The sequence below is a fragment of the Salmo salar genome, chromosome 15, assembly GCF_965601325.2.
Source record: "Salmo salar chromosome 15, fSalSal1, whole genome shotgun sequence".
Classification (NCBI taxonomy): domain Eukaryota; kingdom Metazoa; phylum Chordata; class Actinopteri; order Salmoniformes; family Salmonidae; genus Salmo; species Salmo salar.
In genome coordinates this window covers 13,702,720-13,955,000 of record NC_138305.1, presented here as the reverse complement: position 1 = coordinate 13,955,000, position 252,281 = coordinate 13,702,720, and the positions used below count along the sequence as shown (strand labels likewise).

Sequence of the window (252,281 nt, the reverse complement as noted above, 5' to 3'; positions counted from 1 at the left end):
GTAAGAATCTAGCATCTCGTCCCAGTGCTCCCTTATACAGTAAGAGCCTAGCATATCCTCACAGTGCTCCCTCAAACAGTAAGTGAATGTCCTCACAGTGCTCCCTCACAGTAAAAGCCTAGCATGTCCTTAGCATGTCCTCACAGTGCTCAGTCTACCAAGCAGTAAGGAGAGTAACATAGGGATTAGTTATACTGCTACTCAGTTCCACTCTCATCTCAGAGCAGGTTAGAGAGACACGTGTTTTATAGAGTGGTGTATTCAGAAAGTAGGGGGTGATGAGGGTGCTAAGGCACACCCTGAAAAATCACAATATGAATGTTTTGTTTCACAGTCAACCAATCATGTCGATGTGGAGCTATACGGAGCCCTCCACATTGTTACAACATGTGGGAGGCGCACAGCAATGCGGTACAGAGCTCAATTTGGCCTCTGCATGCCTCCGAAGGTTACGCAATTGCATCACACCCTCCATACGTAGTGTCGCCGACCACAGTTCGGATCATAATTTGTCTCTAACAGCGGAAGTACAACAGTGGTGTGCAGAACGGCATCTCGGAACGCACAACTCGTCGATCCTTGTCACGGATTGGCTATTGCAGCAGACGACCACACCGGGTTCCACTCCTATCAGCTAAAAAACAAGAAGAAGCGTGCTCCAGTGGGAACGCAACCACTTGGTCCAAACATGGCCCGGTCCAAAGACAGTTCCCGTTGCGTCATGCTGATGACAGAGTCAGGATTTGTCTTAGCAGCGGTACAGGCTGGTGGCGGTGGTGGTACTGGTGTGGAGAATGTTTTCCTGGTACACGTTAAGTCCCTTGATACCAGGTGAGCAACGATTGAACGCCACAGCGTATCTAAACATTGTTGCTGACCAAACCCAATAGAATCGTGTTTGGGATGAGATGGAATGGCCTGCTCAATCTGCAGTAACTGTGTGATACCATCACGTCAACATGGACCAACATCCCAGTGGAATGTCTCTGACACCTTGTAAAATCCACTCCCCTAAGAATTCAGGTTGTTCTGGAGGCAAAGGGGGGGGGGTGGGGGTCCGACCAGGTACTAGATGTGTGTACCTAATAAATTGTCCAGTGAGTGTATATTCAGTATTCTGTGTTGATATCATAATAAAGAAAGTAGCTGATCAGTTCCTTTACTTCTTGTTGTTCAGGGGTCATGATTATAACCTAGTTCTAACTCATCTGGAGTGGCATTGATATTCAGGTCCTATATATTGATATATTCTATTATCTCAGGGCCTTGCTGAATCTGATCTGCATATCCTCTCATCACACTGACTCCTCCAGCCTCTCATAACTCTCCCTGGATAGCTAAATTATTCTAAACCATGCTAACTGATTAGCATTTGATGCTGTGAGGCACTTCTCCTCTCCGCCTGTGGACTATCTCATTAACCTTCCCCATTCAGGCTGCAGACAGGCAGCAGGGTGTTGCCCACAGCCACTGATCCCACAACTAGATGTTGCCATCAGGGCTTGAGACGGGGCGGGGGAAACATACACACCCATAAGGAGACATGGAAGAGTAAAGCAGAAATATAGAGCTCATTTACTTCACGCATGATGGGCTCACCTGGTCTGACACAACAGAGACACATAAAGACAGGGTCGGCTCCAACCATGAGCAACATAAAGCGGTCGCTTAGGGCCTTCGGCCGCTAGGGGGCCACAGCCACTAGAACTCAGTCGTAAAATAGTAAAATACATAAGGTGGAATTTGGTTGTGCATCAGCAGTTTCTCTTGTTATGTCAGTCACTCAATTGGCCATGTCAGCAAACAATTTTTAAGTCTAGCCAGTTATCTAAACTTGTAGTAGTCATGGCTGAATTCCGACCAGGCATTCTGGGTACGTGCCCAGGGGAACTGACCTCCAGGGGGCCCCGTTGACTTGTTAGTCAATCAGATATTATTAACATGACGTGTAGAATTTTGAGAAAATGTTCTTTATACTGCTAAAATGTTTCTCCACCCCAAAAACTAGTTTGATTGCATGAAATTTGTTATGAAATTGCAAAAATGCAGCCACAGTATCAGCATGAAAACGTAATCCTGGCACATTTTTGCAAGAAGTTTGAATGTCACAGTAGCTTACGTTTTTCTCAATATATCAGTGGCGATATTAGCATGTAAATTGTGGTGGAGAAAAAATAAGAAAACAGTGTCAAGAAAAAGTATGTCAAGCCTTTGGAATTACCTGGATTTATGCATAAATTGGTCATACAATTTGATCTATTCTTCATTTAGGTCACAACAATAGACAAACAGAGTGTGCTTAAACTAGTAACACAAACAATTATATTTTACATTTTAGTCATTTAGCAGACGCTCTTATCCAGAGCGACTTACAGTAGTGAATGCATACATTTCATACAATTTCATATTTTTTATTTATTTTATTTGTATAATTTTTTCTGTGCTGGCCCCCCGTGGGAATCGAACCCACAACCCTGGCGTTGCAAACACCATGCTCTACCAACTGAGCTACAGGGAAGGCCATATATGTTTTCATGTCTTTATTGAACACACGTGTAAACATTCACAGTGCAGGGTGGGAAAAGTATGTGAACCCTTGGATTTAATAACTGGTTGACCCTCCTTTGGCAGCAATAACCTCAACCAAACGTTTTCTGTAGCTGCGGATCAGACCTGCACAATGGTCAGGAGGAATTTTGGACCATTCCTCTTTACAAAACTGTTTCAGTTCAGCAATATTCTTGTGATGTCTGGTGTGAACTGCTCTCTTGTGGTCCTGCCACAGCATCTCAATCGGGTCGAGGTCAGGACTCTGACTGGGCCATTCCAGAAGGCGTATTTTCTTCTGTTGAAGCCATTCTGTTGTTGATTTATTTCTGTCTTTTGGGTCGTTGTCCTGTTGCATCACCCAACTTCTGTTGAGCTTCAATTGGCGGACAGATAGCCTTATATTCTCCTGCAAAAAGTCTTGATAAACTTGGGAATTCATTTTTCCGTCGATGATAGCAAGCTGTCCAGGTCCTGAGGCAGCAAAGCAGCCCCAAACCATGATGCTCCCTCCACCATACTTTACAGTTGGGATGAGGTTTTGATGTTGGTGTGCTGTGCTGTGCCTTTTTTTCTCCACACATAGTGTTGTGTGTTCCTTCCAAACAACTCAACTGTAGTTTAATTTGTCCACATAATATTTTGGCAGTTGTGCTGTGGAACATCCAGGTGCACTTTTGCAAACTTCAGATGTGCAGCAAGGTTTTTTTGGACAGCAGTGGCTTCTTCCATGAACACCATTCTTGTTTAGTGTTTTTCGTATCGTAGACTCGTCAACAGAGATGTTAGCATGTTCCAGAGATTTCTGTAAGTCTTTATCTGACACTCTAGGATTCTTCTTAACCTCATTGAGCATTCTGTTCTGTGCTCTCGCAGTCATCTTTGCAGGACGGCCACTCCTAGGGAGAGTAGCAACAGTGCTGAACTTTCTCCATTTATAGACAATTTGTCTTACCTTGGACTGATGAACATCAAGGCTTTTAGAGATACTTTTGTAACCCTTTCCAGCTTCATGCAAGTCAACAATTCTTAATCTCAGGTCTTCTGAGATCTCTTTTGTTCGAGGCATGGTTCACATTAGGCAACGCTTCTTGTGAATGGCAAACAAACATTTTGTGAGTGTTTTTAATAGGGCAGGGCAGCTCTAACCAACATCTCTAATCTCATCTCATTGATTGGACTCCAGGTTAGCTGACTCCGTACTCCAATTATCTTTTGGAGAAGTCATTAGCCTAGGGGTTCACATACTTTTTCCAACCTACACTGTGAATGTTTAAATTATGTATTCAATATAAGAAAGAAAGAAAAATAAACTAATAACACACAAATTATTGCACACTGTTTGTCTATTGTTGTGACTTAGATGAAGATCAGATCAAATTTGATGACCAATTTAAGCAGAAATACAGGTAATTCTAAAGGATTCACATACTTTTTCTTGCCACTGTATGTTTTTTATGCATGCTAGCAAAGCCACTACACAACACAACACTAAACAATACATTCATTGCACTAAAACGGTGAAAACGGTGCCCACAAACTGTTAGGGCCTACATAAAGCTGTCCCAACAGCAGACCTTTCTTTTCACTTATTTTTCCACAACCGGCTGTGATTGGGAGTCCCATAGGGCGGCGCACAATTGGCCCAGCGTCGTCTGGGTTTGGTCGGGGAAAGGCATCATTGTAAATAAGAATTTGTTCTTAACTGACTTGCCTAGTGAAATTTATTTTTTATTTCACCTTTATTTAACCAGGTAAGTTCTCATTTGCAACTGCGACCTGGCCAAGATAAAGCGTAGCAATTCGACACATACAACAACACAGAGTTACACATGGAATAAACAAAACATACAGTCAATACAGTAGAACAAAAGAAAACAAAAAGTCTATATACAGTGAGTGCAAATGAGGTAAGTTAAGGCAATAAATAGGCCATGGTGGCGAAGTAATTGCAATATAGCTATTAAACACTGGAATGGTAGATGTGCAGAAGATGAATGTGCAAGTAGAAGATACTGGGGTGCAAAGGAGCAAGATAAATAAATAAATACAGTATGGGGATGAGGTAGGTAGGTAGATGGGCTGTTTACAGATGGGCTATGTACAGGTGCAGTGATCTGTGAGCTGCTCTGACAGCTGGTGCTTAAAGCTAAATAAAAGGTTAAATAAATAAATTCATGGAGTGAATCCTTACCACCACTACACTGCTAGTTCATTCATCCTCATTTACTGCCTTTAAAAAAACATAGCTGATATGGCTGACTTGCTTAAACAAATGTGGTTTCTACTAATAATTGTGACGCACAAACTATGGCATAAGGGAACGACGATAAGAGGCAATCCGTCATTTGGATTAAGACATTTTATTTCATTTTTTTTATTTCACCTTTATAAAACCAGGTAGGCCAGTTGAGAACAAGTTCTCATTTACAACTGCGACCTGGAAGTAAGCGAGCTAGGACGGACATAGTCAATATAACTATTTGTTCAGCACTTTTGAAATGTACCGCAACAGAATTCAGAACATGGACAGTTATTACAGTATTCTCCCTGTACACCAAGTCAGAACCGTAGGATAAATAAATGGGGCATATAAGCAGACAATGAAAGCTCTTACAATATTCTATGATGACATTTCTCTATAACAGGCTATAGGCTACATGTGCACCACCAAGTAAGAACAGTAGGCTAAGTAATGAGGGGGAAAAGGACCACATTATTAGGATGAGGCACATGGGCTACTACCAGTTTTCTACACAACATACAATTAGTATTACTTTCTTGGCTACAGTATACATATCTCCCTGGCATATTAGATCAATTATGCGGCAGCATACAATACATTTTTGGACTCACCTTGTTATGTTGTGCTCACCTGAACAGGAAGGTGGCGCGCGGTCCTTCTTCTGGGCTCTAGAAAGAAGTCCGAAATCCTGACTTGTAATTCCGAGTTGGATGACCGTTCAAAATTATTTCCGTATTTTCCCAATCTGAGCTAGTTTTATCCGAGTTCCCAGTTGTCTTGAACTCACTGAAGTCTGAGATTTCCCAGTTACCGAGTTTCCAGTTGTTTTGAATGTGACAGAAGTCATGCTGGATTGACAGCATGGCCAATGTATTCAAACTTTTTTGGTTCATGGTGTTACCACCTTTTTCGTGATATCCAATATTACGTCTTATCTCATTGCTGCAACTTCCCTACAGAATCGGCGAAGGTCAAACCGCACTGCTTCTTAACACACTGCTCGCTTAACCCGGAACCACACCGCGTGTTGGAGGAAACACCGTCAAACTCACGACCGGAGTCAGCTTGCAGGCGCCCGGCCCGCCACAAGGAGTCGCTAGGGTCCAATGAGACAATGATATCCCGGCCGGCCAAACCCTCCCATAACCCTGACGACGCTGGGTCAACTGTGCGCTGCCTCATGGGTCTGCCGGTTACAGCCGGCTGTGACACAGCCTGGGATTGAACACTCGGCTGCAGCGCCATCGTGCTCATTGTTGAATTTGTGATTTCCAACTTGTTGTGTAATGTTTATATCCAATGGCCCGATGAGCACCGATACGTTTTATCTATAATTTCTCTTCATATGACAAGGATTGAAAAGGATTTGCCAGTAGATTGTCGACATGATTCATGATGTTGCCTGCTTGTCTTGCTAGCTAAGATTTTGAAAGCATGATGTTGGTATGATCAGTCCAATAAACGCTATAGTAGATATAACTTTTACGTAATTTCATCTGTGGCCAATGACCTTGAGCCTTCTTGAATGGGCATTTCTAATGTAAGTCTATAACAGCACTCAAGGGGCTTGAATTTTAGAGCTCTTCCCATAGATTTTGTGGTGACGTAGTGTCCCTATGAGTCAACGAACACTGAGCCAGTCAAGGCGCAACTAGAGAACATTACCAACCCCAACGCTCCGTATTTTCCACTGGCTGCCCCACCACCACAGAAAGCACTGAGCTGGGCTGAAACACCTGCATTTTGGAGCTGCTTTACTCAAGAAAGCAATAAAGAGACCATGTTTGTATGGAGGCTTTATTAACTCAATGATTTATATTTTTTGCATTGTTTGCAAACTGATATGTGACACGTATTAATGCCAAAATAAGTCGCAAAACAAAAATAACAATTAAAAAAAAATATATATATATATATATATATATATATATTATATATATACAGTGTATTCGGAAAGTATTCAGACCCCTTGACTTTTTCCACATTTTGTTACGTTACAGCCTTATTCTAAAATGTATTAAATAATTTTTTCCCCTCATCAATCTACACACAATACTTTTTTTTATTTTTATGTTTGCACATTTGTGACTTGTTTCAGGAAACTATGCATATGTCGAGCATCACTACTTCACAGGAGGGCCATTTAAACGTAAACTTTTTTTTAAATCAAAATGCTTTTTTGGCAGAAATGCCTTCTGGAACATAAAATTGGTAAATTATGAGCCTAGTTGGTTTAGCCACAGAAAAAGTCAGTAGCCTTCCCGCTAGCCATGATTGGCTGAGATAATGAGTGGGCTGGACATGCCGAGAGATGCATTTCGATTGGTCTGCCATGTTACACGCTTCTGTCTATTGGAGCTGGTCTGTATGTATAGGTAATCCTGTCTAACGCTGCTTTTAAAAAATATATATTGCATAGTAGAACTGCATAAGTGTTGCTCTCCACTTTCTGGAGGACTGAGTTTTGAAATCAGTGGAATTAGAGTCTGATAGCTAAGGAGACAGATATTACACCGCCGGATTACATCTTCAAACTAAAGGCAACCATGGCATCCATGACAGAGAGGGAGAAGCGTTCATCTAGCTAGCTACATTTTCATAAATTACACGTCTATAATTTTGTCAGAAATAGTTTTCATTTCAAGTTAAAGTGTACTGTTAGCTAGCTAGCTAACGTTAGCTGGTTGGCTAAGTAGCTAACATTAGCTGGCTGGCTAAGTAGCTAGCGTTATGTGTATGATCTGTGTATTTATATTATTTGTATCTCAGAGCCATTTGCATTGCTAGTTATAGCTTAATGTTAGCTAGCTAACATTGAACCTGGTTGGTTAGCTACCTGCAGATTCCTGCAGGGTAGTAACATCATGAGTTGGGATTATGGTTAATTGTTTAGTTAGCTAGCTACATGTCTTCTCAAAAGACTCCACTATGCAAGTAACCATTTCAATAGAATGTTCATGATGTCACTATGACAACTGTCGATAGACGTAGCTTGTAAATTCGCTCCGGCTATCTACTCCGATTTCAGAGCACTTTCATCTGAGTGTACCAGAGCGCAGAATAACTGCTGAATTTACGAACGCTCAAAACCCGTTGAATATGGTCGGTGTCAGTAAATGTTGACAAAAAGCGTAAATTGTTGCCAACAGCACAGTTACAGTCACCAACACTCTGGATAACATAAATACAGCCTAACCAGCTCTGCTAGGGAGAGTAAAATGGTCAGAGTGAGGTGTTCTCTCATTTGTGTCTGGAAATAGCTAGCAAGCTAGCCAACGTTATCCAGTTAGCTTGGGTGCTTGACTGCTGTTAGGACAGAACGCTCAGATCAACCCTTAACCTGTTGGGGATAGGGGGCAGTATTTGCACGGCCGGATAAAAAACGTACCCGATTTAATCTGGTTACTACTCCTGCCCAGTAACTAGAATATGCATATAATTGTTTCATTTGGATAGAAAACACCCTAAAGTTTCTAAAACTGTTTGAATGGTGTCTGTGAGTATAACAGAACTCATTTGGCAGGCCAAAACCTGAGAAGATTCCAAACAGGAAGCGCTCTCTCTGACTATTTCTTGGCCTTCTTGATCATCTCTAACCAAAACAGGGGATCTCTGGCATAACGTGACATTTTCTAACGCTCCCATAGGCTCTCAGAAGACGCCAGAACGATGAATGGTGACTTTGCAGGCCATGGCTGAAAAACAGTAGCGCATTTGGATAGTGGTCGATCTGAGGACAATGAGACTGGAGGCGCGTGCACGAGCCGACACCATGTTTACTTTCTCTCTCTTTGAACGAAAACAACGACTCCCGGTCAGAATATTATCGCTTTTTTTACGAGAAAAATCGCCTAAAAATTTATTTTAACCTCTTACATCTAGACGTTCCGCTAGCGGAACACCTGCTCCAATATCCAATGATAGGCGTGGCGCGAATTACAAATTCCTCAAAAATACAAAAACTTCATTTTTTCAAACATATGACTATTTCACAGCATTTTAAAGACAAGACTCTCCTTTATCTAACCACACTGTCCGATTTCAAAAAGGCTTTACAGCGAAAGCAAAACATTAGATTATGTCAGCAGAGTACCAAGCCAGAAATAATCAGACACCCATTTTTCAAGCTAGCATATAATGTCACAAAAACCCAGAAGACAGCTAAATGCAGCACTAACCTTTGATGAGCTTCATCAGATGACACACCTAGGACATTATGTTATACAATACATGCATGTTTTGTTCAATCAAGTTCATATTTATATCAAAAACCAGCTTTTTACATTAGCATGTGACGTTCAGAACTAGCATACCCCCCGCAAACTTCCGGGAAATTTGCTAACAATTTACTAAATTACTCACGATAAACGTTCACAAAAAGCATAACAATTATTTTAAAATTATAGATACAGAACTCCTCTATGCACTCGATATGTCCGATTTTAAAATAGCTTTTTGGTGAAAGCACATTTTGCAATATTCTAAGTACATAGCCCAGGCATCACGGGCTAGCTATTTAGACACCCGGCAAGTTTAGCACTCACCAATATCAGATTTACTGTTATAAAAGTTTGATTACCTTTTGTTGTCTTCGTCAGAATGCACTCCCAGGACTGCTACTTCAATAACAAATGTTGGTTTGATCCAAAATAATCCATCGTTATGTCCGAATAGCGGCGTTTTGTTCGTGTGTCCCAGACACTATCCGAATGGTAAAGAAGGGTCGTGCGCATGGCGCAATTCGTGACAAAAAAAATCGAAATATTCCATTACCGTACTTCGAAGCATGTCAACCGCTGTTTAAAATCAATTTTTATGCAATTTTTCTCATAAAAAAGCGATAATATTCCGACCGGGAATCTCCTTTTCGGCAAACAGAGGAAAAATCACAAAGACGGGGGCCACTTGAGAAAGGCGATAATGTGTTTCAGCCTGGGGCTGGGATGACGACATTCAGGTTTTTCCCGGGCTCTGAGCGCCTATGGACGACGTAGGAAGTGTCACGTTAGAGCAGAGATCCTTTGTAAAAGATAGAGATGGCAAAGAAGTTCAAGAAATGGTCAGACAGGCCACTTCCTGTAAAGGAATCTCTCAGGTTTTGACCTGCCATTTGAGTTCTGTTATACTCACAGACACCATTCAAACAGTTTTAGAAACTTTGGAGTGTTTTCTATCCAAAGCCAATACTTATATGCATATTCTAGTTACTGGGCAGGAGTAGTAACCAGATTAAATCGGGTACGTTTTTTATCCAGCTGTGAAAATACTGCCCCCTAGCCATAACAGGTTAAAAAGCATTTGACATGCTTCGAAGTACGGTAATGGAATATTTTGAAATTTTTTGTCACGAAACGCGTCGGGCGCGTCACCCTTCTTTACCCTTCGGATAGTGTCTTGAACGCACGAACAAAACACCTCTATTTGGATATAACTATGGATTATTTGGAACCAAACCAACATTTGTTATTGAAGTAGAAGTCCTGGGAGTGCATTCTGACGAAGAACAGCAAAGGTAATCAAATTTTTCTGATAGTAATTCTGAGTTTGGTGAGTACCACACTTGGTGGGTGTCAAAATAGCTAGCCTGTGATGGCCGGGCTATCTACTCAGAATATTGCTTTCACCGAAAAGCTATTTTAAAATCAGACATAGCGAGTGCATAAAGGAGTTCTGTATCTATAATTCTTAAAATAATTGTTATGTTTTTTGTGAACGTTTATCGTGAGTAATTTAGTAAATTCACCGGAAGTGTTCGGTGGGAATGCTAGTCACATGCTAGTCACATGCTAATGTAAAAAGCTGGTTTTTGATATAAATATGAACTTGATTGAACAAAACATGCATGTATTGTATAACATAATGTCCTAGGAGTGTCATCTGATGAAGATCATCAAAGGTTAGTGCTGCATTTAGCTGTGGTTTTGGTTTTTGTGACATATATGCTTGCTTTGAAAATGGCTGTGTGATTATTTTTGGCAGGGTACTCTCCTGACATAATCTAATGTTTTGCTTTCGCTGTAAAACCTTTTTGAAATCGAACAATGTGGTTAGATTAACGAGAGTCTTGTCTTTAAAATGGTAGTCTATATGTCTATATCGTAGTCTCATGGTAGTCTATATGGTAGTCTATATGTCTATCGTAGTCTCATGGTAGTCTATGTGGTAGTTTATATGGTAGTCTATATGGTAGTCTCATGGTAGTCTATATGGTAGTCTATATTACATTTTAGTCATTTAGCAGACGCTCTTATCCAGAGCGACTTACAGTAGTGAATGCATACATTACATCCATTTCATACATTTTTTTCTCCGTACTGGTCCCCCGTGGGAATCGAACCCACAACCCTGGCGTTGCAAACACCATGCTCTTCCAACTGAGCCACACGGAGCCATATGGTGGTCTATATGGTAGTCTCATGGTAGTCTATATGGTAGTCTCATGGTACTCTATATGGTGGTCTATATGGGAGTCTACATGGTAGTCTATATGGCCCATTAAAACCAGCAGGTAAAGAAAATGATATGAAATGTAGCCAATTAAAAAGACCGGCTTTACAAGCTCTTCTATTAACCCAGGCCAATAACTTACACGTACCACTGTTCACACACACACACACACACACACACACACACACACACACACACACACACACACACACACACACACACACACACACACACACACACACACACACACACACACACACACACACACACACACACACACTACAAGTGTGTAACTCAACGGAACGGCAGCAGACCTTTTTGTGGTTCCTATAACTTTGGCACCATACCGCAATGATAGTTCATGCTAAGCTTATGTCACATGATTTATACAGTTGATGTGTAATTTCGAAATATCCAACAAATACAGAAAGTATATAAAATATGAAAAATGATGCAGCCATAGAGTGGGGTCTGCCTTGGGAAGGGCTTCTGCATTTAAAAACTACCTGCGAAATACTAGGTACCACCAGCAGGTGGAGACAGTCCCCTGGAAGCCAGTAGTACTCTTCACCACTATGAACCAGACAGACTGAAGACAAGACAATCCCAGGTCATTTGAATTAAGTTTATTGTTATATGGCAATACGTTCCAGGCACTTTAAACTTCAACCAGATCAAAGTACCTCTCTCTCCTTCTCAATGGTTTTACTACAATAGGACAATACACTTACCAGCTCCAACACATTACAGTACATACAAGGAAATACAATGATATTTGCATTAAAAACTATACCTTGATAAATATATATCTTCATGTAACGTTAAGAAGTAATAGGAAATATTCAAAATATTGTGATTTTTAAATACATACAAATTAAATAGATTTGTATAAAAGTAGAATTTATATCCAATCCAGAGAAGATTGAGTTACAATTATCCATTTGAGAAGGTGCGGTGTACACATACAGACCCATTAAAGGTGGTGGAGTACACATACAGACCCATTAAAGGTGGTGGAGTACACATACAGACCCATTAAAGGTGATGGTGTACACATACAGACCCATTAAAGGTGATGGTGTACACATACAGACCCATTAATGGTGGTGGAGTACACATACAGACCCATTAAAGGTGATGGTGTAAACATACAGACCCATTAAAGGTGGTGGAGTACATATACAGACCCATTAAAGGTGATGGTGTACACATACAGACCCATTAAAGGTGGTGGAGTACATATACAGAACCATTAAAGGTGATGGTGTACACATACAGACCCATTAAAGGTGGTAGAGTACACATACATACCCATTAAAGGTGCGGTGTACACATAAAGGCCCATTAAAGGTGGTGGTGTACACATACAGACCCATTAAAGGTGGTGGAGTACACATACAGACCCATTAAAGGTGGTGGTGTACACATACAGACCCATTAAAGGTGGTGGAGTACACATACAGACCCATTAAAGGTGGCGGTGTACACATACAGACCCATTAAAGGTGGCGGTGTACACATACAGACCCATTAAAGGTGGTGGTGTACACATACAGACCCATTAAAGGTGGTGGTGTACACATACAGACCCATTAAAGGTGGCAGGCAGGTAAAGAAAACAATATGACAATATAATATGTACAAACATTTAGTCTAAATGAAAGGCTCTATTGCGGGTGACATAGAATCTAATATAGCAACTGCCTCCTGTGGTGATAAACAATATAGGTGATGATAGTTATGAATAATAACAACATGTCCTTGTGCTCTTTAGCCTTCATCACAACTATGAGCTGTATGTTAATAATCTGTCCAGGAGCATGAATATCAACAGACTGTATCTAGTCTTACAGGGCAGTAGTGTTGGGACTACTGCTGGGACCTATAGACCTTTTCAACAGACTGTATCTAGTCTTACAGGGCAGTAGTGTTGGGACTACTGCTGGGACCTATAGACCTTTTCAACAGACTGTATCTAGTCTTACAGGGCAGTAGTGTTGGGACTACTGCTGGGACCTATAGACCTTTTCAACAGCTGTTTTAGGAGGAGCGCAAGTGAACCATGGAACCCCAAAGAACTTCCGGTGAGTTTGTAAAAAACTTCCGGGGCAGCTGTAAACAGCTAGCTAGTTAACTTAGTGTAGTTGTTTTCTCAAGGTCAGAATTAGCATTTTTTCGACCATAGTATTCATGGTTGGGATGGTCCTTACATCCTGGGAAAATGTAAGTTTAACGTTATAGCTAGATTGAGAACAAAATTCTCATAACAGGTAATTACTGCTGCTAGCTAACTTTGTTGTAAACAATGAGGCCGTCAAACATTGGACTCAGATTCTAGCTACATTTAGTTTAGTTATATTGTTGGCTGTTGTGAGAGAAATTAATCTAGTTGGCTAACAAGGTCAGCTGATCTTTCTCTACCCCTACATCACGCTAGCTCTGGCTGGCTAACAAGGTCAGCTGATCTTTCTCTACCCTTACATCACGCTAGCTCTGTGGTTAATTACTGTGCTAGCCTAATGCAACACCACCAGAGCAAACGGATAATAAACGAGATTGTATTTATGATTGTATTTAGTGGATCTGGTAGCAAGTCAATAAGTTGTTTGTTCAGTTTTTCGGTGGATGAAATGTGAACTTGTCATTTTGTGCTAGCTAGCCAACTACCTAGCTAGTTAGCAATTATGAGGCACCGCAGCACCGGATGTTTTCTGGGGAACCTCTTGGTTGCGCGTGCGACCAGAACGTGTTATTGTTTTGACAGTTGAAAAGGTCTATAGTCTGGATAAGTAAGTATCTGAGCCAGGAACATCTCTCTCTCGTGAGGAACCTGCCTGGACAGGACGCGTGTCTACTGCAGCCCATTTCTAGAATACAGTACATGTGTTTCTGGGTTCTTATGAAGTCCAGCTCCTCAAGTAGTATGGCCTCTCTTCTCCTTCGCTCCCTCCTCCTCCTCACTCTTTCCTCCTCATTCTCTCCCTCCTCCTCTCTCTACCACTCCTTTTTTCCCTCCTCCTCTTCCTCCTTCTCTTTCTCCTCTCCCTCCTTCTCTCTCCTCTCCCTCCTCTCTCTCCTCTCCCTCCTCCTCTCTCTCCTCTCCCTCCTCCTCTCTCTCCTCTCCCTCCTCCTCTCTATCTACTCAGAGCAGACAGAATGCTGGTGGTGTCTTCTTTCAGGTAGCTAGATAGCTACAGTAAATAACACACTTCTCTATACATTCAGTTTAAATTAGGGCACTTAGGGATGTTCATGTAGAAGACTGACCAATACCAACTCATCTTATTACAAGGCTGATCAATATGTTTCATCTTTCATCATGGTCTTTAAACCCAGGGAACCTTTCTGGTTGAACCCCATGGTCAATAAACCCAGGGAACCTTTCTGGTTGGACCACATGGTCAATAAACCCAGGGAACCTTTCTGGTTGAACCCCATGGTCAATAAACCCAGGGAACCTTTCTGGTTGGACCACATGGTCAATAAACCCAGGGAACCTTTCTGGTTGAACCCCATGGTCAATAAACCCAGGGAACCTTTCTGGTTGGACCACATGGTCAATAAACCCAGGGAACCTTTCTGGTTGAACCCCATGGTCAATAAACCCAGGGAACCTTTCTGGTTGGACCACATGGTCAATAAACCCAGGGAACCTTTCTGGTTGAACCCCATGGTCAATAAACCCAGGGAACCTTTCTGGTTGAACTGCATGGTCAATAATCCCACATGGTCCAATCAGGTTGTCAGGGGGTGGGGCCAAAGTCTGTCCCTGGGGTTGAAATCCTCAGCGGTTGGTTGGTTGGTGTCATGAGACTTGACCAATGGGCAGTGGCGCTAGTCAAACATGCCCCTCCTGGTGGGACTGGGGGACATCTTCCTGCTCAGACGAGGGGTTCCCTGGAGACACACACACACACCATGCGCACACACACAAACACAACACACACACATAGTTAACATTAGAACTACAGCAGGAGAATTGTTGCTCTGCTCAAAACAAAAATATGTTTGTCAAGAAGTGATTTCAGGGCAAGCAGCTCTGGTACAGGGAACAGAGGTAAGGGTTAAAGGTCAGGGAACAGAGGTAAGGGTTAAAGGTCAGGGAACAGAGGTAAGGGTTAGAGGCCAGGGAACAGAGGTAAGGGTTAAAGGTCAGGGAACAGAGGTAAGGGTTAAAGGTCAGGGAACAGAGGTAAGGGTTAGAGGTCAGGGAAGAGAGGTAAGGGTTAAAGGTCAGGGAACAGAGGTAAGGGTTAAAGGTCAGGGAACAGAGGTAAGGGTTAAAGGTCAGGGAACAGAGGTAAGGGTTAGAGGTCAGGGAAGAGAGGTAAGGGTTAAAGGTCAGGGAACAGAGGTAGAGAGTACTGACCGGTGACTGGGCCTTAGAGAAGTTTACGTGGGCGTACAACAACACTGCTATGTCCTTGTGACCGGCTTCCAGAGCGATAGACAGGGCATTGCTCTCATCCTAGAGAGAGAGAGAGGAAGAAGTAGAAAAAGGCAGAGAGGGACAGAGAGAGGAAATAGAGGAGAGAGAGATTAACAATATTACATAAAGTGGCTGCATAATTACATCACAAAAGTGAGGGAGAGAGAGAGCGAAAGAGAGAGAGAGAAAGAGAAATACCATGTCAGTTGTACAACTGAATGCCTTCAACTGAAAGGAAAAGATAGAGAGAGAAAGAGAGGAACAGATAAAGAAAGAGAAAGAGAGGAACAGAGAGAGAAGGAAAAGAGAGGAACAGATAGAGAGAGAGAGGAACAGCTAGAGAGAGAGAGGAACAGCTAGAGAGAGAGATGAACAGATAGAGAGAAAGAGAGGAACAGATAGAGAGAGAGAAAGAGAGGAACAGATAGAGAGAGAAACAGAGAGAGAGGAACAGATAGAGAGAGAGATGAGAGAGAAAGAGAAGGACAGACCAAGAAAGAGAGATAGGAACAGAAAAAGAGAGAAAGATTGTTCACGATGCCACTGAGAGAGGCGTCGCAGCCCGACTGGGTCATCAACACAGACAGACAGACAGACAGACAGACAGACAGACAGACAGACAGACAGACAGACAGACGCGCGCGCGCGCGCGCGCGCGCTCACGCTGTCGCTGAGAGTGGCGTCGCAGCCCGGCTGGGCCATCAACACAGACAGACAGACAGACAGACAGACAGACAGACAGACACTCACGCTGTCGCTGAGAGTGGCGTCGCAGCCCGGCTGGGCCATCAACACAGACAGACAGACAGACAGACAGACAGACAGACAGACAGACAGACAGACAGACAGACAGACAGACAGACAGACAGACACTCACGCTGTCGCTGAGAGTGGCGTCGCAGCCCGGCTGGGCCATCAACACAGACAGACAGACAGAGACACAGACAGACAGACAGACAGACAGACAGACAGACAGACAGACAGACAGACAGACAGACAGACAGACAGACAGACAGACAGACAGGTACTCACGCTGTCGCTGAGAGTCGCTTCGCAGGCCGGCTGGGCCATCAACACAGACAGAAAGACAGACAGACAGACAGACAGACAGACAGACAGACAGACAGACAGACAGACAGACAGGTACTCACGCTGTCGCTGAGAGTGGCGTCGCAGCCCGGCTGGGCCAGCAGTAGTTTGACTATCTCAGCGTGGCCATGTTCGCTGGCACACATCAGGGCTGTAGAACCCTCATCATCCTGGACATTGACCTCTGCCCCCTGGGCCAGCAGCGCCCGAACCATGTCCATCCTGCCATGACTGACCGCCAGCATCAGCCCTGTCTGGCCAGCCTGAGAGAGGGAGGGAGGGAGGGGGGAGGGAGGTGGGGGAGGGAGGGAGGGGGTTACATTTTGATGAAGAAAATGTAGTCTATTTCAGAAGAACAGAATAGCATACTCTGAGTTGTCCTTATGTTAGGTCCTGATGTGGCTGTGGGCTACACTAGTTCATTTAGCAGGTCCTGATATGGCTGTGGGCTACACTAGTTCATTTAGCAGGTCCTGATGTGGCTGTGCCATATGGCTGTGGGCGACACTAGTTCATTTAGCAGGTCCTGATGTGGCTGTGGACTACACTAGTTCATTTAGCAGGTCCTGATGTGGCTGTGGGCGACACTAGTTCATTTAGCAGGTCCTGATGTGGCTGTGGGGCTACACTAGTTCATTTACCAGGTCCTGATCTGGCTGTGGGGCTACACTAGTTCATTTAGCAGGTCCTGATGTGGCTGTGGGGCTACACTAGTTCATTTAGCAGGTCCTGATGTGGCTGTGGGGCTACACTAGATCATTTAGCAGGTCCTGATGTGGCTGTGGGGCTACACTAGTTCATTTAGCAGGACCTGATGTGGCTGTGGGCTACACTAGTTCATTTAGCAGGTCCTGATGTGGCTGTGGGCTACACTAGTTCATTTAGCAGGTCCTGATGTGGCTGTGCCATATGGCTGTGGGCTACACTAGTTCATTTAGCAGGTCCTGATGTGGCTGTGGGCTACAATAGTTCATTTAGCAGGTCCTGATGTGGCTGTGGGCTACACTAGTTCATTTAGCAGGCCCTGATGTGGCTGTGGGCGACACTAGTTCATTTAACAGGTCCTGATGTGGCTGTGGGACTACACTAGTTCATTTAGCAGGTCCTGATGTGGCTGTGGGCTACACTAGTTCATTTAGCAGGTCCTGATGTGGCTGTGGGCTACACTAGTTCATTTAGCAGGTCCTGATGTGGCTGTGTCATATGGCTGTGGGCTAAACTAGTTCATTTAGCAGGTCCTGATGTGGCTGTGGGCTACACTAGTTCATTTAGCAGGTCCTGATGTGGCTGTGCCATATGGCTGTGGGCGACACTAGTTCATTTAGCAGGTCCTGATGTGGCTGTGGACTACACTAGTTCATTTAGCAGGTCCTGATGTGGCTGTGGACTACACTAGTTCATTTAGCAGGTCCTGATGTGGCTGTGGGCTACACTAGTTCATTTAGCAGGTCCTGATGTGGCTGTGGGCTACACTAGTTCATTTAGCAGGTCCTGATGTGGCTGTGGGGCTACACTAGTTCATTTAGCAGGTCCTGATGTGGCTGTGGGCTACACTAGTTCATTTAGCAGGTCCTGATGTGGCTGTGGACTACACTAGTTCATTTAGCAGGTCCTGATGTGGCTGTGGACTACACTAGTTCATTTAGCAGGTCCTGATGTGGCTGTGGGCTACACTAGTTCATTTAGCAGGTCCTGATGTGGCTGTGGGCTACACTAGTTCATTTAGCAGGTCCTGATGTGGCTGTGGGCTACACTAGTTCATTTAGCAGGTCCTGATGTGGCTGTGGGGCTACACTAGTTCATTTAGCAGGTCCTGGTGTGGCTGTGGGCGACACTAGTTCATTTAGCAGGTCCTGATGTGGCTGTGGGGCGACACTAGTTCATTTAGCAGGTCCTGATGTGGCTGTGGGGCGACACTAGTTCATTTAGCAGGTCCTGATGTGGCTGTGGGCGACACTAGTTCATTTAGCAGGTCCTGATGTGGCTGTGGGACTACACTAGTTAATTTAGCAGGTCCTGATGTGGCTGTGGGCTACACTAGTTCACTTAGCAGGTCCTGATGTGGCTGTGGGCTACACTAGTTCACTTAGCAGGTCCTGATGTGGCTGTGCCATATGGCTGTGGGCTACACTAGTTCATTTAGCAGGTCCTGATGTGGCTGTGGGAGACACTAGTTCATTTAGCAGGTCCTGATGTGGCTGTGGGGCTACACTAGTTCATTTAGCAGGTCCTGATGTGGCTGTGCCATATGGCTGTGGGCTACACTAGTTCATTTAGCAGGTCCTGATGTGGCTGTGGGCGACACTAGTTCATTTAGCAGGTCCTGATGTGGCTGTGGGCGACACTAGTTCATTTAGCAGGTCCTGATGTGGCTGTGGGGCTACACTAGTTCATTTAGCAGGTCCTGATGTGGCTGTGGGGCTACACTAGTTCATTTAGCAGGTCCTGATGTGGCTGTGGGCTACACAAGTTCATTTAGCAGGTCCTGATGTGGCTGTGGGCTACACTAGTTCATTTAGCAGGTCCTGATGTGGCTGTGGGGCTACACTAGTTCATTTAGCAGGTCCTGATGTGGCTGTGGGGCTACAGTAGTTCATTTAGCAGGTCCTGATGTGGCTGTGGGCTACACTAGTTCATTTAGCAGGTCCTGCTGTGGCTGTGGGCTACACTAGTTCATTTAGCAGGTCCTGATGTGGCTGTGCCATATGGCTGTGGGCTACAATAGTTCATTTAGCAGGTCCTGATGTGGCTGTGGGCTACAATAGTTAATTTAGCAGGTTCTGATGTGGCTGTGGGCTACACTAGTTCATTTAGCAGGCCCTGATGTGGCTGTGGGCGACACTAGTTAATTTAGCAGGTCCTGATGTGGCTGTGGGGCGACACTAGTTCATTTAACAGGTCCTGATGTGGCTGTGGGACTACACTAGTTCATTTAACAGGTCCTGATGTGGCTGTGGGCTACACTAGTTCATTTAGCAGGTCCTGATGTGGCTGTGGGCTACACTAGTTCATTTAGCAGGTCCTGATGTGGCTGTGCCATATGGCTGTGGGCTACAATAGTTCATTTAGCAGGTCCTGATGTGGCTGTGGGCTACACTAGTTCATTTAGCAGGCCCTGATGTGGCTGTGGGCGACACTAGTTAATTTAGCAGGTCCTGATGTGGCTGTGGGGCGACACTAGTTCATTTAACAGGTCCTGATGTGGCTGTGGGACTACACTAGTTCATTTAACAGGTCCTGATGTGGCTGTGGGACTACACTAGTTCATTTTGCAGGTCCTGATGTGGCTGTGGGCTACACTAGTTCATTTAGCAGGTCCTGATGTGGCTGTGTCATATGGCTGTGGGCTACACTAGTTCATTTAGCAGGTCCTGATGTGGCTGTGCCATATGGCTGTGGGCGACACTAGTTCATTTAGCAGGTCCTGATGTGGCTGTGGACTACACTAGTTCATTTAGCAGGTCCTGATGTGGCTGTGGACTACACTAGTTCATTTAGCAGGTCCTGATGTGGCTGTGGGCTACACTAGTTCACTTAGCAGGTCCTGATGTGGCTGTGCCATATGGCTGTGGGCTACACTAGTTCATTTAGCAGGTCCTGATGTGGCTGTGGGGGACACTAGTTCATTTAGCAGGTCCTGATGTGGCTGTGGGGCTACACTAGTTCATTTAGCAGGTCCTGATGTGGCTGTGCCATATGGCTGTGGGCTACACTAGTTCATTTAGCAGGTCCTGATGTGGCTGTGGGCGACACTAGTTCATTTAGCAGGTCCTGATGTGGCTGTGGGCGACACTAGTTCATTTAGCAGGTCCTGATGTGGCTGTGGGGCTACACTAGTTCATTTAGCAGGTCCTGATGTGGCTGTGCCAAATGGCTGTGGGCTACACTAGTTCATTTAGCAGGTCCTGATGTGGCTGTGCCATATGTCTGTGGGGCTACACTAGTTCATTTAGCAGACTAGATTTGCTCAGTATTCCGTGGCATTATTTTATACTATTTTATAGTATGAAGAATACAATTAAACGAAGCTGAATAAAATAGAAAGGATATTTTCTCCAAATGATTTGAGGGAGTGCGCCCATGCAGCTATTCTGTGTTGAGCGGTTAACAAAGAAACAGGTCCTCCTATATGCTTAATTTACAGTTATTAATGTAACTTTAGTTGTTCTACAAACGTTGGGCTGATATGTTTAGATGTTTAATACATTGTAAGGCTGCATGATGAGACTCTAATGATGATTTGAAAAAAGTCCCTTGAAAGGCCTGAGCTCTGCTTTGTTTTTTTTGCGCAGGCTGTACACACTTCATCAGTCTCTCATTCACAATTTGACAAGCATTTGATAATGCCTCAAATTTCACGGTGGCTTCCCCTTTGTGGCAATAAGGCACCCTAAAAATATCCATGCCTTTGTTGTGCCCTTCTCCCTGAGTGCGTGCTTCGAAACACTCACTGAGTGAACATCACATGATTCTCACAGACTACAAGTGAAGACAGACACCCTTAGGGACGCAACTGCACGAGTCCTTATCCAATTCCAAGGTCCATATTGAAGATATTGGAAGAACTGTTCACATTTCCTTTTCGTCAGCCAACAAGATGAGTAGGCCTAACGAACAGCAAAAGCACTAGCCTATGTCAATATACTGTCCCACATAGTACAACAGTTGACTTATTCTATTCTGTGAGAGAAATAAATATTCCAAACATAGTCTGGGACAGTTATGGGATGCAATAGATCCCAAATTAATACAACCACTAGCATCAAAAAAACTTTTTTTACGCAATGTGGCTGACACAACAGATCAGAACGTTTAGCTTAAAATGTTGATAAACTATTAGGCTATTTCTTCACATTCAAATCAAATCAAATTTTATTAGTCACATGCACTGAAAACAACAGGTGTTGACCTTACAGTGAAATGCTTACTTACGAGCCCCTAACCAACAATGCATTTAAAAAAAATACGAATAAGAATAACAAATAAAAGTAACAAGTAATTAAAGAGCAGCAGTAAATAACAATAGCGTGACTATATACAGGGGGGTACCGGTACAGAGTCAATGTGGAGGCTATATACAGGGGGTACCGGTACAGAGTCAATGTGGAGGCTATATACAGGTGGTACCAGTACAGAGTCAATGTGGAGGCTATATACAGGGGGTACCGGTACAGAGTCAATGTGGAGGCTATACACAGGGGGTACCGGTACAGAGTCAATGTGCGGGGGCACCGGTTAGTTGAGGTAGTATGGACATGTAGGTAGAGTTATTAAAGTGACTATGCATAGATGACAACAGAGAGTAGCAGCAGCATAAAAGAGGGGTTGGGGGGGGTGCAAATAGTCCGGGTAGCCATTTGATTAGATGTTCAGGAGTCTCATGGCTTGGGGGTAGAAGCTGTTAAGGAGCCTCTTGGACCTAGACTTGGCACTCCGGTACCGCTTGCTGTGCAGTAGAAGAGAGAACAGTCTATGACTAGGGTGGCTGGAGCCTTTGACAATTTTTAGGGCCTTCCTCTGACACCGCCTCTTATAGAGGTCCTGGATGGCCCCAGTGATGTACTGGGCCGTACGCACTTGCGGTCTGAGGCAGAGCAGTTGCCATACCAGGCGAAATCTTTTCAGTCTCCTGAGGGGGAATAGGCTTAGTCGTGCTAAACACCTCCCTCTGCAACTGGATCCTGGACTTCCTGACGGGCCGCCCCCAGGTGGTGAGGGTAGGTGGCAACACATCTGCCATGCTGATCCTCAACACTGGAGCCCCTCAGGGGTGCGTGCTCAGTCCCCTTCTCTACTCCCTGTTCACCCACGACTGCGTGGCCAGGCACGACTCCAACACCATCATTAAGTTTGCAGATGACACAACAGTGGTAGGCCTGATCACCGACAACGACGAGACAGCCTATAGGGAGGAGGTCAGAGACCTGGCCGGGTGGTGCCAGAACAACAACCTATCCCTCAACGTAACCAAGACTAAGGAGATGATTGTGGACTACAGGAAAAGGAGGACCGAGCACGCCCCCATTCTCATCAACAGGGCTGAAGTGGAGCAGGTTGAGAGCTTCAAGTTCCTTGGTGTCCACAACACCAACAAACTAACATGGTCCAAACACACCAAGACAGTCGTGAAGAGAGCACGACAAAGCCTATTCCCCCTTAGGAGACTGAAAAGATTTGGCATGGGTCCTCAGACCCTCAAAAGGTTCTACAGCTGCAACATTGAGAGCATCCTGACTGGTTGCATCACTGCCTGGTATGGCAACTGCTTGGCCCCTGACCGACCGCAAGGCACTTCAGAGGGTAGTGCGTACGGCCCAGTACATCACTGGAGCTAAGCTGCCTGCCATCCAAGACCTCTACACCAGCTGGTGTCAGAGGAAGGCCCTAAAAATTGTCAAAGACCCCAGCCACCCCAGTCATAGACTGTTCTCTCTGCTACCGCACGGCAAGCGGTACCGGAGTGCCAAGTCTAGGACAAAAAGGCTTCTCAACAGTTTTTACCCCCAAGCCATAAGACCCCTGAATAGGTAATGAAAAGGTTACCCTGTACTATTTGCATTGTGTGCCCCCCAACCCCTTTTTTACGCTGCTGCTACTCTCTGTTTATCATAAATGCATGGTCACTATAACTATACATTCATGTACATACTACCTCAATCAGCCTGACTAACAGGTGTCTGTATGTAGCCTCGCTACTTTTATAGCCTCGCTACTGAATATAGCCTGTCTTTTTATTGTTGTTTTATTTCTTTACTTACCTATTGTTCACCTAATACCTTTTTTGCACTATTGGTTAGAGTCTGTAAGTAAGCATTTCACTGTAAGGTCTACACCTGTTGTATTCAGCATTTCACTGTAAGGTCTACACCTGTTGTATTCAGCATTTCACTGTAAGGTCTACAACTGTTGTATTCGGCGCACGTGACAAATAAACTTTGATTTGTTGTGCTTAATTTTAAGAAGTTTTTTGCCCGCTTTAGTTGTCATACAAACCTTATCAAAACATATTGGCCCATGGGCTAGGCTACATGAGGTGTGTGACTATGATTCGAAAAGTCGCCAAAAAAAAAGGCTTTCTTATGCACTTTTTTTCTTGCCTTATGCTGGGCATCATAAACAAGTGCTAATATATAATTCACAAGTGATAGGCTAATATTGTCACCCATCAGACTATTCCTGATTTAATCTTGTCTTTACATATACTAAATAATATACTAAATAATATATGTGTGAAATTAGTTTTGATGTAGAATGGACCGTTATCATGCACCTGCCTGGAAACAGGGGCAGCAGGGGAAAAATACATGTCATATATGCACTTAAATAGCGAATGGAGGAAGCTTTTCCCATAGTTCATTTTCATGCCAGCCAGGTAGGATATACTCCTGTTGTAAAGAGAAGCAATGTGTTTAATATTAGAAAAGCTGAGAAATAAATATAGTAGGCCTAGCCTATAGAAATCTGAACCTCCTCTTTTTAGTAGAGGCCATCACTCTGTTTTCTCACGTAATTGTATAGCCTGTAGAAATGTTGCGCAACATGAGCTCAGGGGCTCTCATGAAGTGTTTGATTTGATTTTCTATTACATTTGCATTGATGTCAGAGTGATTAGAGGGACAATAGAGTGCTGAGTACCAGGCAGTTAGCACGTTTGGCAGGCTACTAATGACCAGCAGCATCAGAGCTTGGAGAAGCATAGTTACCGTGGAATTTGACTGCCTTCATGACTCGTGACCGCCGGTGTGGCAGTAATACGGTCACCTCAACAGCCCTAGTCATACCTGACTTGAACCCCTAACATATGATCCCTTCCACATACCTGGCTGGCCCCTGACCCCATACCTGGCTGGCCCCTGACCCCATACCTGGCTGGCCCCTGACCCCATACCTGGCTGACCCCTGACCCCATACCTGGCTGGCCCCTGACCCCATACCTGGCTGGCCCCTGACCCCATACCTGGCTGGCCCCTGACCCCATACCTGGTTGGACCCTGGCCCCATACCTGGCTGGCCTTAGCGTTGACGTCTCCCTTGCTGAAGAGGTACTCTACGATGGCCATGTCTTTAGGAGCCTCGACAGCCGCCAGCACAGACAGCATGATGGGAGTATAGCCAGCCTTATTCTGCTGGTTCACGTTACACACATCTGGAATAAACAACAACAACGTTACTCTAGAAGTAAACAACAAAAACATACAGTCTGGATGTAAACAACAACATTAAACTTGAAGTAAACAACAACAGTCTGGATGTAAACAACAACATTAAATTTAAAGTAAACAACTTTCTTTTTTTTTAACACTAGACAGACAGGACAGAGACTGTATGATGATACAGACAGGAGGACAGAGACTGTATGTTAAACTAGACAGACAGGAGGACAGAGACTGTATGTTAAACTAGACAGACAGGAGGACAGAGACTGTATGATGATACACTAGGCAGACAGGACATGTCACATAAACTTGAAAACAAATGTTTCCCTCACTTGCGTTGAGCAGCGTCTTGACAATGTGGAAGTTGGAGTGTGACACGCTGTAGTGGAGCGCCGTGTTCCCGTTACCGTCCGCCATGTTGACAATGTGACGCAGCATGGCCGGCGAGATGTCACGGAACGCTGTTAAATAGTCCTCCACCATGCCAGGCACCACCATCTTCTGACTGGACACACAGAACCACTCGTTCTGAACTGTGTTCACACAGGCTCTCTAGAGGATGATGGCGACACAGAGACATGATCAGGCATTATGAACCACTACATTTACATTTTAGTCATTTAGCAGACGCTCTTATCCAGAGCGACTTACAGTAGTGAATGCATACATTTCATTTCATGCATTTTTTTTTTTTTTTTTTTTGTACTGGCCCCCCATGGGAATCGAACCCACAACCCTGGCGTTGCACACACCATGCTGGCATTGCAAACACCATGCTCTACCAACTGAGCCACAGGGAATGCTAGAACAGTGGCCATCTCTCACCAGTGCTACTGTGATGTGAATAGGATTGCTTTACAGTGAGTCAAATCTCCTAAATAAATGTTAGTGATGGTTAATTTCTCCATTGTTCCTGAGCTACGGCAAACATATAGAAAGGACACGGGTCAGAGCAGACGGCATCGTCCTGCCAGAAATCTGCCGGGCCGACAGCCCAGTAGAGAAAAGAAGCAGGCAGGGAGAAAACCTGAGTAAAATGGACTTGCAGCGGAATCGCTGTTAGTTCCTGACTCTACTGTGCTGAGAGAGACAAGAATTGTTTGGACGGACAGAGTGAGTGGACAATACAAGGAGAGAGAGAGCTAACCAAGGAGGGCCTACAGCAGCACCTGGATCTTCTGCACAGATTCTGTCAGACCTGAGGCCTGACCAGCTTGCTTAGGGGACTCTTCTACAGGTTTATCTCTCTGTATGTGATGGCAGAGCAGAATTAGACCGATACCCTCCAATTATCAAAATCCAGAAAAGAGACGTTAAATTCTACAACCATCGAAAAGGAAGTGATTCCCAAACCTTCCATAACAAAGCCATCACATACAGAGAGATAAACCTGTAGAAGAGTCCCCTAAGCAAGCTGGTCCTGTGTTCACAAACACAAACAGACCCCACAGAGCCCAAGCAACACAATTAGACCCAACCAAATCATGAGAAACCAAAAAGATAATTACTTGACACATTGGAAAGAATTAACAATAAAAAACAGAGCAAACTACAATGCTATTTGGCCCTAAACAGAGAGTACACAGCGACAGAATACCTGACCACTGTGACTGACCCAAACTTAAGCAAAGCTTTGACTATGTACAGACTCCGTGAGCATAGCCTTGCTATTGAGAAAGGCCACCGTAGGCAGACCTGGCTCTCAAGAGAAGACAGGCTATGTGCAACACTGCCCACAAAATGAGGTGGAAACTGAGCTGAACGTCCTAACCTCCTGCCAAATGTAGGACCATATTAGATACACATATTTCCCTCGGATTACACAGATCCACAAAGAATTTCAAAACAAACCCAATTTTGATAAACTCCCATATCTACTGGGTGAAATACCACAGTGTGCCAGAGAGAGAGAGATGAATAATGAGAGAGATGGAGAGAAAGGTAGAGATGTAGAATTGAGAGAGAGAGATGAATAATGAGATGGAGCAAGAGAGAGAAAGGTAGAGAGGTTGAATTGAGAGAGAGAGAGAGAGAGAGAGAGATGAATAATGAGAGAGATGGAGCGAGGGAGAGAGAGGAAGAGAGGTAGAATTGAGAGAGAGAGAGAGAGAGATGAATAATGAGAGAGATGGAGAGAAAGGTAGAGAGGTAGAATTGAGAGAGAGAGAGAGAGAGAGAGAGAGATGAATAATGAGGGAGATGGAGCGAGGGAGAGAGAGGAAGAGGTAGAATTGAGAGAGAGAGAGAGATGAATAATGAGAGAGATGGAGAGAAAGGTAGAGAGGTAGAATTGAGAGAGAGAGAGAGAGAGAGAGATGAATGATGAGAGAGATGGAGAGAAAGGTAGAGAGGTAGAATTGAGAGATGAATAATGAGAGAGATGGAGAGAAAGGTAGAGAGGTAGAATTGAGAGAGAGTGAGAGAGAGAGAGAGAGAGAGAGATGAATAATGAGAGAGATGGAGAGAAAGGTAGAGAGGTAGAATTGAGAGAGAGAGAGAGAGAGATGAATAATGAGAGAGATGGAGAGAAAGGTAGAGAGGTAGAATTGTTCACAAGCAGAGTTAACAACAACGGTTACTCACCACATCTTTACTGGCTAAGGCCTTGCCATCATTCAGGTGGTTCTTCAACACGTTACAGGCAGCCAACATCTTCTCACTCAACTCAAACCTGGAGAGACAGACAGACAGACAGGACTCTGAATTTAATTCAGACAAATGGACAATTTCTTGATTTTCCAAATCTAGGGGTGAAAGTAGATTTTGTTTCTTACTGGTATGGGACCTACTATATTATGGCCTAATCACCCTAATCATACAATTACATATAGAACCCCTATTAATGTAGTATGATCTCAGCGGGTCTAATCATAGAATTACATATACAACCCCTATTAATGTAGTATGATCTCAGTGGGTCTAATCATAGAATTACATATAGAAACCCTATTAATGTAGTATGATCTCAGCGGGTCTAATCACAGAATTACATATAGAACCCCTATTAATGTAGTATGATCTCAGCGGGTCTAATCATAGAATTACATATAGAACCCCTATTAATGTAGTATGATCTCAGTGGGTCTAATCATAGAATTACATATAGAACCCCAATTAATGTAGTATGATCTCAGTGGGTCTAATCATAGAATTACATATAGAACCCATATTAATGTAGTATGATCTCAGCGGGTCTAATCACAGAATTACATATAGAACCCCTATTAATATGATCTCAGTGGGTCTAATCATAGAATTACATATAGAACCCCTATTAACTTTTTAAGGTATAGGGGGCAGTATTTTCATTTTCGGATGAAAAGTGTACCCCAGAGTAAACTGCCTAATACTCGGGCCCAGAGTCAAATATTTGCATATTATTAGTAGATTTGGATAGAAAACACTCTGAAGTTTCTAAAACTGTTTGAATGATGTCTGTGAGTAAAACAGAACTCATATGGCAGGCAAAAAGCTGAGAAAAATCCAACCAGGAAGTGGGAAATCTGAGAATTGTATTTCTTCTGTGGGGTCACGTTGCACTTCCTAAGGCTTCCATTGGCTGTCAACAGCCTTTAGAAATGTGTTTCATCCTTCTCCTGTTACTGGGCAGAAAATAGGAGCTCAGTCAATGAGTGGACCGCCTGAGGACAAAGGATTGGTGATGCGCGAGCCCGCCAGCGCACCGTTCCTTCTTTTTCTTGAATGAATACACTATTGTCCGGTTGGAATATTATTGACGTTTTATCTTAAAAAGACCCTAAGGATTGATTGTAAACAATGTTTCTACGAACGGTAATGGAACTATTTGACTTTTCGTCTCTGGATTTATGCTCGCGCGTTATGCCTTTGGATAGTGATCTGAACGCACGAACAAAACGGAGGTATTTGGACATAAATATGGAGTATTTCGAACAAAAAGAACATTTCTTGTGGAAGTAGGAGTCCTGGGAGTGCATTCTGACGAAGATCAGCAAAGGTAAGAGAATATTTATAATACTAATTCTGAGTTTAGTCGACCCCAGAACTTGGCGGGTATCTGTATAGCTTGCTTTGATAGCGAGCTATGTACTCAGAATATTGAAAAATGTGCTTTCGCTGTAAAGCTGTTTTAAAATCTGACACAGCGGATGCGTTAAGGAGAAGTATATCTATAATTCTTTCAATAACTGTTGTAAATTTTATCAACGTTTATGATGAGTATTTTTGTAAATTGATGTGCACATTCACCGGACGTTTTGGTGGGAATACATTTTCTGAACATCACGCACCAATGTAAAATGGGGTTTTTGGATATAAATATGAACTTTATTGAGCAAAACATACATGTATTGTGTAACATGAAGTCCTATGAGTGCCATCTGATGAAGATCATCAAAGGGTAGTGAATATTTTAGCTGATTTTTTGGTTTTTGTGATGCATGTCCGTACTTGGAAAATGGCAGTGTGGTTTTTCTTGTGAAGTTTATGTCCTAACATAATCTAATTTTATGCTTTCGCTGTAAATCCTTTTTGAAATCGGACATTGTGGTTAGATTAACGAGAAGTTTATCTTTAAAATGGTGTAAAATAGTTGATTGTTTGAGAAAATGAAATTATGAGATTTTTGCTGTTTTTTATTTCGCGCCATGCTATTTCACTGGCTGTTGAATAGTGTGTCCCGCAGGTGGGACGGTCACGTCCCACCTAGCCCAGAGAAGTTAATGTAGTATGATCTCAGTGGGTCTAATCATAGAAATACGTTTAGGGACCGGTTGAAATGAATGCAACTGTTACCCGGAGGAAAATGGGGGACGGTTATGCTTTTTATTTATTTAGTCCAGGGGAGGGTCATGTAATTAGTAATTTATTAAATGTCAGTAGTTTGGAATTAACGTATTGAATTTGACTCTGTGTAACTTTGGTGTACAACCCCTCTCTCTTATTCTCCTCGCTGAGCCTGGCTGGGTGGGTACCTTTCCATTGGCTGTTCGATCAGTCCCTCTTTGTGCTATCCAGAACGTGGGCGTGTAGAGTATCTAGTGAATCAAATAGCGCTCGCAGTGATAATGTAGGGAGCTAGCGCGCAACAACAACAACAAAAACAGTGGTAGAAATGCCGCATTTTAAAACAACAACTTGGAACTCTGAAATCTCCCGACTTCAGACTTCAGTGCGTTCAAGAAAACTGGGAACTCTGGGAAAAAAAACTAGCTCTGACTGGGAAAATAGTTTTGAATGGTCATCCAACTTGCAATTCAAAGTCGGAATCCTTCTACACCTAAAGACTACTCGAGTTCCCAGTTTTTATTAAAAGCACCAAAAAAACTCTGTTTTATCACAACAACAAGCACGGCTTCGCACAATTAAGTAAGTACCACAGCTTGTGAAAAATGTTACCTTCACAATAATTGAAGGATTTCTTTGCAGTCTCTGTCTACTGAAAAGAGTCTAGAAAAGTTCAATGGAATTTTGGAGACGAAAGAAGATGTTTCCTCAATGCGGAAAAAAGCGAATGGATGAAATCGAGTGTTGGAGGAGTTGCTACCAAATGGGGAAGACAACATGTGGATGGCTGGACTATCGGTTTGCATACGAGTTGTTCTCCTCCTTTTTCTTTGAAATATGTGTATACTTTCATTTCCTATATGTGACCCGATTCAGGAAACTAGACATATGTCGCAAGTCACAACTTCACAGGAGAGCTGTTTGAACTTAAACTTTTTTTTTTAATCAAAATTAGTTTTTTGGGCAGAAATGCCTTCTGGAACATGTGAACTTTCATGTGCCTTAATAACAAACTTGTATGCCATCTGTAAACACAAATAACATTGTTAAATTACAAGCCTTGTTGGTTAAGCCACAGAAAAAGTTAGCAACCTTCCCACTAGTCATGATTGGCTGAAATAAAGAGTGGGCTGGAGATGCCAACAGAAGAGTTCGGATTGGTCTACCATATAGAAGCCTTCTGTCTATTTGAGCTGGTCAGTCTGTGTTGGTAATCCTGTCAAACGCTGATTTAAAAAAAAGGTATCGTGTAGTGTAGCTGCATAGCTAGGTGTTGCTCTCCAAACTCTGGAGGATCACGTTTTGAAATCAGTGGAATTAGAGTATGATAGCTAAAGAGATGGACAAAACACCTGTCTCTGGATTACATCTTCAAACCAAAGGCAACTGTGGCATGGCATTCCTGACAGGGAGACGCGACCATCATGCATGATGATGTATACAGGTAAGATAGTCTTGCGTTAGCTAGCTACATTTTCAGATATTACACATTTCTAATTTTGACAGAAAGTGATTTCATTTCAAGCTGAAGTGTACTGTTAGCTAGCTAGCTAACATTACCTGGCTGGCTCGTTAGCGAACGTTACATGAAGTGTGATTTTACACGCTGTTTACCTAGCTAGGTTAATTGTTTACCTAGCTACATGTCTTAAGCTAAAGTGTACTGTTAGCTAGCTAGCTAACGTTAGCTGTCTGGCTCCGTTGCTGACATTGTTATTCGTATTCCACAGCTGTTTGCTTCGCTAGTTAGAGCCTAATGTTACCTAGCTAACATTGAACCTGGATGGTTAGCTCCCAGCAGATTCATGCAGTCTAGCAACGACATGATTTGGCACTATGTTCATTGTTGTTTAGCTAGCTAACGTTAGCTGGCTGGCTCGTTAGCTAACGCTACGTGATGTGTGTGAGAGTTCAGTGACCAGCAGGAGGACGAAAACACGACAGCACCCTCCTCAGGGGACAGAGAGGGCCACCTCGCTTATAAACTTTGCAGTATTTAATTCTTTTGTGTATTATTTCTTACATTGTTAGCCCAGATAATCTTAAGTGTTATTACATACAGCCTGGAAGAACTATTGGATATCAGAGAGACGTCAACTTACCAACATTACGACCAGGAATACGACTTTCCCGAAGCAGATCCTTTGTCTGAACGACCCAGGGCATTTGAACTGATTCCAGAGGCTGACCCAAAACAAGGTCGCCGCAGAAGAGGAAGACGGAACGCGTGCCTCTGAATTCTGGTCAGACCACCCACCGCTTCTGAGTATACCCGCTAATTTCCAGTCTCTAGATAGCAAGGTAGACGGAATTAGGGCAAGGGTTGCTTTCCAGAGAGACATCAGGGATTGTAACATACTCTGTTTCACAGAAACATGGCTCTCTCGGGATACACTGTCAGAGTCGGTACAGCCACCGGGATGCTTTGTGCGTCACGCCGACAGAAATAAACATCTCTCCGTGATGAAGAAGGGCAGGAGTGTATGTTTCATGATTAACGACTCATGGTGTAATTGTAACAACACTATTCCTCTCAATCAAATGCCGACCATATCATCTCCCAAGAGAATTCTCGTTGGTTATTATCATAGCTTTGAGAATAATACAGTTCCACCGACCCGGCACACTACCAAGGACTGTGGGCTCTCCTTCTCCGTGGCCGATGAGAGTAAGACATTTAAACGTGTTAACCCTCTCAAGGATGCCAGCCCAGACGGCATCCCTAGCCACGTCCTCAGAGCATGCGCAGACCAGCTGGCTGGTGTGTTTACGGACATTCAATCTCTCCCTATCCCAGTCTGCTGTCCCCACATGCTTGAAGATGGCCACCATTGTTCCTGTACCCAAGAAGACAAAGTTAACTGAACTAAATGACTATCGCCCCGTAGCACTTTATTTAATTTTTTTAGCACTCACTTCTGTCATCATGAAGTGCTTTGAGGGACTAGTCAACAATCATATCACCTCTACCAAACTTGTCACCCTAGACCCACTTCAATTTGCGTACCGCCCCAATAGATCCACAGACAATGCAATCACCATCACACTGCCCTATCCCATCTGGACAAGAGGAATACCTACGTAAGAATGCTGTTCATTGACTACAGCTCAGCATTCAACACCATAGTACCCTCCAAGCTCATCACTAAGGTTGAGGCCCCAGACCTCTGCAATTGGGTCCTGGACTTCCTGACGGGCCGCACCCAGGTGGTGAAGGTAGGAAACAACATCTTCATTTCGCTGATCCTCAACACTGGGGCCATCATCAAGTTTGCAGACGACACAACAGTAGTGAGCTTGATTACCAACAACATCGAGACAGCCTATAGGGAGGAGGTGAGGGGACTCGGTGTGTGGTGTCACGAAAACAACCTCTCACTCAACATCAACAAAACAAAGGAGCTGATCGTGGACTTCAGGAAACAGCAGAGGGAGCACCCCCCCTATCCACATCGACGGGACAGCAGTGGAGAAAGTGGAAAGTTTTAAGTTCCTCGGTGTACACATCACGGACAAACTGAAATGGTCCACCCACATAGACAGTGTGATGAAGAAGGCGAAACAGTGCCTCTTCAACCTCAGGAGGCTGAAGAAATTTGGCTTATCACCTAAAACCCTCACAAACTTTTACAATTGAGAGCATCCTGTCGGGCTGTATCACCACCTGGTACGGCAACTGCTCCGCCCACAACTGCAGGTCTCACGAGGGTGGTGCGGTCTGCACAACGCATCACCGGGTGCAAACTACCTGCCCTCCAGGACACCTACAGCACCCAATTTCACAGGAAGGTCAAAAATATCATCAAGGACAACAACCACCCGAGCCACTGCCTGTTCACCCCGCTATCATCTAGAAGGAGAGGTCAGTACAGGTGCATCAAAGCTGGAACCGAGAGACTGAAAAACAGCTTCTATCTCAAGGCCATCAGACTGTTAAACAGCCATCACTAGCACGTCAGAGGCAGCTGACAACATACTGACTCAAATCATTGGTAACTTTAATAAATGGATCACTAGTCACTTTTATAATGCCACTTTAATAATGTTTACATATCTTGCATTACTCATCTCATATGTATATACTGTATTCTACACCATCTTGCCTATGCCGCTCTGTCATCGCTCATCCATATATTTATATGTATATATTCTTATTCCATTCCATTACTGTGTGTATTAAGTAGTGTCAGGTGTGCTCCCTCTCTGGCCTCTTGGTCACCAGGCTGCTCATTATGGCGCACACCTGTCACCATTGTTACATGCACCTGCGTTTTACAAACACACCTGGACTCCATCACCGCCTTAATTACCTTCCCTATATATGTCACTCCCTTTGGTTCCTTCCCCAGGGGTCATTGTTTCTGTTTCCTGTCTGTGCGTTGTTCGTGTTTCTTGTTTTGTTCATAAAATTATGCTCTCCCTGAACTTGCTCCCCGACTCCCAGCGCACGTTACAGGAAGTTGTTGTGGAATTGTTAGATTCCTGGTTAGATATTACTGCACTGTCGGGAACTAGAAGCACAAGCATTTTCTTTGTGTCTTCCTCTATATAGGTGTGGCAGGAGAGGAGCTGGGGGAGAATGGGGAGTAGAGACGGGGACCTGTGAGGACGTCAGATTTTCCTACCTCAGAGAAAGCTTATTTTACTGGGGCACCTCGTCTCTGTTAACAAAGGCAGGCTATAGGTAGAGAGCAGCGTTCCTCCTGTAACTATGGAGACGATAGTCTAAGACAGGAGTAGCCGTTTGTTGTTTTGCTTTCTCTTTTTGGCCACGGCCTTTTGGTCAAACGGCTCAGATTATGTTTATTTGTTTTGTTAGGCTGGTGTTTCAGCGTTGGACGTTACCCTGTACTGGGAGTTATTTTGTCGTGTGAAAGAAGACCCGTTTTTATAAACAATCACCAGAAAAGGAATCACAACCACTGGTCTGTTCATGTTGTCCCTCCCACCTGTGTTAGGGTGCTTCCTGTTGTCCCTCCCACCTGTGTTAGGGTGCTTCCTGTTGTCCCTCCCACCTGTGTCAGGGTGCTTCATGTTGTCCCTCTCACCTGTGTTAGGGTGCTTCATGTTGTCCCTCCCACCTGTGTTAGGGTGCTTCATGTTGTCCCTCCCACCTGTGTTAGGGTGCTTCCTGTTGTCCCTCCCACCTGTGTTAGGGTGCTTCATGTTGTCCCTCCCACCTGTGTTAGGGTGCTTCATGTTGTCCCTCTCACCTGTGTTAGGGTGCTTCATGTTGTCCCTCCCACCTGTGTTAGGGTGCTTCATGTTGTCCCTCCCACCTGTGTTAGGGTGCTTCATGTTGTCCCTCCCACCTGTGTCAGGGTGCTTCATGTTGTCCCTCTCACCTGTGTTAGGGTGCTTCATGTTGTCCCTCCCACCTGTGTTAGGGTGCTTCATGTTGTCCCTCCCACCTGTGTTAGGGTGCTTCATGTTGTCCCTCCCACCTGTGTTAGGGTGCTTCATGTTGTCCCTCCCACCTGTGTTAGGGTGCTTCATGTTGTCCCTCCCACCTGTGTCAGGGTGCTTCATGTTGTCCCTCCCACCTGTGTTAGGGTGCTTCATGTTGTCCCTCCCACCTGTGTCAGGGTGCTTCATGTTGTCCCTCTCACCTGTGTTAGGGTGCTTCATGTTGTCCCTCCCACCTGTGTTAGGGTGCTTCATGTTGTCCCTCCCACCTGTGTTAGGGTGCTTCATGTTGTCCCTCCCACCTGTGTTAGGGTGCTTCATGTTGTCCCTCCCACCTGTGTTAGGGTGCTTCATGTTGTCCCTCCCACCTGTGTCAGGGTGCTTCATGTTGTCCCTCTCACCTGTGTTAGGGTGCTTCATGTTGTCCCTCCCACCTGTGTTAGGGTGCTTCATGTTGTCCCTCCCACCTGTGTTAGGGTGCTTCATGTTGTCCCTCCCACCTGTGTCAGGGTGCTTCATGTTGTCCCTCTCACCTGTGTTAGGGTGCTTCATGTTGTCCCTCCCACCTGTGTTAGGGTGCTTCATGTTGTCCCTCCCACCTGTGTTAGGGTGCTTCATGTTGTCCCTCCCACCTGTGTTAGGGTGCTTCATGTTGTCCCTCCCACCTGTGTTAGGGTGCTTCATGTTGTCCCTCTCACCTGTGTTAGGGTGCTTCATGTTGTCCCTCCCACCTGTGTTAGGGTGCTTCATGTTGTCCCTCCCACCTGTGTTAGGGTGCTTCATGTTGTGGTGCTTCTGACAAGCTGATAGCTGATCCTAATAACTAATCCTCCCTGTTTATCTCCTGGAGTCCCAGGATAAGCTAGTCTGGGCCTACAACAGCTTCTAATAACTAATCATTCCTGTTTGGTGGGTATACCACCTGTTTTCAAATCAATTTGGTGGGTATACCACCTGTTTTCAAACCAATTTGGTGGGTATACCACCTGTTTTCAAACCAATTTGGTGGGTATACCACCTGTTTTCAAATCAATTTGGTGGGTATACCACCTGTTTTCAAATCAATTTGGTGGGTATACCACCTGTTTTCAAATCAATTTGGTGGGTATAACACCTGTTTTCAAATCAATTTGCAAATGTTCATGGAGCTGACATGCGATAATGTTACATAATGGTGTAATTTAGTTTTCTTGGCATTTCATTTGAATGATTATGATAGGCTATTGTTTTACTGGTACGGTGTAACCCAACTATTCATTTTGCCGGGAAGCCGTACCGGCTTACTTTCTCCCCTGAATTCAATCAACCCACCTCTCTCTCATCTCTTGCTTCTCTCCTCCTCCCTCCTCTTCACTCCTCCCCACTTCCACTGCTCCCGCATTCTGGAAATCCTCTGTGTTCCTCTCTTCAACTTCCTCTCCTCCTCCGAACACCTTCCCCTCCTCCTCGTCCTCCTCCTCTTCCTCCTCTGTTTCAGAGGAGCTGCTGTCCTCTGATTCATCACTCGACGTTGTCTCATACCTGCATCAGAACGCCAACAGGGGAAGACAAAGTCAACACCATCTCACAGAACTACTGCATGTCAGTCAGGTTTCAGAACGAAACTAGAAAACACAACAAGCCAGCAGCATAATACTACATCAAACTTGTTCCTGCATTTGGGCTGCCTGTAGATACTGTTGATTGACTGATTGATACTGTTGATTGACTGATTGATACTGTTGATTGACTGATTGATTTGAAAAAACATACAGTATATACTCTGTAGATTTGTTGAAATGTGACTAATAATAACAATTATAATACTACTACCACTAATAATAACAATTATAATACTACTACCACTAATAACAATAATTATAATACTACTACCACTAATAACAATAATTATTATAATAATAATGTGGCCGGGATTAATAATAATAATTATAAACCGGGATTGCAAAAGTCGCCAACTTATTTCCATTGTGGTCCATGATTATTGTTTTTTTAAATAGCTACAGAGACTCACTACAGAGATACACATTCAAAATGGCTCCACTGATACAGACTCACTACAGAGATACACATTCAAAATGGCTCTACTGATACAGACTCACTACAGAGATACACATTCAAAATGGTTCTACTATTTGCTGTTTGCATTGAACATTTCTAATCACAGTCTCTAGACCAGTGGTATTCAAACTTTTTCAGCAGGGACCCCAATTTTTTTCCTACAGAATTTCTGTCAACCCCGACGTTGAATAGCACTGGTCTAGCGCCTGTGGTAATAACTACATCCTGCAGACCACTGACTGACCCTCCATTGACTCCTACAAACTGTAGGTTCTTCTTGGTTCCCAAAGAACCCTGGCGGCCATCTTTCTTCTTCATGATGGACTTCAGAGAGCTCTTACCACCTGGGAGGGAGGTGAGGGAGGGGAATGAGGGAGAGAGCGAGGAAATGAGGGAGGGAGCGAGGGAATGAGGGAGGGAGGGAATGAGGGAGGGAGGGAGGAAATGAGGGAGGGAGGGAGGAAATGAGGGAGGGAGGGAATGAGGGAGGGAGCGAGGAAATGAGGGAGGGAGCGAGGGAATGAGGGAGGGAGCGAGGGAATGAGGGAGGGAGCGAGGAAATGAGGGAGGGAGCGAGGGAATGAGGGAGGGAGGGAATGAGGGAGGGAGGGAGGGAGAGAATGAGGGAGGGAGGGAGAGAGGGAATGAGGGAGGGAGAGAGGGAGAGAATGGGGGAGGGAGGGAGAGAGGGAGGGAGGAAATGAGGGAGGGAGCGAGGGAATGAGGGAGGGAGGGAATGAGGGAGGGAGGGAATGAGGGCGGGAGGGAGGGAATGAGGGCGGGAGGGAGGAAATGAGGGAGGGAGCGAGGGAATGAGGGAGGGAATGAGAGAGGGAATGAGAGAGGGAATGAGGGAGGGAGGGAGGGATGAAAGGGAGGAGACAACACTTATTAATGAACATATGAATCTGGAGGACATGAATGTACGGTATGCCACCTATATTGTTCATGATCCCTGATACATCGAACAAAAGGACCCATGTCAAATCAAATCAAATGTTATTAGTCACATGCGCCGAATACAACAGGTGTAGACTTTCCCGTGAAATGCTTACTCATGAGCCCTTAACCAACAATACGGTTCAAGAAATAGAGTTAAGAAAATATTTACTAAATAAACTAAAGTAAAAAAAATCCAATCAAATAAAAAAGTAACACAAGAACATTACATAACAATAACGAGGCTATATATGATACCGAGTTAATGTGCGGGGGTACAGGTTAGTCCAGGTCATTTGTAAAGGGACTATGCATAGATCATATGGTGCAGCTGTAGAACTTTCTCAGGATCTGAGGATCCATGCCAAATTTTTTCAGTCTCCTGAGGGGGAATAGGTTTTGTCATGCCCTCTTCACGACTGTCTTGGTGTGCTTGGACCATGATAGTTCGTTGGTGATGTGGACACCAAGGAACTTGAAGCTCTCAACCCGCTCCACTACAGCCCCGTCGATGTGAATGGGGGTGTGTTCGGCCCTCCTTTTCCTGTAGTCCATGATCATCTCCTTTGTCTTGCTCCGATTGAGGGAGAGGTTGTTGTCCTGACAACACACTGCCAGTTCTCTGACCTCTTCCCTGTTGGCTGTCTCATCGTTGTCGGTGATCAGGCCTACCACTGTTGTGTCGTCAGCAAACATAATGATGGTGTTGGAGTCGTGCCTGGCCATGCAGTCGTGGGTGAACAGAGAGTACAGGAAGGGACTGAGCACGCACCCCTGAGGGGCCCCTGTGTTGAGGATCAGCATGGCGGAAGTGTTGTTACCTACCCTTACCACCTGGGGGCGGCCCGTCAGGAAGTCCAGGATCCAGTTGCAGAGGAAGGTGTTTAGTCCCAGGATCCTTAGCTTATTGATGAGCTTTGAGGGCACTATGGTGCTGAACGCTGAACTGTCGTCAATGAAAAGCATTCTCACATAGGTGTTCCTTCTCTCCAGGTGGGAAAAGGGCAGTGTGGAGTGCAATAGAGATTCCATCATCTGTGGATCTGTTGGGGCGGTATGCAAATTGGAGTGGGTCTAGGGTTTCTGGGATAATGGTATTTATGTGAGCCATGACCAGCCTTTCAAAGCACTTCATGGCTACAGACGTGAGTGCTATGTGTCGGTAATCATTTAGGAAATTTACCTTGGCTTTCTTGGGCACATGGTTGAAACTCCCACTAGCCCATGTATGCGCTGACCAACTGGCAAGTGTCTTCACTAACATTTTCAACCTCTCCCTGTCCGACTCTGTAATACCAACATGTTTTAAGCAGACCACCATAGTGCCTGTACCCAAGAACACAAAGGTAACATGGCTAAATGACTACAGACCCGTAGCACTCACGTCTGTAGCCATGAAGTGATTTGAAAAGCTGGTCATGGCTCACATAAACACCATTATCCCAGACACCCTGTACCCGATCCATTTCACATACAGCCCCGACTAGGGCTGTGTCAGTCATGGCATTTTATCAGCCGGTTATTGTCTACACCTGTTGTTTACGAAGCATGTGACCAAAATAAAGTTTGATTTCATTTCATCCATCAATCCAAAGATTTTAGATTTGTGGAAAGTAATGAAGCCCCTGTGTCTGTGTAGCAGGGTAACTAGTCCTATAGCTCCAGCTAGCCCCTGTGTGGCAGGGTAACTAGTCCTACGGCTCCAGCTAGCTCCTGTGTCTGTGTGGCAGGGTAACTAGTCCTACAGCTCCAGCTAGCCCCTGTGTGGCAGGGTAAATAGTCCTACAACTCCAGCTAGCCCCTGTGTCTGTGTAGCAGGGTAACTAGTCCTACAGCTCCAGCTAGCTCCTGTGTGGCAGGGTAACTAGTCCTACAGCTCCAGCTAGTGTCTGTGTCTGTGTAGCAGATTAACTAGTCCTACAGCTCCAGCTAGCCCCTGTGTGGCAGGGTAACTAGTCCTACAGCTCCAGCTAGCCCCTGTGTCTGTGTGGCAGGGTAACTAGTCCTACAGCTCCAGCTAGCCCCTGTGTCTGTGTGGCAGGGCAACTAGTCCTACAGCTCCAGCTAGCCCCTGTGTCTGTGTGGCAGGGTAACTAGTCCTACAGCTCCAGCTAGCCCCTGTGTGGCAGGGTAACTAGTCCTACAGCTTCAGCTAGCCCCTGTGTGGCAGGGTAACTAGTCCTACAGCTCCAGCTAGCCCCTGTGTGGCAGGGTAACTAGTCCTACAGCTCCAGCTAGCCCCTGTGTGGCAGGGTAACTAGCTCTACAGCTCCAGCTAGCCCCTGTGTGGCAGGGTAACTAGTCCTACAGCTCCAGCTAGCCCCTGTGTGGCAGGGTAACTAGTCCTACAGCTCCAGCTAGCCCCTGTGTCTGTGTGACAGGGTAACTAGTCCTACAGCTCCAGCTAGCCCCTGTGTGGCATGGTAACTAGTCCTACAGCTCCAGCTAGCCCCTGTGTCTGTGTGGCAGGGTAACTAGTCCTACAGCTCCAGCTAGCCCCTGTGTGGCAGGGTAACTAGTCCTACAGCTCCAGCTAGCCCCTGTGTCAACAGCTCCAGCAGCTCCAGCTCCTACAGCTCCAGCTAGCTCCAGCTAGCCCCTGTGTCTGTGTGGCAGGGTAACTAGTCCTACAACTCCAGCTAGCCCCTGTGTGGCAGGGTAACTAGTCCTACGGCTCCAGCTAGCCCCTGTGTGGCAGGGTAACTAGTCCTACAGCTCCAGCTAGCCCCTGTGTGGCAGGGTAACTAGTCCAACAGCTCCAGCTAGCCCCTGTGTCTGTGTGGCAGGGTAACTAGTCCTACAGCTCCAGCTAGCCCCTGTGTCTGTGTGGCAGGGTAACTAGTCCTACAGCTCCAGCTAGCCCCTGTGTGGCAGGGTAACTAGTCCTACAGCTCCAGCTAGCCCCTGTGTCTGTGTGGCAGGGTAACTAGTCCTACAGCTCCAGCTAGCCCCTGTGTGGCAGGGGAACTAGTCCTACAGCTCCAGCTAGCCCCTGTGTGGCAGGGTAACTTGTCCTACAGCTCCAGCTAGCCCCTGTGTCTGTGTGGCAGGGTAACTAGTCCTACAGCTCCAGCTAGCCCATGTGTGGCAGGGTAACTAGTCCTACAGCTCCAACTAGCCCCTGTGTCTGTGTGGCAGGGTAACTAGTCCTACAGCTCCAGCTAGCCCCTGTGTCTGTGTGGCAGGGTAACTAGTCCTACAGCTCCAGCTAGCCCATGTGTGGCAGGGTAACTAGTCCTACAGCTCCAGCTAGCCCCTGTGTGGCAGGGTAACTAGTCCTACAGCTCCAGCTAGCCCCTGTGTGGCAGGGTAACTAGTCCTACAGCTCCAGTTAACCCCTGTGTCTGTGTGGCAGGGTAACTAGTCCTACAGCTCCAGCTATCCCCTGTGTGGCAGGGTAACTAGTCCTACAACTCCAGCTAGGCCCTGTGTGGCAGGGTAACTAGTCCTACAGCTCCAGATAGCCCCTGTGTCTGTGTGGCAGGGTAACTAGTCCTACAGCTCCAGTTAACCCCTGTGTCTGTGTGGCAGGGTAACTAGTCCTACAGCTCCAGCTAACCCCTGTGTCTGTGTGGCAGGGTAACTAGTCCTACAGCTCCAGCTAGCCCCTGTGTCTGTGTGGCAGGGTAACTAGTCCTACAGCTCCAGCTAGCCCCTGTGTCTGTGTGGCAGGGTAACTAGTCCTACAGCTCCAGCTAGCCCCTGTGTCTGTGTGGCAGGGTAACTAGTCCTACAGCTCCAGCTAGCCCCTGTGTCTGTGTGGCAGGGTAAGTAGTCCTACACCTCCAGCTAGCCCCTGTGTGGCAGGGTAACTAGTCCTACAGCTCCAACTAGCCCCTGTGTCTGTGTGGCAGGGTAACTAGTCCTACAGCTCCAGCTAGCCCCTGTGTCTGTGTGGCAGGGTAACTAGTCCTACAGCTCCAGCTAGCCCATGTGTGGCAGGGTAACTAGTCCTACAGCTCCAGCTAGCCCCTGTGTGGCAGGGTAACTAGTCCTACAGCTCCAGTTAACCCCTGTGTCTGTGTGGCAGGGTAACTAGTCCTACAGCTCCAGCTATCCCTGTGTGGCAGGGTAACTAGTCCTACAACTCCAGCTAGGCCCTGTGTGGCAGGGTAACTAGTCCTACAGCTCCAGATAGCCCCTGTGTCTGTGTGGCAGGGTAACTAGTCCTACAGCTCCAGTTAACCCCTGTGTCTGTGTGGCAGGGTAACTAGTCCTACAGCTCCAGCTAACCCCTGTGTCTGTGTGGCAGGGTAACTAGTCCTACAGCTCCAGCTAGCCCCTGTGTCTGTGTGGCAGGGTAAGTAGTCCTACAGCTCCAGCTAGCCCCTGTGTGGCAGGGTAACTAGTCCTACAGCTCCAACTAGCCCCTGTGTCTGTGTGGCAGGGTAACTAGTCCTACAGCTCCAGCTAGCCCCTGTGTCTGTGTGGCAGGGTAACTAGTCCTACAGCTCCAGCTAGCCCATGTGTGGCAGGGTAACTAGTCCTACAGCTCCAGCTAGCCCGTGTGGCAGGGTAACTAGTCCTACAGCTCCAGATAGCCCCTGTGTCTGTGTGGCAGGGTAACTAGTCCTACAGCTCCAGTTAACCCCTGTGTCTGTGTGGCAGGGTAACTAGTCCTACAGCTCCAGCTAACCCCTGTGTCTGTGTGGCAGGGTAACTAGTCCTACAGCTCCAGCTAGCCCCTGTGTCTGTGTGGCAGGGTAACTAGTCCTACAGCTCCAGCTAGCCCCTGTGTCTGTGTGGCAGGGTAAGTAGTCCTACAGCTCCAGCTAGCCCCTGTGTGGCAGGGTAACTAGTCCTACAGCTCCAGCTAACCCCAGTGTCTGTCTGGCAGGGTAACTAGTCCTACAGCTCCAGCTAGCCCCTGTGTGGCAGGGAAACTAGTCCTACAGCTCCAGCTAGCCCATGTGTCTGTGTGGCAGGGTAACTAGTCCTACAGCTCCAGCTAGCCCCTGTGTGGCAGGGTAACTAGTCCTACAGCTCCAGCTAGCCCCTGTGTGGCAGGGTAACTAGTCCTACAGCTCCAGCTAGCCCCTGTGTGGCAGGGTAACTAGTCCTACAGCTCCAGCTAGCCCGTGTCTGTGTGGCAGGGTAACTAGTCCTACAGCTCCAGCTAGCCCCTGTGTCTGTGTGGCAGGGTAACTAGTCCTACAGCTCCAGCTAGCCCCTGTGTCTGTGTGGCAGGGTAACTAGTCCTACAGCTCCAGCTAGCCCCTGTGTCTGTGTGGCAGGGTAACCAGTCCTACAGCTCCAGCTAGCCCCTGTGTGGCAGGGTAACTAGTCCTACAGCTCCAGCTAGTACCTGTGTCTGTGTGGCAGGGTAACTAGTCCTACAGCTCCAGCTAGCCCATGTGTGGCAGGGTAACTAGTCCTACAGCTCCAGCTAGCCCCTGTGTGGCAGGGTAACTAGTCCTACAGCTCCAGCTAGCCCATGTGTGGCAGGGTAACTAGTCCTACAGCTCCAGCTAGCCCCTGTGTGGCAGGGTAACTAGTCCTACAGCTCCAGCTATCTCAAACATTATAAATGGGCTGTTGGTGTTTTCCAACAGTAGTAGGACACAGTGTAGTTCTGTGCCTGAGAATTGTTGCCAGATTGAGAGGCCAGTCCAGCCGTAGGAGTAATGTATTGTGTGTGTAAGAGTGTGTTGCCAGATTAGTAGTAGTTCTGTGTTGCCAGATTGGTAGTAGTTCCATACCGTTCAAGGCGCTGGACATCTGCTGGTTCATACGGTGCTTCAGCGTGGCCGGGCTGGGCGGGGACCTGGGGTCATGTGACACTATCTCCGTCTGGCTGACCTCTGAACTCTGGATGACTTCACTGGACACCTGCAGCTGACCTCGATCTGGACCAATCACAGAAGAGTGGAGGAGTCAGATACAGAAGTGGACACAGGAAGAGGACAGATATAGACAGAAGGGGACACAGGAAGAGGACAGATATAGACAGAAGGGGACACAGGAAGAGGACAGATATAGACAGAAGGGGACACAGGCAGAGGACAGATATAGACAGAAGAAGGGGACACAGGAAGAGGACAGATATAGACAGAAGGGGACACAGGAAGAGGACAGATATAGACAGAAGGGGTCACAGGAAGAGGACAGATATAGACAGAAGGGGACACAGGACGAGGACAGATATAGACAGAAGGGGACACAGGACGAGGACAGATATAGACAGAAGAAGGGGACACAGGAAGAGGACAGAAGGGGCCACAGGAAGAGGACAGATATAGACAGAAGGGGACACAGGAAGAGGACAGATATAGACAGAAGAAGGGGACACAGGACGAGGACAGATATAGACAGAAGGGGACACAGGCCGAGGACAGATATAGACAGAAGGGGACACAGGACGAGGACAGATATAGACAGAAGGGGACACAGGACGAGGACAGATATAGACAGAAGAAGGGGACACAGGACGAGGACAGATATAGACAGAAGAAGGGGACACAGGACGAGGACAGATATAGACAGGAGGGGACACAGGACGTGGACAGATATAGACAGAAGAAGGGGACACAGAAAGAGGACAGATATAGACAGAAGAAGGGGACACAGGAAGAGGACAGATATAGACAGAAGGGGACACAGGAAGAGGACAGATATAGACAGAAGGGGACACAGGACGAGGACAGATATAGACAGAAGGGGACACAGGAAGAGGACAGATATAGACAGAAGGGGACACAGGACGAGGACAGATATAGACAGAAGGGGACACAGGACGAGGACAGATATAGACAGAAGGGGACACAGGACGAGGACAGATATAGACAGAAGGGGACACAGGAAGAGGACAGATATAGACAGAAGGGGACACAGGACGAGGACAGATATAGACAGAAGGGGACACAGGAAGAGGACAGATATAGACAGAAGGGGACACAGGACGAGGACAGATATAGACAGAAGGGGACACAGGACAAGGACAGATATAGACAGAAGGGGACACAGGAAGAGGACAGAAGGGGCCACAGGAAGAGGACATATATAGACAGAAGGGGACACAGGAAGAGGACAGATATAGACAGAAGAAGGGGACACAGGAAGAGGACAGATATAGACAGAAGGGGACACAGGACGAGGACAGATATAGACAGAAGGGGACACAGGACGAGGACAGATATAGACAGAAGAAGGGGACACAGGACGAGGACAGATATAGACAGAAGAAGGGGACACAGGACGAGGACAGATATAGACAGGAGGGGACACAGGACGAGGACAGATATAGACAGAAGAAGGGGACACAGAAAGAGGACAGATATAGACAGAAGAAGGGGACACAGGAAGAGGACAGATATAGACAGAAGGGGACACAGGAAGAGGACAGATATAGACAGAAGGGGACACAGGACGAGGACAGATATAGACAGAAGGGGACACAGGAAGAGGACAGATATAGACAGAAGGGGACACAGGACGAGGACAGATATAGACAGAAGGGGACACAGGACGAGGACAGATATAGACAGAAGGGGACACAGGACGAGGACAGATATAGACAGAAGGGGACACAGGAAGAGGACAGATATAGACAGAAGGGGACACAGGACGAGGACAGATATAGACAGAAGGGGACACAGGAAGAGGACAGATATAGACAGAAGGGGACACAGGACGAGGACAGATATAGACAGAAGGGGACACAGGACAAGGACAGATATAGACAGAAGGGGACACAGGAAGAGGACAGAAGGGGCCACAGGAAGAGGACATATATAGACAGAAGGGGACACAGGAAGAGGACAGATATAGACAGAAGAAGGGGACACAGGAAGAGGACAGATATAGACAGAAGGGGACACAAGACGAGGACAGATATAGACAGAAGAAGGGGACACAGGAAGAGGACAGAAGGGGACACAGGAAGAGGACAGATATAGACAGAAGGGGACACAGGAAGAGGACAGATATAGACAGAAGGGGACACAGGAAGAGGACAGATATAGACAGAAGGGGACACAGGCAGAGGACAGATATAGACAGAAGAAGGGGACACAGGAAGAGGACAGATATAGACAGAAGGGGACACAGGAAGAGGACAGATATAGACAGAAGGGGTCACAGGAAGAGGACAGATATAGACAGAAGGGGACACAGGACGAGGACAGATATAGACAGAAGGGGACACAGGACGAGGACAGATATAGACAGAAGAAGGGGACACAGGAAGAGGACAGAAGGGGCCACAGGAAGAGGACAGATATAGACAGAAGGGGACACAGGAGGAGGACAGATATAGACAGAAGAAGGGGACACAGGACGAGGACAGATATAGACAGAAGGGGACACAGGCCGAGGACAGATATAGACAGAAGGGGACACAGGACGAGGACAGATATAGACAGAAGGGTACACAGGACGAGGACAGATATAGACAGAAGAAGGGGACACAGGACGAGGACAGATATAGACAGAAGAAGGGGACACAGGACGAGGACAGATATAGACAGGAGGGGACACAGGACGAGGACAGATATAGACAGAAGGGGACACAGGAAGAGGACAGATATAGACAGAAGGGGACACAGGACGAGGACAGATATAGACAGAAGGGGACACAGGAAGAGGACAGATATAGACAGAAGGGGACACAGGAAGAGGACAGATATAGACAGAAGGGGACACAGGACGAGGACAGATATAGACAGAAGGGGACACAGGAAGAGGACAGATATAGACAGAAGGGGACACAGGACGAGGACAGATATAGACAGAAGGGGACACAGGACGAGGACAGATATAGACAGAAGGGGACACAGGACGAGGACAGATATAGACAGAAGGGGACACAGGACGAGGACAGATATAGACAGAAGGGGACACAGGAAGAGGACAGATATAGACAGAAGGGGACACAGGACGAGGACAGATATAGACAGAAGGGGACACAGGAAGAGGACAGATATAGACAGAAGGAGACACAGGACGAGGACAGATATAGACAGAAAGGGACACAGGACAAGGACAGATATAGACAGAAGGGGACACAGGAAGAGGACAGAAGGGGCCACAGGAAGAGGACATATATAGACAGAAGGGGACACAGGAAGAGGACAGATATAGACAGAAGAAGGGGACACAGGAAGAGGACAGATATAGACAGAAGGGGACACAAGACGAGGACAGATATAGACAGAAGAAGGGGACACAGGAAGAGGACAGAAGGGGTCACAGGAAGAGGACATATATAGACAGAAGAAGGGGACACAGGAAGAGGACAGAAGGGGACACAGGAAGAGGACATATATAGACAGAAGGGGACACAGGAAGAGGACAGATATAGACAGAAGGGGACACAGGAAGAGGACAGATATAGACAGAAGAAGGGGACACAGGAGGAGGACAGAAGGGGACACAGGAAGAGGACATATATAGACAGAAGAAGGGGACACAGGAAGAGGACAGAAGGGGACACAGGAAGAGGACATATATAGACAGAAGGGGACACAGGACGAGGACAGATATAGACAGAAGGGGACACAGGAAGAGGACAGATATAGACAGAAGGGGACACAGGACGAGGACAGATATAGACAGAAGGGGACACAGGAAGAGGACAGATATAGACAGAAGGGGACACAGGAAGAGGACAGATATAGACAGAAGGGGACACAGGAAGAGGACAGATATAGACAGAAGGGGACACAGGAAGAGGACAGATATAGACAGAAGGGGACACAGGAAGAGGACAGATATAGACAGAAGGGGACACAGGACGAGGACAGATATAGACAGAAGGGGACACAGGACGAGGACAGATATAGACAGAAGAAGGGGACACAGGAAGAGGACAGAAGGGGACACAGGACGAGGACAGATATAGACAAAAGGGGACACAAGACGAGGACAGATATAGACAGAAGAAGGGGACACAGGACGAGGACAGATATAGACAGAAGGGGACACAAGACGAGGACAGATATAGACAGAAGAAGGGGACACAGGAAGAGGACAGATATAGACAGAAGGGGACACAGGACGAGGACAGATATAGACAGAAGGGGACACAGGACGAGGACAGATATAGACAGATGGGGACACAGGACGAGGACAGATATAGACAGAAGGGGACACAGGAAGAGGACAGATATAGACAGAAGGGGACAGGACGAGGACAGATATAGACAGAAGGGGACACAGGAAGAGGACAGATATAGACAGAAGGGGACACAGGACGAGGACAGATATAGACAGAAGGGGACACAGGACGAGGACAGATATAGACAGAAGGGGACACAGGACGAGGACAGATATAGACAGAAGGGGACACAGGACGAGGACAGATATAGACAGAAGGGGACACAAGACGAGGACAGATATAGACAGAAGGGGACACAGGAAGAGGACATTTATAGACAGATGGGGACACAGGACGAGGACATATATAGACAGAAGGGGACACAGGACGAGGACAGAAGGGGACACAGGAAGAGGACACATATAGACAGAAGGGGACACAGGACGAGGACAGATATAGACAGAAGGGGACACACGAAAACTAGAATAGCTGAGGACGACGCTCAAATACTAAAGCAAGAGTCTGTTTTTAAAAGTGTTCAGAGGAGGCAGTTAAAGAGTACAACAGGACACAGGACGAGTCTTCAAGGAGTAGAACACCTGACTAGTTCCTCTGATCTGCTTCCAGAGACCGTCTGTCTGGTTCCATGAAGCTACTGAACTGGAAGCAGTGAGAGACTTGGCTTCAGCGTCATCTGATCAACTACCACTGGAATGTCCTGCTTCTAGAATTCACCAACACTATTTTAATACTCAGCTGAGTCCATATAAGCAGCGAGGTGAACAAGCATTAGGGAGAAGTGGGCTGATTATGTGCAACAGCAGACATGTATGTACACTTCTACCACACACCCAAGTGGTACCAAGTAGCTGCTAGAAATGAGTGCCCAGCACATGGTTACCAGGCTACCGTTCCAGCGTTACATAACAGAGAAGGGTTATGAATCAGTTGTAGCTTTTAGACGGAAACAACAAGTGTCCGTTGAGTCCTATGCTGGTTCTGCCTGTTCATCTAGGGCTCTGAAACCCTAAAGGATACTTAACACCTCGGCTGTTCACTTTATGTTGTTCATATATCACAGATATGTCACTGATCCAATAGTGTCAAAATACCCCAGAATACAACATTTACATTTACATTTACATCATTTAGCAGGCGCTCTTATCCAGAGCGACTTACACAAGGTGGCAGTAGCTTGTTTGGCTTGTACTAAAGTATGTGGACACCCCCTTCAAATTAGTGGATTCTATTTCAGCCACACCTGTTGCTGACAGGCGTATAAAATAGAGCACACAGCCATGCAATCTCCATAGACAAACATTGGCAGTAGAATGGCCTTACTGAAGAGCTCAGTGACTTTCAACGTGGTACCATCATAGGATGCCACCTTTCCAACAAGTCAGTTTGTCAAATTTCTGCCCTGTTAGAGCTGCCCCGGTCAACTGTAAGGGCTGTTATTGTGAAGTGGAAACGTCTAGGAGCAACAACAGCCCAGCCACGAAGTGGTACGCCACACAAGCTCACCGAACAGTGCTGCCGAGTGCTGAAGCTTGTTCCAAACTGCCTCTGGAAGCAACGTCAGCACAATAACTGTTTGTCGGGAGCTTCATGAAATGGGTTTCCATGGCCGAGCAGCTGCACACAAGCCGAACATCACCATGCTCAATGCCAAGCGTCGGCTGGAGTGGTGTAAAGCTCGCTGCCATTGGACTCTGGAGCAGTGGAAACACGTTCTCTGGAGTGATGAATCACGCTTCAACATCTGGCAGTCCGACGGACAAATCTGGGTTTGGCGGATGCCAGGAGAACGCTACCTGCCCCAATGAATAATGCCAACTGTAAAGTTTGGTGGAGGAGGAATAGGCCCCTTAGTTCCAGTGAAGGGAAATCTTAGAATGACATTCTAAACAATTCTGTGCTTCCAACTTTGTGGCAACAGTTTGGGAAAATCTCTTTCCTGTTTCATTATGACAAATCAAGGTCAGTGTGGTAGAACTTGAGAGGCCTGTACAGAACCCTGACCTCAACCCCACCTTTAGATGAATTGGAATGCAGACTGCGAGCCAGGCCTAACCGCCCAACATTACTGCCCAACCTCACTAATGCTCTTGTGGCTGAATGGAAGCAAGTCCCTGCAGCAATGTTCCAACATCTAGTGGAAAGCCTTCCCAGATGAGTGGAGGTTATTATAGCAGCAAAGGGGGGACCAACTCCACACAGATCTTCAGTTTCTTGGCAATTTCTCGCATGGAAAAGCCTTCATTTCTCAGAACAAGAACAGACTGACGAGTTTCAGAAGAAAGTTCTTTGTTAATGGCCATTTTGGGCCTGTAATCGAACCCTAAACGATATCATAACCGCAATCGATAAAAGACAGTACTGTGCAGCCGTCTTCATCGACCTGGCCAAGGCTTTCGACTCTGTCAATCACCGTATTCTTATCGGCAGACTCAATAGCCTTGGTTTCTCAAATGACTGCCTCACCTGGTTCACCAACTACTTTTCCGATAGAGTTCAGTGTGTCAAATCGGAGGGCCTGTTGTCCAGACCTCTGGCAGTCTCTATGGGGGTGCCACAGGGTTCAATTCTCGGGCCGACTCTCTTCTCTGTATACATCAATGATGTCACTCTTGCTGCTGGTGATTCTCTGATCCACCTCTACGCAGACGACACCATTCTGTATACATCTGGCCCTTCTTTGGACACTGTGCTAACAAACATACCCTTGTAAAACTGACTATCCTACCGATCCTTGACTTCGGTGATGTCATTTACAAAATAGCTTCCAACACTCTACTCAGCAAACTGGATGCAGTCTATCACAGTGCCATCCGTTTTATCACCAAAGCCCCATATACTACCCACCACTGCGACCAGCATGCTCTCGTTGGCTGGCCCTCACTACATATTCGTCGCAAAACCCACTGGCTCCAGGTCATCTATAAGTATTTTCTAGGTAAAGCCCCGCCTTATCTCAGCTCACTGGTCACGATAACAACACCCACCCGTAGCACGCGCTCCAGCAGGTATATCTCACTAGTCACCCCAAAGCCAACACCTCCTTTGGCCACCTTTCCTTCCAGTTCTCTGCTGCCAATGACTGGAACGAATTGCAAAAAGCTCTTATATCTCCCTCACTAACTTCAATCATCAGCTGTCTGAGCAGCTTACCGATCAATGTACCTGTACACAGCCCATCTGTAAATAGCCCACCCGACTACCTCATCCCCATATTATTACTTATCCTCTTGCTCATTTGCACCCCAGTATCTCTACTTGCACATCATAATCTGCACATCTATCACTCCAGTTTTAATGATACATTTTAATTATTTTCGCCTCTAGGGCCTATTTATTGCCTACCTCCCTACTCTTCTACATTTTCACACAATGTATACTGCTCAAAAAAATAAAGGGAACACTTAAACAACACATCCTAGATCTGAATGAAAGAAATAATCTTATTAAATACTTTTTTCTTTACATAGTTGAATGTGCTGACAACAAAATCACACAAAAATAATCAATGGAAATCCAATTTATCAACCCATGGAGGTCTGGATTTGGAGTCACACTCAAACTTAAAGTGGAAAACCACACTACAGGCGGATCCAACTTTGATGTAATGTCCTTAAAACAAGTCAAAATGAGGCTCAGTAGTGTGTGTGGCCTCCACGTGCCTGTATGACCTCCCTACAACGCCTGGGCATGCTCCTGATGAGGTGGTGGATGGTCTCCTGAGGGATCTCCTCCCAGACCTGGACTAAAGCATCCGCCAACTCCTGGACAGTCTGTGGTGCAACGTGGCGTTGGTGGATGGAGCGAGACATGATGTCCCAGATGTGCTCAATTGGATTCAGGTCTGGGGAACGGGCGGGCCAGTCCATAGCATCAATGCCTTCCTCTTGCAGGAACTGCTGACACACTCCAGCCACATGAGGTCTAGCATTGTATTGCATTAGGAGGAACCCAGGGCCAACCGCACCAGCATATGGTCTCACAAGGGGTCTGAGGATCTCATCTCGGTACCTAATGGCAGTCAGGCTACCTCTGGCGAGCACATGGAGGGCTGTGCGGCCCCCCAAAGAAATGCCACCCCACTCCATGACTGACCCACCGCCAAACCGGTCATGCTGGAGGATGATGCAGGCAGCAGAACGTTCTCCACGACGTCTCCAGACTCTGTCATGTCTGTCACGTGCTCAGTGTGAACCTGCTTTCATCTGTGAAGAGCACAGGGCGCCAGTGGCGAATTTGCCAATCTTGGGTGTTCTCTGGCAAATGCCAAAGGTCCTGCACGGTGTTTGGCTGTAAGCACAACCCCCACCTGTGGACGTCGGGCCCTCATACCACCCTCATGGAGTCTGTTTCTGACCGTTTGAGCAGACACATGCACATTTGTGGCCTGCTGGAGGTCATTTTGCAGGGCTCTGGCAGTGCTTCTCCTGCTCCTCCTTGCACAAAGGTGGAGGTAGCGGTCCTGCTGCTGGGTTGTTGCCCTTCTACGGCCTCCTCCACATCTCCTGATGTACTGGCCTGTCTCCTGGTAGCGCCTCCATGCTCTGGACACTACGCTGATAGACACAGCAAACCTTCTTGCCACAGCTCGCATTGATGTGCCATTCTGGATGAGCTGCACTACCTGAGCCACTTGTGTGGGTTGTAGACTCCGTCTCATGCTACCACTAGAGTGAAAGCACCGCCAGCATTCAAAAGTGACCAAAACATCAGCCAGGAAGCATAGGAACTGAGAAGTGGTCTGTGGTCCCCACCTGCAGAACCACTCCTTTATTGGGGGTGTCTTGCTAATTGCCTATAATTTCCACCTGTTGTCTATTCCATTTGCACAACAGCATGTGAAATTTATTGTCAATCAGTGTTGCTTCCTAAGTGGACAGTTTGATTTCACAGAAGTGTGATTGACTTGGAGTTACATTGTGTTGTTTAAGTGTTCCCTTTATTTTTTTGAGCAGTGTACATAGATTTTTCTATTTTTCTTTTGTGTTATTGACTGTACGTTTGTATATTGACTGTACGTTTATGTGTAACTCTGTGTTGTTTGTGTCGAACTGCTGTGCCTTATCTTGGCCAGGTCGCAGTTGCAAATGAGAACTTGTTCTCAACTGGCCTACCTGGTTAAATAAATGTAAAATAAATACAAATGTAGATAGATTCCATTAAAAATCTGCCGTTTCCAGCCACATAGTCATTTACAACATTAATGTCTACACTGTATTTCTGATCAATTTCATGTTATTTTAAATGGACAAAAATGTGCTTTTCTTTCAAAAACAAGGATATTTCTACGTGACCCCAAACTTTTGAACGGTAGTGTAGGTCTCTTTTCAAATGCACCCTGTATAATACAACATAAATATACAAAAACACAGTCATGGTAAGCACAAATAAAACATCCCAAATCACCCAGAAAGGGGCCTCCCGAGTGGCGCAGTGGTCTAAGGCACTGAGTCCAGGCTCTGTCACAGCCGGTCATGACCGGGAGACCCATGGGGCTGTGCACAATTGGCCCAGCATCGTCCGGGTTAGGGGAGGATTTGGCCGGCAGGGATATCCTTGTCCCATCGTGCACTAGCGACTACTGTGGCGGGCCGGGCGCAGTGCACGCTGACACGGTCGCCAGGTGTACAGTGTTTCCTCCGACACATTGGTGCGGCTGGCTTCAGGGTTAAGTGGGCATTGTGTCAAGAAGCAGTGTGGCTTGGTTGGGTTCTGTTTCAGAGGACGCACGGCTCTCGACCTTCACCTCTCCTGAGTCCGTACGGGAGTTGCAGCGATGGGACAAGACTGTAACTACCAATTGGATACCACAAAATTGGGGAGAAAAAGGGATAAAAAAAAATACAAAAATACAAAATAACAAATACTAAAATAAAAAAATAAACACCCAGAAAAACAGTTACATTCCTCCACAAATAATTCCCCAATCAATACTCTAAACTGCCCGAACGGCATCAGAACATCAAGATGAAATAGATTTTGAATTTTGTTCCAGCAATACGGTGCATTAAAACTAAAAGCAGATTTACCTAGCCCGGAGGAGACCCTAGGAACCTCAAGAGTTAACCAATCCTGTGAACAGGTTAGGTAATAATAATAATTCCCCAATCAATACTCTAAACTGCCCGGCAACTCAGGTGTCTATACATCAACAGCATAGTTAGATAAGACAGAAGTTAATGAAGTAGAGTCTTGTGAACATAAAGGAAGTAATGTAGAGATCTATGGGTCTTTAGAGAAGTCCAGCCAACCTATAGATACAGGATGCAGTGATGAGTATCAAACATGTAACAAAATGCACTTATGGTAGATGGCATCCAAAGGTTTAACACTTTTTTGGTTACTACATGATTCCATATGTGTTATTTCATAGTTTTGTTGTCTTCACTATTATTCTACAACGCAGAAAATGGTAAAAAATTAAGAAAAACCCTGGAATGAGTAGATATGTCCAAACTTTGACTGGTAATGTATATAAAAACAAATTGCCCCTGTCGGCTGAGCACCTGCCCTCGCCGTAACGTTAACAGAACTGTGGGAAAGCAGCGCTCAGCAGGCGGGGCGAAGGACACTGTCTACCAGTGTCCTAGCTAGCTAGCTGCTAGTGGGAGGAATTGATATTTACATATCATAATATTATTCTTGGTCGATATTATATAGATTTTTTATTTATTTAAAGGTAACATTAGCTAACGCTAGTCGGATGTACCTGTGCCAAAAACTCAGTATTTTTCATCCTATCGCTTGTTCTCCATCTTCTTTTTAAATAGTGAGGTTTTCTTTTATTTCCCTGACTGATCAAAACTTGTTTTCTTATGCTCTCTCATGTCTATCTGCAACAGACACACTGCCTTCAGAAAGTATTCTTACCCCTTGACTTATTCCACATTTTATTGCGTGACAGCCCGAATTCAAAATGGATTGAATATATTTTCTTCCTCATCTATCTACACACAATACCCCATATTGACAAAATGAAAAATGTGTCAAAATGTATTAAAAATGAAATACAGAAATATCTCATTTACATAAGTATTCAGACCCTTTACTATGAGACTCTAAATTGAGCTCAGGTGCATCCTGTTTCCATTGATCATCCTTGGGATGTTCTTACAACTTGATAGGAGTCCACCTGTGGCCAATTCAAATGTTTGGGCATGATTTAAAAAGAAACACACCTGTCTTTATAAAGTCCCACGGTTGACAGCGCATGTCAGAGCAGAAACTATACCATGAAGTGTCTGTCGATCTCCGAGACAGGATTGTGATGACACATATATCTGGAGAAGGGTATAAAACAATTCCTAGAGTGTTGAAAGTTTCCAAGAGCACAGTGGTGTTCATTGGGAAATGTAAAAAAATACCCAGACTCTGCCTAAAACTGTCTGTCCTTGGTTAGGGAGGTGACCAAGAAGCCAATGACCACTCTGACAGAACGACATCTTGGCTGAGATGGGAGAACCTGGCAGAAGGACAACAATCTCTACAGCACTTCACCAACCTGGACTTTATGGGAGAGTGGTCAGACAAGACAGACGCCACTCCTGAGAAAAAGGCCTCTGACAGCACGCCTGGAGCTTGCAAAACGGCGCGTGAAATTCTGTGGGCTGATGAAACAAGAATGTAACTCTTTGGCCTGAATGCAAAGTGCTATGTCTAGAGAAAACCAGGCACAGCTCATCACTATCCATACCGTGAAGCATGGTGGTGGCAGCATCATGCTATGTGGATGCTTTTCAGCGCCAGGGACTGTGAGACTGGTAAGGATAGAGGGGACAATGAAAGGAGCCAAATACAGGCAAATCCTTGATGAGCACCTGCTTCAGAGTGCAAACGACAAGACTGGGGCGACGATTAACATTCCAACAGGACAATGACTCCAAGTATACAGCCAAAGTAACGCTGGAATGGCTTCAGAACAAGAATGTGAAAATCCTTGAGTGGCCCAGCTAAAGCCCAGACATTGAATCCCATTGGAAATCTATGGAAAAGATTTGAAGATTGCTGTTCACTGTCGCTCCCCGTCTAATTTAACAGAGCTTGAGAAAATCTGCAAGGAAGAATGGGAGACATTCCACAAATTCAGATGTTCAAAGTTGATATAGAAATACGCAAGACAACTCACAGCTGTAATCGCCACCAAAGGTGTTCCTATAAAGTACTGACTCAGGGGTGTGAATACTTATGTAAATGAGACGTTTCAAATTTTTCGAAAAACATGTTTTCACTTTGTCATTACGGGGATTTTGAAATCAGGTTATTAAAAACTAAATGTGGAATACGTCAAGGGGTATGAATACTTTCTGAAGGCACTGTATAGTGAGCAATATGCTTGGAACATCAAATCGCAATAAAATCGCAGTATTGAAAATCTCAATACATATTGTAACGACACTCATGATAATATCATATTGTGAAGTCCCTGGCAATTCCCCGCCCTACTAGCTGGAGTATTAGCTAGCTAGTACACAGTGTCAATCGCCCCTGCCTGCCGAGCACCTGCCCTCACCGTAACGTTAAGAGAATTACAATCCTCTTCTTCTTCAAATCAAAGCAAATGTTATTGGTCACAATACACATGGTTAGCAGATGTTAATGTGAGTGTAGCGAAATACTTGTGCTTCTAGTTATGACAGCGCAGTAATATCTAACCAAGTAATCTAACAATTCCCCAACAACTACCTTCTGTTTATAGTGGTTGGCATCCAACACTATGGTGCATTACCATAGTTACCTGCCGTACTGGAGTGCTCCGTCTCCCACCGGAGTCAACACGGAGTCAACACTATGGTGCATTTCAGCGAGCAGGCCTTTCTAATCGACCTGGCCCGGGTATCCTGGAAGGATATTGACCTCATCCCGTCAGTAGAGGATGCCTGGTTGTTCTTTAAAAGTAATTTCCTCTCCATATTAAATAAGCATGCCCCTTTCAAGAAATGTAGAACCAGGAACAGATATAGCCCTTGGTTCTCTCCAGACCTGACTGCCCTTGACCAGCACAAAAACACCCTGTGGCGTTCTGCATTAGCATCGATTAGCTCCTTGTGATATGCAGCTTTTCAGGGAAGTTAGAAACCAATATACACAGGCAGACGAGCTTTAAGCTTACAGCCGATATAAGACACTTATATGTACCTAAATGTTTAATATCCATCATTTTTATGATTATTTATTTGAATTGTGCGCCCTCCAGTTTCACCGGAAATTGTCCCACTAGCGGGACGCCAATAAGACACGTTCATTCTACACTATGTAGTTCACTTCTCAACACTACTTAAGACACGTTCATTCTACACTATGTAGTTCACTCCTCCTCAACACTACTTAAGACACGTTCATTCTACACTATGTAGTTCACTCCTCCTCAACACTACTTAAGACACGTTCATTCTACACTACATGTAGTTCCCTACTCCTCAACACTACTTAAGACACGTTCATTCTACACTATGTAGTTCACTCCTCCTCAACACTACTTAAGACACGTTCATTCTACACTATGTAGTTCACTACTCCTCAACACTACTTAAGACATGTTCATTCTACACTATGTAGTTCACTCCTCCTCAACACTACTTAAGACACGTTCATTCTACACTATGTACTTCACTCCTCCTCAACACTACTTAAGACACGTTCATTCTACACTACATGTAGTTCACTACTCCTCAACACTACTTAAGACACGTTCAATCTACACTATGTAGTTCCCTCCTCTTCAACACTACTTAAGACACGTTCATTCTACACTACATGTAGTTCACTACTCCTAAACACTACTTAAGACACGTTCATTCTACACTATGTAGTTCACTCCTCAACACTACTTAAGACACGTTCATTCTACACTATGTAGTTCCCTACTCCTCAACACTACTTAAAACCTCTTCAGTGTCTCGTCCCGTCAGCGGGATCAAAATCCAGGGAAAACTCCTAGCGACATTAGCATAACGAAATTTAATATATCTTTTTTTTTCAAATATAGGACTGTCTCATATCGTTTTATAGATACACCTCTCCTGAATCGACCCACGTCGTCCGATTTCAAAAAGGTTTTACAGGAAAAGCAAATCATTAGATTATGTTAGAGGAGTCCATCGTAAAAGCAGCAACATAGCCATTTTCCGACCAACCACATGCATCACAAATAACCAAAAAACAGCTAAATGCAGCACTAACCTTTTACAAACTTCATCAGATGACACACCTAGGACATCATGTTACACAATGCATGCATTCTTTTGTTCAATAAAGTTCATATTTATATATGAAAACAGCATTTTACATCGGCGTCTGACGTTGACTAACTATTTTCCCGTCAAATGCAATCCGGGGAAACAGAGCTACAATTTACTGAATTACTATCCGAAAACATGTTTAAAATGTAATATTGTCATTCTAAGATTTATAGATGAATATCTCTTGAAAGCACCTGTCATACCAGATTTAAAAATAACTTTACTGGGTAATCACACTTAGCGATAAAAGGGGATGCGATACTCAGAAAATGAGCTAGTAAATACAGCTCGGCGCCATCTTGGAACAATCGCATATCACATCTAATGTTGTATAATATTGTCAATAATCCCTTACCTTTAGTTGTCTTCATCAGAAAGCACTTGCAGGAATCCCAGGTCCACAACAGATGTATTTTCGGTTGAAAAAGTCCATCCTTTATGTTCCATTAGCTTGCTGTTGTTACCGCGTCCGAACGGTGTATCCAACTACTCTGCCGTGCGCGCCACAGCCGTTTCGAAATAAAACATTTTTTTCCCATTTAGGTTCGTTCAAACATGTCAAACGTTGTATAACATAAATCTTCAGGGCCTGTTTCAACAAGAGAGCCAATAAGATTCGAGGGGGATGATTTCATTGTGTTTCAAAACGTTTCCAAAGGTGGGGGTAGACAGGGCCGCCGGCGTCATAATGGTGATGGCCCTCCCCCTGTGACCAATTTCCAACGCGTCTCATTCACTGAGTTTCGACAGTAGAAGGCTCAAAACACTTTGTAAAGACTGGCGACATCTTGTGGAAGCAATAGGAAGTGCTCAACGAACGATATCTCACGGTGTGAATAATAGGCAACGACGTGAAGTTGAGTCCACAATTCAGAATTCCACTTCCTGGTTCAATCGGTCTCGGGGTTTTGACTGCCATATGAGTTCTGTTATACTCACAGACACCATTCAAACAGTTTTAGAAACTTTAGGGTGTTTTCTATCCACAGGTATTAATTATATGCAAATCCTAGCTTCTGAGTCTGATTAGTAGGCCGTTGAAAATGGGCACGTATTTTTCCAAAATGCGCTGTGGCGCCCCCTATCGTAGGGTAAAGTCAAGAGGTTAAGACACGTTCATTCTACACTATGTAGTTCCCTCCTCTTCAACACTACTTAAGACACGTTCATTCTACACTATGTAGTTCACTACTCATCAACACTACTTAAGACACGTTCATTCTACACTACATGTAGTTCACTACTCCTCAACACTACTTAAGACACGTTCATTCTACACTATGTAGTTCCCTACTCCTCAACACTACTTAAGACACGTTCATTCTACACTATGTAGTTCACTACTCCTCAACACTACTTAAGACACGTTCATTCTACACTATGTAGTTCACTACTCCTCAACACTACTTAAGACACGTTCATTCTACACTATGTAGTTCACTCCTCCTCAACACTACTTAAGACACGTTCATTCTACACTATGTAGTTCACTACTCATCAACACTACTTAAGACACGTTCATTCTACACTATGTAGTTCACTCCTCCTCAACACTACTTAAGACACATTCATTCTACACTACATGTAGTTCACTACTCCTCAACACTACTTAAGACACGTTCATTCTACACTATGTAGTTCACTCCTCAACACTACTTAAGACACGTTCATTCTACACTATGTAGTTCACTACTCCTCAACACTACTAAAGACACGTTCATTCTACACTATGTAGTTCACTCCTCCTCAACACTACTTAAGACACGTTCATTCTACACTATGTAGTTAACTACTCATCAACACTACTTAAGACACGTTCATTCTACACTATGTAGTTCACTACTCCTCAACACTACTTAAGACACGTTCATTCTACACTATGTAGTTCACTCCTCCTCAACACTACTTAAGTAGTGTTGAGGCGTAGGGAACTACATAGTGTAGAATGAACGTGTCTTAAGTAGTGTTGAGGAGTAGTGAACTACATGTAGTGTAGAATGAACGTGTCTTAAGTAGTGTTGAGGAGTGAACTACATAGTGTAGAATGAACGTGTCTTAAGTAGTGTTGAGGAGTAGTGAACTACATAGTGTAGAATGAACATGTCTTAAGTAGTGTTGAGGAGTAGTGAACTACATAGTGTAGAATGAACGTGTCTTAAGTAGTGTTGAGGAGGAGTGAACTACATAGTGTAGAATGAACGTGTCTTAAGTAGTGTTGACGAGGGAACTACATGTAGTGTAGAATGAACGTGTCTTAAGTAGTGTTGAGGAGGAGTGAGTGTAGAATGAACGTGTCTTAAGTAGTGTTGAGGAGTGAACTACATGTAGTGTAGAATGAACGTGTCTTAAGTAGTGTTGAGGAGTAGGGAACTACATAGTGTAGAATGAACGTGTCTTAAGTAGTGTTGAGGAGTAGTGAACTACATGTAGTGTAGAATGAACGTGTCTTAAGTAGTGTTGAGGAGGAGTGAACTACATAGTGTAGAATGAATGTGTCTTAAGTAGTGTTGAGGAGGAGTGAACTACATAGTGTAGAATGAACGTGACTTAAGTAGTGTTGAGGAGTGAACTACATAGTGTAGAATGAACGTGTCTTAAGTAGTGTTGAGGAGTGAACTACATAGTGTAGAATGAACGTGTCTTAAGTAGTGTTGAGGAGTAAGGAACTACATGGTGTAGAATGAACGTGTCTTAAGTAGTGTTGAGGAGTAGTGAACTACATGTAGTGGAGAATGAACGTGTCTTAAGTAGTGTTGAGGAGGAGTGAACTACATAGTGTAGAATGAACGTGTCTTAAGTAGTGTTGAGGAGTGAACTACATAGTGTAGAATGAACGTGTCTTAAGTAGTGTTGAGGAGTAGGGAACTACATAGTGTAGAATGAACGTGTCTTAAGTAGTGTTGAGGAGTAGGGAACTACATAGTGTAGAATGAATGTGTCTTAAGTAGTGTTGAGGAGTAGTGAACTATATAGTGTAGAATGAATGTGTCTTAAGTGGTGTTGAGGAGGAGGGAACTACATAGTGTAGAATAAACGTGTCTTAAGTAGTGTTAGATATTCAAATACCTTAGAAATGCTATTACTTCAATTTCTCAAACATATGACTATTTTACACCATTTTAAAGACAAGACTCTCGTTAATCTAACCACACTGTCCGATTTCAAAAAGGCTTTACAACGAAAGCAAAACATTAGATTATGTCAGCAGAGTACCCAGCCAGAAATAATCAGCCACCCATTTTTCATGCTAGGATATAATGTCACATAAACCCAAACCACAGCTAAATGCAGCACTAACCTTTGATGATCTTCATCAGATGACAATCCTAGGACATTATGTTATACAATACATGTATGTTTTGTTCAATCAAGTTCATATTTATATCAAAAACCAGCTTTTTACATTAGCATGTGACTAGCATGTAACTAACATTCCCACCGAACACTTCCGGTGAATTTACTAAATTACTTACGATAAACGTTCACAAAAAACATAACAATTATTTTAAGAATTATATATACAGAACTCCTTTATGCACTCGCTATGTCCGATTTTAAAATAGCTTTTCGGTGAAAGCACATTTTGCAATATTCTGAGTAGATAGCCCGGCCATCACAGGCTAGCTATTTTGACACCCACCAAGTGTGGTACTCACCAAACTCCGATTTACTATTAGAAAAGTTTGATTACCTTTGCTGTTCTTCGTCAGAATGCACTCCCAGGACTTCTACTTCAATAACAAATGTTGGTTTGGTTCCAAATAATCCATAGTTATATCCAAATAGCGGCGTTTTGTTCGTGTGTTCAAGACACTATCCGAAGGGTAAAGAAGGGTGACGCGCCCGATGCGTTTCGTGACAAAAAAAATCAAAATATTCCATTACCGTACTTCGAAGCATGTCAAACGCTGTTTAAAATCAATTTTTATGCTATTTTTCTCGTAAAAAAAGTGATAATATTCCGACCGGGAAAGCGTGTTTACGTTCAAAGAGAGAGAAAATAAAAACATCTCGTGCCCTCGTGCACAAGCCCCAGTCTGATGGTCCTCTGACCGGCCACTATCCAAACGCGCTAATGTTTTTCAGCCAGGGGCTGCCTCGATATCATTCAGCTTTTTCCCAGGTTCTGAGACCCTATGGGAGCCGTAGGAAGTGTCACGTTACAGCAAAGATCCTCAGTCTTCAATAAACAGAGCCAAGAAGAACAAGAACTTGTCAGACAGGCCACTTCCTGTAAGGAATCTTCTCAGGTTTTTGCCTGCCATATGAGTTCTGTTATACTCACAGACACCATTCAAACAGTTTTAGAAACTTTAGGGTGTTTTCTATCCAAAGCCAATACTTATATGCCTATTCTAGTTACTGGGCAGGAGTAGTAACCAGATTAAATCGGGTACGTTTTTTATCCGGCCGTGCAAATACTGCCCCCTATCCCCAACAGGTTAAAGTATGAGCACTCTACATGCTTCGCCTTGGTCCCCTTGTGACATTCAGGGCCTGAGCTACAGGCAGATAGATTTGGGTATGTCATTTTAGACAAAAATTCCTAAAGAGGTTTTAACAACCCTTAATAAACTTTTGGAAAAAATGGTGTTTGACCAGATACAATGCTATTTTACAGTAAACAAATTGACAACAGACTTTCAGCACGCTTATAGGGAAGGACATTCAACAAGCACAGCACTTTCACCAATGACTGATGATTGGCTGAGAGAAATTGATGATAAGATTGTGGGGACTGTTTTGTTAGACTTCAGTGCGGCTGTTGACATTATTGATCATAGTCTGTTGCTGGAAAAACGTATGTGTTATGGCTTTAAACCCCCTGCTATAATGTGGATAAAGAGTTACCTGTCTAACAGAACACAGAGGATGTTCTTTAATGGAAGCCTCTCCAACATAATCCAGGTAGAATCAGGAATTCTCCAGGGCAGCTGTCTAGGCCCCTTACTTTTTTCAATCTTTACTAACGACATGCCACTGGCTGTGAGTAAAGCCACAGTGTCCATGGATACGGATGACTCAACACTGTACAGGTCAGTTACTACAGCAACTGAAATGACTGCAACAATTTACAAAGAGCTGCAGTTAGTTTCAGAACGGGTGGCAAGGAATAAGTTAGTACTAAATATTTAGAAAACTAAAAGCATTGTATTTGGAACAAATCATTCACTAAAGCCTAAACTAAATCTTGTAATAAATTGTGTGGAAATTGAGCAAGTTGAGGTGACTAAACTGCTTGGAGTAACCCTGGATTGTAAACTGTCACGGTCAAAACATATTGATACAACAGTAGCTAAGATGGGGAGAACTCTGTTCATAATAAAGCACTGCTCTGCCTTCATAACAACACTATCAACAAGGCAGGTCCTACAGGCCCTAGTTTCTACCTTCTTAACAACACTATCAACAAGGCAGGTCCTACAGGCCCTAGTTTCTACCTTCTTAACAACACTATCAACAAGGCAGGTCCTACAGGCCCTAGTTTCTACCTTCTTAACAACACTATAAACAAGGCAGGTCCTACAGGCCCTTGTTTTTTCACCCCTGGACTACTGTTCAGTCGTGTGGTCAGGTGCCACAAAGAGGGACTTAGGAAAGTTGCAATTGGCTCAGAACAGGGCAGCACGGCTGGTCCTAGGATGTACACAGAGAGCTAACATTAATAACATGCATGTCAATCTCTCCTGGCTCAAAGTGGAATTTACTTGATAACTACTTGTATTTGTGAGAGGTATTGACATGTTGAATGCATTCAGCTGTCTGTCTAAACTACTGGCACGCAGCTCAGACACCCATGCATACCCCACAAGACATGCCACCAGAGGTCTATTCACAGTCCCCAAGTCCAGAACAGACTATGGGAGGCACACTGTACTAAATAGAGCCATGACTACATGGAACTCTATTCCACATCAGGTAACTGATGCAGCAGTAAAATTAGATTTAAAAAACAGATAAAAATACACCTTATGGAACAGCAGGGACTGTGAAGCAACACAAACATAGGCACAGACACATGCATACACACACACAATAACATACGCACTATACACACATGTACACATGGATTTTGTGTTATAAATATGTGGTAGTAGAGTAGAGGCCTGAGGGCACACACTTAATATGTTGTGAAATCTGTTATCAATGTATTGTAATGTCTTTAAAATGTATAACTGCATTACATTTTGCTGTACTGCCTTGACAGCAGCTAATGGGGATCCATCAAAACTACAAATACAAAGTGTCACCAGGTGTTTAGTGTTATGAGGGACAGTAATGTTTTTGGTGATACTGTCTTGGGTTGTGGGTTCGATTCCCACGGGGGATCAGTATGAAAATGTATGCATTCACTACTGTAAGTTGCTCTGGATAAGAGTCTGTTCATTGTTGAGGCTGCACTATCCTGTAAGAATTCTTAACCTAAACATAAACCTACTAAAACATGATAATAAATAGCATTTATAAAGTACAGCAGTAATGTTGCAACGTGACTGTGTTATTAGTCTTTCAGCTCTGTAAACAGACATGTTAGGGCTAGGTCAATACTAACCAGACTGAGAAGAGAGCGGGCTAACAGTAGATAAATGGTCTGGCCTGGTGTAAGGACTCAACCTATTAGACATTCTGTGTGGCATACCTGTAGCGGTGCTGCTGCCATCTCGCTGAGTTCTCAGATCCTCAGCACTGCCATACTTGATGACAGAGTTGATAGAAGTCAGAGTGTTGACCAGCTGGCTGTTGATAGAACCAAAGTGGGTGAACTGAGAAGAGCTGGGCTGTCCGAAAGCATCCGCGAGCTCACTGTAGTTCTCAGTCAACAACATCTGTTGTTCCTGAAGTAGGTTCTGAAGCCTCTCTATGTAGTGGTCTAGTCCTGCCCCACCCTCCACCTGCTGGGGCTGTATGGCCTGGGCCTGGGGTGGTACAACAGTCGTCACGGCAACGGTCTCCTCGGTAACAGCGGTTCCGTCCAGGTGGGAGGGGCCACAGGCAATGTTCCGGGTCTTCAGGCCGACCAGGAAGTTGGTGTGGATGCCGACCAGACCGACGCCAACCTCTTTGGTCTGGGCCGACCATGCCTCCTCCGGACTGCCGTCTCTCTGCGCTGTGTTTCCCACGGCAATAGACCTAAGGACGACCACAATAGAAACATTTTATTACACTTTTACGTGTTCAAAAAACATGATTTAAATGTATTGTATTATATCCACATGTGGTTAAATTGTGTTTTTAAATTGTTAAATGAATCTAATTGAAAAAGTACCTGGTTTTGGGCACGGTCTGTGGGTCTTTGACCAGCCCCTCGCCCACAGCGACAGTCCTTGTGTGATTGGTTAGCGTGCTGGTGTGTTTCTCAGCAGTGTGGAGCAGGGCGGTGTTGGTACAGCCGTCAGCTAGCACCACTGTCTCTGTGTTGGTGTGTTGGCTAGCGGTCTCCAGAAGGGTGCTGGTGTGTTGGGAGGCTGTGTCTGGGGTTACCATGACAGCAAAGTCCGTGGTGGCGCCCAGGACAGGGTTAGTCCCCATGGTGACTAGCTGTCTGACGGTGACGTCTCTAGAACACTCCCGGACGACCACCAACCTGCTCTCCCTCTCCCTGGCCTCTGTCTCCTGGGCCTTACACAGCTCTAGACCGTTTACTTCCTCATCAGTGTTCACCCCCTGGTCACACACCTCCAACTGCCTCCCCACACACTGGTCCTGCACCTCTACCCTCTCCTGCACCAGCCACCTCTCCATGGGCAGGTCAGGTCCCGAAGCAGTGTGTCTCAGGCTGGGTTGACAGGACACCCCTACCCCTACAGTGTGGAGGGTCTCCCCTGTGGAGGCATGGCTGGTCTCTAGATGGTTCCCCACTCCCTGGCTGTGCGTCTGGACTCTCCAGGTCTCTGAGCCAGTGCTCTGGGTGTCTGGCCGCGCCTGGCAGGCTATGCTGTAGGTGTCTGGCCGCACCTGGAAGCCTTTATCAGCCCTCTTCCTATTGGCTCCCCCAGCGGCCTGCAGCTCTAGCTTCAGCTTGGACATCTCCATCAGGTGGGTGGTCTCTCTCAGGTCCACCTCTAGCCGGTAGATCTTCTCCTTCAGGGCCTCGATGGTCTGCTGCTGCAAGTCTAACTCCGCCTCCACCTCGCTGGCCACGCCCAACATGGCTTCCGTCACACCCGTCCCAGCACTGCGCGTCTCACGCTGCTCCGTCGCCATTCCGACGTCACGGTAGAAGCGTCGTTGTTGTACCGTCGTCATCACCGGCGACTTCCTCTGTGCGACCACCGTGGCGCCGTTCATGTTCTCATCTGGGCCGACCGCCGTGGAGGTGAGCTGGTTGCTGTTATTGTGGGTGAGAGGGAAGGAGGTCTGGGTCTGCCTGGCCTGGTGAGACCCTTGCTCCTGGCTGTTCGCCCCCAGGGCTTGGACCTCTGCAGCCAGCCTCCTGAACTCCTCCATCCCCATGGTACTCTGACTATGGCCCTGACCCTCCTGACCCTCTGGCTCCATAATGTGCAGCTCCTGGGTCTGCAGGGTATTCTGGGGGTCCAACTGGTCAGCACTGCCTACGCTATAGGACCTCTTCCTGAACCCCCCTCCCACTACGCTCCCCACCCCTAGCCTCTGGTTCTTCTGAGAGGTCATCTGTCTCTTCTCCTCCTGCAGCACGGCTATCTTCACCTGTAGGACAGGTATGGTCTTCACCTTCTCCTCTAGCTCCTTCAGCCTCCGCAGGGCCACCACCATCTGTTCCCGGATGTGCTGCAGGTGGAGCGGAGACACGTTGGTGGCCGGCGTGGTCATGCCTGATGACATGGGGCTGTGGTGGATAGAGGAACCCATGGAAGTGTAGTAGGGGTTGTACTCTCCACTACCTACACCCCCGTTTGGCAGCAGGGGCTGTGGGGTGCTAGGGGAGAACAGGGAGGTGCTGGACCCCCCCATCCCTCCGAAGGAGGCCAGGCGTTGGCGAGGAGCAGGGCCGGGGGGTTCGGAGGGGGAGCGGGGCTGCATGAGGTGCCGCTCCTGTTCTAACCTCCTCCTCGTCTCCATCAGGGTCTTCTCAACCTGGGGGTTGAGGAGGGGAGGTTCCCACAGAGAGGGGGGCGGGAGCCGGGGCCGTTGAGGGGGTTCGGGGGGGACGCTCAGGTAGCCCTCGGGGGGTAGGGGAAAAAGGGGATGGGAGGGCTCACGGGACGGGAGAGGGGCATGGGCGTGGTAAATCAGGGTGGAGGGAGGGTGAGGCTGAGGGGAGGGGTAGAAGAGGGGACTCTGCTGTGCCTCTTCACTGAAGGAGGGTAGGGAGCCTGTGGAGGTCCATTCAGCCTGGCCCTGCCCACTGTACCCGCTGCCCCCACCAGAGCAACCTCCCCTGGGCACGGGCTCCGCCGCCGGCCGGACAGGCCTGGCTTTCCGCTGGATATTCAGCCTCTTGATGGTGTTGCCACGCTGTATGTCGTCCACATACTTCAGGAAGTCCAGGTCTAGCTGGTAGCCATACGGGGGCGTGGCCTCAGTACTGCTGCTGACAGACCTCTCTCCTCTCTCTACGGGAAGAAGAGAAGAACAAAAGGCATTGGAAGTAGGAGCCATACCAGGAAACACATTTTGTGTTGACATTACAGGTATGGAACAATAGCTCAAAATGGATCAGAGAATGAAATGCTTTCAAAATGTCATGACAACTTTAGACCCCGGTGTTGCTTCTCCAGCCAGCTGCTGGGAGAACAGCGGTCTAGTGTGACTTGACGTGAGAACGTAGCCTGTGCGCTCTCACGTAAAAGGCGTGGCCACGTACTTCTCGCAGGACCCCAGACAGACTTGGCCACAACAAGCATAGACATTAGCTACAATAAAAAGTTTCACCAAGGACAATGCTGTCAACAGCAAACAGACAGCAATTATCTGCTAAAACTAGTTTGGTATTTCAAAAGGGAGTTGGATGAAGGCTGTGGAAAGAAGAGGGTGATCGGATGGAGTGGCTTGCTACCTCGGGAACATTAGTGCACTTAAACCTGGTAAGACAAACCTCAAAACGAATGTTAGCTTCAATTACCATCAGACTGTTGACCAGCTTCTATTACCATCAGACTGTTGACCAGCTTCTATCACCAGACCATCAGACTGTTGACCAGCTTCTATTACCATCAGACTGTTGACCAGCTTCTATTACCATCAGACTGTTGACCAGCTTCTATTACCATCAGACTGTTGAACAGCTTCTATTACCATCAGACTGTTGACCAGCTTCTATTACCATCAGACTGTTGACCAGCTTCTATTACCATCAGACTGTTGACCAGCTTCAATTACCATCAGACTGTTGACCAGCTTCTAATACCATCAGACTGTTGACCAGCTTCAATTACCATCAGACTGTTGACCAGCTTCTATTACCATCAGACTGTTGAACAGCTTCTATTACCATCAGACTGTTGTACAGCTTCTATCACCATCAGACTGTTTACCAGCTTCTATTACCATCAGACTGTTGACCAGCTTCTATTACCATCATACTGTTGACCAGCTTCTATGACCATCAGACTGTTGACCAGCTTCTATTACCATCAGACTGTTGACCAGCTTCTATCACCAGACCATCAGACTGTTGACCAGCTTCTATTACCATCAGACTGTTGACCAGCTTCTATTACCATCAGACTGTTGACCAGCTTCTATTACCATCAGACTGTTGAACAGCTTCTATTACCATCAGACTGTTGACCAGTTTCTATTACCATCAGACTGTTGACCAGCTTCTATTATCATCAGACTGTTCACCAGCTTCTATTACCATCAGACTGTTGACCAGCTTCTATCACCAGACCATCAGACTGTTGACCAGCTTCTATTACCAGACCATCAGACTGTTGACCAGCTTCTATTACCATCAGACTGTTGACCAGCTTCTATCACCAGACCATCAGACTGTTGACCAGCTTCTATTACCAGACCATCAGACTGTTGACCAGCTTCTATTACCATCAGACTGTTGACCAGCTTCTATTACCATCAGACTGTTGAACAGCTTCTATTACCATCAGACTGTTGACCAGCTTCTATCACTATCAGACTGTTGACCAGCTTCTATTACCATCAGACTGTTGAACAGCTTATATTACCATCAGACTGTTGACCAGCTTCTATTACCAGACCATCAGACTGTTGACCAGCTTCTATTACCATCAGACTGTTGACCAGCTTCTATCACCATCAGACTGTTGACCAGCTTCTATCACCATCAGACTGTTGACCAGCTTCTATCACCAGACCATCAGACTGTTGACCAGCTTCTATTACCATCAGACTGTTGAACAGCTTCTATTACCATCAGACTGTTGAACAGCTTCTATTACCATCAGACTGTTGACCAGCTTCTATCACCAGACCATCAGACTGTTGACCAGCTTCTATTACCAGACCATCAGACTGTTGACCAGCTTCTATTACCATCAGACTGTTGACCAGCTTCTATTAACATCAGACTGTTGACCAGCTTCTATTACCATCAGACTGTTGAACAGCTTCTATTACCATCAGACTGTTGAACAGCTTCTATTACCATCAGACTGTTGAACAGCTTCTATTACCATCAGACTGTTGACCAGCTTCTATTACCAGACCATCAGCAGTGGCTTCTTCCGTGGTGTCCTCCCATGAACACCCTTCTTGTTTAGTGTTTTACGTATCATAGACTCGTCAACAGAGATGTTAGCATGTTCCAGAGATTTCTGTAAGTCTTTAGCTGACACTCTAGGATTCTTCTTAACCTCATTGAGTCATCTTTGCAGGATGGCCACTCCTAGGGAGAGTAGCAACAGTGCTGAACTTTCTCCATTTATAGACAAATCTGTTTTACCGTAGACTGATGAACATCAAGGCTTTTAGAGATACTTTTGTAACCCTTTCCAGCTTCATGCAAGTCAACAATTCTTAATCTTAGGTCTTCTGAGATCTCTTTTGTTCGAGGCATGGTTCACATCAGGCAATGCTTCTTGTGAATAGCAAACAAAAATGTTATGAGTGTTTTTTTATAGGGCAAGGCGCTCTAACCAACATCTCTAATCTCATCTCATTGATTGGACTCCAGGTTAGCTGACTCCGTACTCCAATTAGCTTTTGGAGAAGTCATTAGCCTAGGGGTTCACATACTTTTTCCAACCTACACTGATTTTTTTTGTTTGTAATTATGTATTAATATGTATTATTAGTTTAAGTATACTGTGTTTGTCTATTGTTATGACAGATCAAATTGTATGACCAATTTATGCAGAAATCTAGGTAACTCCAATGGGTTCACATATTTTTTCTTGCCACTGCATAACTACTGTATCATTTATATAGCTGTACTCTCCACATAGCTGTATTCTCCACATAGCTGTACTCTCCACTGTACTCTCCACATAGCTGTATTCTCCACATAGCTGTACTCTCCACATAGCTGTACTCTCCACATAGCTGTATTCTCCACATAGCTGTACTCTCCACTGTACTCTCCACATAGCTGTACTCTCCACATAGCTGTACTCTCCACATAGCTGTACTCTCCACATAGCTGTATTCTCCACATAGCTGTATTCTCCACATAGCTGTACTCTCCACATAGCTGTACTCTCCACATAGCTGTACTCTCCACATAGCTGTACTCTCCACTGTACTCTCCACATAGCTGTACTCTCCACATAGCTGTACTCTCCACATAGCTGTACTCTCCACATAGCTGTATTCTCCACATAGCTGTACTCTCCACATAGCTGTACTCTCCACATAGCTGTACTCTCCACATAGCTGTATTCTCCACATAGCTGTACTCTCCACATAGCTGTACTCTCCACATAGCTGTACTCTCCACATAGCTGTACTCTCCACATAGCTGTATTCTCCACATAGCTGTATTCTCCACATAGCTGTACTCTCCACATAGCTGTATTCTCCACATAGCTGTATTCTCCACATAGCTGTACTCTCCACTGTACTCTCCATATAGCTGTACTCTCCACATAGCTCATCCTAATATACCTACTACAGTACATACAAGTGAATACACACCACATCTACTTGGATTGTTAATTGTTAATTTCCTTCGTGTCAGGTAATGGTGCACGTTTAGGTGTATAATCCACAACAGACAGTCACTGCTACAGGTTCAAACACCACTAAACTGTTTCACATATGTCTGCCAGCGAGGTATGAGAGAGAGAGAGAGAGAGAGAGAGAGAGAGAGAGAGAGACAGAGAGAGAGACAGAGAGAGAGAGACAGAGAGAGACAGAGAGACAGAGAGAGAGAGAGAGAGAGACAGAGACAGAGAGAGAGACAGAGACAGAGAGAGAGACAGAGAGAGAGAGAGAGAGAGAGAGAGAGAGAGAGAAAAAAATAGAAAGAGGGAGCTAATTATTTTACTGAGGAGAAGTTGAGTCAGGCTGAAACTATGTGGCTGTAGAGAAACTATGTTATAACAGACACACACTCACCATTTCTGGGCCTTTTCTAAGACAATCAACAAGCTGCGGTAAACAGTGGTAAAGCATGCCATCGTTGACGTTTGTTCATCCGTACGCTGTTTTAAAGTTGTTTTAGTACATTGTGTTCTGGCGACGGAATGAACAAAAATAGAGCACACACTAATCAGATCCAGCAGTTTACAGAACACCAACGGGGAGATAGGCTGAGAGAGAAGGGCGGGAGAGAGGGATGAGAGGAGGGGGAGAGAGGGGGAGAGATGGGAGTAGAAGGAGGAGGGGGAGAGAGGGATGAGAGGAGGGGGAGAGAGGGGGGATAGGCTGAGAGAGAAGGGCGGGAGAGAGGGATGAGAGGAGGGGGAGAGAGAAGAGCGGGAGAGAGGGGGAGAGAGAGGGGAGAGAGGGGGGAGAAGAGGGAGGAGAGTAAGGGGAGAGAGGGAGGAGGGGAAGGGGAAAGAGGGAGTAGAGGGAGTAGAGGAAGGGGAGAGAGGGAGTAGAGGGAAGGGAGAAAGGGAGGAGAGGAAGGGGAGAGAGGGAGTAGTGGAAGGGGAGAGAGGGAGGAGAGGAAGGGGAGAGAGGGAGGAGAGGAAGGGGAGAGAGGGAGGAGACGAAGGGGAGAGAGGAAGGAGGGGGAGAGAGGAGAGGACAAAGAAGAGGTGGGAGTGAGAGGGTGAGGGTTAGGGTTAGAGAGGGGGGCAATTCCACGATTTCAAAACAAAAACCAATGATTGCAACGTTAAACAAACCATACTCTATGCACAAGAATTACTTCTAACAATTTGTGACAAAAACACATTTATTTGAAGAACAGTGCAGATGCAAAGTTTGGTAACAGAGTGTCGACATAAACAGAACCAACCGTGTCGACATAAACAGAACCAACCATCATTCTGTTGGTAACAGAATGTCGACATAAACGGAACCAACCGTCATTCTGTTGGTAACGGAATGTCGACATTAACAGAACCAATCGTCATTCTGTTGGTAACAGAATGTCGACAAACAGAACCAACCGTCATTCTGTTGGTAACAGAATGTCGACATAAACAGAACCAACCGTCATTCTGTTGGTAACAGAATGTCGACATAAACAGAACCAACCGTCATTCTGTTGGTAACAGAATGTCGACATAAACAGAACCAACCGTCATTCTGTTGGTAATAGAGTGTCGACATAAACAGAACCAACCATCATTCTGTTGGTAACAGAATGTCGACATAAACAGAACCAACCGTGTCGACATAAACAGAACCAACCATCATTCTGTTGGTAACAGAGTGTCGACATAAACAGAACCAACCGTCATTCTGTTGGTAACAGAGTGTCGACATAAACAGAACCAACCGTGTCGACATAAACAGAACCAACCATCATTCTGTTGGTAACAGTGTCGACATAAACAGAACCAACCGTCATTCTGTTGGTAACAGAGTGTCGACATAAACAGAACCAACCATCATTCTGTTGGTAACAGAGTGTCGACATAAACAGAACCAACAGACATTCTGTTGGTAACGAATGTCGACATAAACAGAACCAACAGTGTCGACATAAACAGAAACAACCATCATTCTGTTGGTAACAGAGTGTCGACATAAACAGAACCAACCGTCATTCTGTTGGTAACAGAATGTCGACATAAACAGAACCAACCGTCATTCTGTTGGTAACAGAATGTCGACATTAACAGAATCAACCGTCAATCTGTTGGTGACAGAGTGTCGACATAAACAGAACCAACCGTCATTCTGTTGGTAACAGAGTGTCGACATAAACAGAACCAACCGTGTCGACATAAACAGAACCAACCATCATTCTGTTGGTAACAGAGTGTCGACATAAACAGAACCAACCGTCATTCTGTTGGTAACAGAATGTCGACATTAACAGAACCAACCGTCATTCTGTTCAGAACAGAATGTCAACATTAACAGAACCAACCGTCATTCTGTTGGTAACAGAATGTCGACAAACAGAACCAACCGTCATTCTGTTGGTAACAGAATGTCGACATAAACAGAACCAACCGTCATTCTGTTGGTAACAGAATGTCGACATAAACAGAACCAACCGTCATTCTGTTGGTAACAGAGTGTCGACATAAACAGAACCAACCATCATTCTGTTGGTAACAGAATGTCGACATAAACAGAACCAACCGTGTCGACATAAACAGAACCAACCATCATTCTGTTGGTAACAGAGTGTCGACATAAACAGAACCAACCGTCATTTTGTTGGTAACAGAGTGTCGACATAAACAGAACCAACCGTGTCAACATAAACAGAACCAACCATCATTCTGTTGGTAACAGAGTGTCGACATAAACAGAACCAACCGTGTCATCATAAACAGAACCAACCATCATTCTGTTGGTAACAGAGTGTCGACATAAACAGAACCAACCGTCATTCTGTTGGTAACAGAGTGTCGACATAAACAGAACCAACCATCATTCTGTTGGTAACAGAGTGTCGACATAAACAGAACCAACCGTCATTCTGTTGGTAACAGAATGTCGACATAAACAGAACCAACCGTGTCGACATAAACAGAACCAACCATCATTCTGTTGGTAACAGAGTGTCGACATAAACAGAACCAACCGTCATTCTGTTGGTAACAGAATGTCGACATAAACAGAACCAACCGTCATTCTGTTGGTAACAGAATGTCGACATTAACAGAATCAACCGTCAATCTGTTGGTAACAGAGTGTCGACATAAACAGAACCAACCGTCATTCTGTTGGTAACAGAGTGTCGACATAAACAGAACCAACAGTCATTCTGTTGGTAACAGAATGTCGACATTAACAGAACCAACCGTCATTCTGTTGGTAACAGAATGTCGACATTAACAGAACCAACCGTCATTCTGTTGGTAACAGATTGTCGACAAACAGAACCAACCATCATTCTGTTGGTAACAGAATGTCGACATAAACAGAACCAACCGTCATTCTGTTGGTAACAGAATGTCGACATAAACAGAACCAACCGTCATTCTGTTGGTAACAGAATGTCGACATAAACAGAATCAACCGTCAATCTCTTGGTAACAGAATGGCGACATAAACAGAACCAACCGTCATTCTGTTGGTAACAGAGTGTCGACATAAACAGAACCAACCATCATTCTGTTGGTAACAGAATGTCGACATAAACAGAACCAACCGTGTTGAAATAAACAGAACCAACCATCATTCTGTTGGTAACAGAGTGTCGACATAAACAGAACCAACCGTCATTCTGTTGGTAACAGAGTGTCGACATAAACAGAACCAACCGTGTCGACATAAACAGAACCAACCATCATTCTGTTGGTAACAGAGTGTCGACATAAACAGAACCAACCGTGTCGACATAAACAGAACCAACCATCATTCTGTTGGTAACAGAGTGTCGACATAAACAGAACCAACCGTCATTCTGTTGGTAACAGAGTAGCGACATAAACAGAACCAACCATCATTCTGTTGGTAACAGAGTGTCGACATAAACAGAACCAACCGTCATTCTGTTGGTAACAGAATGTCGACATAAACAGAACCAACCGTGTCGACATAAACAGAACCAACCATCATTCTGTTGGTAACAGACTGTCGACATAAACAGAACCAACCGTCAATCTCTTGGTAACAGAATGGCGACATAAACAGAACCAACCGTCATTCTGTTGGTAACAGAGTGTCGACATAAACAGAACCAACCATCATTCTGTTGGTAACAGAATGTCGACATAAACAGAACCAACCGTGTTGACATAAACAGAACCAACCATCATTCTGTTGGTAACAGAGTGTCGACATAAACAGAACCAACCGTCATTCTGTTGGTAACAGAGTGTCGACATAAACAGAACCAACCGTGTCGACATAAACAGAACCAACCATCATTCTGTTGGTAACAGAGTGTCGACATAAACAGAACCAACCGTGTCGACATAAACAGAACCAACCATCATTCTGTTGGTAACAGAGTGTCGACATAAACAGAACCAACCGTCATTCTGTTGGTAACAGAGTGTCGACATAAACAGAACCAACCATCATTCTGTTGGTAACAGAGTGTCGACATAAACAGAACCAACCGTCATTCTGTTGGTAACAGAATGTCGACATAAACAGAACCAACCGTGTCGACATAAACAGAACCAACCATCATTCTGTTGGTAACAGACTGTCGACATAAACAGAACCAACCGTCATTCTGTTGGTAACAGAATGTTGACATAAACAGAACCAACCGTCATTCTGTTGGTAACAGAATGTCGACATTAACAGAATCAACCGTCAATCTGTTGGTAACAGAGTGTCGACATAAACAGAACCAACCGTGTCGACATAAACAGAACCAACCATCATTCTGTTGGTAACAGAGTGTCGACATAAACAGAACCAACCGTGTCGAAATAAACAGAACCAACCATCATTCTATTGGTAACAGAGTGTCGACATAAACAGAACCAACCGTCATTCTGTTGGTAACAGAATGTCGACATTAACAGAACCAACCGTCATTCTGTTGGTAACAGAATGTCGACAAACAGAACCAACCGTCATTCTGTTGGTAACAGAATGTCGACAAACAGAACCAACCGTCATTCTGTTGGTAACAGAATGTCGACATAGACAGAACCAACCGTCATTCTGTTGGTAACAGAATGTCGACATAAACAGAACCAACCGTGTTGACATAAACAGAAACAACCATCATTCTGTTGGTAACAGAGTGTCGACATAAACAGAACCAACGTCATTCTGTTGGTAACAGAGAGTCGACATAAACAGAACCAACCATCAATCTGTTGTTAACAGAATGTCGACATAAACAGAACCAACCGTCATTCTGTTGGTAACAGAATGTCGACATTAACAGAATCAACCGTCAATCTGTTGGTAACAGAGTGTCAACATAAACAGAACCAACCGTCATTCTGTTGGTAACAGAGTGTCGACATAAACAGAACCAACCGTGTCGACATAAACAGAACCAAACATCATTCTGTTGGTAACAGAGTGTCGACATAAACAGAACCAACCGTGTCGACATAAACAGAACCAACCGTCATTCTGTTGGTAACAGAATGTCGACAAACAGAACCAACCGTCATTCTGTTGGTAACAGAATGTCGACATAAACAGAACCAACCGTCATTCTGTTGGTAACAGAATGTCGACATAAACAGAACCAACCGTGTTGACATAAACAGAACCAACCATCATTCTGTTGGTAACAGAGTGTCGACATAAACAGAACCAACGTCATTCTGTTGGTAACAGAGAGTCGACATAAACAGAACCAACCATCAATCTGTTGTTAACAGAATGTCGACATAAACAGAACCAACCGTCATTCTGTTGGTAACAGAATGTCGACATTAACAGAATCAACCGTCAATCTGTTGGTAACAGAGTGTCAACATAAACAGAACCAACCGTCATTCTGTTGGTAACAGAGTGTCGACATAAACAGAACCAACTGTGTCGACATAAACAGAACCAACCATCATTCTGTTGGTAACAGAGTGTCGACATAAACAGAACCAACAGTGTCGACATAAACAGAACCAACCATCATTCTGTTGGTAACAGAGTGTCGACATAAACAGAACCAACCGTCATTCTGTTGGTAACAGAATGTCGACATAAACAGAACCAACCGTCATTCTGTTGGTAATAGAGTGTCGACATAAACAGAACCAACCATCATTCTGTTGGTAACAGAATGTCGACATAAACAGAACCAACCGTGTCGACATAAACAGAACCAACCATCATTCTGTTGGTAACAGAGTGTCGACATAAACAGAACCAACCGTCATTCTGTTGGTAACAGAGTGTCGACATAAACAGAACCAACCGTGTCGACATAAACAGAACCAACCATCATTCTGTTGGTAACAGTGTCGACATAAACAGAACCAACCGTCATTCTGTTGGTAACAGAGTGTCGACATAAACAGAACCAACCATCATTCTGTTGGTAACAGAGTGTCGACATAAACAGAACCAACAGACATTCTGTTGGTAACGAATGTCGACATAAACAGAACCAACAGTGTCGACATAAACAGAAACAACCATCATTCTGTTGGTAACAGAGTGTCGACATAAACAGAACCAACCGTCATTCTGTTGGTAACAGAATGTCGACATAAACAGAACCAACCGTCATTCTGTTGGTAACAGAATGTCGACATTAACAGAATCAACCGTCAATCTGTTGGTGACAGAGTGTCGACATAAACAGAACCAACCGTCATTCTGTTGGTAACAGAGTGTCGACATAAACAGAACCAACCGTGTCGACATAAACAGAACCAACCATCATTCTGTTGGTAACAGAGTGTCGACATAAACAGAACCAACCGTCATTCTGTTGGTAACAGAATGTCGACATTAACAGAACCAACCGTCATTCTGTTCAGAACAGAATGTCAACATTAACAGAACCAACCGTCATTCTGTTGGTAACAGAATGTCGACAAACAGAACCAACCGTCATTCTGTTGGTAACAGAATGTCGACATAAACAGAACCAACCGTCATTCTGTTGGTAACAGAATGTCGACATAAACAGAACCAACCGTCATTCTGTTGGTAACAGAGTGTCGACATAAACAGAACCAACCATCATTCTGTTGGTAACAGAATGTCGACATAAACAGAACCAACCGTGTCGACATAAACAGAACCAACCATCATTCTGTTGGTAACAGAGTGTCGACATAAACAGAACCAACCGTCATTTTGTTGGTAACAGAGTGTCGACATAAACAGAACCAACCGTGTCAACATAAACAGAACCAACCATCATTCTGTTGGTAACAGAGTGTCGACATAAACAGAACCAACCGTGTCATCATAAACAGAACCAACCATCATTCTGTTGGTAACAGAGTGTCGACATAAACAGAACCAACCGTCATTCTGTTGGTAACAGAGTGTCGACATAAACAGAACCAACCATCATTCTGTTGGTAACAGAGTGTCGACATAAACAGAACCAACCGTCATTCTGTTGGTAACAGAATGTCGACATAAACAGAACCAACCGTGTCGACATAAACAGAACCAACCATCATTCTGTTGGTAACAGAGTGTCGACATAAACAGAACCAACCGTCATTCTGTTGGTAACAGAATGTCGACATAAACAGAACCACCCGTCATTCTGTTGGTAACAGAATGTCGACATTAACAGAATCAACCGTCAATCTGTTGGTAACAGAGTGTCGACATAAACAGAACCAACCGTCATTCTGTTGGTAACAGAGTGTCGACATAAACAGAACCAACAGTCATTCTGTTGGTAACAGAATGTCGACATTAACAGAACCAACCGTCATTCTGTTGGTAACAGAATGTCGACATTAACAGAACCAACCGTCATTCTGTTGGTAACAGATTGTCGACAAACAGAACCAACCATCATTCTGTTGGTAACAGAATGTCGACATAAACAGAACCAACCGTCATTCTGTTGGTAACAGAATGTCGACATAAACAGAACCAACCGTCATTCTGTTGGTAACAGAATGTCGACATAAACAGAATCAACCGTCAATCTCTTGGTAACAGAATGGCGACATAAACAGAACCAACCGTCATTCTGTTGGTAACAGAGTGTCGACATAAACAGAACCAACCATCATTCTGTTGGTAACAGAATGTCGACATAAACAGAACCAACCGTGTTGAAATAAACAGAACCAACCATCATTCTGTTGGTAACAGAGTGTCGACATAAACAGAACCAACCGTCATTCTGTTGGTAACAGAGTGTCGACATAAACAGAACCAACCGTGTCGACATAAACAGAACCAACCATCATTCTGTTGGTAACAGAGTGTCGACATAAACAGAACCAACCGTGTCGACATAAACAGAACCAACCATCATTCTGTTGGTAACAGAGTGTCGACATAAACAGAACCAACCGTCATTCTGTTGGTAACAGAGTAGCGACATAAACAGAACCAACCATCATTCTGTTGGTAACAGAGTGTCGACATAAACAGAACCAACCGTCATTCTGTTGGTAACAGAATGTCGACATAAACAGAACCAACCGTGTCGACATAAACAGAACCAACCATCATTCTGTTGGTAACAGACTGTCGACATAAACAGAACCAACCGTCAATCTCTTGGTAACAGAATGGCGACATAAACAGAACCAACCGTCATTCTGTTGGTAACAGAGTGTCGACATAAACAGAACCAACCATCATTCTGTTGGTAACAGAATGTCGACATAAACAGAACCAACCGTGTTGACATAAACAGAACCAACCATCATTCTGTTGGTAACAGAGTGTCGACATAAACAGAACCAACCGTCATTCTGTTGGTAACAGAGTGTCGACATAAACAGAACCAACCGTGTCGACATAAACAGAACCAACCATCATTCTGTTGGTAACAGAGTGTCGACATAAACAGAACCAACCGTGTCGACATAAACAGAACCAACCATCATTCTGTTGGTAACAGAGTGTCGACATAAACAGAACCAACCGTCATTCTGTTGGTAACAGAGTGTCGACATAAACAGAACCAACCATCATTCTGTTGGTAACAGAGTGTCGACATAAACAGAACCAACCGTCATTCTGTTGGTAACAGAATGTCGACATAAACAGAACCAACCGTGTCGACATAAACAGAACCAACCATCATTCTGTTGGTAACAGACTGTCGACATAAACAGAACCAACCGTCATTCTGTTGGTAACAGAATGTTGACATAAACAGAACCAACCGTCATTCTGTTGGTAACAGAATGTCGACATTAACAGAATCAACCGTCAATCTGTTGGTAACAGAGTGTCGACATAAACAGAACCAACCGTGTCGACATAAACAGAACCAACCATCATTCTGTTGGTAACAGAGTGTCGACATAAACAGAACCAACCGTGTCGAAATAAACAGAACCAACCATCATTCTATTGGTAACAGAGTGTCGACATAAACAGAACCAACCGTCATTCTGTTGGTAACAGAATGTCGACATTAACAGAACCAACCGTCATTCTGTTGGTAACAGAATGTCGACAAACAGAACCAACCGTCATTCTGTTGGTAACAGAATGTCGACAAACAGAACCAACCGTCATTCTGTTGGTAACAGAATGTCGACATAGACAGAACCAACCGTCATTCTGTTGGTAACAGAATGTCGACATAAACAGAACCAACCGTGTTGACATAAACAGAAACAACCATCATTCTGTTGGTAACAGAGTGTCGACATAAACAGAACCAACGTCATTCTGTTGGTAACAGAGAGTCGACATAAACAGAACCAACCATCAATCTGTTGTTAACAGAATGTCGACATAAACAGAACCAACCGTCATTCTGTTGGTAACAGAATGTCGACATTAACAGAATCAACCGTCAATCTGTTGGTAACAGAGTGTCAACATAAACAGAACCAACCGTCATTCTGTTGGTAACAGAGTGTCGACATAAACAGAACCAACCGTGTCGACATAAACAGAACCAAACATCATTCTGTTGGTAACAGAGTGTCGACATAAACAGAACCAACCGTGTCGACATAAACAGAACCAACCGTCATTCTGTTGGTAACAGAATGTCGACAAACAGAACCAACCGTCATTCTGTTGGTAACAGAATGTCGACATAAACAGAACCAACCGTCATTCTGTTGGTAACAGAATGTCGACATAAACAGAACCAACCGTGTTGACATAAACAGAACCAACCATCATTCTGTTGGTAACAGAGTGTCGACATAAACAGAACCAACGTCATTCTGTTGGTAACAGAGAGTCGACATAAACAGAACCAACCATCAATCTGTTGTTAACAGAATGTCGACATAAACAGAACCAACCGTCATTCTGTTGGTAACAGAATGTCGACATTAACAGAATCAACCGTCAATCTGTTGGTAACAGAGTGTCAACATAAACAGAACCAACCGTCATTCTGTTGGTAACAGAGTGTCGACATAAACAGAACCAACTGTGTCGACATAAACAGAACCAACCATCATTCTGTTGGTAACAGAGTGTCGACATAAACAGAACCAACAGTGTCGACATAAACAGAACCAACCATCATTCTGTTGGTAACAGAGTGTCGACATAAACAGAACCAACCGTCATTCTGTTGGTAACAGAATGTCGACATAAACAGAACCAACCGTCATTCTGTTGGTAATAGAGTGTCGACATAAACAGAACCAACCATCATTCTGTTGGTAACAGAATGTCGACATAAACAGAACCAACCGTGTCGACATAAACAGAACCAACCATCATTCTGTTGGTAACAGAGTGTCGACATAAACAGAACCAACCGTCATTCTGTTGGTAACAGAGTGTCGACATAAACAGAACCAACCGTGTCGACATAAACAGAACCAACCATCATTCTGTTGGTAACAGTGTCGACATAAACAGAACCAACCGTCATTCTGTTGGTAACAGAGTGTCGACATAAACAGAACCAACCATCATTCTGTTGGTAACAGAGTGTCGACATAAACAGAACCAACAGACATTCTGTTGGTAACGAATGTCGACATAAACAGAACCAACAGTGTCGACATAAACAGAAACAACCATCATTCTGTTGGTAACAGAGTGTCGACATAAACAGAACCAACCGTCATTCTGTTGGTAACAGAATGTTGACATAAACAGAACCAACCGTCATTCTGTTGGTAACAGAATGTCGACATTAACAGAATCAACCGTCAATCTGTTGGTGACAGAGTGTCGACATAAACAGAACCAACCGTCATTCTGTTGGTAACAGAGTGTCGACATAAACAGAACCAACCGTGTCGACATAAACAGAACCAACCATCATTCTGTTGGTAACAGAGTGTCGACATAAACAGAACCAACCGTCATTCTGTTGGTAACAGAATGTCGACATTAACAGAACCAACCGTCATTCTGTTCAGAACAGAATGTCAACATTAACAGAACCAACCGTCATTCTGTTGGTAACAGAATGTCGACAAACAGAACCAACCGTCATTCTGTTGGTAACAGAATGTCGACATAAACAGAACCAACCGTCATTCTGTTGGTAACAGAATGTCGACATAAACAGAACCAACCGTCATTCTGTTGGTAACAGAGTGTCGACATAAACAGAACCAACCATCATTCTGTTGGTAACAGAATGTCGACATAAACAGAACCAACCGTGTCGACATAAACAGAACCAACCATCATTCTGTTGGTAACAGAGTGTCGACATAAACAGAACCAACCGTCATTTTGTTGGTAACAGAGTGTCGACATAAACAGAACCAACCGTGTCAACATAAACAGAACCAACCATCATTCTGTTGGTAACAGAGTGTCGACATAAACAGAACCAACCGTGTCATCATAAACAGAACCAACCATCATTCTGTTGGTAACAGAGTGTCGACATAAACAGAACCAACCGTCATTCTGTTGGTAACAGAGTGTCGACATAAACAGAACCAACCATCATTCTGTTGGTAACAGAGTGTCGACATAAACAGAACCAACCGTCATTCTGTTGGTAACAGAATGTCGACATAAACAGAACCAACCGTGTCGACATAAACAGAACCAACCATCATTCTGTTGGTAACAGAGTGTCGACATAAACAGAACCAACCGTCATTCTGTTGGTAACAGAATGTCGACATAAACAGAACCACCCGTCATTCTGTTGGTAACAGAATGTCGACATTAACAGAATCAACCGTCAATCTGTTGGTAACAGAGTGTCGACATAAACAGAACCAACCGTCATTCTGTTGGTAACAGAGTGTCGACATAAACAGAACCAACAGTCATTCTGTTGGTAACAGAATGTCGACATTAACAGAACCAACCGTCATTCTGTTGGTAACAGAATGTCGACATTAACAGAACCAACCGTCATTCTGTTGGTAACAGATTGTCGACAAACAGAACCAACCATCATTCTGTTGGTAACAGAATGTCGACATAAACAGAACCAACCGTCATTCTGTTGGTAACAGAATGTCGACATAAACAGAACCAACCGTCATTCTGTTGGTAACAGAATGTCGACATAAACAGAATCAACCGTCAATCTCTTGGTAACAGAATGGCGACATAAACAGAACCAACCGTCATTCTGTTGGTAACAGAGTGTCGACATAAACAGAACCAACCATCATTCTGTTGGTAACAGAATGTCGACATAAACAGAACCAACCGTGTTGAAATAAACAGAACCAACCATCATTCTGTTGGTAACAGAGTGTCGACATAAACAGAACCAACCGTCATTCTGTTGGTAACAGAGTGTCGACATAAACAGAACCAACCGTGTCGACATAAACAGAACCAACCATCATTCTGTTGGTAACAGAGTGTCGACATAAACAGAACCAACCGTGTCGACATAAACAGAACCAACCATCATTCTGTTGGTAACAGAGTGTCGACATAAACAGAACCAACCGTCATTCTGTTGGTAACAGAGTAGCGACATAAACAGAACCAACCATCATTCTGTTGGTAACAGAGTGTCGACATAAACAGAACCAACCGTCATTCTGTTGGTAACAGAATGTCGACATAAACAGAACCAACCGTGTCGACATAAACAGAACCAACCATCATTCTGTTGGTAACAGACTGTCGACATAAACAGAACCAACCGTCAATCTCTTGGTAACAGAATGGCGACATAAACAGAACCAACCGTCATTCTGTTGGTAACAGAGTGTCGACATAAACAGAACCAACCGTCATTCTGTTGGTAACAGAATGTCGACATTAACAGAATCAACCGTCAATCTGTTGGTAACAGAGTGTCGACATAAACAGAACCAACCGTGTCGACATAAACAGAACCAACCATCATTCTGTTGGTAACAGAGTGTCGACATAAACAGAACCAACCGTGTCGAAATAAACAGAACCAACCATCATTCTATTGGTAACAGAGTGTCGACATAAACAGAACCAACCGTCATTCTGTTGGTAACAGAATGTCGACATTAACAGAACCAACCGTCATTCTGTTGGTAACAGAATGTCGACAAACAGAACCAACCGTCATTCTGTTGGTAACAGAATGTCGACAAACAGAACCAACCGTCATTCTGTTGGTAACAGAATGTCGACATAGACAGAACCAACCGTCATTCTGTTGGTAACAGAATGTCGACATAAACAGAACCAACCGTGTTGACATAAACAGAAACAACCATCATTCTGTTGGTAACAGAGTGTCGACATAAACAGAACCAACGTCATTCTGTTGGTAACAGAGAGTCGACATAAACAGAACCAACCATCAATCTGTTGTTAACAGAATGTCGACATAAACAGAACCAACCGTCATTCTGTTGGTAACAGAATGTCGACATTAACAGAATCAACCGTCAATCTGTTGGTAACAGAGTGTCAACATAAACAGAACCAACCGTCATTCTGTTGGTAACAGAGTGTCGACATAAACAGAACCAACCGTGTCGACATAAACAGAACCAACCATCATTCTGTTGGTAACAGAGTGTCGACATAAACAGAACCAACCGTGTCGACATAAACAGAACCAACCATCATTCTATTGGTAACAGAGTGTCGACATAAACAGAACCAACCGTCATTCTGTTGGTAACAGAATGTCGACATTAACAGAACCAACCGTCATTCTGTTGGTAACAGAATGTCGACAAACAGAACCAACCGTCATTCTGTTGGTAACAGAATGTCGACAAACAGAACCAACCGTCATTCTGTTGGTAACAGAATGTCGACATAAACAGAACCAACCGTCATTCTGTTGGTAACAGAATGTCGACATAAACAGAACCAACCGTGTTGACATAAACAGAACCAACCATCATTCTGTTGGTAACAGAGTGTCGACATAAACAGAACCAACGTCATTCTGTTGGTAACAGAGAGTCGACATAAACAGAACCAACCATCAATCTGTTGTTAACAGAATGTCGACATAAACAGAACCAACCGTCATTCTGTTGGTAACAGAATGTCGACATTAACAGAATCAACCGTCAATCTGTTGGTAACAGAGTGTCAACATAAACAGAACCAACCGTCATTCTGTTGGTAACAGAGTGTCGACATAAACAGAACCAACTGTGGCGACATAAACAGAACCAACCATCATTCTGTTGGTAACAGAGTGTCGACATAAACAGAACCAACAGTGTCGACATAAACAGAACCAACCATCATTCTGTTGGTAACAGAGTGTCGACATAAACAGAACCAACCATCATTCTGTTGGTAACAGAGTGTCGACAAACAGAACCAACCGTCATTCTGTTGGTAACAGAATGTCGACATAAACAGAACCAACCGTGTCGACATAAACAGAACCAACCATCATTCTGTTGGTAACAGAGTGTCGACATAAACAGAACCAACCATCATTCTGTTGGTAACAGAGTGACAACATAAACAGAACCAAACGTCATTCTGTTGGTAACAGAGTGTCGACATAAACAGAACCAACCGTCATTCTGTTGGTAACAGAGTGTCGACATAAACAGAACCAACCGTGTCGACATAAACAGAACCAACCATCATTCTGTTGGTAACAGAGTGTCGACATAAACAGAACCAACCGTCATTCTGTTGGTAACAGAGTGTCGACATAAACAGAACCAACCGTGTCGACATAAACAGAACCAACCATCATTCTGTTGGTAACAGAATGTCGACATAAACAGAACCAACTATCATTCTGTTGGTAATAGAGTGTCGACATAAACAGAACCAACCGTCATTCTGTTGGTAACAGAATGTCGACATAAACAGAACCAACCGTGTCGACATAAACAGAACCAACCATCATTCTGTTGGTAACAGAGTGTCGACATAAACAGAACTAACCGTCATTCTGTTGGTAACAGAATGTCGACCAATAGAACCAACCGTCATTCTGTTGGTAACAGAATGTCGACATAAACAGAACCAACCGTCATTCTGTTGGTAACAGAATGTCGACATAAACAGAACCAACCGTCATTCTGTTGGTAACAGAATGTCGACATAAACAGAATCAACCGTCAATCTGTTGGTAACAGAATATCGACATAAACAGAATCAACCGTCAATCTGTTGGTAACAGAATGTCGACATAAACAGAACCAACCGTCATTCTGTTGGTAACAGAGTGTCGACATAAACAGAACCAACCATCATTCTGTTGGTAACAGAGTGTCGACATAAACAGAACCAACCGTCATTCTGTTGGTAACAGAGTGTCGACATAAACAGAACCAACCGTGTCGACATAAACAGAACCAACCGTCATTCTGTTGGTAACAGAGTGTCGACATAAACAGAACCAACCGTGTCGACATAAACAGAACCAACCATCATTCTGTTGGTAACAGAGTGTCGACATAAACAGAACCAACCGTCATTCTGTTGGTAACAGAGTGTCGACATAAACAGAACCAACCATCATTCTGTTGGAAAGAGAATGTCGACATAAACAGAACCAACCATCATTCTGTTGGTAACAGAGTGTCGACATAAAGAGAACCAACCGTCATTCTGTTGGTAACAGAGTGTCGACATAAACAGAACCAACCGTGTCGACATAAACAGAACCAACCATCATTCTGTTGGTAACAGAGTGTCGACATAAACAGAACCAACCGTGTCGACATAAACAGAACCAACCATCATTCTGTTGGTAACAGAGTGTCGACATAAACAGAACCAACCGTCATTCTGTTGGTAACAGAATGTCGACATAAACAGAACCAACCGTGTCGACATAAACAGAACCAACCATCATTCTGTTGGTAACAGAGTGTCGACATAAACAGAACCAACCATCATTCTGTTGGTAACAGAGTGACAACATAAACAGAACCAAACGTCATTCTGTTGGTAACAGAGTGTCGACATAAACAGAACCAACCGTCATTCTGTTGGTAACAGAGTGTCGACATAAACAGAACCAACCGTGTCGACATAAACAGAACCAACCATCATTCTGTTGGTAACAGAGTGTCGACATAAACAGAACCAACCGTCATTCTGTTGGTAACAGAGTGTCGACATAAACAGAACCAACCGTGTCGACATAAACAGAACCAACCATCATTCTGTTGGTAACAGAATGTCGACATAAACAGAACCAACTATCATTCTGTTGGTAATAGAGTGTCGACATAAACAGAACCAACCGTCATTCTGTTGGTAACAGAATGTCGACATAAACAGAACCAACCGTGTCGACATAAACAGAACCAACCATCATTCTGTTGGTAACAGAGTGTCGACATAAACAGAACTAACCGTCATTCTGTTGGTAACAGAATGTCGACCAATAGAACCAACCGTCATTCTGTTGGTAACAGAATGTCGACATAAACAGAACCAACCGTCATTCTGTTGGTAACAGAATGTCGACATAAACAGAACCAACCGTCATTCTGTTGGTAACAGAATGTCGACATAAACAGAATCAACCGTCAATCTGTTGGTAACAGAATGTCGACATAAACAGAATCAACCGTCAATCTGTTGGTAACAGAATGTCGACATAAACAGAACCAACCGTCATTCTGTTGGTAACAGAGTGTCGACATAAACAGAACCAACCATCATTCTGTTGGTAACAGAGTGTCGACATAAACAGAACCAACCGTCATTCTGTTGGTAACAGAGTGTCGACATAAACAGAACCAACCGTGTCGACATAAACAGAACCAACCGTCATTCTGTTGGTAACAGAGTGTCGACATAAACAGAACCAACCGTGTCGACATAAACAGAACCAACCATCATTCTGTTGGTAACAGAGTGTCGACATAAACAGAACCAACCGTCATTCTGTTGGTAACAGAGTGTCGACATAAACAGAACCAACCATCATTCTGTTGGAAAGAGAATGTCGACATAAACAGAACCAACCATCATTCTGTTGGTAACAGAGTGTCGACATAAAGAGAACCAACCGTCATTCTGTTGGTAACAGAGTGTCGACATAAACAGAACCAACCGTGTCGACATAAACAGAACCAACCATCATTCTGTTGGTAACAGAGTGTCGACATAAACAGAACCAACCGTGTCGACATAAACAGAACCAACCATCATTCTATTGGTAACAGAGTGTCGACATAAACAGAACCAACCGTCATTCTGTTGGTAACAGAATGTCGACATTAACAGAACCAACCGTCATTCTGTTGGTAACAGAATGTCGACATTAACAGAACCAACCGTCATTCTGTTGGTAACAGAATGTCGACATAAACAGAACCAACCGTCATTCTGTTGGTAACAGAATGTCGACATAAACAGAATCAACCGTCAATCTGTTGGTAACAGAATGTCGACATAAACAGAACCAACCGTCATTCTGTTGGTAACAGAGTGTCGACATAAACAGAACCAACCATCATTCTGTTGGTAACAGAATGTCGACATAAACAGAACCAACCGTGTCGACATAAACAGAACCAACCATCATTCTGTTGGTAACAGAGTGTCGACATAAACAGAACTAACCGTCATTCTGTTGGTAACAGAATGTCGACCAATAGAACCAACCGTCATTCTGTTGGTAACAGAATGTCGACATAAACAGAACCAACCGTCATTCTGTTGGTAACAGAATGTCGACATAAACAGAACCAACCGTCATTCTGTTGGTAACAGAATGTCGACATAAACAGAATCAACCGTCAATCTGTTGGTAACAGAATGTCGACATAAACAGAATCAACCGTCAATCTGTTGGTAACAGAATGTCGACATAAACAGAACCAACCGTCATTCTGTTGGTAACAGAGTGTCGACATAAACAGAACCAACCATCATTCTGTTGGTAACAGAGTGTCGACATAAACAGAACCAACCGTCATTCTGTTGGTCGGTGCGACACAGAACCCCGTGTCGACATAAACAGAACCAACCGTCATTCTGTTGGTAACAGAGTGTCGACATAAACAGAACCAACCGTGTCGAAATAAACAGAACCAACCATCATTCTATTGGTAACAGAGTGTCAACATAAACAGAACCAACCGTCATTCTGTTGGTAACAGAATGTCGACATTAACAGAACCAACCGTTCATTCTGTTGGTAACAGAGTGTCGACATAAACAGAACCAACCATCATTCTGTTGGTAAGAGAATGTCGACATAAACAGAACCAACCGTCATTCTGTTGGTAACAGAGTGTCGACATTAAGAGAACCAACCGTCATTCTGTTGGTAACAGAGTGTCGACATAAACAGAACCAACCGTGTCGACATAAACAGAACCAACCGTCATTCTGTTGGTAACAGAGTGTCGACATAAACAGAACCAACCGTGTCGACATAAACAGAACCAACCATCATTCTATTGGTAACAGAGTGTCGACATAAACAGAACCAACCGTCATTCTGTTGGTAACAGAATGTCGACATAAACAGAACCAACCGTGTCGACATAAACAGAACCAACCGTCATTCTGTTGGTAACAGAATGTCGACATAAACAGAACCAACCGTGTTGACATAAACAGAAACAACCATCATTCTGTTGGTAACAGAGTGTCGACATAAACAGAACCAACGTCATTCTGTTGGTAACAGAGAGTCGACATAAACAGAACCAACCATCAATCTGTTGTTAACAGAATGTCGACATAAACAGAACCAACCGTCATTCTGTTGGTAACAGAATGTCGACATTAACAGAATCAACCGTCAATCTGTTGGTAACAGAATGTCGACATAAACAGAATCAACCGTCAATCTCTTGGTAACAGAATGGCGACATAAACAGAACCAACCGTCATTCTGTTGGTAACAGAGTGTCGACATAAACAGAACCAACCATCATTCTGTTGGTAACAGAATGTCGACATAAACAGAACCAACCGTGTTGAAATAAACAGAACCAACCATCATTCTGTTGGTAACAGAGTGTCGACATAAACAGAACCAACCGTCATTCTGTTGGTAACAGAGTGTCGACATAAACAGAACCAACCGTGTCGACATAAACAGAACCAACCATCATTCTGTTGGTAACAGAGTGTCGACATAAACAGAACCAACCGTGTCGACATAAACAGAACCAACCATCATTCTATTGGTAACAGAGTGTCGACATAAACAGAACCAACCGTCATTCTGTTGGTAACAGAATGTCGACATTAACAGAACCAACCGTCATTCTGTTGGTAACAGAATGTCGACATTAACAGAACCAACCGTCATTCTGTTGGTAACAGAATGTCGACATAAACAGAACCAACCGTCATTCTGTTGGTAACAGAATGTCGACATAAACAGAATCAACCGTCAATCTGTTGGTAACAGAATGTCGACATAAACAGAACCAACCGTCATTCTGTTGGTAACAGAGTGTCGACATAAACAGAACCAACCATCATTCTGTTGGTAACAGAATGTCGACATAAACAGAACCAACCGTGTCGACATAAACAGAACCAACCATCATTCTGTTGGTAACAGAGTGTCGACATAAACAGAACTAACCGTCATTCTGTTGGTAACAGAATGTCGACCAATAGAACCAACCGTCATTCTGTTGGTAACAGAATGTCGACATAAACAGAACCAACCGTCATTCTGTTGGTAACAGAATGTCGACATAAACAGAACCAACCGTCATTCTGTTGGTAACAGAATGTCGACATAAACAGAATCAACCGTCAATCTGTTGGTAACAGAATGTCGACATAAACAGAATCAACCGTCAATCTGTTGGTAACAGAATGTCGACATAAACAGAACCAACCGTCATTCTGTTGGTAACAGAGTGTCGACATAAACAGAACCAACCATCATTCTGTTGGTAACAGAGTGTCGACATAAACAGAACCAACCGTCATTCTGTTGGTAACAGAGTGTCGACATAAACAGAACCAACCGTGTCGACATAAACAGAACCAACCGTCATTCTGTTGGTAACAGAGTGTCGACATAAACAGAACCAACCGTGTCGACATAAACAGAACCAACCATCATTCTGTTGGTAACAGAGTGTCGACATAAACAGAACCAACCGTCATTCTGTTGGTAACAGAATGTCGACATAAACAGAACCAACCGTGTCGACATAAACAGAACCAACCATCATTCTGTTGGTAACAGACTGTCGACATAAACAGAACCAACCGTCAATCTCTTGGTAACAGAATGGCGACATAAACAGAACCAACCGTCATTCTGTTGGTAACAGAGTGTCGACATAAACAGAACCAACCGTCATTCTGTTGGTAACAGAATGTCGACATTAACAGAATCAACCGTCAATCTGTTGGTAACAGAGTGTCGACATAAACAGAACCAACCGTGTCGACATAAACAGAACCAACCATCATTCTGTTGGTAACAGAGTGTCGACATAAACAGAACCAACCGTGTCGAAATAAACAGAACCAACCATCATTCTATTGGTAACAGAGTGTCGACATAAACAGAACCAACCGTCATTCTGTTGGTAACAGAATGTCGACATTAACAGAACCAACCGTCATTCTGTTGGTAACAGAATGTCGACAAACAGAACCAACCGTCATTCTGTTGGTAACAGAATGTCGACAAACAGAACCAACCGTCATTCTGTTGGTAACAGAATGTCGACATAGACAGAACCAACCGTCATTCTGTTGGTAACAGAATGTCGACATAAACAGAACCAACCGTGTTGACATAAACAGAAACAACCATCATTCTGTTGGTAACAGAGTGTCGACATAAACAGAACCAACGTCATTCTGTTGGTAACAGAGAGTCGACATAAACAGAACCAACCATCAATCTGTTGTTAACAGAATGTCGACATAAACAGAACCAACCGTCATTCTGTTGGTAACAGAATGTCGACATTAACAGAATCAACCGTCAATCTGTTGGTAACAGAGTGTCAACATAAACAGAACCAACCGTCATTCTGTTGGTAACAGAGTGTCGACATAAACAGAACCAACCGTGTCGACATAAACAGAACCAACCATCATTCTGTTGGTAACAGAGTGTCGACATAAACAGAACCAACCGTGTCGACATAAACAGAACCAACCATCATTCTATTGGTAACAGAGTGTCGACATAAACAGAACCAACCGTCATTCTGTTGGTAACAGAATGTCGACATTAACAGAACCAACCGTCATTCTGTTGGTAACAGAATGTCGACAAACAGAACCAACCGTCATTCTGTTGGTAACAGAATGTCGACAAACAGAACCAACCGTCATTCTGTTGGTAACAGAATGTCGACATAAACAGAACCAACCGTCATTCTGTTGGTAACAGAATGTCGACATAAACAGAACCAACCGTGTTGACATAAACAGAACCAACCATCATTCTGTTGGTAACAGAGTGTCGACATAAACAGAACCAACGTCATTCTGTTGGTAACAGAGAGTCGACATAAACAGAACCAACCATCAATCTGTTGTTAACAGAATGTCGACATAAACAGAACCAACCGTCATTCTGTTGGTAACAGAATGTCGACATTAACAGAATCAACCGTCAATCTGTTGGTAACAGAGTGTCAACATAAACAGAACCAACCGTCATTCTGTTGGTAACAGAGTGTCGACATAAACAGAACCAACTGTGGCGACATAAACAGAACCAACCATCATTCTGTTGGTAACAGAGTGTCGACATAAACAGAACCAACAGTGTCGACATAAACAGAACCAACCATCATTCTGTTGGTAACAGAGTGTCGACATAAACAGAACCAACCATCATTCTGTTGGTAACAGAGTGTCGACAAACAGAACCAACCGTCATTCTGTTGGTAACAGAATGTCGACATAAACAGAACCAACCGTGTCGACATAAACAGAACCAACCATCATTCTGTTGGTAACAGAGTGTCGACATAAACAGAACCAACCATCATTCTGTTGGTAACAGAGTGACAACATAAACAGAACCAAACGTCATTCTGTTGGTAACAGAGTGTCGACATAAACAGAACCAACCGTCATTCTGTTGGTAACAGAGTGTCGACATAAACAGAACCAACCGTGTCGACATAAACAGAACCAACCATCATTCTGTTGGTAACAGAGTGTCGACATAAACAGAACCAACCGTCATTCTGTTGGTAACAGAGTGTCGACATAAACAGAACCAACCGTGTCGACATAAACAGAACCAACCATCATTCTGTTGGTAACAGAATGTCGACATAAACAGAACCAACTATCATTCTGTTGGTAATAGAGTGTCGACATAAACAGAACCAACCGTCATTCTGTTGGTAACAGAATGTCGACATAAACAGAACCAACCGTGTCGACATAAACAGAACCAACCATCATTCTGTTGGTAACAGAGTGTCGACATAAACAGAACTAACCGTCATTCTGTTGGTAACAGAATGTCGACCAATAGAACCAACCGTCATTCTGTTGGTAACAGAATGTCGACATAAACAGAACCAACCGTCATTCTGTTGGTAACAGAATGTCGACATAAACAGAACCAACCGTCATTCTGTTGGTAACAGAATGTCGACATAAACAGAATCAACCGTCAATCTGTTGGTAACAGAATGTCGACATAAACAGAATCAACCGTCAATCTGTTGGTAACAGAATGTCGACATAAACAGAACCAACCGTCATTCTGTTGGTAACAGAGTGTCGACATAAACAGAACCAACCATCATTCTGTTGGTAACAGAGTGTCGACATAAACAGAACCAACCGTCATTCTGTTGGTAACAGAGTGTCGACATAAACAGAACCAACCGTGTCGACATAAACAGAACCAACCGTCATTCTGTTGGTAACAGAGTGTCGACATAAACAGAACCAACCGTGTCGACATAAACAGAACCAACCATCATTCTGTTGGTAACAGAGTGTCGACATAAACAGAACCAACCGTCATTCTGTTGGTAACAGAGTGTCGACATAAACAGAACCAACCATCATTCTGTTGGAAAGAGAATGTCGACATAAACAGAACCAACCATCATTCTGTTGGTAACAGAGTGTCGACATAAAGAGAACCAACCGTCATTCTGTTGGTAACAGAGTGTCGACATAAACAGAACCAACCGTCAATCTGTTGGTAACAGAGTGTCAACATAAACAGAACCAACCGTCATTCTGTTGGTAACAGAGTGTCGACATAAACAGAACCAACTGTGGCGACATAAACAGAACCAACCATCATTCTGTTGGTAACAGAGTGTCGACATAAACAGAACCAACAGTGTCGACATAAACAGAACCAACCATCATTCTGTTGGTAACAGAGTGTCGACATAAACAGAACCAACCATCATTCTGTTGGTAACAGAGTGTCGACAAACAGAACCAACCGTCATTCTGTTGGTAACAGAATGTCGACATAAACAGAACCAACCGTGTCGACATAAACAGAACCAACCATCATTCTGTTGGTAACAGAGTGTCGACATAAACAGAACCAACCATCATTCTGTTGGTAACAGAGTGACAACATAAACAGAACCAAACGTCATTCTGTTGGTAACAGAGTGTCGACATAAACAGAACCAACCGTCATTCTGTTGGTAACAGAGTGTCGACATAAACAGAACCAACCGTGTCGACATAAACAGAACCAACCATCATTCTGTTGGTAACAGAGTGTCGACATAAACAGAACCAACCGTCATTCTGTTGGTAACAGAGTGTCGACATAAACAGAACCAACCGTGTCGACATAAACAGAACCAACCATCATTCTGTTGGTAACAGAATGTCGACATAAACAGAACCAACTATCATTCTGTTGGTAATAGAGTGTCGACATAAACAGAACCAACCGTCATTCTGTTGGTAACAGAATGTCGACATAAACAGAACCAACCGTGTCGACATAAACAGAACCAACCATCATTCTGTTGGTAACAGAGTGTCGACATAAACAGAACTAACCGTCATTCTGTTGGTAACAGAATGTCGACCAATAGAACCAACCGTCATTCTGTTGGTAACAGAATGTCGACATAAACAGAACCAACCGTCATTCTGTTGGTAACAGAATGTCGACATAAACAGAACCAACCGTCATTCTGTTGGTAACAGAATGTCGACATAAACAGAATCAACCGTCAATCTGTTGGTAACAGAATGTCGACATAAACAGAATCAACCGTCAATCTGTTGGTAACAGAATGTCGACATAAACAGAACCAACCGTCATTCTGTTGGTAACAGAGTGTCGACATAAACAGAACCAACCATCATTCTGTTGGTAACAGAGTGTCGACATAAACAGAACCAACCGTCATTCTGTTGGTAACAGAGTGTCGACATAAACAGAACCAACCGTGTCGACATAAACAGAACCAACCGTCATTCTGTTGGTAACAGAGTGTCGACATAAACAGAACCAACCGTGTCGACATAAACAGAACCAACCATCATTCTGTTGGTAACAGAGTGTCGACATAAACAGAACCAACCGTCATTCTGTTGGTAACAGAGTGTCGACATAAACAGAACCAACCATCATTCTGTTGGAAAGAGAATGTCGACATAAACAGAACCAACCATCATTCTGTTGGTAACAGAGTGTCGACATAAAGAGAACCAACCGTCATTCTGTTGGTAACAGAGTGTCGACATAAACAGAACCAACCGTGTCGACATAAACAGAACCAACCATCATTCTGTTGGTAACAGAGTGTCGACATAAACAGAACCAACCGTGTCGACATAAACAGAACCAACCATCATTCTATTGGTAACAGAGTGTCGACATAAACAGAACCAACCGTCATTCTGTTGGTAACAGAATGTCGACATTAACAGAACCAACCGTCATTCTGTTGGTAACAGAATGTCGACATTAACAGAACCAACCGTCATTCTGTTGGTAACAGAATGTCGACATAAACAGAACCAACCGTCATTCTGTTGGTAACAGAATGTCGACATAAACAGAATCAACCGTCAATCTGTTGGTAACAGAATGTCGACATAAACAGAACCAACCGTCATTCTGTTGGTAACAGAGTGTCGACATAAACAGAACCAACCATCATTCTGTTGGTAACAGAATGTCGACATAAACAGAACCAACCGTGTCGACATAAACAGAACCAACCATCATTCTGTTGGTAACAGAGTGTCGACATAAACAGAACTAACCGTCATTCTGTTGGTAACAGAATGTCGACCAATAGAACCAACCGTCATTCTGTTGGTAACAGAATGTCGACATAAACAGAACCAACCGTCATTCTGTTGGTAACAGAATGTCGACATAAACAGAACCAACCGTCATTCTGTTGGTAACAGAATGTCGACATAAACAGAATCAACCGTCAATCTGTTGGTAACAGAATGTCGACATAAACAGAATCAACCGTCAATCTGTTGGTAACAGAATGTCGACATAAACAGAACCAACCGTCATTCTGTTGGTAACAGAGTGTCGACATAAACAGAACCAACCATCATTCTGTTGGTAACAGAGTGTCGACATAAACAGAACCAACCGTCATTCTGTTGGTAACAGAGTGTCGACATAAACAGAACCAACCGTGTCGACATAAACAGAACCAACCGTCATTCTGTTGGTAACAGAGTGTCGACATAAACAGAACCAACCGTGTCGACATAAACAGAACCAACCATCATTCTGTTGGTAACAGAGTGTCGACATAAACAGAACCAACCGTCATTCTGTTGGTAACAGAGTGTCGACATAAACAGAACCAACCATCATTCTGTTGGAAAGAGAATGTCGACATAAACAGAACCAACCATCATTCTGTTGGTAACAGAGTGTCGACATAAAGAGAACCAACCGTCATTCTGTTGGTAACAGAGTGTCGACATAAACAGAACCAACCGTGTCGACATAAACAGAACCAACCATCATTCTGTTGGTAACAGAGTGTCGACATAAACAGAACCAACCGTGTCGACATAAACAGAACCAACCATCATTCTATTGGTAACAGAGTGTCGACATAAACAGAACCAACCGTCATTCTGTTGGTAACAGAATGTCGACATTAACAGAACCAACCGTCATTCTGTTGGTAACAGAATGTCGACATTAACAGAACCAACCGTCATTCTGTTGGTAACAGAATGTCGACATAAACAGAACCAACCGTCATTCTGTTGGTAACAGAATGTCGACATAAACAGAATCAACCGTCAATCTGTTGGTAACAGAATGTCGACATAAACAGAACCAACCGTCATTCTGTTGGTAACAGAGTGTCGACATAAACAGAACCAACCATCATTCTGTTGGTAACAGAATGTCGACATAAACAGAACCAACCGTGTTGACATAAACAGAACCAACCATCATTCTGTTGGTAACAGAGTGTCGACATAAACAGAACCAACGTCATTCTGTTGGTAACAGAGTGTCGACATAAACAGAACCAACCATCAATCTGTTGTTAACAGAATGTCGACATAAACAGAACCAACCGTCATTCTGTTGGTAACAGAATGTCGACATTAACAGACTCAACCGTCAATCTCTTGGTAACAGAATGGCGACATAAACAGAACCAACCGTCATTCTGTTGGTAACAGAGTGTCGACATAAACAGAACCAACCATCATTCTGTTGGTAACAGAATGTCGACATAAACAGAACCAACCGTCATTCTGTTGGTAACAGAGTGTCGACATAAACAGAACCAACCATCATTCTGTTGGTAACAGAGTGTCGACATAAACAGAACCAACCGTCATTCTGTTGGTAACAGAGTGTCGACATAAACAGAACCAACCATCATTCTGTTGGTAACAGAATGTCGACATAAACAGAACCAACCGTGTTGACATAAACAGAACCAACCATCATTCTGTTGGTAACAGAGTGTCGACATAAACAGAACCAACTTCATTCTGTTGGTAACAGAGTGTCGACATAAACAGAACCAACCATCAATCTGTTGTTAACAGAATGTCGACATAAACAGAACCAACCATCAATCTGTTGTTAACAGAATGTCGACATAAACAGAACCAACCGTCATTCTGTTGGTAACAGAATGTCGACATTAACAGACTCAACCGTCAATCTGTTGGTAACAGAGTGTCGACATAAACAGAACCAACCGTCATTCTGTTGGTAACAGAGTGTCGACATAAACAGAACCAACCGTGTCGACATAAACAGAACCAACCATCATTCTGTTGGTAACAGAGTGTCGACATAAACAGAACCAACCGTGTCGACATAAACAGAACCAACCATCATTCTGTTGGTAACAGAGTGTCGACATAAACAGAACCAACCGTCATTCTGTTGGTAACAGAGTGTCGATATAAACAGAACCAACCATCATTCTGTTGGTAACAGAGTGTCGACAAACAGAACCAACCGTCATTCTGTTGGTAACAGAATGTCGACATAAACAGAACCAACCGTGTCGACATAAACAGAACCAACCATCATTCTGTTGGTAACAGAGTGTCGACATAAACAGAACCAACCATCATTCTGTTGGTAATAGAGTGACAACATAAACAGAACCAACCGTCATTCTGTTGGTAACAGAGTGTCGACATAAACAGAACCAACCGTCATTCTGTTGGTAACAGAGTGTCGACATAAACAGAACCAACCGTGTCGACATAAACAGAACCAACCATCATTCTGTTTGTAACAGAGTGTCGACATAAACAGAACCAACCATCATTCTGTTGGTTACAGAATGTCGACATAAACAGAACCAACCATCATTCTGTTGGTAACAGAGTGTCGACATAAACAGAACCAACCGTCATTCTGTTGGTAACAGAATGTCGACATAAACAGAACCAACCGTCATGCTGTTGGTAACAGAATGTCGACAAACAGAACCAACCGTCATTCTGTTGGTAACAGAATGTCGACATAAACAGAACCAACCGTCATTCTGTTGGTAACAGAGTGTCGACATAAACAGAACCAACCGTCATTCTGTTGGTAACTGAGTGTCGACATAAACAGAACCAACCGTCATTCTGTTGGTAACAGAATGTCGACATAAACAGAACCAACCGTCATTCTGTTATCAAACTTTGAATCTGCACTGTTCAAATCAAATCAAATTGTATGACACATGCCCCGAATACAACAGGTGTAGACCTCACAGTGAAATGTTTACTTACAAGCCCTTAATCAACAATGAAGTTTAGAATAAAAAAATAATAAGTAAAAAATAGATAAGTAAAACATTTTTAATAAAAGTAACAACTAATTAAACAGCAGCAGTAAAATGCACTGTTTTTCAGGTAAATGTGTTTTTGTAAAATGTTCAGTGGAACCTACTAAAGGTGCAATGCAGCCGTTTTGATCTCAATATCAAATCATTTCTGGTAACAATTAAGCACCTTACTGTGATTGTTATCAATTATAATTGTTAAAAAGAAACAAAATTTGCTTGTTAGCAAAGAGAAATGTCTCAAGCAAGAATTTAGCTAGGACTGTCTGCGTGTGGTCTTAGTGGGGAGGGGAAAACTGAAAACCGTCTGATATTAGCAGAGAGGTTTGGAGCTTGTTTTCTTATTGGTCTAACTACACTGAACTAAAATATAAACGCAACATGTAAAATGTTGGTCCCATGTTTCATGAGCTGAAATAAAAGATCCCAGAAATGTTCCATACGCACAAAAAGCTTATTTCTCTCAGATGTTGTGGACAAATTTGTTTTCGTCCCTGTTAGTGAACATTTCTCCTTTGCCAAGATAATCCATCCACCTGACAGGTGTGGCATATTAAGAAGCTGATTAAACAGCATGATCATTACACAGGTGCACCTTGTGCTGGGGACAATAAAAGGCCACACAAACGGTCAGAAACCATCTCCGAGAAGCTCAGCTGTGTGCTCGTCGTCCTCACCATGGAATTGACAAGACTGCAATTTGGTGTCATAACCAACATCAGTGGGCAAATGCTCACCTTCGATGGCCACTGGCACGCTGGAGAAGTCTACTCTTCACGGATGAATCCCGGTTTCAACTGTACCGGGCAGATGGCAGACAGCGTGTATGGCGTCGTGTGGGCGAGCGGTTTGCTGATAACGTTGTGAACAGAGTGCCCCATGGTGGTGGTGGGGTTATAGTATGGGCAGGCATAAGCTATGGACAACCAACACATTGCATTTTATCAATGGAAATTTCAATGCACAGAGATACCGTGATGAGATCCTGAGGCCCATTGTTGTGCCATTCATCCACCTCCATCACCTCATGTTTCAGCATGATAATGTACAGCCCCGTGTCGCAAGGATTTGTACACAATTCCTGGAAGCTGAAAATGTCCCAGTTCTTCCATGGCCTGCATACTCACCAGACATGTCACCCATTGAGCATGTCTGAGATGCTCTGGATAGATGTGTACGACAGCTTGTTCTAGTTTCCACCAATATCCAGCAACTTCACACAGACATTGAAGAGGAGTGGGAGAACATTCCACAGGCCACAAATCAACAGCCTGATCAACTCTATGTGAAGGAGATGTGTCGCGATACATGAGACAAATGGTGGTCACACCAGATACTGACTGGTTCTCTGATCCACGCCCCTACTTTTTCTTTAAAAGGTATCTGTGACCAACAGAGTCACCTAATGAATTTATTTCAATTGACTGATTTCCTTATTTGAACTGTAACTCAGTAAAATCTCAGAAATTGTTGTGCGTTGTGTTTATATTTTTGTTCAGTGTAATTTAGCGCCTCTATGTCGTCAGGCAGGCCAAAACTCCATCCCACCAAAACAGCTCTTACACCAAAAGGGTAATTTTCACAATTTCACAGTATTTTTCCAACCTCATAGTGTGGAAATATATATAAAACACAGGAAATCACATTTTTGACTGCACTGGGCCTTTAAGTGTAGTCCTTATGCATAGAGTTTGATTAACGTTGCAATCAATGGTTTTTGTTTGGCATACATTTTAAAGTGAAAAATCTGAGTCTCGGCATAATTCTCTTACCGTGGAATTGGAGGTAAACACACAGTCTTCCACTTGGGTGAAAAGAACATGGCAACATCAACACTGTCTCCAAATAGAAACCCTGACTAACCCATCAGGAATACATGAACTCTGTCTCCCAGACAGGGAAGGGACTAGGAGGTAAGCTAACAGCTACGGTGATTACTAACGTCTAAAACTGCCTAGATGCCAGGAGAGGAAGGGGGGCCAAGCGCTCAGTCAAAGCTGTTTACACCACAGTCCAAATTCCACACCTCCAACTGAAAATGCCTTCTTTTCCTCCTAGCGCAAGCGAGCGAGCGAGCGAGAGAGCGAGAGAGCGAGAGAGAGAGAGAGAGAGAGAGGGAGAGAGAGACATACAACTTCCAGAACCTTCAGACTGTCAGGAGACTGTAGGCTACATGCAGACAGGACAGTCTAGGGTGACAAGGCTGGTCAAACACACATCTCCTTGTCTTGCTATGTGTGGAACTTTTCCAGACTAAAGAAAACATTGGAAAATGGCTCAGTGCTCAGCTCCTTCTTCCCTCCAGAGGGAGGTTAGGGTCAGGGTGGCTCAGCTCCTTCTTCCCTCCAGAGGGAGGTTAGGGTCAGGGTGGCTCAGCTCCTTCTTCCCTCCAGAGGGAGGTTAGGGTCAGGGTGGCTCAGCTCCTTCTTCCCTCCAGAGGGAGGTTAGGGTCAGGGTGGCTCAGCCCCTTCTTCCCTCCAGAGGGAGGTTAGGGTCAGGGTGGCTCAGCTCCTTCTTCCCTCCAGAGGGAGGTTAGGGTCAGGGTGGCTCAGCTCCTTCTTCCCTGCAGAGGGAGGTTAGGGTCAGGGTGGCTCAGCTCCTTCTTCCCTCCAGAGGGAGGTTAGGGTCAGGGTGGCTCAGCTCCATCTTCCCTCCAGAGGGAGGTTAGGGTCAGGGTGGCTCAGCTCCTTCTTCCCTCCAGAGGGAGGTTAGGGTCAGGGTGGCTCAGCTCCTTCTTCCCTCCAGAGGGAGGTTAGGGTCAGGGTGGCTCAGCTCCTTCTACCCTCCAGAGGGAGGTTAGGGTCAGGGTGGCTCAGCTCCTTCTTCCCTCCAGCCTCATACAGCTCCAGTAACTCTCAGTCTGTCCAGAGCCAGTCTCTACCCTCCATTCAGTTCAAACAGAGACAACTCCACAGCTAAGCCCGGTGTTAAAACCTCCTCACTGCCCCCACATTGTTCAGGCTTCACTTACCTCAGTCAAACAGCCGTTGCTTTGCAGTTAGTTTTTCTCCCTCTAAGGCTGCTGTGTTGGACTTTAGTAGCTAAACAGAACAGGCTGCCAAGCTAGCTAGCTAGCTCACTGCTCTCTCTCTCTCTCTCCCTCTAAATCTTCAGTCCATGAGGGGAAAAAAATTCCACTATTGGTGTGAACTCAGCCAAGCCCAGCTCATGCTGGCATAGGCTGACGGGATCGACCAATCACAGAACAATTTCCCTCCCTGTTCTCTGCCCAAAACAGGAGGACCTTCTAGCTCTGTTCCACACTCTGCTATGATGACACAGACACACTGTAGAGCTAGTACAGTGTTCCAGTGTTCCAGCTACACAACAGATATGTAGTGTTGGTACAGTGTTCCAGTGTTCCAGCTACACAACAGATATGTAGTGTTGGTACAGTGTTCCAGCTACACAACAGATATGTAGTGTTGGTACAGTGTTCCAGTGTTCCAGTGTTCCAGCTACACAACAGATATGTAGTGTTGGTACAGTGTTCCAGTGTTCCAGTGTTCCAGCTACACAACAGATATGTAGTGTTGGTACAGTGTTCCAGTGTTCCAGCTACACAACAGATATGTAGTGTTGGTACAGTGTTCCAGTGTTCCAGCTACACAACAGATATGTAGTGTTGGTACAGTCAGGGGCGGAAATCCCGGGGGGGACGGGAGGGACACGACCCCCCCCATCCTGGGAAAAATATGATTTGTCCCCCCCAATATATCACTGAAACATAACTATGTAATTTAAATAATATTAATAATACGCAATGAAAGCAATTGTGCTGATTATAGACACTTAATAGCGTGTTCTTAAGTTTCAAAAGATTGCGACCCCCCCACACTTTGCCTCACAATGGTTTGATCCACTGCCAGTTCCTTAGTTGGCAAGGTAACAGAGGGGTCGTATCCACTGTCTGAAAGGCACTCAATGAACGTAACTGACGTGAGGTTAATCCAGTCAATCGCGCACACACACTAGCTGAATATGCAGAGCTAGCGCGCAAATATTAACTATTAAGCTAGCTAGTACCTATTCCATTTATGTGGCCTCGTCAAAGATGGAATCTTTGCTATCGTCAATTTATTCCAAGATCGGCATGCAGATGATGTAAGTTAGTGCTTCAAAGTCCCTGTGATAAGGTTAGCGATAAACTGGAGTCCAAACTGAACAGAACTACACTCTCTTCTACCATTGTCTTAAATATATTTAATGGTCTCGTTGCAGAAGCTAAATTGTCACAAGGGAACTTTTATTTATTTATTTTATTTCACCTTTATTTAACCCGGGTAGCAAAGATTATAGCAAACACCACTGAAACGGAATTGGTGCTCGCTAGCTTTGCAAATTCAGCTATTGTTGGAAGCCAGCCAATATGAAACAAACGATTAAAATTACAAAAGGTTGCAGCATATGTTGTGTAAATGGTGAACTCATACAGCTGTCAACTCTTGTCATTTTAATCCGTTTCACATTTGCTAGCTACCTTTTAGATCGAAGCCCAAATAGAATGATAAAAGATAAGATGATAGAAGCCCATCTCCTACTGTAAATAACCTACACACTGTGTGTGTGTAGCCAGCCAGCCAGGTAGAAAAATGGCAGAAAAATAAAAGACGGACATCAGAGTATTTTTCAGTACACCAAAAAGCAAAGTAAGAACCCTAGTAGCCTAATATCTCAAAGACTAGTTGATAAAATGTTCATAAGAAAGAAATGAAATACTAATGGAAATGTTTCACAATGATGTCATTAGGCAGAGCAGGCAACAGATGGCACACAGACAGCAGAGTTGGGGACAGATATGCAGGGACAGACTGGCAGAGACAGGGAGTCTCAGGTAAGTTTGTTGAGTCTTTGTTTGGCAACATTATGAAAGGTTCTCAATTTTTTTTACTTGTAAAATAGGAACATAATTGGAAAATACCATGGATACCCCCACTCTCAACTTAAACTGGTGACTGAACTAAGATTTGTTAAAGGCAATGGTATTGCTGTTGTGATTAGTTGTGTAGTTTTGGGTACCGGTAGTTAGGAGTATGGCAAACACCTTATTTCTTTGGTTCCTCAATATACATTTACCATATTACAATGTAGGCTATGTGTTACAGCACTACTTTTGGTGTCCCCCTCAGGAATTGCTCTTGAGAAAATTTCATGTAATTGTCCCCTCCAAAGTTGATATCAGATTTTCGCCCCTGGGTACAGTGTTCCAGTGTTCCAGTGTTCCAGCTACACAACAGGTATGTAGTGTTGGTACAGTGTTCCAGTGTTCCAGCTACTCAACAGATATGTAGTGTTGGTACAGTGTTCCAGTGTTCCAGCTACACAACAGATATGTAGTGTTGGTACAGTGTTCCAGCTACACAACAAATATGTTTGACTCGTTTCAGGAAACTAGGCGCATGTCGTGCGTCACTACTTCACAGGAGAGCCATTTGAACGTAAACCTTTTTTTAATAAAAAAAAAATCTAAATGTGTTTTTTTTTGGCAGAAATGCCTTCTGGAACATGTGAACTTTCATGTGCTTAATAACAAACTTGTATGTCATCTGTATATACAAATACAATTGTTAAATTATGAGCCTAGTTGCTTTAGCCATGGAAAAAGCCAGCAACCTTCCAGCTGGCCATGATTGGCTGAGATAATGAGTGTGCTGGACATGCCGAGAGATGAGTTTGGATTGGTTTGCCATGTAGCACCTTCTGTCTATAACATCAGCAGGTCAGTATGTGTAGGTAGTTTTGATTGGTCTACCATGTAACATGTTTCTGTCTATAATATGAGCAGGTCAGTATGTGTAGACAGTTCAGATTGGTCTACCATGTAACATGTTTATGTCTATAATATGAGCAGGTCAGTATGTGTAGGTAGTTTGGATTGGTCTGCCATGTAACATGTTTCTGTCTATGACATCAGCAGGTCAGTATGTGTAGGTCATCCCGTCTAACGCTGCTTTTATAAATATATCACGTAGTAGAACTGCATCAGTGTTGCTCTCTGACATTTTATTGCAAATATGCAGATGGAGTTGAAAAGAGAACACAGAAGGCTGTTGTATAAAACACCTGTCTCCGGATTACATCTTCAAACTAAAGGCAACCACGGCATCCGTGACAGAGCATTTTCAGCACACTCTGGCACTCCACACTAAATGTACGAACACACTCCTAGTATAAGCCCGCCATGAGTCTTGAAATCTAGCGTCACATATGAATCCTGAAAGAGACGAGTGGAGCTAAAGCTTAAGAGGGGGTGAACGATACTGAATGGGTGTAGACAAAGAAGAGCTCTCCAGTAGTAGTACTAAAACATTCAACGGCCATTCAAGTGAGGTTACAATTGTTCCCATTGTTCCTCAACTGTAGTGTATGAGATCCATGTTGTAGCTCTGAGTCTCTGCTATTATCAAATGTAAGAAACAACATTTCAAATGTTGCTATATAAGACCGAATGGAGCCGGTCGGTCACAACATAGGACCACTACAGCACTGACCAGGTTATTAGCCTGCCTGCCTGCCTGCCTGCCTGCCTGCCTGCCTGCCTGCCTGCCTGCCTGCCTGCCTGCCTGCCTGCACTTCGATGACAACTCGCTTGGCACTGGTAAATGAGGGCTCTCTAGTTATGTCATCAAGGATGTGCAGGGGACAGTGTGGTTAGATTACCCTACAGACCAGACCAGAGCCGCTTGGGGAAACGCACCGTTAGCGTTACAAATACTGGGCCAGTGCTGTGGTCTAACAGACAAGAGAAACTGAAGGTTAACTTCACTCTTCAGTGTCGTGGTCTAACAGACAAGAGAAACTGAAGGTTAACTTCACTCTTCAGTGTCGTGGTCTAACAGACAAGAGAAAACTGAAGGTTAACTTTACTCTTCAGTTTCGTGGTCTAACAGACAAGAGAAAACTCAACGTTAACTTTACAATCTACCAGGATCAATAGTGAACTGAATCCTTTGCAGAAAGTTGCTTATCATCTATTGGCTATTTATTATCTGTGGTCTGTGTTGTAATGAGGGGGAGACCTAAACAGCCAATCAAATATAACGTTGTCAGTGTCATGTGAAAACCCCAGAATAGAAGCCTGCAGTTAGATAGCCTGGAGGCCAGCATTCTGGTCTCTCAAAGTGCAAGGAGTAGAAGGTGTAGACGCAGGAACGGGACTCCGGCAGGAACGGGAGAGAATTTCTAGAGTCAAGTTCGGGACAGGATGTGACAGGTTGGGACAGGATTGACAGGATGGGACAGGTTGGGACAGGATAGAACAGGATTGGACAGGTTGGGACAGGATGGGACAGGTTGGGACATGATTGGACAGTATGGGACAGGATAGGACAGGATGGGAGAGGATGGGAAAGGTTGGGACAGGATTGACAGGATGGGACAGGATTGACCGGGTGGGACAGGTTGGGACAGGATGGGAGAGGATGGGACAGGATGGGAGAGGATGGGAGAAGATGGGACAGGATGGGACAGGTTGGGACAGGATGGGACAGGATGAGAGAGGATGGGACAGGATGGGACAGGATGGGACAGGTTAGGACAGGATGGGACAGGATTGACAGTCCACAGGAACGGGCAGTACAGGAAAAGTTATAAACTGAGTTTTTTTTGGTGGGGGTAAAAATATGTAATGTGTGGAGCATTTCATAAAAATGAACTGTGTGTAGATCTAATATACACTACAGGACCAAGATCATGGTCATTAATATGGAGTTGGTCCCCCCTTTGCTGCTATAATAACGTCCACTCATCTGGGAAGGCTTTCCACTAGATGTTGGAACATTTCTGCAGGGACTTGCTTCCATTCAGCCACAAGAGCATTAGTGAGGTCGGGTACTGATGTTGGGCAATTAGGCCTGGCTCGCAGTCGGCGTTCCAATTCATCTCAAAAGTGTTCGATGAGGTTGAGGTCAGGGCTCTGTGCAGGCCAGAAAAGTTCTTCCACACCGACCTCAACAAACCATTTCTGCATGGACCTCAATTTGTGTACGAGGGCATTGTCATGCTGAAACAGGAAAGGGCCGTCCCCAAACTTGCCACAAAGATGGAAATCGTCTAGAATGTTGTATGCTTTGTATGCATTGTATGCTGTAGCGTTAAGGTTTCCCTTCACTGGAACTAAGGGGTCCGAACCATGAAAAACAGCCCCACCATTATTCCTCCTCCACCAAACTTTACAGTTGGCATTATTCATTGGGGCAGGTAGCGTTCTCCTGACAGCCGCCAAACCCAGATTAATCCGTCGGACTGCCAGATGTTGAAGCGTGATTCATCACTCCAGAGAACGTGTTTCCACTGCTCAAAAGTCCAATGGTGGTGAGCTTTACACCACTCCAGCCAAAGCTTGGCATTGCTCATGGTGATCTTAGGCTTGTGTGCAGCTGCTCGGCCATGGAAACCCATTTCATGAAGCTCCAACAAACAGTTCTTGTGCTGACGTTGCTTCATTAGCCAGTTTTTGAATACAGTAGTGATTGTTGCAATCGAGGACAGACAATTTTTACATGCTACGCGCTTCAGCACATTTCCACTTCACCATAACAGCACTTACAGTTGACCGGGGCAGCTCTAGCAGGACAGAAATCTGACAAACTGACTTGTTGGAAAGGTGGCATCCTATGACGGTGTCACGTTGAAAGTCACTGAGCTCTTCAGTAAGGCCATTCTACTGCCAATATTTGTCTATGGAGATTGCATGGCATTGTGCTCGATTTGATGCAGCTGTCAGCAACGGATGTGGCTGAAATAGCTCAATCCACAAATATGAAGGTGTGTCCACATACTTTTTTATATATAGTGCAGTTTACTTAATATATATATATTTTTTTTAAATGGTCATTTCCCTCCTCCCCCTTCCGTTGGCTCATTCTCGCGCCTCGCTACAGTTGTAGCCAGTCACTACCTTACCTCAGATGCCAATGTAGCTTACGTCAGTGAATGACGAAGCCTTCAAGAGAGGAATAGCAACATCTCATTGTAGCCATCATTAACATTAGAGCCAAGGAAAGAGCGAAATTTTAGCTACATTTCATAGAGTTGTCTTTGACAGCGAAGGAACCGAGTACCGCTACACAGCTTGTAAAAACTGCTGTGGTTTAATAGGCTACCAACCGGAGAGAGGGACAAGCAGCCTGAAGCTCATAGTTGCTCTACTCCCAATAACATTAGTGGTGTAATCGTTTGTTTATTTAACTAGACATGTGCCATCTGAGGTGAAGAGTGATGCAGTACTGCTGCTTAGGTTTTTTTTGTAATGTTCATGTGTTGTAAATCTTCATGTGTGGACAGTGCTCAGATGTAGATGACAGTTGTATGCTGGTGATGTACTGAGGGTCCTGTTGGGGTCTCTGTTCTCATCCTCCAGACTCGATCGATCTACATTATTAAGGTCATTTAGAAGACGCTCTTATTCAGAGAGACTTACTATCAGTGCATTTAACTAAGATAGGTAAGTCAACCACATTTCACAGTTGCATATTGCATTACTGAAATAATTTTCAAACACAATGGCCGACATATTTATTCACATAAAAATGAGCACTGGACGGGATGGGAGTGTTTTGTAATCGGGAAGAGACAGGAAAGTTCTGGGGTTATAGAAGTGTTGTGGGGTCAGGACAGTGCAGGAAAAAAATTGACGGGACAAGATGGGACAGGAATGCATTTTCCCTCCCGTATCAACCTCTACTGAGCATGTGCTAGGTCTGCTATGCTTGGTGTTTCTGTACATCTCCTATACATAATGGCGGCAGGAAGCCTGGCGGCGGGAAGCCTAGCGGTTAGAGCATTGGGCAAGTAACCGAAAGGTTTAAATACCTGAGCCCACACAGTGATGTTGTCTTTAACACTGAGGCACTGCTCGGGCCCTTCTCTCCTAACTTTCCCTTGTTAAAAAAATATGCTGTTCTGTTTTGTTCTCCTTTTGCACATTCTGTGCATTTCATTTGTTATCGCAGCATGGGGCAATTTAATCTCCGCTGCATCAATCTAGCTCCTCAGCCAGACTATGTGAGCATCCCAAATGGCACCCTATTCCCTTTATAGTGCACTACTTTAGACCAGAGCCCTATGGCACCCTGTCCCCTATATAGTGCACTACTTTAGACCAGAGCCCTATGGAACCCTGTTCCCTATATAGAACACTACTTTAGAGCAGAGCCCTATGGGACCCTATTCCCTATATAGTGCACTACTTTAGACCAGAGCCCTATGGAACCCTATTCCCTATATAGTGCACTACATTAGACCAGAGCCCTATGGCACCCTGTCCCCTATATAGTGCACTACTTTAGACCAGAGCCCTATGGCACCCTGTTCCCTATATAGTGCACTACTTTAGACCAGAGCCCTATGGCACCCTGTTCCCTATATAGTGCACTACTTTAGACCAGAGCCCTATGGCACCCTATTCCCTATATAGTGCACTACTTTAGACCAGAGCCCTGGCTAATGCTATTTGGGATGCATTCTAAGTCACCTTGGGTTGAGGAGTATCCACAGATCCCAGACAGACACCTTGTCTGGGGTCAAAGTTCAGGGTATAACCAGGCTGCTTCCTGAGGCTGTGAGTCAGTCACCTGGGGGCCGATACTGTCATGGTTCATGTGGGGTCAAAGTTCAGGCTGCTTCCTGAGGCTGTGAGTCAGTCACCTGGGGACCGATACTGTCATGGTTCATGTGGGGTCAAAGTTCAGGATATCACCAGGCTGCTTCCTGAGGCTGTGAGTCAGTCACCTGGGGGCTGATACTGTCATGGTTCATGTGGGGTCAAAGTTCAGGATTTCACCAGGTTGCTTCCTGAGGCTGTGAGTCAGTCACCTGGGGGCCGATACTGTCATGGTTCATGTGGGGTCAAAGTTCAGGATTTCACCAGGTTGCTTCCTGAGGCTGTGAGTCAGTCACCTGGGGGCCGATACTGTCATGGTTCATGTGGAGTCGAAGGGCATTATGAAGGGCAGCTCAGAACAGCTGGAGATGGATTTTAAAGAACTGATTGGGTCTCTACTTGACACCAACAAACGCCCCATAATATCTGGCCCTCTGCCCTCCCTAAATCGTGACATTGAACGGTTCAGCAGACTGTTAGCCCTCCATAACTGGCTACCAGACTATTGCAGCTCTGTGGGTGGAACATTTACTGACAATGTTGATACCTTCTGGAAACAAAGCTCGTATTATAAGGAGGATGGGGTCCACCCAAATCATTTGGGTTCCTGGATCCTTTCACAGCATTATAAGGTGGTGTTGAGACAATGACTTATCAATGACCCAAGTCCAGCTCATTTAATCAAATCACATTGTATTGGTCACATACACGTGATTAGCAGGTTTTATTGCGGGTGTAGCGAAATGCTTGTGCTTCTAGTTCCGACAGTGCAGCAATATCTAATAAGTAATATCTAACAATTCCACAACAACTTCATAATACACACAAATCTAACAGTAGTATCTAACAGTAGTATATAACAGTAGTATCTAACAGTAGTATCTAACAGTAGTATCTAACAGTAGTATCTAACAGTAGCATCTAACAGTATAACAGTAGTATCTAACAGTAGTATCTAACAGTAGTATCTAACAGTAGTATCTAACAGTAGTATCTAACAGTATAACAGTAGTATCTAACAGTAGTATCTAACAGTATAACAGTAGTATCTAACAGTAGTATCTAACAGTAGTATCTAACAGTATAACAGTAGTATCTAACAGTAGTATCTAACAGTATAGCAGTAGTATCTAACAATAGTATCTAACAGTATAACAGTAGTATCTAACAGTAGTATCTAACAGTATAACAGTAGTATCTAACAGTAGTATCTAACAGTAGTATATAACAGTAGTATCTAACAGTATAACAGTAGTATCTAACAGTATAACAGTAGTATCTAACAGTAGTATCTAACAGTAGTATCTAACAGTAGTATCTAACAGTAATATCTAATAATTTCACAACAATACACACAATTGGCGGACAGAGAGCCTAACATTGTCCTGCCTAACATTGTCCTGCAAAATGTCTTGATATACTTGGAAATTCATTTTTCCGTCAATGATAGCAAGCTGTCCAGGTCCTGAGGCAGCAAAGCAGCCCCAAACCATGATGCTCCCTCCACCATACTTTACAGTTGGGATGAGGTTTTGATGTTGGTGTGCTGTGCCTTCCAAACAACTACACTGTAGTTTCATCTGTCCATGTAATATTTTGCCAGTAGCGCTGTGGAACATCCAGATACACTTTTGAAAACTTCAGATGTGCAGAAAATGTTTTTTTTTTTTTTGGACAGCAGTGGCTTCTTCTGTGGTGTCCTCCCATGAACACTATTCTTGTTTAGCGTTTTACTAATCGTAGACTCGTCAACAGAATTGTTAGCATGTTCCAGAGATTTCTGGAGGTATATTTTCTGGGTGATTTTAAATATTGACTGGCTTTCATCAAGCTGCCCACTCAAGAGAGAACTTCAAACTGTAACCAGTGCCTGCAACCTGGTTCAGGTTATCAATCAACCTACCAGGGTAGTTACAAACAGCACAGGAATGAACTTATCAACATGTATGGATCACATCTTTACTGATGCTGCAGAAATGTGTTTGAAAGCAGTATCCAAATCCATCAGATGTAGTGATCACAATATAGTAACCATATCTAGGAAAACCACAGTTCCAAAGGCTGGGCCTAATATAGTGTATAAGAGGTCATACAATAAGTTTTGTAGTGATTCATATGTTGTTAATGTAAAGAATATTTGTTGGTCTATGGTGTGTAATGAGGAGCAAACAGATGCTGCACTTGACACATTTATGAAATTGCTTATCCCAGTTACTAATAAGCACCCATTAAGAAAATGACTGTAGAAACTGTTAAATCCCTATGGATTGATGAGGAATTGAACAATTGTATGGTTGAGAGGAATGAGACAAAAGAGATGGCAAATACTGTAGGACTGGCTATACAACCGATTGGCAAACGTATTGCAAATTGAGAAATCATGTGACTAAACTGAATAAAAAGAAGGAGAAACTACACTATGAAACAAAGATAAATTACATAAAGAATGATAGTAAAAAGCTTTGGAGCACCTTAAATGAAATGTTGGGCAAAAAGGCAAACTCAGCTCCATCATTTATTGAATCAGATGGCTCATTCATCACCATACTGACTGATATTGCCATTGGCACGATTAGCAAATTTAGACATGACATGCCAGCAACAAACACTGAAACTACACATACAAGTATATCTGACCAAATTATGAAAGACAAGCATTGTAATTTTGAATTCCGTAATGTAAAGTGTGGAAGAGGTGAAAGCATTATTGTTGTCTATCAACAATGACAAGCCAGCAGGGTCTGACAACCTGGATGGAAAATTACTGAGGATAATAGTGGACGATATTGCCACTCCTATTTGCCATATATTCAATTTAAGCCTACTACAAAGTGTGTGCCCTCAGGCCTGGAGGGAAGCAAACGTTATTCCCCTACTCAAGAATAGTAAAGCCCCCTTTACTGGCTCAAATAGCCGACTAATCAGCCTGTTATCAACCCTTAGTAAACTTTTGGAAAAAAATGGTGTTTGACCAGATACAACGCTATTTTTCAGTAAACAAATTGACAACAGAATTTCAGCACGCTTATAGGGAAGGACACTCAACAAGCACAGCACTTACACAAATGACTGATGATTGGCTGAGAGAAATTGATGATAAAAAGATAGGGGCTGTTTTGTTAGACTTCAGTGCAGCTTTTGACATTATTGATCATAGTCTGCTGCTGGAAAAAAGTATGTGTTATGGCTTTACACCCCCTGCTATAATGGCTTTACACCCCCTGCTATATTGTGGATAAAGAGTTACCTGTCTAACAGAACACAGAGGGTGTTCTTTAATGGAAGCCTCTCCAACATAATCCAGGTAGGTAGAATCAGGAATTCCCCAGGGCAGCTGTCTAGGCCCCTTACTTTTTTCAATCTTTACTAACGACATGCCACTGGCTGTGAGTAAAGCCACAGTGTCCATGGATACGGATGACTCAACACTGTACAGGTCAGTTAGTACAGCAACTGAAATGACTGCAACACTTTACAAAGAGCTGCAGTTAGTTTCAGTGGGTGGCAAGGAATAAGTTAGTACTACATTTTTCAAAAACAAAAAGCAATGTATTTGGAACAAATCATTCACTAAACCCTAACTAAATATTGTAATAAATCATGTGGAAATTGAGCAAGTTGAGGTGACTAAACTGCTTGGAGTAACCCTGGATTGTAAACTGTCATGGCCAAAACATATTGATACAACAGTAGCTAAGATGGGGAGAAGTCTGTCCATAATAAAGCACTGCTCTGCCTTCTTAACAACACTATCAACAAAGCAGGTCCTACAGGCCCTAGTTTTGTCACACCTGGACTACTGTTCAGTCGTGTGGTCAGGTGCCACAAAGAGGGACCTCTGAAAATTACAATTGGCCCTGAACATAGCAGCACGGCTGGACTTTGGATGAACACAGAGAGCTAACATTAATAATATGCATGTCAATCTCTCCTGGCTCAAAGTGGAGGAGAGATTGACTTCATCACTACTTGTATTTGTGAGAGGTATTGACATGATGAATGTACCCAGCTGTCTGTCTAAACTACTGGCACACAGCACGGACACCCATTCATACCCCACAAGACATGCCACCAGAGGTCTCTTCACAGTCCCCAAGTCCAGAACAGACTATGGGAGGTGCACAGTACCACATAGAGCCATGACTACATGGAACTCTATTCCACATCAACTAACTCAGATATTAAAAAACAGATAAAAATACACCTTATGGAACAGCAGGGACTGTGAAGCAACAGAAGCATAGACACATGCATACAAACACACGATAACATACGCACTATAAACACACATGTACACATGGATTTTGTGTTATAGTTATGTGGTAGTTGAGTAGAGGCCTGAGGGCACACACTTAATATGTTGTGAAATCTGTTGTGAATGTATTTTAACGTCTTTAAAATGTATAACTGCCTACATGTTGCTGTGCTGCCTTGTCAGCAGCTAATGGGGATCCATCAAAACTACAAATACAAAGTGTCACCAGGTGTTTCATGTTGTGAGGGACAGTAATGTTTTTGGTGATACTGTCTTGGGTTGTGGGTTTGATTCCCACGGGGATCCATAATAAATACAAGTACAAATACCAGGGCTAATGTTTTTACTAAGCAACATTTCTTGTCTGACCTGGCCTTGTGTGATTGGGGGCTGGGTCATCCATCTCTGACTTGAGTCAGTCTCTTAATTGTTTTACTTCTCTGTAACACTGTTGCAGATGCAGCATGCTCCTAAAAAAAACAAGATCTAATCCTTGGTTCACGCATGAATTGTCGGAGAAATTCCTGGAAAGAAATGTAGCCTGGGCTAAGACTGACTGATTCTAAGTCTGATTGGCCCAAGAGTGTGCAAAGCTGTAATCAAGGCAAAGGGTGGCTACTTTGAAGAATCTCAAATATAAAATATATTTTGATTTGTTTAACACTTTTTTAGGTTACTACATGATTCCATATTTTTGTTATTTCATAGTTCTGATGTCTTCACTATTATTCTACAATGTAGAAAATCTGAAAAATAAAGAAAAACCCTGGAATGAGTAGGTGTCCAAACTGTTGACTGGTACTGTATTTACATGTCTTTCTTTCATTGATCCCTACTATTCTGTTCTCTCCATATATTCTAGTGAGTCTGTCAACAAAAATTCTTACTAAAAGGTGCAGAGTATTTAAAGGGATGGCTTAAGATAAATGTACTGAAAACCCTATTGAATGAAAACTCCACAAGAAAATCTGTTGGTTGAATTACATTTCTTCAGTGCGCGTAAGGGAACCACGCCTGCAAAGCCCTTTACGCACTTTCATAAGGTAAGTCTGAATACCAACTACTGAGAACTGCGTAGGAAAGGCCTGTGTAAGAGAGGTGTAATTTCCTAAGTCGGAATCGGGCCCAATGTGCACCAGTCTGGTTTTAGATCTGGACACAGCTCTGCTTCAGACACTATGCTTGTTTTAGATGTTTTAGACACTATGCTTGTGTTAAATTGCCTAAAAACCTTATTTATAGATAGTTTTCCAAGGCCTTCAACACCGTTGACCATTCCCTACTCATTGAAAGATAAATGGGCTTGGATCAGTAGTCTTGCAAATGGTTGAAGAACTATCTGACAGACAGACAGGACACAATGTGTCAAGTCTAGTTTCCTGAATATTATGAAGGGTGTACCACAGGGGTCTGTTTTGGGATCCGTTCTCTTTACTATTTATGGTCTATTACATCCTGTAATATTGTTAACCAAGCTATATTAGACCTGCAATCTGTTTTTGTTACGTTACAGTCCTTGTTGATTTAAAACTTGTAAATCTTGTACTTAATGCTGGAAAAACTGTTTTTCTCTAATTCACGCAAAAATGTCTCAGATGGACTACATATTTACTCATTGGATGGTTCCCTCATCGAACGGGTTTCCGCCTATAAATATCTGAGCGTTTGGATTTATAAAGATCTAACGTTTAAAAAAAAACATACGGAAGAGCTAGTTAAAAAGCTAATATTTAAAGTGGGCTTCTTTTCTTAGAAATACATATTGCCTTTCTAAACAGTAGGTTGAACAATTTATTTTCCTGACAGTTTTGGACATTTGTTAAAATGCAACAGACTCTAAAACCTTCGGATGCAGCCTACCAGAGCTCCCTTTCCTTTTTTCCTTCCGGCTCTGTCTGGTACAGTTCCTCTATGATAGCTGTGGTGCCTCTGGGACTTCTGTCAACGTGTCTGTTTCAGCGCTGGTGCCTCTGGGACTTCTGTCGATGTGTCTCTTTCAGCGCTGGTGCCTCTGGGACTTCTGTTAATGTGTCTGTTTCAGCACTGGCTGATTGCTGCATGTCTGGACACATTTCGCCACTGCTATTGGTTGCTCAAGGTATCCCCGTCATCCCTAAGGGCGTTGACTCCTTAGATAGACCCAAGACTGCTTTTGCAATGGGGTTCTCATGGGCTGGATAGTGACCAGCTGCTGATTTTTGTGCTAGCGCTGAGGCATTTCCTTTATGGTCAGAATGTGTTGGTCCGACAACAGGATGGGGGTGGCGTACATCAACAGGCAGGGGGATGCGGTCTCTCTCTCTCTCTCTCTCTCTCTCTCTCTCTCTCTCTCCTCTCTCTCTCTCTCTCTCCTGGCTAGTTATCTACTCGTATGGACCAGTGCACATTTCCTGTCACTCAAGATGACGTATCTTCCCAGATCTCTTAAAGTGGGTATCTACTTTCCAGGGGGTCCTATCTCTACGGTGTGGAGACAGCACCCCTCGTTGGTTTCCAAGATATGGGACGGGTTCGCAGGGGCCGGCATAGATCTTTACGCAGGGGTGCAGAAAACGTGGCGTCTGTTCTTCTCAATGAGGGATCTGGGCGCTCTGATGGGAACCGTTGCTTTGGCGTATCAGTGGCCTCAGACCCTGCTCTATGCGTTTCGTCCATCAGGAGACCCTGCTCTATGCGTTTCGTCCATCAGGAGACCCTGCTCTATGCGTTTCGTCCGTCAGGAGACCCTGCTCTATGCGTTTCGTCCGGTGGACCTGATTCAGGCCACCGTGTAGAGGGTCCATCAGGAGAGCGTGTTGTTGGAGGCTACACGTTGGCCCAGACAACACTGGTTCCCGGAGATCATCAGCCTGTTGGGGCAGGGACCCGTGGAGGGTTCCATGTTGTCGGGATCTATTGTCCCAGAAGAACAGGAAAGTTAGGCACCCATGACCGCAGATATGGGATCTGTGTGTTTGGCCCCTGAAAATGTTGCATTTGACGGCTAGGGGTTCACCCTCGAATGGGATTACGACTATACTGTCAACGCCTGCGCCCTCTACAAGGGCCGTTGTATACATATAAGTGGTACGCATTTTAGGGTTTTCAGAGGTCTTTGGTGGACATTTTGATGTTCTTGCAAGATATTTTGAGCAGGGCCTTTCTTTTTCCACATTGAAGGTTAAAATGGCAGCCATCTCGGCGTGTCACGTAGGCTCTCATCTGGTGGTGGGTCAGCTCAGACCAGTGTCAGGGGATCTCCATGTCAGTACACCCTTTCAGTTTGGAGTTCGTGCCTGGATAGAACCAAGGATAGTTTGTATCCAGATTTTTGTCTGTATTGCTAATCTAGCTTTGGGATAGGGTGCCTTCTAAGCAGCATCTTTCTCATTGGATTGTGGAGGTTATCTCCATGGTATATTGCAGCAAAGTACAAGGGTGGCTCACAGAACTAGGGGTATGTGGCTACTTAGGCATGGCGATTGGTGATATCTGTGCTGCAGCAAGTTGGGGTTCCTCACCTTTACCTTTGAGGTTTTATCACTTGGATGTAACTGTTGACAGGGTGGCTCCCAGTGTTCCTATGGCTGGGTCTAAGAGTGGGCTGCCTTGGAAATAACCGCTCCCAGTGTTCCTATGGCTGGGTCTAAGAGTGGGCTGCCTTGGAAATAACCGCTCCCAGTGTTCCTATGGCTGGGTCTAGGAGTGGGCTGCCTTGGAAATAACCGCTCCCAGTGTTCCTATGGCTGGCTCTAGGAGTGGGCTGCCTTGGAAATAACCGCTCACAGTGTTCCTATGGCTGGGTATAAGAGTGGGCTGCCTTGGAAATAACCGCTCCCAGTGTTCCTATGGCTGGGTCTAAGAGTGGGCTGCCTTGGAAATAACCGCTCCCAGTGTTCCTATGGCTGGGTCTAGGAGTGGGCTGCCTTGGATGTAACTGCTGCCAGTGGGGCTCCCAGTGTTCTTATGGCTGGGTCTAGGAGTGGGTGTTAGGCAGCGCGTAGGTAGCGAATTTATCTGGGTTACCACAGTTCCCTGTGGGTTTGGCTCCCTCGGGCTCCCGTGGTTCATTAAATCTGGTCGATGGTGTTCTGTCGTTTTGGACTTGTTGTTTTGGTGGTTCCTTGTGTGAGTTCTGACATTTCAGGCTCACAAGGTAAGTATTGTTCTTGTAACTGTGGGGTCTATGGACTTGGGCTGCAGTAGCAACATGTCAGTGTGCATAGCCAAGTTGCAGCAGGTTCTGGGTCCTTATATGGGGCTCAGACAGTTCAGGCTTCTCATGTGAGTATTAGGGGAAAAGGTGGCTTCTGTAAGCCCTTTTTGGAGCCGGTGAAACCTGTGTGTGCTTGGGGTGCTGTGGGCCTCCTAGTCTGGCACCCTCTGAGCCAGCTTGGGGCGTGATTGTATGTCCCCATAGTATGTTATACTGAGTGACCTACTAAAAGGGAACGTACAGTTCTGAATATTACTACTGTTCCCTGAAGGAGTATAACATATTTTGGTGCAGAGGATTTGGACTCGCTGAAGAACAGTACTGAATTGAGGAGATTAATGATTAATTAGTTCCTTCGTATTATAGCCAGGAAGGCGGGCCTTCCGAGGGCGGCTCCGCATCCAATTTCCTGTTGGGCGTGATTTCAGTTTTCTTCAGGTGAACATGATTGGTCGTTGACTACCTATAGAATATTATAATTTGTTCCCTCCTTCAGGGAACAGTAGTTAACTGTACTTGTTTTCTTTGTTAGAGTGACTCTGTTTGATACACTGGTCTCAATGGGTTTCCCTGACTAAATAACAGTAAAATATACATTTAAAAAGGTCAAATGTAGTGCACTATATATGGAATAGGGCTCTGGTCTAAAGTAGTGCACTATATAGGGAATAGGGCTCTGGTCTAATGTAGTGCACTATATAGAGAATAGGGCTCTGGTCTAATGTATTGCACTATATAGAGAATAGGGCTCTGGTCTAAAGTAGTGCACTATATAGGGAATAGGGCTCTGGTCTAATGTAGTGCACTATATAGAGAATAGGGCTCTGGTCTAATGTATTGCACTATATAGAGAATAGGGCTCTGGTCTAAAGTAGTGCACTATATAGGGAATAGGGCTCTGGTCTAATATAGTGCACTATATAGAGAATAGGGCTCTGGTCTAATGTATTGCACTATATAGAGAATAGGGCTCTGGTCTAAAGTAGTGCACTAGATAGGGAATAGGGCTCTGGTCTAATGTAGTGCACTATATAGGGAATAGGGTGCCATTTGGGACTATTTGCTGCAGAGTTTGTCAGATAGGAAGAGTTTAGCCGTGATGATAAAGTCATGATGACAGAGGAAAAGTAAACAGTAGCTATAACAGCAGGCTCATGTTACAGTAACATTTCAACTCAGAGCCCAGACAGACAGACACAAAGCGGTTAACCTAACCTTCTCGGTACAAGGCCATTTTTAGACCCAGAGACCCAGGGGGGAAAAAGTCAGAGAAATATGTCTCCAGTCTACATCAACTCATGTATCAACATCACAAAGAATAGAGTGCATGGGCTACGTCTTTCTCTCTCTATTCTCTCTCTCTCTGTGTTCTCTCTCTGTGTGTGTTCTCTCTCTGTGTGTGTTCTCTCTCTGTGTGTGTTCTCTCTCTCTCTTGTTCTCTCTCTCGCTCTCTCTCTCTCTCTCGCTCTCTCTCTCTCTTGCTCTCTCTCTCTCTTGCTCTCTCTCTCTCTTGCTCTCTCTCTCTCTTGCTCTCTCTCTCTCTCTCTGTGTTCTCTCTCTCTCTGTGTTCTCTCTCTCTCTGTGTTCTCTCTCTCTGTGTTCTCTCTCTCTGTGTTCTCTCTCTCTCACAGTTCTCTCTCTCTCACAGTTCTCTCTCTCTGTTCTCTCTCTCTCTGTGTGTTCTCTCTCTGTGTGTTCTCTCTCTCTCTCTGTGCTCTCTCTCTGTGTGTTCTCTCTCTCTCTCTCTGTGTTCTCTCTCTGTCTGTGTTCTCTCTCTGTCTGTGTTCTCTCTCACAGTTATCTCTCTCTCACAGTTCTCTCTCTGTTCTCTCTCTCTGTTCTCTCTCTCTCCCTGTGCCATCTCTCACAGTTCTCTCTCTCTGTGCCATCTCTCTCACAGTTCTCTCTCTGTTCTCGCTCACAATCTCTCTTTCTCTGCTCTCTTCTCAGAGGACAACTTTATCTGCCTTAGAGAAAACACAGCCCGATGTCTGGGAGAGATACGGAGTTTGACACGGTGACGTTAGGGTACGGTACTGTTAGAGAAATGACCCTTGTGCTACAGGACACTACAGACACACACAGACCCTGTTCACTGTTACACGCCTGTTCAGCAGATACTGTTAAACACTAGTCAGATATAAGGGAGAAAACAAAAGCTGTGTTTCAGAAAGTGGACTATGACAGACTGATTGACAACATCCCTCTATCTTTCCATAGGCTAATGACAGTTCAACTGAAACAAACCACCTCTATACATACACACAGTGAGCTCCAACAGTACTGGGACAGTGACACATTATGTGTTGTTTTGTCTCTGTACTCCAGCACTTTGATTTAAAATTATACAATGACTATGAGTGCAGACTATCAGATTTAATTTGAGGGGATTTACATCCATACCGTTTAGAAATTACAGCACTTTTTTGGTACAACACTGATTCCCAAAAGTATTAGAGTAAATTAATTTTCTAAATTCAGGATACTTGTGCATCTAACTTGCTCACTCATCATTATTCACAAATCATTCAGAATATTCTGTAATCAAGGTAACATCCACATTAATGTAGAAGTGTTTAGAAACATATTCTATTCTTATTTACAATAAAAGTGACTCCAAAATGGGACAATACATTATTTATCATTCATTTCTATTGGGCACAAAGTCATCTGAAACACAACCAAAACAAACAGCAAATGGATCCACCAAGTTGGTAGAGTCACCAGCTAGATGTAGTCATTAGTGCTGTGAATATGGGACCAAATATTAAACTTTTGACTACTTTAATACGCATATATAGTCAGAGAGCCTTCAGAAAGTATTCACACATTTTGTCACACACCATACCCCATAATGTCAAAGTGGAATTACGTTTTTCAAAAATGTTAACAAATTAATAAAAAATGAAAAGCTGAAATGTCTTGAGTCAATAAGTATTCAACCCCTTTGTTATTACAAGCCTGAATAAGTTCAGGAGTAAAAATGTGCTTTAACAAGTCACATGGACTCACTGTGTGTGCAATAATAGTGTTTAACATGATTTTGTTAATGACCTCATCTCTGTACCCCACACGTACAATTATCTGTAAGGTCCGTCAGTCAAACAGTGAATTTCAAACACAGATTCAACCATAAAGACCAGGGAGGTTTTCCAATGTCTCGCAAAGAAGGGCACCTATTGGTAGATGGGTAAAAAAAAAAGCAGGACATTGAATATCCCTTTGAGCATGGTGGTTATTAATTACACTGTGGATGGTGTATCAATACACCCAGTCACTACAAAGATACAGGCGTCCTTCCTAACTCAGTTGCCGGAGAGGAAGGAAACCGCTCAGGGATTTCACCATGAGGTCAATGGTGACTTTAAAACAGTTACAGAGTTGAATGGCTGTGGTAGGAGAAAACAGAGGATGGATCAACAACATTGTAGTTACTCCACAATACTAACCTAACTGACAGAGTGACAAGAAGGAAGCCTGTACAGAATACACATATTCCAAAACATTCATCCTGTTTGCAACAAGGAACTAAAGTAATACTGCAAAATATGTGTCAAAGCAATTTACTTCATGTCCTGAATACAAAGTGTTATGTTTGGGGCAAATCCAACTCAACATCACTGAGTACAACTCTTCATATTTTCAAGCATGGTGGTGGCTGCATCATGTTATGGGTATGCTTGTCATTGGCAAGAACTGGGGAGTTTTTCAGGATAAAAAGAAAACGAAATAAAGCTAAGCACAGGAAAAATAATCCTACAGGAAAACCTGGTTCAGTCTGCTTTCCACCAGACACTGGGAGATGAATTCACCTTTCAGCAGAACAACAATAACCTACAACACAAGGACAAATCTACACTGGAGATTAATTCACCTTTCAGCAGGACAATAACCTAAAACACAAGGCCAAATCTACACTGGAGATGAATTCACCTTTCAGCAGGACAATAACCTAAAACACAAGGCCAAATCTACACTGGAGATGAATTCACCTTTCAGCAGGACAATAACCTACAACACACTGGAGTTGCTTACCAAGAAACAATGAATGTTCCTGAGTGGCCGAGTTACAGTTTTGACTTAAATCGGCTTGAAAATCTATGGCAAGACCTGAAAATGGTTGCCTAGCAATGATCAACAACAAATTTGACAGAGCTTGAAGACCTTTGAAAAGAATCAAATGTGCAAATATTGTACAATCCAGGTGTGAAAAGCTCTTAGAGACTTACCCAGAAAGACTCACATCTGCAATCACTGCCAAAGGTGGTTCTAACATGTATTGACAGGGGGTTTGAATACTTAGAGACTGCTCTGAAGTAGACACACATACAGCAACACACACACTTCCAAACAGAGGCCCCTTTCCTGTCACACTGGCCTGGTATTTCCTGGCCCTGCCCTGCCCGGCGAAGCCTCGTCACGTCAGCCTGCTAACATTCACCTAAACCCTCCTCTCCACCATGCCTGTCTCAGGCTACAGCTCAACATCCACCGCATTAAAACTATAACAAGCATAACACAACAATCAGAACAGAACACATGCTAACAGAACACTGGACATTCCTAAAGAACACTGGACATTCCTAAAGAACACTGGACATTCCTAAAGAACACTGGACATTCCTAAAGAACACTGGACATTAGGTCAGTAACCAAAGTATAAGGGCACAAGTCGAGACACCTGGAGGTGGGTGGAGACAATCACAAAGACAGGGGAAGCAGATCAAGGTGAGACACCTGGAGGTGGGTGGAGACAATCACAAAGACAGGGGAAGCAGATCAAGGTGAGACACCTGGAGGTGGGTGGAGACAATCACAAAGACAGGGGAAGCAGATCAAGGTGAGACACCTGGAGGTGGGTGGAGACAATCACAAAGACAGGGGAAGCAGATCAAGGTGAGACACCTGGAGGTGGGTGGAGACAATCACAAAGACAGGGGAAGCAGATCAAGGTGAGACACCTGGAGGTGGGTGGAGACAATCACAAAGACAGGGGAAGCAGATCAAGGTGAGACACCTGGAGGTGGGTGGAGACAATCACAAAGACAGGGGAAGCAGATCAAGGTGAGACACCTGGAGGTGGGTGGAGACAATCACAAAGACAGGGGAAGCAGATCAAGGTGAGACACCTGGAGGTGGGTGGAGACAATCACAAAGACAGGGGAAACTGATCAAGGTGAGACAAAGGGTTTCTGAATCAAATCCCCCAGCCAATAAGGTGAAAACCTGTGGTTCTGAGCAATGCAGTTACGCCAAACAACAACTGCTCCCTGGTAGATGTAGAGCCATGTTCTCAACTAGCTTACCTGATTTGGTTGTCATGGAGGACTGATTGGGCTCATTGTTTCAAAACATGGTTGAAAAAGAAATGCTGCTCTCATTTAATGGCTTTGAGCACTACCTGGCATCTGCTACAGGCCTGTTGCATCCGCTACAGGCCTATTGTATCTACTACAGGCCTATTGCATCTGCTACAGGCCTATTGCATCCGCTACAGGCCTATTGTTTACGTTTTTGTTGGTGACACTTTGATATCTTCGTCATTCCCAGCTGTTTAAATCTATCAGTTTGAAAACGTGTCTGTTAAGCCTATGGACATTAGATTGAGCAATAAAAGCCCAAAGGTGGTCTTCTTAAATGAAACTATTTGTTGACAGTTTGGAGCACAACACCATGGAGGAGGTTAGAAGGGAGGAACTCCCTCAACATTTCATTCAATAGGCTGGGATCAAGAGCACATCTTTCACTGGCTGTCCACTGGTCGCAAAAACAATGATTGATAGGCAGCTTAAATGTATTCAATTCAACCATTATTGAGTTAAAATACATACAGACAGACAGACAATTTGTGAACAGCCATCCACAACAACCGCAATCGATAAGGCGCAAATAGCTAAATGAGAGACAAGCAGTGTGATTCACATCAGTGGGCTATGTAGATATCAATAATTAGCAGTGGTGTGTATTCATGGATGCCAGGCTTCCTAAAATATTTGACCAACAAAAAACACACACATATACACATATATATATATATATAATATATATAAATAAATATAGTGCCATCAGAAAGTATTCAGACCCCTTGACTTTTTCCACATTTTGTTTTGTTACAGCCTTAATCTAAAATGGATTAAAAAATAAAAAACTCATCAATCTACACACAATAGCCCATAATGACATCACAACACCCCATAATGACAAAGCAAAAAACATTTTTTTGAAATGTTAGCAAAGTTATTAAAAATTAAAAATCCCTTATTTACATACTTATTCAGACCCTTTGCTATGAGACTCAAAATTGCGCTCAGGTGCATCCTGTCTCCATTGATCACAGGGCGATCATCGTCCAGGTTAGGGTAGGCCGTCATTGTATATAAGAATTTGTTCTTAACTGACTAGTTAAATAACGGTAAAATATAATCGAAATAAATCATCCTTCAGATGTTTCTGCAACTTGATTGGAGTCCACCTGTGGTAAATTAAATCGATTGGACAGGCACACACCTGTCTATACAAGGTCCCAAAGTTGACAGTGAATGTCAAAGCAAAAACCAAGCCATGAAGTCAAAGGAATTGTCCGTAGAGCTCCGAGACAGGACTGTGTCGAGGCACAGATCTGGGGAAGGGTACCAAAACATTTCGGCAGCATTGAAGGTCCCCAAGAACACAGTGGCCTCCATTAGTACTAGTACTGGATAATACTAGTACATACTACTAGACTAGCCTAGTAGGCTAACATTAACATACTACTAGACTAGCCTAGTAGGCTAACATTAACATACTACTAGACTAGCCTAGTAGGCTAACATTAACATACTACTAGACTAGCCTAGTAGGCTAACATTAACATACTACTAGACTAGCCTAGTAGGCTAACATTAACATACTACTAGAGTAGCCTAGTAGGCTAACATTAACATACTACTAGACTAGCCTAGTAGGCTAACATTAACTAGCTAGCGAACTTAGCTGGGTCGTTGTTGTCCATGCCAGGAAGCTAGGCTAGCAAGCGTTTCAGCTAGGTAGCTGATGAAAATAACAACTAAACATGTACTGTATGACAAAGACATAGACCATTTTTAACAACATGAAAGAGAGGAGGATGGCATCGGTGTCTAGCAGTAGGGTGAGGTAACAAATGCTTGTTTTACTTGTGCACACATGCAAGCACACACACACACAAAAATCAGTACCACCTGATATTTAGCAACATTGATTGGACTAAATTGTTTTTAGTATCTTTAAGTTTGTTTTCAGTATATTAAACTGAGCATATATAGCCTTGTTGATTTGATGATTAAATGTTGAAATGGCGCTGGATTAGCGGAGGCAGCTCCTGATGTCTTTGTGCTGATGTAACTCTGTGGTTCCAAATCACTAGCTGTTTACTAAACTGTTAAACATTAACTGGACCACGCAGCAGGTCAGAAAACGGTTATGTGCAATATTTGCTTTGTGGACTTCCCCCCCAGACAGATGTTGCTCGCTGGTTTTGTGATGAAACAAAACACTCTGTGTGGTTGAATGTATTCTGCCACTGTGTGTCTTTTTGTTGTCAAGGCCTTACTGTATAACACAGTGGTGTATGAACCGATGGGTTATAGAGAAAACAACGCAATTATCACAACATACACTACAAAAGTATGTGGACAGCGCTTCAAATTAGTGGATTCTATTTCAGCCACACCCGTTGCTGACAGGTGTAGAAAATCGAGCACACAGCCATGCAATCTCCATAGACAAACATTGGCAGTAGAATGGCCTTACTGAAGTGCTCAGTGACTTTCAACGTGTCACCGTCATAGGATGCCACCTTTCCAACAAGTCAGTTGGTCAAATATCTGCATTGTTAAAGCTGCTCTGGTCAACTATAAGTGATGTTATTGTGAAGTGGAAACCACACAAGCTCAAAGAATGGTACCGCTGAAGTGCTGAAGCCCGTAACTCATAAAAATCATCTGTCCTCGGTTGCAACACTCACTACCGAGGTCCAAACTGCCTCTGGAAGCAACGTCAGCACGAGAACTGTTTGTCGGGAGCTTCATGAAATGGGTTTCCATGGCCGAGCAGCTGCACACAAGCCGAAGATCACCATGCTCAATGCCAAGCGTCGGCTGGAGTGGTGTAAAGCTCACCGCCGTTAGACTCTGGAGAAGTGGAAACGTGTTCTCTAGAGTGATGAATCACGCTTCACCATCTGGCAGTCCGACAGACGAATCTGGGTTTGGCGGATGCCAGGAGTACACTACCTGCCCGAATGCATAGTGCCAACTGTAAAGTTTGGTGGAGGAGGAATAATAATCTGGGGCTGTTTTTCATGGATCGTGCCCCTTAGTTCCAGTGAAGGGAAATCTTAACATTACAGGATACAATCGCATTCTAGACGATTCTGTGCTCCAACTTCGTGGCAACAGTTTGGGGAAGTCCCTTTCCTGTTTCAGCATGATAATGCCCCTGTGCCCCAAGCGAGGTCCATACAGAAATGGTTTGTTGAGATCGGTGTGGAAGAACTTGACAGGCCTGCACAGAGCCCTGACCTCAACCCCATCGAACACCTTTGGGATGAATTGGAACGCCCTGGGTCTGAACCTCGCCCTGTGCAACTGGGTCCTGGAATTCCTGATGGACCACCCCCAGGTGGTGAAGGTAGGAAACAACACCTCCACTTCACTGATCGTCAACACTGGGGCCCCACAAGGATGCGTGCTCAGCCCCCTCCTGTACCCCCTGTTCACCCACAACTGCATGGCCACTCACCCCTCCAACTCAATCATCAAGTTTGCAGACAACCCAACAGTGGTAGGCCTGACTACCAACAATGACAAGACAGGGTACAGGGAGGAGGTGAGGGCCCTGGCGGAGTGGTGCCAGGAAACCTCTCCCTCAACGTCAACAAAACAAAGGAGCTGATCGTGGACTTCAGGAAACAGCAGAGAGAACACCCCCGTATCCACATTGAAGGGACCTCAGTGGACAAGGTGGAAAGCTTCAAGTTCCTCTGCGTGCACATCACTGCGGATCAGGAATGGTCCACCCAGACAGACAGTGTGGTGAAGAAGGCGCAACAGCGCACAATCGAGAGCATCCTGTCGGGCTGTATCACCGCCTGTTACGGCAAATGCACCGCCCGCAACCGCAGGGCTTATATCTCAAGGCCATCAGACTGTTAAATAGCCATCACTATCCGGCTTCCACCCGGTTACACAACCCTTACCGAGGCTGCTGCCTTATATACATAGACTTGTAATCACTAGTCACTTTAATAATGTTAAAATAATGTTATAATACTACTTTACAAAAGCTGATGACATCCAGGTACTTTCCTCAGGTGCTGGAGTTGTAGGCAAACAGAAAGGAAAACGCTGTACACTACTGCTCATGCTCCCAGATGATATTTATTTACAACAAAGTTTCCACCCTTTAGGTCTTCATCAGGGATCCACATCCCAGGTGGGGGTGGAAGGTCCTATATATAGAGGCAGTACTCAGTGACATCACTTCCTGAAACAGGAGGTAACAAAATGTATAACATAGTTTCACAATATTAACATTCAATGTATCAAAATATATGAATACTGCTTTACTCATCTCATATGTATATACTGTATTCTATTCTACTGTATTTTAGTCTATGCCACTCATCATTTCTCATCCTAATATTTAGATATTCCTTAATTCCATTCTTTTACTTTAGATTGTGTGTATTGTTGTGAAAATGCAGTAATATCTAATATTTAGATATTACTGCACTGTTACTGCATTATTACTGCACAGCTAGAAACCCAAGCGTTTCGCTTCACCAGCGATAACTGCTAAACATGTTTATGTGACAAATACAATTTGATTTGAAGCAGGACTTTCATTCCAGAATAGCAGTTTGACAGGTGTAATTTTCTGCCATTTCTTGGGGATTAATTATTAACCAGTGGAAGCAATTAAAACCACTGTTCTGAACTAATATGTATACCAAATCTTTTAGGCCTTTTGGCAAACTCCAAGCGGCCTGTCATGTTCCTTTTACTGAGGGGTGGCTTCCGGTTGTCCTTCTGGAAGGTTCTACCATCTCCACAGAGGAACTCTGGAGCTCTGTCAGAGTGACCATCAGGTTCTTGGTCACCTCCCTCACCAATGCCCTTCGCCCCCGATTGCTCAGTTTGACTGGGCGGCCAGCTCTAGGAAGAGTCTTGGTGGTTCCAAACTTCTTCCATTTAATAATGATGGAGGCCACTGTGTTCTTAGGGACCTTCAATGCTGCACAAATGTTTTGGTACCCTTCCCAAGATCTGTGCCTCAACACAATCCTGTCTCGAAGCTCTACGGACAATTCCTTTGACTTCATGGACTGGTTTTTGCTCTGACATGCCCTGTCAACTGTGGGATCTTATATAGACAGGTGTGTGCCTTTCCAAATCATGCCTAATCAATTGAATTTACCAAAGGTTGACTCCAATCAAGTGGTAGACACATCTCAAGGTTGATCATTGGAAACTCAATTCCAAACAGGCCCCCATTAACATCGACAGGGCTGAAGTTGAGTGGGTCGAGAGTTTCAAGTTCCTTGGTTTCCAAATCACCAACAAACTATCAAGGTCCAAACACACCAAGACAGTTGTGAAGAGGGCACGACAACACCTTTTCCCCCTCAGGCGACGTAAAAGATTTGGCATGGGTCCCCAGATCCTTAAAATGTTCTACAGCTGCACCGTCGAGAGCATCCTGACCGGTTGATTCACCGCCTGGTATGGCAACTGCAGAGGGTAGTGCGTAAGGCCCAATACATCACTGGGGCAAAGCTTCCTGACATCCAGGACCTATATACTAGGCAGTGTCAAAGGAAGGCCCAAAAAATGGTCAAAGACTCCAGTCACCCAAGTCACAGACTGTTCTCTCTGCTACCACACGGCAAGCGGTACTGAAACGCCATGTCTAAGACCAAAAGGGTCCTTAACAGCTTCTACCCTCAAGCCATAAGACTGCTGAACAATTAATCAAATGGCCACCCGGACTATTACATTAAACCCCTTTTGTTTTTACACTGCTGCTACTTGCTATTTATTATCTATGCATAGTCATTTCACCTACATATACAAATTACCTCAACTAACCTGTGCTAACAGCACATTGACTAACCTATACATACAGTTGAAGTCAGAAGTTTACATACACTTAGGTTGGAGTCATTAAAACTCGTTTTTCAACCACTCCACAAACGTCTTGATAACAAACGATAGTTTTGGCAAGTCGGTTAGGACATCTACTGTGTGCATGACACAAGTCATTTTTCCAACAATTGTTCACAGACAGATAATTTCACTTATAATTCACTGTATCACAATTCTAGCGGGTCAGAAGTTTACATACACTAAGTTGACTGTGCCTTTAAACAGCTTGGACAATTCCAGAAAATTATGTCATGGCTTTAGAAGCTTCTGATAGGCTAATTGACATCATTTGAGTCAATTGGAGGTGTACCTGTGGATGTATTTCAAGGCCTACCTTTAAACTCAGTGCCTCTTTGCTTGACATCATGGGGAAAATCAACAGAAATCATTCCCAAAAAATTGTAGACCTCCACAAGTCTGGTTCATCCTTGGGAGGCAATTTCCAAACACCTGAAGGTACCACGTTCATCTGTACAAACACTAGTACGCAAGTATAAACACCATGGGACCACGCAGCCGTCATACCGCTCAGGAAGGAGACGTGTTCTGTCTCCTAGAGATGAACTTACTTTGGTGCGAAAAGTGTAAATCAATCCCAGAACAACAGCAAAGGACCTTGTGAAGATGCTGGAGGAAACAGGTACAAAAGTATCTATATCCACAGTAAAACGAATCCTATATCGACATAACCTGAAAGGCCCCTCAGCAAGGAAGAAGCCACTGCTCCAAAACTGCCATAGAATAGCCAGACTACGGTTTGCAACTGCACATGGGGACAAATGTCGTACTTTTTGGAGAAATGTCGTCTGGTCTGATTAAACAAAAATATAACTGTTTGGCAATAATGACCATCGTTATGTTTGGAGGAAAAAGGGGGAAGCTTGCAACCTGAAGAACACCATCCCAACCGTGAAGCACGGGGGTGGCAGCATCATGTTGTGGGGGTGCTTTGCTGCAGGAGGGACTGGTGCACTTCACAAAATAGCTGGCATCATGAGAAGGAAAATTATGTGGATATGTTGAAGCAACATCTCAAGACATCAGTCAGGAAGTTAAAGCTTGGTCACAAATGGGTCTTCCAAATGGACAATGACCCCAAGCATACTTCCAAAGTTGTGGCAAAATGACTTAAGGACTAAAAGAGTGGTCATCACAAAGCCCTGACCTCTATCCTATAGAACATTTGTGGGCAGAACTGAAAAAGTGTGTGCGAGCAAGGAGGCCTACAAACCTGACTCAGTTCCACCAGCTCTGTCAGGGGGAATGGGCCAAAATTCACCCAACTTATTGTGGGAAGCTTGTGGGAGGCTACCTGAAACATTTGACCCAAGTTAAACAATCTAAAGGCAATGCTACCAAATGCTAATTGAGTGTATGTAAACTTCTGACCCACTGGGATTGTGATGAAAGAAATTAAAGCTGAAATAAATCATTCTCTCTACTATTACTCTGACATGTCACATTCTTAAAATAAAGTGGTGATCTTAACTGACCTAAGACATGGGAATTTGTACTAGGATTAAATGTCAGGAATTGTGAAAGATTTTGTTTAAATGTATTTGGCTAAAGTGTATGTAAACTTCCCACTTCAACTGTAGCCTTGTTATTGTGTTACTTTTTATTTTAATTTTCTACTATTTCTTAAACTGCATCGTTGGTTAAGGGCTTGTAAGCATTTCACAGTACGGTCTACACCTGTTATATTCGGCGTATGTGACTAATAAAATTGGATTTTGATTTGACTTACCCTACACACAGACTATATATTAGGGCTCTGTGACTGACTGATTAGTTGACCGTTTAGTCGTTAGGCTGTTGGTCGATTGTTTTAGTTGAGCAATGTATTTGCTTCCATTTCAGTAAACTAATCCATTGCGGAGGCCAAGACTAAAAACAAATGAATGCTTGATATGAAAATGTGGTCGGAGGCTCCATGTGGAGGGTGTGACGCAGAGGCCAAATGGAGCTCTGTACCGCATCGCCATGTTGTAACAATGTGGAAGGCTCTGTATAGCTCCACATTGACATGATTGGTTGAAGGTAGGTGGGGGCTGATCATCCTGTATAAACACAAACTCACTTCCTTGACAACAGCTCTGTACTGCCCCCTCCTGAGATGTGTGCAAACCTGGTGGCCAATTACAAGAAAGGGTTTTGCCACTAAGTACTAAGTCATGTTTTGCAGAGGGGTCAAATACTTATTTCCCTCATTAAAATACAAATCAATTTATAACATTTTTGACATGCGTTTTTCTGGATTTTTTGGTTGTTATTCTGTCTCTCACTGTTGAAATAAACCTACCATTAAAATTATAGACTGATAATTTGGGAAAACATACAAAATCAGCAGGGGATCAAATACTTTTTTCCCTCAATGTATATACATTTCCCAGTGCATTCAGAAAGTATTCAGAACCCTTGACTTTTTCCACATTTTGTTATGGTATAGCACAATACCCCATAATGACAAAGAGAAAATAGGTTTTTAGAAATGTTTGCAAATGTCTTAAAAATAAAAAACAAAAATATCTTATTTACATAAGTATTCAGGCCCTTTCATATGAGACTAAATTGAGCTCAGGTGCATCCTGTTTCCATGTATCATCCTTCAGATGTTTCTATAACTTGATTGGAGTCCACCTGTGGTAAATTCAATTGATTGGACATGATTTGGAAAGGCACACACCTGTCTATATAAGATCCCACAGTTGACAGTGCATGTCAGAGCAAAAACCAAGCCATGAGGTCGAAGGAATTGTCCTTAGAGCTCCGAGACAGGATTGTGTCGAGGCACAGATCTGGGGAAGGGTACCAAAAAATGTCTGCATCATTGAAGGTCCCCAAGAACACAGTGGCCTCCATCATTCTTAAATGGAAGAAGTTTGGAACCACCAAGACTCTTCCTAGAGCTGGCCGCCCGGCCAAACTGAGCAATCGGGGGGAGAAGGGCCTTGGTCAGGGAGGTGACCAAGAACCCGACGGTCACTCTGACAGAGCTCTAGAGTTCCTCGAGAAGGACAACCTTCCAGAGGGACAACCATCTCTGCAGCTCTACACCAATCATGCCTTTATAGTAGAGTGGCCAGACGGAAGGCACTCCTCAGTAAAAGGCACATGACAGCCCGCTTGGAGTTTGCCAAAAGGCACCTAAAGACTCTTTACCCTGCCTTCATTTACATATCTACCTCAAATACCTTATTACAATCACCACATTCTTATTGGCAGACTCAACAGCCTTGGTTTCTCAAATGATTGCCTCGCCTGGTTCACCAACTACTTCTCAGATAGAGTTCAGTGTGTCAAATCGGAGGGCCTGTTGTCAGAACCTCTGGCAGTCTCTATGGGGGTGCCACGGGGTTCAATTCTCGGGCCGACTCTCTTGGTACTGGTACTCTCTTGGTACTGGTACTCCCTGTATATAGCTCCACATTGATCTGGTACTGGTACTCCCTGTATATAGCTCCACATTGATCTGGTACTGGTACTCCCTGTATATAGCTCCACATTGATCTGGTACTGGTACTCTCTTGGTACTGGTACTCCCTGTATATAGCTCCACATTGATCTGGTACTGGTACTCCCTGTATATAGCTCCACATTGATCTGGTACTGGTACTTCCTGTATATAGCTCCACATTGATCTGGTACTGGTACTTCCTGTATATAGCTCCACATTGATCTGGTACTTCCTGTATATAGCTCCACATTGATCTGGTACTGGTACTCCCAGTATATAGCTCCACATTGATCTGGTACTGGTACTCCCTGTATATAGCTCCATATTGATCTGGTACTGGTACTTCCTGTATATAGTTCCACATTAATCTGGTACTCCCTGTATATAGCTCCACATTGATCTGGTACTCCCTGTATATAGTTCCACATTGATCTGGTAGTGGTACTCCCTGTATATAGCTCCACATTGATCTGGTACTGGTGCTCCCTGTATATAGCTTCACATTGATCTGGTACTCCCTATATATAGCTCCACATTGATCTGGTACTCCCTGTATATAGCTCCTCATTGATCTGGTACTCCCTGTATATAGCTCCACATTGATCTGGTACTTCCTGTATATAGCTCCACATTGATCTGGTACTGGTACTCTCTGTATATACAGTTGAAGTCGGAAGTTTTTGGTCTAAATGCAAAGTCTTATGTTTGGGGAAAATCCAACACAACACATCACTGGTTGCCTCTTTATTGTCAAGCATGGTGGTGGCTGCACCATGTTATGGGTATGCTTGACATCATCAAAATAGGGGAGTTTTTCAGGATAAAAAGAAACGGAATATATTTATACAAAAAAAAGATATATATATATATATATATAATATAAAATATAAATGGAATAGAGTTAAGCACAGGCAAAATCCTAGAGGAAAACCTGGTTCAGTCTGCTTTCCACCAGACACTGGGATATAAATTCACCTTTCAACAGGACAATAACCTATAACACAATGCCAAATCTACACTGTTTGTTAGTGGCCTAGTTACAGTTTTGACTTAAATCTGCATTAAATCCTATGGAAAGATTTGAAAATTGCTGTGTAGCCATGACCCCCAACACCTTGACAGAGCTTGAAGAATTTTGAAAAGAATAACAGGCAAATATTGTACAATCCAGGTGTGCGGAGCTCTTAAAGACTAAGCCAAGAAGACTCACAGCTGTAATCGCTGCCAAAGGTGCTTCCAACATGTTCTAGCTCATTGTTGAGGAAAAACTCATTCTAAGTGTCACATAAACTCCCTCTTCGGCCTCTAGGTCATCGGGCTGCTGATTATCCCGCACACCTGTGACCATCGTCTCGCGCACCTGCGCCTCATGACACTCACCTGGACTCCATCACCTCCTTGATTATCTATCTGTCACTCCCCTTGGTTCTTTCCACAGGTGTTATTGACTCACAACGCACCAACATGTTTTCATGTCGGTGCGTTGTTGTTTCATTTGTTTATTAAAACACTCACTCCCTGAACTTGCTTCCCGACTCTCAGCTCACTCGTTACAGAATAACACCTCACCTAAGGGAAGCATCAGGGAGTGTTTTTTTTATTTTATTTTTTGTGTCTGAGTAAAAGATGTCGGATCCGGGAACCGCTACAGGCACTCATGCCTCCGCCGGATCGCCGGGCTCCCCTGCCTCCGCCGGTCTGTCAGGTTCCCGCGCCCCAGCTGACTCGACAGGTTCCCGCGCCCCAGCCGGTCTGTCAGGTTCCCGCGCCCCAGCTGGTGTGATAGTATCCTGCGCATCAGCAGGGGTGACCAGTCCGCTCCTGATCCACGGGTTCATCCCCTCTGACGGCGTCCTGCGGCTGGAGCCATACGTTGGGGAGGGGGTACTGTCACGTATACTCTCTCTCCGGCCTCTAGGTCATCAGGCTGCTGATTATCCTGCACACCTGTCACCAGCACCTCATGACTCACCTGGACTCCATCACCTCCTTGATTATCTATCTGTCACTCCCCTTGGTTCTTTCCTCAGGTGTTATTGACTCTGTTTTCATGTCGGTGCGTTGTTTGTGTTACATGTTAATTGTTTCATTTACTTATTAAAACACTCCCTGAACTTGCTTCCCGACTCTCAGCTCACTCCTCACACCAAGGATCAGGCAGAGCTAATTTTCCAGTTAATAAGAGGTTTATTAGAGCATTTGCAAGGAAGCTTACCCTCCGGATGAAACCAGAGAGCAAAACTGAAAGATCAAACACTCCACCAACACAAAGAGCTGTTTACCCCTGCTAGGGGGAGGCAAGCAAACCAAAGAGATAATTAGCTCTACTCCCTTAAAGCATTGACCAAACAAGCACAGATTCTAACCAGGTCTTCACAGCCTATGTCTCTCAGATAGGCAGGATCAGATCTTTAGAGCCTAAACAGACAGGACAAGAATTCAACCTGGCTTTTAGTGCCCAGAGATAAGGACCAATCACAAATCACTCTTTTGTGGGGTGTACAAAGAGGTTACTGGACAACTGTGGAAAATGACCCGTGACTGTGGAAAATGACCCGTGACTGTGGAAAAGCTATATAAACTGTAAAGCAGCAGAGGAGGGTGAAAGGAGAGGGAAAGAGGAGCTACTGGACAGAGAGATGCTCCCCAAAACATACCACCAGACACAGACACAGGCACGCACGCACACGCACACACACACTTGACTGACCAATAATCTCCAAGGTTTCCAAGGTTTCCTGCTCCATGGGTTGTTCGTATACACACCTAAGGAGGGAGGAGAACCTTTAAAATAGGCCTGCTGCCACTCTCACATGCACATACATTTTCTTAAATAAACTCTTTTTGAATCGAAATCTTAATTCAACCAAGCAGGTGGTCAACATCAGAAGATAAACCTGCATAGTGAGTCACCTGACTGGTTAATCTGAGTAGAAGGGCTTAAAAAGGAAAGTTCATTATTGTATCAGTTAGCGGGTGACGTATGGGAGAAAAGCTAACATGGCAGTCAGAGGCTTTAGGTAACTGCCATTTTACCAGCAAAACAACGTATGGCTGACCGAGTCATAATAAAGCGGCCATTTTGAAGTGGTTTGCCACTAAAACGTTTAACCGTATGTAGCCATAAAAACATCGGTGAACTAGACCACTTTAGCTGATCAGGGACATTTATAGACATTGTCTAAGCAAACCGTTTCAAACCTGTTGCATAATTTAAAAAAGGTAAATAGAGCAAAGTAATCAACTGTAGCTGAATAAATGTTTGCCAATATTTAAACCTACAGTATATGCATGTAGCCTCGGTCCAAATGTACTTCCACTTCAAAATAGACTCAAACTAAGAGTCCTGGTTAAATATACCAGCATGGCAGGTCACATTTCAGAGCTAATTATAATATTTCAAAGATGAAGGAGCTTTCAGTTGCACTAAGTTCTAGAACGAGTCATATAAACTAGATTAGGGGAACATTCTCGAGGGAATGCGTAAACTACCCAGCTAGCACATTTGGTTCCTTGGAAGTCGTGGTAAAATATGTTTTTGGTTGAACATAGAGCTCCACAGTGGAGGTATCATAATACCCATAAAACCTAGTGGTTAAAACAGGGAAATGGTTTCATTTGTTTTCCACCATACATTTTTCCCCATAGGGAGAAAAACTTAAAATAAGGGCTGTGTTTCGTATAGGCTTACCATGGCATGATGTTTTAATAACCATGTAAATATCTCTCAGACAAGGTGACTTTGATCAATATATTCGTCTCTATTTACTCTCAGATTCGAGAATGCAAATTAGCATCAAAGTAGACATCATGCAAAACTACAAATCCCAGCACGCTCCTGAACGTCATCTCTAGCTGACCCCTTGGCTAACAGGTATTGTGTCAATTTCAGACTTACACAAGACAGTTCACAGAATAAACATTTCTAAAAACGTAGCCAATTTATTCATTACTACATTTAGTTAACATTAAATAGTTAATCCAGAGATTCTTACCTTTGTCTCGATTTGGCAGTCTCATCCAGAGCATCATGGCATTTGTAGTTCTTTATGATAGCCACATTAGCATTTCATTTTTGGGGGGTAAATACGGGAGAATTAATTGATAAAAGTCACCTTGTCCTACAGAGATTTACAAGATTACCAAAACGTTACACCAGGATAAGCTTACATGAAACACAGCCCTTATTTTAAGTGTTTTTAAAATGTACGGTGGAAAAAATATTGGAACCATTTCTCTGTTTGACTGCTAGGTTTTATGGGTATTATGACTCATACTGTGGTACTCTATTGGTTGTGGGAATGAAGCCAATGTTTTTTAAACGTTCTGAGAACAGAAGTGAACATTTGGCTCTGTCTGGGAACCTTTATTTTAAGGTTGCAGGGAGGTTCTGAGAATGCTTCACTCCGGTTCCTTGAAAAAGTTTTCCTGGGAGGTTTCTATTTACACTCTGAGATTGAAATTATAAGTTATTTGGAGGTTTTTCAATAACTTCCTTAAAATGTCCAATAATGTTTCAATAAGACTTTTAATAACACTGCTAGAATATTTTGAGTTTAACTCAAAGCACAGATATGAATTTCCATGTGTCCTTTCCTTAAGCATTAATCATGCAAACACATTTATTTTATACTGTGACACGGCATCAGTGAGATTCTAACGTATAACCGTGTGTTCTTTATCCATGGAATTAGTCCAATGCGGCACCAGGATGGACCTAGCATGCCATGTTTTTTTCCTAATACAAAGCTGTTCATTTTAGTCTACTAAAACAGACCCCATTTAAAAGGAAACAAGCGCTCATTAAGATCAAGTGTGACCAATTAGAGGAGAGAGTTTTGTTGATGCGGAGAACGGAATGTATGTTTTTAAATAACATTCTTAGAATGTTCTCTAGAATATTCTTAGAATGTTACTAAAGTTCTTGTGTTTTTATTGAAAGTTTTCTTAACGTTCTCTGAACAAATTGAGAACATGACTTTAAATAGAACCATGAGGAAACCTGTAGGAAACGTTATGCTGCAAGTACTGAAATTCCCACAGAAGAACGTTGTTTCTTAACGTTCTCTGAACTATTGGAGAACATTCCCAACGTCAAATCAATTGGAGAACGTTCCAAGAACATTACCAAATGTTTTATTAAATGTAACCACGTTTGAACTTTTAGGAAATGTTCTGTTAATGTAATGAAATACTTAGAAAAGAAATGTTCCTTAAATGTGCTGAGAATGTTTCAAAGCCAAGCAACAGGAAGTTGTGGGAAGGTTGTATGCAGAAAAACCATAGGACAACCACACTCTCACCAAGCTGTAATAAACCTGTGGTTCTCAGAAAGTTGTGCTTGCTGGGTAAGGAGAATAGGTGGGGTACTCTTTGCCTGGTTAAGTCAGTGTGCACCCTCTGCAAAATACAGCAGACAGATCTTTTTTATAAATAATTATGATAAAACGTGGGCTTAAAAATGAAGTTTAGTCATTCATTTAACATATAAACATTATGTGCTAGCTGGTTAACTGCCTTTGCACTCTTGCAAGAGTTCGATATGTACTTACAAAGTTAGATACTACTAACAAACATGACAAATTCAGTCAACCATCAAAACAATACTCTTATCAAATGTTACGTTTCTAACTGAACACTGAGCTCCTCCTACCTGCAAGTCTCATTCTGCCTCTCTCCTCTCCCACAGACAGACAGCATGCAGGTAGCAGCTGTAGCAGTAACACTGTGTACTATAGCCTATGAGCCTGGCCTCCCCAGCCTAGCAGAACAGCCCGGGGGGTTACAGCTAAGATTAGACAGCTAATACCTTAGATCACAGCTCTATTCCTATTAGAGGAAACAGCGTTTAGCCCGTGACCCCTGGGCCATAGCCAAGCCTCCAGACCCCGCACCAGGCCCCTAACCAAGCCTCCAGACCCCTCACCAAGCCTCCAGACCCCTCACCAAGCCCCTAGCCAAGCCTCCCGACCCCTCACCAAGCCCCTCACCAAGCCTCCAGACCCCTCACCAAGCCCCTAGCCAAGCCTCCAGACCCCTCATCAAGCCTCCAGACCCCTCACCAAGCCCCTAGCCAAGACTCCAGACCCAACACCAAGCCCCTAGCCAAGCCTCCAGACCCCTCACCAAGCCCTAACCAAGTCTCCAGACCCCTCACCAGGCCCCTAACCAAGCCTCCAGACCCCTCACCAGGCCCCTAACCAAGCCTCCAGACCCCTAACCAAGCCTCCAGACCCCTCACCAAGCCCCTAACCAAGCCTCCAGACCCCTAACCAAGTCTCCCGACCCCTCACCAAGCCCCTAGCCAAGCCTCCAGACCCCTAACCAAGTCTCCAGACGCCTCACCAAGCCACTAACCAAGCCTCCAGACCCCTCACCAAGCCCCTAGCCAAGCCTCCAGACCCCTCACCAAGCCCCTAGCCAAGCCTCCAGACCCCTCACCAAGCCCCTAGCCAAGCCTCCAGACCCCTCACCAAGCCCCTAACCAAGCCTCCAGACCCCTCACCAAGCCCCTAACCAAGCCTCCAGACCCCTCACCAAGCCCCTAGCCAAGCCTCCAGACCCCTCACCAAGCCCCTAGCCAAGCCTCCAGACCCCTTACCAAGCCCCTCACCAAGCCTCCAGACCCCTCACCAAGCCCCTAGCCAAGCCTCTAGACCCCTCACCAAGCCCCTAGCCAAGCCTCCAGACCCCTCACCAAGCCCCTAACCAAGCCTCCAGACCCCTCACCAAGCCTCCAGACCCCTCACCAAGCCCCTCACCAAGCCTCCAGACCCCTCACCAAGCCCCTAGCCAAGCCTCCAGACCCCTCACCAAGCCCCTAGCCAAGCCTCCAGACCCCTCACCAAGCCCCTAACCAAGCCTCCAGACCCCTCACCAAGCCTCCAGACCCCTCACCAAGCCCATAACCAAGCCTCCAGACCCCTCACCAAGCCCCTAGCCAAGCCTCCAGACCCCTCACCAAGCCCCTGACCAAGCCTCCAGACCCCTCACCAAGCCTCACCAAGCCCCTAACCAAGCCTCCAGACCCCTCACCAAGCCTCCAGACCCCTCACCAAGCCCCTCACCAAGCCTCCAGACCCCTCACCAAGCCCCTAGCCAAGCCTCCAGACCCCTCACCAAGCCCCTAGCCAAGCCTCCAGACCCCTCACCAAGCCCCTAACCAAGCCTCCAGACCCCTCACCAAGCCTCCAGACCCCTCACCAAGCCCATAACCAAGCCTCCAGACCCCTCACCAAGCCCCTAGCCAAGCCTCCAGACCCCTCACCAAGCCCCTGACCAAGCCTCCAGACCCCTCACCAAGCCTCCAGACCCCTCACCAAGCCCATAACCAAGCCTCCAGACCCCTCACCAAGCCCCTAACCAAGCCTCCAGACCCCTCACCAAGCCACTAGCCAAGCCTCCAGACCCCTCACCAAGCCCCTAGCCAAGCCTCCAGACCCCTCACCAAGCCCCTAGCCAAGCCTCCAGACCCCTCACCAAGCCCCTAGCCAAGCCTCCAGACCCCTCACCAAGCCTCCAGACCCCTCACCAAGCCCCTAGCCAAGCCTCTAGACCCCTCACCAAGCCCCTAGCCAAGCCTCCAGACCCCTCACCAAGGCCTAACCAAGTCTCCAGACCCCTCACCAGGCCTCCAGACCCCTCACCAAGCCCCTAACCAAGCCTCCAGACAACTAACCAAGCCTCCAGACCCCTAACCAAGTCTCCCGACCCCTCACCAAGCCCCTAACCAAGCCTCCAGACCCCTAACCAAGTCTCCAGACGCCTCACCAAGCCACTAACCAAGCCTCCAGACCCCTCACCAAGCCCCTAGCCAAGCCTCCAGACCCCTCACCAAGCCCCTAGCCAAGCCTCCAGACCCCTCACCCAGCCCCTAACCAAGCCTCCAGACCCCTCACCAAGCCTCCAGACCCCTCACCAAGCCCCTAGCCAAGCCTCCAGACCCCTCACCAAGCCCCTAGCCAAGCCTCCAGACCCCTCACCCAGCCCCTAACCAAGCCTCCAGACCCCTCACCAAGCCTCCAGACCCCTCACCAAGCCCATAACCAAGCCTCCAGACCCCTCACCAAGCCCCTAGCCAAGCCTCCAGACCCCTCACCAAACCCCTGACCAAGCCTCCAGACCCCTCACCAAGCCTCCAGACCCCTCACCAAGCCCATAACCAAGCCTCCAGACCCCTCACCAAGCCCCTAACCAAGCCTCCAGACCCCTCACCAAGCCACTAGCCAAGCCTCCAGACCCCTCACCAAGCCCCTAGCCAAGCCTCCAGACCCCTCACCAAGCCCCTAGCCAAGCCTCCAGACCCCTCACCAAGCCCTAGCCAAGCCTCCAGACCCCTCACCAAGCCCCTCACCAAGCCTCCAGACCCCTCACCAAGCCCCTAGCCAAGCCTCTAGACCCCTCACCAAGCCCCTAGCCAAGCCTCCAGACCCCTCACCAAGCCCTAACCAAGTCTCCAGACCCCTCACCAGGCCTCCAGACCCCTCACCAAGCCCCTAACCAAGCCTCCAGACAACTAACCAAGCCTCCAGACCCCTAACCAAGTCTCCCGACCCCTCACCAAGCCCCTAACCAAGCCTCCAGACCCCTAACCAAGTCTCCAGACGCCTCACCAAGCCACTAACCAAGCCTCCAGACCCCTCACCAAGCCCCTAACCAAGCCTCCAGACCCATCACCAAGCCACTAGCCAAGCCTCCAGACCCCTAGCCAAGCCTCCAGACCCCTCACCAAGCCCCTAGCCAAGCCTCCAGACCCCTCACCAAGCCCCTAGCCAAGCCTCCAGACCCCTCACCAAGCCCCTAACCAAGCCTCCAGACCCCTCACCAAGCCACTAGCCAAGCCTCCAGACCCCTAGCCAAGCCTCCAGACCCCTCACCAAGCCCCTAGCCAAGCCTCCTGACCCCTCACCAGGCCTCCTGACCCCTCACCAGGCCTCCAGACCCCTCACCAAGCCCCTACCAAGCCTCCAGACCCCTCACCAGAGCCATCCAGACCCCTCACCAAGCCCCTAGCCAAGCCTCCAGACCCCTCACCAAGCCCCTAGCCAAGCCTCCAGACCCCTCACCAAGCCCCTAGCCAAGCCTCCAGACCCCTCACCAAGCCCCTAGCCAAGCCTCCAGACCCCTCACCAAGCCCCTAGCCAAGCCTCCAGACCCCTCACCAAGCCCCTAGCCAAGCCTCCAGACCCCTCACCAAGCCCCTAGCCAAGCCTCCAGACCCCTCACCAAGCCCCTAGCCAAGCCTCCAGACCCCTCACCAAGCCACTAGCCAAGCCTCCAGACCCCTCACCAAGCCCCTAACCAAGCCTCCAGACCCCTCACCAAGCCTCCCGACCCCGCACTAAGCCCCTAACCAAGCCTCCAGACCCCTCACCAAGCCTCCAGACCCCTCACCAAGCCCCTAACCAAGCCTCCAGACCCCTCACCAAGCCCCTAACCAAGCCTCCAGACCCCTCACCAAGCCACTAGCCAAGCCTCCAGACCCCTAGCCAAGCCTCCAGACCCCTCACCAAGCCCCTAGCCAAGCCTCCTGACCCCTCACCAGGCCTCCTGACCCCTCACCAGGCCTCCAGACCCCTCACCAAGCCCCTAGCCAAGCCTCCAGACCCCTCACCAAGCCCCTAGCCAAGCCTCCAGACCCCTCACCAAGCCCCTAGCCAAGCCTCCAGACCCCTCACCAAGCCCCTAGCCAAGCCTCCAGACCCCTCACCAAGCCCCTAGCCAAGCCTCCAGACCCCTCACCAAGCCCCTAGCCAAGCCTCCAGACCCCTCACCAAGCCACTAGCCAAGCCTCCAGACCCCTCACCAAGCCCCTAGCCAAGCCTCCAGACCCCTCACCAAGCCCCTAGCCAAGCCTCCAGACCCCTCACCAAGCCCCTAGCCAAGCCTCCAGACCCCTCACCAAGCCACTAGCCAAGCCTCCAGACCCCTCACCAAGCCCCTAACCAAGCCTCCAGACCCCTCACCAAGCCTCCCGACCCCGCACTAAGCCCCTAACCAAGCCTCCAGACCCCTCACCAAGCCTCCAGACCCCTCACCAAGCCCCTAACCAAGCCTCCAGACCCCTCACCAAGCCCCTAACCAAGCCTCCAGACCCCTCACCAAGCCCCTAACCAAGCCTCCAGACCCCTATATTATAGCTATATTACCACCGACCAGCTATATTACCACCGACCAGCTATATTACCACCGACCAGCTATATTACCACCGACCAGCTATATTTCCACTGACCAGCTATAATACCACTGACCAGCTATATTACCACTGACCACCAATGACAAAGAATAAACAGTTTAGACATTTTGCTCATTTATAAAACTATTTAAAAAATGTAAATACCTTATTTACATAAGTATACAGATCCTTTGCCATGAGTCTCAAAATTGAGCTCAGGTGCATCCTGTTTCCATTGATTATCCTTGAGATTTTTCTACAAGCTGATTGGAGTCCACCTGTGGTAAATTCAATTGATTGGACAGGCACACACCTGTCTATATAAGGTCCCACAGTTGACAGTGCATGTCAGAGCAAAAACCAAGCCATGAGGTCGAAGGAATTGTCCTTAGAGCTCCGAGACAGGACTGTGTCGAGGCACAGATCTAGTGAAGGGTACCAAAACATTTCTGCAGCATTGAAGGTCCCCAAGAACACAGTGGCCTCCATCATTCTTAAATGGAGGAAGTTTGGAACAACCAAGACTCTTCCTAGAGCTGGCTGCCCAGCCAAACTGAGAAATCGGAGAAGGGCCTTGGTCAGGGAGGTGACCGAGAACCCGCTGGTCAGTCTGACAGAGCTCCACAGTTCCTCTGTGATGATGGGAGAACCTTCCAGAAGGACAACCATCTCTGCAGCACTCCACCAATCAGGCCTTCATGGTAGAGTGGCCAGACGGAAGCCACTCCTCAGTAAAAGGCACGACAGCCCGCTTGGAGTTTGCCAAAAGCCACCTAAAGGACTCTGACCATGAGAAACAAGATTCTCTGGTCTGATGAAATCAATAATGAAATCTTTGGCCTGAATGCCAAGCGTCACGTCTGGAGGAAACCTGGCACCATCCCTACGGTGAAGCATGGTGGTGGCAGCATCATGCTGTGGGGATAATTTTCAGCCGCCAGGGACTGGGAGACTAGTCAGGATCGAGGGAAAGTTGAACAGAGCAAAGTACAAAGAGATCCTTGATGGAAACCTGCTCCAGAGCGCTCAGGAACTCAGACTGGGGCAAAGGTTCCCCTTCGAACAGGACAACGACCCTAAGCACACAGCCGAGACAACGCAGGAGTGGCTTCGGGACAAGTCTCTGAATGTCCTTGAGTGGCCCAGAAAGAGCCCAGACTTGAACCCGATCGAACATCTCGAGAGACCTGAAAATAGCTGTGCAGCGACGCTCCCCATCCAACCTGACAGAGCTTGAGAGGATCTCCAGAGAAGAATGGGAGAAACTCCCCAAATAAAGGTGTGCCAAGCTTGTAGCGTCATACCCAAGAAGACTCGAGGCTGTAATCTCTGCCAAAGTTGCTTCAACAAAGTATTGAGTAAAGGGTCTGAATACTTGTAAATGTAATATTTACGTTTTTTTGCAAAAGAAAAATTGCAAAAATTGCTAAAAAAACTGTTTTTGCTTTGTCATTGGTGGGTATTGTATGTAGATTGATTAGAGAAAAAAAATATTTGATCCATTTTAGAATAAGGCTGTAACATAACAAAATGTGGCAAAAGTCAAGGGGTCTGAATACTTTCCGAATGCACTGTATATACCATATTAGGCCTGTGTTGCTTCTGGGAGAGAAATAAAATCTGCCATAGCAGGTATATTAGTATATTAGTTAACCCAGGAATTTTAATAGCATTTTGAAGCATCTCTATATCTCATATGCCAGAGCGAGCGAACCGCCTCAGAGTAGGAACGTAGAGAAGAGACTCAAGAGATTACATCATGCAACCCTTGCGGCCAGAAATGTACTTCAACATGCCCTTCACTTGCGCCAGAAGGCAGAACAGCTAACCATGCCCTATGAAAAAGTGTCAATAATATGAGTCACCTGCACATTAACGCAGAGATAATATGGTGGCGTAGAGGATTTACTCACTTGACTCGTGACTCCTACTTCAAGAGTTTTAATCTTGTATACATTAAGCTTGTTTTTAATTTTTTTAAGCCGTTTGCATTTGATTTTTCCAGGCAATGGCATGCCATTAAAATGTTATTGATATATCTAGTGAAACATGTAAATGAGAAAGGCTAGGGCGGTATCCAGATCGTCATACCGGCCTTGTGACATACCGAGATATACCGAGATATTCGGTAATACCGGCACTGAACACAAGGGGCGCTGTTTTCAACCCCACTAATACTCTGTAATCCGAAGGTTAGCAATGTTAACAAGTATATGTAAAATCCCATAGAGAATGCTAACTAAATGCTAACGAGCGCATTGCGAACCTTTTGTACAGTTTCTGACCTAAACTATACAAGTCTACATGTAACTCAATAATTCTACTTACAGTTTGCTGCACGCACAAAACAAATATTAGCCAGCAAGGCTCTTGATCCAGGAGGGGATTCTCTGCTGCAAATGCTTGATTTTGGAAGAAGCTAACCACTTAGCTAGATAGATAACAAGCTAATAAATTAGCAAACCAAATGCACAACTGCAGAGCATTTGGCACATTTTAGACAGGTAACTTAATAGTTCTAAGAGCATGCAAACCTCTGGATGTGAATTCCATACTGTAATTGGATCACCTGGCGCATGTTGCACAACAGTGAGTGACTCACAAGGCTCTGGTCTCTCTCTCTCTTCGGTGTGCTTGTAAACAAACACCACATGACATGTGACTGGGGACTACCGTAAGCTTCATAATAATGTGACAGATCAAATAACGTATTGCACAAGTTGACTGCAGGTATTTACTTAAAAAGTAGCTGCAAATATTCAAATGTATGAAGAAAAAAAATTGTCTAAATAAACAGTTTCAACGGTATTGACGGTATTGAAAAACCCTCCGGTGGCTTTTCCCAAATACTCCGGTAGAAGGTTAATGCGGTATACCGCCCAAGCCTAATCAGCACTCTATTGTCAGGAGCAAGCGTCTGAAATTTGATATCCACTCGATAGCACAGCCACAAGTCAATCTCAAGGAAACGTCAGAAAATGTCATTTGTGATTGTGCTGCTCCCTTATGGTATAATTGAGAATTGCAGTACCTGATTGATGAATTTGACAATGAATGTATTAACGAGGAAAATACCTTTTCTTGACCATAGGTGACTGAATGAAATGTTCAGAATTATTGATCATCGTTATTGAAATAGTAATCAAGTACAATTTCAAAACATGAGCATAAAAACAGGTAATAATAAACATGAATCATCATTATATTAATTCACAGTAATCTGTTAATGCGTTTTTAAACACTACATTTCTGCAGCTGTGTAATATCTCAAATGTAACACACAGACACATACAATGGAAATGAGCCCTTCATTATTAATGATTTGGTTTCTAAAAAAGACTTTGGTGTCAAAGAAAAGTATGTTTCAGATGGTTTCACTGATACTCATATTCTAGTGAATGTAATCACAAGAACAACACGTTTTTGGTACATTTAATCCACTAGATATAGAAAGAAGTCATATAAACATAATATAGACACTGTTTACAAATACATCCAGTCCTGTAAAGAGTTTGATTGGCATGTGTTTGATTCAATATGAACATAAAACACAGTATGAATAGAGGGGATGGGAAGTTGGGCGTTGGCTCTTTAAAGAGCTTTTGCTTTTGCTTTGGGTTTGGGAGAGCAGAAACGTTCGGGAATGTTCAGGAACGCAAATCAAAATCACTAAAGTTATGTTTTATAAACTGGTATTCAAGTTTAACAAAAGAGTCACCTTTCACAGCCTTCTGGCCTGACATTACTGTGAGTATCTACTGGTATGTCTTAAGGAACAGGAGAGAACCCAGACCAGCATCTCACAGTAAACAACTTATACAATACGGGACAAAACAACACTGACAAACAATTGACAACAGAAACACAAACTAGGTTGTGAGCTATGGTTAGGAAAACGAAATAAAATGGCTGCAGCTTAAAGTCCCGAAGAGTGGTCCAGAAAAGTCCCAAAGAGTGGTCCAGAAAAGTCCCGAAGAGTGGTCCAGAAAAGTCCCGAAGAGTGATCCAGAAAAGTTGGATCCGCAGACTCAGCCAAAGAATAATTCACCAATATTAAACCATCATTAATTTGATGATTGCATATTATTGAATATGCCAATGTCTCCCAATCCTGGCCCCGGGGGCACAGGACACACACCGCATCCCCTTTAACTGCAACGCTCTACTCTCCGGCTATTATGGAGTGTAGTCTGGCCCAAGGGTGCGAAGGTGAACGGCAAGGCACTGGAGCGACGAACCGCCCTTGCTGTCACTGCCTGGCTGGCTCCCCTCTCTCCACTGGGATTCTCTGCCTCTGACCCTATTACAGGGTCTGGGTCACTGGCTTACTGGTGGCCTTCCATGCCGTCCCTAGGAGGGGTGTGTCACGTCGTGCCAGGCTTTTTTCGCGATACTCAACTTGAGTGGGTTGAGGTAATGATGTGATTTTCCTGTCCGGTTTTGAGCCCCCTCGGGCTCGTGTAGTGCAGGAGATCTCTGGGGGCTATACCCATTCTTGTCTCAGGGTAGTAAGTTGGACTGTTGATATCCCTCTAGTGGTGTGGGGGCTAAACTCAGCCTTGTCTCAGGGTAGTCAGTTGGTGGTCTGTTGAGATCCCTCTAGTGGTGTGGGGGCTGTGCTTTGGCAAAGTGGGTGGGGTTACATCCGGCCTGTCTCAGCCTCCAGTATCTATGCTGCAATAGTCTATGTGCCAGGGGGCTAGGTTCAGTCTGTCCTATCTGGTGAAATTCTCCTGTCTTATCTGATGTAATGTTTGAACTTAAGTATTCTCTCTCTCTCTCCCTGCTCCCACTTCCCCTCTCTCCACCTCCACCTCCTGTTCACCACTGACCAGCTATATTACCACTGACCAGTTATAGTACCACCAGCTATATTACCACAGACCAGCTATAGTACCACCAGCTATAGTACCACCAGCTATATTACCACTGTCCAGCTATATTACCACTGACCAGCTAGCTATATTACCACTGACCAGCTATATTACCACTGTCCAGCTATATTACCACTGACCAGCTATATTACCACTGACCAGCTATATTACCACCAGCTACATTACCACCAGCTATATCACCACTAACCAGCTATATTACCACTGACCAGCTATAATACCACTGACCAGCTATAATACCACTGACCAGCTATATTACCACCAGCTATAGTACCACTGACCAGCTATATTACCACCAGCAATATTACCACCAGCTATATAACCACTGACCAGCTATATTACCACTGACCAGATATATTACCACCGACCAGCTATATTACCACTAACCAGCTATATTACCACTGACCAGCTATAGTACCACTAACCAGCTATATTACCACTGACCAGCTATATTACCACTGACCAGGTATATTACCACTGACCAGCTATAGTACCACCAGCTACATTACCAGCAGCTATATTACCACAAGATATATTACCACTGACCAGCTATATTACCACCGACCAGCTATAGTACCACCAGCTATATTACCACTGACAAGCTATATTACCACTGACCAGCTATATTACCACTGACCAGCTATATAACCACTGACCAGCTATATTACCACTGACCAGCTATATTACCACTGACCAGCTATAGTACCCCTGACCAGCTATAGTACCACAAGCTATATTACCACTGACCAGCTATATTACCACTGACCAGCTATAGTACCACTGACCAGCTATAGTACCACTGACCAGCTATATTACCTCTGACCAGCAATATTACCTCTGACCAGCTATATTACCACCGACCAGCTATATTACCACCAGCTATATTACCAACACTATAGTACCACTGACCAGCTATATTACCACCAGCTATATTACCACTGACCAGCTATATTACCACTGACCAGCTATATTACCACCGACCAGCTATATTACCACTGACCAGCTACATTACCACTGACCAGCTATATTACCACTGACCAGCTATATTACCACTGACCAGCTATAGTACCACTGACCAGCTATATTACCACTGACCAGCTATAGTACCACTGACCAGCTATAGTACCACCAGCTATATTACCCCTGACCAGCTATATTACCACTGACCAGCTATATTACCACTGACCAGCTATAGTACCACTGACCAGCTATAGTACCACTGACCAGCTGCTATATGACCACCGACCAGCTACAGTACCACTGACCAGCTATAGTACCACTAACCAGCTATATTACCACTGACCAGCTATAGTACCACTGACCAGCTATATTACCACTGACCAGCTATATTACCACCGACCAGCTATATTACCACTGACCAGCTGTATTACCATTGACCAGCTATATTACCACGACCAGCTATATTACCACTGACCAGCTATATTACCACCAGCTATATTACCACTGACCAGCTATAGTACCACTGACCAGCTATAGTACCACCAGCTAGATTACCACTGACCAGCTATAGTACCACTGACCAGCTATATTACCATCAGCTATATTACCACCAGCTATAGTACCACTGACCAGCTATATTACCACTGACCAGCTATATTACCACTACCAGCTATATTACCACTGACCAGCTATATTACCACTGACCAGCTATATTACCACTGACCAGCTATATTACCACCGACCAGCTATATTACCACCGACCAGCTATATTACCACTGACCAGCTATATTACCACCGACCAGCTATATTACCACCGACCAGCTATATTACCACCGACCAGCTATATTACCACTGACCAGCTATATTACCACTGACAAGCTGTATTACCACTGACCAGCTATATTACCACCAGCTATAGTACCACTGACCAGCTATATTACATCTGACCAGCTATATTACCACCAGCTATATTACCACAGACCAGCTATATTACCACTAACCAGCTATATTACCACTGACCAGGTATATTACCACTGACCAGCTATATTACCAACAGCTATATTACCACTGACCAGCTATATTACCACCGACCAGCTATATTACCACTGACCAGCTATATTACCACTGTCCAGCTATATTACCACCAGCTATATTACCACTGACCAGCTATATTACCACTGACCAGCTATATTACCACCGACCAGCTATATTACCACCGACCAGCTATATTACCACTGACCAGCTATATTACCACTGACCAGCTATATTACCACTGACAAGCTGTATTACCACTGACCAGCTATATTACCACCAGCTATAGTACCACTGACCAGCTATATTACATCTGACCAGCTATATTACCAACAGCTATATTACCACAGACCAGCTATATTACCACTAACCAGCTATATTACCACTAACCAGCTATATTACCACTAACCAGCTATATTACCACTGACCAGCTATATTACCACTGACCAGCTATATTACCACTGACCAGCTATATTACCACTGACCAGCTATATTACCACTGACCAGCTATATTACCACTGACCAGCTATATTACCACCAGCTATAGTACCACTGACCAGCTATATTACCAACAGCTATATTACCACTGACCAGCTGCTATATTACCACTGACCAGCTATATTACCACTGACCAGCTATATTACCACCAGCATATTACCACCAGCTATATTACCACTGACCAGCTATATTACCACTGACCAGCTATAGTACCACTAACCAGCTATATTACCACTGACCAGCTATATTACCACTGACCAGGTATATTACCACCGACCAGCTATAGTACCACCAGCTATATTACCACTGACCAGCTATATTACCACTGACCAGCTATATTACCACTGACCAGCTATATTACCACTGACCAGCTATAGTACCCCTGACCAGCTATAGTACCACCAGCTATATTACCACTGACCAGCTATATTACCACTGACCAGCTATAGTACCACTGACCAGCTATAGTACCACTGACCAGCTATATTACCACTGACCAGCTATATTACCACTGACCAGCTATATTACCACTGACCAGCTATAGTACCACTGACCAGCTATAGTACCACTGACCAGCTATATTACCACTGACCAGCTATATTACCACCAGCTATATTACCACCAGCTATATTACCACTGACCAGCTATATTACCACCAGCTATATTACCACCAGCTATATTACCACTGACCAGCTATATTACCACTGACCAGCTATATTACCACCAGCTATATTACCACCAGCTATATTACCACCAGCTATATTACCACTGACCAGCTATATTACCACTGACCAGCTATATTACCACCGACCAGCTATATTACCACTGACCAGCTACATTACCACTGACCAGCTATATTACCACTGACCAGCTATATTACCACTGACCAGCTATAGTACCACTGACCAGCTATATTACCACTGACCAGCTATAGTACCACTGACCAGCTATATTACCCCTGACCAGCTATATTACCACTGACCAGCTATATTACCACTGACCAGCTATATTACCACTGACCAGCTATAGTACCACTGACCAGCTATATTACCACTGACCAGCTATATTACCACTGACCAGCTATATTACCACTGACCAGCTATAGTACCACTGACCAGCTATATTACCACTGACCAGCTATATTACCACCAGCTATATTACCACCGACCAGCTACAGTACCACTGACCAGCTATAGTACCACTAACCAGCTATATTACCACTGACCAGCTATATTACCACTGACCAGCTATAGTACCACTAACCAGCTATATTACCACTGACCAGCTATAGTACCACTGACCAGCTATATTACCACTGACCAGCTATATTACCACCAGCTATATTACCACTGACCAGCTATATTACCACTGACCAGCTATAGTACCACTGACCAGCTATAGTACCACCAGCTATATTACCACTGACCAGCTATAGTACCACTGACCAGCTATATTACCACCAGCTATATTACCACTGACCAGCTATAGTACCACTGACCAGCTATAGTACCACCAGCTATATTACCACTGACCAGCTATATTACCACTGACCAGCTATATTACCACTGACCAGCTATATTACCACTGACCAGCTATATTACCACCAGCTACATTACCACCAGCTATATTACCACTAACCAGCTATATTACCACTGACCAGCTATATTACCACTGACCAGCTATATTACCACTGACCAGCTATATTACCACCAGCTATAGTACCACTGACCAGCTATATTACCACCAGCAATATTACCACCAGCTATATAACCACTGACCAGCTATATTACCACTGACCAGCTATATTACCACTGACCAGCTATATTACCACTAACCAGCTATATTACCACTGACCAGCTATAGTACCACTAACCAGCTATATTACCACTGACCAGCTATATTACCACTGACCAGGTATATTACCACTGACCAGCTATAGTACCACCAGCTATATTACCAGCAGCTATATTACCACAAGCTATATTACCACTGACCAGCTATATTACCACCGACCAGCTATAGTACCACCAGCTATATTACCACTGACCAGCTATATTACCACTGACCAGCTATATTACCACTGACCAGCTATATTACCACTGACCAGCTATATTACCACTGACCAGCTATATTACCACTGACCAGCTATAGTACCCCTGACCAGCTATAGTACCACACAGCTATATTACCACTGACCAGCTATATTACCACTGACCAGCTATATTACCACTGACCAGCTATATTACCACTGACCAGCTATATTACCACTGACCAGCTATATTACCACTGACCAGCTATATTACCACTGACCAGCTATATTACCACCAGCTATATTACCACTGACCAGCTATATTACCACTGACCAGCAATATTACCACTGACCAGCTATATTACCACTGACCAGCTATATTACGACCAGCTATATTACCACCGACCAGCTATATTACCACTGACCAGCTATATTACCACCGACCAGCTATATTACCACCGACCAGCTATATTACCACCGACCAGCTATATTACCACCGACCAGCTATATTACCACCGACCAGCTATATTACCACCAGCTATATTACCACTGACCAGCTATATTACCACTGACCAGCTATATTACCACTGACCAGCTATATTACCACCGACCAGCTATATTACCACTGACCAGCTATATTACCACCGACCAGCTATATTACCACCGACCAGCTATATTACCACTGACCAGCTATATTACCACTGACCAGCTATAGTACCACTGACCAGCTATATTACCACTGACCAGCTATAGTACCACTGACCAGCTATAGTACCACCAGCTATATTACCCCTGACCAGCTATATTACCACTGACCAGCTATATTACCACTGACCAGCTATAGTACCACTGACCAGCTATATTACCACTGACCAGCTATAGTACCACTGACCAGCTATAGTACCACTGACCAGCTATAGTACCACTGACCAGCTATATTACCACTGAGCAGCTATATTACCACTAACCAGCTATATTACCACTAACCAGCTATATTACCACTGACCAGCTGCTATATTACCACTGACCAGCTATAGTACCACTAACCAGCTATATTACCACCGACCAGCTACAGTACCACTGACCAGCTATATTACCACTGACCAGCTATATTACCACTGACCAGCTATATTACCACTGACCAGCTATAGTACCACTAACCAGCTATATTACCACTGACCAGCTATAGTACCACTGACCAGCTATATTACCCCTGACCAGCTATATTACCACTGACCAGCTATATTACCACCAGCTATATTACCACTGACCAGCTATAGTACCACTGACCAGCTATATTACCACTGACCAGCTATAGTACCACTGACCAGCTATAGTACCACTGACCAGCTATAGTACCACTGACCAGCTATATTACCACTGAGCAGCTATATTACCACTAACCAGCTATATTACCACTAACCAGCTATATTACCACTGACCAGCTGCTATATTACCACTGACCAGCTATAGTACCACTAACCAGCTATATTACCACTGACCAGCTATATTACCACTGACCAGCTATATTACCACTGACCAGGTATATTACCACTGACCAGCTATATTACCACTGACCAGCTATATTACCACCAGCTATATTACCACCGACCAGCTACAGTACCACTGACCAGCTATAGTACCACTAACCAGCTATATTACCACTGACCAGCTATATTACCACTGACCAGCTATAGTACCACTAACCAGCTATATTACCACTGACCAGCTATAGTACCACTGACCAGCTATATTACCACTGACCAGCTATATTACCACTGACCAGCTATATTACCACCAGCTATATTACCACCGACCAGCTATATTACCACCAGCTATATTACCACTGACCAGCTATATTACCACTGACCAGCTATATTACCACCAGCTATATTACCACTGACCAGCTATATTACCACTGACCAGCTATATTACCACAACCTATATTACCACCAGCTATATTACCACTAACCAGCTATATTACCACTGACCAGCTATATTACCACTGACCAGCTATATTAGACCAGCTATATTACATGACCAGCTATATTACCACTGACCAGCTATAGTACCACTGACAGCTAATTACCACTGACTAGCTATAGTACCACTGACCAGCTATATTACCACCAGCTATATTACCACTGACCAGCTATAGTACCACTGACCAGCTATATTACCACTGACCAGCTATATTACCACTGACCAGCTATAATACCACCAGCTATATTACCACCAGCTATATACCACCAGCTATAGTACCACCAGCTATAGTACCACCAGCTATATTACCACTAACCAGCTATGTTACCACTAACCAGCTATATTACCACTGACCAGCTATATTACCACTGACCAGCTATAGTACCACTGACCAGCTATATTACCACTGACCAGCTATAGTACCACTGACCAGCTATAGTACCACTGACCAGCTATATTACCACTGACCAGCTATATTACCACTAACCAGCTATATTACCACTGACCAGCTGCTATATTACCACTGACCAGCTATAGTACCACTAACCAGCTATATTACCACTGACCAGCTATATTACCACTGACCAGCTATATTACCACTGACCAGGTATATTACCACTGACCAGCTATATTACCACTGACCAGCTATATTACCACTCAGCTATATTACCACTGACCAGCTACAGTACCACTGACCAGCTATAGTACCACTAACCAGCTATATTACCACTGACCAGCTATATTACCACTGACCAGCTATATTACCACTGACCAGCTATATTACCACTGACCAGCTATAGTACCACTGACCAGCTATATTACCACTGACCAGCTATATTACCACTGACCAGCTATATTACCACCAGCTATATTACCACCGACCAGCTATATTACCACCAGCTATATTACCACTGACCAGCTATATTACCACTGACCAGCTATATTACCACAACCTATATTACCACCAGCTATATTACCACTAACCAGCTATATTACCACTAACCAGCTATATTACCACTGACCAGCTATATTACCGCTACCAGCTATATTACAATTGACCAGCTATATTACCACTGACCAGCTATAGTACCACTGACGCAGCTATATTACCACTGACCAGCTATATTACCACCAGCTATATTACCACTGACCAGCTATAGTACCACTGACCAGCTATATTACCACTAACCAGCTATATTACCACTGACCAGCTAAATTACACTGACCAGCTATAGCTTACCACCGACCAGCTATAGTACCACCAGCTATAGTTACCACTAACCAGCTATGTTACCACTAACCAGCTATATTACCACTGACTAGCTATATTACCACTGACCAGCGATATTACCACTGACCAGCTATATTACCACTGACTAGCTATAGTACCACCAGCTATATTACCACCGACCAGCTATATTACCACCGACCAGCTATATTACCACTGACCAGCTATGTTACCACTAACCAGCTATGTTACCACTGACCAGCTATATTACCACTGACCAGCTAACCAGCTATATTACCACTGACCAGCTAACCAGCTATATTACCACTAACCAGCTATATTACCACCAGCTATAGTACCTCTGACCAGCTATATTACCACCAGCTATATTACCACTGACCAGCTATATTACCACTAACCAGCTATATTACCACCAGCTATATTACCACTAACCAGCTATGTTACCACTAACCAGCTATATTACCACTGACCAGCTATATTACCACTGACCAGCTATATTACCACTGACCAGCTATATTACCACCGACCAGCTATATTACCACTGACCACTTACCACTTATTTGTATTGCTTTTAAATCTTTTTAATGAATTTTTATCTTATTAACACTTTTGTTGTAGCTAGCTATTTGTGTAGGTAGCTATCAAGTAAACACAATGATATTACCACTGACCAGCTATATTACCACTGACCAGCTATATTACCACTGTCCAGCTATATTACCACTGACTAGCTACAGTATATGCTAGAGACTAACACACAGGACTGCTCAGGGGGGAAGCCAACATTCAGAACAGCAGCTATCTCTCTTCTTCTGTTGACAACACTGCAACACTGCCATCTAGAGAGGAAGACCACTCAGCAACCTGATGTCACTAAACATGTGAAGTCCTGTTCATATAATCCCTTCAAAACCTCAAGTCACACAGGCATATTTCCATCATACCACTCAAGATCATCAAAACCCCTATTCTACTGGGGTATTAATTGTTATCCAGAAGGTTGTCCATCTTACCATGGTCCTGGTCCTCAAGAGAGGATGGACAGCCCTCTGTCTCGAGCACAGAGGCCCGCTGGGCTGGAGTTGTCTAGAGTACAGAGGCCCACTGGGCAGGAGTTGTCTAGAGCTTGTTCTCCTGTTCTACAGTGTTGTGAGTATACTATATAATTCAATAATAATATATAAGGCTGTAACGTAACAAAATGTGGAAAAAGTCTGAATACTTTCCGAATACACTGTGAAGCTGATTTGATTAAAACACATATAGAAAATACACATTTTTACATCGAAAGAACAGACGATTTTTGGTCGACCAAGATTTTTTGGGGTCAGGGACAACCCTGAAGTAATTGCATGCCTTCAATAGCAATCACACTGATATAGGGGCTAGGCCTACTGTAAATTACATTATGGCTGAGCATACCAAACACAGTCAATCACACTGATATAGGGGGCTAGGCCTACTGTAAATTACATTATGGCTGAGCATACCAAACATAGTCAATCAGAAAGATTAAATTCATTATTGATAAAGCCTAAAAAGAGAATGGATCATTCTAATCAAAGATACCTTAATAGAAAATGACTCAAGTAAAAGTGAAAGTCACCCAGTAAAATACTGAGTAAAAGTCTAAAAGTATTTGGTTCTAAATATACTTAAGTATTAAAAGTAAAAGTATTTGGTATTACATATACTTAATTATCAAGAGTAAAAGTATGAATTATTTCAAATTCCTTATATTAAGCAAACCAGATGGCACCATTTTCTTGCTTTTTTTAAAATGTATGGATAGCCAGGGGCAAACTGCAACACTCAATTTACAAATGAAGTATTTGTGTTTAGTGAGTCCGCCAGATCAGCGGCAGTAGGGATGACCAGGGATGTTCTCTGTTTAGTGAGTCCACCAGATCAGAGGCAGTAGGGATGACCAGGGATGTTCTCTGTTTAGTGAGTCCACCAGATCAGAGGCAGTAGGGATGACCAGGGATGTTCTCTGTTTAGTGAGTCCACCAGATCAGAGTCAGTAGGGATGACCAGGGATGTTCTCTGTTTAGTGAGTCCTCCAGATCAGAGGCAGTACGGATGACCAGGGATGTTCTCTGTTTAGTGAGTCCTCCAGATCAGAGGCAGTAGGGATGACCAGGGATGTTCTCTGTTTAGTGAGTCCTCCAGATCAGAGGCAGTAGGGACGACCAGGGATGTTCTCTGTTTAGTGAGTCCTCCAGATCAGAGGCAGTAGGGATGACCAGGGAAGTTCTCTTGATAAGTGTGTGAATTGGACCATTTTCCTGTCTTGCTAACTATTCAAAATGTCAGAGAAAACTAAAAAGCACATTATTTTTGTTAGGAATGTAGTGAAGTAAAAGTTGTTAAAAATATATAAATAGTAAATTAAAGTACAGATACCCCCAAAAAACGACTTAAGTAGTACATTAAAGTATTTTTTACTTAAGTACTTTCCACCACTGATAAAAAGGGAATATCAGCTTACTGTTCTACTCCTCTCAAACTTGATGTTTTAATAAAGCTTTGGTGATTAAGATTTATTTCCAAGCGGTCTCAGGAGCCAAACTCTTTATCGACAGTCTTGACTACTTTGCGATTGGGCAGAAAAAAAAACAGCCTTCATTGAGAGGAGGGGAGGCTATGCCTGGTTTTTAATAACCAAATAAAACGAAATGGGGAAAAGCTCTGGTTTGTATGTTTCTAAACAGGAAGTATACAGACACCAAAAGCACATTAGGCTACTCTTGTTCTATGTTCATACGGGCAGTGTGCGTCATAGGCTGCCATAATCAGCTGAGTTACTGCTAAAACCAGCTTTTGTGTGGTCTTAGATTTCCCCAACAGCGCTGCCTGAAATTAGCACTTTGGATCATGTTTGTATTTATTATGGATCCCCATTAGCTGCCTGAAATTAGCACTTTGGATCATGTTTGTATTTACTATGGATCCCCAATAGCTGCTGACAACAATACTCTTCCTGGGGTCCAGCAAAATGAAGGCAGTTATATATTTGAAGACATTACAATACATTGATAACAGATGTCACAACATGTTAAGTGTGTGCCCTCAGGCCTCTACTCTACTACCACATAACTATAACACAAAATCCATGTGTACCTGTGTGTATAGTGCTTATGTTATTGTGTGTTTTTATGCATGTGTCTGCATCTATGTTTGTGTTGCTTCACAGTCCCTGCTGTTCCATAAGGTGTATTTTTATATGTTTTTTAAGTCTAATTTGACTGCTTGCGTCAGTTACTTGATGTGGAATAGAGTTCCATGTAGTCATGGCTCTATGTAGTACTGTGCACCTCCCATAGTCTGTTCTGGACTTGGGGACTGTGAAGAGACCTCTGGTGGCATGTCTTGTGGGGTATGAATGGGTATCTGAGCTGTGTGCCAGTAGTTTAGACAGACCTCTGGTGGCATGTCTTGTGGGGTATGCATGGGTGTCTGAGCTGTGTGCCAGTAGTTTAGACAGACAGCACGGTTCATTCAACATGTCAATACCTCTCATAAATACAAGTAGTTATCAAGTAAATCGCTCCTCGTCTTTGAGCAAGGAGGGATTGACCTGTATATTATGAATATTAGCTCTCTGTGTTCATCCAAGGACCAGCCGTGCTGCCCTGTTCTGAGCCAATTGTATTTTTCCTAATTCCCTCTTTGTGGCACCTGACCACAGGACTGAACAGTAGTCCAGTAGTCCTACAGTATTTGCCATCTCTTTTGCCTCATCCCTCTCAACCATAAAATTGTTCAATTCCTCATCAAACAAAGGGGATTTAACCATTTTTACAGTCATTTCCTTAATGGGTGCTTATTAGTATCTGGGATAAGCAATTTCATAAATGTGTCAAGTGCAGCATCTGTTTGCTCCTCATTACACACCACAGACCAACAAATATTCTTTACATCATCAACATATGAATCACTACAAAACTTATTGTATGACCTCTTATACACTATATTAGGCCCAGCCTTTGGAACTTTGGTTTTCCTAGATATGGCTACTATATTGTGATCACTACATCCTATGGATTTGGATACTGCTTTAAAGCAAATTTCTGCAGCATTAGTAAAGATATGATCAATACATGTTGATGATTTCATTCCTGTGCTGTTTGTAACTACCCTGGTAGGTTGATTGATAACCTGAACCAGGTTGCAGGCACTGGTTACAGTTTGAAGCTTTCTCTTGAGTGGGCAGCTTGATGAAAACCAGTCAATATTTCAAATCAGCCCAAAAATATGTTTTCAAGGACAAAACCTGATTTCCATCTGTCCGCTGGCGAGCTGATATAAACAGGTAAAATGCCGAAATTGGTGTTAGGGCTTTAACATGACGAAATTACAAACTAACATGCGTTTGACACTAGCGCTGCATTCACGCCAGCCGAAAATAGAGCCCACTTTCTACACTGTACCACCGCGTTGACACGTACAGAACATACTGGATACCTACAGACTGTATATCTACAGACTGTATATCTAGTACTGGATATCTAGTACTGGATATCTAGTACTGTATATCTACAGACTGTATATCTAGTACTGTATATCTACAGACTGTATATCTAGTACTGTATATCTAGTACTGTATATCTACAGACTGTATATCCAGTACTGGATATCTACAGACTGTATATCTAGTACTGTATATCTAGTACTGTATATCTACAGACTGTATATCTAGTACTGTATATCTACAGACTATATCAACAGACTGTATATCTAGTACTGTATATCTACAGACTGTATATCTACGTACTGTATATCTAGTACTGTATATCTACAGACTGTATATCTAGTACTGTATATCTACAGTACTGTATATCTACGTACTGTATATCTAGTACTGTATATCTACAGACTGTATATCTAGTACTGTATATCTACAGACTGTATATCTACAGACTGTATATCTAGTACTGTATATCTACAGACTGTATATCTAGTACTGTATATCTACAGACTGTATATCTAGTACTGTATATCTAGTACTGTATATCTACAGACTGTATATCTAGTACTGTATATCTACGTACTGTATATCTAGTACTGTATATCTACAGACTGTATATCTAGTACTGTATATCTAGTGCTGTATATCTACAGACTGTATATCTAGCGCTGTATATCTAGTGCTGTATATCTAGTACTGTATATCAAGTACTGTATATCTACAGACTGTATATCTAGTACTGTATATCTAGTACTGACTGACACCTCCCTAACGGACATGTTCTGGGTCATGGTGTGTGGAGTGTGTGAGGTGTGTGTGTGGAGTACATATGGAGTGTGTGTGTGGTGTGTGTGTGTTTGTGTGTGTGTGTGTGTGTTACCTGGGATCAGCTCTAGGAGTTCCAGCAGAGGGAGGAGACCAGGAAGTTAGAGGTTAACGCTGCTGAAGACAAGAAAGAGCGGATGATGTAATCAATCACACAGTGAGGTCTGGCTCTTGATTAGTTATCAACCCACACCGCCAATCCAAAGTAGTGTTGGTGAGAGGTCCTGCAGACAGGGGGAGGGACCTTGACAAAGCCAATCAGAAGAGGATGACCAATCACGTGGATGTGTAACTGGCTGCTTTCTCAGTATTGTGTTGCATTACATGACCATGTTTTTCTGGTATTGTATAGGGCGTTAACTCACTGCTATACAACGTAGACAAAAACAGGCTAAATCAAGACGGTGCTATGGCATTATAAATTATATAGAATGAATCGTTACATTGTTCTCTAAAATATTATAACCTTAATGTTAATTTGCTGTGACCGTTGCTAATGTAGAGTGCACCGCACTTGGTTGCATCTCTTCCATATTTGGTGTTGTGAGGTGGTACATCTCTAACCTCTAGGACACCTGGCTGCTGGCCCAACTCTCTAACCTCTAGGACACCTGGCTGCTGGCCCAACTCTCTAACCTCTAGGACACCTGGCTGCTGGCCCAACTCTCTAACCTCTAGGACACCTGGCTGCTGACCCAACCCTCTAACCTCTAGGACACCTGGCTGCTGGCCCAACTCTCTAACCTCTAGGACACCTGGCTGCTGGCCCAACTCTCTAACCTCTAGGACACCTGGCTGCTGGCCCAACTCTCTAACCTCTAGGACACCTGGCTGCTGACCCAACTCTCTAACCTCTAGGACACCTGGCTGATGGCCCAACTCTCTAACCTCTAGGACACCTGGCTGCTGGCCCAACTCTCTAACCTCTAGGACACCTGGCTGCTGGCCCAACTCTCTAACCTCTAGGACACCTGGCTGCTGGCCCAACTCTCTAACCTCTAGGACACCTGGCTGCTGGCCCAACTCTCTAACCTCTAGGATACCTGGCTGCTGGCCCAACTCTCTAACCTCTAGGACACCTGGGAGGGGACTGTGTGTTTGCTATAGAGAGAAGCTAGCCATAACTCTGGAGGATAGGTGGTTGTGCATATGCAGAGACATGCAAAGCAGCAGGAGGGACAAGCAAAGCAGCAGGAGGGACAAGCCAAGCAGCAGGAGGGACAAGCCAAGCAGCAGTCGGGAGAAAATTACCTATTGACACTCCCAACAAGGTAGGACTTGTAGGCTTCAGGAAACTGTCCCAAATGGTGTTCTAAACCCTACATAGTGCACTACTGTTGACCAGGGCCCATAGGGCATCCTATACCCTACATAGTGCACTACTTTTGACCAGGACCCATTGGGAATAGGGTGCCATTTAGGACACAGACCAGGAGTAAGACATAGAAGGGAATATGACAACTGGAAATGAGTTGCTGCAGAGACCTAAAAAAGCCCCCAGTGTAGGTGACTCCTTATTTGCATAAAGGCAAAATGAAGAGAGTTGGTCCACTACTTTGACAAAACAAAGATTTTCCTGGCCATAGATCTGGGTCATAGATCTGGGCCATAGATCTGGGTCTGCTCATCCTGCCTTAGCCCTGGGCTCAAACTGGTCAAGTGGCTTCCTCGCTCTGTGTCACTGGTGTGATACCTGGGATAGCCTTGTGAAGAGCTGTCCCAGGGATAACATGATCCAGGACCACCATGCTCTACACTGGGTTACCAGGGATCAGGACATGACAGGATGTTTGAGGACACAGGCACTCGTTGCCTACGTGACCCACCCCGCCTTGCCGTGTGTGGAAGCAGAAACCTGAGATGTCCAGGCTTTACCATGCATGTTCCCTGAGCCACAGGCTGTGCACCAGGCAGTATAGAGGTTTAGAGGTTTAGAGCCCAGACGCTCCAGGGACAGGGAGGGAAGGCAGCAAGAGGCAGGGAAATGGAGACCAGGGTTTCCAGCCTCCAGCCGGCCGGCCAGCTCTAGGAAGAGTCTTGGTGGTTCCAAACTTGATGATGGAGGCCACTGTGTTCTTGGGGACCTTCAATGCTGCAAACATTTTTTTGGTACCCTTCCCCCAGATCTGTGCCTCAACACAATCCTGTCTCGGAGCTCTACGGACAATTCCTTCGACCTCATGGCTTGGTTTTTGCTCTGACATGTACTGTCAACTGTGGGACCTTATATAGACAGGTGTGTGCCTTTCCAAATCATGTCCAATCTATTGAATTTACCACAGGTGGACTCCAGTCAAGCTGCAGAAACATCTCAAGGATGATCAATGGAAACAGGATGCACCTGAGCTCAATTTCGAGTCTCATAGCAAAGGGTCTGAATACTTAGGTAAATAAGATATTGTAGTTTTGTTATTAGAACAATTTTGCCAATATTGTCATAATGGGGTATTGTGTGTAGATTGATGAGGAATTGTTTTTATTTTATCCATTATAGAATAAAGCTGTAAAGTAACAAAATATGGAAAAAGTCAAGCGCTCTGAATACTTTCTGAATGCAACGTATATATATATATATATATATATAGTATATATATATTATATATATATATATATGTAACCGATGTGAAATGGCTAGTTAGTTAGCGGTGGTGCGCGCTAATAGCGTTTCAATCGGTGACGTCACTCGCTCTGAGACTTGAAGTAGGGTTTCCCCTTGTGTTGCAAGGGCTGCGGCTTTTGTGGCGCGATGGGTAACGATGCTTCGTGGGGTGTCAGTTGTTGATGTGTGCAAGGGTCCCTGGTTCGAGCCCGGGTTGGGGCGAAGAGAGGGACGGAACCTACACTGTTACACACACATATACATACATATATATATATATATAACACACACACACACACACCGTACCAATCAAAAGTTTGGACACACCTATTCATCAAGAGCTCTTCTTTATTTGTACTATTTTCTACCATTGTAGAATAACAGTGAAAACTTGAAAACTATGAAATAATATGGAATCAGCTCCATAACACCGTGGCTGTACTAAATGCTACAGGGACTTCAGGTTACGAAAAAAAGAAATTATTGGAACTGTAAAAATATGAAGTGGATATGAACACACACATACTCAATTACATGCTTGCTTACACATACACACACACCTGATCTCGCTCTCGTCTCTCCCTCTCTCTATTGTCGAGAACTATTTTATAATTTAATGTGTTTCTTGTTTGTCTATCTTTTTTATGTATTTGTCTAGAAGTTTATATATGTTTACAACAAGCAAGGGGGAGATATTAGAATAGGGGCATTGGGGAATAATAACATATTGTACGGAATACATTTGTACTGTAGTGAAGCCGTCTCTAGAGTAATGCAAGGTCTCTTTCATGATCATGTGAAACGGCAATTGCTTTGGAAATGCTGGGATGTGTTTTTCAATTATGTTAAAGGTAATTATGATGCAACTATGATGGTGATACGATATGGATTACAATTATCATCATGAATATTAAGGCTATACGCATTACATGTTACACATAGAGACACTCAACCATGCAAATTGGCAGAGTTATTATTTATTTGGACGTCACAGATTATAGTCTTACTCTTATACAGACATCGTACACACTCTCACTATATCACATCCAATATCATACACATCAACCGACTCAGATTTACTACACACATAATATCTTGTCTAAATTTTCTAACATCTGTGGCATTCGCTCACAGGCAAACAGGCACGGGAATAAAACAAATATTGCTAGAACATATTTCTTGAATTGTAAATATCAGACATTTGAAAGCTCTAGTTTTGACCTTCATAATACCTCTGATGGCAGTAACTTTACAAGCACTAATGATGGTCAATTTAGCCTGAGAACAGTATCTAGTTATGGTAAGGGGTGAAATAAGTATAGCCAGTTATAATTGTAACAGTTTAGCAGATTTTTTTTTTTTTTTTAATCCTAATCTCAACTCGTTACCTGTATAAAAGACACCTGGGAGCCAGAAATCTTTCTGATTGAGAGGGGATCAAATACTTATTTCCCTCATTAAAATGCAAATCAATTTATAACATTTTTGGCATGCGTTTTTCTGGATTTTTTTGTTGTTATTCTGTCTCTCACTGTTCAAATAAACTTACCATTAAAATTATAGACTGATCATTTCTTTGTCAGTGGGCAAACGTACAAAATCAGCAGGGGATCAAATACTTTTTTCCCCTCACTGTATAGCAAACCCAGGTGTAAAATAGTAAATAACGGCTCCTTCTCAGAGAGTTTTGAATTGTCAAGAGGAGTTAAACAAGGGTGTCCGCTGTCACCATATCTATTTGCTATGGCCATCGAAATGCTAGCTATTAAAATCAGATCCAATAACAACATTAGAAGATTAGAAATCCAAGGCATAAAAACAAAGGTGTCCATGTATGTGTCACGTCCTGACCAGCAGGTGGAGTACGTGTATAAGTTTTGGTCAGGGCGTGGCAGAAGAAGTTGTGTTTTCTATGTTCTGTCTAGGTTGGGTGTTTCTATGTAGAGTTAATTGGGGTGGACTTCCAATTGAAGGCAGCTGTGTGGTGTTGCCTTTGATTGGAAGTCCTATATTAGTTGGGTGTGTTTGTCTGTGTGTTTGTGGGGAATTGTTTGTGAGCACTGCTTGTTGAGCCTGCCACACTGTTGTTAGTCGTGAGTACTGTTTATTGTTTTGTTTTTTCTGTGGATGCTTTACTATTTTTTTTGTGAATTAAAAGAATGAGTATCCATATACCCGCTGCATTTTGGTCTTCCCTTCAACACCACAACGAATTTCGTGACAGTATGCCGATGACTCAAGTTTTATATTAAGTCTGCAAGCCAGATCCCTGCAATGTCTCATTAAAGATCTAGATAACTTTTCTGGACTAAAACCTAATTCTGATAAGTGTACAATATTACGTATTGGATCTTTAAAAAATACAACTTTTACATCACCCTGCAGTTTACCTATAAAATGGGCTTATGGTGAAGTAGACATACTCGGTATTCATATCACAAAATATATAAATAAGCTCTCCACAATTAATTTCAATATAAAACTTGTAAAAATAGACAATATTCTGCAATCATGGAGAAGTAAATACCTGTCTATTTATGGAAAAATTGCCCTGATTAACTCCTTAGTCATATCTCAGTTTACTCACTTACTTATGGTGCTGCCTATTCCTGATGATTTGTTTTTCAAATCATATGACCAAAAAATATTTCGCTTTATCTGGGATGCTAACCCAGACAAGATAAAACGTGCCTATCTATATAATGAATATGAATTGGGTGGGTTGAGATGATTAAATATAAAAGCACTAAACCTCTCTCTTAAGCTTCACTTATTCAAAAGTTTTACTTGAACCCTAAATGGTTCTCAAGTAGATTACTAAGAAAGGCTTTGTTTAAAAATGGCCTTTTTGCCTTTGTGCAGATTGAAAAAAGTATCAAAGTATCTCTCTTTTTCAAACAAGCATTGCAGAGCTCGCTCCAATTTCAATTTCATCCCCCTGAAAAGATAGAACAAATATTATGAATGAAGTCAAATGTGCTGGTTGATAAAATACCTGTATTTATGGGAAAGATGTTTGTTTGAAAAGGGTATTATCACAGAACAGCGCAACTGGCTCTAACCAGAATAGAAAGAGGAGTGGGAGGCCCCGGTGCACAACCGAGCAAGAGGACAAGTACATTAGAGTGTCTCTTTTGAGAAAGACGCCTCACAAGTCCTCAATTGGCAGCTTCATCAAATAGTACCCGCAAAACACCAGTCTCAACGTCAACAGTGAAGAGGGGACTCTGAGATGCTGGCCTTATATAGTTTGGGAAACCCTGGATTAGTTCTAAAGCTCTACACTTTAGTTTATAATAATACTCTGAGGTATTTGTATTACTCGGGGGTCGTTACTATACTACTCTGGGGTCGTTACTATACTACTCTGGGTTACTACTACTGTATTACTCTGGGTTACTACTACTGTATTACTACTGTATTACTCTGGGTTACTACTACTGTATTACTCTGGGTTACTACTACTGTATTACTCTGGGGTTATTGCTCTATTACTCTGGGGTTATTGCTCTATTACTCTGGGGTTATTACTATATTACTCTGGGGTTATTACTATATTAGCCTGGGGTTATTACTATATTACTCTGGGGTTATAACTATATTACCCTGGGGTTATTACTATATTACTCCGGGTTACTACTACTGTATTACTCTGGGGCTGTTATTATACTCTGGGGTCGTTACTATATTACTCTGGGGTTATTACTGTATTGCTCTGGGGTTATTACTGTATTACTCTGGGGTTATTACTATTGTATTGCTCTGGGGTTATTACTATTGTATTACTCTGGGGTTATTACTATATTACTCTGGGGTTATTACTATATTACCCTGGGGTTATTACTGTATTACCCTGGGGTTATTACTGTATTACTCTGGGGTTATTACTGTATTATTCTGGGGTTATTACTATATTACACTGGGGTTATTACTATATTACCCTGGGGTTATTACTATATTACTCTGGGGTTATTACTATATTACCCTGGGGTTATTACTATATTACTCTGGGGTTATTACTATATTACTCTGGGGTTATTACTGTATTACCCTGGGGTTATTACTATATTACCCTGGGGTTATCACTATATTACTCTGGGGTTATTACTGTATTACTCTGGGGTTATTACTATATTACTCTGGGGTTATTACTATATTACTCTGGGGTTATTATTGTTTTACTCTGGGGTTATTACTGTATTACTCTGGGGTTATTGCCATATTACTCTGGGGTTATTACTGTATTACTCTGGGGTTATTACTATATTACTCTGGGGTTATTACTATATTACCCTGGGGTTATTACTATATTACTCTGGGGTTATTACTATATTACTCTGGGGTTATTACTATATGATAAGAGAATTATCTAATAAAGGTAAATGAATCAATAAACCATGATGAATTATTAGTCATACAGCATGGTTAATGCAATGAATGCAATGTAGGGATCGATTGGTCGGATTAGTTCCGGAAAGTCCAGGAACCACTGGAGAGGGAAAGAAATGTGTGTATGTAATTAGTATAGAGAGCTACAGAAGCAAATGGTCAAGGGAGTAAAACTTCAGAGAGTTCCTAACCTTGAAGGAAGGGAACAGGCTGAGCCAGAAGGTGATAAACAGCGTGAGAAGTTTATGGGGGTTGCAGGTCACCAACGGATTGTGTGTAAATGCATGTGCGTAAGTAAGCAAGAACTTTATAATGACTGTTTTGTTATCCTGACGGCAGAACGTTTCTCATGAATAAAGCTACAGAAACCTTTTGCAGAAAGCTGAGTCCTTGCCTAATTATTTTAACCCATTGTCTTACAAACCTTGGGCATTAGTCAAGGCGAATTGATTATTGATTATTATCATCTAGATATAAAATTCCTTCAACACTTTATTACTCTGGGGTTATTACTATATTACTCTGGGGTTGTTACTGTATTACTCTGGGGTTATTACTGTATTGCTCTGGGGTTATTACTGTATTGCTCTGGGGTTATTACTGTATTACTCTGGGGTTATTACTGTATTACTCTGGGGTTATTACTATATTACTCTGGGGTTATTACTGTATTACTCTGGGGTTATTACTATATTACTCTGGGGTTGTTACTGTATTACTCTGGGGTTGTTACTGTATTACTCTGGGGTTATTACTGTATTACTCTGGGGTTATTACTGTATTACTCTGGGGTTATTACTATATTACTCTGGGGTTGTTACTATATTACCCTGGGGTTATTACTATATTACCCTGGGGTTATTACTGTATTACCCTGGGGTTATTACTGTATTACTCTGGGGTTATTACTGTATTACTCTGGGGTTATTACTATATTACTCTGGGGTTATTACTGTATTACTCTGGGGTTATTACTGTATTACTCTGGGGTTATTACTGTATTACTCTGGGGTTATTACTGTATTACTCTGGGGTTATTACTGTATTACCCTGGGGTTATTACTATATTACCCTGGGGTTATTACTATATTACCCTGGGGTTATTACTATATTACTCTGGGGGTTGTTCCTGTATTACCCTGGGGGTCGTTCCTGTATTACCCTGGGGTTATTACTGTATTACTCTGGGGTTATTACTGTATTACTCTGGGGTTATTACTGTATTACTCTGGGGTTATTACTATATTACTCTGGGGTTATTACTGTATTACTCTGGGGTTATTACTGTATTACTCTGGGGTTATTACTGTATTACTCTGGGGTTATTACTGTATTACCCTGGGGTTATTACTATATTACCCTGGGGTTATTACTATATTACCCTGGGGTTATTACTATATTACTCTGGGGGTCGTTCCTGTATTACCCTGGGGGTCGTTCCTGTATTACCCTGGGGTTATTACTGTATTACTCTGGGGTTATTACTGTATTACTCTGGGGTTATTACTGTATTACTCTGGGGTTATTACTATATTACTCTGGGGTTATTACTATATTACTCTGGGGTTATTACTGTATTACTCTGGGGTTATTACTGTATTACTGGGGTAATATAGTAATATATGCCCTTCTCTCTCTGCCTCAGGCCTGTCTGGCCCTGATCACATCACACTGATCCAGTATTGTATAGGACCGGAAGATTTCAATACAAACACAAAACCTGGTTTGCTACAGTCTGTCTCATTGACAAGCTAACCAGAATAACGCAATAATAACAATGACTGAAAACCGAGCCCCGGACTAACCCATTGAAGCGTTACAGAATTCTGCGCTTTGCAATAACAGGTACCAATGCTGTTCTGGGTCAGGGCTCAGGTGTTCCGAAGCAGAGCTGAGTTAAAATAAATAACTATTTCATTGGTAATCTTTTATGGTTCATTTTGGTTATACAGTAGTAGTATCCATTCTAGACCTAGCAGTTATACAGTAGTAGTATCCATTCTAGACCTAGCAGTTATACAGTAGTAGTATGCATTCTAGACCTAGCAGTTATACAGTAGTAGTATCCATTCTACACCCAGCAGTTTTTTTTAATTTTTATTTATTTATTTCACCTTGATTTAACCAGGTAGACAAGTTGAGAACAAGTTGTCATTTACAACTGTGACCTGGCCAAGATAAAGCAAAGCTTGTTCGACAACATACAACAACACAGAGTTACACATGGAGTAAAACAAACATACAGTCAATAATACAGTAGAAAAATAAGTATATATACTAAGTGAGCAAATGAGGTGAGATAAGGGAGGTAAAGGCAAAAAATAGGCCATATATATATATATATATATATATATATATATATATATATATATATATATATATATACAGTATATATTATAATACAGTAGTAGTATCCATTATAGACCGAGCAGTTATACAGTAGTATCCATTCTAGACCAAGCAGTTATACAGTAGTAGTATCCATTCTAGACCTAGCAGTTATACAGTAGTAGTACTCATTCTAGACCTAGCAGTTATACATTAGTAGTATCCATTCTAGACCTAGCAGTTATACAGTAGTAGTATCCATTCTAGACCTAGCAGTTATACAGTAGTAGTACCCATTCTAGACCTAGCAGTTATACAGTAGTAGTATCCATTCTAGACCTAGCAGTTATACAGTAGTAGTACCCATTCTAGACCTAGCAGTTATACAGTAGTAGTATCCATTCTAGACCTAGCAGTTATACAGTAGTAGTATCCATTCTAGACCTAGCAGTTATACAGTAGTAGTATCCATTCTAGACCTAGCAGTTATACAGTAGTAGTATCCATTCTAGACCTAGCAGTTATACAGTAGTAGTATCCATTCTAGACCTAGCAGTTATACAGTAGTAGTATCCATTCTAGACCAGCCAAGCGTTAACACCATCAGTTGTTTAATCCACCCCAAAGCCCATTGTGACTCTGTAAATCTGGTTAATCCAGGCAGGGGAGATTTAACAAGATGCTTAACATTTTGCCAGGCCTTTGATCTCCTAAAGAAAAAACACTTCCTGGTTAAATGTATGTTTTTATTGCTTCATCAAGACTATCTCTGAAGTTGAACGCACTAGCACTTCCATATAAGGCTCCAATTCCTGTATTCACACCCAGTCCAACTCCTGTATTCACACCCAGTCCAACTCCTGTACTCACACCCAGTCCAACTCCTGTATCCACACCCAGTCCAACTCCTGTACTCACACCCAGTCCAACTCCTGTATACACACCCAGTCCAACTACTGTACACACCCAGTCCAACTACTGTACACACCCAGTCCAACTACTGTACACATCCAGTCCAACTACAGTACACATCCAGTCTAACTCCTGTACACATCCAGTCCAACTACTGTACACATCCAGTCCAACTACTGTACACATCCAGTCCAACTACTGTACACATCCAGTCTAACTCCTGTACACATCCAGTCTAACTCCTGTACACATCCAGTCTAACTACTGTACACATCCAGTCTAACTACTGTACACATCCAGTCCAACTAGTGTACACATCCAGTCTAACTACTGTATACATCCAGTCTAACTACTGTACACATCCAGTCTAACTACTGTATACATCCAGTCCAACTACTGTACACATCCAGTCCAACTACTGTACACATCCAGTCCAACTACTGTACACATCCAGTCCAACTACTGTATACATCCAGTCTAACTACTGTATACATCCAGTCCAACTACTGTACACATCCAGTCTAACTACTGTACACACCCAGTCCAACTACTGTACACATCCAGTCACATACAGTCATCGCTTTTGTCTTGATCACGGTGAGGGAGAGGTTGTTGTCCTTCCACCACACGGCCAGGTCTCTGACCTCCTCCCTATAGGCTGTCTCATCGTTGTCGGTGATCAGGCCTACCACTGTCAAAACAACATCATGCTCCTCATTCATCACTCACTCAACCAATCTTCCCCAATATTTGGAATCAAGGAATGACAACACCAAATCCACAAAAGTGGAGACAAATTTGACCCCAATAACTACCGTGGGATATGCATCAACAGCAAACTTGGGAAAATCCTCTGCATTATCATTAACAGCAGACTCGTACATTTCCTCAGTGAAAACAATGTCCTGAGCAAATGTCAAATTGGCTTTTTACCAAGTTACCGTACGACCCTTATTGACAAACAAACAAACCAAAACGAAGGCAAAGTCTTCTAATGCTTTGTTGATTTAAAAAAGCTTTTGACTCAATTTGGCATGAGGCTCTGCTATACAAATTGATGGAAAGCGGTGTTGGAGGAAAAACATACAACATTATAAAATCCATGTACACAAACAACAAGTGTGCAGTTAAAATTAGCAAAAAACAAATTTCTTTCCGCAGGGCCGTGGGGTGAGACAGGGAAGCAGCTTAAGCCCCACCCTCTTCAACATATATATCAACAAATTGGCGAGGGCACTAGAACAGTCTGCAGCACCCGGCTTCACCCTACTGGAATCTGAAGTTAAATGTTTACTGTTTGCTGATGATCTGGTGCTTCTGTCCCCAACCAAGGAGGGCCTACAGCATCACTTATATCTTCTGCATAGATTCTGTCAGACCTGGGCCCTGACAGACCTGGGCCCTGACAGAACTGGGCCCTGACAGTAAATCTCAGTAAGACCAAAATGATGGCGTTCCAAAAAAGGTCCAGTTGCCAAGACAACGAATACAAATTCCATCTAGACACCGTTGCCCTAGAACACACAGAAAACGATACATACCTCGGCCTAAACATCAGCGCCACAGGTAACTTCCACAAAGCTGTGAACGATCTGAGAGACAAGGCAAGTAGGGCCTTCTATGCCATCAAAAGGAACATAAAATTTAACATACCAATTAGGATCTGATTAAAAATACTTGAATCAGTTATAGAACCCATTGCCCTTTATGGTTGTGAGGTCTGGGGTCCGCTCACCAACCAAGAATTCACAAAATGGGATAAACACCAAATTGAGACTGCATGCAGAATTCTGCAAAAACATCCCCTGTGTACAAACACCATATAATGCATGCAGAGCAGAATTAAGCCTATATGCATCAGCGCTTAATGGACACTGACCTGGACTCCATCACTTCCTTGGTTACCTGCCCTATTTATGGCACACCCTTAAGTTCCTTCCCCAGGCGTTATTGTTTCAGTTTCATGTCTGTGTGCTGTTAGTGTTTCCTGTTTGTATTATGTTCCGTTTATTTCATTACATACTCACTCCCTGTACTTGCTTCCCAACTCTCAGCGCACATCGTTACACTGGGGCTCCGTTCATGAACACAAACAGACCTCGCAGAGCCCCAGCAACACAATTAGACCCAACCAAATCATGAGAAAGAAAAACATAATTACTTGACACATTGGAAAGAATTAAGCAAAAAACTGAGCAAACTAGAATGCTATTTGGCCCTAAACAGAGAGTACACAGTGGCAGAATACCTGACCACTGTGGCTGACCCAAAATTAAGGAAAGCTTTGACTATGTACAAACTCAGTGAGCATAGCCTTGCTATTGAGAAAGGCCGCCGAAAGGCAGACCTGGCTCTCAAAATACAGGTTATGTCCACACTGCCCACAAAATGAGGTGGAAACTGAGTGTCACGTCCTGACCAGTAAAAGGGGTTATTTGTCATTGTAGTTTGGTCAGGGCGTGGCAGGGGGTGTTTGTTTTGTGTGTTTCGGTGTTTTTGGTTTAGGTTCTATGTTTTCTATTTCTATGTTTATATCTAGTTTTCTATTTCTATGTTGGGTTTTTGGCAATGACCTCCAATTAGAGGAAGCTGGTTGTCGTGGTCTCTAATTGGAGGCCATATTTAGTTGTGTTTGTTTCACTTGTGTTTTGTGGGTGGTTATCTCCTGTATAGTCTGTGCACCTTATGGGACTGTTTCGTCGTTTGTTTCTTTTGTTTAAGTGTTATCTTTAAATCAATTAAGAAGATGAGCACTTTCCCTGCTGCGCCTTGGTCCAATCCTTACGACGCCTATGACACTGAGCTGCACTTCCTAACCTCCTGCCCAATGTATGACCATATAGAGACACAAATTTCCCTCAGATTACACAGATAAACAAAGTTCTTTGATGACCATGGGACAGGGGCCTTCTTGAAGAGGAGGAGGAGGAAGCTGTTCTTTGATCACCAGGGGCCTACTCAGCAAGCGACTGCCATTCTATTTTATATTATATTCACACACAGCGGCTGATCTGAAGTTTGTGTGTGTTGATTTATTGAACCTTTATTTTGACAGGGAATCAATGCTGAGACCAAGGTGTGTTTTCCAGATGAGCCCTGTCTGGCAACCACATTACACATCAAAATACAATAAACTACATGTTATTATACACTACATGAAAACAAAACATTCATAAAAAAATACATTCTTCAGTAAAAGTGTGTGTGTGTGTGTGTGTGTGTGTGTGTGTGTGTGTGTGTGTGTGTGTGTGTGTGTGTGTGTGTGTGTGTGTGTGTGTGTGTGTGTGTGTGTGTGTGTGTGGTACCAACCAACACCAGTCTCCCTGCACCAGTTTAGTGACAAAGCCCCAGTCTGTGTTTCAGTGGAAAACAACAATGTAATGTTGATGACCCGCACACACAAAATGTACCACTTTATTCTGTTCTGGTACATACAGACTACTAATGGAGTTATGGTACATACAGACTACCAACGGAGTAATGGTACATACAGACTACTAATGGAGTTATGGTACAGCCTGCTAACAGAGTTATGGTACATACAGACTACTAATGGAGTTATGGTACATACAGACTACTAATGGAGTTATGGAATAGACTACAAATGGAAATATGGTACATACAGAGAACTAATGGAGTTATGGTACATGCTACTAATAGAGTTATGGTACATACATACTACTAATGGAGTTATGGTACATACTACTAATGGAGTTATGGTACAGACTACTAATGGAGTTATGGTACATACAGTTTACAAATGGAGTTATAGTACATACAGTTTACTAATGTAGTTATAGTACAGACTGCTAACATAGTAATGGTACATACAGACTACTAATGGAGTTACAATACATACAGACTACTAATGGAGTCACGGTACATACAGACTACTAATGGAGTTATGGTACATACAGACTACTAATGGAGTTATGGTACATACAGACTACTAATGGAGTTATAATACATACAGACTACTAATGGAGTTATGGTACATACAGACTACTAATGGAGTTATGGTATATACAGTTTACAAATGGAGTTATAGTACATACAGTTTACTAATGGAGTTATAGTACAGACTGCTAACATAGTAATGGTACATACAGACTACTAACGGAGTTATTGTACAGAATACTAATGGAGTTATGGTACATACAGACTACTAATGGAGTTATGGTACATACAGACTACTAATGGAGTTATGGTACATACAGACTACTAATGGAGTTATGGTACATACAGACTACTAATGGAGTTATTGTACAGAATACTAATGGAGGTATGGTACATACAGACTACTAATGGAGTTACGGTACATACAGACTACTAATGGAGTTATGGTATATACAGACTACTAATGGAGTTATGGTACATACAGACTACTAATGGAGTTATTGTACAGAATACTAATGGAGGTATGGTACATACAGACTACTAACGGAGTTATTGTACAGAATACTAATGGAGTTATGGTACATACAGACTACTAATGGAGTTATGGTACATACAGACTACTAACGGAGTTATTGTACAGAATACTAATGGAGTTATGGTACATACAGACTACTAATGGAGTTATGGTACATACAGACTACTAATGGAGTTATGGTACATACAGACTACTAATGGAGTTATGGTACATACAGACTACTAATGGAGTTATGGTACATACAGACTACTAATGGAGTTATGGTACATACAGACTACTAATGGAGTTACGGTACATTCAGACTACTAATGGAGTTACGGTACATACAGACTACTAATGGAGTTATGGTATATACAGACTTCTAATGGAGTTATGGTACATACAGACTACTAATGGAGTTATTGTACAGAATACTAATGGAGGTATGGTACAAACAGACTACTAATGGAGTTATGGTACATACAGACTACTAATGGAGTTATGGTACATACAGACTACTAATGGAGTTACGGTACATACAGACTACTAATGGAGTTATGGTACATACAGACTACTAACGGAGTTATTGTACAGCATACTAATGGAGTTATGGTACATACAGACTACTAATGGAGTTATGGTACATACAGACTACTAATGGAGTTATGGTACATACAGACTAATAATGGAGTTATTGTACAGAATACTAATGGAGTTAAGGTACATACAGACTACTAATGGAGTTACGGTACATACAGACTACTAATGGAGTTACGGTACAGACTGCTAACAGAGTAATGGTACATACAGACTACTAATGGAGTTATTGTACAGAACACTAATGGAGTTATGGTACATACAGACTACTAATGGAGTTATGGTACATACAGACTACTAATGGAGTTACGGTACATACAGACTACTAATGGAGTTACGGTACATACAGACTACTAATGGAGTTACGGTACATACAGACTACTAACGGAGTCACGGTACATACAGACTACTAATGGAGTTATGGTACAGACTGCTAATGGAGTTATGGTACATACAGACTACCAATGGAGTTATGGTACATACAGACTACTAATGGAGTTATGGTACATATAGACTACTAATGGAGTTACGGTACATTCAGACTACTAATGGAGTTACGGTACATACAGACTACTAATGGAGTTATGGTATATACAGACTACTAATGGAGTTATGGTACATACAGACTACTAATGGAGTTATTGTACAGAATACTAATGGAGGTATGGTACAAACAGACTACTAATGGAGTTATGGTACATACAGACTACTAATGGAGTTATGGTACATACAGACTACTAATGGAGTTATGGTACATACAGACTACTAATGGAGTTATGGTACATACAGACTACTAATGGAGTTATGGTACATACAGACTACTAATGGAGTTATGGTACATACAGACTACTAATGGAGTTATGGTACATACAGACTACTAATGGAGTTACGGTACATACAGACTACTAATGGAGTTACGGTACATTCAGACTACTAATGGAGTTACGGTACAGACTGCTAACAGAGTAATGGTACATACAGACTACTAATGGAGTTATTGTACAGAACACTAATGGAGTTATGGTACATACAGACTACTAATGGAGTTATGGTACATACAGACTACTAATGGAGTTATGGTACATACAGACTACTAATGGAGTTACGGTACATACAGACTACTAATGGAGTCACGGTACATACAGACTACTAACGGAGTTATGGTACAGACTGCTAACGGAGTTATGGTACGGGCTGCTAACGGAGTTATGGTACAGACTGCTAACAGAGTAATGGTACATACAGACTACTAATGGAGTCACGGTACATACAGACTACTAACGGAGTTATGGTACAGACTGCTAACGAAGTTATGGTACGGGCTGCTAACGGAGTTATGGTACAGACTGCTAACAGAGTAATGGTACATACAGACTACTAATGGAGTTATGGTACATACAGACTACTAACGGAGTTATTGTACAGAATACTAATGGAGTTATGGTACATATAGACTACTAATGGAGTTATGGTACAGACTGCTAACGGAGTTATGGTACAGACTGCTAACAGAGTAATGGTACATACAGACTACTAAAGGAGTAACGGTACAGACTACTAATGAAGTTACGGTACATACAGACTACTAATGGAGTTATGGTACATACAGACTACTAACGGAGTTATTGTACAGAATACTAATGGAGTTATGGTACATACAGACTACTAATGGAGTTATGGTACATACAGACTACTAATGGAGTTATTGTACAGAATACTAATGGAGTTATGGTACATACAGACTACTAATGGAGTTATGGTACATACAGACTACTAATGGAGTTACGGTACATACAGACTACTAATGGAGTTACGGTACATACAGACTACTAATGGAGTTACGGTACAGACTGCTAACAGAGTAATGGTACATACAGACTACTAACGGAGTTATGGTACATACAGACTACTAATGGAGTTATTGTACAGAATACTAATGGAGTTATGGTACATACAGACTACTAATGGAGTTATGGTACATACAGACTACTAATGGAGTTATGGTACATATAGACTACTAATGGAGTTATGGTACATACAGACTACTAATGGAGTTATGGTACATACAGATTACTAATGGAGTTACGGTACATACAGACTACTAATGGAGTTACGGTACAGACTGCTAACAGAGTAATGGTACATACAGACTACTAATGGAGTTATTGTACAGAATACTAATGGAGTTATTGTACATACAGACTACTAATGGAGTTATGGTACATAGAGACTACTAATGGAGTTATGGTACATAGAGACTACTAATGGAGTCACGGTACATACAGACTACTAACGGAGTTATGGTACAGACTGCTAACGGAGTTATGGTACAGACTGCTAACGGAGTTATGGTACAGACTGCTAACAGAGTAATGGTACATACAGACTACTACTGAAGTTACGGTACATACAGACTACTAATGAAGTTACGGTACATACAGACTACTAATGGAGTTATGGTACATACAGACTACTAACGGAGTTATTGTACAGAATACTAATGGAGTTATGGTACATAAAGATTACTAATGGAGTTATGGTACATACAGACTACTAATGGAGTTATGGTACATACAGACTACTAATGGAGTTATTGTACAGAATACTAATGGAGTTATGGTACATACAGACTACTAATGGAGTTATGGTACATACAGACTACTAATGGAGATACGGTACATACAGACTACTAATGGAGTTACGGTACAGACTGCTAACATAGTAATGGTACTGTCGTGTCTTTGGGGTACCATTAAACTGAAGACATGTTTATCAATTAACTCCCTGTAATTATTATCACGCGATTAAACTGATTAATCGTTTAATTGTAATTAACTAGGAGATCGGGGCACCAAGGAAAATATTCAGATTACAAAGTTATAATTTTCCTAATATAACTTTCCTATATTATAACATTATATATTATATTCTATTATAGTATAGGCCAATTATCTTCTGGTTTAAATGGTGTATTTTACCTCGCGTCCAGTCTCATTCCAAACGTCGTAAATTGTTGTATCTGCACGAACCCAGCCTTTACTAAGAGTCATCCATACATCAATTGTCTTAAAATCATTTATTTACTAAACTAAGTAATTCACAGAAAGCATACAAACAGTAATTATCGTCACAAAGAATTGGTAGAGGAATGTGCCCTAGTGGGCTAAACAGGCATGGCTGGTGTCTTGTTAACAATGGGTCATAAAAAGTTCAGCTGAGGAGGCACACAGAGTTCATTAATATTAACAATTGACATGCTAAACCTTTGCACATGAACGCTCACTCATTCGGGTACAATTGCAATCAATATATATTTACGCTCAGTGTGTCGTCGGGATCCTTGTTGGAGCGTCGTTCTGTTGGAGAGTTTTGTCCGCGTTCTCTCTCTCTCTCTCTCTCTCTCTCTCTCTCTCTCTCTCGGTTAGAATGGATCTTTCAAAGCGACATTCATTAATGTCGTCATAGAATGGATGTTTCGTCGGTATTCGCGTTCAATGATATAATTTCTAGCTGCAGACTATTAATTAATATCAAAGACTTGTTCTTATTCTGTCGATATCGATAGTCTAAAAGTTAACCACGTGGTATAGTTCACTTTCAGTATAGGAATTGGATGGTCAAACCTATTGGCCAACTCGCAATGGAGTGGAGGCCTGGTCTGAAGAAAGTAAATCAGGGTGGGGTTTTATAGTGAACATAGAACAGGCTTGTCACATGACGCCTGGTCCTGTCTGTGTCCCTGGGGATGTGCCGATGACTGATATAATCTTTGAACATAACTACATTCTATCACATTAACATCAGTACACAGCATCTCAATGTATTACAAAATAGCTTTATCCTTATTAACCTGTTAAGGCTAGGGGGCAGTATTTTCACGGCTGGATAAAAAACATACCCGATTTAATCTGGTTACCACTCCTACCCAGTAACTAGAATATGCATATACTTATTACATATGGATAGAAAACACCCTAAAGTTTCTAAAACTTTGAATGGTGTCTGTGAGTATAACAGAACTCATATGGCAGGCCAAAATCTGAGAAGGTTTCATTCAGGAAGTGGCCTGTCTGACAAGGTGTCGTTCTTCTTGTCTCTGTTTATTGAAGAGTGAGGATCTTAGCTGTCCCGTGACACTTCCTACGGCTGCCATAGGGTCTCAGAAGGCGGTAAAAAGCTGAATCGTGGCTTTGCAGGCTCTGGCTGAAACAAAGTAGCGCGTTTGGGTAGTGGCTGGTTACAGTACTGTGAGACTCAGGCTCGTGCCCGCGTCGACCGAAAGCTTTGTTTACTTTCCTCTGTTTAGCTAAATGGACATTCCCGGTCGGAATATTATCGCTTTTTTACGAGAAAAATTGCATAAAAATGGATTTTAAACAGCGGTTGACATGCTTCGAAGTACGGTAATGGAATATTTAGATTTTTTTGGTCACGAATTGCGCCATGCGCGCGACCCTTATTTACCCTTTCAGATAGTGTCTGGAACGCACGAACAAAACGCCGCAATTTGGATATAACGATGGATTATTTTGGACCAAACCAACATTTGTTATTGAAGTAGCTGTCCTGGGAGTGCATTCTGACGAAGACAACAAAAGGTAATCAAACTTTTATAATAGTAAATCTGATTTTGGTGAAGGCTAAACCTGCCAGGTGTCTAAATAGCTAGCCCGTGATGCCTGGGCTATGTACTTAGAATATTGCAAAATGTGCTTTCACCAAAAAGCTATTTTATAATCGGACATATCGAGTGCATAGAGGAGTTCTGTATCTATAATTCTTAAAATAATTGTTATGCTTTTTGTGAACGTTTATCGTGAGTAATTTAGTAAATTATTAGCAAATTCCTCCGGAAGTTTGCGGGGGGTATGCTAGTTCTGAACGTCACATGCTAATGTAAAAAGCTGTTTTTTGATATAAATATGAACTTGATTGAACAAAACATGCATGTATTGTATAACATAATGTCCTAGGGTTGTCATCTGATGAAGATCATCAAAGGTTAGTGCTGCATTTAGCTGTCTTCTGGGTTTTGGTGACATTATATGCTGGCTTGAAAAATGGGTGTCTGATTATTTCTGGCTTGGTACTCTGCTGACATAATCTAATGTTTTGCTTTCGCTGTAAAGCCTTTTTGAAATCGGACAGTGTGGTTAGATAAAGGAGAGTCTTGTCTTTAAAATGCTGTGAAAGAGTCATATGTTTGAAAAATGGAAGTTTTTGTATTTTTGAGGAATTTGTAATTCGCGCCACGCCTATCATTGGATATTGGAGCAGGTGTTCTGCTAGCGGAACGTCTTGATGTAAGAGGTTAATACATTCTATACAACCATTTGGATGCAAGTCCCATCGCTGAGGCTATTATATAAACAGTTGTATGGTAATATGGCTATATTGTCTCTTCTGAGTATCACAAAATTGTACCAAGCGGATCAGTTCGTAGCTGGATTCTTCACCAATCTTCCATACCTTCTCCAGAACATACATGTCATTCGGTTCCCCAATTCTGTGAGTTGGAAGAATTTCCTGTGTCTCTCTATGAACCATGTGGCAAGAGATTCTCCTCTAGAATTTTACCACCCCTTCACACAGGGACTGGGTGGGGGGAGGTAGGTTGGGGGATGGTGCAAGGGGGAGGGGGTCAACTGTCCTCCCTGTACTCAAAGAGGCCAACGTCATGACAGTACAGACTACTAATGGAGTTATGGTACATACAGACTACTAATGGAGTTATGGTACATACAGACTACTAATGGAGTTATGGTACATACAGACTACTAATGGAGTTATGGTACATACAGTGACCGCTGGCTACGTCCCTTCCGTCTTCAAGAGAGCGAGAGTTGCATCCCTTCTCAAAAAACCTACACTCGATCCCTCATTTGTCAACAACTACAGACCAGTATCCCTTCTTTCTTTTCTCTCCAAAACTCTTGAATGTGCCGTCCTTGGCCAGCTCTCCTGCTATCTCTCTCAGAATGACCTTCTTGATCCAAATCAGTCAGGTTTCAAGGCTGGTCATTCAACTGAGACTGCTCTTCTCTGTGTCACGGAGGCTCTCCGCACTGCTAAAGCTAACTCTCTCTCCTCTGCTCTCATCCTTCTAGACTTATCTGCTGCCTTTGATATTGTGAACCATCAGATCCTCCTCTCCACCCTCTCCGAGGTGGGTATCTCCGGCGCGGCTCACTCTTGGATTGCGTCCTACCTGACAGGTCGCTCCTACCAGGTGGCGTGGCGAGAATCCGTCTCCGCACCACATTCTCTCACCACTGGTGTCCCCCAGGGCTCAGTTCTAGGCCCTCTCCTATTCTCGTTATACACCAAGTCACTTGGCTCTGTCATATCCTCACATGGTCTCTCCTATCATTGCTACGCAGACGACACACAATTATTCTTCTCCTTTCCCCCTTCTGATAACCAGGTGGCGAATCGCATCTCTGCATGTCTGGCAGACATATCAGTGTGGATGACGGATCACCACCTCAAGCTGAACCTCGGCAAGACGGAGCTGCTCTTCCTCCCGGGGAAGGACTGCCCTTTCCATGATCTCGCCATCACGGTGGACAACTCCATTGTGTCCTCCTCCCAGAGTGCTAAGAGCCTCGGCGTGACCCTGGACAACACCCTGTCGTTCTCCGCTAACATCAAGGCGGTGACCCGATCCTGTAGGTTCATGCTATACAACATTCGCAGAGTACGACCCTGCCTTTCACGGGAAGTGGCGCAGGTCCTAATCCAGGCACTTGTCATCTCCCGTCTGGATTACTGCAACTCCCTGTTGGCGGGGCTCACTGCCTGTGCCATTAAACCCCTACAACTCATCCAGAACGCCGCAGCCCGTCTGGTGTTCAACCTTCCGAAGTTCTCTCACGTCACCCAGCTCCTCCGCACACTCCACTGGCTTCCAGTTGAAGCTCGCATCTGCTACAAGACCATGGTGCTTGCCTACGGAGCTGTGAGGGGAACGGCACCTCTGTACCTTCAGGCTCTGATCAGGCCCTACACCCAAACAAGGGCACTGCGTTCATCCACCTCTGGCCTGCTGGCCCCCCTACCTCTGCGGAAGCACAGTTCCCACTCAGCCCAGTCAAAACTGTTCGCTGCTCTAGCACCCCAATGGTGGAACAAGCTCCCTCACGACGCCAGGAAAGCGGAGTCAATCACCACCTTCCGTAGACACCTGAAACCCCACCTCTTTAAGGAATACCTGGGATAGGATATAGTTATCCTTCTAACCCCCCCCCCCACAAAAAAAGATATAGATGTACTATTGTAAAGTGGTTGTTCCACTGGATATCTTAAGGTGAATGCACCAATTTGTAAGTCGCTCTGGATAAGAGCGTCTGCTAAATGACGTAAATGTAAAATGTACAGACTACTAATGGAGTTACGATACATACAGACTACTAATGGACTTACGGTACATACAGACTACTAATGGACTTACGGTACAGACTGCTAACAGAGTAATGGTACATACAGACTACTAATGGAGTTATGGTACAGACTACTAATGGAGTTATGGTACATACAGACAACTAATGGAGTTATGGTACATACAGACAACTAATGGAATTATTGTACAGAATACTAATGGAGTTATGGTACATACAGACTACTAATGGAGTTATTGTACAAAATACTAATGGAGTTATGGTACATACAGACTACTAATGGAGTTATGGTACAGAATACTGTCGTATCTTTGGGGTACCATTAAACTGAAGACATGTTTATCAATTAACTCCCTGTAATTATTATCACGCGATCAAACTGATTAATCGTTTAATTGTAATTAACTAGGAGATCGGGGCACCAAGGAAAATATTCAGATTACAAAGTTATAATTTTCCTAATATAACTTTCCTATATTATAACATTATATATTATATTCTATTATAGTATAGGCCGATTATCTTCTGGTTTAAATGGTGTATTTTACCTCGCGTCCAGTCTCATTCCAAACGTCGTAAATTGTTGTATCTGCACGAACCCAGTCTTTACTAAGAGTCATCCATACATCAATTGTCTTAAAATAATTTATTTACTAAACTAAGTAATTCACAGAAAGTATACAAACAGTAATTATCATCACAAAGAATTGGTAGAGTAATGTGCCTTAGTGGTCTAAACAGGCCTGGCTGGTGTCTTGTAGAACAATGGCTCATAAAAGGTCAGCTGAGGATGCACACAGAGTTCATTAATATTAACAATTGATATGCTAATCCTTTGCACATGAACGCTCACTCATTCGGGAACAATTGCAATCAATATATCTTTACGCTCAGTGTGTCGTCGGGATCCTTGTTGGAGCGTCGTTCTGTTGGAGAGTTCTCTCTCTCTCTCTCTCTCTCTCTCTCTCTCTCTCTCTCTCTCTCTCTCTCTCTCTCTCTCTCTCGGTTAGAATGGATCTTTCAAAGCGACATTCATTAATGTCGTCATAGAATGGATGTTTCGTCGGTCTTCGCGTTCAATTATATAATTTCTAGCTGCAGACTATTAATTAATATCAAAGACTTGTTCTTATTCTGTCGATATCAATAGTCTAAAAGTTAACCACGTGGTATAGTTCACTTTCAGTAGCGGAATTGGATGGTCAAACCTATTGGCCAACTCGCAATAGAGTGGAGGCCTGGTCTGTTAGAAAGTAAATCATGGTGGGGTTTTATAGTGAACATGTCACATGACGCCTGGTCCTGTCTGTGTCCCTGGAGACGTGCCAATAACAGCGTTAACCTGTTATGGCTAGGGGGCAGTATTTTCACACCAGGATAAAAAAACGTACCCGATGTAATCTGATTATTACTCCTGCCCAGAAACTAGAATATGCATATAATTATTAGCTTTGGATAGAAAACACTCCAAAGTTTCTAAAACTGTTTGAATGGTGTCTGTGAGTATAACAGAACTCATTTGGCAGGCCAAAACCTGAGAAGATTCCATGCAGGAAGTGGCCTGTCTGACAATTTCTTGCCCTTCTTGATTATCTCTATCCATTACAGAGGATCTCTGCTGTTACGTGACACTTCCTACGGCTCCCATGGGCTCTCAGAAGGCGGCAAAAAGCTGAATCGTGGCTTTGCAGGCTCTGGCTGAAAAAAAGTAGCGCATTTGGGTAGTGGCTGGTTACAGTACTGTGAGACTCAGGCTCGTGCCCGCGTCGACCCCAAGCTTTGTTTTCTTTTGTCTGTTTACCTAAACGCAGATTCCCGGTCGGAATATTATCGCTTTTTTACGAGAAAAATGGCATAAAAATTGATTTTAAACAGCGGTTGACATGCTTCGAAGTACGGTAATGGAATATTTAGAAATCTTTTGTCACGAATTGCGCCATGCTCGTGACCCTTCTTTACACTTCAGATAGTGTCTTGAACGCACGAACAAAACGCCGCTATTTGGATATAACGATGGATTATTTTGAACCAAACCAACATTTGTTATTGAAGTAGAAGTCCTGGGAGTGCATTCTGACGAAGACAGCAAAGGTAATAACATTTTTCTAATAATAAATCTGACTTTGGTGAAGGCTAAACTTGCTGGGTGTCTAAATAGCTAGCCCTGTGATGCCGGGCTATGTACTCAGAATATTGCAAAATGTGCTTTCATCGAAAAGCTATTTTAAAATCGGACACCTCGATTGCACAAAGGAGTTCTGTATCTATAATTCTTAAAATAATTGTTATGTTTTTTGTGAACGTTTATCGTGAGTAATTTAGTAAATTCACCGGAGGTTTGCGGGGTGTATGGTAGTTCTGAACGTCACATGCTAATGTAAAAAGCTGGTTTTTGATATAAATATGAACTTGATTGAACAAAACATGCATGTATTGTATAACATAATGTCCTAGGTGTGTCATCTGATGAAGATCATCAAAGGTTAGTGCTGCATTTAGCTGTGGTTTTGTTTTTTGTGACATTATATGCTAGCTTGAAAAATGGGTGTCTGATTATTTCTGGCAGGGTACTCTGCTGACATAATCTAATGTTTTGCTTTCGCTGTAAAGCCTTTTTGAAATCGGACAGTGTGGTTAGATAAAGGAGAGTCTTGTCTTTAAAATGCTGTGAAATAGTCATATGTTTGAAAAATTTAAGTTTTCGGATTTTAGAGGAGTTTGTATTTCGCGCCACGCCCATCATTGGATATTGGAGCAGGTGTTCCGCTAGCGGAACGTCTAGATGTAAGAGGTTAAGCTTGGTACAGAAATATAATTCTATCACATTAACCTGTTAGGGCTAGGGGGCAGTATTGACACGGCTGGATAAAAAACATACCCGATTTAATCTGGTTACCACTCCTACCCAGTAACTAGAATATGCATATACTTATTACATATGGATAGAAAACACCCTAAAGTTTCTAAAACTGTTTGAATGGTGTCTGTGAGTATAACATAACTCAAATGGCAGGTCAAAACCTGAGAGATTCCTTTACAGGAAGTGGCCTGTCTGACCATTTCTTGAACTTCTTTTCCATCTCTATCTTTTACTAAGGATCTCTGCTCTAACGTGACACTTCCCACGTCTTCCATAGGCTCTCAGAGCCCGGGAAAAAACAGAATGTCGTCATTCCAGCCCCAGGCTGAAACACATTATCGCCTTTCTCAAGTGGCCGATCAAGGGACTCTGGGCTTATGCGCGTGACCCGACCGCCCCCGCCTTTGTGATTTTTTCCTCTGTTTGCCGAAAAGGAGATTCCCTGTCGGAATATTATCACTTTTCTACGAGAAAAATGGCGTAAAAATTGATTTTAAACAGCGGTTGACATGCTTCGAAGTACGGTAATGGAATATTTAGAATTTTATTGTCACGAATTGCGCCATGCGCGCGACACTTTACCATTTCGGATAGTGTCTGGAACGCACGAACAAAACGCCGCTATTCGGATATAACGATGGATTATTTTGGACCAAACCAACATTTGTTATTGAAGTAGCAGTCCTGGGTGTGCATTCTGACGAAGACAACAAAAGGTAATCAAACTTTTATAATAGTAAATATGATTATGGTGAGTGCTAAACTTGCCGGGTGTCTAAATAGCGAGCCCGTGATGCCTGGGCTATGTACTTAGAATATTGCAAAATGTGCTTTCACCAAAAAGCTATTTTAAAATCGGACATATCGAGTGCATAGAGGAGGTCTGTATCTATAATTCTTAAAATAATTGTTATGCTTTTTGTGAACGTTTATCGTGAGTAATTTAGTAAAATGTTAGCGAATTCCCCGGAAGTTTGCGGGGGGTATGCTAGTTCTGAACGTCACATGCTAATGTAAAAAGCTGGTTTTTGATATAAATATGAACTTGATTGAACAAAACATGCATGTATTGTATAACATAATGTCCTAGGGTTGTCATCTGATGAAGATCATCAAAGGTGAGTGCTGCATTTAGCTGTCTTCTGGGTTTTGGTGACATTATATGCTGGCTTGAAAAATGGGTGTCTGATTATTTCTGGCTTGGTACTCTGCTGACATAATCTAATGTTTTGCTTTCGCTGTAAAGCCTTTTTGAAATCGGACAGTGTGGTTAGATAAAGGAGAGTCTTGTCTTTAAAATGCTGTGAAAGAGTCATATGTTTGAAAAATGGAAGTTTTTGTATTTTTGAGGAATTTGTAATTCGCGCCACGCCTATCATTGGATATTGGAGCAGGTGTTCTGCTAGCGGAACGTCTTGATGTAAGAGGTTAATACATTCTATACAACCATTTGGATGCAAGTCCCATCGCTGAGGCTATTATATAAACAGTTGTATGGTAATATGGCTATATTGTCTCTTCTGAGTATCACAAAATTGTACCAAGCGGATCAGTTCGTAGCTGGATTCTTCACCAATCTTCCATACCTTCTCCAGAACATACATGTCATTCGGTTCCCCAATTCTGTGAGTTGGAAGAATTTCCTGTGTCTCTCTATGAACCATGTGGCAAGAGATTCTCCTCTAGAATTTTACCACCCCTTCACACAGGGACTGGGTGGGGGGAGGTAGGTTGGGGGATGGTGCAAGGGGGAGGGGGTCAACTGTCCTCCCTGTACTCAAAGAGGCCAACGTCATGACAGTACAGACTACTAATGGAGTTATGGTACATACAGACTACTAATGGAGTTATGGTACATACAGACTACTAATGGAGTTATGGTACATACAGACTACTAATGGAGTTATGGTACATACAGTGACCGCTGGCTACGTCCCTTCCGTCTTCAAGAGAGCGAGAGTTGCATCCCTTCTCAAAAAACCTACACTCGATCCCTCATTTGTCAACAACTACAGACCAGTATCCCTTCTTTCTTTTCTCTCCAAAACTCTTGAATGTGCCGTCCTTGGCCAGCTCTCCTGCTATCTCTCTCAGAATGACCTTCTTGATCCAAATCAGTCAGGTTTCAAGGCTGGTCATTCAACTGAGACTGCTCTTCTCTGTGTCACGGAGGCTCTCCGCACTGCTAAAGCTAACTCTCTCTCCTCTGCTCTCATCCTTCTAGACTTATCTGCTGCCTTTGATATTGTGAACCATCAGATCCTCCTCTCCACCCTCTCCGAGGTGGGTATCTCCGGCGCGGCTCACTCTTGGATTGCGTCCTACCTGACAGGTCGCTCCTACCAGGTGGCGTGGCGAGAATCCGTCTCCGCACCACATTCTCTCACCACTGGTGTCCCCCAGGGCTCAATTCTAGGCCCTCTCCTATTCTCGTTATACACCAAGTCACTTGGCTCTGTCATATCCTCACATGGTCTCTCCTATCATTGCTACGCAGACGACACACAATTATTCTTCTCCTTTCCCCCTTCTGATAACCAGGTGGCGAATCGCATCTCTGCATGTCTGGCAGACATATCAGTGTGGATGACGGATCACCACCTCAAGCTGAACCTCGGCAAGACGGAGCTGCTCTTCCTCCCGGGGAAGGACTGCCCTTTCCATGATCTCGCCATCACGGTGGACAACTCCATTGTGTCCTCCTCCCAGAGTGCTAAGAGCCTCGGCGTGACCCTGGACAACACCCTGTCGTTCTCCGCTAACATCAAGGCGGTGACCCGATCCTGTAGGTTCATGCTATACAACATTCGCAGAGTACGACCCTGCCTTTCACGGGAAGTGGCGCAGGTCCTAATCCAGGCACTTGTCATCTCCCGTCTGGATTACTGCAACTCCCTGTTGGCGGGGCTCACTGCCTGTGCCATTAAACCCCTACAACTCATCCAGAACGCCGCAGCCCGTCTGGTGTTCAACCTTCCGAAGTTCTCTCACGTCACCCAGCTCCTCCGCACACTCCACTGGCTTCCAGTTGAAGCTCGCATCTGCTACAAGACCATGGTGCTTGCCTACGGAGCTGTGAGGGGAACGGCACCTCTGTACCTTCAGGCTCTGATCAGGCCCTACACCCAAACAAGGGCACTGCGTTCATCCACCTCTGGCCTGCTGGCCCCCCTACCTCTGCGGAAGCACAGTTCCCACTCAGCCCAGTCAAAACTGTTCGCTGCTCTAGCACCCCAATGGTGGAACAAGCTCCCTCACGACGCCAGGAAAGCGGAGTCAATCACCACCTTCCGTAGACACCTGAAACCCCACCTCTTTAAGGAATACCTGGGATAGGATATAGTTATCCTTCTAACCCCCCCCCCCACAAAAAAAGATATAGATGTACTATTGTAAAGTGGTTGTTCCACTGGATATCTTAAGGTGAATGCACCAATTTGTAAGTCGCTCTGGATAAGAGCGTCTGCTAAATGACGTAAATGTAAAATGTACAGACTACTAATGGAGTTACGATACATACAGACTACTAATGGACTTACGGTACATACAGACTACTAATGGACTTACGGTACAGACTGCTAACAGAGTAATGGTACATACAGACTACTAATGGAGTTATGGTACAGACTACTAATGGAGTTATGGTACATACAGACAACTAATGGAGTTATGGTACATACAGACAACTAATGGAATTATTGTACAGAATACTAATGGAGTTATGGTACATACAGACTACTAATGGAGTTATTGTACAAAATACTAATGGAGTTATGGTACATACAGACTACTAATGGAGTTATGGTACAGAATACTGTCGTATCTTTGGGGTACCATTAAACTGAAGACATGTTTATCAATTAACTCCCTGTAATTATTATCACGCGATCAAACTGATTAATCGTTTAATTGTAATTAACTAGGAGATCGGGGCACCAAGGAAAATATTCAGATTACAAAGTTATAATTTTCCTAATATAACTTTCCTATATTATAACATTATATATTATATTCTATTATAGTATAGGCCGATTATCTTCTGGTTTAAATGGTGTATTTTACCTCGCGTCCAGTCTCATTCCAAACGTCGTAAATTGTTGTATCTGCACGAACCCAGTCTTTACTAAGAGTCATCCATACATCAATTGTCTTAAAATAATTTATTTACTAAACTAAGTAATTCACAGAAAGTATACAAACAGTAATTATCATCACAAAGAATTGGTAGAGTAATGTGCCTTAGTGGTCTAAACAGGCCTGGCTGGTGTCTTGTAGAACAATGGCTCATAAAAGGTCAGCTGAGGATGCACACAGAGTTCATTAATATTAACAATTGATATGCTAATCCTTTGCACATGAACGCTCACTCATTCGGGAACAATTGCAATCAATATATCTTTACGCTCAGTGTGTCGTCGGGATCCTTGTTGGAGCGTCGTTCTGTTGGAGAGTTCTCTCTCTCTCTCTCTCTCTCTCTCTCTCTCTCTCTCTCTCTCTCTCTCTCTCTCTCTCTCTCGGTTAGAATGGATCTTTCAAAGCGACATTCATTAATGTCGTCATAGAATGGATGTTTCGTCGGTCTTCGCGTTCAATTATATAATTTCTAGCTGCAGACTATTAATTAATATCAAAGACTTGTTCTTATTCTGTCGATATCAATAGTCTAAAAGTTAACCACGTGGTATAGTTCACTTTCAGTAGCGGAATTGGATGGTCAAACCTATTGGCCAACTCGCAATAGAGTGGAGGCCTGGTCTGTTAGAAAGTAAATCATGGTGGGGTTTTATAGTGAACATGTCACATGACGCCTGGTCCTGTCTGTGTCCCTGGAGACGTGCCAATAACAGCGTTAACCTGTTATGGCTAGGGGGCAGTATTTTCACACCAGGATAAAAAAACGTACCCGATGTAATCTGATTATTACTCCTGCCCAGAAACTAGAATATGCATATAATTATTAGCTTTGGATAGAAAACACTCCAAAGTTTCTAAAACTGTTTGAATGGTGTCTGTGAGTATAACAGAACTCATTTGGCAGGCCAAAACCTGAGAAGATTCCATGCAGGAAGTGGCCTGTCTGACAATTTCTTGCCCTTCTTGATTATCTCTATCCATTACAGAGGATCTCTGCTGTTACGTGACACTTCCTACGGCTCCCATGGGCTCTCAGAAGGCGGCAAAAAGCTGAATCGTGGCTTTGCAGGCTCTGGCTGAAAAAAAGTAGCGCATTTGGGTAGTGGCTGGTTACAGTACTGTGAGACTCAGGCTCGTGCCCGCGTCGACCCCAAGCTTTGTTTTCTTTTGTCTGTTTACCTAAACGCAGATTCCCGGTCGGAATATTATCGCTTTTTTACGAGAAAAATGGCATAAAAATTGATTTTAAACAGCGGTTGACATGCTTCGAAGTACGGTAATGGAATATTTAGAAATCTTTTGTCACGAATTGCGCCATGCTCGTGACCCTTCTTTACACTTCAGATAGTGTCTTGAACGCACGAACAAAACGCCGCTATTTGGATATAACGATGGATTATTTTGAACCAAACCAACATTTGTTATTGAAGTAGAAGTCCTGGGAGTGCATTCTGACGAAGACAGCAAAGGTAATAACATTTTTCTAATAATAAATCTGACTTTGGTGAAGGCTAAACTTGCTGGGTGTCTAAATAGCTAGCCCTGTGATGCCGGGCTATGTACTCAGAATATTGCAAAATGTGCTTTCATCGAAAAGCTATTTTAAAATCGGACACCTCGATTGCACAAAGGAGTTCTGTATCTATAATTCTTAAAATAATTGTTATGTTTTTTGTGAACGTTTATCGTGAGTAATTTAGTAAATTCACCGGAGGTTTGCGGGGTGTATGGTAGTTCTGAACGTCACATGCTAATGTAAAAAGCTGGTTTTTGATATAAATATGAACTTGATTGAACAAAACATGCATGTATTGTATAACATAATGTCCTAGGTGTGTCATCTGATGAAGATCATCAAAGGTTAGTGCTGCATTTAGCTGTGGTTTTGTTTTTTGTGACATTATATGCTAGCTTGAAAAATGGGTGTCTGATTATTTCTGGCAGGGTACTCTGCTGACATAATCTAATGTTTTGCTTTCGCTGTAAAGCCTTTTTGAAATCGGACAGTGTGGTTAGATAAAGGAGAGTCTTGTCTTTAAAATGCTGTGAAATAGTCATATGTTTGAAAAATTTAAGTTTTCGGATTTTAGAGGAGTTTGTATTTCGCGCCACGCCCATCATTGGATATTGGAGCAGGTGTTCCGCTAGCGGAACGTCTAGATGTAAGAGGTTAAGCTTGGTACAGAAATATAATTCTATCACATTAACCTGTTAGGGCTAGGGGGCAGTATTGACACGGCTGGATAAAAAACATACCCGATTTAATCTGGTTACCACTCCTACCCAGTAACTAGAATATGCATATACTTATTACATATGGATAGAAAACACCCTAAAGTTTCTAAAACTGTTTGAATGGTGTCTGTGAGTATAACATAACTCAAATGGCAGGTCAAAACCTGAGAGATTCCTTTACAGGAAGTGGCCTGTCTGACCATTTCTTGAACTTCTTTTCCATCTCTATCTTTTACTAAGGATCTCTGCTCTAACGTGACACTTCCCACGTCTTCCATAGGCTCTCAGAGCCCGGGAAAAAACAGAATGTCGTCATTCCAGCCCCAGGCTGAAACACATTATCGCCTTTCTCAAGTGGCCGATCAAGGGACTCTGGGCTTATGCGCGTGACCCGACCGCCCCCGCCTTTGTGATTTTTTCCTCTGTTTGCCGAAAAGGAGATTCCCTGTCGGAATATTATCACTTTTCTACGAGAAAAATGGCGTAAAAATTGATTTTAAACAGCGGTTGACATGCTTCGAAGTACGGTAATGGAATATTTAGAATTTTATTGTCACGAATTGCGCCATGCGCGCGACACTTTACCATTTCGGATAGTGTCTGGAACGCACGAACAAAACGCCGCTATTCGGATATAACGATGGATTATTTTGGACCAAACCAACATTTGTTATTGAAGTAGCAGTCCTGGGTGTGCATTCTGACGAAGACAACAAAAGGTAATCAAACTTTTATAATAGTAAATATGATTATGGTGAGTGCTAAACTTGCCGGGTGTCTAAATAGCGAGCCCGTGATGCCTGGGCTATGTACTTAGAATATTGCAAAATGTGCTTTCACCAAAAAGCTATTTTAAAATCGGACATATCGAGTGCATAGAGGAGGTCTGTATCTATAATTCTTAAAATAATTGTTATGCTTTTTGTGAACGTTTATCGTGAGTAATTTAGTAAAATGTTAGCGAATTCCCCGGAAGTTTGCGGGGGGTATGCTAGTTCTGAACGTCACATGCTAATGTAAAAAGCTGGTTTTTGATATAAATATGAACTTGATTGAACAAAACATGCATGTATTGTATAACATAATGTCCTAGGGTTGTCATCTGATGAAGATCATCAAAGGTGAGTGCTGCATTTAGCTGTCTTCTGGGTTTTGGTGACATTATATGCTGGCTTGAAAAATGGGTGTCTGATTATTTCTGGCTTGGTACTCTGCTGACATAATCTAATGTTTTGCTTTCGTTGTAAAGCCTTTTTGAAATCAGACAGTGTGGTTAGATTAACGGGAGTCTTGTCTTTAAATAGCTGTAAAATAGTCATATGTTTGAGAAATTGAAGTAATAGGATTTTTAAGGTTTTGAAAATCGCGCCACAGGCTGCAAGTGGCTGTTACGTAGGTGGGACGAATTCGTCCCGCCTAGCCCAGAGAGGTTAACATCAGTACATAGCATCTCAATGTATTACAAATAGCTTTATCCTTATTAATACATTCTATACAACCATTTGGATGCAAGTCCCATCGCTGAGGCTATTATATAAACAGTTTTATGGTAATATGGCTATATTGTCTCTTCTGAGTATCACAAAATTGTACCAAGCGGACCAGTTCGTAGCTGGATTCTTCACCAATCTTCCATACCTTCTCCAGAACACAAATGTTACTCGGTTCCCCAATTCTGTGAGTTGGAAGAATTTCCTGTGTCTCTCTATGGGCCATGTGGCAGGAGATTCTTCTCTGGAATTCATTTTACCACCCCTTCACACAGGGCCTGGGTGGGGGGAGGTAGGTTGGGGGATGGTGCAAGGGGGAGGGGGTCAACTGTCCTCCCTGTACTCAAAGAGGCCAACGTCATGACAATACTAATGGAGTTATGGTACATACAGACTACTAATGGAGTTACGGTACATACAGACTACTAATGGAGTTACGGTACATACAGACTACTAATGGAGTTACGGTACATACAGACTACTAATGGAGTTATGGTACATACAGACTACTAATGGAGTTATGGTACATACAGACTACTAATGGAGTTATGGTACATATAGACTACTAATGGAGTTATGGTACATATAGACTACTAATGGAGTTACGGTACATACAGACTACTAATGGAGTTACGGTACATACAGACTACTAATGGAGTTATGGTACATACAGACTACTAATGGAGTTACGGTACATACAGACTACTAATGGAGTTACGGTACATACAGACTACTAATGGAGATATGGTACAGACTGCTAACATAGTAATGGTACATACAGACTACTAATGGAGTTATGGTACATACAGACAACTAATGGAGTTACGGTACATACAGACTACTAACGGAGTTATGGTACATGGAACTCCAGGAATTTCCTAAATAGCTGTTGATCTCCTATTGGTTCCTTGTTGCAGCTGTTCATCATTGCATCAAAGGTAATAGCCCCTTGTTATGAAGAGATATTACGAAGAGATGGAACTGAACCTTTAACCACTGGGAAAACCTCAAAATTCCAGCTTGGTCCTCTTGGCAGGACAAAGGAGACCAGAGACACCGCCCATCCAGTCCAGATCTTTACACCCTGTGGATAGTCCAAACGCTAACATAATCTACAAAGAGACCGGAGACACTGCCCGTCCAGTCCTGATCTTTACACCCTGTGGATAGTCCAAACGCTAACATGATCTACAAATACAGACCAGAGACACTGCCCGTCCAGTCCAGATCTTTACACCCTGTAGATAGTCCAAACGCTAACATGATCTACAAATACAGACCAGAGACACTGCCCGTCCAGTCCAGATCTTTACACCCTGTAGATAGTCCAAACGCTAACATGATCTACAAATACAGACCAGAGACACTGCCCGTCCAGTCCAGATCTTTACACCCTGTAGATAGTCCAAACGCTAACATGATCTACAAATATAGACCAGAGACACTGCCCGTCCAGTCCAGATCTTTACACCCTGTGGATAGTCCAAACGCTAACATGATCTACAAATACAGACCAGAGACACTGCCCGTCCAGTCCAGATCTTTACACCCTGTAGATAGTCCAAACGCTAACATGATCTACAAATAGAGACTAGCCGAGTTGTGTTCCAGATGGGACATTATTTGTCTTTACACCTAAACATGCAAACACCATCAGAATGCAAAGCTAGCAATGCACTGGAATGACATTCACTCTCATGGGATAGGTGGCCAAAAAAAACTAGCTGAAAGTTTACCCCAATAAGCCAGGAATATGACTGCATTGAGGCATACTGTATGTGTGCTTTTATGGCCATACGGGGTATGGTGATAGGTGAACTGGGTATGGGAGTAGGTGAACGGGGTATGGTGGTAGGTGAAAGGGGTATAGTAGTAGGTGAACGGGGTATGGTTGTAGGTGAACGGGGTATGGTAGTAGGTTAACAGGGTATGGTAGTAGGTGAACAGGGTATGGCAGTAGGTGAACGGGGTATGGCAGTAGGTGAACGGGGTATGGCAGTAGGTGAACGGGGTATGGCAGTAGGTGAACGGGGTATGGCAGTAGGTGAACTGGGTATGGTAGTAGGGGAACGGGGTATGGTAGTAGATGAACAGGGTATGGTAGTAGGTTAACAGGGTATGGAGGCAGGTGAACGGGGTATGGTAGTAGGTGAACGGGGTATGGTAGTAGATGAACAGGGTATGGTAGTAGGTGAACAGGGTATGGAGGCAGGTGAACAGGGTATGGTGGCAGGTGAACAGGGTATGGTAGTAGGTGAACAGGGTATGGTAGTAGGTGAACAGGGTATGGTGGTAGGTGAACAGGGTATGGTGGTAGGTAAACAGGGTATGGTGGTAGGTGACAAGGTATGGTAGTAGGTGTCTTTGAACGGGGTATGGTGGTAGGTGAAGAGGGTATGGTGGTAGGTGAACAGAGTATGGTGGTAGATGAACAGGGTATGGTGGTAGGTAAACAGGGTATGGTAGTAGGTGAACAGGGTATGGTGGTAGGTGAACAGGGTCTGGTGGTAGTTGAACGGGGTATGGTGGTAGGTGAACGGGGTATGGTAGTAGATTAACGGGGTATGGTGGTAGGTGAATGGGGTATGTCGGTAGGTATACAGGGTATGGTGGTAGGTTAACAGGGTATGGTGGTAGGTGAACGGGGTATGGTGGTAGGTGAATGGGGTATGGTGGTAGGTGAACAGGGTATGGTGGTAGGTGAACAGGGTATGGTGGTAGGTGAACAGGGTATTGTAGTAGGTGAACGGGGTATGGTGGTAGGTGAACAGGGTATGATGGTAGGTGTCTGTGAACAGGGTATGGTGGTAGGTGTCTTTGAACAGGGTATGGTAGTAGGTGAACAGGGTATGGTAGTAGGTAAACAGGGTATGGTAGTAGGTAAACAGGGTATGGTAGTAGGTGACCAGGGTATGGTAGTAGGTGAACAGGGTATGGTTGTAGGTGAACAGGGTATCGTAGTAGGTGCCAGGCGCACAGGTTTGAGTCAATAACTGTAACACTGCTGAGTTTCCTGTGTGTATCCAGAACGGTCCACCACCCAAAGGTCATCCAGCCAACTTGACACAACTGTGGGAATCATTGGAGTTAACATGGGCCAGCATCCCTTTGGAACTCTTTCACCCCATGTCAAAATACGAAATTAGCTTTAAAACAGCAAAATGGTCTCTCAGTCTCATGGTAAAATGTGACTCATTTCAGGAAACTCGGCCACTACTTCACAGGAGAGCCATTTGGAAGCAAACTTTTTTTTAATAAATCAAAATACGTTTTCTTGGCAGAAATGCCTTCTGGAACATGTGAACTTTCATGTGCCATATTAACAAACTTGTATACCATCTATAAATACGAATAAAATTGTTAAATTACGAGCCTAGTTGGTTTAGCCACAGAAAAAGGCAACAACCTTCCAGCTGGCCATGATTGGCTGAGATAATGAGTGGGCTGGACATGCCGAGAGATGAGTTTGGATTGGTCTGCCATGTAACACCTTCTGTCTATAATATCAGCTGGTCAGTATGTGTAGGTAGTTTGGATTGGTCTACCATGTAACATGTTTCTGTCTATAACATCAACAGGTCAGTATGTGTAGGTAGTTTGGATTGGTCTACCATGTAACATGTTTCTGTCTATAATATGAGCAGGTCAGTATGTGTAGGTAGTTTGGATTGGTCTACCATGTAACATGTTTCTGTCTATAACATCAGCAGGTCAGTATGTGTAGGTAGTTTGGATTGGTCTACCATGTAACATGTTTCTGTCTATAATATGAGCAGGTCAGTATGTGTAGGTAGTTTGGATTGGTCTACCATGTAACATGTTTCTGTCTATAATATGAGCAGGTCAGTATGTGTAGGTAGTTTGGATTGGTCTACCATGTAACATGTTTATGTCTATAATATGAGCAGGTCAGTATGTGTAGGTAGTTTGGATTGGTCTAGCATGTAACATGTTTCTGTCTATAACATCAACAGGTCAGTATGTGTAGGTCATCCTGTCTAACGCTGCTTTTATAAATATATCACGTAAGTAGAACTACATCAGTGTTGCTCTCCACTTTCTGGAGGACTGAGTTTTGAAATCAGTGGAATTAGAGTATGATAGCCAAGGAGATGGAGAAAACACCTGTCTCCGGATTACATCTTCAAACTAAGGGCAACCGTGGTATCCGTGGAAGGGAGAAGCGTCCATCCATGATGTATACGGGTAAGAGATTCTAGCTAGCTATGTTTTCAGATATTACACATTTCTAATTTTGACAGAAGTTGTTTTCATTTCAAGTTAAAGTGTATTGTTAGCTAGCTAGCTAACGTTAGCTGGCTGGCTCGTTAGCTAACATTACGTGTGTGATTTTCTTATTCGTATCTCAGAGCCATTTGCTTTGCTAGTTATAGCCTCATGTTAGCTAGCTAACCTCTCTGGGCTAGGCGGGACGAATTCGTCCCACCTACGTAACAGCCACTGGCAGCCTGTGGCGCGATTTTCAAAACCTTAAAAATCCTATTACTTCAATTTCTCAAACATATGACTATTTTACAGCTATTTAAAGACAAGACTCTCGTCAATCTAACCACACTGTCCGATTTCAAAAAGGCTTTACAACGAAAGCAAAACATTAGATTATGTCAGCAGAGTACCAAGCCAGAAATAATCAGACACCCATTTTTCAAGCCAGCATATAATGTCACCAAAACCCAGAAGACAGCTAAATGCAGCACTCACCTTTGATGATCTTCATCAGATGACAACCCTAGGACATTATGTTATACAATACATGCATGTTTTGTTCAATCAAGTTCATATTTATATCAAAAACCAGCTTTTTACATTAGCATGTGACGTTCAGAACTAGCATACCCCCCGCAAACTTCCGGGGAATTCGCTAACATTTTACTAAATTACTCACAATAAACGTTCACAAAAAGCATAACAATTATTTTAAGAATTATAGATACAGACCTCCTCTATGCACTCGATATGTCAGATTTTAAAATAGCTTTTTGGTGAAAGCACATTTTGCAATATTCTAAGTACATAGCCCAGGCATCACGGGCTCGCTATTTAGACACCCGGCAAGTTTAGCACTCACCATAATCATATTTACTATTATAAAAGTTTCATTACCTTTTGTTGTCTTCGTCAGAATGCACACCCAGGACTGCTACTTCAATAACAAATGTTGGTTTGGTCCAAAATAATCCATCGTTATATCCGAATAGCGGCGTTTTGTTCGTGCGTTCCAGACACTATCCGAAATGGTAAAGTGTCGCGCGCATGGCGCAATTCGTGACAATAAAATTCTAAATATTCCATTACCGTACTTCGAAGCATGTCAACCGCTGTTTAAAATCAATTTTTGCGCCATTTTTCTCGTAGAAAAGCGATAATATTCCGACAGGGAATCTCCTTTTCGGCAAACAGAGGAAAAAATCACAAAGGCGGGGGCGGTCGGGTCACGCGCCTAAGCCCAGTGTCCCTTGATCGGCCACTTGAGAAAGGCGATAATGTGTTTCAGCCTGGGGCTGGAATGACGACATTCTGTTTTTTCCCGGGCTCTGAGCGCCTATGGACGACGTGGGAAGTGTCACGTTAGAGCAGAGATCCTTAGTAAATGATAGAGATGGAAAAGAAGTTCAAGAAATGGTCAGACAGGCCACTTCCTGTAAAGGAATCTCTCAGGTTTTGACCTGCCATTTGAGTTCTGTTATACTCACAGACACCATTCAAACAGTTTTAGAAAATTTTGGGTGTTTTCTATCCATATGTAATAAGTATATGCATATTCTAGTTACTGGGTAGGAGTGGTAACCAGATTAAATCGGGTATGTTTTTTATCCAGCCGTGTCAATACTGCCCCCTAGCCCTAACAGGCTAACATTGAACCTGGTTGGTTAGCTACCTGCAGACTCATGCAGAGTAGTAACATAATGAGTTGGGATTATGGTTCATTGTTTACCTAGATAGCAAGCTACATGTCTTAACCTCTATGGGCTAGGCTTGCGTCCCACCTACTCAACAGCCAGTTGAATCCTGTGGCGCGTTATTCAAATCCTTAGATATGCTATTACTTAATTTTTTTTTAAATATGACTATTTTACACCATTTTAAAGATAAGACTCTCGTTAATCTAACCACACTGTCCGATTTCAAAAAGGCTTGACAACGAAAGCAAAACATTAGATTATGTCAGCAGAGTACCGAGCCAGAAATAATCAAACACCCATTTTTCAAGCTAGCATATAATGTCACATAAACCCAAACCACAGCTAAATGTAGCACTAACCTTTGATGATCTTCATCAGATGACAACCCTAGGACATTATGTTATACAATACATGCATGTTTTGTTCAATCAAGTTCATATTTATATCAAAAACCAGCTTTTTACATTAGCATGTGACTAGCATGTGACTAGCATTCCCACCGAACACTGCCGGTGAATTTACTAAATTACTCACGATAAACGTTCACAAACGCATAACAATTATTTTAAGAATTATAGATACAGAACTCCTCTATGCACTCGATATGTCCGATTTTAAAATAGCTTTTCGGTGAAAGCACATTTTGCAATATTCTCAGTAGATAGCCCGGCATCACAGGGCTAGCTATTTAGACACCCAGCAGGTTTAGCACTCATCAAAGTCAGATTTACTATAAGAAAAATGTTCTTACCATTGTTGTCTTCGTCAGAATGCACTCCCAGGACTTCTACTTCAATAACAAATGTTGGTTTGGTCCAAAATAATCCATCGTTATATCCAAACAGCGGCGTTTTGTTCGTGCGTTCTAGACACTATCCTAAAGGCTAAATAAGGGTGACGAGCATGGCGCAATTCGTGACAAAAGAATTCTAAATATTCCATTACCGTACTTCGAAGCATGTCAACCGCTGTTTAAAATCAATTTTTATGCCATTTTTCTCATAAAAAAGCGATAATATTCCAACCGGGAATCTGCGTTTAGATAAATAGACAAAGGAAAACAAAGCATTCGGTCAAAGCGGGCACGCGCCTAAGCCCATAGTACTCTGAGTGGCCACTTGCCAAAAGCGATAAAGTGTTTCAGCCAGAGCCTGCCTCGATATCATTCAACGTTTTCCCGGGCTCTGAGACCCTATGGAAGACGTAGGAAGTGTCACGTTATTGCAAAGATCCTCAGTCTTCAATAAAAAGAGCCAAGATGAAACACTACTTCTCAGACAGGCCACTTCCTGCTTGAAATCTTCTCAGGTTTTGGCCTGCCATAGGAGTTCTGTTATACTCACAGACACCATTCAAACAGTTTTAGAAACTTTAGGGTGTTTTCTATCTAAAGCCAATAATTATATGCATATTCTAGTTACTGGGCAGGAGTAGTAACCAGATTAAATCGGGTACATTTTTTATCCAGCCGTGTCAATACTGCCCCTTAGCCCTAACAGGTTAACAAAATACTCCACTATGCAAGTAACCATTTCAATAGAATGTCACTGCGGCAACAGTTGAAAGACGTAGCTGGTAAATTTCCTCTGGATATCTACTCCAGATTCAGAGCACTCGTCTGAGTGCCAGAGCGCAAAATAACTGACTAATTTACGAACGCTCAACACCCACTGAATAAGGCCGGTGTCAGTAAACGTTGGCAAAAAAGCGTAAATTGCGCCAGCAGTACAGTTACAGTTACCAATGCTCTGGATAACATGAAAACAGCCTAACCAGCTCTGCTAGGGAGAGTAAAATGGTCAGAGTTGGGTGTTCTCTCATTATGTGTCTGGAAGTAGCTAGCAAGCTAGCCAACGTTACCCAGTTAGCTTGGGTGCTTGACTGCTGTTGTTAGGACAGAACTCTCAGATCAACCCTTAAAGAGATGGGTGGGGCTCAGTTGGTAGAGCATGGTGTTTGCAACGCCAGCATGGTGTGTGCAACGCCAGGGTTGTGGGTTCGATTCCCATGGGGGGCCAGTACAAAAAATATATATATATAAAATAAAAAAAATAAAAATGCATGAAATGAAATGTATGAAATGTATGCATTCACTACTGTAAGTTGCTCTGGATAAGAGCATCTGCTAAATGACTAAAATGTAAATGTAAAGCTTTTAAGAGGGTGTGAACGATGCTGAATGGGTGTAGACAAAGAAGAGCACCGCAGGCCCACCCGCAGGCCCACCCACCAATGAATGTCTGGTCACACTACGGATACAGAAGGACAGCTGTCTACCTCAGTTACAGAATACTGCTGCCCTATAAAACACATTTGTGGGAGAAGGACGGTTTCCAAATGACTCCTTGTTGAAATGTTTAAATGCGTCCAAAGAGGAGCCCTGTATAAAGAAGGTCTGATACGATCAACAGTGTTCATTTACACCGTCTGTTATGGATCCAAGTCACTGACAATTCCTATCAGCACAGCATAATAAGGCTTTGTGGCCATCTGCCTCACACTGTATCAGGCTGGGGGATGGCAACGATCATACACACACCACCACCATAGTACAGGACCTTGGTACGATGTACAGACCTGTCCCATGTCATCCCATAATACAGACCTGTCCCATGTCATCCCATAATATAGACCTGTCCCATGTCATCCTATAGTACAGACCTGTCCCATGTCATCCCATAATACAGACCTGTCCCATGTCATCCTATGATACAGACCTGTCCCATGTCATCCTATAATACAGACCTGTCCAATGTCATCCCATAATACAGACCTGTCCCATGTCATCCCATAATACAGACCTGTCCCATGTCATCCTATAATACAGACCTGTCCCATGTCATCCCATAATACAGACCTGTCCCATGTCATCCTATAATACAGACCTATCCCATGTCATCCTATAGTACAGACCTCTCCCATGTCATCCTATAATACAGACCTGTCCCATGTCATCCTATAATACAGACCTGTCATCCTATAATACAGACCTGTCCCCATGTCATCCTATAATACAGACCTGTCCCATGTCATCCTATAGTACAGACCTGTCCCATGTCATCCTATAGTACAGACCTGTCACATGTCATCCTATAATACAGACTTGTCCCATGTCATCCTATAATACATACCTGTCCCATGTCATCCTATAATACATACCTGTCCCATGTCATCCTATAGTACAGACCTGTCCCCATGTCATCCTATAGTACAGACCTGTCCCATGTCATCCTATAGTACAGACCTGTCCCATGTCATCCTATAGTACAGACCTGTCCCATGTCATCCTATAATACAGACCTGTCCCATGTCATCCTATAATACAGACCTGTCCCATGTCATCCTATAATACAGACCTGTCCCATGTCATCCTATAATACAGACCTGTCCCATGTCATCCTATAATACAGACCTGTCCCATGTCATCCTATAGTACAGACCTGTCCCATGTCATCCTATAATACAGACCTGTCCCATGTCATCCTATAGTACAGACCTGTCCCCATGTCATCCTATAATACAGACCTGTCCCCATGTCATCCTATAATACAGACCTGTCCCATGTCATCCTATAATACAGACCTGTCCCATGTCATCCTATAATACAGACCTGTCCCATGTCATCCTATAGTACAGACCTGTCCCATGTCATCCTATAGTACAGACCTGTCCCATGTCATCCTATAGTACAGACCTGTCCCATGTCATCCTATAATACAGACCTGTCCCATGTCATCCTATAATACAGACCTGTCCCATGTCATCCTATAATACAGACCTGTCCCATGTCATCCCATAATACAGACCTGTCCCATGTCATCCTATAATACAGACCTATCCCATGTCATCCTATAGTACAGACCTGTCCCATGTCATCCTATAGTACAGACCTGTCCCATGTCATCCTATAATACAGACCTATCCCATGTCATCCCATAATATAGACCTGTCCCATGTCATCCTATAATACAGACCTGTCCCATGTCATCCTATAATACAGACCTGTCATCCTATAATACAGACCTGTCCCATGTCATCCTATAGTACAGACCTGTCCCATGTCATCCTATAATACAGACCTGTCCCATGTCATCCCATAATACAGACCTGTCCCATGTCATCCCATAATATAGACCTGTCCCATGTCATCTTGGTACGGCTGGGAAAGCCTACAGGAAATACAATATAAGCTAAATGCAATGCAAATACACAAACCTGTTTAGGTAATATACCTGTACAACAACTACAGGTCACCTAATGTTAAATGTAGCATTATAACCATCCAGTTTAAAGTCCACTATGTTAAATGTAGCATTATAACCACCCAGTTTAAGGTGCAACATGTTAAATGTAGCATTATAACCACCCAGTTTAAGGTCCAACATGTTAAATGTAGCATTATAACCACCCAGTTTAAGGTCCAACATGTTAAATGTAGCATTATAACCACCCAGTTTAAGGTCCAACATGTTAAATGTAGCATTATAACCACCCAGTTTAAGGTCCAACATGTTAAATGTAGCATTATGAACACCCGCCATCAGCGGGTAGATTTTGGCATGGGTGGGTAAGAGCTCTACTTCATCAGCCACGATGGCGAGTGGTCAGGGATCCACAGTGACAGCATTTCGCTGACATTTGTTAATAAAAAATATGATCCCATTTATAGTAAAATAAATGCTGCAGTAGCTGTTTTCAAAGTATTTCTGCTGTTTTGTTCCATAGCTGGTAAATTAATCTCACAGAGTCAAAAACGATGTATCCTATTGCCTATTACACCTCACACTGCAACCAGTGTTGCCATTTTCACCGTTTTCCCGCCAAATCGGGCTACTTTGAAAACGATGTCGCGGGAGAAAATGTATTGGTCGCAGGTTGTGGGTTTTTGGGCTACTTCTAAATTTACCAGGTGTAGGTAGGGCTATTTAACATGTCATTATGGAGTCACCTGTTTACCAGGTGTAGGTAGGGCTATTTAACATGTCATTATGGAGTCACCTGGGGTAGGACTATTTAACATGTCATTATGGAGTCACCTGTTTACCAGGTGTAGGTAGGAGTATTTAACATGTCATTATGGAGACACCTGTTTACCAGGTGTAGGTAGGGCTATTTAACATGTCATTATGACTGTAGGTAGGGCTATTTAACATGTCATTATGGAGACACCTGTTTACCAGGTGTAGGTAGGACTATTTAACATGTCATTATGGAGTCACCTGTTTACCAGGTGTAGGTAGGACTATTTAACATGTCATTATGGAGTCACCTGTTTACCAGGTGTAGGTAGGACTATTTAACATGTCATTATGGAGACACCTGTTTACCAGGTGTAGGTAGGGCTATTTAACATGTCATTATGACTGTAGGTAGGGCTATTTAACATGTCATTATGGAGACACCTGTTTACCAGGTGTAGGTAGGACTATTTAACATGTCATTATGGAGTCACCTGGTAGGTAGGACTATTTAACATGTCATTATGGAGACAGGTAGGACTATTTAACATGTCATTATGGAGACACCTGTTTACCAGGTGTAGGTAGGACTATTTAACATGTCATTATGGAGACACCTGTTTACCAGGTGTAGGTAGGACTATGTAACATGTCATTATGGAGTCACCTGTTTACCAGGAGTAGGTAGGGCTATTTAACATGTCATTATGGAGACACCTGTGTAGGTAGGGCTATTTACCATGTCATTATGACACCTGTTTACCATAAAACATTAACGTATTAGAACTGATATAACGGTGATAAATAACATACTAATCTGGCAAATAGGCCATTTATAATGGTTTGTAGTCTTAAAATCTGGCACATAACGGCACAATTTCCAGAAAATAGCCCCAAATTGGTCCAAGTGTTTCTTGCTCAGAGATTGAGATCCTCTGTCTGACTTTCAGCACTTAAACTCTCCTGTCAGATTGATCTATAGTTGTGCACATGAACAAACAGGATTTATCTACAGTTATAAACTAGGTGGTTTGAACCCTGAATGCAGATTGGCTGACAGCCATGGTATATCAAGCGTGTACCACAGGAATGACAAAAACATACTTTTTACTGATATAATTACGTTGGTAACCAATTTATAATAGCAAGAAGGCACCTCAGGCGTTTGTGGTATATGTCCAAAGAACAGCCCTTAGCCGTGGTATATTGGCCATATACCACACCTGCTCCGCCCTTATTGCGTACTCAAAGCAGTCAAAACAAGTTAAATCGACATCCATTGATGGAAAATGATCTGGAGAGTAATAAAGGCGACTTATCTTTTCTCTTGTGACATATTCTTAAACTCGCAAGAATTATTATTTTGATGGCAAACCGAATTTAGCTTCTTAGACTACGTCGTTAAAAATAGATTTTAGCTAGACCTGGCAACCCTGGCAGCAACACTGTCTGATAGATTTTAGCTAGACCTGGCAACCCTGGCAGCAACACTGTCTGATAGATTTTAGCTAGACCTGGCAACCCTGGCTGCAACACTGTCTGGCTGGGGGCTGTGCTCACATGAAGCGCTGAGTGAAAGATTCATTTTTAGCAGTGCTGCGCACAGTCATTAAAGTTGGTCTAATTTACTTGAAATGATAGTCTACCGAAGTGAGACTTTGTCCTTGTTTCTTGAATATTTACATTGTTTTGTTAACAAGCTAGGTTGTTTTTCTTCTAATGTTTGACTTTCAACTGCTAGGGAAGAAAAGATCAGGCTTCACCTAGTCAGACTCAATCTCACAGGCACAAACATGACTCCAGTGACGTTACCACGGTAACCTCCCGCCTTTAAAGGGGCAGGCGAAAATGTTTCTCTCTGATATTTTGGCAACAAGTCACACAATTAAACAATATACCGCATTCTTCTTACGAGTAAAACATGAATTGTTTAAGAAGGATTACAAAGCACGCTCATCAGTGTTTTTGTGGTGTCATTTTAGTGAGGGAAAAACATTTTGGCTGGTAAAAAATCTGAGTGGCTGGTAGATTTTTAAATCTACCTGCCACAGTGGCTGGTATACGAAAAAGTAAATTTTATGCCATGATAACCACCCAGTTTAAGGTCCAACATGTTAAATGTAGCATTATAACCACCCAGTTTAAGGTCCAACATGTTAAATGTAGCATTATAACCACCCAGTTTAAGGTCCAACATGTTAAATGTAGCATTATAACCACCCAGTTTAAGGTCCAACATGTTAAATGTAGCATTATAACCACCCAGTGTAAGGTCCAACATGTTAAATGTAGCATTATAACCACCCAGTTTAAGGTCCAACATGTTAAATGTAGCATTATAACCACCCAGTGTAAGGTCCAACATGTTAAATGTAGCATTATAACCACCCAGTTTAAGGTACAACATGTTAAATGTAGCATTAAAACCACCCAGTTTAAGGTCCAACATGTTAAATGTAGCATTATAACCACCCAGTTTAAGGTCCAACATGTTAAATGTAGCATTATAACCACCCAGTTTGAGGTGCAACATGTTAAATGTAGCATTATAACCACCCAGTTTAAGGTCCAACATGTTAAATGTAGCATTATAACCACCCAGTGTAAGGTCCAACATGTTAAATGTAGCATTATAACCACCCAGTTTAAGGTCCAACATGTTAAATGTAGCATTATAACCACCCAGTTTAAGGTCTAACATGTTAAATGTAGCATTATAACCACCCACTAAGGTCCAACATGTTAAATGTAGCATGATAACCACCCAGTTTAAGGTGCAACATGTTAAATGTAGCATGATAACTACCCAGTTTAAGGTCCAACATGTTAAATGTAGCATTATAACCACCCAGTTTAAGGTGCAACATGTTAAATGTAGCATTATAACCACCCAGTTTAAGGTCCTGCAACATGTTAAATGTAGCATTATAACCACCCACTAAGGTCCAACTTGTTGAGTATGATTGACAGCTGTTCCATAAGACTATATGAGCTAGAAGAGAGACTGTCTAATAGTGATGGGTATTAAACACTTTAAAATTACACTGTCCTTATTTCTGAGTCATTATTTCTGCGACTACACAAGAATTGGTATTACACGGTACTTACTAGGTCTAGTTATTACACTGTACTAATAGGAATAACGACACATGAATAACTACTGTAAAGTGTGAACCATGGGTGGATGACAGAAAGCAATAGGTTAAATCACAAATGAACACCTATTCCCTATTTAGGGAACTACTTTGGACCCGATCCCTACTGGAAGGTAGACTACTGAAGGGAACCTTGTGTAGATCCCTCAGGATTTGTTAGCAACAACAATGAGTCACCATCAGTCTATTGTTGTAAAAATGTCAACTCTAAAAACGCTTAGGGTAGCTACCTGTACAAGTCTGTCCTGGACAACTGCGGTCCTTCAGTGGTTGTATTCGATTAAAAAAATATATTAAAAGTATTAATTTCAGCACCTCGCAGAAGGACCGCAATTGTACAGGACAAAGATAGGTATAGGTATATGAATAGTGATTGTTGTTGTGCGACCCGTTCTGAAATAGTCACCTCGGCGTCAATACGAGAGAACGGGGTTCTGGTCTCCTCAGATAACTCAACATGAATGAATAATATCCCATACTGTACTGTCTAACAGCCTACATCTGAGTCCACGGCATGTCATAGTCCACATACAAACAATCAAACAAACACCCGTTTGACTTATTCACACATTGTTTCACTTGCATTAGATGCACAATGTGTTTATTTTTCAACAAATGTTCCATAAATGTCAGATGCATGGTTGGTGTAGTCTATAATACGAAAGGGCCAGCTTGGAATGAAAGTCCACTTCACTACAGAAAGTGTTACGTTACGTATCCATGTAAAAAAACAAATACTCAAATAAAGTACAACAGATGAAAGACTTCTAAAGTAACTATAACAATAGAGTGTAAATAACAGTGATATGTACAACAGGCAAACCACAACTAATGAACTACTAATCGTGTGAGCGTTTTCACTTCTAACACAATCAGTTATTGCGACTTGAGAACACGTTTTGCTGCAAGAACCCAAGAACACACCCACTGGTGGAATCAACGTCGTTTCCACGTCATTTCAATGACTTTCCAAATTGGAATAGACATTCAATTGACGTCTGTGCCCAGTAGGCAACAACAATAGGTGAATTATGTCTGATTTATTTAAATAAACAGATATAAAGTCAACTCACCGCTTCCCACAAGTGTTTCGCCTGCAGACGCGCTATATTTAACGAAGCGACTTGTTTCAGGTTTTTTTCTAAATCTACTGTTACCACGCACTTCTTATCACCACGTTTAATGTGAACAACTAGAAAAGGAGAATAACTTTTAGTTGAATTAAGAGCAAAGTTCGTCGGTGAGCACACTTTCCGTGCAGTCTGCTCAGGTCTTGTCTCTCCGGTCTCATTAGAGTTGTCCTTCTGCAGCATACTGCACATGCGCAGCAGCAGCCTGGAGCAACACTTCCTCATGGGGCGCCACAGTGGATCTGGATGGAGCCACAGAGGGAGAGAGAGAGAGAGAGAGCTTTCACTCTCGCCAAAAGAGTTCCAGAATATTCCCAATCCGTTTCTACGGGTTTATTTTGGATCTAAGCTTTTTCGCCTGTATTCCAGCCTTTTGAACAACGACTCCATTCTTTGGGTGGAGACGAGATGAGCATCTCGTCATTATATACATATCTCTGGTGGAGGGGTAGAGAGGTGGAGGCTATGCTGTTTATAGGGGGTGCCGGTTCTGACTAAATCTGCCGGGGTACAGTTTTGTCGAGGTAATTTGTACGTGTAGGTAGGGGTAAAGTGACTATGCATAAATATTAAACAAATAAAATCAAATGTTATTTGTCACATGCGCTGAATACAACAGGTGTAGGTGGACCTTGCAGTGAAATGCTTGCTTACAAGCTCTTAACCAACAATGCAGTTTTAAGAAAATAGAGTTAAGAAAATATTTACTAAATTAACTATTTTTCACTTTAGTTTATTTAGTTGAACAATAATGAGGTTATATACAGGGGGTACCGGTACCGAGTCAATGTGCAGGGGTGCAGGTAAATCGAGGTCATTTGTACATGTAGGTAGGGCTAAAGTGACTATGCATAGATAATAAACAGCGAGTAGCAGCAGTTTAAAAACAAAGGGGGGGGGGGGGGGGTCAATGTAAATAGTCCGGGTGGCCATGACTTGGCGCTCCGGTACCACTTGCCTATCAGGTATCAAGGTAAGACCCAAGTGCAGACTGTGTGAAGTAACAATGTTTATTGTAACAACAGGGGCAGGCAGACGACAGGACAAGGCAGGCAGGGGTCAATTATCCAGAGTAGGAGAAAAGGTACAGGACAGCAGGCAGGCTCAGGGACAGGCAGAATGGTCAGGCAGGCTGGTCAGGCAGGCTGAGGGACAGGCAGAGTGGTCAGCCAGGAGGGTACAGGGTCAGGACAGGCAAGGGTCAAAAACCCAGAGGACGAGATAAAGAGAGGCTGGGAAAAGACAGGAGCTGACAGGACAAACGCTGGTAAGCTTGACAAACAAGACGAACTGGCACAGACAGACAGAAAACACAGGTATAAATACCCAGAAGATAAGAGGGGAAGATGGGCGACACCTGGAGGGGATGGAGACAAGCACAAGGACAGGTGATACAGATCAGGGTGTGACATTGCCGTGTGGTAGCAGAGAGAACAGTCTATTCTAGAAACACTCTAGACCCAAACTGTTACAGACCTATATCTATCCTGCCCTGCCTTTCTAAGGTCTTTCGAAAGCCAAGTTAACAAGCAGATCACCGACCATTTTGAATCCCACCGTACCTTCTCCACTATGCAATCTGGTTTCCGAGCTGGTCATAGGTGCACCTCAGCCACGCTCAAGGTCCTAAACGATATCATAACCGCCATCGATAAGAGACATTACTGTGCAGCCGTATTCATCGACCTGGCCAAGGCTTTCGACTCTGTCAATCACTACATTCTTATTGGCAGACTCAACAGCCTTGGTTTCTCAAATGACTGCCTCGCCTGGTTCACCAACTACTTCTCTGATAGAGTTCAGTGTGTCAAATCGGAGGGCCTGTTGTCTGGACCTCTGGCAGTCTCTATGGGAGTGCCACAGGGTTCAATTCTCGGGCCAACTCTTTTCTCTGTATACATACAGTGAGGGAAAAAAGTATTTGATCCCCTGCTGATTTTGTACGTTTGCCCACTGACAAAGAAATGATCAGTCTATAATTTTAATGGTAGGTTTATTTGAACAGTGAGAGACAGAATGACAACAAAAAAATCCAGAAAAACACATGTCAAAAATGTTATAAATTGATTTGCATTTTAATATTATATCCCACTTAATACTTATCGCACTAGCTAGTCAAGATTAGAAAACTAGCTAGCTAACTAGCATGTTAGCTAATCCCAAAAAACTTGAATAGAAAGATTGCTTATTACATAGTTTGTGCAGACTGAAATATGGTGTGGTCTGTGCTATCCGGCATCCTTGGGACGTCCCTCACCCATTTAAGTTGACATTTAAAATGGTTAACAGTCTAAGCTTGAGGGGGGGGGGGTTCTACTAAACTATGGACTTTTTTAAGACGGTCCTGATTTAGCTATTTTATTTAGTCATTTTAAGACCCATTGAAGTATAAAAAAAAAACAAGAAAAAAATGTTTGGGGATGGAAAATTATTTTGGGACCATACCAAATGCATTGAAGAACAGATTTATTACATAGAACAACAGATAGTCCCCTCCAAAAAATCTAAAGGAAGTTTCTTCTGAATTGTCTGTCCCTTATTTGAGAGAAGTTGGCAGATTGGCTGTACCGACTTCACACGAGTCCCAAGACGCTTGTGGGGATCGTAGGGCTAATAACCGATAACACCATCATGTTATAACACTGACCAATATGATGAGTTGAGATGCTATCAGAAACTTTAACATTTGTAACAAGCATTCGTTGGTGGTAACAAGCATTCATTGTTACCAGTGGTGGAAAAAAGTACCCTATTGTCATACTGTAAGGTCTGTCGTCAGGAATGGACCAAAATGCGGCGGAGTTAGGGTTCGTCATATTTAATCACACAAACACTTTACAACTACACAAAACAAGGAAAAACTGACAGCCAACACAGTCCTGTCAGGTGCAACCACAATGACAAGAACAATTACCCACGAAACACAAAGAAAACGTAGGCAACTTATGTGTGACTCCCAATCAACCACAACCCTCTACAGCTGTGCCTGATTGGAAGTCACACGGCCAAAATCAACGAAACAATAAAAAACACACACTCCCTTCTGCCACCTCCTGACCCAACTACACCCTCTACTGGTCAGGACGTGACACATACTTGAGTAAAAGTAAAGATACCTTAATAGAAAATGACTCCAGTAAAAGTGAAGGTCACCCAGTAAAATACTGCTTGAGTGAAAGTATACAAGTATTTGGTTTAAAAGATAATAAAGTATTAAAATTAAATGTAATTGCTAAAATATACTTATGTAGCAAAAGAAAAAGTAAAATTACAAATCATTTCAAATTCCTTATTAGGGAAACCAGAAGGCACCATTTTCAGTTTTGTTTTTATTTACGGATCGCCAAGGGAACACTCCAACACTCAGATATCGTTTACAAGCGAGGCATGTGTGTTTATGCAGTGGGATGACCAGGGATGTTCTCTGTTTAGTGAGTCCTCCAGATCAGAGGCAGGGGATGACCAGGGATGTTCTCTGTTTAGTGAGGCCTCCGGATCAGAGGCAGTAGGGATGACCAGGGATGTTCTCTTGATAAGTGTGTGAATTAGACCATTTTCCTGTCCTGCTAAGCATTCAAAATGTAACAAGTACTTTTGGGTGTCAGCGAAAATGTATGGAGTAAAAAGTATAATATTTTCATCAGGAAGGTAGTGAAGTAAAAGTAAAAGTAGTCAAAAATATAAAGAGTAAAGTACAGATACCCCAAAAAACCTCTTAAATAGTACTTTAAAGTATTTTTAGTGAAGTAGTTTACACAACTGGTTGTTACACCTCTGTAATTACAGACTGCAGTTACATGATACTATTCAAGTGTAACTATAAATTATTACAATTAATTACAATATTTACATTTGTAATAAGGACCCCGTTAAATGAAGTGTTGTCAAATTATCCTACCTAGACTAGTCTACAAACACCACCACAGTCCAATTAATAATTGCATTTGTTTTCAATTGAGTAGAATTCTACTCTAGTCTGTAAACTGCAGTGAAAAAGTCACTTGAATAATGACGCAAAACCCTTTTATTTAAATGTTTCATTCCATTTGGATCAGTTGTGGGTCGACTCTGGACAGGTTAGAGAAAGGCACCAGCCTGCCTGTAGTTCTAATACTGATGTGCTGTCTGATGCGCTGTCTGATACGCTGTCTGATGCGCTGTCTGATGCGCTGTCTGATGTGCTGTCTGATGCGCTGTCTGATGCGCTGTCTGATGCGCTGTCTAATGCGCTGTCTGATACGCTGTCTGATGCGCTGTCTGATGCGCTGTCTGATGTGCTGTCTGATTCGCTGTCTGTTGCGCTGTCTGATACGCTGTCTGATGCGCTGTCTGATGTGCTGTCTGACTCGCTGTCTGATGTGCTGTCTGATGTGCTGTCTGATGTGCTGTCTGATACGCTGTCTGATACGCTGTCTGATGTGCTGTCTGATGCGCTGTCTGATGCGCTGTCTAATGCGCTGTCTGATGCGCTGTCTGATGTGCTGTCTGACTCGCTGTCTGATGCGCTGTCTGATGCGCTGTCTGATGCGCTGTCTGTTGCGCTGTCTGATGCGCTGTCTGACTCGCTGTCTGACTCGCTGTCTGATGTGCTGTCTGATGCGCTGTCTGATACGCTGTCTGACACGCTGTCTGATACGCTGTCTGATACGCTGTCTGATGCGCTGTCTGACACGCTGTCTGATACGCTGTCCGATGCGCTGTCTGATGCGCTGTCTGATACACGGTCTGATGCGCTGTCTGTTGCGCTGTCTGATGCGCTGTCTGATGCGCTGTCTGATGCGCTGTCTAATACGCTGTCTGATGCGCTGTCTGATACACTGTCTGATACGCTGTCTGATGTGCTGTCTGATGCGCTGTCTGGTGTGCTGTCTGATGCGCTGTCTGATGCGCTACCTAGACTACCTAGACTAGTGTACAAACACCACCACAGTCCAATTAATAATTGCATTTGTTTTAAATTGAGTAGAATTCTACTCTAGTCTGTAAACTGCAGTGAAAAAGTCACTTGAATAATGATGCAAAACCCTTTTATTTAAATGTCTCATTCCATTTGGATCAGTTGTGGGTCGACTCTGGACAGGTTAGAGAAAGGCACCAGCCTGCCTGTAGTTCTAATACTGATGTGCTGTCTGATGCGCTGTCTGATGCGCTGTCTGATGCGCTGTCTGATTCGCTGTCTGTTGCGCTGTCTGATACGCTGTCTGTTGCGCTGTCGGATGTGCTGTCTGATGTGCTGTCTGATGTGCTGTCTGATGTGCTGTCTGACTCGCTGTCTGATGTGCTGTCTGATGCGCTGTCTGATGGGCTGTCTGATGTGCTGTCTGATGTGCTGTCTGACTCGCTGTCTGATGTGCTGTCTGATGCGCTGTCTGATGCGCTGTCTGATACGCTGTCTGATACGCTGTCTGATGCGCTGTCTGATGCGCTGTCTGATGCGCTGTCTGATGCGCTGTCTGATGTGCTGTCTGACTCGCTGTCTGATGCGCTGTCTGATGCGCTGTCTGTTGCGCTGTCTGATGCGCTGTCTGACTCGCTGTCTGACTCGCTGTCTGATGTGCTGTCTGATGCGCTGTCTGATACGCTGTCTGACGCGCTGTCTGATGCGCTGTCTGATGCGCTGTCTGTTGCGCTGTCTGATGGCTGTCTGACTCGCTGTCTGACTCGCTGTCTGATGCGCTGTCTGACACTTCTGATGTGCTGTCTGATGCGCTGTCTGATGCGCTGTCTGATGCGCTGTCTGATTCGCTGTCTGTTGCGCTGTCTGATACGCTGTCTGATGTGCTTTCTGATGTGCTGTCTGACTCGCTCTCTGATGTGCTGTCTGATGTGCTGTCTGATGTGCTGTCTGACTCGCTGTCTGATGTGCTGTCTGATGCGCTGTCTGATACGCTGTCTGATACGCTGTCTGATACGCTGTCTGATGTGCTGTCTGATACGCTGTCTGATACGCTGTCTGATACGCTGTCTGATACGCTGTCTGATGTGCTGTCTGATGTGCTGTCTGATGCACTGTCTGATGCGCTGTCTGATGTGCTGTCTGATGTGCTGTCTGACTCGCTGTCTGACTCGCTGTCTGATGCGCTGTCTGATACGCTGTCTGTTGCGCTGTCTGATACGCTGTCTGATGCGCTGTCTGATGTGCTGTCTGACTCGCTGTCTGATGTGCTGTCTGATGTGCTGTCTGATGCGCTGTCTGATGTGCTGTCTGATGTGCTGTCTGACTCGCTGTCTGATGTGCTGTCTGATGTGCTGTCTGATGCGCTGTCTGATACGCTGTCTGATACGCTGTCTGATACGCTGTCTGATGTGCTGTCTGATGCGCTGTCTAATGCGCTGTCTGATGCGCTGTCTGATGTGCTGTCTGACTCGTTGTCTGATGCGCTGTCTGATGCTCTGTCTGATGCGCTGTCTGTTGCGCTGTCTGATGCGCTGTCTGACTCGCTGTCTGACTCGCTGTCTGATGTGCTGTCTGATGCGCTGTCTGATACGCTGTCTGATGCGCTGTCTGAAACGCTGTCTGATACGCTGTCTGATACGCTGTCTGATGCGCTGTCTGACACGCTGTCTGATACGCTGTCTGATGCGCTGTCTGATGCGCTGTCTGATACACGGTCTGATGCGCTGTCTGTTGCGCTGTCTGATGCGCTGTCTGATGCGCTGTCTGATGCGCTGTCTAATACGCTGTCTGATGCGTTGTCTGATACACTGTCTGATACGCTGTCTGATGTGCTGTCTGATGCGCTGTCTGGTGTGCTGTCTGATGCGCTGTCTGATGCGCTACCTAGACTACCTAGACTAGTGTACAAACACCACCACAGTCCAATTAATAATTGCATTTGTTTTCAATTGAGTAGAATTCTACTCGAGTCTGTAAACTGCAGTGAAAAAGTCACTTGAATAATGACGCAAAACCCTTTTATTTAAATGTCTCATTCCATTTGGATCAGTTGTGGGTCGACTCTGGACAGGTTAGAGAAAGGCACCAGCCTGCCTGTAGTTCTAATACTGATGTGCTGTCTGATGCGCTGTCTGATGCGCTGTCTGATGCGCTGTCTGATTCGCTGTCTGTTGCGCTGTGTGATACGCTGTCTGTTGCGCTGTCTGATGTGCTGTCTGACTCGCTCTCTGATGTGCTGTCTGATGTGCTGTATGATGTGCTGTCTGACTCGCTGTCTGATGTGCTGTCTGATGCGCTGTCTGATGCGCTGTCTGATGTGCTGTCTGATGTGCTGTCTGACTCGCTGTCTGATGTGCTGTCTGATGCGCTGTCTGATGCGCTGTCTGATACGCTGTCTGATACGCTGTCTGATGCGCTGTCTGATGCGCTGTCTGATGTGCTGTCTGATGTGCTGTCTGACTCGCTGTCTGATGCGCTGTCTGATGCGCTGTCTGATGCGCTGTCTGTTGCGCTGTCTGATGCGCTGTCTGACTCGCTGTCTGACTCGCTGTCTGATGTGCTGTCTGATGCGCTGTCTGATACGCTGTCTGATGCGCTGTCTGACACGCTGTCTGATGTGCTGTCTGATGCGCTGTCTGATGCGCTGTCTGATGCGCTGTCTGATTCGCTGTCTGTTGCGCTGTCTGATACGCTGTCTGATGTGCTTTCTGATGTGCTGTCTGACTCGCTCTCTGATGTGCTGTCTGATGTGCTGTCTGATGTGCTGTCTGACTCGCTGTCTGATGTGCTGTCTGATGCGCTGTCTGATACGCTGTCTGATACGCTGTCTGATACGCTGTCTGATGTGCTGTCTGATGCGCTGTCTGATGCGCTGTCTGATGCGCTGTCTGATGCGCTGTCTGATGTGCTGTCTGACTCGCTGTCTGACTCGCTGTCTGATGCGCTGTCTGATACGCTGTCTGATACGCTGTCTGATACGCTGTCTGATGCGCTGTCTGATGCGCTGTCTGATGCGCTGTCTGATGTGCTGTCTGATTCGCTGTCTGTTGTGCTGTCTGATACGCTGTCTGATGCGCTGTCTGATGTGCTGTCTGACTCGCTGTCTGATGTGCTGTCTGATGTGCTGTCTGATGCGCTGTCTGATGCGCTGTCTGATGCGCTGTCTGATGTGCTGTCTGATGCGCTGTCTGATACGCTGTCTGATATGCTGTCTGATATGCTGTCTGATGTGCTGTCTGATGCGCTGTCTGATGTGCTGTCTGATGCGCTGTCTGACTCGCTGTCTGATGCGCTGTCTGATACGCTGTCTGATACGCTGTCTGATACGCTGTCTGATGCGCTGTCTGATGCGCTGTCTGATGTGCTGTCTGATTCGCTGTCTGTTGCGCTGTCTGATACGCTGTCTGATGCGCTGTCTGATGCGCTGTCTGACTCGCTGTCTGATGTGCTGTCTGATGTGCTGTCTGATGCGCTGTCTGATGCGCTGTCTAATGTGCTGTCTGACTAGCTGTCTGACGCGCTGTCTGATGCGCTGTCTGATGCGCTGTCTGACTCGCTGTCTGACTCGCTGTCTGATGTGCTGTCTGATGCGCTGTCTGATACGCTGTCTGATGCGCTGTCTGACACGCTTTCTGATACGCTGTCTGATACGCTGTCTGATGCGCTGTCTGACACGCTGTCTGACATGCTGTCTGTTACGCTGTCTGATGCGCTGTCTGATACGCTGTCTGATGCGCTGTCTGTTGCGCTGTCTGATGCGCTGTCTGGTGTGCTGTCTGATGCGCTGTCTGATGCGCTACCTAGACTACCTAGACTAGTGTACAAACACCACCACAGTCCAATTAATAATTGCATTTGTTTTCAATTGAGTAGAATTCTACTCTAGTCTGTAAACTGCAGTGAAAAAGTCCCTTGAATAATGACGCAAAACCCTTTTATTTAAATGTTTCATTCCATTTGGATCAGTTGTGGGTCGACTCTGGACAAGTTAGAGAAAGGCACCAGCCTGCCTGTAGTTCTAATACTGATGTGCTGTCTGATGCGCTGTCTGATTCGCTGTCTGTTGCGCTGTCTGATACGCTGTCTGATGCGCTGTCTGATGTGCTGTCTGACTCGCTCTCTGATGTGCTGTCTGATGTGCTGTCTGATGTGCTGTCTGACTCGCTGTCTGATGTGCTGTCTGACGCGCTGTCTGATGCGCTGTCTGATGCGCTGTCTGATGCGCTGTCTGACTCGCTGTCTGATGTGCTGTCTGACGCGCTGTCTGATGCGCTGTCTGATACGCTGTCTGATACGCTGTCTGATGCGCTGTCTGATGCGCTGTCTGATGCGCTGTCTGATGCGCTGTCTGACTCGCTGTCTGACACGCTGTCTTATGCGCTGTCTGTTGCGCTGTCTGATGCGCTGTCTGACTCGGTGTCTGACTCGCTGTCTGATGTGCTGTCTGATGCGCTGTCTGATACGCTGTCTGATGCGCTGTCTGACACGGTGTCTGATACGCTGTCTGATGCGCTGTCTGATACGCTGTCTGATGCGCTGTCTGTTGCGCTGTCTGATGCGCTGTCTGATGCACTGTCTGACTCGCTGTCTGATGTGCTGTCTGATGCGCTGTCTGATGCGCTGTCTGATACGCTGTCTGATACGCTGTCTGATACGCTGTCTGATACGCTGTCTGATGTGCTGTCTGATGCGCTGTCTGATGCGCTGTCTGATGTGCTGTCTGACTCGCTGTCTGATGCGCTGTCTGATACGCTGTCTGATACGCTGTCTGATAAGCTGTCTGATGTGCTGTCTGATGCGCTGTCTGATGCGCTGTCTGATGCGCTGTCTGATGTGCTGTCTGATTCGCTGTCTGTTGCGCTGTCTGATACGCTGTCTGATGCGCTGTCTGATGTGCTGTCTGACTCGCTGTCTGATGTGCTGTCTGATGTGCTGTCTGATGCGCTGTCTGATGCGCTGTCTGATGTGCTGTCTGACTCGCTGTCTGATGTGCTGTCTGATGCGCTGTCTGATGCGCTGTCTGATACGCTGTCTGATACGCTGTCTGATGTGCTGTCTGATGCGCTGTCTGATGCGCTGTCTGATGCGCTGTCTGATGCGCTGTCTGATGCGCTGTCTGACTAGCTGTCTGATGTGCTGTCTGATGCGCTGTCTGATGCGCTGTCTGATGCGCTGTCTGACTCGCTGTCTGACTCGCTGTCTGATGCGCTGTCTGATACGCTGTCTGATGCGCTGTCTGACACGCTGTCTGATACGCTGTCTGATACGCTGTCTGATGCGCTGTCTGACATGCTGTCTGATACGCTGTCTGATACGCTGTCTGATGCGCTGTCTGATACACTGTCTGATGCGCTGTCTGTTGCGCTGTCTGATGCGCTGTCTGGTGTGCTGTCTGATGCGCTGTCTGATGCGCTACCTAGACTACCTAGACTAGTGTACAAACACCACCACAGTCCAATTAATAATTGCATTTGTTTTCAATTGAGTAGAATTCTACTCTAGTCTGTAAACTGCAGTGAAAAAGTCACTTGAATAATGACGCAAAACCCTTTTATTTAAATGTTTCATTCCATTTGGATCAGTTGTGGGTCGACTCTGGACAGGTTAGAGAAAGGCACCAGCCTGCCTGTAGTTCTAATACTGATGTGCTGTCTGATGCGCTGTCTGATGCGCTGTCTGATTCGCTGTCTGTTGCGCTGTCTGATACGCTGTCTGATGCGCTGTCTGATGTGCTGTCTGACTCGCTCTCTGATGTGCTGTCTGATGTGCTGTCTGATGTGCTGTCTGACTCGCTGTCTGATGTGCTGTCTGATGCGCTGTCTGATGCGCTGTCTGATGTGCTGTCTGATGTGCTGTCTGACTCGCTGTCTGATGTGCTGTCTGATGCGCTGTCTGATGTGCTGTCTGATGCGCTGTCTGACTCGCTGTCTGATGCGCTGTCTGATACGCTGTCTGATACGCTGTCTGATACGCTGTCTGATGCGCTGTCTGATGCGCTGTCTGATGCGCAGTCTGATGCGCTGTCTGATGTGCTGTCTGATTCGCTGTCTGTTGCGCTGTCTGATACGCTGTCTGATGCGCTGTCTGATGTGCTGTCTGACTCGCTGTCTGATGTGCTGTCTGATGTGCTGTCTGATGCGCTGTCTGATGCGCTGTCTAATGTGCTGTCTGACTAGCTGTCTGACGCGCTGTCTGATGCGCTGTCTGATGCGCTGTCTGACTCGCTGTCTGACTCGCTGTCTGATGTGCTGTCTGATGCGCTGTCTGATACGCTGTCTGATGCGCTGTCTGACAAGCTTTCTGATACGCTGTCTGATACGCTGTCTGATGCGCTGTCTGACACGCTGTCTGACATGCTGTCTGTTACGCTGTCTGATGCGCTGTCTGATACGCTGTCTGATGCGCTGTCTGTTGCGCTGTCTGATGCGCTGTCTGGTGTGCTGTCTGATGCGCTGTCTGATGCGCTACCTAGACTACCTAGACTAGTGTACAAACACCACCACAGTCCAATTAATAATTGCATTTGTTTTCAATTGAGTAGAATTCTACTCTAGTCTGTAAACTGCAGTGAAAAAGTCACTTGAATAATGACGCAAAACCCTTTTATTTAAATGTTTCATTCCATTTGGATCAGTTGTGGGTCGACTCTGGACAAGTTAGAGAAAGGCACCAGCCTGCCTGTAGTTCTAATACTGATGTGCTGTCTGATGCGCTGTCTGATTCGCTGTCTGTTGCGCTGTCTGATACGCTGTCTGATGCGCTGTCTGATGTGCTGTCTGACTCGCTCTCTGATGTGCTGTCTGATGTGCTGTCTGATGTGCTGTCTGACTCGCTGTCTGATGTGCTGTCTGACGCGCTGTCTGATGCGCTGTCTGATGCGCTGTCTGATGCGCTGTCTGACTCGCTGTCTGATGTGCTGTCTGACGCGCTGTCTGATGCGCTGTCTGATAAGCTGTCTGATACGCTGTCTGATGCGCTGTCTGATGCGCTGTCTGATGCGCTGTCTGACTCGCTGTCTGACGCGCTGTCTTATGCGCTGTCTGTTGCGCTGTCTGATGTGCTGTCTGATGCGCTGTCTGATGCGCTGTCTGATACGCTGTCTGATACGCTGTCTGATGTGCTGTCTGATGCGCTGTCTGATGCGCTGTCTGATGCGCTGTCTGATGCGCTGTCTGATGCGCTGTCTGACTAGCTGTCTGATGTGCTGTCTGATGCGCTGTCTGATGCGCTGTCTGATGCGCTGTCTGACTCGCTGTCTGACTCGCTGTCTGATGCGCTGTCTGATACGCTGTCTGATGCGCTGTCTGACACGCTGTCTGATACGCTGTCTGATACGCTGTCTGATGCGCTGTCTGACACGCTGTCTGATACGCTGTCTGATACGCTGTCTGATGCGCTGTCTGATACACTGTCTGATGCGCTGTCTGTTGCGCTGTCTGATGCGCTGTCTGGTGTGCTGTCTGATGCGCTGTCTGATGCGCTACCTAGACTACCTAGACTAGTGTACAAACACCACCACAGTCCAATTAATAATTGCATTTGTTTTCAATTGAGTAGAATTCTACTCTAGTCTGTAAACTGCAGTGAAAAAGTCACTTGAATAATGACGCAAAACCCTTTTATTTAAATGTTTCATTCCATTTGGATCAGTTGTGGGTCGACTCTGGACAGGTTAGAGAAAGGCACCAGCCTGCCTGTAGTTCTAATACTGATGTGCTGTCTGATGCGCTGTCTGATGCGCTGTCTGATTCGCTGTCTGTTGCGCTGTCTGATACGCTGTCTGATGCGCTGTCTGATGTGCTGTCTGACTCGCTCTCTGATGTGCTGTCTGATGTGCTGTCTGATGTGCTGTCTGACTCGCTGTCTGATGTGCTGTCTGATGCGCTGTCTGATGCGCTGTCTGATGTGCTGTCTGATGTGCTGTCTGACTCGCTGTCTGATGTGCTGTCTGATGCGCTGTCTGATGCGCTGTCTGATACGCTGTCTGATACACTGTCTGATGCGCTGTCTGATGCGCTGTCTGATGCGCTGTCTGATGCGCTGTCTGACTCGCTGTCTGATGCGCTGTCTTATGCGCTGTCTGATGCGCTGTCTGACTCGCTGTCTGACTCGCTGTCTGACGCGCTGTCTGATACGCTGTCTGATACGCTGTCTGATACGCTGTCTGATGTGCTGTCTGATACGCTGTCTGATGTGCTGTCTGATGCGCTGTCTGATGCGCTGTCTGATGCGCTGTCTGATGTGCTTTCTGATGTGCTGTCTGACTCGCTGTCTGATGCGCTGTCTGATGCGCTGTCTGATGCGCTGTCTGACACGCTGTCTGACGCGCTGTCTGTTGCGCTGTCTGATACGCTGTCTGATGCGCTGTCTGTTGCTCAGTCTCATACGCTGTCTGATGCGCTGTCTAATGCGCTGTCTGACACGCTGTCTGACGCGCTGTCTGATGCGCTGTCTGATGCGCTGTCTGATACACTGTCTGATGCGCTGTCTGATGCGCTGTCTGATACACTGTCTGATGCGCTGTCTGTTGCGCTGTCTGATGCGCTGTCTGATGCGCTGTCTGATGCGCTGTCTGATGCGCTGTCTGATGCGCTGTCTAATACGCTGTCTGATGCGCTGTCTGATACGCTGTCTGATGCGCTGTCTGATGCGCTGTCTGGTGTGCTGTCTGATGCGCTGTCTGATACGCTGTCTGATGCGCTGTCTGACACGCTGTCTGATACGCTGTCTGATGCGCTGTCTGATGCGCTGTCTGATACACGGTCTGATGCGCTGTCTGTTGCGCTGTCTGATGCGCTGTCTGATGCGCTGTCTGATGCGCTGTCTAATACGCTGTCTGATGCGTTGTCTGATACACTGTCTGATACGCTGTCTGATGTGCTGTCTGATGCGCTGTCTGGTGTGCTGTCTGATGCGCTGTCTGATGCGCTACCTAGACTACCTAGACTAGTGTACAAACACCACCACAGTCCAATTAATAATTGCATTTGTTTTCAATTGAGTAGAATTCTACTCGAGTCTGTAAACTGCAGTGAAAAAGTCACTTGAATAATGACGCAAAACCCTTTTATTTAAATGTCTCATTCCATTTGGATCAGTTGTGGGTCGACTCTGGACAGGTTAGAGAAAGGCACTGTCTGATACGCTGTCTGATAAAGTCAACTCACCGCTTCCCACAAGTGTTTCGCCTGCAGACGCGCTATATTTAACGAAGCGACTTGTTTCAGGTTTTTTTCTAAATCTACTGTTACCACGCACTTCTTATCACCACGTTTAATGTGAACAACTAGAAAAGGAGAATAACTTTTAGTTGAATTAAGAGCAAACTTCGTCGGTGAGCACACTTTCCGTGCAGTCTGCTCAGGTCTTGTCTCTCCGGTCTCATTAGAGTTGTCCTTCTGCAGCATACTGCACATGCGCAGCAGCAGCCTGGAGCAACACTTCCTCATGGGGCGCCACAGTGGATCTGGATGGAGCCACAGAGGGAGAGAGAGAGAGAGAGAGCTTTCACTCTCGCCAAAAGAGTTCCAGAATATTCCCAATCCGTTTCTACGGGTTTATTTTGGATCTAAGCTTTTTCGCCTGTATTCCAGCCTTTTGAACAACGACTCCATTCTTTGGGTGGAGACGAGATGAGCATCTCGTCATTATATACATATCTCTGGTGGAGGGGTAGAGAGGTGGAGGCTATGCTGTTTATAGGGGGTGCCGGTTCTGACTAAATCTGCCGGGGTACAGTTTTGTCGAGGTAATTTGTACGTGTAGGTAGGGGTAAAGTGACTATGCATAAATATTAAACAAATAAAATCAAATGTTATTTGTCACATGCGCTGAATACAACAGGTGTAGGTGGACCTTGCAGTGAAATGCTTGCTTACAAGCTCTTAACCAACAATGCAGTTTTAAGAAAATAGAGTTAAGAAAATATTTACTAAATTAACTATTTTTCACTTTAGTTTATTTAGTTGAACAATAATGAGGTTATATACAGGGGGTACCGGTACCGAGTCAATGTGCAGGGGTGCAGGTAAATCGAGGTCATTTGTACATGTAGGTAGGGCTAAAGTGACTATGCATAGATAATAAACAGCGAGTAGCAGCAGTTTAAAAACAAAGGGGGGGGGGGGGGTCAATGTAAATAGTCCGGGTGGCCATGACTTGGCGCTCCGGTACCACTTGCCTATCAGGTATCAAGGTAAGACCCAAGTGCAGACTGTGTGAAGTAACAATGTTTATTGTAACAACAGGGGCAGGCAGACGACAGGACAAGGCAGGCAGGGGTCAATTATCCAGAGTAGGAGAAAAGGTACAGGACAGCAGGCAGGCTCAGGGACAGGCAGAATGGTCAGGCAGGCTGGTCAGGCAGGCTGAGGGACAGGCAGAGTGGTCAGCCAGGAGGGTACAGGGTCAGGACAGGCAAGGGTCAAAAACCCAGAGGACGAGATAAAGAGAGGCTGGGAAAAGACAGGAGCTGACAGGACAAACGCTGGTAAGCTTGACAAACAAGACGAACTGGCACAGACAGACAGAAAACACAGGTATAAATACCCAGAAGATAAGAGGGGAAGATGGGCGACACCTGGAGGGGATGGAGACAAGCACAAGGACAGGTGATACAGATCAGGGTGTGACATTGCCGTGTGGTAGCAGAGAGAACAGTCTATTCTAGAAACACTCTAGACCCAAACTGTTACAGACCTATATCTATCCTGCCCTGCCTTTCTAAGGTCTTTCGAAAGCCAAGTTAACAAGCAGATCACCGACCATTTTGAATCCCACCGTACCTTCTCCACTATGCAATCTGGTTTCCGAGCTGGTCATAGGTGCACCTCAGCCACGCTCAAGGTCCTAAACGATATCATAACCGCCATCGATAAGAGACATTACTGTGCAGCCGTATTCATCGACCTGGCCAAGGCTTTCGACTCTGTCAATCACTACATTCTTATTGGCAGACTCAACAGCCTTGGTTTCTCAAATGACTGCCTCGCCTGGTTCACCAACTACTTCTCTGATAGAGTTCAGTGTGTCAAATCGGAGGGCCTGTTGTCTGGACCTCTGGCAGTCTCTATGGGAGTGCCACAGGGTTCAATTCTCGGGCCAACTCTTTTCTCTGTATACATACAGTGAGGGAAAAAAGTATTTGATCCCCTGCTGATTTTGTACGTTTGCCCACTGACAAAGAAATGATCAGTCTATAATTTTAATGGTAGGTTTATTTGAACAGTGAGAGACAGAATGACAACAAAAAAATCCAGAAAAACACATGTCAAAAATGTTATAAATTGATTTGCATTTTAATATTATATCCCACTTAATACTTATCGCACTAGCTAGTCAAGATTAGAAAACTAGCTAGCTAACTAGCATGTTAGCTAATCCCAAAAAACTTGAATAGAAAGATTGCTTATTACATAGTTTGTGCAGACTGAAATATGGTGTGGTCTGTGCTATCCGGCATCCTTGGGACGTCCCTCACCCATTTAAGTTGACATTTAAAATGGTTAACAGTCTAAGCTTGAGGGGGAGGGGGGTTCTACTAAACTATGGACTTTTTTAAGACGGTCCTGATTTAGCTATTTTATTTAGTCATTTTAAGACCCATTGAAGTATAAAAAAAAAACAAGAAAAAAATGTTTGGGGATGGAAAATTATTTTGGGACCATACCAAATGCATTGAAGAACAGATTTATTACATAGAACAACAGATAGTCCCCTCCAAAAAATCTAAAGGAAGTTTCTTCTGAATTGTCTGTCCCTTATTTGAGAGAAGTTGGCAGATTGGCTGTACCGACTTCACACGAGTCCCAAGACGCTTGTGGGGATCGTAGGGCTAATAACCGATAACACCATCATGTTATAACACTGACCAATATGATGAGTTGAGATGCTATCAGAAACTTTAACATTTGTAACAAGCATTCGTTGGTGGTAACAAGCATTCATTGTTACCAGTGGTGGAAAAAAGTACCCTATTGTCATACTGTAAGGTCTGTCGTCAGGAATGGACCAAAATGCGGCGGAGTTAGGGTTCGTCATATTTAATCACACAAACACTTTACAACTACACAAAACAAGGAAAAACTGACAGCCAACACAGTCCTGTCAGGTGCAACCACAATGACAAGAACAATTACCCACGAAACACAAAGAAAACGTAGGCAACTTATGTGTGACTCTCAATCAACCACAACCCTCTACAGCTGTGCCTGATTGGAAGTCACACGGCCAAAATCAACGAAACAATAAAAAACACACACTCCCTTCTGCCACCTCCTGACCCAACTACACCCTCTACTGGTCAGGACGTGACACATACTTGAGTAAAAGTAAAGATACCTTAATAGAAAATGACTCCAGTAAAAGTGAAGGTCACCCAGTAAAATACTGCTTGAGTGAAAGTATACAAGTATTTGGTTTAAAAGATAATAAAGTATTAAAATTAAATGTAATTGCTAAAATATACTTATGTAGCAAAAGAAAAAGTAAAATTACAAATCATTTCAAATTCCTTATTAGGGAAACCAGAAGGCACCATTTTCAGTTTTGTTTTTATTTACGGATCGCCAAGGGAACACTCCAACACTCAGATATCGTTTACAAGCGAGGCATGTGTGTTTATGCAGTGGGATGACCAGGGATGTTCTCTGTTTAGTGAGTCCTCCAGATCAGAGGCAGGGGATGACCAGGGATGTTCTCTGTTTAGTGAGGCCTCCGGATCAGAGGCAGTAGGGATGACCAGGGATGTTCTCTTGATAAGTGTGTGAATTAGACCATTTTCCTGTCCTGCTAAGCATTCAAAATGTAACAAGTACTTTTGGGTGTCAGCGAAAATGTATGGAGTAAAAAGTATAATATTTTCATCAGGAAGGTAGTGAAGTAAAAGTAAAAGTAGTCAAAAATATAAAGAGTAAAGTACAGATACCCCAAAAAACCTCTTAAATAGTACTTTAAAGTATTTTTAGTGAAGTAGTTTACACAACTGGTTGTTACACCTCTGTAATTACAGACTGCAGTTACATGATACTATTCAAGTGTAACTATAAATTATTACAATTAATTACAATATTTACATTTGTAATAAGGACCCCGTTAAATGAAGTGTTGTCAAATTATCCTACCTAGACTAGTCTACAAACACCACCACAGTCCAATTAATAATTGCATTTGTTTTCAATTGAGTAGAATTCTACTCTAGTCTGTAAACTGCAGTGAAAAAGTCACTTGAATAATGACGCAAAACCCTTTTATTTAAATGTTTCATTCCATTTGGATCAGTTGTGGGTCGACTCTGGACAGGTTAGAGAAAGGCACCAGCCTGCCTGTAGTTCTAATACTGATGTGCTGTCTGATGCGCTGTCTGATACGCTGTCTGATGCGCTGTCTGATGCGCTGTCTGATGTGCTGTCTGATGCGCTGTCTGATGCGCTGTCTGATGCGCTGTCTAATGCGCTGTCTGATACGCTGTCTGATGCGCTGTCTGATGCGCTGTCTGATGTGCTGTCTGATTCGCTGTCTGTTGCGCTGTCTGATACGCTGTCTGATGCGCTGTCTGATGTGCTGTCTGACTCGCTGTCTGATGTGCTGTCTGATGTGCTGTCTGATGTGCTGTCTGATACGCTGTCTGATACGCTGTCTGATGTGCTGTCTGATGCGCTGTCTGATGCGCTGTCTAATGCGCTGTCTGATGCGCTGTCTGATGTGCTGTCTGACTCGCTGTCTGATGCGCTGTCTGATGCGCTGTCTGATGCGCTGTCTGTTGCGCTGTCTGATGCGCTGTCTGACTCGCTGTCTGACTCGCTGTCTGATGTGCTGTCTGATGCGCTGTCTGATACGCTGTCTGACACGCTGTCTGATACGCTGTCTGATACGCTGTCTGATGCGCTGTCTGACACGCTGTCTGATACGCTGTCCGATGCGCTGTCTGATGCGCTGTCTGATACACGGTCTGATGCGCTGTCTGTTGCGCTGTCTGATGCGCTGTCTGATGCGCTGTCTGATGCGCTGTCTAATACGCTGTCTGATGCGCTGTCTGATACACTGTCTGATACGCTGTCTGATGTGCTGTCTGATGCGCTGTCTGGTGTGCTGTCTGATGCGCTGTCTGATGCGCTACCTAGACTACCTAGACTAGTGTACAAACACCACCACAGTCCAATTAATAATTGCATTTGTTTTAAATTGAGTAGAATTCTACTCTAGTCTGTAAACTGCAGTGAAAAAGTCACTTGAATAATGATGCAAAACCCTTTTATTTAAATGTCTCATTCCATTTGGATCAGTTGTGGGTCGACTCTGGACAGGTTAGAGAAAGGCACCAGCCTGCCTGTAGTTCTAATACTGATGTGCTGTCTGATGCGCTGTCTGATGCGCTGTCTGATGCGCTGTCTGATGCGCTGTCTGATTCGCTGTCTGTTGCGCTGTCTGATACGCTGTCTGTTGCGCTGTCGGATGTGCTGTCTGACTCGCTCTCTGATGTGCTGTCTGATGTGCTGTCTGATGTGCTGTCTGACTCGCTGTCTGATGTGCTGTCTGATGCGCTGTCTGATGGGCTGTCTGATGTGCTGTCTGATGTGCTGTCTGACTCGCTGTCTGATGTGCTGTCTGATGCGCTGTCTGATGCGCTGTCTGATACGCTGTCTGATACGCTGTCTGATGCGCTGTCTGATGCGCTGTCTGATGCGCTGTCTGATGCGCTGTCTGATGTGCTGTCTGACTCGCTGTCTGATGCGCTGTCTGATGCGCTGTCTGTTGCGCTGTCTGATGCGCTGTCTGACTCGCTGTCTGACTCGCTGTCTGATGTGCTGTCTGATGCGCTGTCTGATACGCTGTCTGACGCGCTGTCTGATGCGCTGTCTGATGCGCTGTCTGTTGCGCTGTCTGATGGCTGTCTGACTCGCTGTCTGACTCGCTGTCTGATGCGCTGTCTGACACTTCTGATGTGCTGTCTGATGCGCTGTCTGATGCGCTGTCTGATGCGCTGTCTGATTCGCTGTCTGTTGCGCTGTCTGATACACTGTCTGATGTGCTTTCTGATGTGCTGTCTGACTCGCTCTCTGATGTGCTGTCTGATGTGCTGTCTGATGTGCTGTCTGACTCGCTGTCTGATGTGCTGTCTGATGCGCTGTCTGATACGCTGTCTGATACGCTGTCTGATACGCTGTCTGATGTGCTGTCTGATACGCTGTCTGATACGCTGTCTGATACGCTGTCTGATACGCTGTCTGATGTGCTGTCTGATGTGCTGTCTGATGCACTGTCTGATGCGCTGTCTGATGTGCTGTCTGATGTGCTGTCTGACTCGCTGTCTGACTCGCTGTCTGATGCGCTGTCTGATACGCTGTCTGTTGCGCTGTCTGATACGCTGTCTGATGCGCTGTCTGATGTGCTGTCTGACTCGCTGTCTGATGTGCTGTCTGATGTGCTGTCTGATGCGCTGTCTGATGTGCTGTCTGATGTGCTGTCTGACTCGCTGTCTGATGTGCTGTCTGATGTGCTGTCTGATGCGCTGTCTGATACGCTGTCTGATACGCTGTCTGATACGCTGTCTGATGTGCTGTCTGATGCGCTGTCTAATGCGCTGTCTGATGCGCTGTCTGATGTGCTGTCTGACTCGTTGTCTGATGCGCTGTCTGATGCTCTGTCTGATGCGCTGTCTGTTGCGCTGTCTGATGCGCTGTCTGATTCGCTGTCTGACTCGCTGTCTGATGTGCTGTCTGATGCGCTGTCTGATACGCTGTCTGATGCGCTGTCTGAAACGCTGTCTGATACGCTGTCTGATACGCTGTCTGATGCGCTGTCTGACACGCTGTCTGATACGCTGTCTGATGCGCTGTCTGATGCGCTGTCTGATACACGGTCTGATGCGCTGTCTGTTGCGCTGTCTGATGCGCTGTCTGATGCGCTGTCTGATGCGCTGTCTAATACGCTGTCTGATGCGTTGTCTGATACACTGTCTGATACGCTGTCTGATGTGCTGTCTGATGCGCTGTCTGGTGTGCTGTCTGATGCGCTGTCTGATGCGCTACCTAGACTACCTAGACTAGTGTACAAACACCACCACAGTCCAATTAATAATTGCATTTGTTTTCAATTGAGTAGAATTCTACTCGAGTCTGTAAACTGCAGTGAAAAAGTCACTTGAATAATGACGCAAAACCCTTTTATTTAAATGTCTCATTCCATTTGGATCAGTTGTGGGTCGACTCTGGACAGGTTAGAGAAAGGCACCAGCATGCCTGTAGTTCTAATACTGATGTGCTGTCTGATGCGCTGTCTGATGCGCTGTCTGATGCGCTGTCTGATTCGCTGTCTGTTGCGCTGTGTGATACGCTGTCTGTTGCGCTGTCTGATGTGCTGTCTGACTAGCTCTCTGATGTGCTGTCTGATGTGCTGTATGATGTGCTGTCTGACTCGCTGTCTGATGTGCTGTCTGATGCGCTGTCTGATGCGCTGTCTGATGTGCTGTCTGATGTGCTGTCTGACTCGCTGTCTGATGTGCTGTCTGATGCGCTGTCTGATGCGCTGTCTGATACGCTGTCTGATACGCTGTCTGATGCGCTGTCTGATGCGCTGTCTGATGCGCTGTCTGATGTGCTGTCTGACTCGCTGTCTGATGCGCTGTCTGATGCGCTGTCTGATGCGCTGTCTGTTGCGCTGTCTGATGCGCTGTCTGACTCGCTGTCTGACTCGCTGTCTGATGTGCTGTCTGATGCGCTGTCTGATACGCTGTCTGATGCGCTGTCTGACACGCTGTCTGATGTGCTGTCTGATGCGCTGTCTGATGCGCTGTCTGATGCGCTGTCTGATTCGCTGTCTGTTGCGCTGTCTGATACGCTGTCTGATGTGCTTTCTGATGTGCTGTCTGACTCGCTCTCTGATGTGCTGTCTGATGTGCTGTCTGATGTGCTGTCTGACTCGCTGTCTGATGTGCTGTCTGATGCGCTGTCTGATACGCTGTCTGATACGCTGTCTGATACGCTGTCTGATGTGCTGTCTGATGCGCTGTCTGATGCGCTGTCTGATGCGCTGTCTGATGCGCTGTCTGATGTGCTGTCTGACTCGCTGTCTGACTCGCTGTCTGATGCGCTGTCTGATACGCTGTCTGATACGCTGTCTGATGCGCTGTCTGATGCGCTGTCTGATGCGCTGTCTGATGCGCTGTCTGATGTGCTGTCTGATTCGCTGTCTGTTGTGCTGTCTGATACGCTGTCTGATGCGCTGTCTGATGTGCTGTCTGACTCGCTGTCTGATGTGCTGTCTGATGTGCTGTCTGATGCGCTGTCTGATGCGCTGTCTGATGCGCTGTCTGATGTGCTGTCTGATGCGCTGTCTGATACGCTGTCTGATATGCTGTCTGATATGCTGTCTGATGTGCTGTCTGATGCGCTGTCTGATGTGCTGTCTGATGCGCTGTCTGACTCGCTGTCTGATGCGCTGTCTGATACGCTGTCTGATACGCTGTCTGATACGCTGTCTGATGCGCTGTCTGATGCGCTGTCTGATGCGCAGTCTGATGCGCTGTCTGATGTGCTGTCTGATTCGCTGTCTGTTGCGCTGTCTGATACGCTGTCTGATGCGCTGTCTGATGCGCTGTCTGACTCGCTGTCTGATGTGCTGTCTGATGTGCTGTCTGATGCGCTGTCTGATGCGCTGTCTAATGTGCTGTCTGACTAGCTGTCTGACGCGCTGTCTGATGCGCTGTCTGATGCGCTGTCTGACTCGCTGTCTGACTCGCTGTCTGATGTGCTGTCTGATGCGCTGTCTGATACGCTGTCTGATGCGCTGTCTGACACGCTTTCTGATACGCTGTCTGATACGCTGTCTGATGCGCTGTCTGACACGCTGTCTGACATGCTGTCTGTTACGCTGTCTGATGCGCTGTCTGATACGCTGTCTGATGCGCTGTCTGTTGCGCTGTCTGATGCGCTGTCTGGTGTGCTGTCTGATGCGCTGTCTGATGCGCTACCTAGACTACCTAGACTAGTGTACAAACACCACCACAGTCCAATTAATAATTGCATTTGTTTTCAATTGAGTAGAATTCTACTCTAGTCTGTAAACTGCAGTGAAAAAGTCCCTTGAATAATGACGCAAAACCCTTTTATTTAAATGTTTCATTCCATTTGGATCAGTTGTGGGTCGACTCTGGACAAGTTAGAGAAAGGCACCAGCCTGCCTGTAGTTCTAATACTGATGTGCTGTCTGATGCGCTGTCTGATTCGCTGTCTGTTGCGCTGTCTGATACGCTGTCTGATGCGCTGTCTGATGTGCTGTCTGACTCGCTCTCTGATGTGCTGTCTGATGTGCTGTCTGATGTGCTGTCTGACTCGCTGTCTGATGTGCTGTCTGACGCGCTGTCTGATGCGCTGTCTGATGCGCTGTCTGATGCGCTGTCTGACTCGCTGTCTGATGTGCTGTCTGACGCGCTGTCTGATGCGCTGTCTGATACGCTGTCTGATACGCTGTCTGATGCGCTGTCTGATGCGCTGTCTGATGCGCTGTCTGATGCGCTGTCTGACTCGCTGTCTGACACGCTGTCTTATGCGCTGTCTGTTGCGCTGTCTGATGCGCTGTCTGACTCGCTGTCTGACTCGCTGTCTGATGTGCTGTCTGATGCGCTGTCTGATACGCTGTCTGATGCGCTGTCTGACACGGTGTCTGATACGCTGTCTGATGCGCTGTCTGATACGCTGTCTGATGCGCTGTCTGTTGCACTGTCTGATGCGCTGTCTGATGCACTGTCTGACTCGCTGTCTGATGTGCTGTCTGATGCGCTGTCTGATGCGCTGTCTGATACGCTGTCTGATACGCTGTCTGATACGCTGTCTGATACGCTGTCTGATGTGCTGTCTGATGCGCTGTCTGATGCGCTGTCTGATGTGCTGTCTGACTCGCTGTCTGATGCGCTGTCTGATACGCTGTCTGATACGCTGTCTGATAAGCTGTCTGATGTGCTGTCTGATGCGCTGTCTGATGCGCTGTCTGATGCGCTGTCTGATGTGCTGTCTGATTCGCTGTCTGTTGCGCTGTCTGATACGCTGTCTGATGCGCTGTCTGATGTGCTGTCTGACTCGCTGTCTGATGTGCTGTCTGATGTGCTGTCTGATGCGCTGTCTGATGCGCTGTCTGATGTGCTGTCTGACTCGCTGTCTGATGTGCTGTCTGATGCGCTGTCTGATGCGCTGTCTGATACGCTGTCTGATACGCTGTCTGATGTCCTGTCTGATGCGCTGTCTGATGCGCTGTCTGATGCGCTGTCTGATGCGCTGTCTGATGCGCTGTCTGACTAGCTGTCTGATGTGCTGTCTGATGCGCTGTCTGATGCGCTGTCTGATGCGCTGTCTGACTCGCTGTCTGACTCGCTGTCTGATGCGCTGTCTGATACGCTGTCTGATGCGCTGTCTGACACGCTGTCTGATACGCTGTCTGATACGCTGTCTGATGCGCTGTCTGACACGCTGTCTGATACGCTGTCTGATACGCTGTCTGATGCGCTGTCTGATACACTGTCTGATGCGCTGTCTGTTGCGCTGTCTGATGCGCTGTCTGGTGTGCTGTCTGATGCGCTGTCTGATGCGCTACCTAGACTACCTAGACTAGTGTACAAACACCACCACAGTCCAATTAATAATTGCATTTGTTTTCAATTGAGTAGAATTCTACTCTAGTCTGTAAACTGCAGTGAAAAAGTCACTTGAATAATGACGCAAAACCCTTTTATTTAAATGTTTCATTCCATTTGGATCAGTTGTGGGTCGACTCTGGACAGGTTAGAGAAAGGCACCAGCCTGCCTGTAGTTCTAATACTGATGTGCTGTCTGATGCGCTGTCTGATGCGCTGTCTGATTCGCTGTCTGTTGCGCTGTCTGATACGCTGTCTGATGCGCTGTCTGATGTGCTGTCTGACTCGCTCTCTGATGTGCTGTCTGATGTGCTGTCTGATGTGCTGTCTGACTCGCTGTCTGATGTGCTGTCTGATGCGCTGTCTGATGCGCTGTCTGATGTGCTGTCTGATGTGCTGTCTGACTCGCTGTCTGATGTGCTGTCTGATGCGCTGTCTGATGTGCTGTCTGATGCGCTGTCTGACTCGCTGTCTGATGCGCTGTCTGATACGCTGTCTGATACGCTGTCTGATACGCTGTCTGATGCGCTGTCTGATGCGCTGTCTGATGCGCAGTCTGATGCGCTGTCTGATGTGCTGTCTGATTCGCTGTCTGTTGCGCTGTCTGATACGCTGTCTGATGCGCTGTCTGATGTGCTGTCTGACTCGCTGTCTGATGTGCTGTCTGATGTGCTGTCTGATGCGCTGTCTGATGCGCTGTCTAATGTGCTGTCTGACTAGCTGTCTGACGCGCTGTCTGATGCGCTGTCTGATGCGCTGTCTGACTCGCTGTCTGACTCGCTGTCTGATGTGCTGTCTGATGCGCTGTCTGATACGCTGTCTGATGCGCTGTCTGACACGCTTTCTGATACGCTGTCTGATACGCTGTCTGATGCGCTGTCTGACACGCTGTCTGACATGCTGTCTGTTACGCTGTCTGATGCGCTGTCTGATACGCTGTCTGATGCGCTGTCTGTTGCGCTGTCTGATGCGCTGTCTGGTGTGCTGTCTGATGCGCTGTCTGATGCGCTACCTAGACTACCTAGACTAGTGTACAAACACCACCACAGTCCAATTAATAATTGCATTTGTTTTCAATTGAGTAGAATTCTACTCTAGTCTGTAAACTGCAGTGAAAAAGTCACTTGAATAATGACGCAAAACCCTTTTATTTAAATGTTTCATTCCATTTGGATCAGTTGTGGGTCGACTCTGGACAAGTTAGAGAAAGGCACCAGCCTGCCTGTAGTTCTAATACTGATGTGCTGTCTGATGCGCTGTCTGATTCGCTGTCTGTTGCGCTGTCTGATACGCTGTCTGATGCGCTGTCTGATGTGCTGTCTGACTCGCTCTCTGATGTGCTGTCTGATGTGCTGTCTGATGTGCTGTCTGACTCGCTGTCTGATGTGCTGTCTGACGCGCTGTCTGATGCGCTGTCTGATGCGCTGTCTGATGCGCTGTCTGACTCGCTGTCTGATGTGCTGTCTGACGCGCTGTCTGATGCGCTGTCTGATACGCTGTCTGATACGCTGTCTGATGCGCTGTCTGATGCGCTGTCTGATGCGCTGTCTGATGCGCTGTCTGACTCGCTGTCTGACGCGCTGTCTTATGCGCTGTCTGTTGCGCTGTCTGATGTGCTGTCTGATGCGCTGTCTGATGCGCTGTCTGATACGCTGTCTGATACGCTGTCTGATGTGCTGTCTGATGCGCTGTCTGATGCGCTGTCTGATGCGCTGTCTGATGCGCTGTCTGATGCGCTGTCTGACTAGCTGTCTGATGTGCTGTCTGATGCGCTGTCTGATGCGCTGTCTGATGCGCTGTCTGACTCGCTGTCTGACTCGCTGTCTGATGCGCTGTCTGATACGCTGTCTGATGCGCTGTCTGACACGCTGTCTGATACGCTGTCTGATACGCTGTCTGATGCGCTGTCTGACACGCTGTCTGATACGCTGTCTGATACGCTGTCTGATGCGCTGTCTGATACGCTGTCTGATGCGCTGTCTGTTGCGCTGTCTGATGCGCTGTCTGGTGTGCTGTCTGATGCGCTGTCTGATGCGCTACCTAGACTACCTAGACTAGTGTACAAACACCACCACAGTCCAATTAATAATTGCATTTGTTTTCAATTGAGTAGAATTCTACTCTAGTCTGTAAACTGCAGTGAAAAAGTCACTTGAATAATGACGCAAAACCCTTTTATTTAAATGTTTCATTCCATTTGGATCAGTTGTGGGTCGACTCTGGACAGGTTAGAGAAAGGCACCAGCCTGCCTGTAGTTCTAATACTGATGTGCTGTCTGATGCGCTGTCTGATGCGCTGTCTGATTCGCTGTCTGTTGCGCTGTCTGATACGCTGTCTGATGCGCTGTCTGATGTGCTGTCTGACTCGCTCTCTGATGTGCTGTCTGATGTGCTGTCTGATGTGCTGTCTGACTCGCTGTCTGATGTGCTGTCTGATGCGCTGTCTGATGCGCTGTCTGATGTGCTGTCTGATGTGCTGTCTGACTCGCTGTCTGATGTGCTGTCTGATGCGCTGTCTGATGCGCTGTCTGATACGCTGTCTGATACACTGTCTGATGCGCTGTCTGATGCGCTGTCTGATGCGCTGTCTGATGCGCTGTCTGACTCGCTGTCTGATGCGCTGTCTTATGCGCTGTCTGATGCGCTGTCTGACTCGCTGTCTGACTCGCTGTCTGACGCGCTGTCTGATACGCTGTCTGATACGCTGTCTGATACGCTGTCTGATGTGCTGTCTGATACGCTGTCTGATGTGCTGTCTGATGCGCTGTCTGATGCGCTGTCTGATGCGCTGTCTGATGTGCTTTCTGATGTGCTGTCTGACTCGCTGTCTGATGCGCTGTCTGATGCGCTGTCTGATGCGCTGTCTGACACGCTGTCTGACGCGCTGTCTGTTGCGCTGTCTGATACGCTGTCTGATGCGCTGTCTGTTGCTCAGTCTCATACGCTGTCTGATGCGCTGTCTAATGCGCTGTCTGACACGCTGTCTGACGCGCTGTCTGATGCGCTGTCTGATGCGCTGTCTGATACACTGTCTGATGCGCTGTCTGATGCGCTGTCTGATACACTGTCTGATGCGCTGTCTGTTGCGCTGTCTGATGCGCTGTCTGATGCGCTGTCTGATGCGCTGTCTGATGCGCTGTCTGATGCGCTGTCTAATACGCTGTCTGATGCGCTGTCTGATACGCTGTCTGATGCGCTGTCTGATGCGCTGTCTGGTGTGCTGTCTGATGCGCTGTCTGATACGCTGTCTGATGCGCTGTCTGACACGCTGTCTGATACGCTGTCTGATGCGCTGTCTGATGCGCTGTCTGATACACGGTCTGATGCGCTGTCTGATGCGCTGTCTGATGCGCTGTCTGACTCGCTGTCTGATGCGCTGTCTTATGCGCTGTCTGATGCGCTGTCTGACTCGCTGTCTGACTCGCTGTCTGACGCGCTGTCTGATACGCTGTCTGATACGCTGTCTGATACGCTGTCTGATGTGCTGTCTGATACGCTGTCTGATGTGCTGTCTGATGCGCTGTCTGATGCGCTGTCTGATGCGCTGTCTGATGTGCTTTCTGATGTGCTGTCTGACTCGCTGTCTGATGCGCTGTCTGATGCGCTGTCTGATGCGCTGTCTGACACGCTGTCTGACGCGCTGTCTGTTGCGCTGTCTGATACGCTGTCTGATGCGCTGTCTGTTGCTCAGTCTCATACGCTGTCTGATGCGCTGTCTAATGCGCTGTCTGACACGCTGTCTGACGCGCTGTCTGATGCGCTGTCTGATGCGCTGTCTGATACACTGTCTGATGCGCTGTCTGATGCGCTGTCTGATACACTGTCTGATGCGCTGTCTGTTGCGCTGTCTGATGCGCTGTCTGATGCGCTGTCTGATGCGCTGTCTGATGCGCTGTCTGATGCGCTGTCTAATACGCTGTCTGATGCGCTGTCTGATACGCTGTCTGATGCGCTGTCTGATGCGCTGTCTGGTGTGCTGTCTGATGCGCTGTCTGATACGCTGTCTGATGCGCTGTCTGACACGCTGTCTGATACGCTGTCTGATGCGCTGTCTGATGCGCTGTCTGATACACGGTCTGATGCGCTGTCTGTTGCGCTGTCTGATGCGCTGTCTGATGCGCTGTCTGATGCGCTGTCTAATACGCTGTCTGATGCGTTGTCTGATACACTGTCTGATACGCTGTCTGATGTGCTGTCTGATGCGCTGTCTGGTGTGCTGTCTGATGCGCTGTCTGATGCGCTACCTAGACTACCTAGACTAGTGTACAAACACCACCACAGTCCAATTAATAATTGCATTTGTTTTCAATTGAGTAGAATTCTACTCGAGTCTGTAAACTGCAGTGAAAAAGTCACTTGAATAATGACGCAAAACCCTTTTATTTAAATATCTCATTCCATTTGGATCAGTTGTGGGTCGACTCTGGACAGGTTAGAGAAAGGCACCAGCCTGCCTGTAGTTCTAATACTGATGTGCTGTCTGATGCGCTGTCTGATGCGCTGTCTGATGCGCTGTCTGATTCGCTGTCTGTTGCGCTGTGTGATACGCTGTCTGTTGCGCTGTCTGATGTGCTGTCTGACTCGCTCTCTGATGTGCTGTCTGATGTGCTGTATGATGTGCTGTCTGACTCGCTGTCTGATGTGCTGTCTGATGCGCTGTCTGATGCGCTGTCTGATGTGCTGTCTGATGTGCTGTCTGACTCGCTGTCTGATGTGCTGTCTGATGCGCTGTCTGATGCGCTGTCTGATACGCTGTCTGATACGCTGTCTGATGCGCTGTCTGATGCGCTGTCTGATGCGCTGTCTGATGTGCTGTCTGACTCGCTGTCTGATGCGCTGTCTGATGCGCTGTCTGATGCGCTGTCTGTTGCGCTGTCTGATGCGCTGTCTGACTCGCTGTCTGACTCGCTGTCTGATGTGCTGTCTGATGCGCTGTCTGATACGCTGTCTGATACGCTGTCTGATGCGCTGTCTGACACGCTGTCTGATGTGCTGTCTGATGCGCTGTCTGATGCGCTGTCTGATGTGCTGTCTGATTCGCTGTCTGTTGCGCTGTCTGATACGCTGTCTGATGTGCTTTCTGATGTGCTGTCTGACTCGCTCTCTGATGTGCTGTCTGATGTGCTGTCTGATGTGCTGTCTGACTCGCTGTCTGATGTGCTGTCTGATGCGCTGTCTGATACGCTGTCTGATACGCTGTCTGATACGCTGTCTGATGTGCTGTCTGATGCGCTGTCTGATGCGCTGTCTGATGCGCTGTCTGATGCGCTGTCTGATATGCTGTCTGACTCGCTGTCTGACTCGCTGTCTGATGCGCTGTCTGATACGCTGTCTGATACGCTGTCTGATACGCTGTCTGATGCGCTGTCTGATGCGCTGTCTGATGCGCTGTCTGATGTGCTGTCTGATTCGCTGTCTGTTGTGCTGTCTGATACGCTGTCTGATGCGCTGTCTGATGTGCTGTCTGACTCGCTGTCTGATGTGCTGTCTGATGTGCTGTCTGATGCGCTGTCTGATGCGCTGTCTGATGCGCTGTCTGATGCGCTGTCTGATGTGCTGTCTGATGCGCTGTCTGATACGCTGTCTGATATGCTGTCTGATATGCTGTCTGATGTGCTGTCTGATGCGCTGTCTGATGTGCTGTCTGATGCGCTGTCTGACTCGCTGTCTGATGCGCTGTCTGATACGCTGTCTGATACGCTGTCTGATACGCTGTCTGATGCGCTGTCTGATGCGCTGTCTGATGCGCAGTCTGATGCGCTGTCTGATGTGCTGTCTGATTCGCTGTCTGTTGCGCTGTCTGATACGCTGTCTGATGCGCTGTCTGATGTGCTGTCTGACTCGCTGTCTGATGTGCTGTCTGATGTGCTGTCTGATGCGCTGTCTGATGCGCTGTCTAATGTGCTGTCTGACTAGCTGTCTGACGCGCTGTCTGATGCGCTGTCTGATGCGCTGTCTGACTCGCTGTCTGACTCGCTGTCTGATGTGCTGTCTGATGCGCTGTCTGATACGTTGTCTGATGCGCTGTCTGACACGCTTTCTGATACGCTGTCTGATACGCTGTCTGATGCGCTGTCTGACACGCTGTCTGACATGCTGTCTGTTACGCTGTCTGATGCGCTGTCTGATACGCTGTCTGATGCGCTGTCTGTTGCGCTGTCTGATGCGCTGTCTGGTGTGCTGTCTGATGCGCTGTCTGATGCGCTACCTAGACTACCTAGACTAGTGTACAAACACCACCACAGTCCAATTAATAATTGCATTTGTTTTCAATTGAGTAGAATTCTACTCTAGTCTGTAAACTGCAGTGAAAAAGTCCCTTGAATAATGACGCAAAACCCTTTTATTTAAATGTTTCATTCCATTTGGATCAGTTGTGGGTCGACTCTGGACAAGTTAGAGAAAGGCACCAGCCTGCCTGTAGTTCTAATACTGATGTGCTGTCTGATGCGCTGTCTGATTCGCTGTCTGTTGCGCTGTCTGATACGCTGTCTGATGCGCTGTCTGATGTGCTGTCTGACTCGCTCTCTGATGTGCTGTCTGATGTGCTGTCTGATGTGCTGTCTGACTCGCTGTCTGATGTGCTGTCTGACGCGCTGTCTGATGCGCTGTCTGATGCGCTGTCTGATGCGCTGTCTGACTCGCTGTCTGATGTGCTGTCTGACGCGCTGTCTGATGCGCTGTCTGATACGCTGTCTTATACGCTGTCTGATGCGCTGTCTGATGTGCTGTCTGATGCGCTGTCTGATGCGCTGTCTGATGCGCTGTCTGATGTGCTTTCTGATGTGCTGTCTGACTCGCTGTCTGATGCGCTGTCTGATGCGCTGTCTGACGCGCTGTCTGACACGCTGTCTGACGCGCTGTCTGTTGCGCTGTCTGATACGCTGTCTGATGCGCTGTCTGTTGCTCAGTCTCATACGCTGTCTGATGCGCTGTCTGATGCGCTGTCTGATGCGCAGTCTGATGCGCTGTCTGATGTGCTGTCTGATTCGCTGTCTGTTGCGCTGTCTGATACGCTGTCTGATGCGCTGTCTGATGTGCTGTCTGACTCGCTGTCTGATGTGCTGTCTGATGTGCTGTCTGATGCGCTGTCTGATGCGCTGTCTAATGTGCTGTCTGACTAGCTGTCTGACGCGCTGTCTGATGCGCTGTCTGATGCGCTGTCTGACTCGCTGTCTGACTCGCTGTCTGATGTGCTGTCTGATGCGCTGTCTGATACGTTGTCTGATGCGCTGTCTGACACGCTTTCTGATACGCTGTCTGATACGCTGTCTGATGCGCTGTCTGACACGCTGTCTGACATGCTGTCTGTTACGCTGTCTGATGCGCTGTCTGATACGCTGTCTGATGCGCTGTCTGTTGCGCTGTCTGATGCGCTGTCTGGTGTGCTGTCTGATGCGCTGTCTGATGCGCTACCTAGACTACCTAGACTAGTGTACAAACACCACCACAGTCCAATTAATAATTGCATTTGTTTTCAATTGAGTAGAATTCTACTCTAGTCTGTAAACTGCAGTGAAAAAGTCCCTTGAATAATGACGCAAAACCCTTTTATTTAAATGTTTCATTCCATTTGGATCAGTTGTGGGTCGACTCTGGACAAGTTAGAGAAAGGCACCAGCCTGCCTGTAGTTCTAATACTGATGTGCTGTCTGATGCGCTGTCTGATTCGCTGTCTGTTGCGCTGTCTGATACGCTGTCTGATGCGCTGTCTGATGTGCTGTCTGACTCGCTCTCTGATGTGCTGTCTGATGTGCTGTCTGATGTGCTGTCTGACTCGCTGTCTGATGTGCTGTCTGACGCGCTGTCTGATGCGCTGTCTGATGCGCTGTCTGATGCGCTGTCTGACTCGCTGTCTGATGTGCTGTCTGACGCGCTGTCTGATGCGCTGTCTGATACGCTGTCTTATACGCTGTCTGATGCGCTGTCTGATGTGCTGTCTGATGCGCTGTCTGATGCGCTGTCTGATGCGCTGTCTGATGTGCTTTCTGATGTGCTGTCTGACTCGCTGTCTGATGCGCTGTCTGATGCGCTGTCTGACGCGCTGTCTGACACGCTGTCTGACGCGCTGTCTGTTGCGCTGTCTGATACGCTGTCTGATGCGCTGTCTGTTGCTCAGTCTCATACGCTGTCTGATGCGCTGTCTAATGCGCTGTCTGACACGCTGTCTGACGCGCTGTCTGATGCGCTGTCTGATGCGCTGTCCGATACACTGTCTGATGCGCTGTCTGATGCGCTGTCTGATACACTGTCTGATGCGCTGTCTGTTGCGCTGTCTGATGCGCTGTCTGATGCGCTGTCTGATGCGCTGTCTGATGCGCTGTCTGATGCGCTGTCTAATACGCTGTCTGATGCGCTGTCTGATACGCTGTCTGATGCGCTGTCTGATGCGCTGTCTGGTGTGCTGTCTGATGCGCTGTCTGATACGCTGTCTGATGCGCTGTCTGACACGCTGTCTGATACGCTGTCTGATGCGCTGTCTGATGCGCTGTCTGATACACGGTCTGATGCGCTGTCTGTTGCGCTGTCTGATGCGCTGTCTGATGCGCTGTCTGATGCGCTGTCTAATACGCTGTCTGATGCGTTGTCTGATACACTGTCTGATACGCTGTCTGATGTGCTGTCTGATGCGCTGTCTGGTGTGCTGTCTGATGCGCTGTCTGATGCGCTACCTAGACTACCTAGACTAGTGTACAAACACCACCACAGTCCAATTAATAATTGCATTTGTTTTCAATTGAGTAGAATTCTACTCGAGTCTGTAAACTGCAGTGAAAAAGTCACTTGAATAATGACGCAAAACCCTTTTATTTAAATGTCTCATTCCATTTGGATCAGTTGTGGGTCGACTCTGGACAGGTTAGAGAAAGGCACCAGCCTGCCTGTAGTTCTAATACTGATGTGCTGTCTGATGCGCTGTCTGATGCGCTGTCTGATGCGCTGTCTGATTCGCTGTCTGTTGCGCTGTGTGATACGCTGTCTGTTGCGCTGTCTGATGTGCTGTCTGACTCGCTCTCTGATGTGCTGTCTGATGTGCTGTATGATGTGCTGTCTGACTCGCTGTCTGATGTGCTGTCTGATGCGCTGTCTGATGCGCTGTCTGATGTGCTGTCTGATGTGCTGTCTGACTCGCTGTCTGATGTGCTGTCTGATGCGCTGTCTGATGCGCTGTCTGATACGCTGTCTGATACGCTGTCTGATGCGCTGTCTGATGCGCTGTCTGATGCGCTGTCTGATGTGCTGTCTGACTCGCTGTCTGATGCGCTGTCTGATGCGCTGTCTGATGCGCTGTCTGTTGCGCTGTCTGATGCGCTGTCTGACTCGCTGTCTGACTCGCTGTCTGATGTGCTGTCTGATGCGCTGTCTGATACGCTGTCTGATGCGCTGTCTGACACGCTGTCTGATGTGCTGTCTGATGCGCTGTCTGATGCGCTGTCTGATGCGCTGTCTGATTCGCTGTCTGTTGCGCTGTCTGATACGCTGTCTGATGTGCTTTCTGATGTGCTGTCTGACTCGCTCTCTGATGTGCTGTCTGATGTGCTGTCTGATGTGCTGTCTGACTCGCTGTCTGATGTGCTGTCTGATGCGCTGTCTGATACGCTGTCTGATACGCTGTCTGATACGCTGTCTGATGTGCTGTCTGATGCGCTGTCTGATGCGCTGTCTGATGCGCTGTCTGATGCGCTGTCTGATGTGCTGTCTGACTCGCTGTCTGACTCGCTGTCTGATGCGCTGTCTGATACGCTGTCTGATACGCTGTCTGATACGCTGTCTGATGCGCTGTCTGATGCGCTGTCTGATGCGCTGTCTGATGTGCTGTCTGATTCGCTGTCTGTTGTGCTGTCTGATACGCTGTCTGATGCGCTGTCTGATGTGCTGTCTGACTCGCTGTCTGATGTGCTGTCTGATGTGCTGTCTGATGCGCTGTCTGATGCGCTGTCTGATGCGCTGTCTGATGTGCTGTCTGATGCGCTGTCTGATACGCTGTCTGATATGCTGTCTGATATGCTGTCTGATGTGCTGTCTGATGCGCTGTCTGATGTGCTGTCTGATGCGCTGTCTGACTCGCTGTCTGATGCGCTGTCTGATAGGCTGTCTGATGCGCTGTCTGATGCGCTGTCTGATGCGCAGTCTGATGCGCTGTCTGATGTGCTGTCTGATTCGCTGTCTGTTGCGCTGTCTGATACGCTGTCTGATGCGCTGTCTGATGTGCTGTCTGACTCGCTGTCTGATGTGCTGTCTGATGTGCTGTCTGATGCGCTGTCTGATGCGCTGTCTAATGTGCTGTCTGACTAGCTGTCTGACGCGCTGTCTGATGCGCTGTCTGATGCGCTGTCTGACTCGCTGTCTGACTCGCTGTCTGATGTGCTGTCTGATGCGCTGTCTGATACGCTGTCTGATGCGCTGTCTGACACGCTTTCTGATACGCTGTCTGATACGCTGTCTGATGCGCTGTCTGACACGCTGTCTGACATGCTGTCTGTTACGCTGTCTGATGCGCTGTCTGATACGCTGTCTGATGCGCTGTCTGTTGCGCTGTCTGATGCGCTGTCTGGTGTGCTGTCTGATGCGCTGTCTGATGCGCTACCTAGACTACCTAGACTAGTGTACAAACACCACCACAGTCCAATTAATAATTGCATTTGTTTTCAATTGAGTAGAATTCTACTCTAGTCTGTAAACTGCAGTGAAAAAGTCCCTTGAATAATGACGCAAAACCCTTTTATTTAAATGTTTCATTCCATTTGGATCAGTTGTGGGTCGACTCTGGACAAGTTAGAGAAAGGCACCAGCCTGCCTGTAGTTCTAATACTGATGTGCTGTCTGATGCGCTGTCTGATTCGCTGTCTGTTGCGCTGTCTGATACGCTGTCTGATGCGCTGTCTGATGTGCTGTCTGACTCGCTCTCTGATGTGCTGTCTGATGTGCTGTCTGATGTGCTGTCTGACTCGCTGTCTGATGTGCTGTCTGACGCGCTGTCTGATGCGCTGTCTGATGCGCTGTCTGATGCGCTGTCTGACTCGCTGTCTGATGTGCTGTCTGACGCGCTGTCTGATGCGCTGTCTGATACGCTGTCTGATACGCTGTCTGATGCGCTGTCTGATGCGCTGTCTGATGCGCTGTCTGACTCGCTGTCTTATGCGCTGTCTGTTGCGCTGTCTGATGCGCTGTCTGACTCGCTGTCTGACTCGCTGTCTGATGTGCTGTCTGATGCGCTGTCTGATACGCTGTCTGATGCGCTGTCTGACACGGTGTCTGATACGCTGTCTGATGCGCTGTCTGATACGCTGTCTGATGCGCTGTCTGTTGCGCTGTCTGATGCGCTGTCTGATGCACTGTCTGACTCGCTGTCTGATGTGCTGTCTGATGCGCTGTCTGATGCGCTGTCTGATACGCTGTCTGATATGCTGTCTGATACGCTGTCTGATACGCTGTCTGATGTGCTGTCTGATGCGCTGTCTGATGCGCTGTCTGATGTGCTGTCTGACTCGCTGTCTGATGCGCTGTCTGATACGCTGTCTGATGCGCTACCTAGACTACCTAGACTAGTGTACAAACACCACCACAGTCCAATTAATAATTGCATTTGTTTTCAATTGAGTAGAATTCTACTCTAGTCTGTAAACTGCAGTGAAAAAGTCACTTGAATAATGACGCAAAACCCTTTTATTTAAATGTTTCATTCCATTTGGATCAGTTGTGGGTCGACTCTGGACAGGTTAGAGAAAGGCAACAGCCTGCCTGTAGTTCTAATACTGATGTGCTGTCTGATGCGCTGTCTGATGCGCTGTCTGATTCGCTGTCTGTTGCGCTGTCTGATACGCTGTCTGATGCGCTGTCTGATGTGCTGTCTGACTCGCTCTCTGATGTGCTGTCTGATGTGCTGTCTGATGTGCTGTCTGACTCGCTCTCTGATGTGCTGTCTGATGTGCTGTCTGATGTGCTGTCTGACTCGCTGTCTGATGTGCTGTCTGACGCGCTGTCTGATGCGCTGTCTGATGCGCTGTCTGATGCGCTGTCTGACTCGCTGTCTGATGTGCTGTCTGACGCGCTGTCTGATGCGCTGTCTGATACGCTGTCTTATACGCTGTCTGATGCGCTGTCTGATGTGCTGTCTGATGCGCTGTCTGATGCGCTGTCTGATGCGCTGTCTGATGTGCTTTCTGATGTGCTGTCTGACTCGCTGTCTGATGCGCTGTCTGATGCGCTGTCTGACGCGCTGTCTGACACGCTGTCTGACGCGCTGTCTGTTGCGCTGTCTGATACGCTGTCTGATGCGCTGTCTGTTGCTCAGTCTCATACGCTGTCTGATGCGCTGTCTAATGCGCTGTCTGACACGCTGTCTGACGCGCTGTCTGATGCGCTGTCTGATGCGCTGTCTGATACACTGTCTGATGCGCTGTCTGATGCGCTGTCTGATACACTGTCTGATGCGCTGTCTGTTGCGCTGTCTGATGCGCTGTCTGATGCGCTGTCTGATGCGCTGTCTGATGCGCTGTCTGATGCGCTGTCTAATACGCTGTCTGATGCGCTGTCTGATACGCTGTCTGATGCGCTGTCTGATGCGCTGTCTGGTGTGCTGTCTGATGCGCTGTCTGATACGCTGTCTGATGCGCTGTCTGACACGCTGTCTGATACGCTGTCTGATGCGCTGTCTGATGCGCTGTCTGATACACGGTCTGATGCGCTGTCTGTTGCGCTGTCTGATGCGCTGTCTGATGCGCTGTCTGATGCGCTGTCTAATACGCTGTCTGATGCGTTGTCTGATACACTGTCTGATACGCTGTCTGATGTGCTGTCTGATGCGCTGTCTGGTGTGCTGTCTGATGCGCTGTCTGATGCGCTACCTAGACTACCTAGACTAGTGTACAAACACCACCACAGTCCAATTAATAATTGCATTTGTTTTCAATTGAGTAGAATTCTACTCGAGTCTGTAAACTGCAGTGAAAAAGTCACTTGAATAATGACGCAAAACCCTTTTATTTAAATGTCTCATTCCATTTGGATCAGTTGTGGGTCGACTCTGGACAGGTTAGAGAAAGGCACCAGCCTGCCTGTAGTTCTAATACTGATGTGCTGTCTGATGCGCTGTCTGATGCGCTGTCTGATGCGCTGTCTGATTCGCTGTCTGTTGCGCTGTGTGATACGCTGTCTGTTGCGCTGTCTGATGTGCTGTCTGACTCGCTCTCTGATGTGCTGTCTGATGTGCTGTATGATGTGCTGTCTGACTCGCTGTCTGATGTGCTGTCTGATGCGCTGTCTGATGCGCTGTCTGATGTGCTGTCTGATGTGCTGTCTGACTCGCTGTCTGATGTGCTGTCTGATGCGCTGTCTGATGCGCTGTCTGATACGCTGTCTGATACGCTGTCTGATGCGCTGTCTGATGCGCTGTCTGATGCGCTGTCTGATGTGCTGTCTGACTCGCTGTCTGATGCGCTGTCTGATGCGCTGTCTGATGCGCTGTCTGTTGCGCTGTCTGATGCGCTGTCTGACTCGCTGTCTGACTCGCTGTCTGATGTGCTGTCTGATGCGCTGTCTGATACGCTGTCTGATGCGCTGTCTGACACGCTGTCTGATGTGCTGTCTGATGCGCTGTCTGATGCGCTGTCTGATGCGCTGTCTGATTCGCTGTCTGTTGCGCTGTCTGATACGCTGTCTGATGTGCTTTCTGATGTGCTGTCTGACTCGCTCTCTGATGTGCTGTCTGATGTGCTGTCTGATGTGCTGTCTGACTCGCTGTCTGATGTGCTGTCTGATGCGCTGTCTGATACGCTGTCTGATACGCTGTCTGATACGCTGTCTGATGTGCTGTCTGATGCGCTGTCTGATGCGCTGTCTGATGCGCTGTCTGATGCGCTGTCTGATGTGCTGTCTGACTCGCTGTCTGACTCGCTGTCTGATGCGCTGTCTGATACGCTGTCTGATACGCTGTCTGATACGCTGTCTGATGCGCTGTCTGATGCGCTGTCTGATGCGCTGTCTGATGTGCTGTCTGATTCGCTGTCTGTTGTGCTGTCTGATACGCTGTCTGATGCGCTGTCTGATGTGCTGTCTGACTCGCTGTCTGATGTGCTGTCTGATGTGCTGTCTGATGCGCTGTCTGATGCGCTGTCTGATGCGCTGTCTGATGTGCTGTCTGATGCGCTGTCTGATACGCTGTCTGATACGCTGTCTGATATGCTGTCTGATGTGCTGTCTGATGCGCTGTCTGATGTGCTGTCTGATGCGCTGTCTGACTCGCTGTCTGATGCGCTGTCTGATACGCTGTCTGATACGCTGTCTGATGCGCTGTCTGATGCGCTGTCTGATGCGCAGTCTGATGCGCTGTCTGATGTGCTGTCTGATTCGCTGTCTGTTGCGCTGTCTGATACGCTGTCTGATGCGCTGTCTGATGTGCTGTCTGACTCGCTGTCTGATGTGCTGTCTGATGTGCTGTCTGATGCGCTGTCTGATGCGCTGTCTAATGTGCTGTCTGACTAGCTGTCTGACGCGCTGTCTGATGCGCTGTCTGATGCGCTGTCTGACTCGCTGTCTGACTCGCTGTCTGATGTGCTGTCTGATGCGCTGTCTGATACGCTGTCTGATGCGCTGTCTGACACGCTTTCTGATACGCTGTCTGATACGCTGTCTGATGCGCTGTCTGACACGCTGTCTGACATGCTGTCTGTTACGCTGTCTGATGCGCTGTCTGATACGCTGTCTGATGCGCTGTCTGTTGCGCTGTCTGATGCGCTGTCTGGTGTGCTGTCTGATGCGCTGTCTGATGCGCTACCTAGACTACCTAGACTAGTGTACAAACACCACCACAGTCCAATTAATAATTGCATTTGTTTTCAATTGAGTAGAATTCTACTCTAGTCTGTAAACTGCAGTGAAAAAGTCCCTTGAATAATGACGCAAACCCCTTTTATTTAAATGTTTCATTCCATTTGGATCAGTTGTGGGTCGACTCTGGACAAGTTAGAGAAAGGCACCAGCCTGCCTGTAGTTCTAATACTGATGTGCTGTCTGATGCGCTGTCTGATTCGCTGTCTGTTGCGCTGTCTGATACGCTGTCTGATGCGCTGTCTGATGTGCTGTCTGACTCGCTCTCTGATGTGCTGTCTGATGTGCTGTCTGATGTGCTGTCTGACTCGCTGTCTGATGTGCTGTCTGACGCGCTGTCTGATGCGCTGTCTGATGCGCTGTCTGATGCGCTGTCTGACTCGCTGTCTGATGTGCTGTCTGACGCGCTGTCTGATGCGCTGTCTGATACGCTGTCTGATACGCTGTCTGATGCGCTGTCTGATGCGCTGTCTGATGCGCTGTCTGACTCGCTGTCTTATGCGCTGTCTGTTGCGCTGTCTGATGCGCTGTCTGACTCGCTGTCTGACTCGCTGTCTGATGTGCTGTCTGATGCGCTGTCTGATACGCTGTCTGATGCGCTGTCTGACACGGTGTCTGATACGCTGTCTGATGCGCTGTCTGATACGCTGTCTGATGCGCTGTCTGTTGCGCTGTCTGATGCGCTGTCTGATGCACTGTCTGACTCGCTGTCTGATGTGCTGTCTGATGCGCTGTCTGATGCGCTGTCTGATACGCTGTCTGATATGCTGTCTGATACGCTGTCTGATACGCTGTCTGATGTGCTGTCTGATGCGCTGTCTGATGTGCTGTCTGACTCGCTGTCTGATGCGCTGTCTGATACGCTGTCTGATGCGCTACCTAGACTACCTAGACTAGTGTACAAACACCACCACAGTCCAATTAATAATTGCATTTGTTTTCAATTGAGTAGAATTCTACTCTAGTCTGTAAACTGCAGTGAAAAAGTCACTTGAATAATGACGCAAAACCCTTTTATTTAAATGTTTCATTCCATTTGGATCAGTTGTGGGTCGACTCTGGACAGGTTAGAGAAAGGCACCAGCCTGCCTGTAGTTCTAATACTGATGTGCTGTCTGATGCGCTGTCTGATGCGCTGTCTGATTCGCTGTCTGTTGCGCTGTCTGATACGCTGTCTGATGCGCTGTCTGATGTGCTGTCTGACTCGCTCTCTGATGTGCTGTCTGATGTGCTGTCTGATGTGCTGTCTGACTCGCTGTCTGATGTGCTGTCTGATGCGCTGTCTGATGCGCTGTCTGATGTGCTGTCTGATGTGCTGTCTGACTCGCTGTCTGATGTGCTGTCTGATGCGCTGTCTGATGCGCTGTCTGATACGCTGTCTGATACGCTGTCTGATGCGCTGTCTGATGCGCTGTCTGATGCGCTGTCTGATGCGCTGTCTGACTCGCTGTCTGATGCGCTGTCTTATGCGCTGTCTGATGCGCTGTCTGACTCGCTGTCTGACTCGCTGTCTGACGCGCTGTCTGATACGCTGTCTGATACGCTGTCTGATACGCTGTCTGATGTGCTGTCTGATACGCTGTCTGATGTGCTGTCTGATGCGCTGTCTGATGCGCTGTCTGATGCGCTGTCTGATGTGCTTTCTGATGTGCTGTCTGACTCGCTGTCTGATGCGCTGTCTGATGCGCTGTCTGACACGCTGTCTGACGCGCTGTCTGTTGCGCTGTCTGATACGCTGTCTGATGCGCTGTCTGTTGCTCAGTCTCATACGCTGTCTGATGCGCTGTCTAATGCGCTGTCTGACACGCTGTCTGACGCGCTGTCTGATGCGCTGTCTGATGCGCTGTCTGATGCGCTGTCTGATACACTGTCTGATGCGCTGTCTGTTGCGCTGTCTGATGCGCTGTCTGATGCGCTGTCTGATGCGCTGTCTGATGCGCTGTCTGATGCGCTGTCTAATACGCTGTCTGATGCGCTGTCTGATACGCTGTCTGATGCGCTGTCTGATGCGCTGTCTGGTGTGCTGTCTGATGCGCTGTCTGATGCGCTACCTAGACTACCTAGACTAGTGTACAAACACCACCACAGTCCAATTAATAATTGCATTTGTTTTCAATTGAGTAGAATTCTACTCTAGTCTGTAAACTGCAGTGAAAAAGTCACTTGAATAGTGACGCAAAACCCTTTTATTTAAATATTTCATTCCATTTGGATCAGTTGTGGGTCGACTCTGGACAGGTTAGAGAAAGGCACCAGCCTGCCTGTAGTTCTAATACTGATGTGCTGTCTGATGCGCTGTCTGATGCGCTGTCTGATGCGCTGTCTGATTCGCTGTCTGTTGCGCTGTCTGATACGCTGTCTGATGCGCTGTCTGATGTGCTGTCTGACTCGCTCTCTGATGTGCTGTCTGATGTGCTGTCTGATGTGCTGTCTGACTCGCTGTCTGATGTGCTGTCTGATGCGCTGTCTGATGCGCTGTCTGATACGCTGTCTGATACGCTGTCTGATGCGCTGTCTGACGCGCTGTCTGTTGCGCTGTCTGATACGCTGTCTGATGCGCTGTCTGTTGCGCTGTCTGATACGCTGTCTGATGCGCTGTCTGATGCGCTGTCTGATGCGCTGTCTGACACGCTGTCTGAT

General features: G+C 44.6%; 1 protein-coding gene across 5 annotated transcripts; it reads right to left on the bottom strand.

The window, feature by feature from the left end:
• Positions 1 to 11,850: 11,850 nt before the first annotated feature.
• On the bottom strand, positions 11,851 to 210,471 carry kank1a (KN motif and ankyrin repeat domains 1a). Of its 5 annotated transcripts, none has more exons than XM_082961593.1 (14): positions 210,235 to 210,471; positions 161,828 to 161,889; positions 136,370 to 136,425; positions 65,637 to 67,905; positions 65,010 to 65,500; positions 43,780 to 43,926; positions 37,386 to 37,485; positions 36,395 to 36,604; positions 27,497 to 27,584; positions 25,246 to 25,465; positions 24,761 to 24,903; positions 16,820 to 17,020; positions 15,609 to 15,707; positions 11,851 to 15,136 (listed from the first exon to the last, which is right to left on the bottom strand). In XM_082961593.1, exons 3-14 carry the CDS (start codon positions 136,404 to 136,406, stop codon positions 15,074 to 15,076), a joined length of 4,068 nt encoding a protein of 1,355 aa, XP_082817719.1. In that variant the 5' UTR covers positions 136,407 to 136,425; positions 161,828 to 161,889; positions 210,235 to 210,471; the 3' UTR covers positions 11,851 to 15,073. The 5 variants fall into 5 exon arrangements, with proteins under 5 accessions (XP_082817719.1, XP_082817720.1, XP_082817721.1 ...); XM_082961594.1 differs by having other exon boundaries at positions 161,828 to 161,886; XM_082961595.1 differs by lacking the exons at positions 161,828 to 161,889; positions 210,235 to 210,471 and adding an exon at positions 146,162 to 146,423.
• Between the last annotated feature and the right edge of the window lie 41,810 nt (positions 210,472 to 252,281).

Bases quoted from the DNA above. Each gene is read 5' to 3' on its own strand.
- kank1a (XM_082961591.1), bottom strand. From the start codon at position 139,359: ATGCTGTCTGTCTGTGGGAGAGGAGAGAGGCAGAATGAGACTTGCAG. The intron at 65,501-65,636 runs GTACTTTTTCAA...GGTCGTCCTTAG, and splicing joins CAGACCGTGCCCAAAACCAG to GTCTATTGCCGTGGGAAACA. The intron at 24,904-25,245 runs GTGAGGGAAACA...TGTTTATTCCAG, and splicing joins CAAGACGCTGCTCAACGCAA to ATGTGTGTAACGTGAACCAG.